Genomic DNA, 288,358 nt, shown 5'->3' with positions numbered 1-288,358 from the left:
GATTTTCTGACATGAGCCACTTGCCCCCATGCATCCCGTGTAAAGACCATCCTCAAATTCACAATGACGAGAGAGCTGGTCCCATTTACACACTCAGCAGTAAGTGGCTCTAAGGCTTGTTTCTCTGGAGTTTGAGGTCACAGGAAACATTCATATTTCCTTGTGGCTTGCAAGTAGCTGCTTTTAGGCTCTAGCTCTGTGGTGACCAGTAACTGCTTAGAACTGAGTCTAAAATGGAAATCTGCTTGATCTGGTGCCCGAGCTCCTACTATCCTTGCTCAATTTGAGTGTTTACTTAGCTGGTATTGGGTAGCCCTTATGAGAGCTCATTGAATCAGAAGTGTAGTTGACAGCACCTTCAAACGAGACCAGAAGTTTCTTCTGATCTGGTTCTTGATCCAAACTTCAGGATAACTTCAGTTCTGATGTTCTGGTATGGTTCTTATTCTCCTGTTCAATTATACTGTGGTTCACAAAGTTTTCCAGGCTGGGGAGTTCATCTAATGAGGAAGAACAAATAATCTGTGAGCAGTGTGTAATAACTTATCTTACATTGGGAGGGTTTCCTGATGAACAGAAACTGCATAATCTGAAGATAAAATAGCATCAGAATCAGCACTGGAGTTTCTGGTGTCAACTTCTAGCCCAGTAGCTACCAAATTGTCATCTAGTACTCCCCTGTGATGTTAAACAATGACCTAGTTTTCAGCAAGCTGCAAATGTTCAAAATAAAAAAAAAAGGTACTACTTTTTCTTCCTAAAAAGGTCAGCACCAAAGCACTGATAGTCCTTGTCTCCCTGCTGGATGAGATGCTTCTCTCCAGTGAGTCTGTTCAGGGGCATTAATGGAGCAGGAGGATGCTCTGTGCTTGTCTCTTGATGGTCACACTGTAGACAAGGAGGAAAACTTCTGCCTGAAGCCATCTCTCACTTGTCAGCACAACTCTGGTATGCATCGAGGGAACAGGGGAAGAGCTGCAGAAGTTCAGGTCAGAGTTTCAGTACTTGAAATAGAGCTATTTAGAAGGCAGAGTGCCTTCCAGTGTTTCCATACTGTAACCTTTGCTTTAAAGATAAACCATACATGCATCTCTATGTAGCTTCTCAGGAGGTATCTAAAATCCCTGGAAACATCAGTGGCTGCTAGGGACAGGGCTTTGCATGTCAGCACATGTTTGGAACCTGCTTCCTCCCCATGTTCACAGTGCCCAAGGGTGCCTTGTACTAGAAACAAACAGGGTATTGCTGGCTGCTGCGTGCAAGACCCAGCTTTTCAAAAGCTGGTAGTAATTCTGGGAGAAGAAGAATCAGATTTTGTTTAGTTTAGGATAGAGTTTGCAGTGCGGGCCCTGGTTGCTGGAGAAGGGACTGAAGATGTCAGTGCTGACCTTGCACGTTATAGCGTGTTTTATTGTTTTTCCATTCTGCCCAACTGTGATGAGTCTGCGTCTTTCTGGAGAGACACTGCAGCTATGCAAGCAAGAAATCTCAGTTCATTGATGTTTAAACAATGGTCTTTCAGTGTGCTTGTGTATTCAAATTTGCATGAGACTTTGAGCAGACAAGTTTTTGTTTTAATCTAGCTAAATGAGTTTTTTAATTGCTGTATCTACCTTTAAATTTCAATACAGATGCAAAGCAATGATTATCAATAGTTTATTATAGATAAACAATATGTGTGCCTGAAGAACAGTAGCAAAATAGCTAAGCAGTATCTGCAGCCATGAAAAATCACCATTTATCACTGTTCTCTGTGAATTTTGAGGATAAACCAGATCTGAACCATCCCCTGAAAACAATAAGACACTAGCACAAAGGCACTCTTTCCCCACTCTGCACTCTTCTTTCCTGGAGAGCATAAAAACCTTTGAGCTGCCTCTCTCTCTCTCAGCTGTCACTGCTGAAGGAGGTGAGCAAGCTGAATGACAATTATTCCCACTATGTAGCTGACTGCTCAAAGCTTCTACACAACAGCTGAGCTCAGCCAGAATCCACACTCTAAATACCGATTACTCATCTCCTGCCCAGAGACAGGTTTCCTTAGAGCCTTATAGCCACCCTGGGAGTTTCCAGCACCTGTGCTCTGCTGCCAGAGGCCAGATGTGTTGGCACAAACACAGGCTGTGCCAGAGCATGAGCCTTCTACCAGTTAGGGGTGTGTGCTCCAAAGACAGCATGGGCCTGAATCAAGAGTACCTATGGCCAATGTGTTGGTGTGCATGGACCTGACAAATGCTTGTAATATTACTGAGACAGGCTATGAGAACTCCAGGTTGGTGTAATTTGCCCTCTTGTGACCTCTAGTCATTGTCCTATCTCATGGTGAATATCTGAGCTCAAAAGCTCTTCATGTCTCTTAAGGCTACTGAAGGCATCTTTTTGTCTTCTATTTAAAATGCTAGTTTTGTAGATCACGTGCATTAACTATTTGATAATGAGAAGGTATTTGCATAGGACATTTATATGGCTAATCCTGCAGCCTCTGTTGGGCTTGGTCTGGGATGACATTGACTGACTGTACTGGGTGGAAGTCTTTTGTGGAAAACAACTTCTGAAATGGTCTGTTGTGATTTCTAAGTTATAAGATGGGCTGTTTGGGTATCTTTTACAAATGCTCCCCCAGTGTCATCTGACTTCACTGTCACTGCCTACAGAATGACAGAGGATCTATGTTTGAAAGGAAACATCTTGCATTTCCAACTTGAATGTGACAAGATCCCCCATGATGACTTTGATGGGATTTTCCTTTCCATCATTTAATATTCCATCAGGAGAGTCCTTCAAACCAATGTTACATTCAGCAGGCATTTTGAGAGAGGCTGGCAATCATGTATTCAGTTAGAATTACTGTATAAAATAAAATTTATCAAGAGTTATTAAATTCTTGGTTGTAAGTCTCCGAACTACTATGATGCAGCCCATGGACAACCTCAGAGAAAGGAGACATCTGGATTTCTTGTGGTTCCATTTGTCATGACCTTGTCTGGGACTTGCAGACCATATATAATACATAATTTGGTCAGCAAAAGTGTACTGACAACCTCTGTGAGGTTCGGCTTGTTCCCCGAGGGTACAGGCAGTGCATGTGGCAGATGTTTCCATGTCTTTCTGCAAGCTTTGCAAATTGCTGTTAAGGGAAAACGCTGCCACTGAACTGCCACCAGAATTTGGCTTGTGGAGCTCACTGGATCTGGCAGGATTTACTCAAGATATCATGGGGTGTGTACTGGGGTGGGGGATGCTTCATTTTCTGCTATCAGGGAATTTGTTTTCAGCTGGGAAAGATTTAGTGATTGTGGTGATTTGCTTGTAGCAGGGAGGGGATGAGCCAGAAGAAATCTACTGTAAAAGGTATTTTTCTTTTGGATGACTGTTGTGTGTTTTAATGCTTTCTCCTATTGGGATGTGTTGGGAATGTCTGGGGTGAGTTCATCGAATAACTCATAAGCTGCATTGCTTCCAGACACTTACAAAGGGCTTATTAGCACAGGAAATGGCCTTTTCACCTGCAGCCTGCTTCCTGTTGATCCCTTGGAGGATGTAAAGGCCCCTTTCTCCCAAATTTCAGCAGGAGTTTATCTGAAGCCAATGTCATCTGCTGAGATTGAGGGGATCTGCCAAGGGTGCGAGGCTGCAGCACGAATGCACTGACTCAGCACAGCCTCTGGGGTCTGGAAGCTGGCTCTGGAGGAATGACAGGTCTCACCCAAGAGATACTGGTGCTGTGGGGCACAGGTGAGGAGCCCCACATTGACCAGCTGCTGGAGGTGGCCTTGGAGCCCAGCTTCTGCTTCTACATTCTCCTCCTTCCCCAGACTGAAAACTTCATCCCTGCTGCTCCCTGGGGTTTCCAGTGATTCAGGCTGTAGAAGGGTTCAGCCCTCTGACTTCAGGGTCTGAACAGCCTCTGCAGATGGTTACAAGGCTTGGAGTAGTGAAACTATGCTATGGAGGTATTCCTCCACCCTTCTCTCTCCAGCAGCTGAGATGACTTTGGCTCACTAGAATTGGTATTTAAAAGACTTTCTGATGTGTGTGGTCCTTGTAAAAATAAATCTCCAAAGGAAACAAATGTTATGTGGTGAAAGTCTGCCAAGTCCCTGTTGCGTATTAGCTCATAGTATTATGTAGGAGAGACTTAACTCTATAGTCTGATATAGGATAATACTTCGATGAACTGTCAGCTCTTGAAGATTCAGGTTTAAAGCCTGTTGCTCTGTAGGGTCAAGACTGAGCCATTGGCTTTATGGGCTTTTGGTTTTAAGTGCCTTGACACATTTGGCAGAGCCCTGAAATAATAATTTGTCATTTCAGAGGGGTTTCGCCTTTGAGTTCACATCAGGCAAAGCTTTGAAAGCAGTGATCAGGGATGATGTTTTCAAAGCAGTCCAGAAGAACAGAGGTTAAAATAAGAAATGTTATTAAACATGTGCATCTAAATAGACTGACTTGAAAATCTTGATCCAAGACTTTCTTCAATAGCAGTGATCACTTGATTTAAATTTTTCCAAAATTTTCATCTGTGGTACTTATCACCTTAACTTACATCCTGATCAGAGAACATGCTGTGCTATCAGATGCTATTTTATATAGAAGTCAGGATGATGTCAATGCCCAGTTGCTTTGCTGTACATAAAGAGTATTTAAGACTACAACTCCTAATGATGCAATAAATTGTTTTTTCTAGTGTATATGAAGCAGTTAGCACAAAGCAGTCACAAAATCCCTTTTACCTGCAGTCTGTCCCTTTCCAAAGTATCACAGTTACTCAGCAATGTCAACAAACACGTCTTTGTACAGATTTAGTTACACAGGCAAAAGTCTAAATGTAAGCTTCCTGGAGGAACGATGATTCACCTGATTTAAAGCAGATAATTTAATCTGAAGAGCTAAATTTACCTTTCCTTTTTAGCTAGATGAAATTATTGATGGGAAGAAGAATTTTCTTTCCAGTTCTCATTCACTCATGCTGCCTAAAATGGTTTAGATTATGGTGTCCCAGGGGGTGAGTATCTTCTGATGTAAATAGGTTTTGACTAGCACTAACTCCTTAAGGCCAGCGAAGAAGCTCTTGTGCCCGAGCAACAGAAATGAAGCCAGGAGCAGGCCCTTGCATTCATCAAGAAAGAGCTGTTTATTTCTATGCAGTTTTGCATAGCCCAGCCAATGTCTGTAGCATGAGGTGATCCTGTTCTCATTTGAAAGAGAAGTAAATATGGTGTGATTCCACTGAGAACATGTGAAATCAGTCTGGCTCCAGGGCTTTTCACCTCTGATGATGCTCTGCCTGCTGAGATCCTTCTTGCCTTGTGGTAGGATTAAAGGAGGACAACTGTACCGAAGGTGACTTGAGGTTTTACCCAAGATGAACATTACTATCATTGACTATAGAAACTTTATTCTTCAGTCAGGAACAAATACCAGGTCTCTTGCTGGAGTAATTCTGCTTTTAAAAGGAAGTGCCCATTCTCCAAAAAGCTTCTGGCAGTGTCCTGAGCAGATATGTCCATATAGACCTGCTTCATCTACTCACCAGCAGGTATGGTCTCAGATGCAGAAAAGTCAAGAGCCATCTGTTGATGCTGTTTGAGACCCTTTGCTGTCCTCAGAACTCTCTGTACAACTCAGACTTGGGAGAAGAATAAGTTCTACAGTTCCACTGGCTGCATGGGTTTAAATCATCCTGCCAGGTTACCCTGGGGTAGTATCCAGATCCTTAGACATCATCCCAAACAGTTTGCCTCTTCTCTGTCGAAGCTCTGTGCACCACTGAAGACTGAATTTGATTCTTTTCTCTATTCTTGCTGTTACTGTACTTAACACGTGCATAATGATCTGTATCTTTTGTGCATTTTTAAAGTATGAATAAATTTATATCTGCAGCAGTATTGTGGTATAGGGAAGAATTGTTAATACTGGACAGATTAAGCACATGGTGATGAATGGCCAGGTATTATGCAATTTGGAATGGGATCTAATGGGAAGGAGAAGGCTTAAAGTCCCCCCTACTTCTTCCATCTACATCCAGAGACCTACTGAAATATGTCCTGGACTGCACAGACCCTGCTCTTCCCTGTGGTCCTCTGAAGTGTTCATTTCTGAGGAAGGAGAGCAGATCTGTGGTCTCCTCTGTAGTGATCCCACCAAGCACATAAGGGAGCAGCCAACAGCTTTAGCAGAGGATGCACGGGAGCCTTTGAATGAGAGGATGGTTTCAGGGAGTGAGAAACTTTTTACAAATGTCACATGTGGAAGTTGCTGGCAAACAAATATGAGCTTTCAGTGTGTTTGTGTCAGTGTTGCCTGGACTATCGTGTACAGGGCAGACAAAGCTGGAATAAATACTAACTTTTTCTGTGTAAATGTGATACTGCTGTGATGTGCCAAAATGACAAAATCTGGTGTTTTCATTCAAAACAGACACAGAGCTGTTAGGAAAGATTTCCTTCTACAGATGGGAAGACCCTCCCACTTCCAAATCCCATGCTTTTCTGAAATAAAGATGGAACCAGCACCAATGGGGTTAGGAGCGGGGTTAGTGGTGCTGCTCTAACTGCAGGATAGAAATCTCCATCCAGAAAGCAGGTGAAAGATTTTGCTGTCAAAGTGGAAGAGCCCGGTACAATTTTGTAACAGCTGAGTCCTCCTGCAATGGACTTGGAAAATAAACTTCTCTTAGTTTGGGATATGAGCCAGGTTGAATCTGTTGGGTTAAGCTTGTGTCGAATGACTCCATCCTGAACCCTTTGGGGATTTGAATGAACTGGGATTCAGAGCTCTGGCTTTGGCTTGTGTCCAGTGTGAATGGAGAAAAATTATTCAGGGGCACCGCATGCAGAACCACCAAGTGAATTCTCTCTGCTTGCCAGTGTAAACCATGGATGCTGTGTAAAACCAGTACAGGAGGACTGTGCCCAGTTCCACTGGTCAACTTTTTTCTTAGTTGCTTTCCTAGCACACAGGAGTCTTGTGCCAGCATTGGAGTACGCTGTAGGATTGTAGCCATGACCTCCCTGTACTGGTAATCCTATAATACTGGTGCATCAGTTTGATTATGCTCTTTTTTTTCTTTTTTTTTCTTTTTTTTTTCCAGTGGGGCCAGGTGCTTTCTTGATGAAGCTAGAGCCAAGGGCAAATTTGCATCCTTCAGAACATCACCCCAAAACTTGCCCCTTTAAACTTTTTGTTTACCCATCTGTTAACATATGCAGAGCTGGAATGAACACGCCCTTTTTTTCCTCAAATACAGAGAATACTAGAAGCAGACGACTGATGATGAGAGTGAAAACCACTGAGGCAAAGTTACCGTGAAGGGATCGAACAAGGCACTAGGACCTAGGAGGCGTCTCATCCACCCTGGCAGGAATTTCTTGCTTGGAGCTCAGACAACAAAGGCAGAGTGAGCCTGGTTTTCTTTCTCTCAGCATCTCCACCCTGCACGCTGAAAACCGGTGAGTAGAGGTTTTTTGAGTGACTTGCATGCAGAAAAGTAACAGATGTCAGATAGAAAGGAGGAATCTTTCTCTTAGTACCTTGCAGCATCTGCAGTTCATTTTAAAATCAAAACCCCCTGCATCCTCGGATTCATTCCCGAAGTTGCTTGGATGTTTCATTGTTCACTGCATGACACCAGACAGAATCTACCCCAACTGGCATCGTGGGGAAAATGTTCCCAACTTGGGGGTTCTGTGCAGATCGCCTGCATTGTCATCTTCTGCTTTATTGCAGACTGGGGACAATGATTTTTCTTGCACAGGTCACGTTGACATTGTAAAATACAGGGAAGGAGCTTAGTTCTGGCAAACGTAAGGGGTGGGGAAGAGATAGCAACAGCTTTTCCTAGATTTATACCTGGCTGCCAAGTGCTGGTGTAAATCCCCTTTCTGCCCTGTGTTAACATGCAAGCGACATACGTGAGTTGCATGTTCCTGGTTGTGCTGCGGGAATGGAAGGGTCTTTCTGTTGCAGGGTTGGGGGTTTCTCCTCCTTTTGTGTTGGGGTTTGGTGCGGGAGGAAGGTTGTTCTTGAGCATAAACTAGAGACCGTGCAGAAATTCCTGGTTGCTGGGTGTCAGCTCAAGTCTCAGCTTTCCTGTGCTTGCGCTGGGAGCCCCCTGCGCTCAGAACAATGAAAGGTGAGGAGCAGGGGCGGCTGTCCCTTGGGCAGGGGCACTTCCAGCAATTAAATCACTTAAGGCTGAAAGGGAGGTGGAAATAACCCCTTTATTTTCTCCTCCTCATTAAATGGGAGCAGAAATGCGATTCAGAGGGGACTCAGGCTGAAAAGAGCTTATCGAAGCCTCATTTCAATGACAGATTTTTCTTTCCAGTCATTTCTTCTTAGAGATGTAGGCTGGTCCTGGGAATTGATTGATGGGCTAGGAGGGGGCTGCGGATAGGGGGAAGGGTGGGCTGGATCTCATTGCTAACCCTTATTGAACAGGCTGTCACAAAGAAACTGCTTATTCCCCTGTGACCATTCTTTCATAAATGCCAGTTTATTCTAATGTTAAACATTCAGATGCTCTGGTTCCTTCCGTGATTCGACAGATTGAAGGGCTGACTTACTGGGATCTCCTTGTTTTCTGTTGCCAAAGGAAACCTCACAGGGCTCAGAGGTTTAATTCATTGCCAACTGGTGTTTGGATGAGTGCTTTGGGGCTGAGCTGTGATTGCCGTGTATCCTTTTGGCCCCAAGTCCCAATTTACTGCACTTTGATAACTCCCAGGTGCAGGAGCAGACAGCTCTCTAGAAACGTGTTCCCTGCCCCTGGTAGTTGGATCCCATTCAAAATGCGAGGACCCCTCCTACCCTCAGTCCCCAGGATCGATACAAATCTGGGTCAGGGGAGGGGGCGCTTCCCAAATACATCTGCCTTGCTCCAGACACAGCTCCTGTATTAGTGTAGTTTTTCTCTCTGGATTGTGGCTCTGCTTGGCTCTAACCTGTCCCTTTGCACCCCTTCTCTCCCCACCTCCTTCCTGCTCAGCTTCAAATCTTTAGGGTTCACCAAACTATGGAACTTGATTTTGGACACTTTGACGAAAGAGACAAGGCGTCCAGAAACATGCGAGGCTCACGTATGAACGGGCTGCCCAGCCCCACTCACAGTGCTCACTGTAGCTTCTACAGAACCAGGACCTTACAGGCACTGAGTAACGAGAAGAAAGCCAAGAAGGTGCGTTTCTATCGCAACGGGGACCGCTACTTCAAGGGGATTGTATATGCCGTGTCCTCTGACCGCTTCCGAAGTTTTGATGCTCTCCTGGCTGACCTGACCCGGTCCCTGTCTGACAACATTAATCTGCCTCAGGGAGTCCGTTACATTTACACCATCGATGGGTCGCGGAAGATTGGGAGCATGGATGAGCTGGAGGAAGGTAATTAGCATCGCTGTCTGGTGCAGTGAGGAGGCGGGGTAGGAAGGGGGCTGCACCACTTGGGTCTGCCGTTAAGGTCACATTTCCTCGGGGCACAGGGATGCTTCTGCCCCTCTGTGCTGAACCTGCCTCCTCACCTTCCCCTCCAGAGAGGTGCTGGAGAGGGTGGCAGTGCAGGGGCTCACAGCCCCCAGTGTCCCCCAGCATGCTTGCTCGGGTGCAGATGTGGAGCCAGAGGGGTGTGTCTTACTCTTGGCTAGACATGGCTGTGACCATCGCTTGAGGGGCTGTCTGAGGGTGTCCCCACATCGGTCCAGGCTGGGGCGGGGGGCCCAGATGGGTGCAGGGGGTGGCTGAGGAGTGATGTGGGTTTCCCACTGGGGTGGATGGGTATGAATGGAAAAGCGAGGAGTGCTGGGGGGATTCATGTAGTGTGTGTGTAATGGGGGTGGGAGGGATTTATGCACTTGGTGTATGGGGGTGTCTTGAGGGGTTCATGCACAATGCAGGTGTATAGGGGTGTGGTCAGGGCTGTGCAGGGATTGAGTGTGTGTGGAGTGTTGGGGGTACACGCAGTGTGTGGATGGTGGATGTGTGGAAGGTGAGGTGTTAGGGGTTTTTACGGTGTTTGGGGAATGTGTGGAGGGGTGTGTTGGGAGTTCACGCAGTGTGTTTAGAGGGGGAAGTTAATGAACAAGGTGTGTGTATGGGGAAGGATGTTTTGGGGGGGTTGCACTTGGTGAAATTTGGGTGTTTATATGTGTGTGTGTGTAGGAAGGTGTAAGGAGGGTTAATTGCAGAGATGTTGGGATTCCTTGAGGGGGTTCATGCACAGGGTTTGTGCTCAGGGAGTGTGTGGAGGTGTTTTGGGCTGTGTGTAAGGGGGAGTGCTGGGGGGGTTCTTGCATAGCGATGTGTGTGGAGGGGGTGTTGGGAGTTGGTGCTGCATCTGAATATGGTTCATGCGGGGTCTGTATGGAAGGGAGATGTACTGAGATGTTCAGATGGGGGGTGTGTGTAAGGGGCTGTATTTGGGGAGTGTTTCTGCAGGGCCTGTGTGCGGTGGGGTGCGTTGCTGTGGCAGGTCTGTGCGGCAGTGTGGGAAGGCATCCCCTGTGTGGCAGGTCTGTGTGCAGGGGATGCTCGGGGCAGGTCTGAGAGTATTCCTGTATCCAGAGAAGATGTCAGTGTGCCTGTTCCTCCGAGTGTCACTTGGACTGTGGGATGAAGGATGAGTCAAAAATCGATCCTTCTGTCCGGAGGGGGTGGCCTGGGGGCAGGCTTGCTCCTGTGGAGCTCAGCTGCCAGCCCTGTCTGTGCCGGGGAGCTCCCTCTGCGGCAGTGGGCTGCCGCCATGGGCGCTGCCTTTCTTGGGGAGTGTCAGGAGGACCCCCAGGATGCAACTGCTACGTGGCCAGTCCTGCCTCCTTGCCCAAGGCATGGCTGTGGGCAAGCTCTGCTGGCAGCGCAGCCTAAGTGGGGTGCACAGAGGACACCCACAGCCACCCCGTTTTCCTCTTCCCTGAGCAATTCAGATACTCCATTCTTTGTTTGGATCTGGTATATCCCTGATACTCTATTGCAAGAGGGGAGTTGTTCTTCTCTGCTCCTTGATGTTTCCTCCAAGCAGGTGACCTGTCTGATTTGGTGACTACAGAAAATCCACAAAGCTTCTGCCTTTAATGAAAGACAATGGATGTGAGTGTGTGAGGCACTGAACTGCAGGGGCAGCCTCAGCAGTGAGTCATTGAGTGACCTTGACTAAAGCATCTCTCCCTAGAATTCCTTATCTGCCAAGTGGGATACTCATTTCCCCAAAATACTTTGTGGGGACAAGCACACAGAATAAATATGGGTTTCCATAGAGGAGTTTTCCTGGGAAGAAATTGCTGCCTTTCAGAGAGGTGATGCAGTCCCAGTGGAGTTATTCTCAGCACAGTTACAGCTGTCAAATGGAGGTGTGGCCTCCCGTAATTTTAGAGATTCTGCCATGTTTCATTCTGATCTCTTAATATGGCCACAGCCTTTCTCTAATAACAGCTCTCAGTCTTGCTTGTCCTCGGTTTTATGTAAATCTTCAGGAATAACTCTACAGTTATTAGAAAATACAGTTCTTTTCCTTTTTGACTCTTTCTGCTTTTTGTCAGTGAAGTTAAGAAGCCTTTAGTTGTTAATCCTGCTTTACACTGGGTTTTGCTGCAGGTAAGAAGATAGCTAGCTCTTGAAAATATTTTTTACTGGTTAAGGTACAGGCAGGAGATGCTGGTATTCAGGTTCTGGCTTTGTTCTGCCAAAATGGTATCTGGAAGCAGCACTGAAGAAGTGGCAGTAGAGCAAAAATAGGATTGTTTGTGTGCTGTGTCCTCAGCAGAGCATCAGCTAGGAAATACGCTCTGAGCAGAGTGAAAACAAAGGAATCCAGTGTTGGAGAATGCGGAAGTAGATCTGCATGTTGTTATTGACAGTTTAATGATAATATTCCCATATTTCTAGGGATGACCTACACATCTGTTGTAGAAAAGCAATCTGGGAAGACATTACTTTTTATTTATAATACCATGGTTGACCAACCTTGTGGTAAACTATGCTATTAGCTTGGGTGTTTGTATAACTGTACAAGGTACCTGCATGGAGAAACAGGACTTCAAAGTGATTGCTCTGTGACATACAAGAACAGTACATACACAGTGTATGTTTGCCACATAAATTAGCTTTCTGATTGGAGACAGAAGGTAACTAAACCAGTTCTAGTTGCTATAATGTGACTAATTTATTACTGTAATTTCCAATAAACAAGTAGAACCTAGGGAAAGAAGCCACCAGAGAGGTTCACCTCAGTAGTTTGAACATCCTTGAGACAGACATTTCAGGTGAGCAAAAACCACTTGGTGTGCTACCAATTAAATGGAACTTGGAAAGAACTCTTTTGGTCTCCAGACCCAGAGTTGGTAGTCTTTTCTTCCCTGGCATTCAGGGAAGATTCTCATAAGGTGCTGGATGAATGTTTTACTTCCCAGTCTGTCCAAGATGGAACAAGCAAAGTCTCTCTTACTCTTTGATTACATCCCCTCCTAGCTGCCAGCTGGGATGTGCCTCTTGGTCCTTTCCTGTGTGCTGAACCTCTAATGCCTCACATTTTGGAAGCCCACCAGGACTCTGTCACATAGGTGACAGCTTTTTGCTGCCTGCTGAGTTCTTCCTCACCTGTCACTAGCTGCTTTTTCCGTACTGTGTCCTGTACCAGAGAGCTGTCTACATCTCCCAATGACTTTCTCTCAAAATCTACCTGTCCAATCATTTTTTCTCCCTCCTTTCACTCATAAGGGCCATCTTCCATCACTGTAGTCATTGTCTTAATCTTGACTTCCTATTTTCGGCATTCAGTTTTAATCTATTTGTAAATAATGCACATGCTGCAATTGATTTGGACTGTATTCCTCCTTAATATATATGTTGGTTTAATGCAGTACAGCATCCTGTTAGTGCGCTGTTAGAGCTGATCCTGACGACAGGTAAATTACTGACAGCATCTCCTACTTGCATATTCTCTTGGCTGAGTCAGGAGTGGATTTTGGGCCCAAGTGCTGCTATCTATCATGACTGTTCTAATCAATAAGTGAATCTTTTGGAAAAGAGCACCACGGGATCTTCATTCTCTTTTCATACTATAGTTGGTTCTAGTGACCAAGGCTTTAGGAAGTCGATATATGAAGCTGCCTTTATACATTATTGGTGAGCCACTGTTGTAACAGTTAATTCCGTGCCTTGTGCTGGGAGAAAACTGGAATATGAAAGGTACTAAAAAAATCACATGGCATCTTTTCCAGCCTTGCTCAAGCTGATAGTAGAGCAGCTGACATCGCCATCCAAGTTTCTACTAAAATGTAGTTGCCTTTGACATCTGGACAGGGTGGCTTGTTCCTTGGTTCATTTTGAGCCTCTATGTTCTTGCAGACCCATTGTGATGAGATAGCAAAGTCTCCCTGCCTCAGCTCTGGTTGCTCTCTTTCTTTGAATGGAGGGCTGGGTAAAGGTGGAAGCTGATGTTGTGCATTGACTTCAGCAGCAAAGATGGCTTAAGAAATGCTATTCTTGGCCACGTGTTCCAAGCTGCAGCTTGCTGGCCTCATTGTCCCACAAATGTGCTTTTTGTGGGACAAAAGAATTTTTTAGTCCACTCCATAATTTTGCTGCTTTCCCTCGTGGCTCCACGAGCAGTTTCTTGACATAATGAAAGGGACAGTGAGGTGCAACTTGGGACAGCACAAGGCAGACTCCTGGCTGCTGAAGCCATTGCAGCTCTGAGTTAACCTCAGTGCTAGTGGAGAATGTGGTTTGTTTCCACTGGAGTGAGGGACTGACACTTCCCCAGAAGCCAAATTCCCAGCTTCTAAAGATTAGACATTTGTCACATTGTATTTAGAGATGCTGACCAAATGGGGCATCCTACTGTGCAAGGTGCTATTTAAATGTGTAAGAAGAGAGAGGGCTTCTGCCCAGGGAGATTATGGTCTGAACATGTCAAGGTGGAAGAAGGTGTTATTGCTGCTGAGGAACCGAGATGCAGAAAAGCAGTCTGACTTGTTTGTCCAAAGTCCATAGATGAGACAAAGATGGAAGCTGGAGCTTTGAGCTTTCTTGTTTAAGTGCTTTTATTCTCTTCCTGAACCTTTTTCAGGCTCTGGTCAGTGGTTTGGAGGTACTTGCATCTTTCAGGTTTTTTATTATAAAGTGGACTTTGGACCTGCTTCTAGTCAGTGGCTGATTTCATGTGAATTAAGCGTCCTTTGCTGTGTATGGTCAAGGTCAGAAATACATGTGGAAATAAACCCATCAAATACAAATATAGCATGGATTAGACATGGTTAGTAAAGGCAGAAATGAAGACATAGATTAAAACTAGAATTTGAGAGACTCAACATTTAGTTGAAGCTTTAGACTTCCTCCCTTCTGAGTTCCTGGTATGCTCAGGCTGTTAGGCAGGGCACAGCCTGTGTTGTGGTCAGAGGGCCCATCTGAGGGTGAATTTATGCCCTTGTGCTGTGATGGGCTACTTGTCTGAAATTTGTTCTTGCCTCAGATTAAACACTAGAAAAAGCTGAACAGGATTTTGTTTTGCTCGGTGGGGTTTCACTGCAAATGTTCTTGGGCTGTGTGAGATATTCCAGAAAGTGTTTCCAAGTTTTTTGTATCCTGTCATACCCTGGGGAATCTTTTCCGGAATCTTTTCCAAAATCTTGTCCAGGAGTGTTTAAAGTAATCATAGGAGGGGCTCCACCCTGGAGCTATACAGAGGCTGGTGTGTGCTGGGACTGAGGGATTTAGGAAGTGTATTGAAATCCCCACCCAATGTCTGTGTGTTCCAGTTTGCCTGGAAAACTGAGAGTCATGTAGTCCAATCCTGAAGTCCTGGTAACCTGTGGCATTGTTTTCTATGGCTCTTGTCCTGACAGCTTGGCTAATTACAGCCTGTATAACAAAACTTATCCTTGTGATTCTGTTTTATTGGCTTGTTCATCCTAGCTGTTACACTAGGACTGGTGTGGTCCCATAAATTATTTATGGGCATCGTGTGGTTTTGAAGGCGATTTCGTAATTGTGCATTTCTTTCACTTCTTCATCAGAACAAGAGGTGCTTCTCTGTCATGGGAGGGCTCCCTGTGGAAAAGCCAAAGGAAGGAAGCTCTTCCAGGGTTCATTTTGCAATGGTGGAGTTGGTCTTGAGGCAGAGGAAGATCCTTTTTAATACACAAAGTAGCAGGAAGTTCATGTATTTGAAACTAAAGGCCTACTTTAACCCCATTGTAATGAACTCTGCAAGGTGTTAAGTCCACTTAATTCCTATGGAAGTCACAGTAAATCCTGTGAACCATGGAAGCTGGGCACAGTAGCACAATCTCAACTTTGCAACAACAGAGCTAACAACCAAACGAATTGACTGCAGCCACAGAGACTGTTTTTGGAATAACTGTTATCAATTTCACTTTCAAAATGGCTTCAATCCAGCTTTCCCGATTTTTTTTCTTGCAAGACTTCTGCAGGCAGTGCATTGTACTTGAAAACTTGCTGGTGCATGCTGAGAAAGGATAACTTTTTCTGAAAGCGCAGCCTGTCATTTTTAGTATTGTCACAAGGAGCTGCTGTAAGAGGGTTGAAGGATTAGCGCTCATCTTGAGCTTAGAGTTTGTCTAAGAAACCTTCCCTAAGGCAAACTTTATCTTTGCTGAGATCATCCCTTCTTTAGGAGCTGAATAATCGCCTTGTGCTTCTATCAAATTGGTAGCACAGTAATGTGTAATGCGCTTGTAGCCAGAGTAATTCAGTGTGATACAAGCCATGGCTTCAGATGGCAAATATGCTGATGGTGACTTAAGGACAAAGGTCTACAGGCAGTCCAGCTATTGCTAAGGGCAGGACAGAAGGAATAAATAAATGCATTGGCTGCTTTGGTGGCACAATAGAAATTGTGACACCTCTGGAGCACACTGGCATGATGACAAGCGTGCATCATCCTGCAGGGCTTTGGCTTTGCAGCGCAGAAAGGGCGTCTTGCACTGACCTGGCACTGCACTAAAACAGTGCTGTCCTTGCCACCACTGTGTGGTGTTCAGCAGCAGATGGGCTCTTGTCAGCATGGTGCTTCTCACTCTTACAAAAGCTTCCCACTCCCAATGCATGAGTGTGTCTCTTTGGGGCTGCCATTTGGGGTTTTGTTTGGAAGTAATGACATGGCTGTTCATCATACCTTTTCATGGCTGATAGTTGGATTTCTGCACGTGTACACAGCTGCACGCTGTCCAAAGGCGTGTTCCTGAAAATATTTGTGCACAGATTTTTATGCTTAGGGCTGGGAAGCAGTATACTTCTTGGAACTGTTTCTTTTGCTTTTGACAAAAATCTCATATCCACTTCCTCCCCTTTCCTTCTGTTATGCTGTGCACGTCTTCTGCAACCATGCTGTGTCCATCAGTTGTGTTTCTTTGACTGGCACAGTTGTACACCTTGGCTTCTCATTATAGGCTTAGCATAGACAGATGTAGCAGAGAAACCAAGAAACCACTCGTCTTTCTATGGTAGCACTATTCCCCATAAGATTTCTCTCTTTTGTGATCTTCTGGCTGCAGTACACATGCTCGAAGCTGGAAAGTTTACAGGTCTTCAGCCCATGCTTGCCCAATCCTGCTACCACCTCATGGTAAGGTTTGGGTAGAACTCAGCTGTGGGAAGTGAAATAGCACCTGTTCCTGGCTGGCAAATGGTAAAAGGGATGTGCCTCACTCAGGAACTTGAATGATAATTTTGCTATTATTTGAAGGCCATAAGCTGAGTTCGGGAAGACATCAGCTGAAGTGATGGTTAAGTTAAAAGCTTCAGGTTACGTCTTTAGGTCAGGGAAGAAGGAAAGAAAAGCTCCTCTTCCCTGGAGCTATACTGCTATAACTGCAGAAAAGATGCTGAGAAGAGCTGCTATTCTGAACTGCTATTCTGCAGTGTGACTCCAAGCAAAGTTCTGTCCGGTTTTAGAATTCAATAAAATATTTGCTAAGGTTTTGGTTAAATGAAACAAAGTGAGAAAGGGCAGATTACATTTTCCATTGTGACTATGAGCATACCGTGAAAGGCCAGTGTATACATATATGCACAACTACCTAATACCACGCTTGTGAAAACAAAGCCTAGGAGAAGAGTATTGCCTTCATGCCACTATTGCCTTCAGCATTGGCTGTTGTAAATACACTAGACAGCTATGGTGGGCAGTGAAGAATTTCAAACGATTCAGCTGGAACTAAGAGCAATAGTAGTCTACCAAACAGACCAGCAATCTCTTCTGCTTACTTTAAAACATGGAACTTATTAATGGAAAATATGCTATACCACCTCACATGTTTATAGAACACAGCACAAATATATACTTTCTTTTATTGTGGCATCTTCTGTCCCAAAGTATTATGTAAACAATGATGGAAGTCAAGCCTTGCAACACTTCAGTGGCAGATACTGCCACTTCTGTTTTTCAGGTAGGGAAGCAGAGGTGCAGGTGATGTCAGGAGTTTCCACAGGGAGGCCTGGGGCAGAGGTGAGAATAGTCTTCAAATCACTTATTCCTAGTATTGCATTTAAACATAGAAACCCCTTTTCTCAAAGGATAGTGCTACGGTTCTGTTGAGCATGCTTACAAAGTCTCTGCCACCCAGGGGTTATCGTAATATTAGAAGAACTTAATTCTGTAAGATCAGCCCAATAAAATACTGAAAGAAACTCCATAAGATCCTACAGGTACCCATGTTATGCCTTCAGTTCCTATTAAAATTTTATCTAATGGTGAGACAAAAGCTTTTTCGTCTAGCAATGACTTTTTTTTCAGTGCATCCTCAAGGGCTCAACAGCCTGAGTCATTTCAGACTAGACAGCTACGTTCCTTTAGGGATACTGTTTTACAGTCTCAATCTAGTAATAACTCTTCTAGCATCCATCAGATTTCAGGTGCAAAAGAAGATCCTACAAATCCTTTAAGGTACTCTTAAAACCTTAGATAGGATCCTGTAAATTACAGACAAAAAACTAAGCTTGGATGGGATAGGGAAGGGCTTTTTTGTGAGTTACTAACTGGACTATGTAACCCTTCTCTACCACGTCTAAATTTGGATTTAATATATTTTTGGTTGGTACCAGCCATATAAAAGCAAGCAGTGGTATTTGGTGTAGTGTTTTATGTCAGCTGCCACTAGGTCTGTCCTCTAATAAACCACTGACACTATAATGAAGTATATTTGTTATGCCTGCTAGACTTATCAAAGCTGCTTTTGGTAGAGACTATTCTGTACCAGATTTTCATTGTTTTTCAGGCACGACACAAAAGGTACTTTGTGGATGAATGTTGATATCCTCTTGGCAGGGGATGACAGCCTGAAGTAGTAGCTAGGTCTGTAAAGACGGAGAGGAAGCTGGCAAATTTACAAAATAATTTAGATGATTAAATTAATTTGGTGTTTAGGAGCTTTTAGACAGCTTAGTTGCATCTTCAAGTACCTAAATATCTTTATAAATCTCAACCTTTTTTAACTCCTGGTTTATGTGACTGAGTGATAGTATGTATTTGCTGATGCAAGCTATGGCTTGCTTTGGGGAAATACTAGTTGTATTTTAAATAAGCATAAATATAAAATTAAAATAAGGCAAAATGTTTTAATAACAAGCTGTTATGGAAGTGCTAATGAAAACCACGATTAATGGGGAAAATGCATAGTGTCTGTTTTTCAGCAGTCTTATGGTAATAACAGTAGAATTAAACTGGTGTTCATTTCTTTCAAAAGGGGAGAGTTATGTCTGCTCATCTGACAACTTCTTCAAGAAGGTGGAATACACCAAGAACGTCAATCCCAACTGGTCTGTTAACGTGAAGACATCTGCCAACCAGAAAGCACCTCAGTCTCTGGCCAGCAGCAACAGTGCCCAGGCAAAGGAGAACAAAGATTTTGTGCGTCCCAAGCTGGTAACAATCATCCGCAGTGGGGTGAAGCCCCGGAAGGCAGTCCGTGTGCTCTTGAACAAGAAGACTGCCCATTCGTTTGAGCAAGTTCTCACTGATATCACCGAAGCTATAAAACTGGAGACGGGAGTGGTGAAAAAGCTGTACACCTTGGATGGGAAACAGGTAGGAGATTTTACAGATGTTAAGTCTTTTTCTTCCTCTTATCTTGAGGCTTTGCTGACTCAATGTTTTTTGAAGCTTAAAATTAACCTGAGATGATCACTGCCATCTGTTCTCTTAGAAGTCAGATTTCTCATGCCAGTGGTTAAGTTACTAAATTTTCACTGATATTAATATCAAGTAAAGAATGTAGCCAACCGTCTGACTGAGACAGATGCTCCGTCCTGCACGCCAGCGTGCGGTGCGTGTCTTCCGGACGAGCTAAATAAATAACATGGGGAGTTCGGCTCACAGCCACCAGTGGATTTGGCTCTGAGGTAATTGCAAGAACTCTTGAGCTTTGGATTCACTAAATGAAAATGTGTTCCTTGACTTTCCTTGCTTGCTAAGATAAAGTAATTGATCCAAGCATGCTCTTCTGTCTGTCTCAGTAATTAGCTGGAAAAGCATGGAACTCTGTTGCATTTTCTTGACTAAATGCATGAAGAGGTATCATGCAGAAAGGGATTTGGGTGAAAAGTATTTAGTGGGTCACCATAATGTACTTCATGTCTACATTTTCCTGGAACTGAAAGAAACATCTGTCTCTTGTTAGCAGCTACACAGCAATAAGCCATTTCGTATTGCTGTATCTATGAAAAACTTGAAAGGAATGTGGAGGATAACTTTGGGGACTGGGAAGAGCTAGATTCTCCAAGGAAAATTCTGAGCTTGATTTAACAGTTCTATGTCTTCTGTAACTGAGGGATGGTCTTATTTTTGTCACTATTTTTCTTACTCCAGATTCTGGAGTGAGGCAGCACAGCTCTTGAGGTGGGGGTTGGATGCTGGCTATTCTAGGGACTGATGCTGTTGCTTTAAATTAACTCTCTTTCCTATCTCTGGAGAAAATTATTCAAATACTGGCTCTTGAAATACCATGCCAACCCAAGGCAATGCGTTCCACTAACATGCAGACTTTATATATGACAATGTTCATCCTTCCAATCCCAAACATAGACTCACAAAGTGTCCTTCACAGTCTGGGTGCAGTGCCTGGGAGGTGAAAGTAGCACGTCGCTCTAACCTGTCTGGTATTCTTGCTTTGTCGTAACCTCTGTATCCTGCACATTAGTTAGTGGCTACTTCTAGCTTCAGATATACAAAAATCTCATCTGCCTGTCAAAGCTTTTCTTTCCACTTGTCTCAACCCAGCACTTTTTCTTCATAAGATGTATAGTTTATATATGAGTGGGTGACTTTCCAGCTAGACTGTCCATAGATATAGTAGCGTGCTGTATATAAGCAGTGACGTACTGGAAACCTTGAAAGTGGCTGGGGGAAGAGGAAGGAGAGAGTCAAATGATCCGTCCTCACCGAGGAAATCGTCCATGGGCACAGGACCATGCGTTTTGAATCACAGCAGCTTTACAAAGGGTTTAATAGATGGATCTGGCCTGAAAGCAGTTGCCTACTCATGCTGACACACAGAGTCCTTTTGCTTTCATAGTTGTGAATGAGGATCTTAATCTGAACCTGTAAAATGCCTCAGTTCTTTGAGAACAGCCAGCGTTTTAGAGGTGAGATGTTGCTTTGGATGGTGTACAGAAATAGGGATGCCCCATGAGCTTCCATCAAACTGTTCCGTTCTCCACTTTTAAGCTAGTTACAGGAGTAAGTGGTGTTTTCCACTCCACCTCTGACTGGAGAGCAAGACCGAATCAGCCCATAAACTGATCTGAGCTTGTGGCCTGGTGACTGCGCCAGCCTGTGAAATTGTGTTAATTCCTAAATTGGGGATTTGGGAAATGCTGCTTGCTCTCAAGTTACAGATTGCCTATAGTGCTGCTGTGGGGTAGATAACAATCTGTTGTTGGAGTGGCTGCCTTGCACCTTGTTTTCCCCCTGTCAGGCTCTGCTCGCTGTCCAGTGACTGGTGTCTTAATTTGGCACTGTTTTGACTGGGGCAACCTGACAACTTCACCATCAGTTTTTGTTGCAGAAATGTGGCTTCAGTAAAGTCTGAGTAAAGATATCATATTTAACTTGTTTTGCTGGCTTTATAATTCACCATTTTATGAAATGTGACATATCATTGTGTGTTAGAGACACCACGGGGACTTTAACTGTATGCAAATGTACAAGCAGTATTGCAGTTATTGAAAAGGGTGAGATCTTGTGATTTGACAACAATGGAATGTTTGATATTTGTTTGCGGCATCAATTACTGTTGAAGCTTCCTGAAGAGCAAACCTGGCTCACCAAGGCTTTGTGTTTATTGGAAGGTTTCCTTCAATGTTTGTTTTTGTAATCTAACTTTATTTGAAATTGTCTACCTCTGTGTGTTCTTAGTGCTGAAGCTAGAGCTAGAAGCATCTGCTGGGGGTGCAGTGTTTGCTGTTAGGGTTTCCATGACATACTGCTCCATAAAATCTGACATATTAGAGGTTTTTGCAGGTCTGATTCTGACATTAGAAAGAGATTTTTGAATGCCTAATTCTGACAAATGGTACTTTATTTTCAGGAGAAAATATTCATGCAAAAACGCAAGCTGCTCAAAGCTGAAATACTGACGAGAGTCCTGACAGTCTGTCTCTTTGAGTGTCATCAGAGGCACATTACTCCCTCTGTTGTGAAATGATAAAACTTACGAAAGGAACGTACAAAGGAAAATCATCCTTCCTCAGTCCGTGAGCTGTAACTTAATGAGGGGAGATGATTATTTTATTTATAGGCATTTCCATGGTGCTCATCAGTAGAGTAATCAAGATGCTTTAGAAGTACAGACAGTAGTGGCAATGATAGAGTGGTGTGTAAATAATTACATTTCTATGCACTGCGGACCTGCTGCATTTGGGGTGAGAAAGCAGTTAATTGAGTGCTGGATAGGTGTGTTTGAATACATGTAATGCTCAAAACAGCAGTGAGATTAGGGTTTTTTAAAGGAAGTTGTTTCTTTTTGTGTCTTAGGTTGTCTGTAGAAATAATGCCCTTTTGAAACTGCTAAATTAGCATCTCATGTTTAAGTAGTTTATTTAACTTGGCCTTGCACATATTTCTAATGCCTTGTGCCTTGTCTGTCTGGACTCAAGCTCCTTCCGTCCTTGGAGCATGTCACCTCTTGATGGACACCCCAGAACTCAAAAGGGGTTTCAAATTGTTAACCAAAAATGAGTCGTGACAAAGAATCACATAGAGATTTAACATTTGACCTTTCATGGCCATATAGGAAACAGTGCAGGTCAAAGAATTCAGTGCATTGAACAAATACTACAGTGGATCAAATCCAGCACTTGGTTTCATGACTACAGCTACTGTTGTGTTGAGATGTGTAATATATATAATTAATATATACATATGCAGGATTGAATTTGGTCTGAACTGTGGATCATGTTGGAAAATAGTTGTTTTGGTAGATTCTTTCTCTTTTTTAAAGTCTTAATTATATCCAGTGTCCCAAATAAGTCTGGATTCCTGGGAGCACTGGCTACTTTATAAACACATGGTGACAGTTTCTGCCTCATGTCATTAACAAACCAAATTAGTAAACAGAATTTGAGACTGCGGATGGCGTTGCATTCAAAGAGTCTAAACTAGATCTTGCCAATGTTGTATAGATTTAATGTCCTGTTTGTGCTTGAGCTTCTTTCTCACCATGGTGGACAGTATCTAGGTGTTTTTCTGGAAAAGAGGAGGCTGTTTCATCACTGACAGCCCAACGCCCATCTTCTGCTTTCTGTACCTTGCTTTGCAAGTGGTGTCTGTCTGCATTCATTCCTGCCTTTAAGAAGTGACCTGTAAAAGCTAATGTCTTCTGTACATACTGAACTTCTCTTTTCCTGTGCTGTCTTGTATTCCAAAGTCTGAGTTTTTCAGCAAGTATATGAAGAGATGATGTAACAAAAATCAGTCACTTTTTTTTTGTGATTGGCTGAGTGGATGATACTCTGGAGTAATCAGAAATTCATCAGGCATGTTCAGTTGTACTTTTGCATTAAGATATTTTCTGTGGTATGGAATTCCTTCTGCGTTTTCTCCAGCTGAGGTATTGCTGTGTCTTAATTACCTAAATACCCTATTCTGTGACCCATCAATTAGCACCACCAAATAAGCAGAATAAGGCACTGTTCAGAGGGGAGAGAGCTTGTATGCTTCAGTTCCACATAGATACAGATATTCTGGTTAACAAGCAGGGAACTGAACGTGGTTTTAGCTGGGATAACATGCAATGGTCTCTTGTGGACTTTGAAATCTTCAAGCACAGGGAGAAGTCACACATGTGCTAGTCATTGACTTTTACCTAGCCCAGACAAAGTGCTTCTGTTCCATCTGAGTGTTGTTAGCTGTCTCATCAGATGAAATTTCGTATTTGTGACCGTGCTCCCAAAAGAATTTCTAGTCTTAATGAAATGGTCCCCTCTAGCAGTCTTTGCTTTGATAAGGATTTCATGTGGCAGGTGATAACTGAAGTTCATCTTTGTTTCCAAAGCTCAAGCAAATGCCTAGAAGGCCAGCCCACCTCTCCTGCCCAGAGAAGAAGTTGCCATTTCATTTTAGATGATTTGCATTGAGGAAGGGCAGCAGCCGCAGAGGGAGAAGCAGGATGACTAAGCTCACAACAGGTTGAAGGTTGGGACTTTGGGATCAAAGCCAACAAAGTAGTTGATAAAGTAGCTCCTAGTACTGCCCTACTAGTCAAAAGCTACCTTAGATGCATCTGTACAAGTTGCACTGGAGAAACCGACCAAACTTTGAAGTTGCTGCACTGATTTTAAGCTGGTATTTGGAAACAAACTAGTAAAAATTTCATTGCTCAAGTGTCAATGCTAGCCAGTGGACCAAACTCTGCCAGGGTAGTGTAGCTCTATCGATTATATTAATGAAAATGTATCAATGTGACATAGAACAAGGTTTGTACCAAAATATACAAATGCCTTCAATGGCTGTAATCTGTGATGCTGAAGCAGGTGAATACCTCCATGATGTACCTACTAACATCTGTACTGCTGAAAGATCAGAGGGAAAATATTCCCTGTGAGCCCTGGAGATAGTTAACTTACACCCTGAGGCATGAGCTTCAAGGTTACAAAGCGAGCAAATTGGTTTGTGTTATTACACATGTCTAGGGGTAGGATGCTGGAAACTCCTTGTCCTTCTGAGACTTCGTAATTGACTGCCCTTTTGGATACTGAAAAACTGCACTGAAGTAACCCCAGAACAAAGCAGTTTCATGCACTCATGCAAAGCTGGGATCTAGCCCCAAAGCAAATGGAAGGGAAGAGCAGGGGATGGGTGCAAGCGTGTTTTGTATCCTGCCTCCTGCAAAACGCTCTGCAGCAGCTAATAGGGGAGAGGCGGGTCCCATCTTCCCTCCCTGCTGCATAAAGCTGTAGCAATAAAACTGCATCTGGTTTGCATCTTTTTCTCAGTGCTTCTTGTTAACTGCTGAGATCTGGCAGGCCTTGCATAAATCTCCCATTTTGATACCAAGAGAACAGGTCAGGATCACAAGCACTAGCAGAGGAACTGTGCAGGCAGGATCTTTGCCCACAGCCACCTCCCCCAACAGATCGCTCAGGTGAGGATGAACCCTCAGCTTCACTCCTTCTCATTGCTTTTGCAAACTACTCTGATGCAAGGTGTTTGCAATGAGATTATTCCTCTCTAGCAACCCTGTGTCATGCAAGGAAGGGTAGTAATAATGTATGGGATGAAGAACTTCTGAACCCAAGCACTTACACTGCCAGACAGTGCAGCCTAGTTTTCTATCTTTAGGGAGCTCTTAGTCTAAGCTGGAAATTCAGCATTGCATGATTCATGCAATGACTAGACACCAACACAGACAAAACCAATTAGTCCTCAGGTATCCCTTAAGGATTTTATCATTCGCTAGAATGAATAAGCCAAGATTCCACGAATGTGTATCTGAGTACTTATGATAAAATATTCAGAAGGCTTTCTGAGATGTTATTCGGAAACCTGATGCTTATTAATTTCTAGTTACTTAGGTCTGTGGGCCACAGAATCTGGGTGAAAATGGGCCTGTCCAGAACACTGTGAATCCGAATTCCTGTACTTAACTAAAGCAGAAGCAGTCTGATCCTCAGCAGATAAAGTCTTCATCAAATCTGTTCTCCTGTGAGCGTTGAGATTGACCTGGTTGCCATGATATTGCCATGAGTGCAGTTTCCCATCAGCTCCCCAAGGCATGTGCGGAGCAAGGGGAGACAGCGAAGAACATCTTGCAAACTTTGGCAGCTGTTTTGCCATTGCTTTGCCTCAGCCCCAGGTCGTGGTGTCGTGCTCCTCCCTGCCATGCATCAGGGCTTTGGCACTGTGTATTCATTGGCATTTTGTTGTCCTGCAAATACTGGGTAAAGCTGTGCTGAATCTATTGTCCTCTTAAGGCTCCAAGCACAGAAGCAGGCTCCAGAGTTGCACTGCTGCTTGCTGAAAATTGTTGATCTTCTAGAACCACCAGCCTTGTTAGTAGACATGTGCTGACCAAGATCCACAGGAGCACCTGCCACTTGTGTCACAGATGGCAGGCTGTCAAAATTATTGAGAGATGCAGTCAGATCTGACCTGGTGACCTAGAAGTATGTGGCCCCTATTACTGAATCCTGGTGCTATTCACACCCCAAAAGAGATGTACGCTAAAAATTCAATCCTCACTAGCATCTTTATTTTGGCAGTTCTTTCTGTCATACAGTGTGACATGTTCCCTTTTCACTCTGAATCCCAGGAGAGAAGAGGATTAGTCACTGTAGTGCCAGAGGGTTTATCTAGGAATAAATGGGCTGAAAATGAGCAAGGGAAATTAGGCTGAATATCAGGAGCTCAGACAGGCCAAGCAAGCCTTGTAGTTTCTTCTGTTGCTAGTTTGTATTGTCACATGAAACTAAGTTTTTGGTTCCTTTTTGGTGCTCAAGTAGAAATGCCACTGGTGTGAATGGGAGTCCCTCCTGCCCTGAGAGGGAGCAGGTTATACTGAATGTATTCTGAGCAAGTGTCTACTGCAATGCGTGGACTCTAGTAAAGCTGTATTTCTTTTGATCATGTACAATAATCAAATACGTTGTAGCTTCCCTGTTTGTGATGGGGAAATGTATTGCTTATTCTGGTGCAGCAGGGTCCTTAGTCTTAGGCTGTGAGAGGCATCACATATAGCATGTTTCTACCTCTTCTTCTTGTCTGCCTGAAATAACTTCTTCCCTTCCCTTCTCAGCTCTTATGGGCCTTTGGTCAAAAGGCTGTTTTCACTCAGTAGCAGGTAAGTTATGACACAGCTCATGCTTGCACCTTTCTTCAGGAATAGCCTGTGCTAGATGTGGGCAAAGGCATACAGCCTAACCATGGAGGCTGGTGAGAAACAGTGTGGTAGAGCTGTCGTCCAGCACAACAGTATTTCCTTCTTTATTGTCCCTGAAACTGCCCATGGAACTGAACCAGTGATTATTCTTTTTTGTATGTAATACGTGCAACTGGATGGAGCTGTAAGTGTTAAGAAAATGAATCCATGTTGCAAAGGGCCCAGACTGAGCGTGAGAGGTTGTCAAAAGCCTCCTCATCTTGTCCTTTGAACATGATGCCAGTGTCAATCAAAGGATTCTGTACGAGACAGTAAGGGAAGGAGTGATAGCTTTGCTCACGTGAAGAGGATAACAGCTTCCACCCACCCTCAGGTCTGCCAGAGATGACAAAAGATACTGGCACAGAAATGTATGTAATAAAAGTATGTCTAAAGGAGTTGAGAAGAAAAAAAGTTGGATCCAATCCATCCAGATTTTCAGAGCTGGCTAAGGTAGGCCTGCATATGTGGGGAAGTGCAAAGAGAAGCCAGGAAAGCTGAGGGCGATTCCAGCTTGTGTTCAGGGCTTCTCAGGCTGCAGCAAATTGATTAGCATGCAGAGCTGGAATTGCAGGCCTGCTCCTGGAGATTTGCTTAGCTCTGAATTCAGCCTGAATGGGGAAAAATAAGCAAGGCTAATAGCCAGAGCATTCACTGCTCCAAGCCATAAGACACACCCTCTCCCCTGTGAACGTGCAGCCAGTCCGTTCTGAATTAACAGCCATAGTTCTAGATTCCTGGTTAACAGCACGCAGGGTGTGTACGAGTATATGCATGTGTATCTGTCTGTATAAGTGTATTTTACTAAGTGTTACAGAACACAACTCTGCAGCTCAACTTGCTGTTTAAGCAATCTAAACTCTCCTTTTCGTTAAAGGATCCCAGGGACTATTGAAAGTGATATCCTCAAGTGGTGTTATTTTCTTTCCTTACTCTAATAAACCAAAGGCATTTTACTGCAGTCTTTAACTGCACTTTGAAAATGTTTGCTTACTTTTAAATTGTTCTTGGAGATAAATGCGAATCTCATTGTCATTAGCAGTTTTTAAATTATCCACAAAATCTAAAATACATAGGAAATTTGTATGTATTGACTCATGATGCTTTTCTCTCATTTTCTATCTTGCAAAATACTTCAGATCAAGGGTTCTTTCAACTAGAGTGGGTGTAAGATAGAGCCTGATTTTTACTAATTCTTTTTTTTTCTTTTTCCCCAAATGGGGGACTTAGTTATGAACAAAATGGACAAAAAACAGACATGAGGAACATCAGATAATATGCACCATTCATTAGAAGGATTTTTCCGGGGGATTTTGCTTCACTCAGAATTGGCGTGAGAGGTCAGTCCTTCAGGTCTGAGCTCTTATCTGGAGGACAATGAACACAACCAGCTTTATTGGCTCCACAGGAATAATTATGCAGCCAGTGAGCCTGCAGGGCAGCAGGGGAGAGCAGGACTCTGGGCTCCTTCCTCATGCTCTCCTGCCCTCACCATCTGCTCTGTGCTGCTTATCTGGTGCTCGGTCCCCTGCGGCTGCTAGGGTCCCCAGCTCTGGTTCTGCTACTGCCTTGTGTAGACATCGCTTCCTGGTTGGGATGGACCAGTTTGAGCCACCACATGAAACACCTAGCCATGCTAACTGTGCTACTGGGAGAACAGCTTATGGCTACAGATGTCTGTCTTTTATTCAGGTTCTCTGAACAGGAGAGAATAATTGGTTCAGGAAAGCATCTTGTGGTACATGCAGGATTCTGGGAAAGAAGCACTGCTTCAGGCTATTGCTGTACCCCTGCGCTCTTGACATAACCTCTTGTGCCCTTTCTCACTCCCTCATGCCCATAACGTTGCTGAAAGAGGAACAGAGAGGCCAGGAATGGTGACTAATGGGTGTACCTGTTTGCCTCTATGTCTGGTGGTGAAAGTACACCAGGAAACTCAGCATCTGTACTATATAAATCACCTGAAATGATAGTTAAAATCATGAAATACATAACATGGCATAACAACGTATGAATAAACATAACTTCTGCAAGAAAACCTTTCACCTTGATGATCTATTAGTGTAGAATAATAGAACAAATAAAATCATGAATAGGGAGAGCCAGTGAACATTTGGACTTCAAGAAGTCAGGAGGAAAGGCTCCTTCAAGAACCTATTAAGGAACCTGAAGTAGTGATGAGAAGGGAAAATATCGCAGATGGGGAAGAGGTTTAGAAGAAGGAACCAGGATAGAAATAACTTTTTATCACAGTAAAATTAAGTATCAAGATACAAGTGGTGTTTACTGTCTTCTTGAGTGATCTGGATGTGATCATTCAGGGTAGGGGTAGCTCATGCAGGTGCTTATAACTCCTTTGGTAATGCAGTATGTTATAACTGGGACTTTGGAGCAACATGAAGCAGGTTACAAATGGTCAGTGTGTGTATACTATGGAGTGTTTAGTGCTAAATCACCCAGGCGTACATGGTTCTCCATGGCTGCTGAGTCTTGGTAGGGTTTTGTGCCTGCAAGTACGAAACTGGGAGTTTGCCTGTGGCTGGGGTATCTCATTGGCACCCAGTGAGTTCACTTCCTTTGGGGGTCCAAGCTGTCTAGGCACGCAGAGATGTTGAGAGAAGCTATAGCTGTAGCTCTACAGGTGGGGAATACCCCAGCTTTCTACAGACAGGTGACACATGTCACCCCACTGCATGGTGGAACATTTGATACGTGTTTGTCAAAACTGTATGGAGCGCAGTTTTGGGCATAAAATACAGTGCTTGTAAAAGTCTTGCTCTTAATGTGTATGTACTTGTCCGTTCTTCAGTCAGGTGTGTTGTATAGCCATTCACTCGGGATTTGTAACTTTGGTCAACCACTTCTTCGATATGTCTAACTTTTGCACTGTCTTTGTATTGACAAAATAGTATCATTGGAGTGGAGAGAAAAATTACACGTCACCCTTTTCCATACCACCTAGTATTTACAAGAGCTTCTGAAGGATTTTAATAATGGAAACAAGCAAAAATGAAGTGCAGCCATTTCAACTTCGTGAAGAATTTTAAACCTAGCAGATAAATTATTTGGGGACAAATGCTGAGAAGCATTTGCAGAGAAGCAGAAATCTGTTTGAAACCTTAAACCTGAGCAGCCTTCCATCATGGAGCTCAGCTCTCCAGAAAGGCAGTAAGAGGACTAAACTTTCTCAAATGTGCATATATCAGGAACTTCATTAACTGCTGACAGGCTGCAGGATTACATGTAAATTAAGTGTATCAAAGAGTCAAGTTAGCCAACAGTAGGAGCTAAGAATATTATTCTTGCTTACTTGAAAGCCCTTCATAGTGGATTAGAAACAAGAACTTACATCTCTTAATCCTGGCTGAAAATTGAGGCATCTTTTTGCTTCTAGTGAATTTTAATACTTTGAGAGTAAATGGTACGGGGATTTCCTTCATTTTAGACAACCCTAGTCGCAGAGGGTTGCAAAATGATATGTACATTTCACAATGAAAATGAAAGCCATAAGGCTGGCTGAATTTTGTATAAAAGCCTCAACAGAGTTGTTGGCAAATGTTATTTTTAGCACTGTAAAGCAATAGAGATCTTTACAATCCTGGCATTTCTTGCAGTTTTAAAATGGAGAACAGCTTTTGAAATGTCTGCTTTTCCTTGAATTTTTGTCCCTGTCATGAGCTTCTTCATAAAGTTTTTGCACTTCTCTTGGCAGCAGGTAGTGATTTTAGTGCCAAACAGTGCAGAACTGCTTCATTTTACACTGTTTCTGCAGAATACTTTTTCTTCCAGAAAATAGATGCTGGAAAAAATGCCATCTGATCCTGACATTCGTTGTTTGGGTTCTTTCCAGTTGCTTGTGTGGAGTGTTCAATACAGGGTAAAATGGACAAAAAACAAGGAAATATAAAGTTGGGCCAAAAGTGAGCACTAATTTACAGATCTCATAATATTTAATACAGGTGAAAACCAACTTGTTTTTTTCCTCTAAGCATAGCTCACCAAAGCCTTCCTTTCTCTCATAAACAGGAGGAGGTAGTAGCAGCAGGAACTCTCTTAGGTCACAGATGAGAGGCAGTGTTTCAGGTGTTCTAGCAGCAAGAGTGGGTCTGGGGGCTCCTGGCATGAATCCTAGATTCAGCTGCAGTGTGTGACCTAGGGTAAGGCAGTTAATTTGGCATTTTCAGACAGGTGTGCCTTGAGACATTTAAACTCGTAGGGAGGCTGAGATGAGTTTGTCAGTTTGTCTTTAATGTTCAAGTTTGAAAAGTTTTCGTGCATCTTTGTCTTAGCTGTTTTTTGGTAAAACAGAAGATGACTCACGTGGCTTATTTGTACCACTGAGAGCTGGGGGATGATATAGGTTGGGGATGATATTGGTCAGGGTTTTTCAACCCTTTTTTTCAAAGGACTGCCTAGATTCTGTAGGAAAAATGTCTATTACCCATTTCTAACGGCTGGCATTGGTATAGCAATCAGTAAAACAGAGAGCACAGTCTGAATGTCCATTTATATTTCCATTTTTTTCCCCTCCCATTTTATTCATTCCCTGCTTGTGTGCATGGGGATATGCCTTTTTGCTTTGCTTTCCTTGCCATATTGTTTCAATTATCAGACAATCTTTCTTCACCTCTGCTTGACTTACGTGTGGGTTTGACTTACAACTGGGACAATATAGTCATTCTGGCAGCTGTGTTGTGGGCCACCTTCTGCTGCTTTTCGGACCACCAGCTAAGATTGATGATGAATAGTCTCAATAGCATCATAACAGACTCAATCCCACTTCTTTTCATTGCATCCAGATACCGTGTACAGGATACCTGGGTTTAGTACTCCAAGGGTATGTCTTCTAAAACAAAATAAGTGTCTGGGTTTTGCCCCGTCAGTGGGTGAGATCCATTGAGGGTGATTTCTTGTATCTGGTGCCATATTTAGGCAGAGACAAAGTGGAGATTGATTCAGTCCCAACCTTCACGTGTGCTTCCTTTCCATAAGTCATGCTTTCACTTCTTTTTTTTGCAGTCTGGCAGCTGCAGGGGCTGGTTGCTTGGTGATGCCTGCAGCAGCACAAAGAGCTCTCAGCTGAGAGGCCAGGTCTGTCAGCCACAAACAGCTGGGATAATTTTATTTGTCTTGCTCTTGTTCCTGTTAATTGTAGGGAGCTAAATCAAAGTCAACATAATAGAAAATGGAGCACCAGCAGATACTATTTATGGCTTCTTTAACATCCACCTTTTTCTCCCCGAGTCAGGAAAGTGATAGGGTGCAGCAGAAGTGGCCTGTTATTTCAGAAAGGCAGGAATAAAATTAAAAGGCGTCATTTCCACTTCTTGTTCAGGCAGGCTCTTACCAGGTCATACATAAAAGCAACATGTGAGACTGGATATTGGATTTGTGAATCATTGTTCCTTAATCCAATGTGTGCCTGCCTGCCTGTTCATTCTTGGTAATAATCATATGCCACGCGGGTCACATCTATGAAATAGCTATTAATGACTTTACCTCAGAAGGATACGCTGCTCCTCAGATTTTGTGCAAGATAAAAACAACTAATAACTTCCAAAGGTGAAAGTGCTGTGATTTAATGATCTGGGCACAGGCCTTGGTTTTATGAATTTCTGGTTTCTCATTTCTGCTCCTGTGTAGGCTGTGTCATCGTAAGTTATTTGGTGCTTCAGCTGATTTCTGCTTAGGGTCGGGCTGGCTGGACCTTGGAATGGCAGGATTTCCCAAGCCAGGGCCAGCATCAGTCACGTGTTAGATCTCAGTGCTACCAAGTGCTCAGCTTGGTGGCTCAGATGCATCAAAGAATTTAAGCATGTGAGTAGCTCCCTGAAAGCTGGCTTGTGTGGAGGTGCTTTGCAGTTTGAGGAGCAGTGTTAAGCACTAACAGAGGAAAGGCAAGGAAACTGGCCATGCCTGAAGCTTATTAATACTCTTATATTCAATAGCGATCAGTGACTATACTCCTAAATTACTGAAGCTGTAAGCTCTGCTTTTGCAGGACTTTTATTCAGGTATAAATCATAATATATCGATTCTAGTCAGTTGTTAATTTTATGCTTTTGGGTAGTTTAATTATGCAAGGTGGTATGCAGTAACCAAATGAGTAAACCCTAACACTGAATATTTACAGTTCACTGATGAAATGCACACTAATGTGGATAAACTGATACATGAATATGCTAAAGGATCTGCTGTTAAACTCGAGACCAGAAAGCCTTACTGGTTTATGCATTTTATTCCCTGATCAAAAGCCCTGAGCTATCAAGAAATAAAACTACCTTTTGAGAGTTTGGGCCACTCTGTTCCTTGGGCTAAAGTCAAGGAAGATTAGGAATGCAAACTGAAGTGGAAACGTGCCTTCTTAACACGGTGCTAAATCTAGCATGTCGAATTGCTGAGGGAGCGGACTAAGGTGCGATCTTCTGATCTGATTGTGAAAATGAGGACTCTGAATTTTAGTGCCTCACGTTCATGAGCTGTAATAGCAGGTGTTGTAGGAGATTTTGGACCTTTTTTTTTATGCCCACATGCCTGCACAGTGCCTTATTGCATGACATAGTTTTCATCCCTGAGCTGGTGCTTCCCAGATATTTTTGTGTGTGTGGTATTTACATAATTTTGATGCCAAATCTAACAGTTCTCATAAATTACTTTTCAATTTACTACTTCAGATGTAAATGTATTGAGACAACAATCAGGGCAATCCTGTAGCTCATGCTTTAGGGTTAGAGTGATCACTGAAGGGATCAAGAAGGAATTGGCCTCTCCAAGCAGCATCATGTAAAAAGATGTAAGTGTATTTGTGATGGAGGATCTTCCCTCTCTTCTGAAACATCAGCTATTAGCCCCTCACAGAGGCTGGGCATCAGTCTGCGTGCACCAACTGGTGAACTGATCCTCTGTGTCAAACCCTTATGTAAATGCAGCAGCCTAATCCCCTTGCCCTAATAGGAATTTCACACCTTAATCCTCACTAGGTTCAGGGGCAAAGACATTCCTACTAGCTGAATGTATCCTATTTTGAGAAAAATCACTGTGTATAAAAATCACTGTATATAAGTTTGTGGTAATAGGGAAACTGTAGTCTCCGATTTGTATGGAAGACTGAGGCATGTCACTAAGAAAAGTGAGGGGATTATGTTCCTAAATTGTCAGTGGATTTTAGAGGATTTGCCACACCAAACGAGACCATTAGCCTACCACATCTTTCATTTTGCCCCTGGCCAGCTCTTTTTGCTTTAGCTGGAAATGCTCCCTGGGTGATACAGTTGAGTGTATAGGAGCAAGAGGAAAAGGATTCCCTCCTGACCCCTGCAGCAATCCAGGTTATGCCTTGCAGCTTGGCACCACTTGTGTGCTGGGCTTCCACGGCTTGAGTTGGAAGAAGCGTCAATCAGTGCGTGTGATGTCATTCTCAATAAACCTGTCACTTACATTACTCTGTAACCTCAAAGAAGTATTAAAAAGGCTGGAGTATAGCACACGAGGGGGACCTGGGCAGTGCCTTGAACTCATCCTTTTCTACATAGGTAAGTATTAATCTCTCAGTCATGGATACTTATTTCTTACCCAGCTGCAGAGCCTCATCCAAAGCTCACTGAAGTCTTCCCTAGGCTTCCACAGGCCAGGACCTCAGTCTGAGGGTCCAATGTATTCAGGGCCTTCCATGACAAAGGGGAAGACCAGCACTGTTCCTGAATTGCCACCTCTGACAAGAAGGATGCCCAAGTGTGTTTCACATCACAGCTGAGAAGTAATTGCACACACAGAGGCTCCTTTTCTCAGACTCAGAAGGACCATGTTCATATCTCTTGCGCTCCTGGTTGTGAAGACAATTGTGGGTGCAAATCCCGCAACTAAATGTGCTGTTATTAAGCATCATTCCCCCAGTCTGTTTGCTAGATGCCTCTTCGTGCATGCACAGGAGGGTGGGTCTTAATCAGCTGCGGATTAACCACTAACACAGAACACAATGTGTGCACAGCTTTACAAGCAACAGTGGGTAGCTGGCCATTTGGAAGAAATCTGTGTACATGTGTCCTGGTATTTCTACTGCCAAAGCTTTTCCAAACCAGCCTTTTGTTTTAGTTTATTTCTCACTGCAGAAGCTTGTTATTCCATGCCCTGCTCTCTTGTTGCAGTTCCAGTCCCTCTTGGCTGCTCTTTGTTTGCCCCGTTGTTACTGGATGCTTCAGTTTGGACTTGCTTCTCACCGGTGCACGAATGAGGCTCTTCAACAGTCAGGCCTTTATATCTATTCTCTGCAGAGTCCATTCTCCTAGTGCCACCCTTTGAGCATTTGCATCCAAAATGCCAGTGTGCTGAGTCAAATCTGCTACTACACAAGGGAGTCTGCACAAACTAAGCCTTGATTTTCTTTATTTTTTCCCCCCAGGCCAGCTGGCTGTGGAAAGTTTCATTCTTTGTAACTCTAAATACTTGCGTTGTTTTTAATCAAATTTGACTGTAGCTCACTTACGTGTTTGTGGCGTTTCCTTAGGAATGATAGCACTGTCCCAGCTAGCTCCTGTGGAGCACGGACTGGAAAATCTGCTTTATGACAAACTATAACTTAAGAGTCAGCAATGTCTGATGTAGCAAGAAATACAGTTTTGGAGGGGAAACTATTACCTAGTTATTTAAATGCTTCTGTCATTTAGAATAAACCCATCTGTTTTAATTAAAAAATTTTTTTACTCATCTCTTGCATGGAGTTAATGACCTACATACATTCGGCCCCACAGAAGGGCTGTCCCTGCATGCAGATGTCCCTGTCCTGGCTGGGTTCAGTTTGTGACATTGAGGAACCCCTGAGAAATTTAGAGGAAGCAGTGGCAATAGTCAAGCCTCGGTGTGGATCCCCTGCAAATGCAGCCTTTTCTGGGTTTTTCTAATGGTTTTGATAATTGCATCTCGCTTTTGCAGCCTGACTAAAGCAATTCTGATATTTCCTGGTTTTGATGCCCCGTGTCAGCATTATCTTGTACTAAAGGTACCTAAGCAGACTGTGTTTATCTCCACGTATCTCTCACCATTTTATATCTTTACCACATATACCTAAGCCAAGAGTTTGAAATAATTTATTATGAAAATTATAAGGAAGTAAAAAGCATTTCATTGCAGTTCAGGCAGAAATGACAAAACCCAGAGGTTTCTTCCAGCCTTGCTGGATTGTGTCTTGAACAGAGCTACAGTTCTTGTGTCCAACCTGCCTCATCAGCCAGCACACGGAAGGAGAGGGAGCGGAGCAATGTTCACACTCTCCCTGCCTTTCCAGCTCTGATTCCCCACTGAGCACTTCACCAATGTTGTTCTGTGTTGCTCTGTGCTGCCTCAGCACTTTCTACTTGTTCTCACATAAAAATAGTGTATCTTGTTGATTGCAGAAAAGTATACGGCTGTTATCTCTTCCCTATGTCATTGTACCAGATTTAAAATGGTATCTGCAAGACAGAGAATATCCTATTGTGCCTGTGAGCTTACGGAGAGACTGAGCTCCGTGACATTCTTCAAACTGAGACCTTGGCCCCAGACTGGGAACATCGCTATTGCTGCAGCTGTAACAGCTACTCTGCTCACGAGGTAGGGTCTTCATTCAGCCACGGGCCAGGCTTTCTTAAACTCATGTAATGAATAGCTGGAGTCTGCTACAGCCAGGCTAAAGCTTCCTGCCTTGCCTGTTAAATGGAAAGTTATACCAGTTGCAAGTGCTGGTTAATCTAAAGCATATTGCAGCTAATGCATGAGTGAACGTGTGTGGGTGCACTAGCACAGATCAGATTGCAGCAGCTGCTCGGTATTGCCTTGCGTCGCTTCTCTTGACAGAAGCGTGGAAAATGAACACAATAAGCATAAAGAGCCCCAGTGTTTTTATAGTTTCCATCAGGCTACGCTGCAGCAGTGAGAGTAAAGGGGGGTGGTGAGCTGGATTCTCAGCATATGCCCATTGGCCTTGCTCTCGGTGTGAAGCAGTTTGAGGCACCGTCCTGTCGGGGGGATCGATAGTGGTGCGTGCGCTGAAGGCAGCTCCCAAGGGTGTTACGCCCGAGGCAGGGGCCGTGCCTCTGCGATCACTGGGGCAGCAGATATTCAAATAGCCACCGCTGCACCATTCTGTGGGATCCAGAGTGCATCTCTTCTTGTGCCTGACAGATGGTGCAGAGGTCTTCAACTTGCCCTCACCATTCTCTCATCTGCTTCAGCTGTCTCCTGACAGTCTAGGGGTGCTGGATTCCCCTGCTTCTTGCACAGCGGTAGTGCTGATGTCAGATCACGTTGGCTCTGACTGGTGTCATTTGGGCAACAGGCCTCAATATTTGAACACCTTCCTGAGAATGCCAGCTATTTCTGTGCTGCTAACAGGGCTAGACTTAATGTGAGACACAGAAGGCTGCATCCTTAGCTACTATCAATTACCAGTTAAGTGGATTTGCAACAACTAGGCATGATACTCTAGGTTTTTATCCTCTTTCCTCCTTTTAGCCAGATGGTTGGGAGGAAGATTCTGAACTCCCAGCAGAGAGCTGTAAAAGAATTACTTGTGGGTAGCACCCATGTAATTCTCTCTGAGCTGGCACAGTGGTAGAGATGCTATTTCTGACAGCACTCAAACATAGTCCCAAAGCACAATGCTTGCAGGTCTTGAACTTGCAGAAATCCATTAACAGGGCTGGCATAGGAGTTGCCTGGCTGTCACATTTTGGGTTGTGTTTGCAAGAAACCTGTTGGAAAAATAGATCCTTCTTGACAATAGAATACCCCCAAAGCAAGATTTTGAGATGCTGTAAATGGGAAGGTCTGAGGTGCTATTTGCAGACTAAAAACTGGTATAAGCCTGGAAAGCTCTATTAAAAACAGTGCAGATTTATTGATTTACACTAGCTGATAACGTGTTCCTAAAGCTGCTTTTAAAAACAGAGTAATGTAGTTCTTATTGCTTGCCCTTGTCCTTCCTAAGAGTGTTACTTCTGTCCCTTGCTTAAGTGCTGACAGTTTAAAAATGTATTTGGAAAGGGCGTTCAGAGGATTTTGAACATGATACTGTTAATAGGAGTGTTGTTCTATCAGTCTCGGCAATTACCCGATTTCCTCTTAGGGCAAATCTGCCATTTTATCCACTTAGGCACCAGATTACCACCTTGTGAAACAATTATTATTATTTTCTCCCTGCCAAATAACACCCAACATCTGAGGCAGCTCCAAGCAGGAGGTTTGGTGTTTGTCCTCTTCAGAGGAAAGGAAAAAAAATATGCAGAAGAAAAATATCTCCTGATTTATCTGACCTGAGCAACTGCATCCTTGTCGCACACTTCCCTCTGCAGAGCCGGAGCTCAGTGCAGCCAGCCAGGCTGGTACTGACCGTTCAGCATCTCTGATATGTAAATCGCACATCCTCCTCCTCCTCCTCAGCCTGCCAGAGCCAGTAGCAATGATGTAACCCAGCTGCCAGCAAATCCTTTGTTTAAGCTATTGCTTCAGCTCCGGGGAAAAGCTGAGCTGGGCTGCGGCACAGGAGCTGCATTTCACGGGAAAGAAAGGAGCTCCAAGAAAACACTCCTCCTGTTCGCCTTAGAAGGGAAATTTTCCTCAGAGGTGCTTTCCTAATTATCTTGTTTTCATTCTGTTTGTGCTGTTTGCATATATTGGAGATGGACTGTTAGCCATCCAAGCTCCTGCTGTTCAAAGCTTTCCCTAGCCCAGGATAAAGCCCCTTTTCCTCTGCTGCATCAGCAGGGGGTAAGAGACGTAGCTTTGAAGAGTCTACTTTGGCTCAGTAATTTACAGAGTGTTTACAGAAATGTAATAAACCGACAGACTGGACCAGTGAGGCAATACCGCAGTGTCCAAATCTCATCAGAGAATCTGGTAAGCAGAACTGGACTTTATCAGTCCAACCATTTGTCTGTTTACACTGCAGAAGATAAAACAGGCTTCTGATTCCAGGTTTCCTCCATTCCTATGGAGGTCATTTACAGACTTTTTCTTTTATTAACTAAGACATCTGCTCCGTGTTGCACTTGGCTTGTTGCTGTGCAGAGGCCATTAGCAAGCACGTGTCATCAGCGTGGTAGCGAGTGACAGGCAAATTGAACCCGATCAGAGGGGGGTGAGGTAGAAATCTATTTAATGTGCTGAAAGGAAAGTAGGAAAATAGTTGACTGAAGAGAATGAGGGTGCTATCTTGAACTTCCAAATGTGAATATGTGTGTACCAAAAGGCTCGGTGTGCTTACCCCAGGGCTAGCTGTCACCTGTAGCATCAAGGGCTGCAAATTGAGGGCTTGGCCCCAATCTGATTATTTGTAAACTTGACACATGTGTAATCTAGCAAGAGATTTAATCCTATTAGCAGAGGTGCTTGTTTATTCCTCAGCTGGCCATCAAGACCCTGATTTTCTGTCTTCCTTTGCAGTCTGTGCTCATTTTGGCAAAGTGGTCTAAGAAGAGCTCTGGTGGTGTGGGTTCCCCAGAGCTACAGCAAATCAGAAGTGAAGTGAAAACAGACCTCTTCTGCCTTGCTATGGTAGTATCACTCTGGAGACAGCCTTGGTTTGCACAGGGCATTGCCAAGATGTTTCACCAGTTCATATTAGCATGATTGACTGATAGGTGATGAACAACAGCTTCCACATGCAGCTATGGAGGGAGACTGGTAAGGAAGGACATATTTTTGCATACTCCAATGGGCAAAGAATTCAGTCTCTCTTATATCAGCACAGGTGCGTGAAAGGGTGCCTGGGTGATATGTTGCTTCCTTCTTGCAAATTTAAATGCTTATGAGAATTCTTGTTTGATAGGTAGCTATTTAGAAACACAGACAGTGGGGGTAAAGGGCTTTAGAAAATTGTCCTAGAAGGCCAAATCCTCAGGTGGTCTAAATCCAGTGTGGCCGTGCATGTGGGCTAAAGTAGAGAAGTTTATCTTACTGTTTTGCACAGGCGGGGCATCAGTAAGGTTCAAAAGTTTGTTTGCTTGGTTATAAGAGGCATCCAGTTTGATTATTATTTCAGCCTTATCAAATAGGTGACCTGCATTTGGTTGCTATAGTTGATCTCAAGTCCGAAGGGACTTGGGTAAAGTACCCTGCACTTGCTCTGCTGGGAGTTTGCTCACTGAGGAGTAAGGAAAGTAAGCAGAGCTTTTTCACTTGGGATCTGTGCTGCTCTAAGAATTATCATAGAATGAATCATAACGAAGATACTTGATCTTGGAAGTTATGAAAAAAATCTGTAGGAGGCAAATATCCAGTGCCTTATTCACCTAGCTTAGTGTATTTGGCCAGATTCTCCTCCCTCTTACTCCAGCATTTATATAAAATTGGTGGACTGAAAAGTAAGCTTAAACAGGATTTGGCCCTTGACCACCTGTAATGTAATTCAGTTATATAAGACAACCAACATTTCCCTCATGGGGAGATGTTATAATAACTCCTCTTGCTTTCTATCCATTTCTTTCTCTCCTAGAATAAGGAAGGATATGGATATTTAAGTATGCAACTTACCAGTGCAGGAGGTTTGGATACATTTTTTTTTTTTTTTTGTTATCTGTCCAGAAGAAAGAAAGGGTATGGAGGGGTTGTAAATGGTATACTAAATTAATGCAAATTAGTCTTGTTTATTTGCCTGATGTAATGGAATAAAAAGAAAGCAGCGGAAAAGGAGCCAAGTCATTTTCTTGAAGTCTGCAGGAGGGAAGTTTAGTGCATCTGGAAGGCAGCAGTGCAGAGAAAGAGTATTTGTAATTGAACTGGCATATGGCAAAAGAAGTGTTATGGCAAATCTGCGTCAAAATAAGGGTGGTGTCAAATTGGGCTCAAATTCAGTAATCACAGGTGCCAAATGGATGGATTTAAGTTCAAAGCTTAGAATTGTTGTGATTATTGTGGTTATTCTGGGTTCCTTTTTCAGATTGTCCCAGCAGGCGTCATAAAAGATTAAACATTTTAATGTAAGGACATTGACAGAGAAAGACAGGCTCTCTGCTGCAGGAATGTAGAGCGGGAAGCTCAGGAAATTTTGATGAAATGGAGAAGTACTTGCGATTCAGTCCAATATAGGACACTGTTAAGTTTTGCAGCCCTCAAGAGCTGGGTGATAATTTGCATGAATGGATTTACACCTTAACAGTGGAGGATTACTTTGGCTAAGCATACCTTTTTGTTTGGGTGAGAAAAAGAGTACCTTCCAAAACAAGCAATTAACCAAGCGTAAGAACACTTTAGGCACCTCATGCTTGGTTAAGTTATTCAAGGGCAAGTGAGACCAAAATCCAGGGAAATCAAGTACATTTGGAGAACAGCATCAAAGAGATCTGGGTGTTGGATGCAGGAGATAATGCTGCATGCTCAGGAAACGTTACCAGTGGAGCTCGGATACATTACAAAAGCAGCATGTGTTATTGTCCTCATTTTACTGGTAGGAAATGCTCACGCTGATCCTCAGAGTGGCCAAGTGCCCTTCCCTTGTTGATCTGTCTTTGCCTTACACCCTCAGTCTGCTTGGCTTGTCGAGGTCACCCAGCAGGTATGACAGCTAAGGGGTGACTTCAGCATTCCCCTTCCCCCTCTCCCCAGCTGAGTGAGCCTTTCCCACAGCTTTCTCACTTCCCCCACTAAGGCAGCCTTGTTCCCCACAGTACTTGGACCGTTTATTTCTATTTTTCCTTGTCAATTAAACTAAATTCCCAACTGCATTGTGCTTAACTGCTATACTCTGTGCGCTCCATACCTGTTCAAAATTGCCCTTCCCAGACAAAGTGTGTAGGCAAACTTCATTCATCAAAGTAAGGACTTTGGGGAGAGCTCAATTAATCTTCACTTATCCCTGGAGAACTCTGCAGTGGAAACGGGTCTGTAGGTGTGAGCAGCTGAAATAACTTGATTTTTTTCACAGCCCCAAAGTGAACAAAGAATTCCTTGTGGGAGAGGCATGCGTGGAGAGTAACACAAGATGAAAGAAGGGGGCAGCAAACAGGCTGGTAACCTAAGGCTTGGGGTCATTACTTGCCCCAAGTGTGGCTAGGTAGGAGAGCCTCTTCCCTGCATCATTGGTCTGTCACAAGGAACATAACAATTTGAGAGAGCAAGAGAAGGGAATTAGCTAAAATGGAGGCTGTAGTGCTATTTCAGCATCCTTTGCAAACATCGAAGCTGACTGTTTATTACAGAAGAGTACTAGAAGATGCTTTTCAAGCTTTTTTACTGATTAGATAAATGGCCTTACCTGGTACTGGGAGCACCTGGATGCACAGGGAATATCCTGACCATCCTGGTCAAGTCTGCAGGCAGCGAGAATGGTTGGATGTCTGCACTCCACCTGCCCCAGGCTGGTACCCACTGAGGCACCGCCTGCTCACCTGCAAGGGCTGGTTAGAGGATACCCCCGCTCAGTGCCTTCGTCCTTGCATTTTCATGGTAGATCTCTGGAACTTTGTTTGTGTCAGTCCTCCTTAGTGCTGTAGAATGTAGCAGTGGATGGTGGGAAACAAGCTGGGTTGTGTTACCATCAGTAAGAGAGGGAAATGCTTTATTTTAGCTAAATTCAGTCAGTTTAGTATCTGTGCTTTGCTGGCCAAAAAGCAAACTGGCTGAAGCCCATCCAGACAAGATGTTGGCCTGTACTAGGGTCATGGAAGGGATCTCGACCGGTTCTCTCTGTGAGCTTGTCACAGCGGGCCAGGCTTTTTCCTTGCTTTGCCCAAGAGGTTCCGTGTCTGTGATATGCAGTCCCAAGGGACTTGTGTGGCCATCTGCTTCTGGTGAACTGGGTCTCAGTACGCTAATCCAGCCCTTTGTAACCTCTGAATTTGGTCTTTGTTGTCTTGTGTTCTGCTTAGGGAACATCAAGAGGGGGAAAAAAAAAGGGCAAGGCCATCGCTTGTTAGGATGAGCGGCAGCCTTTTCCCCCACCTTTTTACGTTTCTTCTTTTTTTTTCTCACCCTGCCCTACATTTGCAGTGCAAATTCGGGGTATTGACTTGGATTTGCAAAACTGCAAATAGTTTGGGGCAGGTGTTCCTAAGAGAGCTCCTTTTACCTCAAGCGCTGAGACACCAGCTAGGACCAGCCAGGTGCCCTGAATACTTCCTAGACCTCATACCTGGGTGATAACTTCACATCGAGGGCCCTCACGTTTGGAAGGTGCCTTCCCCAGTGGCCCAGTCATGCCTGAGTCACTCAACATTGAAGAAATGTCAATAGTGCTGTTCTCTCTCGTGTTTCCTGGGGCATGGTTGGGTGACCACAAAGATGGTAACTTTTCCCCTTACATAGGAACAGATATATTTATGTGTGTACATGTGTGGATTTTTAATTAGTTTGTGTCAATCTGGCCTGAAGTGTGTTGGGAAGAGGATGCATTTTGTACTGCTAAAAATAAATACATATGAAATGTGTATATTAGATTTCTCTTAGGGAAACAGGCTGAAATTCGTATGTTAAATTTGAGTGCAAAAAGATAAATGGAATTTGATTAAAAAAACATAACTCTGCAAGTATTCTGTTTTTAATTATTCTGATAGATTCGTGGAGCTTTTTTCAAATGCTTTAAATCCTAACATGAGTCATTAAAGCCACTAGAGATTTCTGTAGACAGTGAAGCACTTCCTTATAGGAACAGCATAGCAACTTAAATAGCTGCTTTAACCTCTCATGCTTGAAGATCTGATGGTGAAGTCATTTCATCATTTCCTCTGTAATATTGTAAAATATTATATTGTATGTTCATTCAAGATGTGAAATTAATGTGTACGTAAGTGTGTGAACATACATACACATGTAGAGTTCTGCAGACTTGAACTTTTATGTATTTTCAGACAGCTCTTTATAGGATTAGCTTGGACTGTGGAATGAGACAGCTGAATCATCAGGCTATGCTATATATTCTTCTTGCAGAGCTCTCAAAAGCTAGGAGACTTCTTTGGCGGGTCAGATAACATGTTGGGAATAATGTCCTTCACAAATGTTCATGGATTCCATTGCCTAATTTTTCAGAGTACAGTGTACTTCTAGCAATGGCCAACCCATGAGCCAGTCTCCTATGTCAGAAATAGCAGCTCAGAAAAAGGCTGATGTGAGCTTAGGTTTCTATTTTGTGCAAATATGTGTTCTTCTTAATATTTTACCAAATAATAATCTGCATTTCTATAATAAAACTCATTCCAAACAGGAGGATTGTGGGTGAAAGTAAAAGACCTGGTTTATTTGGGTAGAGTGGCCATAGATTTAGTATCTAGAAAAGCTGAACACTGTTAAGTTTGTAGGAATGGCTTGAGTGGAGCAGGGAAGATGTGATATGGAGTCACTCTTGTTATAACGGAGAACACGTGGGCTGAGAAACCCAAGAAGAGAGAACTAAACTGGAAGCAGTACATAGCAAGAATAGGAGTCTGGAAAGATCAGTCCCTCCTAGGGACAGGAGAGAATTGCACAAGTCACAAACATGTGCACAGGGCTATATGCAATCATGGGTTATTAGGCACCATTGCAAAAGCAAAATGCTAGAGGAATTGGTACAAAAAGTGCAATAAAATATGTATTAGCATGATGAAATATGTATTGGAATGAATACTAAGTGGGATAAGCGTGATTCTTAACTGGAATTATGGTGAAGCCCCATTGCACGTTAGCCCAGTGCAGATGTTGGAGAGCTTCCATGCTCTGCCTTATTGCACAAAACACTCCTTCTCTATGTTGAGACTGTGCTTTAAAGGGGAATTTAGCACCCTTTGATTTCCCCTTCAAAAGGAGGGCGGGTGGGGAGCTGTCACGGCCTCCTGGGGAAAGACAAAGTGCTGATGCAGGCCTCAAGCCCCAGGGATGTCCAGCCTGGAAGTGAAGTATGTTGCATGCGTGCACACAGCGATAGCCTTTTCTGTGACAGTCTCTTACAGGAAGAAGGGAGGAGGGATGAAATAATTTCTGTAATTCATTCCCATTCTGACACATTGAGAGAACACTGTAGAAAGAATGCAGCAGACCTCAAAAGGAGACACCCTGGGCCCAGTTCTGCCCGGACTTGTGTCATCCTTAGTTTTACCAAAGGTGTTAGGAGTTGCACAGGGCATAATGGAGACAATAACTTAGGATCCTGCAAGACACTGCAGTTCTGGGAGTGCAATGCAACTCCAGTGCTAAGGTCTCATTACCAACTCTTCAGCGTGATGCCAAGGCTTGCAAAGGTCTCTAGCACAGTGGCCATAGTGATTCAGAGGACACAGCTCTGAATACATCTCCACCAAACAAGATCTCTTTGGGAATGACACTCCAAGGCTCCTGTGGTCATGTTTCTTAGTAGCTGTTGATGGTTTTGGCCATAATCCTATTGTAACTATTACTATTAATCATATTACTATCATATTCCTGCAAGTCATCAGGGAAAGTTTTCTGGACAGATTAATCGCTAATGAATTTGTAATCTGGCTTTGATCACTCATTCCTTTTGAGTGCTGGTAGGTGGAGTTTACATGCCAAGATTTTCTGAATAATGAAGATGTTGCCTCTAAGGATCCTTTGGAATTAATTTTTCAAATTTGGATCTAATATGTAAGCTGGGCTCCCATAGTTGTTTTTCTCCTCATTTAACATCGAGAAGAAGGGACTTCTGTACAGATATGCAGGCCTTCACATGGCTCCTACTGATAAAAAGCAGCATTCTCTCTGCTTTTGGAGAAAGTTGGAGCAGACAGGTAGAAGTACTTGCAATCATGAAGGCAGATGGAGTGTTATCAGAGGAGTCTGAGCAAATGGCTCTTGAAAGTGACTGACAAAGCTTCAACCTCTAATCCTTCCACACTGTGGTTTATAGCACTGAAACCTTTTGCAATGTCAGCAGCATCTGATGTCAAATATCTAGCAAATAATTACGGTCAGCTTTGACACAGCAAAGTATAAATCTCATTTCTGGTGAGGCATAAATGTCAGAATACTCTCTGCACAATAGCCAAAGGCTGTGTAAATTGTAATTAAAAGCATTTAATTTAAGTTAATCTTCATTAGTAACATAATTATGTCCACACACAAATTGCTTCAATGTAATTGTCACAGTTGTAAGTAACTAGTTATATCAACCAGCTTTTCTTCAGGATAAACTGGCTAAGAGATTATCAACTGTTTTAGAGCAAAAGCAGAGGGTGTCTGTTAGTGCATCTGTAACACATGCACATGTGGAATTAGCCTGAACTCGCCGTCATTGTCCCTGCAGGTGCTGCAGAGTGGTACCAGCTCACACATCTCCCATGGCTCGAAATAAGCCGTTGTGCAGAGATGAGAGGATACTGTTGTGGAAGTTCATTAATTAGAATTTGGTTGTAGAGAAGCAGAGCAAATGGTCCTCCCCCCCTAAAAATGGGTCAGACTTGGTTTTCCAAGGGGTGTTTTGGTCTACAATGACACTGGCTTCAGTCTTGGCCCTGTCTTGTGGGCATGAGAGCATATGGGAAAAGTCTGTCTTCCATAAAGTTGTCATTTTCTAATCACATTATTAGTGAAATTCATATATGGACTTTGCTGTCTGGATGCCCACAGGAGAACTGCACGTTGCAGAAGCCTGGAGCTTTATGCTATCAGTAACGTTCCTCAGGTGGAGGCAGGCCAAAGCCTTCCACTGGCCAAGCAGCATCTACCAACAGATTACTGTAATTCCTTCCTTCAGGTCTCTTGATTGCTAAGGGGATTTAGGGCCTGATCCAACACACGTAGAGTCAATGGGGAATTTTCCCACTGAGCTCTGTGTGGTCAGAATCACATCTGCTGTAGAGGAGTGAAGAATGCAATACAGGTTGGATTCTGCTGAGAGCAACCTGACCTGAATCTGAAGAGGTTGAGAGTAGCTACTGCAAGACTTATCTTAGAAAAGGAATGATTTAGTCGTCTTCACTGCCTCAGGAAACAAGGCCATGGATGCAAGTAAGAAATTAAATAGCACTTGGGAGATGAGTAAAAATAGTCTTATAAGTGGACTTGAATGCTTGAAATGGATGTCCTAACAACACAACTTAAAAGTAGAAGGAGCTTTTAACTATTGTCAGTGCTCTTCCCAAATAATCTGCACTGTTACTGCTAATTGGCATAAATCTTGCTCATAATACCCGTAGCAGAGATTTGCACTGAATCCATTGCTAATCCTATAAACTGGTGAGTTTGATAAAGTGGGTTGCTCTGGGCATTGCTAATTTTATTTTCATGCTTCCACTTGCTATCATTCATTAACCCCCAAATGCAAGGTGGTCTGTGTACACACACGAGAGACCAATAGTCATCTTATTAGTGGCTATAACCGTGAGTGGGAAATGACAATAAAATGAATACATATACAATTTAAATAGGATGCCTTTTCTTGTGTGGTGATATGATGCTACCTGGTAAAAAAAAAAGGGCCAGGTTCTCATCAGCACGTGCAAAATTAAATCTAGTACAAGGAATTTCTATCTTGAATGGCATTATTTTTCACACGGCTTACTACTATACCTCAGGCACCACAATTGTAATACTACTGCTCTTTGTATCTCATTGTTTTATTCATTTAAAAGTACAGAAGTCACATAGTTTAAATTTTACATCTAGTAGCCAGAATAACTTAAAAATCCACTTTTTCTTATGAGTCAATGTCTTATTGTGACATAATGCTTAGTTCTATGACCACCTGGTAGTCCTTAAATAATTGTATACTGATACAGTCTCGGTTTTGCTTCCAGTGAAGGAAGTTTGGATGCAAAATAGCATCTCACCAAACTAGTAGTAACCAGAAGAGTTCGGTTTGCGTACAACCACCAGAAAGCTTTGTATTGGAGAGCTGCCCACTGCTCTCCCAGTAACGCGTGGCTCCTGAGCAGCACCGTCCTGCGCTCGGCAAGGGCCCCGTACAAAACACGTTGTGTGTGCCCCAGCAGTGAGTTCCACGGTCAGAACTCAACCAAATAAAACCTGTGACTTAGTGCAGCACACTAGAGGGACAGTGGCTGGATCTACAGAACCAGATCAGACAACTAGGGAAAATGGTCAGCATACTGCTCAGTAAAACTTTTTACATATAAGTCAGCTTGGATAAGAGAATTCAATACTTGCCTCGGTATTACAAAAAAGTGAAAAGCAGTGGCAGAGAAAAATATAGCATTCATTATCTAAGGCTAATTTTCTTCTAGGCAGCCAGAGCTAGTTTTTTCTTTTCTCCAAGAAAGCTGCCTTGGAGCAAAAACAATACAATGGTGTGGATTATGTATTCTCTTGAGGAAAGAAACAAAATATTTAGCCTGGACTGCAAAGGAAAAACAGTGTCAAGTTTTTAAAATTACTTTGGCATGTTTGAGTTCAAGACAGCCCATCAAAAGCAAAATGCTTGTTAAATCATTCTAGTGTGCAAGTATCATAGATTTGACGTTCCAAGAATTGACTGCACCAGCATGCTGATTGTCAGGATATGATTCTTTTTTAATTTTTTTTAAAGGATGTACATGTGTTGCCTTATTTGGTCACAGATGCTTTACTGTCTCTTGGTACAGAGGAAAAAACAAGGGAAAGAAAAAGGGCAGTTGGTTTAGTACAGTGACATTTTAGTGAACTCCAGCACCACATTCCCTATGGAAATACCTATTCTGGACCGAACAGTATTTCTTCAGAGACAGCAATGAAAATATAGCACTGGGCTTGTTACAGTTACTCTCCACTTCAGCATCCCACGCTTCAGAGATGCAGTGTTCCTGGAGTTCTTATTGAACCCAACTGGAATTGCAGACATTCAATGTTTCTTAAAAAAGCTCAGCCCGCACTGTCTGCACTAGATGTTTATTAGAGTGCTGGAGCAAACTGAAAGCATACCACTGCGGGTAGAGAGGTGATCTCCACAGGAGAGGCTGATATTGCTGGATTACCTGTCAAAAATGATCTGAGATGAAAGGGGAAGGGAGCAAAGGGAAGCTATAAAACATTCAAGGGGAAAAAAAATAAAAATATAAAGTTTTAGAAGTTCTGTCAGTATAATCGGAGAGTAAAGTCAGATTGATGCTTTGTATAATTCTTTTGACTTCAGCAGATTCATACCAAGAGGCTTTGTATGTCAACACAGATTTGGCCCTTTTGTTTACATTTCTTTTCATCACTGTCTGTTCAGTCTTTATGCAGCATCCACAGATGAGTTTATGTATGAGCAGCATTTCCCCCATGAACAGACAGCAAGCCTTGCTTCTTTCTTGGCATCCGCAACAAAATTAAAAAAAAATTTAAAAAACCAACACAACAAAACAAAACAAACAAAACAGCTGCATTTTTAAAGTGATATTAAGGTATCAGCTTTGCTGAACCCAATAAAGGGTTATTTATCATCCTTTTGTTTTAACTGCAGTTGCAAAGTTACTGATCTCCATAGTCACAGTGAGGACTCAGAACTGGTGCTTTGACCCAGGGTTGCTGGGTGCATAACTGAGATGAGAACTTGATTCAAAATCTGCAAGGAACAAGAAATCCTTTCTTTTCTGCAGAGGTGAGGATCAGCAGGAAGGGTCGGGGGAGGAAAGGATCTACAATATCTGCCCCTGGAAAGGTGAAGACTACTGCAGGGTGCTGCCTGTGGTTATTGTTGTCTCCCACCAGAGTGCTGTTGAGAACAAATAGCTCAGTCCAGTTCCTGTTGGTGTCAGCAGCAGCAGAGAGAAGCCTTGCACAGGCAGGTGCCAAGGCTCGTGTTCTTCACACCAGCAGAAAGGATCCATTTATCATGGAAATGACATAGTCAACCTAGAAGGGTGAGGGCTGAGGAAGAGATGGAAAGTGAAGGATAGGTGAAGAGCTGATGAGTTCATGCAGCAATGGAGAAAGGAGGAAAAAGTCCAGATATGTTCTTTTTGTGGTTCAAATAAGAAAAGCAGTACTCAATTACCCTGGAGCTGGTGCACAAAGGGAATTAAATGCGTACAACCATCTGCAACTGGCTGATCTGTGAGCTTGTATAGTCACCTCTGCACACACAGAACTGGAACTTGCTATTTCTTAGAGATTGGGAAAGAAACAGATGCAGTTCTGCTTGTAAGGCTCTGGTCTCTGGCTGTCTCCTGTTTCTCTTATCACATATCTCTTGGGGGAATCTCATAGCAATTAGTTTCTAATTGCCTTAGTAGTCTACAACTCATTTTATGAGAAATGCCATCCAAATATAATGGTTCTTGGATGTTTCACAGAAGCAGAAATTAATTGCATCACAATTTCTAAAATTCCTTTCTGTTTCCCCTTCTTCCATTACATAATACTTCAATTTTCAGAAAGAAAGGTATAATATTGAAAAGGGATTTATTTTTTTTATCAGGTGCTCTTCTGCCACTGCTCAATGGCAAAGACTCACCCCGATGTGCTATACATTTATTGCAATGATGTAATTTGAATGATACTCCCAAAATTAGTGTGGACCCTGTAATGCCTCTCCCAGGTGCTATTTAGCTGGGGCAAGAAGGCTTTAACCTTCTGCCTTTCGGAATCCCCTTAGTAAATCAACTGCATCTTGGGATCAGCGCCAAATGAAATTTGCTCGCTACATAGCAGCAAGGAGACGTGACAGGATTATAAAACAGGACTATTTTTCACTGCAGAAATGCTTGAACTCACTCCAGACAATTATGCAGCCTGCCATTTTACACACCATCTATTTCAGTATTCCTGAATTAACATTACTGCATGCTAAGCTAGAACTTGTCACTGGTCCTGTAGACATGGAAGGGATGGGATATATTTCAAATTAAAAAGGAAAAAAAAGAAAAGAAAAAAAAGGCATTTCCATGTGAGAGGCTTTGGGACATGCATTTCAGCAGCCTCGCTGCATGTTCTGTACAAAGTATTTTTATCTCACAGCCTGCTTAACATTGTTAATTTCTACCCTAATATGGTTTAGTTCAGGACATAATGCTGAATTTTCCATTACTCTGTCAGCTGAATTGAAAAGACCTGCTAATTAGAAAAAAATTAATAGCTGTGTTCAAAGATTAACAGAAATTAGGGTGAAAACAAAATTGTTCCGATAGGGAGGGCATATTCATTTGCTGTAAATTCAGGAAATCTCCCAAAACACAAAGAACATGTTCAGAATTATAATTAAGGAAGAAATTTTAACTCCCTGAAAGAACAGCTTGATGGCAATTGTTACTTTCCTTTAGATTTAATGTAGCATCTGTTACAATTTAATTTTTAAAGGACACAATTTTTAATTCCCATTAATCTTCAGAAGTAACAGTGTAATAAAGATCTTCACAAACCTTGAAATTTAACCAGTCAAAATGCCTTTAGGAGCCTTTACAGAATATTTTGGCAATTGCGCAACAGCTTTGATGCTATGAGTGGGGTGAAATCCAAAGCCAGTGTTAATTAGGTACAGAACTGGTTGCATCTTCTCATCTTCAAGAATTAGGCTGACTTGGATCCATAGGCTGCAAATGAAGTTACGCTGTTGGAGGACAGGACGGTTTGTTCATCATCAGGTTTGGAGGAACTAGGAAGGATGACTTGAAGGTTGAATACTTCATACTTGTGTCTTTTTTCCATTGAAGTTGATAGCATGAAATAAAAATGTTGGCTTTTCAACATCTCCTTTGATGAGAAAGTGTTTTGGATTTTGCAGATGTTGAATGAAACAGAGGGGCACCTGTACAAAATATGAGCTCAGTGACACATCCAAAAATGAATTAATAGAAGTAGTATCTTTAGCTATGATAAAAATAGCAGAGATGTTTGAAGGACTGTGTAGTTGGAGACCTGGACCCTGAATAAAACCAGTGCAGGCTGAGATATAAATATGTGAATAAGCTGAATTGACAGGATAGACTTGTCTGGTCAGAAAAGGTTTTTAATTACAACTGAGTTAGATTGCATCTTCCCCAGGAAAAAATGTGATAATACATTTGCCACAATCCTAATTAACATATGCTGTCTACCACAAGCGCCAAGGAAGACAAGGTTATCCATAGTGAAGTGTGTTAGTGTGCTGCTGTGCAGGGGGAGGCACAGCCAGTTCAAAATGTGCTGCCTTCAAAGTCAGTGCTGATGCCTGACTTAAACTGAAGTGTCCTCAAGCTCTCCTGATGCATGAATAATAATGGCAAGTCTGACACTCATTTTTTCCTAGCACTTCTTTTGGAAAGAAGTTACTGAGAGAGGCTGCCTCAGTGAGTCAAACACATCCACTTGTTACATGGAAACCCAATCTGTTCATATTTAACATAATTTCCTTTGTCACTCTGGGTGATTATCGAAGACAGAATTTCCTCTCTTATGTCTCTTTACACCACATCACAAAGAGGCTGTAGAACAAATCCTACTATTTCGTACAACTGTGTGATCCTCTTCATTTTGCCAGAACTTTATTCTGCCCAAAAGGACGGTGCAGGCATGCTGCCCTCTGCTTCCAGGGCTGCGTGCTGGGCAGTAGTTAGGCAGAATGGGTGGGTTGCAAGACAGTGGACTTATCCCTGGAAAATGGAAATGCAGGAATAAGTCAGTTTTGTCCCCCTGTGAGGGTTCATTTTTGGCCACTGCTGTACTGGGCTAAGTCCATAACTGTACCCAGGTGGGTGAAAGTACAAAGGGAGCTCTTTGGTAGCCGGCCAACGTGCTGCCCTTTGAAATGTTTGGGCTGAGAATTAAGTTCTTGATGCATCTGACCATTAAGTAATTAACTGGAGGAAGTGTTTTTACATAATGCTGACTGATAAGAGCAAAGAAGGAGCAGGAACCAGGAACACTTATAAGACATTGAGGAGGGAAAGACTCTCCCAGGGCACCCTTCTAGTGGGTAAGGAAAGCAGAGATGTTGTCTTAGTCTTTTAAGCAGACAACACACACTGCATGTGGGGATGGGAGCAGTTCTCACAGCTACGGTTTTACTTCCTTCCCCAACATCTTCCCCAACTGAAAGCCGGCAGGCAGAGGTGTAGCTGTGGGGACGCTGGTTCTCACCTTCTCATGCACCGGATAGGTGCTGTGTCGTGGAGCACAGAGCCAAGGGCTTCTTGTGGGAAGCAGGGACCAGCTGTGAGACCAAGTCCGGGTGTGGCTATTGGTCTCCTCCAGCCCCTTGGAGCTTTCTTACATGTAGTAAATGCTTGGTGTAGCTTTTCACCCTTCTGGGCTTGTTGGTCAGCTAATGGTAATATTCTTTCTGTGCTCCCTGAAGATGGAGGGTGTTGCTTGACAGCACACTCCAAACCATTTAGTCCTGGTACAGGGTGTTTTGTTTGTTTGTGATTTAACAGGGTGAGGATCTATTTACCAATGCCTCTCCATCGCCGTCAGTACCGTTGTAACAGTTAAAGAAAAACTCACACAAAGCTGAACAAGAGCCTTTTGCTTTTATGAAGGTATGCACAACAGGATCAGCAACATCTATAAGTCTTAGGAGCTTGTTGCTGGAAATCCCATGAACTGGAAATTCCAGCCCATTGGTTCTTCAGCCTGACCTTCACTAGGCTGGTAGGCTCCCTGTACCCCTACTTTCAAGACTCCCGCTTCAAGTAGTGTTGCTTGACCTTGGCCATATAGTCATGTTACTTCCAAAGTCTCTGATGCTCTTTTGTAGTCCAGAACTACTGTTTCCTCTCAAGAGTGATAGGGGGGATGATTAGCACGAATGGTTTGACAGTTCTCTGAATTCTTAAGTGCTACCTGTTTTGGGGCAATTTGTGCTGGAAATCTTTCCTTTCATAGTCTTAGTCTATCACCTAGAATTTCTGGTTTTATGGTTTTCTGACTGGAGAAAGGATAATCTTTTATATATTGGTGTTGATGGCTGTGCTCCTTATGCCCCCAAACTGCACAGCACATTTATTCTCAGCCTAATACCCTCATGAATGCAAGAGCAAGCCTTTCTTCTAGGTAAAAAGAAGCAACAGCCTGAATATCTGTTTCATAGTCCCATCCCTATGTATAGGGAATGGCGATAACAAACTAACCTTTCTTCCAGAGGCTAATTGGATTTCACGCAGTTTGGAAGCACCACTGATTCACCAGATATATTAAATTCATCTTCAACATTCCTACTGGGTAGCTTGGCTATTGACTTTCCTCCCCCTTGCTATTTATTCTATTCTATTTCAAACTTATCCATTTCCAATACTTAAATAAACAGGTACCCTGTGCTGCAGCCCTTCTGAGAACAGCATTTCTTCATGCATGAAGTCTTACAAGCTGCTGTGCACATGCATGCGTGAATATTTCTTATTCCACTTAAATAAGCATCACAAGTGCTTATTATAGAAATAATGCATATTGGTCAGAAGCTGGTGTCCCTGCTCTGGTTTAGTCGCATTAAAACAAAATAGTCCAGGTGGACATAAAGCACTCATAATCAACCTACTGTAGTTATACAGCCTAATTAAGAGGATCTGCATTTTTCATCAATAAAAGGTGTAAAAATTCCCCCGTTATCAAAGAAAACATTTGATCATGGTGACTTGCCTAGAATTTTCTCTTCTGAAGGTGAGAAAGGAAGAAAAAATCTCTATAGAAGAGTGAAATTTGATTGTTTCAAACTATGGAGGCTGAAATATAAGCCATGGCTCTCCATGAATCCAAGAAAAAGCTGAGATCTCTGAATAATGTTTTAAAGAATGGAAATCTCACTGCACGTTTCTATTGTGAGAGATCACATTATGGGCCCTGAAACCTAGATGGTAGAGATGATTTTTCCTACTCTTGATGATGGCTCACTGCAAACATAGTAGTGAGGGGACCGCATGACCATGGTCTTGCCAGGTTTCCATGTGGGTGTCTGGTGGTGTAGGAGAGCAGAGATGGAAGAGCAGAGGATGGAGTCCCCTTCCCTTACTGCTTGGTAGCTCAGAGAAGAGCTCCCCAAAGTGTAATTGCACATACTTCTGTGGCGTGGGCTGGGCACGCAGGAGTGCTCCTGATCCATTTTTGAATGTCAACATCTGTGCTTTTTCTGCTCATCTTTCTATTGCTTATCCATTTTAAGCAGTGTATTTTCATAAAAGAAGGTAGTAATTCTCTTTGCAAATGCAAATGTGGAATCTATTGAGTGGGTGTATGCATACTTTAAAGAAATAATTTAATCCAAATATCTCTTCTTTTTAAATGCAGGAAACCAGAATCTAATAAAATGTAAATCAATTCAGTGTCTGCTTTGGGCTTGCAGTCTTCAGACTGTTAAAAAAAATGTATTAAGTGCTGTGCATTCCAATATCAACATCTTTATTTTCCATCATATCCCCTTAACCACTTAAGTCTTCCGAAATCTTTTTCTTTCTGGACATGTGGTGAAGAGCTTGTCAGAGAAGAGAAAGCAGTTCATTTGAAGTCCACTCTGCATGTTGATTAATTCCCGATATTCACTCTGGTGCATGACCTTGCTGAGTCTTCCTGTGGACAAGTCTGTCTGTGTTTGGTTTCTGTACTGTGCTTTATTGATTGCAAACACCCAGCTGATTAATTGTAAAGCACAGTTGCCTTTGTGATTTAGGACTTTGTCTTCTCAGACCCGAGATAAACATACCACTGCCAATTTGACTTGGGGGACAAGTGTTGGAGTATAAATAAGTCCATCAGATTTCTGGTTTGAGTTAAAACAGAGTTTAAACATTTTTTAGTTACGTTCTCAGCTCAGTTAACTCTCAGTGCCTGGCTAGCTGCTAGTCTGACTTCCTCCGCTCCATCTAGCATCTAGTGCTGAAAGAGAAAGGACATGAGCAGGCATCTAAAATACGTTAATAGTCTTTAGCTAACAGATGGTTGGATGTGTTCAATTTCATAGCATTTATCAAAGCAACTTAGAAAATAAGAGTATGTCTTAATTCAGTTCTGCTCTTGATAGGCTTTATGTGTGTATGGCATGCAAATTGTCTTCTACGGTCTTTTTGGCCTTAAAGGAAGCAGTTTCTTCAGACAATTTTTCCCCTGTTCTGAACTCTGGAAGCCTATGAGCTGAAGAAGTATGATGGTTTAAAGAAAGCAAATGGACATCTCTTTTCTTTGAGCGTAACTGTTAGATCTGTGGAAACTTAGGGAACAGTTTGAAGCTGCCTATGTACTGGTATCGTGTTCTGTTCTGCCATCTAAATTCTTTAAGAGGAGGGATATTACAGAGAGCACAGTTAACAAAGTCATCATGACTAAGGGAGAGAGGAGAAGAGGAAAAAGCCTTGCACTGGCCCTCACTTATCCCAAGACTTGCACAGAGCCAAGCAGTTGGTTAAAGATGACAGTCCCCAAGATGGAAGACGTTCAGCCCCCAGGTCGACCCTGTAGTGGTGTCATTCCAAATCTCCTCTGCCAGACCTCTGCCGGCCATTTAGGCAGAGGTCTTTCCTCATTCCACGATGTAAGGAAGAGATGGAAAGCCTGGAAGCAGGACTCTACATAAATCGTTGTTCTGAATAATCACTAGCTACAGTGCCTGATCATTTATCATTCAGCCTTACCTGGCTCCATCAGCTAAAAAGAGGAATCTCTGATAAAGACATTTCTCAGCAAGGTGAAAAAGACAGCTCAGTTAACCCTCCTGGTGATGTATTCCTCTTCAGAGACGTGCTCTGTCATCTTCTTGGCAAACAGTGATGGCCAACCCAGCCTACTGGAGGCCTCTTGCTCAAGTGGCAGCCACAGGAGCTGCAGAGCTCAATCCAGCAGTGAAAGCAACCGAGATGTGGCTGGAGCCTCTGTTACCACTGTGACGCTTTTCATAGTTGTAGTTGTAGAGAGTGACAGTGAGGGCAACCATTAGCCGTGCAGACACAGGGACACTGGCATTCTGCAGACTATGAAAGGGAACAAAAGGAGCTCCTTAATCGTAACACCCTTTTAAAGCGCAGGAGGTTCTGCACTGGTAGGTGATTCAGGCTAAGGCTTAAGTCTTCAGGCTTTTGATTTCTAATTCTTTTTAATTATTTTATTTATTAATAAATTACAATTTTTAAATACTGCTGCTGCCTCCTGGAGGATGGTAGAAATAGCCAGTTATTCACAGCTGCGCAGGTATATGTCCTGCATACTTACTGCTCCTTTTCCAGGTGAACTCAGAATATCTGCAGCATCACAGATATTTCAGAGAACTGTGATCTCACATCGCGAGAGATGCCTGAGGCAAGCTCCACTTTGTCAAAATCCTGAAAGACGCTTAGTTCTACAGCTCCTGTATTAAAATGAACAAGAAGGCTCAGCATCTCTCAGAAGGCCATATCTTTCCTTTCTGCAATTAAAATTGCTGCAGCAGGCACTAATGGACTGTCACTGCAGAAATCCCCTCTTGGAAATCCTAGCTATGTTGTCCTCTCAGGGAAGGTTTTTCTAATATAAGCAGAGAATTATTTCATTTAATGAGAAAAGAAACCACGCTTAATGAAAACGTAAGGAATTGCAAACAGTAATGAAAACGTAAGGAATTGCAAACAGTTTTGTACTCCCTCAAATCTCTGTGAATCTCTACCAACTTCTATTTCTTACATAATATATATTATAAAGTTTTTTAAAAAATCAAACTTTGACACAAAGAAAAACATTACCGTCAAATCTATAATAATTAGTTTGTAAGAAATAAATCTGTGCCTCATCGACTGGAGTGTGAAGATTTAACTTCCTTCATTGGAATTGCTTAAGCTACAGGAATCAGAGATAAAACATTTCATGCAGTGTGATCTTTCTTAAGTCAATATTGTCTTTGTAATCCTGAATTTCAAATTAAATATTATCCTCCTTTAAACAAAGGCACGCACATGTATCTTGGATATCAATGCTGTTTATCCTGTCTATTGTAATTATATACACAAGTTTAATTTTTGCTATAAATAAAAAAGCTTGTAGACTTAAAAATGTAGAAAGACAAAATCTTACTAATTTGATGTTTTCCAGTGTCATTGCTAAGGGTACATGATAACAGTCACCAAGAAAATCACCATTTTCAGGTACCAGCACAGGTCCTTGCACTATCAGCTACTATCGGGTTTTGTCTTGTGCTTTAATAAATTTATAGCTAAGAGCAAAATGCAGCATTTAAAAACAATGATTTTCAGGTTATCAGCTGGGGTAAATTTTTGTTGATGTGAATGAACTTTCAGGGTTTTCATGGTGTTTCAGACTAGTTATTGGATATAATTTGAATAGTAGATCAGAGTAAGCTAAAGCAGAACAGATACTTTCAAAACAGTCCAGACTGCATGGGGGGGAAATTGTACTTTTTTTTTTTTTTTAAACTGAGAAAACATTGAGAAAAAAGAGAAGAATGGAGATAGGAAAACTTATAAGGTTATCCTGGAGTCACTAAAAACCCCTAAAACAATTAATGCAGGGTAGAGGTTTGGCCTTGCTTGTCAAGAACAACCCTGAAACGTTCCATACTGGCTAATGAGGTCTCGCAGCAGCTATCCCAGCAGAGCAGCCCATGGTCCCGCTCCCCGGCTTGTCCCCTCTTTAGCTTCATGTCCTTCAGGGATGGGCGCATCTAGGGCTTTGTCCTGGCGGTGGTCTTTTTCTGTGCACCACTTAGGCAAGCTGGCTCTGGTGCCGCACGATCTGGCACTTAAGTTGCATGTTTTCACAAAGAAAGTTTACTGCAGCGACTTTATGTAGACAGCAATACATAGGGGGCATGTTTCAGGGACACACAGTAATGATCAAAGGTTTAAGTTTAATAAACAAAAGGTAAATAGAAAATACCACCCACGTAGTGAACATAAGCAACATAGCTCAAACTGCATAATATGTGACACCTGTTATTTTCTGAATTTTGCCATGTTTTGCACTATGTAATGAGAGCGGGGTTGTCTTTTGGCTGTGTTTTCTGCCATGTTGTGGTGAGTTCTTAATAGTGGAAGTTACAATTCCAAGTATCTGTGCTTGACATGGAATCGCGTTTCTATCGTTGCGCATGCTGGTAGTTTTCCATCGCGTTTGGACCCTTGATCTGAAGGCTTTCGTGGTTGCCTGGACTTTCTTTTTGCTTGTGGTAGTTGTGGGGAGTTGCACAAAGTATATACTTCGATTTATGACCTGGAGACAATAAAAGCACCTGTGGGTTCTTTCTGGTTTCATCTAAAAGGCTGGGAAATCTTTGAACGCTTTTGTTGTGATCCAGCTTTGCACTCCGTTTAACTGCACAGTGTTTTCTGTACTGAAGGGTGAGCTAAGCAGCCCAGGAGTCTTCTCCATGGTGTAAGTACAGTACTTAGCATTCAAGTGGGAACTTGGGTATTGAGCCAAACCCAATTATTTGCAAATGAATCAGTGCCACTGTCCTCAGGGGGAGGTCTGTAATAGCAAGTGCTGGTTTGAAATGTGGGAGAGTTCTCTATAGGTAACACGTTAACTATTTGCAATCCAATTTTAGGCAAACAGAAATTGGATTTCACTGAAGTTTGCAAAGAAAATTCTACCTTTGATCAAAGCCGTAGCAGATTTCAGCTTGCTCCATTTTAAAAGTCATGCTGAGGTGAAAAGCAAGCTTTTCACTAATGTTTGGCATCTTAACCAGAGCTGGCACTCTTAGGCAGTGCTTTAATTATACATTGTATTAACCAGTGTGAAATACTGAGCCTTATTAAGATAGCCAAAAGCCTTCTTTATAGTTGATTTATTAGAGCTTGAAATTAACTTTTCACAGTCCAGCTCAAATGGATCAGTAGATATGGAAATTCAGCTGTTTCCCCATGAGTATCTCCAGTGCTCTCTCCAGTCCCTTGCAATGCATCTGCCCTCTGTGAAGACCTCAGTGCCCAGACATGCCAAAACACTGGGCGTCAGCTGTCAGCCTGATACCTCCATTATAAACGTTGGTGCCAATCTTGTGGTTGCTTGGAATGGTCTCCTGAAAAAATGGAACTTTGCAAAAACCATGTTTACCCTGGGCTCACGCAGGTGCTCGGATGTGTGGCTGGTGGGCAGCTCCAGGCTGGCTGATGCTGGAGATGTTCCACTCTGGTGTGTTTGCAGATGAGCATTTTTTCTCTTCTTGACACAGTACTTAGTATATGGCTGGGATGTCAGGAGCGCAGGCTGAAGTTCTAGACAAAGTCAATTGGATAGAGGTACTTTGTTGTCCCTCTAGCCCTTGGAGGCAGACACTGTGCTGAACACTTGCCTCTTCAATAGCTACACAAAGGCTTTGGAGTTGGGCATTCCAACATTTTCTCAGTAGTGTGTTTTTCTCCTCTTCAAAAGAACAGTGTTACTTTCCACTTCATATGAGTTTTCAAAGCATTTTCTGAAGATGGAAGAGCATCATGTTTCTTTGCCTCAGAAGAGCACCTATCACCTTGCCAGGAGCCTGAATAAAAGGCAGTTTTCTACAAGATACCAATGACAAGTCTGTGGTTTATGAATCTCTCCAAAGAGAAACGATGTGCACATTTTCCACTAGTTGTTGCACTGAGATGATTCGGATTAATTTGCAATAGCATGCAAGTACGAAGTGGGTGTCTGTAGCCAAAAGGCCTAGAGAACATTCATTCCACGTACTTGCATGCTCCACAAGAACATTTCCTAACATGACACAAGAAATCTGAGTCCTATTTCAAACAAACCAAAATATAATAACCCAGGAACAATGCCTTCAAGTATATTATATTGCAGAAAAAGAGTAGGAGCCAACCATGAGCATCCATCATACTTCCAGCGGCCTGCCATGCATTTTCAGATTTCCAAACTCTCAGATACCACGCCTCTGATGAAATCAGTGGATCTGGAGCTCCCACATCTTGTGCTTTGCTTCTGATACTGCAAGGCAAGGCACAGGTCTGGAGCTCTAGGTACTGCAAGATATAATTTCCCCCTATTTGTGATGGCAAAAAAGAGAAGTAAGGTATTCAGAGCCATTAGCCAGCGTGATCACATCTTCTGTTTATCTCAAACAGCTTTCTACATCCTGCTTTTGTGGAGTCCCCAGACAGGGGTCTTAGTTTTAGGTGACTGAAAGCTATTGCTTCTCCTTTTCCCACAGAGCTGTGCTAGGGCAGAGCTCCCACGCTCGCGGCTGCCGCACACCTCCCCTGCCCTGGCTTGTGCCTTCCCCACCACTCAGCCTGCTGTGGGATGGGCAGCTCTGCAGTGAGGAATGGTGCTTTGTCATCCCATGCCTGGGTGGCAAAAGCAGGGAGAAGGAGACATAACATCTGGAGTAAATCTGGGGGTTTAAATGATGCTGGGGTGGGAAGGGCATCCAGTGATGCTTCGGGCCTCTCCCTCAATGGTGCAGATAAGCGTTTTGGCTTTAAAACCTATCATCAAGATTGCCTGCTCGGGGAGTCACACATCTGCACCTGTGCTGTGCCCAGCAGCTCATTGCCTTCTTAGTGGTTCTCTGAGTCGTCAGGCTCTGTTGGTACTAAGATGCCCATCAGCATGGGCAGTGGTGTCACAGCCTTGCCTACCCCCCTGGCATGGGGGGCACCCCTACTCCTTGTTTTAGAAGTAGCTCAGGAAGCCTGTGTCATTCATCAGGGTTGACTAATGTATGCTGTCAGCTCCTGAACGGGTTGGAAATGCCATACCTCACAGCCTTTGCAAGGTAGTTGGGATTTTTTTTTCTCTTTTTTTAATTACATTTTTACGCTTGACTTGCTCAGAGAAGTTGTGTGTTGTGCACCAGGCTTACGGCAGGCAGGACCGAATTAGCGTGGGACAGGGGGAACGGCGGAGAGGCATCTCCCTCCTGTTTAAATTAAAACTAAGCCACATCAGAATGTTGCCAATTAAAAATAAAATGAATGACTTTGCTCTCTCCGTAGGTGACCTGTCTCCACGATTTCTTTGGGGATGATGATGTGTTTATCGCCTGTGGTCCAGAAAAATTCCGCTATGCACAGGATGACTTTTCTCTGGATGAAAGCGGTAACATCAAACACACACTGCTCTCCAGTCTGTGGTTTTATTTGATTTCCATTCAGTTGCTTGTATCAGATAATAATGCTGCATGCTTTTGGTCTGTTTTTTAAGACCTAGTACATGGAATTTAACATCCTTTTGTGATACTTGTGCAGTAAGCAGATATTATAATCAGGCAAATACTGACTGAGGTAGCCCAACTCAGAACAGATGGACCCCCACACCATTTGACATTTACTGCAAAATCTGGTAGTGTATGTCCTGTCAATTTTTTTCAGTTGCAGTCAGATAGATACATTTTTCTTGAGAACTAGACAGCAGAAGGACTCTTGTCCTTACATGTGAATATTAAAAAATGGGAGCAAGCACAGTTAAAAGAAAAATCACTCCCTCCACTGCTTTCTTCTGCTGATTCAAAAAGCAGAGCAATAATTCCCTTTTTGGGAGGGGACTGGGACAGCACCATTATTTATCCCTGTTACAACTGCAAGCACAGATCTGTAACAATGTGAGTCTCTATGAACAATTAAGTCATTAAATCTTTGATTTCACAGGATATACAGAGCTTGCTTGTAGGTGTTACCACTTACCCCACCTGGCAACTGTATACACTAACAGCGCAGGCTGTCTGCTGGTGCCAGTGAGTGCAGCAAGAGTAAATTAATGTAACTTTGACCATTTAAACTAGAAGAAAATGTGGTCTCCAAAGCTCTAGGTATCCCGTATAAGGAGTGAGAGCCCCATGCTGTCTGATATGCTACAAACTGGCTCAGCATTGAAGACCAAAGAGGACTTCTGCTGTGTATCAGGAAGTCAAGCAGCCTCTAATCTTCAAACACTGTATTTTTATGACTCGTTTGCAAGCCTGATTTTATTTGATGCTGGTACTTCTGACCTGTGTACTCCAGACGAACCCATTTGATGGTCTTGGGTAATTCAAAGAAAGTTTCCAAGGTTCAGCTCAAACTTTGCAGGCAGAGAATAAAGCCTGTGTGAGGCTGGGGAAGCGATCTGTAACCTGAGCTTCATATTTTTTTTAACACTCGGCAGTTGAGTCAGCTCCACGGGGAGTTCCCCACTGTAAAACAGTTTGGATGCAATCCTAGCAGAACGACTTGATGGGAAGCCCAGCTCTCTGCCTACACTCCTGGTTACTACTGATTTTTCCAGCTTGGTTTTCTCTAACAAAAATAAGCCAAGCCAGCAGCGTTTTCCCATCGTACACCCATCGTCCATCCTTGTCATGAGTCAGATGCTGCAAGGAGAACTGTGAGACCTGAGGTCTTGCAGATGAATGTCACTTATTAAAATCTCCTCTGTCATGGGGTACTTTTTCTTGCCTGTTTGGATGACATGCACTTGGATTGCTGGTTGTTATGTTCGCTCTGGCAGAACATCAGGAAACAAAATGAGAAATAGCATTAGAGAGGATTATGTCATCTTTTTCCTCCTGACTGGCCACCACAGCTTCTGCCCTACAATCCCTGTGGCTGCGCACCTTCCAGATGACGTTGCTCTGTCTCAGTCGTACCCACTGGCTTCAGCATCAGCCCACGGAAATGTCATGCCCCCTGTGAGCTTTAGAGGCCTGTTTACACTGACTTCAGCACAGACACGTTTCTACATTTAGAACCTTGTTTCAAGATGTGCAAATGCTCAGTGATTGCCTTTGGTGCACTGACACTTGGAGAAATTCCTCAGAGTCAGCCTTTCTGTGCTGGGAAATGCAAAGCTGAGTTTCTTTTCAAGGAATTACTGCCCTGGGAAGAAAATAGATTTGAAACCTCTTGGAAAGACGCAACATAAAGTATTTTCACTTTTTAGATTTATTTTTTTAGGGAGTAATTCAGGTGACTAAACACAGGTGTCTGACACCCTTTGAGACCCCCTTGGTTTCTGAGATACCCATGTGATACATGACTGACAGGTATCACACAGGGGCACCAGGCGACCCACTCTGCTCCAGGGAGGCTGTACTCTAGTGTACCTCACGTAGCATTTGGTACCTACGGCTGGGCAAATGAATCGTGCTCTAAGATCAAAATGTTGCACTGTTTTTGTTACACAGCTATATGTAAGAGTCTTGAAAAATATTCCTTCTGCAGTGACTGAAGATTATTTTTCCCCATGTTTTGGCTTGGCTGGTTACACCAGGAGCAGTTATTTTCATACTCTCCCTAGTGGCTGTTTCACAGTGTCTCATCCAACACTATATTCTTTAGTATCGAGGAGGGATAGTCTACCTTCCACACCTTCCCCCCAGTCATTACTGCTCTTCATATATAAAAAACTGGGACTAGATCATTGCTGGAGCCCTACAAGCCTTTCTGTCGCATCAGCTGTGAGAAGTCAAGTACCTTTGAAAAAAAAACACACAACTTTTTCTATACTTGATTTACATTTTCCAAAATCCATTTAGCAGGAGAGAGAATAAACTCTTTGTAGGTTTAATTATCGCCATGCAGTATCCCTGGAGCACAGGGCATCCTCTCTTCCTATTCTTGTACTGCATGACCCAACAGCAAACTCTCTCGCAAACCAGCTGGAAGAAGAAGAGACTGACTCTTGACTGTCTGAGAATGAGGAAAGCCTGGGGAAAAAATTAAGGCAATTACATTTTCATAGGTAAACTGATATATAAATAAATAACACATACATTTAGGTCAGACAACTTGTTTTTGGCTGACCAATTAGTTATTCGCTATGTGCTGGCTGAGTTTATTCCCATTAGGGAATCCAGTCAAGGGAGTCCTCAGTCCAGCCCATGCATGCTGAGCTGAACTTTTCCATAAAAAACTCTCTGTATGTGGAACACCTAATTCACGCCTGTAAAAAAGGCCTGTTTTTGACATCTTGGTGAAGACAATCTGTTGTAGGAGATGAGGTGAGACCAGTTAGCATTTGTCAAAAAGGAAATCCTCTTTTTATTGCCGCCTTCTTAACTGAGTTAATAACTTGAGGGGTGGAAAGTGCTTTTTCTGTTAGCTCTCAATGTAAATAAACCCTGGTTTTGAAGATCTGGCATGCCTGAAATCCTGGGACACACAGAGATTTGTTAGCATTTCAGTTCCCTCCTGCAGGACACTGTAGATCATGTTTACATTTTCCACTCTTCCTGGCCTTTTTATTTTTTAAGAAAACACAGTTGGGGTTCTCATCTGCTCATGTCTTTAAGTACATAAATCTGCTAGACTTGTTTATATAAACCCTTCTGAAAGGGATGAGTGGCCAGAACAAAGGATGTGTTTTGTAAAACCACTTTGTCTTCTTTGCTTTCTGCATCTGAAAAGTTGCAGCTTGTTGAAACCTCAGAAGAGGTTGATTCAGGCTGGGTGAAAGCCTCCTGGGGCAGATTATCCCATCTGCCACTTAGAGACCTTTACGTCATGCCATGAGCTGTTTGCCTGCTTTCTGCACCTGCATAAATTGCACTAATCATTCCTACTACTAGGTCTTCATGGAAGGATTACAGCAAATTAACTAGCATTTTGGCCAGTTAGTGTTCAACATTTTCATTGTGGTCACTAGTTGGTGAGAACCAAGGCAAAGGGAAGGGCAGAAAATCTTTGGTAGGAAACGGGTATGGAGACGGACTCTGCTAGGGAGCCAGCCGGATCTTGACGTACATTATCTCAGCATCTCCTCCAGAGGAGCAAAGCTGTTCCTCTTTTTGCCCTCCCCCTAAAAAGTCTCCTTTCTGCTCTGGAGAAAATGTGGACATATCAGCATTTCCCTTGCCCTTGCATGTTTTATACAGTTCTTTGGAGACAAAGCACGAAGCTGCCCATGGGTGTTTCCATAGGCAGCGAGAGTAGGTAGGGACATAACCACGGTTGCTGTCTGTTTCCTTAGAGTGCCGGGTGATGAAAGGGAGCCCTGCGGCTGCCACAGGCAGCAAGTCATCTCCCACCCCTCAGAAGAGCTCAGCAAAGAGTCCAGCCCCCATGCGCCGCAGCAAGTCTCCAGCCGATTCAGGTAACCATCAAGATGGTGAGTGATTGTTTTCTGGTGTCTGAATACTAACTGTGCTCAAGAGAAAAACACGTTGTTTGTCTTTAGATACACTGACCTTGGGTGTTTGCATGTGAAACGTTGGCATTTTTTAAAAACAAGAAACTGGTGCTAGAGTACAGGAGCACTTAATAAATATTGGAGAGGAATTCTCTGGTCGGTTCAGTGCAGTCGTGGCTTTAGGTCATACCACCCACAGTCTCACAGCCTCCTGCCCTAACAAAATTTAAAAGCAGTTTTCACTTCACAGGCAGGAAATCAAGGCCCACAGTGCTTGCACATGTTCCCTATAGATACAGACTGATTTAGAATAACCCCGTGTGCAATGTAAATGTTAATTATTGTACAGGTCAGAAGTGTGCCCTTCTAATCATTATTTAAAGAAGACCAGTGACCTTGCAAATGGAGAAATGGTGATGGATTTATTGATGTGATACTGAGACAGTCATTCAGTAAGAGAAGAGAAGGGAAATGGGAATCCTGATCTGCTGCAGCAGCTTGCACCATTTGAAATGCCTCCCTCCCTCTTCAGTAGCAACTGGACTGGTGGTGTAGCACACCTGGAGAGCTGCAGAGCCTATAAATTAAAAGCTGGGCCAAATATCACACTTCTGGTAATTGATAGTTTTTGGAGTCATGATGGAGAGGGTGGATCTCTGGGAGTGTCATCTGTCCGCTTGTTTTTTTCCAAAAGAGAACCAGAGATGGCCTTTCACTAAAACGGCCAAATCACCAAATAAGCACGTCAGGGTTTCAGGAGAGCTCCACAGCTAAAATTCAAGTGACCCACAATATTAACACAGGTGATACAAAACAGAAATTGCTTTTCACCTTCATGGTAACACATTGCATATTGCATGTGAACACCACACAACAACTGACCATCAGTAGATACTGGATTACTGGATATAAAATTCACCTGATAGTATTTAGAAAGATTTTCCCCAGGAAGCAGTTAATTTGTTTAGGGTCTCTTGATGTTCTTCAGCTACTTAAAAAGACAATGTGAAATTGGTTGGCAAATGCCAAGACTCTGTGATTTTAAAAAAGTGATTTCCCTGTAAGGTGACTCTGCATTCAGATTCCAGTGTTCGCTGTTCTTAAACTCAGGCTTGCTGTAATCTGAAAAGCTTTTACAATCCCAAATGCATCATAAAGTTGCATAGGTACATTGAAGGCATGATGGAAAATCCATTGTTGATTTAAAAAAACCTAAACAACTCCCATTCAATGATCTGGGAGTCAGCTCGTGCATGAGTTGTGAAACTGCATTTAAACCTTCTCCATAAGCATCAGGTGCTAATTACCATCAGAACTAGACTTCATTGCATGAACATATAGTCTAATGTGAAATGGCAACTATTGAGTTCCTGATTTTAATTGATTGAATGACTCACAGGAACAAAATGGTGAGTCATCTGATGCAGTTTAATGAACACAGTTAGTAGAGCCTTTCAGAAGGAGATTAAAATAACCAGAAATGCTGAACAATAGCCAGCTCCTGGAGTTAAGGCCAGTAATGAAGGACAAATCAGGTTTCTTTAATCCATGTAGACAAGGGTCTTTCATACTTTCCTGTGATTTCAATACAGAAAAAAATGGCAGCCTGTCCTGCTTAATGAGAATAAAAAATGACTGAACTCTCTCAGTGCTGGAAAGGTAATGAAAGACAGTTGGTTTTCTCAGGACAGAGAGAAAAAAAGAATACTACCTTGTGTTCTTGTCCCTTGAACTCATAATAAAGAAAGTGGGTCTACACATTACTTGTGTAAGCGATCAGAGTCAATATTTACATAAACAAGTAACAGGCTTAGCTGGATTCTGAAGTTATCACATGAAAAAGGCAAGGAATGCTGAATGAAGCCTGATTAATAAAAGATGATCTGACCAATTTTTTTTCCAGCATTCTCACCTATTTCATTTGTGAAAGGATTTGAAAGCAGTTTTATTTCAAGTATATTAAATATTTTTGCAATGTGTTTGATCTCCTACCCACTTGTACCTTCTGTCTTTGCTGTCTTTCACTCTGCTGTGGTTGTCATATCAGAACTTGGAGTTTCCTTGATTCTGTGTTATTAGTTTCTGTTCAGTTCTTTTCCATGTAGGTTTCTGTATCATTTTTTTCCACCATGGTCTCTATAAGGCCATTGTGACATATCTGGGCACTGATGTAAATGCAGATTCTGAAGTAAATCTCCATATTGCTTGAGTGAAAGAAGTCTGAACCCTCCTCATTACCAGCACACTGCAGTTACAGAAAAGGATGTTATTTTCTTCCATTTCTCATCCTAATTATTCCCTTTCCCTGTTAAAGCATATGGGAAAATGGTACATTATTTATCAGGAGCAAAAACGAGAATGCAGTGGATTCACATGTGGACAGTGGTTGGCATGCATTGCCCACAGAGGCAGCTGAGGCTTGAAGCAGATTGTGCAGGCACAACTGTGCCTCACTCCTCAGCAAGAGCTTTGATGCTGCCAGCAGATAGTGGACAACAGCAGTAATTTACTGTTACAGCACAGAGAGAACAGAAAAAACTGCTTCAGCAGAGCTTGCTAGTGCTGATTCTGTGGATGTAACCTTGACAGCATGCAAACATTGCATCCGCTTTCTCTACCATTCACTTTAGGAACGCTGATGATCTTTATGTGTCAACATAAATAAACCACTTCTCATTCAAAGGTGTGGAAAAGCTTTGTGCCCGAGCAGCAGCTATCCTCCACACAGGCTGGGGTATTCGGGGACCTGTGTTTTATTCCAGCCTTCGCCACTGACTCACTCCGTGGCTTTGAGTGCATCATTTAAGCTGTTCACGCCTTCTTTCCCAAGGGATCGTCCAAGACAGTGATACCTGATCTGTATACAGAGCTCTGTAATCTGCGCATGGAACCATGCACAGGAAAGAGCTTTGATGCTCTTTATTTGGGGCTTTTTGTGTATTCTGAAAGCATTTGGAGAATAATATTGCTAAAACCAAAGATATTATCTCACAGATTGCCATCCACAAAAGAATCTCCAGCAGCAGAGTGGCTGCAGCACATGCTCCAGACCTTCCAGCAGAGGCAAGCCACACTCTAGCAAGGCCACTATCTACACTCCAGTGGATCAGAGACTGCTCCAGCAACCTGAACACTCTCTAACACATTAAATCCTGCCACAGTAAACTGTCAGGTTATGCAGGTGAATGAATACAGCTGTGTGGCCTGATGCTGTGTTAGCCATCGTCATAGACTGCGCAGATCCCCATCTAAGTTGATTTGTCAGCCTGGAAGCTTTCTATGTAGGGATCTGCCTTCTGTGCCACGTGATCTCCATTCACCTTTGATACCCTTTGCTCCTTCTGGTTTTGGCTATGGATTTAGTGATCTACTTCTCAATGAGAAACATAGATCTAGGTATAACTAGCTTTCTGGGAGAGCCATAGAGAGAGCGTACTGCTGGCTGGCATCTGGTTTCCCCCGATGGCACCCAAAGCTTTGTTCCCGACTGTGGTCTCTGGGGCCACCTCTGAGTCAGAACAACAGCAGAATATAGAAAGAAATATATGTTGCAAGTCTGTAAATCTAGCACTGAAAAGGAGGCAGCTTCTAAGCCATTTAATTGCTCCTATCACCAGCTAGATGTGAACTGTAATGTGTTCTTTGACTGTTCTGTTACAGCAGTCCTGGTAGTGAGCCACCTCAGTAAGTGGTCAGCTCCCATTCCAAAATAACAAGGATTAACATGGAGCAACAAAGAATGCATAAACAAAATCTTTTATTAAAAAATGTCAGGACAAAAGGCCGTGCATAGAAGTGCAACTGCACAGAGAGTGCCAGCTCCCAGCTGCAGCGATTCGAGCTCACTGGCTGAATTGCTACCTTCTGCTGGAGGTAATCTGCCTCCTGCCTAGATGTGTCATGGCCTCACTGTGAAAAGCTCAATTCCCTCTAGGCAGCCAGAGCCCTTCAGCTCCACGGATATTCAAAAAATGAGGTAGCTAATCCACAGAAACATGTTAAACACTGTTTGCTTGGCACGGTACTTTTCTCTCTTTATTTACCATACAGTTATTTAAATGAATGAATGAATGAAAAGGAATGAATGAAGAATGAAGAAGTGTCTTGCTATAAGCAGATGGTAACAGATGACAGTCCTTATATTCCCAAAAGGAATCCTTTCTTCCTTCTCTCATTAACCCCCAACCCATATACACACCTTCTCAGCAATGCCAGTGTATTTCTGGTTTGATCCAGCTATTCCTCCCGACACCCCTGGTCATTCCATCATCGGGCTGTTTTCACTTCTTGGTTCAGTTTGACTGGAAGGCCCTGGCTGCTTTACCAGCAGTTCCCACTGGGCTTCCAATATATCCTTTAGTTTCCCATCTCTTTGGTGCTGGAGCTGGGATGCAGTCTTTCATCTATGTCTTCCACCTAACTCCCCCAAAATGTTGCTTCCAGCAAGGTGGGGTTAGCAAAATACAACAGGATTTTACTTCTCCCTCTACAAGAATGTATCCAGGTGCCTCTCTCTTCTCTGTCTGCCAAACATTAGCTAGTCAGCTGAACTAGTTTCTGATATATCAGGTGTGAATTGAGACTGGAAGGACTGGTGTCTCTATCTGGCCTTAGATGAGCTTGGGTTGTTGTGTTTTACTATGGACTGAAGATGCTAAGAAAGACATAAACAAACTAGAGAAAATCCAGAAGAAATTTCTTAGGGTTCAGAAAAGTTGAAGGAAATGGACTGATTCAACTTAGAAAGAGATCGAGAATGAACAATTTAACACTCTTCAAATGCATCTGAAGTATTAAAAAGAGGATAAGGATCAATTTTCTTGTGTGTTTATCGGGGATAGGATATTGGTTTAATCTTTAATAATGGATATATAGATCAGATATTAGGAAAACTTTTCAATTATAAGCATCTTAATCACTGAAGAAGGTCTCCTAGGGAGCTTGTGAGTCCCTGTCAGACTTGGTGCTTTTAAAAAAATAAGATCTCTATTGGGGATGACCCAAATATATCTGATCCCAATTCAGAGCACAGAATTGGAGTTACAAAGCTTTTATGCTTATTTCTGGCCTCTATTTTTCTTTCTATGAAGTCAGCTTTGCTAAATGACATAGCTTAGAGGAATAAAATCCAGACTAAACTACACCTGCAGTATACCCTCCAAAACCTCTCCTAACATGAGCATAAGGAGATAAATCTCTGTGCTGCTGCTATGGTCCATGAGATTTAAATGGGGTAGAGTCAGCATGAAGTTTGGCAAAATTTCTTTAACAGACCACTCCAATAAGAAGTCAAACCAAACAAAAGACAGAGCTAAATCTCAGGGGAGAAATACAGGGGAGAAAATAATGATGTCATTTGCCATTACTTCTTTGTTATTAAAATATGAATTTATCTTACAGTAACTCACATAACAAGGATTCAGTTGTAGAAATACATGTGCTGTGATAGGAGAATTCATGATTTTTAAAACCAGCATGATCTTAGTCCTTTGCAGTACAGAGCCACAGGTACCTGAGCTGAAATTTGAAAATGTCTTTCCCCAGCTTTGCCTTGATTTGGCTCAGGGAGCCTGTGAACAGGGCTCTGAGGCAGTGCTGCAGGACTTTAATTTCTCAGTCTTCTAATGGAAGGGTTTGGATAGAGGGACAAAAGCATATTCACAAGGCAGCAGCAATTAGCAAAACAGATACAGAACGTCGGTCTGTCCTGACTGCAGATCTGGCTCCCCAGGGTCATTATATATGCATGTGTTAAAAAGGCAGCAGATGTCTTTTGGATTGCACACAAGATAGAGCAGCTTGTTATCTCATTTGCGCTTACTGACGTTCTGCTCGCTGACAATCCACAGTGCGCATCCAGCGGAGAGATCACCCTCCCAAAACGTGATGAGAAAAGAGTGCCAACGCTGCAGAGCTGAGTGCTTGGAAGTTAGGAGGTGCCTTAGTGAAGGATTCCTGTGCAATCTGAATTTTTCTGCTCCTGAATAAACACTACAATGGAGTCTTTATTTTTCCTACAGGCTCCTCTGATCCTAGAGGACAGGATGGCTTGTGCTCGCTAAATGAGCTCACTAAATGAGCACTAAATTTCTACATTTGCTTTATGCTGTCCTTGTTTTGGTTGTTGCCTCTGTTTTCTTGGTGACACTTCAAACCCTGACCTGGAGACAAAACTGTCCACATATTTCATGGTTCTTTCTCCCACTCTTGTGATGTACGAGCATGTGCTCCTCAAACTAGGAACTCATCTGCTGAACCCTGAGAACCCCAATGGAGCAAGGACTATTAACCTTATTTTACAAATTGATAGAAAAAGAGAGATCTCCACACGTTTTGAGCACTCACTGTGATCCTTGGGCCCTGCTTTTTCCAGTTGTTCATTGATAGAAATGTGAGTTAAAAAGATGGACCTCACTAACCTCATTTACAGGTCTTGGTGCTTATCATTGCTGGAAATTCAGATCCAGAGTCCCAGTCATCCAAGAAAACCTGAGCAACTCTCAAGGAACAATTGCATATGAGAAGTTTGACTAAATTATCTGTGGGAGAAGCAGGCAGAGAATTCAGTTTACCTGGACCTCTCATAGCCTTCTCCAACATAACATTATGCTATATTCTCCATCCTCCCTCTCATTTGCTGGATAAGCCTGATTTATCTCCCGACTACAAATTGTCTTGTGCACTGAAGGAGATAAGGATCCTATGAAATGAGGTAGTGCACACATTCATGCAATTAAAGGACGTGTCATATGCACAAAGGGGCCTTAAGGTAAATTGAGGCTGCAAAGGAAGTACAATGACATAAATAAGACATAATACACAAACAACAATCGGGTGGAAAAAACCCAAATGAATTAAAATGAAAGTTGGTTATAAAGAATGGTTTCCCATAGCTGAGCTTATGTGAGATCCTTAGCTACCGTAAGTCACCAGCAGATTTTAGTGGAGCAGTAGCGTTATACATCACCTGGGATCTGCTCTTCGCCTCTTGTTATTTTCTTGCATTCTTGCAAAAGAAATGCATGCAAGTTTGATTGCGAACACTGTTCTTCATTATCAGGCACAAAGAAAATTAAACTGGGCTGCTTAATTGTTGCTCCTGCTGCAGAACTCTTTGTGAGTATTTGTAATGATACACATCCGTCTCATTGGATTTGTGATTTGGATGTCACATCTGTTTTTTCAGTGGTGCTCATAAAATATTAACATCCCTGCTGTAGCACTTAGAAGTCTCATTGTATCAGGGAATTTATGTCCTTCCCTGCAGCAATTACATCTATTCGCTGCACACCGACTGTTAGCTGTTCTTCCAGTCTTCCTGTTTGTGGAAGGGAAATTGGGGTTCTTTGTAGAGCTGTTAGGTGGCATTCTTCATTTTAGGAAGGATTACTTCCTGCCTCAGGATCAGTGACAACTGGAAATAAAGAAAGAAAGAGGCATTTTAGAGATTGGAGATAGATTCTAGCCAATACAGATTATATTAGTACTATTGTACCCCACATTTTCTTTATTAGAAAACCCAAAGTCACTTGGTTAAAAAAAACATAAAAGAAATCCAAGTTATTTTTTGCTGAATTGCCTTCGTTATACGGCATACAGTTAGTGAACTCTACTTTTTTTCCCACCAACTTGAGGGCAGCTGACTTTGTAGAACTGGAGCAAAGTGAAAAGTGGCATGTTGCAGTGCAGGGACCAGTGTGTAACAGTTTCTGGGTTTCCATAACTAGTTTTTCCCTCCCACCAATAAAGAATGATCTGAACGGAACGGGGAGGTGAAGGGTTACTCTGTTCCCCAATTATCTATAAATCATTATTTCCACCACCTTTTAAGAAATATCTATTTCCTCAGTGAGGTGCATTTGTAATGGGAAAAAAGCGATCTGTGATGAATAGCCTCCTCTTCCCAACAGAGCCTTCTGCATAGAACTGACGGATATGGAGACAGAGGGCCCCCATCCCCCTGAATCTGTTGAGTCTGAGCTGCTTGAACGTGCCGGCAGCTCCTCCTTTGTCCTGTGGCTTACAGCACATTTCTTTACACTTGCTTGAATTCACATGTATGACCTCTACATTTGGGCCTGTGATACTACGAACCTTAACTGCCCCCCTCTTTCTCACAAGAAGATAACAGAGAAGAGGAATGAGGCTGTCTTAGGCATTGGAGCAAGAGTTTTGCTGGTTTTGCTCTTAAAAATACAACACTCACACACCTTCTTCTTACTGTATGATACTTTATACACTTCTTGGTTCTCCTCCAGCCACTCAACTGCTTGTTTAATTTTAAATAACTGATTTGCATATTCAGCTATTACAATTGAAAGCATAAGTCCCATATGCTGAAATCATCCATCCTCCTCTGCGCGTGCCCTTACAGTTAGAGTAATGGTATGGAGAGACATTGGGCACTTAGAGAGCAGGACAACAAGCCTGGATCACGACATGCTTGTCTTTGTGTGAAAAATCAACACAATTAAAAATGCTTTCTTTAAAAATGGGTAGGGATTTGTATAGTTATCTGGAGGGCTGGCAACACTATTGCCATTTAAGGAAATGACAATCAAAATATTTGGGGTTTAGTTTTGTGGCTTGTGCTGAATATTTTAACATCTGGAGTAGGTTTTGGAAATGTCACTTTCTGTAGACTTGATTGGGATATGTAGTTTAATGCTCCTAAGGCCTCCAGCTTGCTGCTGCTTGGGTTGCAAAAAGAAAAGGCCAGAAAAGATAATACACTTGGACACAGCCAGCATGAGTTTGAATTTCCTTCCCTCAAGTAATGCTGCTTGTGCGGATGGGGTTATATGTTTACAACCCCTGGTAACAAGAGGGTCTGTATCCCTGGCATTGATACACAACCTGTGAATGACCAAGTTCACTATGTGCAAGTATGTCCTTATGAAATACGTATTGTGACACCTGGCAATTATCAAAGACATTAGCTCACTTCAAAGAACATCAGTGGTAGGAAAAAATTAATTTATCCTTATTCCATTTTGTTTCCCTTCATTTTTCTGCATCATATGTTATTAACTTTGATTCCTTTTTAGTCCAATAAATGCATAATAGCCTGCCCTGACACAGACTGGAGCCCTTCACTTTAACCAGAAGCCAGGTCTGTGAAGGCCTCAACGAACAACCCTTCCAAAAGCCATTTGGTTTAAAATGAATCATATTTTTTTACATGGAGACTAACTATGTTTTCTTCAAAGCAACAGGAGCAAACAAAGCAACCCAAAAGGCCAGATTCTGATCTTTGGAAGAGGATTGTCACTTGATGTGATTCTCCTGTTCCTCCCCGCCATGGACCATGTTCACTTCTCTGGTGCAGGCAGTGGAGGGACAGCAGAGCCAGCTCTGGCCTCTCCCCAGAGAGGTGACCAGGGTCGTGCCACCCTGTGCTTACACCAGGGCTTCAGAAGGGCTCTTTTGGTCATTTATTCCCAGCCACAGCTAACTACATCCAGGGCACTCTAGGCAGCTGTTTGTCTAATTTGTAATGTGTATATTGGTCATGTAACATTTCTTGTGTAGGATCCAGGATATCTGCAGCCTCTGGTTTCCACTCATGCCCTTAAATGTCATGTGGTTTCAATTGTGTTAAACTGTCCAAGAACATAGAAATTGTCTTTCTGTTTTTCTGGTGCTGTGTATCTTGGATCAATTTGGTGAATATTTGTAGTGTAAAATATTGCTTCTTCAATTATTTTGTATTAAACTATTATACAGTCTATTATCCTAAACAGCTGAAAGCCTTAAGTTGGGTGAATAGCCATTCTGTTCGCTTTTTTTTTTTCTCCTGCCTAACATGAATAAACTAAAGCATTTCTGTGTTAAATATTTGGATACCTTCCATCTCCCCAAAGGAGAAAGAAGATCTTCCTCTTGCTTATCTGACTGCTAGCTTCTGTCTTGTTTTCTGGCAGCAAATGGGACCTCAAGCAGTCAGCTGTCTACACCCAAATCAAAGCAGTCCCCGATCTCCACACCTACCAGCCCAGGGAGCCTCCGTAAGCACAAGGTATTACGTTTCTTATACCTTACTACATCTGTTTCTCCCTTAGTCTACTCAGATTTGTACGACATTTAGGTCATGCCCATATTCTCTGGAAGCACAACTCCTTATGTTGAAACAGTGGAGAATTTGGCCCATTACCTAAAAGGGTTGTCACTTCAGGCTCTAGCAAGATGGTGAACAACAAATCATTGGCCTGTTTCTTCCACTGGAGTTATTAATGTGTGCTGGAGATCATCCATCAGAAGAGATAACCCTGAGCTTGTATCACTATTTGAAAAAGTTCACAAGTTATCCATGGATATGATCTTCATATAAATCCTCCTCTCTTGAGAAGCCTTAAGTGTTGGCAAATCTGGTCTGGGAAACAGCAGAAGAAATACAAATGTTACTGAAGCTCTAAGACATCACTTTAATTATGCTTCTCATGGATTTTTTTAAATTATTTAAGGCCATGCTCTGTTTTACAGGAAGTAAGGGATTTTTTACAGCTGGTGTAGCAATTGTGTCCTGGTACAGTGGCTGTGTTTCCTGGTAACAAACAGGGTTTCAAACAGGTAGCACGGCATCCTAGTAGAGATCAGTAAACCTGTGCTGGCTCATAGATAATTCATGTACTGATTTATTTAAAAGGTATAGCAGCAGTCACAGCTTTTTGTGTTCCTGTTATTCAGTGACATTCTGTGCTAAGTCCAGATTGTCATTTCCATGGGCTTCCTCATTTCTGGAATAGCCACAGTGTTGCTTCCAGCAGTCTTTACTTGATACAGAAATTGGAACTTGGACATAAATGTGAGTGTGAGAGGAGGTCACTGGGATTTCTCTTTAGAAATCAGAATGTACCTCTCAGCCCAAGTATGACTTTGAAAGCATTGATTTGAAATTCTGGAAGAGTAATTAAAAAATTCTGATAGTGGTGAGGTTTTGCAGTCAGCCAGCCACATATAATCCACTGCGGTCTAGATTGCACAGGTTGAACTCATCTTGTTTGAGGTTTATGTTTTTTCTCAAAGTGAGGAGTGGTAGCAGCAGCTGGACTACAGTTGTTGTGATGGTGGAACAAAGCACAGAGAAGTCAATGGGAAGAATCCCCCAAAGTCCAATGGGCTTTGGATTACACCTCTAACATGTAAGATTTTGGATCGCAGACCTTTGGACGTGGGGTTGAATGTTACTGAGGGAGCCTGAGGTGGACTTTGGCTTCTCAAAAATCAGGTCTTTAATATATTCCCAACATATGGAGAGGCTGTAGTTACTCAGCTTTATTTGGCTTTAATAAAGGCATAGCTGAATCCAAATGCAATCTATGTTTTCCTCAGGACTTCACTCTGATCTCAGCTGCTCAGTCTAAGTCTGAGGAAACGCACCAATTTTAACAGAATGGGTCCAGATTTATTATTAATTTATAATTGCGAACAGGATCTGGCCCATAGTCTGAATTCAACACTTGCTTGTGTATATTTCAGCAAAAGTAATGCTGTAAACTGCATCCTTTGCTTCAGCCATCAAGGACCTAAAATACTTTCCAAACACTATCTCATTTAGGACCTTGGAGATGAGTATTTGCTTCCTGGTAAAGACAAGTAAAACTCACCTGCTTTAATGTTTTATGTATGTTTTCAGCTGGCTGATGTATGACCTTTCCAGTGAAGCCCCTAGAACATTTGTAATAGATGGTGACTGCTGAGGGCAAAGCCAATCCATCTATGAGCTTCTCCAATGATTTAAGCCAATCAGCAAACACGAATGTAGCATTTTAGGTTGCCAGAATATTCATGCATCATTGTCTTCCTCCCAGAAGCAATTTCCTGCTTATGATGTAATAACTTTTTTTTCCCTAAAGCTGAGATGATAAATGCTTAGGTTGAGTTCACCACAAAGTCATATTTTCCCTCTTCTTATATCAAGATTGTTGTGAATTTCCTTTCTGTGTGTTTGGGCTTTTCTTCATTTTGCTCACAGTTAGGTCCAAGGATAGCTTTAGCCCTTGAGCAGGTTTGTGTACCTAGTTCCATGCAGAACTTTAAGGAAGTGGAATAAGATGGTTACCCCAGAAAGGGACCCTGGAAAAGCTTTACATTCAGCATTTGATCCAAATAGTAAACTTGGGATTATTTTCTTAACCCTTCTAATTGATCAGAAATTACTTAAAATAAAGAATAAATCATGGAACACCTGATTTTCCTAGAGATTTGTCCTAAGGGTAGCTGTCAAATCAAGCTAAGACTCTTTATTGTGGACTTAAGTTCAAAGAGACCTGTTTAAGGAAAGGTCCTGCTCTTTCATACATGTGCTATAATGGACACATTGATCCAGAAGCGATGGAAAAACAGTTCTCAAACTTATCACTGAACAGTCATCTTTCTTCTGGTACCAAGATTCTCTTGCTCCACTGTGCAAGTAACCTGCCTTGATTTTAGCCTTGAACTACCTGGACAACTGGTCAGCCCGTCCAGTAACCAGTACATGAGTCTTCTACCCTGTCCCTACGAACTGCGCAGAACTGGACCATTCGCTGCTTCCTTACACATGACGAAAAGTGGAAACTGATTGTGTGAGTTAACATTTTCTTCTTTCTTCCTACAGGACTTGTATCTGCCTCTGTCTTTGGATGACTCTGATTCCCTTGGAGATTCCATGTAAAGCGACACGCAGCTAAATGTCCATATTGCAAGCTATGTTTAAGATACAGTAGAGTACTGCCAAAATAAGCAGATAGGTGACTGGTGCTTTCAAATCAGACAAAGGACACACAGTTATATGTCATTTTTTTTCTGTGATTTATCCTCCGTGCCACAAATCAACACCTCCCACTCTATGGAGATAGAGGGATACCATTCTTCTAAGTTACAGGGATGCAAAATGGACATTGGGAGCAATTTGGGGCCAATATGCTAATGATCCTGTGCGTTTCCCATTTTCTTCTATTATTTCTTCTGCTGCAACTATGTAATTTTCCCAGCGATAGTAAAGTAGCTTCCCCTGAAAGTGTGCGAATGGATCGCTTGCTGACCAATTTGCGAGCTCAAGTAGAGCAAATGATATTCTCCACCTGCCCAAACTGCCAACGTTTGCCAGCTCACCTGCTCCTCATTTGCAGCCCTGATTTTAGCACCTGCATGCTAACGAGTATTGTTTTTATTGCTGGAGGGCAGGAAGGCAAATGACTTACTAGTTTGATGCTTAATATACCAGCAGAAGCTTGGATGAGATTAGGAATGATTGCATACAACGCTAAGGAAGGTTAGTTCAAATATTGGGATTTTTTTTTTTTTTAATGATTAAGCAAAAAAAAAAAAGTCAGCAGAGTTATCGGGAGGGGGACACCTTTCACATGTGATCCAAACATACTGCTAGCTGGTAACAAATTTTTATACCTACCCTATGGTATCTCTCTATCTCTGTTTGTAACAGTAATGCCTTGTGAACAGCCAACACTGAAAACACTGTGAAGATTTGTTTTCAGGTTTGACACCCTATAGGTCACTTTTTATAGCAAAAAAAATCAATACGCTTTTTATAAAGGAAAACCTTGTATCTGTGTTTTGGGAGTAAGGATTCAAGCTCCTTTTTTTTATAAAAGCTGGTAATTTTCTTTTGTTTAAAAAACACATTCAGAAAAATATACAAAAAAAACCAACCAACAGCTGCAGAACAGTAATAACAACAAGTCAGTTTAGAAATCTTGTCTCACTGCCAAAACAGACACATGTAGGGGAAAAAAAAAAGATCAATTCAAAATATTGAATGTTTTGATAGTTTTTGTAATGTTTAAGACTGCATATTTGGTTTTTTACACTTCAGTATTCCTAACTATGGCCAGATTCTCTACTTATGTAACAAACGGAATTTTGTGGTGTTCAAAAACCCATATTTTAAGAAACTCTTCTATCTGACAAAAACAAACTTACTGTATTTAGAGAAACCTTTTGCTTTTATTAATCAGTAATGACTCCTACAGAATGCAAAGTTCATCTATTCACGCAGGGCTGGTGGTTTTTACTACGCCGAAGCTTTGTCATAGGCTAGCTGGCATTGCCTCCCTTTCTCATGGAATAAGCTTTCGGTGAAGCTGATTATTACAGAACTTTACCTAAATGAAATCCATGCAATCAAATCTTTCTTTGTTGCTCTATTTGCCTTTGTTTCAATGTATACACCTATTCCCTTGCAACCCCTTGTGATTAGAATGAATTATAATGTTGTGATGTTTGATGCTACTTGAATGCTGGGCTGTTCCCAAAGCCACTCCACATTTTGTTTGCTTGCATTGCTGGTATGAAACAATCTGTGCAGGCTGCGTCTTTAGAGGTTCATGTGATGATACATATAACGCAACTTAAAAACCAGATTTATCTGAGAGAGGCCAGGATTGGGAATTATCAAGGGGTCAGAGTTATCATGCACCAAATTTGCACCCAGTAGTCTTAGTGCATGATCATTTACACCCAGAGTTTTGCACACAAAATCATTTGTTCCCACAAATAACTTCATTTAACTGAATAACTCTCTGACTACGTGACTGCTAAATGATCATTTCACTATTGTATATAGAATCCTGGTTTAAGTTCAAAGGCTAAGGGCTCATGTTGAAGGTTTGTGGGGGAACGGATGGTAGTGTGGACAAGGCATAGGTGCAGTAGTGAGGACACCTTCATTCAGCCTTTGGCATTGCTAAATTTAGCGTCTGAATGGGAGCAGGTCTCTTAGTAACCCTGTGCCTCGATCTGTCTGTCCCTACAGGGACAATATTGTTCTACCTCACTGGGGTTGTGAGGCCAAATGCTGGTTAACATTTCTAAAGTGCTTTCAGATCCTCTAACGGAAGGTGATGAAGTATTCTGAGTGCAGATTTGGTTATGGGTGCTAATTTTTGGCTGTTTAATCCTGTGGGTGCTACTGTAGACACTGGTCATGAAGAAATACGGCTTTTTAAGCATAAGGATGTCAAAGGCCATGGTTATGCTAACAATATTATTCATCAGAGCTTTTGTCTTAGTGAAAACTTTAGTGGGACAGATAATTTGACATGCTTTTACCCTCTCCTCTGTTCTGTTGGTGGAAATCTCAGAGTCCCTCCCCAAGTTTCTGCCTTTCCAGGGACCCCGACTAGTAGTCATGACCCTGCCTGTTAGAAATGATGGACTTGGACTCCAGTCAAAGGTGGTGTCACTTCAGTGACATTCCTGTCATAGTCAGGGTTAGCATGTCCTGCCACCTTTCCTCTGAGTCTCTGCTAAACCAAGAGACCAGTCATGAAATCACATCTAGGTTCTCTTGCTATGCAGTATGGGACACCCACCACAGATCCACCAGGAAAACCTAAATTTTTGATATCCATAAGCAGACTGGAACTGCTAGAGCTGATGGTGGTAGCAAAGGAGTCCGAGATGTGCTTTCACCCAGTATCCGTGAGTTTAGTTTGTATAAGATAAAGCAGGATCCCAAGTGGTGAATGAACCTTTGGATGGATGGATGTTGAGGTAGCTGTTGAGAAGTGGTTCCTTTCCTTCCTGCCACAAGTAGTGTTTGGTTATTTGAAGATGCTCTTCCTGGTGGAGCATGCTAAGGAATCCCTGAGGCCTTCTTCTTGAGCTGCACCTAGTGATGCATCTAAAACCTGATCCTGCAAGTGCTCTCTTGGGAGTGGAGTTTTGTTTGCATGAGGATCATCCCGGGGTGGGGCTGAGCCCAACAGTTCCTTCAGGGAATTAGAGGGACCTGGAAAAGGCCTAAAAGAAGAAAAAAAAAAATTGTTTAGTGGGAAAAATAGCCATTCAAACCAGTAGAAGCCACAAAGAAAACAGGGTATGAGGCGAAACTCCCAAGTTTTAAAAAGCAATTTTCTAGGTAGAAATGCCTGGTCAGTAGAAGTCAGTGAGCATTTCAGCTGTAACATATAGTTAAGTCTGTATTAATGCCAATATTGCATGAGTTCTTGTACAGAAATGCATGTGGAATGTTACCTACATTCAAAACTAGTTACCTTTGGTTTTGTAGGATCCCTAACTGAGATTTGAATACAAAGAGAAACAATGCACAGGCGTCGTACCTTAGTCATTTAAATAGAGGGACAGCCCTGATTCAGGAAAGAACTTAAAGACATGCTTAAATTTTTGCACGTGCTTTACTCCTGTTGATTTTTCACGAGGTATAAGCTTGGGTTTGGTCAGAAAGCTTTCCTGCACTGGAATGAATTAGTAATTACTTTCAATCCACTATAATAATTCCAGACCCTATGAGATCCTGGAGCAGATGACAGTAATTCCACTATATACTCCAGAGTTTACCTTTTGTATTTTTTTTCTACTTTTACAAGGACATAACACTCCACAGGATATGAGGATTTGCCATATTAATTCTGCTATAAAACCCTGTCTAATTTCCCTCATGAGGCTGCCTTTAGTGTTTTCAGAGACTAATTGAATCACTAAGACTACATTTTTTAAAACAATACAGTATTTAACAACAAATTGGAGAGACTCTTAAAGTAGTAGAGCTTTGTTTCTTCAAAATCTGCCTTTATTCAGTATCCAGTATATTTTAGCAAATTTACATATACAGTAAAAATACCTGTTTCAGACACACAATCATTAGGAAGGAATTAGAGCAATCCTCCAAGCATAGACTCATGTATTTAGTATTCATTCGTTCCAGGGATGGTCTTGACTGTAGAAGATCAGGGCAATGCAGCAAAATCTTCAGCCTTAGCATTTTTGTCACTTGTAAAGCATTTATAGTCCTGAAGTTTCTGGGTTAAAGCCTCATCCGTTACAAGATTTGGAGCTAGTTCAGTTCCACCAGCTAAACAGCCAACCAAGATTCTACATCTTGAAGTAATTTTGAAAGAGTTTGGTAATGGGATTTTACCTTGGTCCACTCTGCAGTGGGAGATCGAAATAGCTTTTGCCTACCGTTGTCTGTTTCCTATATCTGCGCATTATTTACAATCTTCTCAGGAGCTAGAAACACTAATTGTGTTATTTTCATAGACAAGAAAAATAATTCTGCTTAGAAAACGACTGCCACATCTCTCTTTCGTATTTAGCTAACATGTATGCATGCAAAAAACCACAGAGTCTAGTTGTTATTTCTCATTTGCTAGAACAGTACTTTTGAAGGGAAAAAAGAAAGTTAGGACCCGAAATTGTGGCAAACACCAAAACAATGTTACACCCAGGCATTTTTAATAGGAAATAATGGCATGAAAGCGTTAGTTTCTCCTTATCCATATGGATACTGATGACATTTTCTAGGATGCCTTGAGTTTGCTTTTTCATGCCTTTGAGGTCAGTGCTGGTCGTCTTGCCACTTCGCAGAACACCTTGTGAGGTTGCTCTGTAACGCCGTGCTGAATCCCTACACGGACGCTGTTCCAGTGACAGCCATCCCTGGAAGCTGCATCCTCTCTGCAGGGACACGGTATGGACTTTACAGTAGGAGACTTCTTCACTGCGGCGAGAGCACGAGCGTATTTTGTCATTAACTTCAGTGGTACCCCACATCCATTCAAGGCAATTGGAGAGTTGTCTTTTACTATAGTAGAGGCAGAATTATTTTTAGAGAAAGGAAGAAAAAATAGCCAAGTAAAGTAGTATAAAATTAGTCCAGAAAGTGTCTCCTCAAGCTAAGACAATCCACAACCAGAGAAAAGCTATATAGAGGTGCGTTTACCACACACGAGGTGCTGATCATGACCAGGACAGAACAAAACGGCTTTTTTTTTCTAGTGGTGTTTTAGGCTCAGTTATTTTTCTGTTTGCTGGCAGAAGCAGGCTGGAACAGTATTTGGGACTGGTGAGGTTCTTTGTAGAAACAAGTGGATGGCACAAGATGAAGATCTTTTTCTGTCTATCTAGATAAAGGGTGAGGTCAGTCCATGCAACAGGATTAGTGCTTTACACAAGATACCTAGGAGAGATCCAGCTGAAACACCACCTTGGTGTAATGAGACCAAGAAGGTTAAGACTTTAAGTGCCTTCCAACATGCTGTGGGCTTCAGAAGTGGGGCTATACATGTGCCCAACAAGGCCTAAGTAAAAATGGCCTTGACGAAAAGGGACAAGACGGACTTTGATTCTTGAGATATTTAGCCCATCTCACATTTATTCAACCAGCTCTTGAAAATTACTGTCTCCAGAATCACAGATTTCTTCTGGCTGATGCCTCTGTCCCATCTGTATGAATCTGAGCAGGCCTCTCCATGCCATCTCAGGAAATGTTAAAGCTGAGTCTTGTGTCTCTCAGTGCAGCCACTCCTTACTGATTGTGGAGTGAACTGGGCTGGGTTCTGCTGCACTGGTCATCAATTCTGTCATTCAGTTATGCTTCACCTTCCTTGTTTGCTCCTGGCTTGAGATCTGGTGTCTCTCATTCTGGGTGCCTCCAGGTGAAAGGCTGGGGCCAGCAATGTGTATAGACCCCTTGTTTTGTTTTGCTTTGTTTCCTCTGGACCGGATCTAGTCATTTGATATTTGTCTGAAGGTCTGGAGCCACGCTGACGAAAAAAACATGTTTTAATAGGGAGCGGGGAGATGGGAGATGCTCAGAGATTGTAAGTGAGTGGATGGAAGTGCTTTTTTTCAGCAATGCCATTGCATAGCTACTCTGACAGAATCCCAGTAGCAGGGTAGGGTATGAGTACTACGTCTGCAGGTGAAAATGCAGAGCTTTGGGGTCACAGACCACTATCCATCCCTCAGGACACTGTTTAGAGAAAGTTAAAAACACTGACACCAGTTTTTGGCCAACAGATGAGTTTCTGAGCAAATGAGAATCAAACCTAGTGGATTCAGCAGTGGGATTTCAGAGCCATTGGGATTTCAGAGCTATTGGTCTTTGTCAGTTCTGGACAGATCAGTTCTCCTTGTGCCATGGTGTCCCAATGCATAAAGAGCTGATCACAATACTTGGCTTCATCTGTAAGGTACTTTGAGATAAGCTGATACAAGGAGCTACAGAAGAGCTTGCTCTTAAAATTCGTTCATTACTTAGCAAAGTCTGAAAATCTTATGGAAGCAAACGATGGTCCATTGTTTTGGCAAGTGTTTTCAGAAACTCTCTCAAAACTATGCTGTAAAAATGCTTCATTATTTTACTAATGGTGAAAGGCAGACACATCATTTTTAGTTCCCCCAAAACCCACGGAGGAGCCAGCAACACCACTGAGAGCAAGGCCACATCCACATCCAGCAACCCAATTCTCTCATCCAGAGTTGCCACCTCTGCCCTGAATACAGACCCCTGCTGCCCCTCTTTTTGTTACGTGTACGTGTACGTATTGGGGGCAACTCGTGTTACCATTCAAAATGTGGGCCTTGTACTTGTAAACGATGAATAAGTCTAATGATTTCAGTGGCCTTCTATCAAGAAAACAGTGGGCCTGTTGTTGAAAGCTTTCTTGTTTAGAAAGTGTTCATGGCCAGATGGCTTCATGGGAAAGAGCTGCCTTTCAGTTTCATTGCTTAATGTACTTAGTTGAACGAACCTATTCTGGCTCTTGCTCTATATCTCAGTGAACTGTAACTCGGGACTCTCGAGCCAGTTTAGAGCTTCCCTAGGTCTGACAGTTTATCACTCTAACAACTGAAGAAGGAGGATGCCCAAAGGGAATTAACAAATCTTAGCAGTAATTAGAGTCTGTCAGCTGAAAAAAGAGAGTTGGCATCGTTAGAGAAAGATGCCATGATGGCCAGTGTCAGGGGAAACAAAGAAAAAAAGGTTTGCTTCTAACAGGAATGGTCGGGGGCATTTGTTAGGAGATATTTACTGAGTGATGAAATGGGCTTGAACTTCACAGAAAATCAAATGGAAGGGAGAGCATGAGGCAGAGCACTGGAAACGTCGGTGCCATTAATGTGTGGGAATGATAAAAGACAAAAGCCAAGAAATCCCAGGGACAAACAAAAGGGGAGGCTGAGGCTAGCTGAGGGTCTACAGCTTGGTTCTGGACAGAAAAGCAGCAGGGGTTCCTGGCTGCATGTTGAGAGAGTTATTGCCCCTGCAGGTACCTAAGCCAGGATGCAGGCTATCTGCCGCAGCAGTGTGTGTCCCACTCCCAATAGCAGAAATATGGTCACGCTTGGCCGCAGGCAGGAGAACTTGAAGTTCCTCCCCTGCTCCTGTTTTACTCTCCTGCCAGCATGTGCCATCCCTAGAAGGGGGAAGGGAAGATCCAGCCCTTTGCTGAATGACAGCACCAACCTGTGGTTTGGTTTTATTTTTATTCCTCCCTCTCACATCAGAAATAGAAATTCATCAGCGTGCCCTGGGTTGGAGAAGGACAGGCCGGGCACACTGGGGAATTGCAAGAGATGTGCAAGAGAATAATGAGGGCACCTCTGAACCTCCCATCCCTTCCCATGGAGCTCAGCAAGCTCTGGAAGAAGTAGCAGCCCACTTGCACCAAGGTGAAGAGTCAAGAGGGGCTCCTGGAGGAGGTTACCTCGATTTGCTGTGCAGGCAGAGGGGCCGATGATGATCTTGTCCTAGCCACATACGTGAGAGCCTGCTGCATTCAATAATCGATGGGAAGTCCATGCTGAACAAAGGCATTTGTGTTTAACACCGGTTTTCTCACGTGATCTTTTTTCTAAATTCAGTTGAGTTACAGTGCTTGTGAATTTAATCCTAAAAGGCAAAATAACTGACTTATCTGAACGCATTTTTTTGCTGTTTAGTCTCAGATATTTTTTTTTGCATAAAGATTGCCCCTCTTTGTTTCCGTAGATTCTCAGACGCTCAATATAACACAAGTGAAACCCAATACACCTAATTCTCTGCTGCTTTAAACAGGCAGAAGCTCCTCTGTAATTAAGGGAGCTGAATCAATTTGGTCCAAGGTTGGTCTCCTATTTCAAAAATTGATTGCTGTCAATAATTCTTGTGTGATTGATTACTCAAGTGCAGATTCAGTTTCCTGGGTGACAGCTGCAGAATTTGCAGAGAAAACCTCATTGACCCCAGCCATAAGGTGATCTCTTGTATGAACCTCTAATAGCAAGTTATATATGGGAGATATTTTGTATAGTTTTATTATACTTAATGATAAAGCTGAAATAATTTCCTTGTTGAAGTATCTTAAAACATTTAGAATTGAAAATTAAACAAGGAGCCTTAGCAAATCAGGGTTTCCTCTATATTTTCTCGTTCTAAAGAGTGTTGGCTTGATCTTGTTTTACTCTCACTTCAGTCTACCAATAGACATGCCCTGAGCACAGCAGGTTTATGGAAGTAGAAACAGCATTTCTATTTCTTCCAGTATTTTTCTACTCTAGTCCCAGCTAGTACCAAGCAGAACAGAGATTTATGGTTGGCTTGGTTTTTAGAGAAAAATATTACCCAATGTCTCTGAAGATAAAAAGGCAGGTTCAGTTCATTTTAGGTGACTCATCGAAACTCAAGGCTGCTTTTGATTTTTATCCAAGCTGGTTCTTCCATCTCTATTTGCAAGAGTTATATATAGGAAGTCGAGATTAATGAGTCACATTTGAACGGTGGGGTTGTTGCAGAGCAAAGCGATTCACCTGGCACGTGCAGTCAGCATGAAACACGGTGGTGGCACTTGGTCAGGGTGGACCTGAACCAAACCCCGGTTCTGAACCCCCAAGTTTCTGAGAAACCCATGTGCAGAGTCAAACTTAGGAACTGTCTGTAATGGACCAAATGGACCCCGAGCTGGGGTTTGGGCCCAGTTCTTGAAATGAAGAATTTTACCTTCAGATAATCCCTGTGAAACATTTTGTGGGGTTTTTTTTGTTGTTGTTTGTTTTTTGGGTTTGTGTTTGGGGTTTTTTGTGGTTATTTTTTTTTAAATTCCAGCATGGCTGCTTTTCTCCGTCTGCTTCCAACCATTGCACAGCAGATATGGATGGGTTTTTAATTCACTTCCCTTTGCAGGTGGCAGTTGAAATGTCACGATATTCTGTCTCCCTCTTATGCTGACCACGCAGTCACAGAGGGGTTGCAGAACACACAGCTTTTTTTCCCTTTTTTTCCACCCCCTCTTTACAACAGAAGAGCTTTTTCCAGATTTCGTGTGATGTCTAATGATGCGTCTCCTTAAAAAGAAGAATGTCTAGGGAATTAATTGCACTGTTAATTGGTGTTTATAGATAAGGTGAAGCAGAAGTATTGAATGTAAGAACAAGAAAGCCTGTGAGTTGTAATTACATGCTGAATTCCGACACGTAAAATTGTTGTTAGTTTACTTATTTAAATGATGTGTGAGCCAAGCAGCTTTATCACCGTGGCAGTACTAGTACAGCTGCGATTAGCGATTTAGAAGACACCCAGGGTCTTTTAGGAAGAGGAAACCTGTCTAGCCAAATCTCCTTCTCTTCTCTGGAATGACGACACATTCCCCTCCGTGACACTCTGTATGTTATGACACTGTCTAGTCTAGAAGCACAGGAAAGGAGTACCAGCTTGCTGACGTTGCTGTTACTAGCTTTTGCCTGTTTTCTTACTCACAAGTGTAATCACAAGCTGGGTTAGCAGCTCTCATCGCGTAAGCCTGAGTTCTTCAGGCCACTCTTCTCTGGAGAGCACGAACTGCCTTCGCTCACAGCCCTGCGCTCTGCAGCTCCCTCCGAGCTGCAAACTGCCGAGAAGTTGTGCTGAGGGAGGGAGATCTGCAGCTGAACTGGAACCTGATCATGGATTACTGTCTTAGGTCATTCATTTTGTATGATTTCCTCATTACTAACAAAGCTGCAATATAATATAACTGAGAGGCCACGATGTATTTTCTATTGTCGTTCAGCGGGTGGGGGTTGGAGGGGCAGCCGGGTTTAAAGTTTAGCTGGTATACTTTAAACTCTGTGTACATAACCTCGGAGGACACATGGGTGGTAAGGGTTCAGTGGTTATTTTGTTGTTGGGATGGTAAATTTCAGTTTGTTTTTGTTTAAATAATAAGGTATTTAATTAATGACATTGTACAAAGAGCTATTAATTTAAATGGTGCTTCTGTTCTCCTAAAACAGATCTATGTAACCTTTCTTTTTGGCAAGCCTGCAGCAATGCTAACCATGACTTTTGTACCTTGGGGGAGTGAGTGGAAGGGGAGGGGAAATGCTTTTCTCTTCAGAGAAATAATGTTGCCCATAGTTAACTTTCTGCTTGGATATATACCTTGAATTCCCTTTACGCTGAATTTTTATGTGAAGTTCTCATAAAGGGACAGAACAAGCAGAGGTTATTCCAAAAGATCTCACCTGTATCATCTTGTAATATATTGCAGCTTTATGCCAATGATTCCTTGCTTACCTGTACACAGTCCATGCATGTTTTGAACTAATTTTGCATTCTCCATTTGTGGTGAGTTATTTAGCATTTTAACCACCTTTTGTGCCATTCAACTTGTACAGAAAACATTTTTATTGACGTTTTAAAGGGAGGGGGAAGAAAAGAAAAAAGCCCCTTCTGCTCCCTAGTTGTAGGTAGAACTCAGTTACTTAGCAAACAGATGTAGACGAGTGGTTGTAGTGTTAGAAATGTTAGCTTGCTCGTGAACAAGCTTTTGAGAGTAAATGCATGGTCCTGTACCTCTCTTTTCTTAATTAACTCTTCCTTTCCTCCTGGAAAGAGTCTCTCTCTCTCCCTCTCTCTTACTCTGTCTTTGTCTCTCTCGTGGTTGTAAAGTACAGATTTGGGCATAAATAAAATGATACACAACGAGGTTTGAAAAGCAGTTCTCAACAGGTTCTCTCGGGGAACTTATTTCTCACAGCGCCTTGCCTTGGCACTTTGATTAGACTCTAACTTTCAAGGTAACACAGATGGAGATCAGTCACCTGTTGCCTCAGCTTGGGCTGGGGAACAAGTGAAATCTTTGGAAGTTTGCATCACTGGTAAACGATGAGGTCTTGCTGATCCATTGCAGCTGAGGCACGTGGTGTATTGGCCGTGGCTTCCACACCTGGTTGTTCTACATGGCACTAGTCCCACGGCCCCCGATTTGCGGAGTTTGCACACACTTTTTGATTTTCCTGGATACACAGCGGAAGGGGGTGGGGGATGGTATATAGGAATTATGTTGTTAGGGGTTCTGTAGACAACTCCTTCACCACGCTCCCAAGCTCCGAGTTGAGTATGCAGGGCTTACTGTTTAATAGCTGTGGTTCTGTTGGAGGACAGAAAACAGTCAGTCGTGGAAAAGAGGGGGTCACTCACAAAGATGGATTTTGTTCTTACAAAATGGACTTTAAAAAACCCCACAAAGCCCTGCCACAAAACCACAAAATGTACCTAGATCCACACATCTATCCCCCATACCTCTTCTTCCGTAACAGAATTTCCTTTTGTTAGAAGATTTGACTTTCTAGAAAAAAAATTCCATTTTTGTGAGGTGTTGTGAACTGTTTTTACTACTTGTAATAACCATCCCAGGTCTGAGTATTCTTGTAATGCAATGCCATGCAGCAGAGAACCTGTCCACTTTATAGCTTTGCTCTCAATATTTGTTACTCATTGTTTTCTCATCTAAATGTACATTTGCAAGACGTGTGTAATGTCATTTTCAAAAAATAAAATTTGGTTTCAATATTTAGGCCGATAAACACCTTTCTGATGCTTTTATTTGGCAAGTGTATGTTGACTATGACTTGTGAATTATAGAGGTACTTGTTCATCAGCTTTCCCAAATCAGTCCCACTTGTACAATACAGGAAAAAGACTGGGGAGGAAATCTGATGGCCTTGAATTAATTAAGACCCACATCTGCCTGACTGAAACAGCCCAACCTGTATAAGACCCATCCTTTTGACTAAAGGGATGAGTTCAGTGTGGGTCCCACTGTAGGAGATACGGTGCAGGTAAGGGAAGCTCTTTCCCTATCTGCAGCGCTTCACTCAAAACTGTGGATTCAAAATTGCAAGATCTGGCCCCCATCTGAACTCTGTCTTGGCATCCAGGGCCTGAGCAAGGTCTGTACAGTCTCACATGAGCTTTGGGAAGTTTGGTGAGATCTGAGATACGCTGTGTTTGTTCTGCCTTCCCACACAGGCCTGAAAAAGGTCCAAGTTCTTTCATAGCTACCCTGTCAGAACCACAGTGAAGACAATAACATTCTTCCTTCTAAGCCCTGAAAAACATTAATAAGGCTTAGACCTCCTCATAGTAAAGCCACTTGGCTGTTTGTTTCTGCTTCACATCTGCAGCATTAAAAGTGAGTGTGGGGAGTCAGCTCTGGCCATCCCTGCTGTAGACCAGGCTGCTGTGAAAGAGCTCAGGTTCCTCCCAATGTTTCACGCTCGGATAGAGCCCTTTATGCTTTCTTCCCTGTGGTCACTGCAAGTCAGCCCTCAGGGGCTGTGCTCTTTGCCCTCTAGATCCAGAGGAGATGCTATGCCAACTGGCCAGCAGCATTGGGGCTACCAACCCATCACCCCACTTGGTCAATTACTGGCGCTCACTTGTGATTATCAGGCCATGCTTGCACAGGCCAGGAGCAGCACGTTCAGTACAGGTCTGTGTGCAGTGAAAGACCTCACTAAAAACATTGCAGTTCCCAGAATAAAGCCAGTAGAAGAAAAACACTCTAAGAAAAGCCTTTATCTGAGTGTGCATGAACTGAAACTGAAGCAAATGTGATCAGGAAAGCAGAACAAGTACTTTAGAAAATACTCTGCTTCTGCCTTCATGCACCCCAAGAGCAAACAAAGCACACCGGTGTCTTTTCTAGGGGCTACGTATTAGATGAGGGCAATAAAAAACATAAAAGGCAGTGCTCCTGCCCATGGAGAATGTTCTGAAAATGGCAGATTTAAAACCCTCAACCCGCTGCATGCATCCATCGCAGCTATTCCAGGGCCTCTAGAAGAGCATGAAGAAGAAATGGTGATAGTGTGGCACCAACAACCAGCACTGCAAACCAGTGGAAATGATACTGCTGTCTTAGGATGAATCCCACTGACACGTATGAAATTACTCCAGATTTACAGTCATGTAAATGAGAGCAAAATTAAGTTTCCCAGGTCCAGCCTTCCTGCTACACCAGCCCAAATCTATAGAAAACTGTGTATCAGGTATCCCTGAATATGCTGTTTCATCAGAGCAGCAAAATAGTGTTTGTTTCCCAACATCTAGGTTCAAGTGCATTGGCCCTATGTGGCATCACTTGTTCGGACTGAAATAGATGTTTTGGCCTGGTTGGAAAACCGTTGGCTGGTCTCTTGACCTCCTCGCCATTACTGGATGCTCAGCCATTGCTCGCTGTACAATCTGATTCCCATCAAAGAAAACATGCTTTTTGCTCGTCAGCTGCAAATGATCCAAGTTTTCTGTGGTTGCTGGCTTTGAACTGCAGCCCAAAATGTGGCAGCCAGATCCACATGTAATGGGACATTTACTGGGCTCTGTCAGCTTAGTTCTGTGAAACGCTGAACACGGCTGTAGCATCAACTCTATGGCTCAGAGCTTATGTAGTGATGCTTAATCTTATCCTTTCTGTAAGTAAAACACCTTTAAAAGTGAGCCCTGCAGCAGCACAGCACTAGTTGTAGATAGCACAGCTCCCTTGCAGAGCTGGTTGCTGCAGCACTGCACTGATGTGACCTCGGTGCCTTGGGGACACCGGGTAGGATCACTCTAAGACTGCCGAGGCTCTTGGAAGGGAGCATGAGAGCAGCCAGAAAGATTTTCTTCCCACAAGCAATATGATCTCCTCAGGTTTTCGATTGCTGGTGGAACAGGGGAACTCAATTGCTCTTTTTGGGGACAGGAGGGAGACAAAGATGCCATTCTCTGGCATGGGTGGCCCCAGCCTTGCTGAAAAATAAGGCAGTAAAGCCAGCCCTAAGCTTGTGTTAGCACAGTACAGCAGCCTGACTAATAACCAGAAAAATTCCCACTGAGGATGCATACACAGCTAAACCTGTAATCAGCCTGTAAATTACAATTCTTGCTACACTGCCGAGAAAGGTGACCAGCATCTACAGCAAGATGCAGCAATAAAACTTTGATTTTTAAATTAACCGATTACCAGCCTGGCCTTTGGAGAACAATGCATTTGTGCACCCAGGAAAGAAAACCTTTGGAAGATGCTGTTCTGTCACAAATTGTTCATGCTTTAATTAAGAAGTCCTCATCAGGGAAGAAGATAACTATGAGATACGTGAGGGGAGGAACACACTTGATCTGTAATGAAATCAGCTCTCAAATGAGGTCGCCCACCCACGTACCACTGTGCACACGCAGCAGGAAGACGAGCCAAACGCAGTGAGATGAGACCAAGCTTTTGTAGCTCTGCGAATAAATAGGTTGTCCTTCGGGTGGGGAGGGGAACCGAAAGGGGAGGCAGTGCAACGTGCTGGAGAACTTGAGAGTAAGGGCAAATGTGTCCTCCCGTGCCCTCCTCGCAGCTCCTTTTAAATGACAATTTCCTTATGCCAGTGTCTCGTGACAAAGCACTGCGGGACAGGCTCCCAGGCACACACGGGCAGGTACAGCATCCCCCTCATGGCTCACTCCATTAAAGCAGAAACTGAAACACACCTTTCTGTCCCCTTGACACAGATTTAGATACCAAAAACCAAGCCTGCCCTTAATATCCTTAAATCTTTAAATCTAAATGGCTCAGGATATTCTGCTGCTGGTCAGAAAAGTAGATCAGCTGCGACTTTTAAAAATGTCATGCAATAGCACTAGGAAAAGAGTAATTAGACCAGTAGGCTACAACTCAGGAGAGCTGATTTCAACTCCTGATGTGGCCACAGGTTTCTGTGTGATCTGGGGAGTCACCCCGGGGCCACAGCCAAAACACAGGGCAAATGCCCAAAGTGGGCTTAGATTTTCTCTGGATTTCAGGTGCCAGCAGGAAGGATAACCACTACTCCAGACTCTGTCAAGAGTTTCACACGTGAAATAGCTGCTAAGAGTTACCAGCACCTGAAATCACCAGCACTATCAGTAGCAGAGCTGGGATCTGAAACTGCAAGACAGGCCTTCATTAAATACAAAAAAAATAATTATGTGGTCTAGTGTCCAAGGTAAAACCTCACAGGCTCCAAAGCAGACGTGAACTGCAGCGAGCGTTGCTAGGGCAAGTGTCGGAACTGGGAAAACTGCCGGGCGCTGCCCCAGGCCTTTCGCCACACGCTCAGGCGACATCCCTGCAGCACCCTCATCCCACCGACCATGACTGACAGAGCAAATGCAACCAAATCCCCTTCCAACTCCTCCTAATGCTAAACGAGGCTTTGATTTAAGCCTGTTTCAGAGGGATACCACTCTTATAGGTCTCAGCTGCTCAGATGGAGAACAGAAAACAGTTCAGCCTGAGAGCTTTTCTCATGACCCTGAGACAGGAACAGCTTTATCCAAATTCCACTGAGAAACAAGAGCGCTACAGGCAATGTTTTAAATATTTAATGTTTACACAACACTCAGAATACAAACGGCAATTCAAAGAGAAGGGAACCCCTGTCTTCTGTAAGGTCCTCGGGGAGTTTTCTCTTCGGGTGTTTTTCAGCATGACTGACGTCTGCCCGCACACATGGTAAACGGCAGCACACCATGTTTCCAGCGTGCCTCTACAAACATCCCTCTCGCTCCCTTTCTGCAGGGCCCTCACTGCCAGCATGAGCTCCACACCCCGACAGAGAACATCTGCCACGTCACCTGTGGGGGACAAAACCTGCCTCATCCCTGGAAGCACAGGAAAGCAAAATCACAGAATCACCACAGACTGGTTGGGGTTGGAAGGGACCTCTGGAGATCACCCAGTCCCACCCCCTGCCAAAGCAGGGTCATTCGGAGCACGTTGCACAGGGTCACATCCAGGCAGGGTCTGAGTATCTCCAGAGGAGACGACTCCACACCGTCCCTGGGCAGCCTGTGCCAGGGCTCTGCCACCCTCAAAGAAGTTTTTCCTCAAAAATGACTCGCCCAAGGTCCCAGCCGGCTGTGGCGGAGGACCCTGCCTTCTCCTCCACCCCTGTGCCGTTTTCCCCTCTGAACGCTGCTCTGCGCAGCCTGCTCACACCTTGTGCCCACACCACAGCCTGAGGTGAACTCGAGGCCCACACCGCGGGGGCTCTCCTGGCCCTTCACACGGCAAGCGACCGGCGCTGCCCGCAGCGCCCAGGGGACCAGCACGCAAAGGAGGTGAACCGCCGACAACAGCCACCGCCAGCTCCGCGCCTCCCCCAAGGCCACCCTCTGCTCCCCCGCTGCCAGCACCAAGATGGCGGCGGGCGGTGCCCGGGGCGGGGCGGGGCGGGGCCGCCTCGCTTGGCGCCAGCGGCCGCTCGCGCACCGTTGGGCGAGGCCGCCACCTAGCGGTCGGTTGCGGCGCCGCCCGGCCAAGGGCCTCGGTCCGGGAGCGGCGGGAGGCCGGGCCCGCTCCCGGGGGGACTCGGCCGCCCGCCCCGGGCCGCGCGGCGATTCCCGAGCCCCGGCCGCGGGGCCGCCCGAGGCAGAACGTGGCAGCGGCTGGGGTCGGGCCAAAGGAGCGGCTGCCGAGGGGACTCGCTTCTCTTGCAGGCCCGGTGCTGACGCTGTCGGGCAGCAGGAAGGTGACGAAGCTGCGAGCCGTGTCCTCCATTTCCTCACAGCTGCTGAGGGTTTCCAGGTGAGAAGGTGTGGGCTGCCCTACCCACCCGGCCCCCTCACCTCACCCCTCCATAGGATCACAGAATGGTTTGGGTTGGAAGGGACCTCAAAGATCATCTAGTCCCAACCCCCCTGCCACGGGCAGGGACACCTTCCACCAGACCAGGTTGCGCCAAGCCCCATCCAACCTGGCCTTGAACACTGCCAGGGAGGGGGCAGCCACAGCTTCTCTGGGCAGCCTGGGCCAGGGTCTCACCACCCTCACACGATCCTGCTTCCACTCAGGGTGCTCAGCACATGCCACGTGCCCTCGCCTCCGCGGAGGAGACAGTTCCCACAAGATCTTTCCTGCTCAGGGAGGTGGTGTCGGTGCATGCAATGGGCTGTGGCTCTCTTTAGGGCCTTGCAGCCATGGAGCTCCATCAGTGAGCAGAAAGCTGGGTTTCTCACAGTGCTGAGTAACTGTTTTGTTGCTGAGGCCTGGGGGAGAGCTGGGCACTGAAGGGCTCACAGGCAAGCCAGGTCTGTGTCTGTTCAGGGAGGTCCTGGGGCCATTCCCTCAGGCTGTGTCTGCTCTGGAGCCACGTTGTTCCTCTGCTCCTCTGCAGCCTCCTTTCCCCCATGACCAGCCAGCCTGAAAAATAACTCCAAACACCTGCTTCAAATCTTGCTCCTCCGGGAAACCTGAGAGAGAAATGGCAATGCTGCCTTGGTTTTCCCTACTCCTGGTAAAATTGTTGTCTCTGAGTTGCAGAATTGGGCCTTTTATCTCTCAAGGTTTAGAAATTTTTCTTATGATTGTGGTTAAGGTAGTTGGTGGATAAATCCTGCCCTGTACACTCAGTGGGCAAAGAAGCTTCTCTGACAGCTGTAGCCAGGGGCAAAGCACAGCCCCTTCTGTGCCATCTCTTTTAGGGGTTGTCTTCCTTTTCCTCAGCATTGTGCAGAAGGTTCACTGCCAGTGAACCATCAGTCTGGGACTGATCCCTTCCTCCAATCCCTCCTGTCATTTATACTGTGGAAGAAGGTATGAAGGAACCTATTATCAAAATCCCGAGATGCAAGGGATGAGTGCTCCAGATTCAAAATGCTGTTGTTGAGCAGAATCAGACCTCGGCTGGATCTTCAACTCTCAAGGTTTTTTGTGAATCTTGGTTAGTTTTCAGATTCTGCCTCTTGGGCTCTTCTCTGTACAAAACTGCTTAAATTAGAAAGAGTAGAGTAAACATGTAGGATTTAAGTAGAATCTCTGCTGGAAACCGCCTAATGTTTTATTAACAAATTACTCCATGAAATTAAGTGAATAACAGATGAATGTAGCTCTGGTGGGACACAAGAACCTGACAGTGAAGTGTGTTTGCAAGGTGATGGGCAGGTTGCAGGCTTCTGCAATAAATAGTCATGAGCCGGGCAAAGCCACCCAGACACCTTGCAGTGATAGCTCTTCTGACAGGCATGAGGACAGCTATTGGAGCAAAGCAATCTGGAACTGGACTGAACTGTGAAACCAAAAAGTCCTTTGGCATGAAGAAGACCCTGCTATTGCACCCTTCTTTGTGAAGAGAGTGTTTCCATAAGAGTAGCTCTCCTGGATCAGGGTTGGGTGGGAAGAGAGGAACAGCGCTTGGTTCTAGATAGCAGGATTCTGCAGACACTGAATGAATAAACTGGGGTGGCTTTGGACCATAGCCTGTTCAGATTCTGCTGCTACCACCAGCTTTGGGCATTGTTCAGGCTTGTTACGGTCTCGCTAGTGTTTGCCTTATTCAGACCTCAGAGCTGTGGCAGCCCCAGCAGAGCTGAACCAGGTGCAAACAGGAAATGTGCCACATTTACTGCTTGGGATGAAGGGTCAAGTTGCTCCCAAAGGAACAGCTTCTTGTCTGATCACTGCAGTTCATTTATTCTAGCAGCCACAATTAATGCTGATAGCCACTAGCGTCCTTCTTTGGGACACCTCTTAACCACTTTAATAACGGTTCAGAAGTGCTGCCCATTGCCTTGTTAAGCCCATAGCTGTTCTGTGTATCCTGCTATGAAACCTTCTGCTGACGGCCCCACAGGAAGGCAGAGCCAGAGGACACTGCCTGGCTCAAAGCAGCCCCTTGGAGCCTCTGGCAGCCATCTAATGAACTGCCTGGTTGTAGCACGGAGCTGTGTCCTCTGCAGCTGCGAGTGATCCTGTGTTAGGCACAGCTGGCAAAGCACCGATGAGGCCACAAGCTGCAGCCTGGGCTGTGCTGCCCTGGGCAGGCTGGTGTGCTCCAGGGGGTGAGGAGTGGTTCCTGGGGCCCGGAATTGAGGACTGAGGGGTGTTGGAGGTGCTTGTGGATGCAGGGTTGTGCAGACAGCAAGGTGTCCCCTTGTAGGGGAGGGCATGTATTTATGGAGGTATGAATGGGTTCTGAATGTATAGATTTGTGGGAACCTCTGCCTTGTGAAGGAGCAAGTTCTCTTGTTTCGTTGTGCTGTGATGTGTGTTTACACCAAGGAGCAGCTCCGGGCTCTTGTTTGCCTGCTGAGGGTGCAGGCACAGGTCAGGTTTGGAAAGCAGCAAGCCTAGAGCAGAGGAGAGCATGGTGGGTCACTGCTCTGGGGGAGTTAGGAGGCTGTGCAAGACAGCAACGGGGAAAGCGGGGACACCTGGACACAGTCATTGATGTAAACCAGCCTAGAGGAGTGTGTAGTGCTGGTGCTCAGGACACCTCCAACAGGGAGGCTAAAGGCTGCTGGAACAGGATTTTGTGTACTAGGCTGGAAAGTTAAACTGCCCACAGTGAGTGAGACCCCTTCCCACAGTGAGTGAGACCCCTTCCCAGGCCGCAGCAGCGTATGTGCGCATCTCTCCTGGAACGCTTTGGCGTAGCCCCACCGAATCACAAGCTTTTTCTGCCATGGTTCTACAGGGAGGCCAGAGCTGTCTGATCACCCTGGGTTGCTGTCTGCGTGTCTCATCTTGCTGCCCGTCTAAAGGAATTCCTGTTGCTGACAAGACTTCCAGCAAGAGCTCCTCCTCAGCCCAGACAAATTGCGTACAGCTCTTGGATTACGCCAGCAGATTTAAAACTCATGAAAAAGTTCTCATGGTTTTGTTCCACATTGCATCAAAGGCAGATACTGTGAGCCCACGTCTATATAAGCTGTGAATTCTTATTATCAGCTCGCAAAATGTAGAATTTTGTTGTACCCACATGGCATTTTTCATGTCCTCAGCTGCGCAAATGAATCACAGCGCGCGTGGTATATACAGGCGGACGTCAGCTTTTTATGGTGACTTAAACTCTGGTCTGCTTACTTAATCATGAATTGAAAACACATGGCTTTAGTATGTAGGGCTTTTTTACTCATTAAATGCTAAAACTGTAGTGGCATTTTCCAGGGACTTTCTGTCCAAATTTCAGCATGTCTTCCAAAAAGTGCAGGAATTTATTATTCTACTTAACACTTCATCTTCAGAGTGTTTTCTGGATGTAACTCATCCCCCAAGATCCAAACTCCTTTAGGCAAATAGGAGATTTGCTGAATAGCCAGGTTTGGGAGAAGAAATGGACCTATTTGTAAACTTAGACCAGTTATGCTAAAATAAGGAGGACTAAATGGAGGAAGCAAATTGGGAAGAATATTTAAAACTACTGGTACAAACAAAATTTTGTAATGTATTCTGAAATGGTTCTTGTTCAAAAATTGGACTACATTTACTAAAATATAAGTAAAAGCCACATAATGCTAAAATAAAGGTGCTATAATCATCAAATGAGAAAAATTTCACGTCAAATGAATCCAAATGTTTAGGATTTACCCAAAAATTAAATTCAGATTACAGAGAGAATTTTGTTTCACCAAAACCATTTCTTAATGAGAATCTTTTTTGTCCTACTTTTTATTTTGCCACAGCATAGAGAAATGTATTATTTTCTTAGTTCTAAACTTGGTCATTGCCCCCACAAAGTGATGTATCTTCCTTTACTAGCGCAGGCAGAGGAGCAAGATGAGTGCTTGAGTGAGGACGGGCAGGTTCGTGATGGATCAGAGACCAAGGGAGCTGGTTTGCGGTGGTGCAGAGCCCAGGAGCAGCTCAGCCTCCTTGGGGCTGAGGTTGGGACCTCTGGAGTCTCTTTTGTGGCTCTCCCAGACAGGGTTTCTTCCTCATGCAGGTTGTTTTTCCCTCCACAGGTGAAATGGGAACAGCAAAATGAGGCAGTTCTGGACTGTGAACAGTCAAGCCCGGAGAAAGTACCCGGCAGCGTGCGAGAGCCATCCCTGAGGCTGCTACAGCCTCGCCTCAGTGCTCAGAGCCAAGGGCACAAAGCCACCCGTTGGGTTTTGCTGCATCTCCTGGTCTGCACAGCCCCATCCAGCTGTGAGTGCCACAGATGCCCCATGCGACTCTTCTCCACGGCCTGGGCGGGACACGCCGAGGCAGAGGCATTGACACTGGCTTTGTTCAAGCAAGGAACAGCGCGCAGCCTAATAAGAAATACAACTTTTTTCACGATGCACATGCATCTGCCCTGTTTTCCGTGCAAAAAAAAATGCCTGCAACTCTTGCCAAGCAGCCTCACATCATCTCCTTCTTTAAAAGTTCATTCCCAGTTACAGCTGCGATCACAGCTAACAAACAGTTCACGGGCAGTAAACACGGCTGGGCGTTTGGGGCCAGCTGGGAAGGGCTCCTGGTGTCCCTGCGACTCGTCCCTGGAAGGGTCATCCTGAAACACACCCCCTTGGTGATGTGATCTTGGTACAGCCCCAAGAGTTCCAGGTTAAGAAGCCGAGATCTTCGTTTGCAAGAGTCACTTTGGAGTTTGATGTGCCTCAGAGCAGCGGCAGACCGCAGCCAGGTAAGTGCCAGAGGCAGCCCGTGAGCTCGTACTTACTTGATTTGCACCTTTATCACCAGGGTGAAAACTCTCTCTGCGTGACTAGCAGTGAGCACTTCAGCCAGCGCAGCGAGGAAATGCTGCTGTCTCCTGCAGTAACGCACTTTTCTTTCAGAAAGTCACGTCCCGACTGTTTGCTAACTCTGAGCCAAGCGCTCGCTGTGATTTATTGCAAAAGCGTGACTGGGATGACCAGGCTAACGCTAGTCTTCTCTCCACAGGCATCGTTAACAGTTACACCAACTAAAGTGTGATTTGATCTCAGTGCTCGTATAATGCCATTCTCCAGACTGTCTCTGCTCTTTCAAAATACTGTCAATTCTCTCTGTGGAGTCTTTCATTGTGAAATTCAAGTGGGTATTTTACTTTTTTGTTGTTTTTGTTCTTGTGAAGGAGAGATTTTTATACTGTGTCTAAAAGATAAGTGGATACGTAAAATAATGGAGTGGCTTGATAGGGAGTTACTCGTTAATTTGCAATCATCATCCTTCTTTAAATGAACTTTTATTGAAAGGCAGAAGGGAGAGTTACTGGAATTCTGAAGAAAACTGTTTCTGTGGTTTCAGCACAAAAGCTTGGCTTGAACAAATCAACTGACCTTTCTGTTATCATTTTCTTTAGAGCTTGTTATAGATCTTTTGACTTGGATTAATGTTAATTGTAATAATTGGCATCTACCATACTAAATTACCTTTTTTTTTAAATTCAAAACTGGAATTATACGTCTCTGTAGCTAGCTGCAAATCTGTTTGGTTTTGAGGCTATAGTGGAAGCCACTGAAAGTCAAGTTTTCTGAAGTATGCAGACAGCTGTGCACTTTGGAAAATCCTGTCTGCCTGCATAGCCTTTAAAATGTGTCCCATGGCCACTTTGTGTCTTCACCAAGAAGGGAGACATTATATCAGTTTAGCTAAAGGATGGAGCTCTACTAAGATTGGATCCTGTGCCATACACACAGCACATACACACAGTGCTGCTGTTCGGAAAAGCGTTTTAATCTTGCACGTTAACTGCAGGCAAACGTGCGCGCGTTGGTCTATGGTGCTGGATATTCCTCCTTGTACTGTCACGCCGGCTGCTCCGGGAGTCAGGGACCCGCCGAGTCCGGATGTGCGGAGAGTTTTGAATTTCTGAACGCTGGCTGAGAGCTAGCGAGGGACTTGAGCATCTGCAGCGGGGACAGAGGCAAAGCGCTGGGGCCTTACGGCTAAGATGTAGTCTGAAAAACTGCCTCCTGCTACTGCTTAATGCCTGAACTGTTAATTGCCACATGTGCCTATAGCTCGTGGGCTTCATGTGCCCTTAACTTAGGGCGTGCTCAGTACGACAGAGCTGCTCGGTGCGCTGTGCATTCCCAGCTGTGGCTGCCAAACCAGTCGTCCCTCTGGCTGAGCGTCTCGGTGCAAGAGACCTTCCAGCAATTTGTTTGTTATGTGTGGACAGGACCAAGAGCCACGCAAAACACAGTTGCAAAACCCCCACTTTTCTAGTTTGGTTGAAGGCAGCAGGGCAGCATGTGCTGCTTTTTGACAGGAGAGGAGCCCTGGGTGTTTGTCTCTGCTCACAATGATCTTTAACCATTTTAGCCATGGAGGGTTTCACCCGGAAACCAATCAGTTGGAGGCAAGAGTCTGCTCTGCTGCTGACTCCATTCCTTTTTAAATCTTTGCCCAAGGGGAGAGAGAAAATGGTTAAAAGCTGTTTCACAGGCAACTGCACTAGGATAAACTCACAGAAAAGGCAAGGAGAGAGAGGGAGGAAAGCCAGAGTTTACCCTCTCTGTGTTCTGCCAAGAGTTCAAGTGATTTTGACCATGAAATCAGCATTGTACCGCTGAGTAATCCCATGCACACACGTGTGTTGATTTAGCTCAGTTTTCAAACTGAAAAGATCACACACCCCTGACCATCACCCCTACAAATTTGGCCTCCTCCTGCTCGTGCCAGATGGAGTCCTTCCCCCTTGGGCATAATCACCCGTAAGTGCAGCTCTTCTCAGCTGCTGTTTGCTCCACCTGCCCGGCCCCAGCACCGTCAGTCCATTCCCCCCAGCGCTGGAGCAGCTGTGGTTCTGCTGTGGGGTGGGGGGGCTGCAGCACACAGTCAGCCGGCTCCTCACACCCCAAAGGGCTGCAGAGCGTTGGCAGGGCACGAGTCCCGACCCCAACATTCCCTTCCTGAAGGGTAAGAACGGGCTTGCATTTCACCTCACCAGGAACTGACTAGAAGAGAGATGGGAAAGAGAGCTGTGAAAATCGATGACAGAACTCCTGGCAGAGCTCCTGCTCAGCTCCCGGGCTTGTGGGAACGGCAGGCTGGTCCTGAACCAACACCCACCCTCCTGAGCCCTCTCGCTTGGACACAGGCTGTGCAGTACAAACTGCACTCTGGCTCCCAGCTGAAGTGCTATAGAAAGTCTCTCTGTCCCAGTGAGACCCACAAGAAAAGCCTGGTTAAGCACCATGATGTTGCAGTACAAGTGTTGTGATTAATTTTATTGTAGTAAAGCTTTGGTTTGTAGCCAGGTGATTCTGCCAGTCCTTGATGCCATCCATGAAAGCAAAGAGGCTGCGGCCAGTCCTGTTCCTGGTGTCCAGTTAGTCGTCCCGGCATTTCTCCTCGGAAGTGATAGGATATGGGCAGATATTCTCAAGCAAAAATATGTGAGTTCTCCTCTCTCAATTTTAATGCTAAGTATGGCAAAACTGCACAGCAGAGCAGTGCTGGCACCTTCCTGTTTCTGTGAGAAGACAAGTGCTTGTGTCTCCTTCCCTTAGCCAGTTCTTGGGCTGGGCTAGACAGAGAAACCTTTGTATGCCTATTGAAGTACTGAGTTACAGAGTCCATAACATAGTCAAATTAACCTTATTTTGTTGAAAAATCCAAAACCTGGATGAAAGAAGAGATAATGCTGCACAATCACACTATCCCCAGGGCCCAGAGCATGCAGTAAAATTTGGTATTTCATCCAAGCAGGGAGAGCATTGCCATCAAAACCACTGAGAAGCCCTGGGACCACAGTCATTAATACTGGACCGGGTGCTGTTAAATTATCCTGTGCAGCAAATTTGATCCAAATTGAATATGCTCTTACTAATGCAATTGCATATCCACACAGCAGAGATTTAACACTGACTTTATACTTTCGTATCGGCTTACGCAGAAGAAGAGAGGATAGCTGATCCAGCATAAAGACTCCCAGTGCAGTTTGTGTGCTGAACTGTTTAAAGAACTCGAATGAGTTAATTTCTCCAGTAGCGATGCTCTGTGTTGTGGGCAGCGATGCTTCTGATGCGTCCATAGCGGTGGAACAGCCAAGACCATGAAAGCACAGCCTGTGTGAAGCGGAAGGTTTTCAAGTGCTTTAAATTCCCCCGAACTCTTAATACAAATTTGCAAAGTCACTGCTTTGTAAGGACCTGTGATCCTTCTGCACAGGAAGAGAAGGCAATAACCTTTTCCAGCTGGAGCCCTGGACGTGCCTTTAATTAGTTTTGCAGAAAACCAGCTCAGAGTAATTTAAAGCTTTTGGCTGCAGGGCTGCTTTTTTGGAAGCACTCCCTGATTTGATTGCTTAGAAGCAAGGTATGAGTTTGGAGACAGAGGTGTTTGGGGAAACACCAAGCTATGTTTGCAAACAGTTAAATACTTGAGTCCCTGTTTTGCTGTCGCAGTTCAAACAGTGCCTTTGAGCTCTGGTGATAAGTCAGTATTGAAAGGACAAGAGTTTAGAGCTGGGAGGTTTTTGTGCATTGCCAACGCAGGCGCACAACTGCGGTTACAAAAGAGAAACCCAAGAACTAGGTGTTGGCTGTTGTTGTTGGCCAGGCTACTGTTCGCATGAGACAAAAGCAAGCTTGGTCCCTGCAAATGGATAATCCTCTTAAAGCCGGGATGCTCCCCCAGAGCACGGCATGTGCTGTGGATCCTTTCTGGCATCCCTCTGTGGTTTTCCCAGACCGGGGCTCCTGGACCAGCAGGAATGTGGTCCCGAGGCTGGGGTGTGCCTGAGCTTCAGCAGTTTCATCTCAGGATCCACTTGCTGGAAGAAGCATCTTCGTGTTCAAAGCTGTGTCCAACTGGGGTGTTAAATACTGGCTAGAAATGCACTTTGCCCTTTGAGTCCTGGTGCTGTGCGTGGAAATTCCTTTGAGTCCTGCAACTGGAACAGAGAAGTGGGGTGTGTGATAAAATGTGTGTGTTGCCTCTTCCTTGCAGAGGAGTTTCATCTGGCACCGAGGGTTCGCTGCAGCTGCTCGGCAGCGTTCGCCTTGGGGACTGAAAGTGCAGGGTTTTGTAAAGGCAAACCCAGCTCCGTGCTGTCCTGCGCCCGTCCCGCAGGGGTGGGAGCGGGGGGATGCTTCCGTGTGCAAGCTGGCTCACTGCTCAGGGCTGCAGTTGGCTTCACAGCTGCAATGGCTTCTCTCCCTGACTTTTTACCCTGTGTGTCGCTCAGTTACACAGAGTAACAAAAATGGGCTGAGAAGAGATGACTTCTGTTCAGATTTTGTGTTCTTATTGCATGGATTTAGTGGCAGCGAGGGTGTAATTTTCACTCACGTGCCTTGTCAGTCTTGTTTGTTGTGGATCTTTTATGTAGGAGCTGGGAAGAAAAAGTCTAAGACAAGAAAATGTGACTGTAAAGAAATACTATTGGGTAGTGGAAATAATACTTGAAGCTCATCTTAATGCTCTTGTGAAGAACTGGGTTTGGAGTGAATGTCCCTTTAATTTAAGGCTGTTAATAACGCCAGGAGCTGGTGTTTGCCACTGTGTTCAATGTGATTTAGCCGTACTCTTGCTGGCCCCGACAGAGGGAAGCAGCTCTGAACATTACCGGTAAGTAAAAATGACATGCTGCTGTTGTCAGGCTGAGGGGGGACTCTGCGAGGGGAGCCTGATTGAAAAGGGGACCTGCACCACCTTGTCTTCCCTGTTCTGCTGAAATCCTTTTCCTGATCAAAATAGGAGTCTCACTGGAAAAACAGAGGGTCAGAGAAAGAGTTTAAAGCTCAGTGGTTGAAAGCTGAGAGATGTGGGACGTCCTGTACTCCTGCTGATATCAAGGGGGATTGCCACGGTGCTGCAGAAACCTCAGGGTCAGCTGTGGAGCTGTTGTGCTGCCCAGAGAGGTGAAGTGCTGGGCAGCTCGGCTCCGAGGCTGGAAAAGACAAAAAGCAAAACTGCAATTGTATATGGTCAGGGAAAGAAAGCAAAAACATGAGAATGGCTGACCTGTAGAGCTGTGCGGGGCTCTTTTCCCCCTTCTTCTCTCTTCTGTCCCTCCCCTGGAGTGGTCCCTTTCTCTCCACAGAGTGGTGGAGGATCTCTGAACTGGGGTACGGTATTTTTAGGACCTCGTTACGCCGTGCACAGCTCGCTCGGTATCACATGGCAGCACAGGGAGCCTGGGAGAGAGCGGCTGCCAAGCCGTGCCTGGTGTTTCTCCAGCGCGGCTGTACGCCGAGTGTCGGCCGAAGCAGAGGTCGGTCTGTTGGGTGCAGAGCAGGGGGAGCTGTGCTGCTGCACGCTGTGACCTCGAGAAACAAGGAGGGAGTGTGGTTCTTAGTTTGGGAGCTTCAATGTTCAACTGAGGGTCAAAAACTGGGAGCTGCTTCAAAAATAATCCTTGAAGTGGGAGCTGGCTGCCTGCTGTCTGTCTCAGCCAGGTTAAGCCATGTCCTGCTGGTGGACACCCCAGCAGAGGAGGGGCTTGGCTGTGGTCCTCCATCCTCAGGGCTCAAACCCCATGGCTACTGGGTAGAAACCGCATTTGCATTCTTTACCGTGGGCTTTCCAGCAAGAAAAAGACACTTCGGTTGCGTTTCAAAAGGATGGTTTTGGGTTCCTTCGAAAGTGGGTTCCTACTTGTTCACCAGACGGTGATGGGACTTCAGTTCAGATCCAGAGCTCAGTGTCCCCTGGGCGGATGGAAAGCAGGGAGCAGCCAGGCTGGGCAGCCCTGGGGGCCCAAGTCCCGTCCTAACACGCACTCAGTCATTTGCTGAGGGTGGCACAAGGAGAGGGGCAGGTTAACAGCCTGGCAGGAGAAGCCTCCTCCTTGTAGGGTCCCCCGTGGTGAGCTCTGCCCCGCGGAGCCCAGGGTGAGGCAGGCAGCAGCTTCGTTTCACGTGCGGTGCTTTATGACCACGTCCCTCGCATCGCTGTGGGACTGGCCGTTGTGTAACGGGGTGTTAGTCCTGGACGGACTTACAGTCCAGGCAGGCAGATAGAAGGGGAGAAAGGGTGGGGGAGTGAGGTCATTAAAGACCTGTCTCCATGAATTAGGCAGTGACAGCCTTATCACCCAGGGGCTATTTAAAAACCAAGCATATCTTGCAGCTAGGCTCGGTTTAGAATGTTAGTTAGCTTGTGGGGAATTTCTAATAAGCAAGAATGCCAGTTATCGTGAAATGATTTATATCCCACCCAAATTAGCCAAACTATTTATTTTTTTTTTTGTCCCTGAGCTATCTTTGTATAATTGACAAGTTGTTCTGCACTTGAATTTGAAGAACTGGTTTGTGGGGCAGGGGGGAGCAAGACTATTTGCCTTGTCTTGGGAGGCCATCTGCCAAGTGAGATGCCTTGTGACTTTTTTTTGAGAGAGGGATAATTAACAAGAAAATAACCCTTAAGAAGAAGGAAATTGCTAAAAATGGTGTAGTATCAGTGAGCCATTTTGGTTTTGAACAGTTCATTTAAGTGTAGTTTCGTTTTATCGAAGCTGGGTAACACAGTCACTAAGGGACTCCACGGCCCAGTTCAGGAAGGGGGAACCTTGGCCTGGCTGAAGGCACAGGAGTTTGTCCATTAATTCCAGCAGCAGCAGGATTTGACTCAAAGTCGTTACAATCCTGATGTATGCAAAATTTATTGCTGGATTTTTGCCCTGAGAAAGGATGGAGAATGAGCTGGCATTTGAAGATTTGTCTGGTCAAAATATCAAGAATAAACTGGTTCTTTGTCCTGTTGCTTTGTTGTGTACGATTATGCTGGTAGAAGTCAGGTGGTACTTACACTTATGGGTAGATTACTCTGAGTGTGGTTAGGAGGCTTTGGAATGGGTGCAAGAATGACAACGAGGTAGAAGAGCCCTCCTGAACACTCTCCTCATTCCCATGAATGAAGGCATTAGAGCAGCATTTCTCGTCCTTGAAGGACCATCTAATTTTTTGGGGGATGGGAGGGAGAGGAGTGAGGGGAGGGAGAAAAAGGGTGGGGGTATGGTGTTAAAACCACCCCTAGACTATTTTGGCCACAGTAGCCTTCACTCACAAGAACAAAGACCATGATAAATTTGACGTTTCCAAGTGTTCCTCATTACTCTTTTGTATTTCTCCCGTTGTGCTCACTTGCACGCCTGGAAAGGCCTGTGCCTAGTTTGTTTTTAGTTTTCTGCAAATTTGTGGCATCTCATCCAATTCGTCCTGCAAGTGGCTCAAGAAGCATGAGCTGAGATCACCGCAGCAGGACACAGCAAGTAGGCTGCTAGGACAACGTGATGCCATGCTCCATTGCATGCATGTTGTTTAAATCTTATCTGAAATCCTGCATTTGTCTTTATGGCTGCAGGTAACTCAAGGAAGGGGAGATACATCTCTAACCTGTGGCAGGAGGGAAGAGGAGAAGAATTGATGCGCAGGAGCATTCCCAACAGAGTAAGTTCAGATACTGTCTCCACTCAGCCTCTTGAAATAACACCTTAGAAAGATGGTAGCATCCCTCACGTCCCCCAGACTTCAAACTATCCTGAATGATTTCTGTAGTTGATTCCTGATTTATAGAACGTTCTTAAGCAATTTATTTGAGCTCCGTGGCTGTGACCATAAACTTGCTAGGTTAGATAGTCACGATTCTGGGAACTAAGGCCTGAGAGCGAGTTGTTTGGGATTTTTGTTGTGGTGGTGGTGGTTTTTTTTTTTTTAAATCTCATCAATTATTTGCAAATATTTGCCGCTTCTGGGAATTCAGTTCCCTGAAATCTCACATAAAGTTTAAAGACAGTAATACCAGCCAAAGTATTGTCACCTAAATTAAGATGGAGAACTGTGGAAATCTGTTTTTGGTTTTCTTTAGGCATAAGAGTTGGAGTAGATAATAGAGTGTTAGTGGCCAGAAGAAGAATGTAGGACAGAAAGATGGTCCAGCCCTTCACACATGGTACAGACTGAGAGCCAAGACCCACTTTATTGCTTTTCCAGTCAATTAGACAAAGCAAAATGTTGGGTTTGTGCCTGGTCTGGACTCTCTGATGTCTTTCCTGATAAGAGTTTTGTTCAGCCAAAAATACCATCCTAACATATAAGATCATCTTGTTTTTTATGGTTTTCTAGCCTACTACTTAGCATAATCTAATTTATAAACTGTTTTTTTTTTAGCAGAAATCAGTAATTAATCTTGTTTAGAACAAGCTATATGCTCTGTTGTTAAAGACCAATGAGTGGTATCATTTGTGGACTTTAAAGAGCATTCATAATTTGAACAAGCCAATATTCATCTTATCTAGACAGGAAGATATGTCTTCATCAGTGCAACTCTTCAGAGACCAGAAGTACCACGAGCTGAAAGGGCAATGTATCCAGCAGAGACGGCTCTTCGAAGACCCTGAGTTTCCAGCCTCAGATGAGTCCCTTTTCTATCAGTCAGCGCCGCCAAGGAAAGTTGAATGGAAGCGCCCAAAGGTAATTGATGCTCTCCTTGTGAGGAGGTGCTCTTTGTATTGTTCCACTCCTGCTGTCACAGGAGTTATATGAGTATAATCTCCCTCCCTTTTTCATTCATTCCCTGTCACTGTGTGATTCAGACAGCAGCCCCTCCGTGTCATGCTGCTGTCCGGAATGAAAGTCATGCCTTACTGTAAGAAGACAAAAAGGAAGCATTCTGTGCAGCATAATCACACTTTTTACTGTTGATGGCTCTCTGATAATGAGCAGCAGTGTGAGGTGACACCAGCCACAGTGATGTTTAAATCAGCCCTCTATTTAATTAAGAATACCAGTAATTAATTACGAATACCAGTAATAGATCAGTCAATACAGGAATATATTCTGCGAATAAATTCTTCATTTCCTGGGTCAATCTGTGGATAGGTACCTGTCCAGGTCGCTGTGTTGACAGAAGCATTTCAGCAAGGTGTTGAGATTCTTAACTGAAGTTTCTCTTTAATACCTGTCACTTCTGAGGGCCTGGTGTGTACGCACAGTGATTGCAATATAAAATCTGAGCTTTAGCTATCCAGTCTAGTGCCCCCACAAGTTGTCTTTTTTTTTATTAAAGTTAGCTATAAACCTTGCAAAAACCACTAGAGAAAATTAGATTTTATTAACTGAATAGATAGCATCTTCCTACCTGGAATACTGGAAACAACTCAAATAATAATGCAGGAGTATTGTTCATTATTCTATTTCTCTGCATGTTTTCAGAGTAACTTGTGCCTTATTAAAATGTATGGGGAAAGGAAATCTCACAGTAGCAAGGGGAAGTTTCTCCAGTCTCAGATAGCTGGCTAGTTCATTTTTATGTATAAACAAATGATCTGTAATTTTGCTTGGAGGAAAGAGTAGAAAAGAGAAGAGCCACAGTCTGCCCCACAAGAGGTCTATCTGAGGCAGCAAGCAGCAAGGCACCATTGGTGGAGTGGTCTTGTTACACTAAAAAAATGCTTGGATATTTCTAACTGCCACTAATAGAACTAATTGGGAGGCCTCATTATCAGCACATATACACTTTCTGGTCAAAGCAAATGGATTCATTTCTGTTCCACAAGGAACTAACTTGTGCTTCCAGAATCAGTTGGTTTGCTCTCTACATAGTGCCAAAAATAAGAGGAAATCATGTGTGTTTAGCTGGCTGCCAGGTTACCTTTTGTATTAACTGTACTGGAACCACAAAGCCCAGCTGCATATGGGTCTTCAGAGCTTTGGATGACTTCTGCAATACAAGGCAGGATGCTCACAAGCTACTCCCAGGGAATACTCAACTACACAGATGTGCAGCTGGTGCAGAGGAAAGAAGGTGAGTTCCCAAGAGGTGTCTAAGCAACCCTTTGTTCTGTAGTGAACGTGATACCCTCTTCCTCAGCTGTGTTTCAGAGAGGTTCTGGTGAAATCTTAGCAGCAAGTTTTACCCGGAGGGAATGGAGAGTTTTCCTTTATTGACTGATATCATCTCTGGTCTCTGCATGGCTATGCTGTAGTTACTGTGGGGTTTGCCTTTGACTTCTATAAAACCTCAATTACACACCAGTGATTTCATATTCAGAATGAACAGCTGTTGTCTGTACACAACCAATAATGCTTGTATCTATTTGCCACTTGCACTCGCATCTTAACAGGAAAACAAATGTCATTCGCTTCTAATTGTGGCTAATGTACTACACATTTCAAATCGTTAATATTACTTATATTGGGGGTCTGTTAATTGGTTTGCTCTGAGGTTTTATGCTTCACATATCTTGTATTTATAAAGTAGTTCACAGTCATAAGCAAATAATACAGAAGAACAAAAAATCATTCCCAACTTTGACAATGTGGCTTTCCATCAGAGAGCGTAATCTGTTCTGCTGCTCTGACAAGCGTAATGAAGAGGACAGTGGAAGCCTTTAGCCAGATGCACACTGTGTTTTTACCCTTCAGCGTGATGAATTTGTCCTTTACTTCACCCATGTCCACTTTGGGGATTAGGGTTAATCTTCTGGAAGCATAAACTTGGATGTCTTTTCTTAGAAAACATGATGCCAATGACAATGTGATCTGCTTCATATGCAGCTGATACTGTTCCCTGTCCTCTGTAAGAGGGGATAACAGATGAGGCTGACCAAGGCTGTGCTGTATTTGTCAGGATGGCATTAGACTGTTGTTTTGTTTTGGTTTTTTTTTTATTCTCTTTTTCCTGATCATTTCTCACAGCAGCTTCAATACTGAAATTTTAGTGGGCAGAGCAAGGGTTGCTTTCCTGCGTCTCAATTCAGTTTTCCAAGTAAGACATGAGACTGAAGAACAGGGAGAATGAATTTGGAGAAAAATGTAAGCATTCCAAAGTCTTTGGGTTTATTTTTATTTCTGTAGTGCTTTCCTGTTTATCGGAGTCTTTCATCCCCTCCTAGAAGTGGAAATACCACGCAGCCAGTCACAGCAAGGTCAGGGAAAGCCTGTATGCTTCTTAAGAGATGCGAACCAAGAGCTAGACTCTAGACAAGGATGCCATTTGAGGCCATTCTTTTGTGTGTGTGTTCATTCGAGGTGGTGATCAGTGGTACGAAGTCGAGTTGAAGGCCAGTAGCTAGCATTGTACCGCAGGGGTCAATACTGAGTCCGATCCTGTTCAACATCTTCATTAATGATGTGGATGATGATGTAGGGGCATTGGACTAGATGACCTCCAAAGGTCCCTTTCAACCTCAGTCATTCTGTGATTGTGTGCTATTCTACCCCTGTGCTATTCTTGCTCTCCTTCCTTGCTCCAAGATAGAGCAGGTCTTGGGGCCCATGTGGGGCTACTCCTACAGATTTGTGGAGAATAGCTCGAGTATCCCAGTCTTGCCCTTCTTGGGTGGGAGAGGGAGTTGATGCCTAGGAGGTGGTGGAAGCTGCCTTTGTTCTCATGGTAAGCCTGTAAGAACATCTTGAGGGAAAGGGGCTTGTCTCTGTGCAGCAGAGCAGAGATGAGGCTCTGCTTCCTAATATTTGTTCATGGGTTATCTCCTCTCTGCCATGTGGAATGATATTGTACTCTTACGTTAACTGGCTGAATGCTTAAGTGTCCTTTTGGAGTGATGGGCTTTCCAGAGTGTTTCCTTTTTTGAAGAGGGAAACGGCCTTGCAATGCGAGCATAAGGCAAAGGCCAGAACTGTCATCTACTGAGATAGACTCTGAGCAGGCCACTTGGTCATCTTGCCTACCAACTCGCCCAGAAGCTACAGCCCCCAGTCACCCCAGATATTTGTACAGCATCTTGAATGTGAAGGAACTAAATGAAGTAACTAATACCCTGTCCTCTTGCCATCTATGTAGGCAGTGGGTAGCCTGTCCAGATGCCGGTACTCAGGCACTAGTACAAGCAGCTTTTTGATTTAGAAAGCCTGTGTCGCTGTCTGAGCAGCTGGGGAGTGCTGCCAGCGCACACAGAGCTGTTGCTGATGCCTGTGTCCAAACAAGTACACTTGGGGTCTGTGAATCTAAAGCTTTTCTGAGGAGAGGTGAGACCTGGTATTTTAGTTTCAACTCACAAATATGCTCATGCTTTGTGCAGTTACTCGAAATGGTTGGTGGTGGCTAGACAGAGCAAATGCTTAGGAAGCGTATCTGTATAGTCAAAGACTTTTATTCTGCCCTAATGGAAAAGGGAGTATAAGAGAGAGAGAGAAAAGTGGAGGAGGTGTAAAAGGTTTCTTCCACTTTGTTTTTGTCCTTGAATCTACACCTGCAATGTTAAATGTGTTCTGTTTGCTCATTCCAGTCAGACTCACAGCGATAGGTCATTAACAATCTGACGTTAATTACTTGTTTTGTACTTTTAAAGGCTCTTTGGGAAAGAGAACAAAGACAGGGTAGTGTTACTTCTGTGGCACCCCAGTATTAAGAAGCTGGAGGATACAAAAGGCACTGTGTAATTATGGTGCAGTCTCCCTGGGATGGTGTGACTTTCCAAGGAGAAGTGTTGTCATGGAAAGATCATCCAACAAATAAGAGCGATGTGCCCTGCTTATGTGCAGTGCTGGGTCCTGGTTTCTTGGGGTGCAGTGGGGCACGGTATGCAGTTGGCAGGCTGGGCTAGCGGGTTCTGATTGTACACAGGAGCTTAGGGGTGTGTTTGGGGATAACAATGCTGTATTTCAGTGCTGGGTAGTAAATGAACTCAAAAGGTCTGACCCCACCTGGGATATCTGATAGAGCTGGCTGAAACATGGAATTGGCAAGTTGTAGCACTCTGAAATTTTGTATTTTATGCTAAGCAGGAAAAAGAAAAGCCTGAATGTGCCAGAAGATTTGCCTAAAAATGAGCTTGGACATTATTTTGCTTTGTTTCTATATCACCTTCCTTTGTGACACTTTCCAAACCAGTGATGGATTATGAAAAGTAAAAATAGTATAAAAATGCTAAACTGTTTTTTGCTTCTAGGAAAAAAATTTGGAAATGTTGGACTTGATTTCATAGAAAAAAATCATCTTTGTCAGAGTGACATTTTCTGGCAGATGACACTGGTGTCAGACTGCTGGCTGTGATTTCCCTGGCAGCCTGTGTCTCGCCTCCTGCCCTTCGTGGCCTGCAGTAGCCCCAGGGGAGGGGGAGTCTGTCCTGGCCAGCCCTGTGGTTCCTCAGCCCAAGGCAGTTTATGGACATTTCAGGCAGGACTCACCTTGCCCAAAGGTTAGATGCTTGTAATGGTTGTCTGATGTGGGGCAGTCACCACCAGCTCCCATTACAGGCAGTGGATTGATGCATGTAGGATGTGATTCAACTGACACACCTGAGATGTTGGCTTCAGGCTGAGGTGAGCCATACCCCACAAGTGCCTGGTCTCTGCCGACCAGAAGTTCAGAGCGTGAATTCAGGTGTTGATGCCAACAACATCATGAATCCTTTGCTGGTGTCTCAGGACGCTGGGCTCTGCTAACATCTCAGTTTCTCTGTCCACCTGTAAAATAAGAACAGAGCTGAGCATGACCATTTCGAAGGTGCAGCATCTTCCAGAGCCCTTCAGTGTGCAGGAAGCCTCCTTGCTGTAACTTGTCTTTGAGGCACAGCTTATTCCCTCCTTTGTCCCCAACACCACGCAGGGAGGTGCTCCCACTGCTTCTGTGCTGTTCCAGGCTGCCACTGAGGGAGACTGGGGTCAGCATATCCCCCCCTTCCTATTGCAGCACCTGCCCTTAACCCCCTTGCATCACACGAGAATCAAGGTACGTCCTTCCCTTTTCTGTTTGCTCCACGCCATCGCAGAGGGTCAGTGGGGGAAGTCATGCAGGGGCTCATCAGAGCTGTCCTCACACAGAAGGGCTCAGTCCGTGATCAAGGATTTATAAATGGCTGATTTTGTCACAGCCATTTTCAAGCAGCATTTTTAGAAGCTAACACAGAGCTGAGGGAGTCCCCTTTTTAGAACTAGCCCCCCACCATTTAGATCAAAAGTAATAATGAATGACACAAAACACCTGAAATTTTCTGTGGGGAAAACCTGCTGGTTTGTTAGAAAAAGAGGAAGAAACAATCCCCCTCATTGGCGGACACTTTTGCTGCCCATTGATATTAGTGTCACAGCCCATCCTGCTCTTTCCCTGTGATTTCCCTGGAGTTCCCATCCCTTCTGCCAGGCTGACGTGGGGCTGGGGGCAGCTGTGTACTGCCGGGAGGTAGGAGAAGCCTCTCGCCCCTCTGCTGGCCCTGGGATGTCCTCGCCGCCCATCCTGGTTAGCCCCTCGCTGAGGGCAATCTCTGCCTCTGGGTGGTGGTCCTGGTCAGCATCGGCTTTTAACAGCACGCAGCTCGAGTGAAAATACCCGGGAATGACAATTACTCTGCTGAAAGGATATTTTGTCTGTCTTGTTTTTAACTAAACCTCGGGTTTGTCTCAATTTTTTCACTGAGCACTGACCTTGCAAATAGCATTAAATCCCAAGGACATCTTTGTCAGTGTTAAACAAGTAGCAGGGATCCAACCAGGGCAGGCATCCGTGTGGGGAAAGAGTGGATAAGCTTGCTTCAGAGATAAGCGATGTTCTTCAGTTATTCATAAAGGACAATAAGAGTCTGATCCTACAAAATGAGAGTCTTATCATGTGCTTTCCTGGTTTCCCTGCTTGACCCTCTGTTTTATAAGCCCTGTTTTTGCTTTAGTCTGCATCTTCTGTTTATGAAAGGGCTCTGATTGTCCCCTTATGCTCTGCAAAGACAGAGCTGGTTCATTTTCAGCAAGGCAGCACAGAAGGATGCTGTGTGACAGCACTGCTGAACTGCTTCCCAAGAAGCCCCTCTTGTGTTCCAGGCCACAGGAGGGACTGCCGCTGTGTTTGATTAAATCCCCACTAACTCCCTGGTGCCAAAGGTCAGATATGTGACTGAAGGTGGAGAATTGCATCCTCATGGCCCGCTGCCTGCCCCGTGTTCCTAGAAACACTGCATGCCATGGGCCTGGTTCTCCACAATTCTCACCAATTCTCCAAGGCTTTCAGGGGTGGTTATCACCACACAAGTGAAAAGGATCAAGAAATAGGGCACCGTGGTCTGGAGTGATACAGCGATGGGAACAAACAGAACAAGCGCCTCCCCGGTTCCCAAATTGGGGAGTGTGAGATGAGCAGGTTGGTGACTTATCCGGGGCAGTGTGAGGGACTGAGGTGCCAGAGAACTCAGGAGCTCCAACTTCTGCACCTGTACGTGTTTCTTGAAGGTGGCACCAGCTTTTGTTTGCTTCTAACTGGTGGAAAATGATCAGTTGTCTCAGGAGCTAAAACATCTTTGTATTTGCAAGTGCTGATTTGAACCTTGGGAACCTCCCCGCCTCTGTGCCTGCCTTTCCCTTGGGAGGCAGAGGAGGCTCGGGGCATGCCTGCCTGGGCACTTAGTCTGGGTTAGCTGTACGTATTTTGGATTAATGTTCTTTATTCCATATATGTTCTCAGTGGCAGGATTTGTGGTCACAGTCAGCAGTCCTCCAGAACATTGTCTCCCCGTCCTCATAAATTCTGTGGAATGAGTATCAGGAAAGACTGGGCTGTCAGGTGTCAGCACGCCTGGGTGAAATGCCCCTCAGAGATAATGCATGGCTTCGTCGTTTGATTCCTCTGTCTCTTCTGTAACTGCATGGCTGCAATCTAACCCTGTTTTCCAGTTTGACTGTGAACAAGACCAGAGACATCTGCTTACGTGTGGGACTATGTGTCAGAGCCCAGTACTGCACGCAGGAGAGGTGCTGGAGAGGGAGGTGTCCTGGCACCGCGGCTGGATTCGAGCAGTTGCCTGACAATGCCCTGCAGGAACAGTTTGGGGGCACAGAGTGGAGTGACAGCTCATTGCACCCCGGGATATCTGCCAGGATGGGGCCTGGGGACAGTCCAGAGCTGGAGGAGAGCAGAGGTTAAAGGGGAACACCATAAACTGGCAGAACAAAGCGATGTGGACTCTTAGCAGTACAGTGTGGTTACGTCACTGCCTCCTGTGTGACAAACGGATTTGATTGAAACAGCCCCTGTGAACAGTGACGTTCTCTGGTTTGCCAGATTCCCTCCCGACAGCCCCAGCTCCCTTCTGGGAGCTCCTGATGTAATGATCACTTTTTCAAATCTGAATGTGCCTTTCTTCTCCCTTCAGCCTCTTCTTTCCAGTTAAAAATATGGGGCAACACCAGCGCTTTTGCTTAATCAGAACAGAGGTCCCTCCCTACCCCCCCCCCTCACCCCTCAAGCTTTGCAGGATCTGATTATTCTTCTGTGAAAATATGACCTATTCTGCAAAGGCTGCTGACGCGTGCTGAAGCAGCTGAAGGTTTGGGTTTTGTTTCCCTGTCTATGCCCAGAATTGTCCACGTTTATCTATAGCTGGTGGTTATTGACCCTTGTTGAAGCGCAGATGAACACAAGTTGCAAAGCCCGGTGTGCTGTGACATTTGTGGTTGTACTTGAAGTACTGGCACGTGTCGAATGTGCCTGAATCTGAGAGGTGAGGAAACGTGTTTCAAAGCGTGGTGGTGAGCCTGTGCTGAGCTTGGAGGGAGCTCACGAATCCTTTTATGTGCCTCAAACATGTGGAGGCATTGATGGGAATACAACGGTGGTTTCAGGTTGTAGGTTGTGAGCGCCATGCACCGGTGTCTTGCAGCTTGCTTATGTTTTGTGCTTGTCTGGAACGTGTTTGTAGGGGAGAAGGACTGTGAAAAACTTGGCCTCGCACTAACATGAAATAAATCTTAACCGGCTTCTTTTTCCCTTTGCATCTGTCACACCCTAGATCATAACACCATGGATGTTGTCCTCCACAGACCGACCAAGGGAGTCTAAGGTGCCAACTGTAACCTTCAGTGGGTGACTTTCAGCCATTGCACCCCATTACTGGTGCTCTGTGGGGCTCCTAGGGGAATGCAGGACTTCCCAGATCACACTATTTATCATTTTCATGGGTGCTTTTGTATGCAGTAATTAGCTGTGATTACACAGGAGTGCAGTAGCAGGGTGGCTGTTTGCCATTGTTACAGATAGTTTTACTTGTCATTAAAAGCAGATTTAGCTTGTGATCCTGAGCTCCAGCTTGTTCTCAGCTATGGAGAAGATTAAGTCAGATGTTGCTTTTCTAAACATACATATATAAAGGGAAGGGCTGGAGTGCACCTTAAGTTTTATAGAAGAGCGTAAGCCTTGCAGACTCAAAAGAGGTATAGAAGGTCATAGGCAAGCTAGGCTCTGACCTAAGTTTAAGCCCTTCATCTAAAAGAAACAAGAAAGAAATTAAGAGCTAAATTCTGGGGAGCACTCTGCCCTGGAAGATAATTGAGAGGTTGATGGGAACGTTTCTGTACACATTAATCATGTTTTTTACGTTAAAATTGTGGAGGCGGAGAGAAGCCCATAGTCCTTTACGTATGATGCAATCTTCTGTTAGTATGGAGGGGGTGGGTGAGGGGACAACAACAGGTAGACAGGAAGCCACCAGAAGAAAATTATTTTTACATGATGGTAAATGAACTCTTCTTTCCTCATTAGCTGCGTACACGATGAGCTGTGTACCCCGTAACGTCCCCCAAAGGAAGCCTAGCACTGCTGAAGGCTTTATTTGATAAAGTGTTACAGCATCCGGGGTGCTTGATTATACTGAGCTTGGCTGCAGCCATCTGTCCTTCTCACACAGGTGTCGGTCTGCAGAGGAGAAGTAGCCGCTTGCCAAGGGCCGGCTGCCGTAGCCCCTGCGCTGGGAGTAAGGACGGGCTGCTCCTGGGGAGGAAGGCGTTAAACCCACCCCAGCTGTGGGAGCTCAGACGTTGGCACAGCTCCCACAGATGCAAGTGGCAGCACAAAAGCGGCTCTTCGCACCCGTTGCCCTGGCAACCGCACATTGGAACGGAGGGGATTGGCAGTCGGATCCGCACAAGATGATGCGGGTGCAATTAAGTCGAATTGTCTTCAGGTTGTTAGATTTAATTTCGAGGTAGAGGGGAAGGGGAGGGGTGATGGGTGAACATTAGTGATATTAACAATGAACTGCCACCCGTTTGAGATGCTGGTGTAGGCATGGCTCCATCACGCTGTGTGTTTCTTTAAGGGTAAAATTAGTGCTGGCACTTCTGAACTGTGTTTTTTTTTTGTTGGAGAGACTAAAAAATCTGCCTCAAGAGCTTTATTTGTTTAGTGAGGGTAGATTTAGTGGAGTTAGCAATCTTCTGTGTGTCGGCTATTGCTGTTCTTGCACTCTGGTGATCCACAGAGATTCCAAGGCCCTGTGGAACTGGGCCCCTAGGAGGAGGTGTCCAAAAGTGGAGGGAAAGGTCTTTCAAATCCAGGTCAAAACAAATCTTACCCTTACTGTATGGCTGTAATTCTGGATCAGCTGGATTCAGAATTTGCTTTCTTGTTGTCTTATTTGATGAAATCAGTTGTAATGTTGTAATGTTCGAGGGGGGTGGTTGCCACTTGGTTTTGCGCTGGAGTGCTGAGACAGAGGACATCAACTATGATTTGGTGCATGAGAGGTACATGTGAATACACTGAAATTCAAAACATTATAAAGCACTTAGCAGCACCCTGGCATGTCTTCAGTATATTGAGACTAATGTTTCCTGTGCTTTAAAAGCCCAGCAACACTTAATCAAAGGCAAGAACACTTAACCAATCATTGCTTAAAGTGGTTGGTTGGCTGGGAGACTGAATACATGCCTTGTAATGGTGGTTTCTGTTCTGATATGGAATGAAAAGGGACCTGCTGGAACTTTTCAAGGAAGAAAAAATGTGAGCACGAGCAGACAAGCAACTCTCTCCATTCCACCATAGCCCAGTGCTTTAAAATGTTGCATGGGGTCTTATGGACCAGATCTTCCTTTTGTTACTTCTCATGCTTTTCACCAGCAGATTGAGCATTCATGGGGATTGTCCTGGTGCCCAGAATATTGGTTATAATGAGGTGGGAATATCTGGAATTTATGGCCATGAGTAATGTGGATGACAGAAACCCTACTGCTGGAAATAATAGGAAAAAACCTGCTCTGAATTGTCTCTCTCTTGTTCCCACAACAACAAAGTTTAATCAAATTATGTTAACTAGCTCTAACTTTAAAGATGAGGCTTATGAGGTATTGGGATGAGTTGATGACTTTGAAAAACAGGCTCTCTGAGCGATCAGACACTGGCAGCTTCAAATTTACTGCCATGGTTAGAGAGCATAGAGAAGATTAGTGAGAAATAAACTGATCTTGATATAATTTTATTTTAATATTTAGTGTATTTTCAAAGAAGCTATTTTAATATAATACCTCAAGGCTTGTATAATTATATCGTAGAATAAAATAGACTGTTTCTTGCATGAGTGAATTAAAAAGTGAGTTATTACTTTATAATTCACTTTCCTGTCCTCTTATATTGTCAATGATAACAGTGATAACTACCTAAATACAGTGATAAACCCAAATAACAGTGCTAATAACTTCAATACACGTATTACGTACTGATCTACGGAGATCGAAAAAAGAACCGAAATCCATTGGAACTGGAGTTCTTGTTCTAGCAACCAGGAACGTAAGCTCTCATAACAGAAGAACACTGTCATTATTACTGCTACCCTAATATGATCCTGTAATAATTAAAAAATTAATAATAGTCTTGGCTGTTCCAAGTAACTGGTCTTTTTGGGGAGCAAACGCTTTTTGGAAAAAAAGAGGGAGGGAATGGGATTTTTGGGGGAGGGGTATATTCAGTTGAAGCAATTTAAAAAAAAAAATTTTTTTTTGTATGTTGCAGCTTTCCCTCAAATACACCAACAAAAATGAAATGTTTCTTGTCTTTTTTTCTTGGAGGAAAGGAAATATTTTCCAGCTATGAAGGGACTTCCCCTGATGATCTTCTAAGGTACTTGGAACAGCATGTTCTGATGGTGTCCGGCCAAGTAATTCCCTGAAAACATCGTGGGCTTTGTTTTGTTTCTTTCTTTCTCCCATTATTATTTTCTCCTAAGGTTTTGAGGGTTTTTTTTTATTTTTTCACTGAACATGTTCTGAAAAGACAATGACTTCTCCCTCTGCAAGGCAACACACCCTCATGTGTTCCACCCATCCCTGTCTGCTCTCTACCACTGTTCTGTCTTCCTCCTCGTATGACATTTCTTTGCTGATATGATTTGCAGAGATAAAGGGAGCAAACTGTCCAGGCCAATCACCCAAACTGCTGGTGTTGGTGGTGGTGTTAGCTGGTGATCTAGACATTCTGAAGAGAGTCATGCTGGGCTTTTCCAGCCCTTTTCTTCTAGTCTCTGTGCTTCAGGACCTATTTTTAGGACTCGATCAGCATAATTGCCTTGCACAATAAATAGGTCTGATGTGGTGAGTGTCCAGACCATGCATGTGTGTGTTTCTAGCTCTTCTTATGGTGATTTGCTTTGAGTTTGAGGGAAAGGGGCGCTTCCCTGAGGAGGAAGGATCTAAAGATGAAATGTGTGTCCTCCTTTTCAGGCAGAAGAGTGCTCAGACTGGGTGTTCATGACTTGCATCAAGATGCTGTTGTTTCTGTGTCTGGGATGTGCTGTGTCCTGCTGCCTCAGAAATTGGGCAGATGCAGCTGGTAGCCAAAAAGTGAGTTAAGAGCAGAAGAAAAGACCAGAACGAGTGTGATACCCTTCAGCAGCACCCTGGCAGATGAAGCTACATGCAGCTGTTTCATACAGTCCATTGCTGTTACTTGGCTGAGAAACAGCAAAGGCAGGGTTTTTTTGAGGAGTGTGCTTCTGTGTTTCACAACTGGGAGGAGTTTTTTTTTCCAGCTGACTAGAAAAGGAAGAATTTTTGTTACATTAGCCATGTAAAACATGGTTGACAGCTCACAACATCTGAAAGCAGCCTGGGGAAACAGGGGGACTCCAAAGGAGGCACCGAAGAGCGTACAATTTAGTCTCCTGTGTTTAAGGTTAACATCATTATTCATCTGTTCTTGCTAGCTAATCTCTCACGGACTCAGCTCCTGTAGAGCGAAGGAAAGGGCCTTTATTGCCGGAGTAGAGGAGACAGCTGCCACAAGATACCCCTCCTCAAGCACTCGAGGGCACATTATGGTGATCACAGTAGGAGGGGAGTAGCCTGGATGGGAGACCATCCTGGGTCGAAGTGCGCCGGCTGTGACTGCTGTGCCAGTTCATGTTCGACATGATGCTGATCCTTTCGCAGGGGCTGGGACGTGCTCTGCTGCAAGTCCTGCCTCATCTCCCAGCAGGTGCTCCTGTTATAGTCAGAGGTTTGGGTTGGAAAATGTGTGTGGACTTTGTCTGCAGATTGGGCCTGTTACTATTCTAAAGTAATCTCTGCCACCAAAACATCAAAGTAATAATTAACAGGCTTGTCTCTGGAAGTTTGGTGTGCATTAGACCCTGCAAGAATTCTGTTAACAGCAAATATTTTGTATTTGATTGCACTTTGCTAGAGAATTTTAAAGGTGAAGTAATGTAAACCTCATACACAACTATAAATTCCACCAATATAAACCCCCAGCAACCTGAAATCTTGGTTCACTTGCAATAGCATTTCCACCTGTGACAACACTGACCCAATGTCTAATATAAATACAAAGCCTCTATGAAGGGCCGTGGGTGCCAGAGTCACTGTGCACTAGGAAGTTTTGTGTCTGGTTCCAATGACTGTTAATAACTGCAAGTGCTTCACACTCACAGGTCCCCACCCAGAGCAGGCAGGCATTGATGTACGTACGTGGATGTACGTACATGGACATCCGACAGGGACCTGGGAAGCAGAATGGTGCAGTGGGAAGAAGGATGAAGCAGTGCTTTGGACTTGCATTGTCACGCTCGGGCAAATCTGTGGCATTTTGAAGGCAGACAGAGACCCAGAATCTGTGCTATAAAATTTGAGTGGTGTTAGCTTATAAGGGGGATTTAAACATTTTTTTTCTCATTGAAGTGAGTCAGTATTTGCGTGTGCTAAGAGTAGTGATGGGGAGACAGTAATATTCCAGATGGACAGTGCAGCCATCTGCTTTTCTAGAAGATGGGTCCAATAAGATGGAGAAGTTATTGGACGGAGCAATGATCAGATGCAAAGGGCTGTCGCAGATGTGTTGTTTAGCACTTTCTTTCCCAGTTGTTTTGTTCCTGTAGCGAGGAAGCAAGCAGAGCTGTGTGTGGTGCCCTGAGGACTCCTCTCACATAGCCAAACAAACAAGTAGGGATCTCTTAACTCCCTTAATCCGTTCCGGCAGTTATTGCTGGCAGTGGCCGGGATTCAAGTCTCAAAGGGGTATGTACAGCTGTGTGACCCTTGTCCATGTCCCATTTTCCTAGACCAAAATCTGCAGTTCAAATCAAGGCTGAGGCGTACGGGGGAGTTCAGTGTGCTGTGGCTCAGCCATGCTCTAAACAAGGAGCCCTGAAAACTTTATGGTATTTCATTCAGATGGGCTCCGTTTCTGTGTTTGCGAAGCTTCATCAGAAACAGGGACAGGAACTCTGCTTTGTTCTAGGTTTTTCTGTTCCTCCTCACCCTTCTGCAGGAGACTGGTGACGCCTGACTCTGGCAGCATGCTTAGCCCTGAAGAGATACCTTGATTGTGCTTCTGGGTGTTAAGCAATTTGAAAAATGAAAACATGGGAGAACCTAGTGCTCCAGAACTTGGGAGGGGAGGTCCTCACTTTTTGTGATGGGTGTTTAATTTAAGAAGTGCTGTTGGGGCTGAAACAGATACTGTTTTACTCTCCTACGGACGTTATTTTGGAAAGCATCCTTTTCTAAATAGCGATTTATGAACTTAGTTTAATTCACTCTTGTTCCTATCAGTGAAATTAGGTGGTGCACCTCAATATTAGTAACATGTTTTTTGGAGTGAAACCCTGGCCCCTTTCAAAGCCTTCAGATTTTCACTGTGGTCTGGGTTATCACCTTGCCTTTCCCCCAGTGGGCTGGGTATGGGAGGCATCGTGAAAACATTGTTTGGCATGTTTCCTTCTTGGTTTCTGAATGGAAAAACCATTCCTCACAGAATATTTTGTCCTTAATGTTTTCATCTGGGGAAGCTGTGACATGTTTCTTCTGGAATTGCCAAAACATTCCCAGAATGAAGCTGTTGCTCAGCCTTATTTTATTAATCCCATAATTTTATTTTTATTTTTCCTGGAAAATCTTGTTAAGATGGAGCTTACCCAGAAAAAGAGATGAGCAAGGAACTAAAAAGCCTTCAGCCATCAGCAAATACCCCATGTCTAACCTCTCTGTGACAGTCTGGTGACTGAGTGGACCCTGTATGACATCAGCTTGATGGCTCAATCCTGTTCCTGGTGTCACTTCAGAAAATTCTTTGTTCTTAGTTGTGCCCTTCTGTGTTGGCTGTGTCATGACAGGAAGCAAAAAACACAGTGGCACCTTGCCAGCATCCCTGCCCTCCCTCCTCCAGAAAGCTTGCTGAAGAGCTGGGAGTTCAGTGATGTCCTAATACACAGCTGTGTCCTTCCTCCCCCTTGTCTCGCAGGTACCAGGGCAGCGTGAGCCATGGGTTCCCCTTTTCCATGGCAATATCCTTAGATATATTCACCCGTCAATGAGTGTTGCGTTTATTTCAATATGATGGAGAGGCAGCGGTTTGAAAGTGGCATCTTTCTCAACAGCATTATTCACCCAAGTCTTCCAGGGATATAATTATGAGCAAACATTTGTAAATGACGTGCATGCCAAGCAGACAGCTCTCCAGATGCCGGAATTTTGTTATCTTCTCTCTTGGCAGTTTTTCCAGTTTATATTTCCCTCTTTCAGATTGGATGGAGGCTTTCTTATGCTGTTGTGGTTGTTTCGTCTAAAGAAAAAAAATAGAAAACCACTTCACTGTCTCTTCTAGAGCATAAACAGTACAATTCCTAGGCTCTGAATGTTTCTTTAAAGTTAAAAATGTCATGTTTTATTTAGTTGGTTCAATCGTCATTAGGTGAAAATTGGTTTCTCAGAGAGTCAGCTTCTATTTGTCCTGAGGCAATGTGATGATGGTAAGAATGACATGGTAAAATTTATTTTGAGCCTGCAAAACAAAAAAGCCCGAGGATCACATCCTCAGCTAGTGTAAGTCTTCTTACAGTAATTGTTAGTTCATTGATTTAGTCTTCCTAAAGAATTAAATGTCTGGCTTCTCTGAAGGAAAAATTATAGCCCAAACATGCCAGTTGCAAAGGAAATTAAGGTGCTGTTCTGTCAACACTCTTCCCAAGAGTGGAAAGCATCCACATCCAAAAAAAGCTTTATATGTTAAGAGCTTTATGCTTTTCTCATTTTATTTCTGTATTTAAAAGGGGTTTTGGGATGAGTAAAGTCCTGGAATATGAAGTTTTGTAAGCCATTTTGTCTTAGATTTGCAAAATAATTTGTTTGAATTTCATTTTTTTTCCCTGTGATTTAAATGTTTGTTTCCTTCAAGATTAATTCTATTTTAAAATTAAATAAAGATATCTGTTTTCCTGGGTTTTCCACTAACTTTACTTTGACTAGTAGACCCTGATTGAATAAAATAATTCATGGGATTGATAGTGCGAGGGTGGGGTTAAAAGGTGACTCATGATTTTCTCTTGGAAGTGGTCTGTGTGTTGAGCACTAGCAGAGAGGTTACTGGAGACACAAACTAGCCAGAATGATTTCAGTGTCCCTGATGGTTTACAGTTCCAGCTGGCTGAGACGGTTTTCCTGGTACTTCATTAAGAAATTAAACTGGCAGGAGAGGAGCAGTGCTGGAACTGGAGTGTTCTCCAGAACTTAGAGGCGGAGCACTGTGCTCTAAGACTAGCTGGAATTTGGTGTTTAGTCAAGTTCATGTTTGAGTTATCAGCACCTCTCAGACTTCTCTTCCTGGGAGACAAGCAGACTGTTTCTCACAATAGAAGACCTTGGGAGGTTTCTGTCTTCTCAGATGATGGGAAGCTTAAAGTTCACGTAGCAATTCCTAAACGTCCATAGAGAATCTCCATCTTTAAAGGAAATTTTATGGTGCTTTGAACACATTGTAATAGGAACTGGAGGTCTGGATCCCTTCTGTTTCACCCAGAAGGTAACTTCAAATCCATAACTGCAAATCAAACAGGTTGTGCTTCTGGAAAACCGTTGTGAGGCTGGCCACTGGGAATATTCCTATGGCTGGTAGTAGTCATTGCAAAAGATAAGTGGGAGTTTATTGGGATTGCCAGGATTTCTAAACTGGTAAATCAGGAGGATAATTTCTCAGTGATGGCACTGACTCATCTGTTGGCCATCACTGACCTTTGTTCAATTCCTGCTAAACTGGTGATTTTCTAAATAGTTTTACAGAGCCTGTTTTTTTCTTATGTATGTGTATGATCCTCTTCTTGAAGATAAGGAATCCCATGTGATTCGTAATGAATTATCATCCATTTTGATACGCACCCTCATCTTTGTACTAACTTTATTTGAACTGATGAAGATGTAGGTCTGTTAGCAGTGAATTTTGTGATAAAATTTTTCTGGGTCTTCTGTTTGCTGTATTGGCTTTCTCTGTTTTCTGGCAGTAGAATAACATCTTTGTCTTAGGCTGCCATCAGGCAGATGTAGTGTTAGTGTTTAACAAAGGAATTAATCTGAAATGAAGCAGTGAATTCAAATCAGTATATCTATGTCACACTGGGAAAACCAAAAATAAGCTCGACAAATGCAGTGAAAGTGCTATGTAAAGAAACAGCATGACATAAATAAGAAAAAAAGTTTCTCATTATGTCTTTCCAAGCAAAAGGTCTCTTAAGCATCGATTGCACTTCCAACTAGGATAAAATAATGACCAAGTAATCATTCAGAGTATACCCTGTCAGGCTGACTCCTCCCAAGGAGCCAAAGGCTTTTATCAATGTATCTGTCTGACTGAATCTGCTCTAGTCTTTGTTTTGGGTTGAAACAGAAGAAAATCCTGGATCATGATAGGGAAAACCTTGACAATGGTTGTGAGGTTGGAGTCACTTGCATTTGACATCAAAAGAAAGGAGAGGTACCTCCCAGAGTGAACAAGGCAGGAGGAAAGGCTATCTCCAGCCTTGACGTTAAGTAGCCAAGTAATTTTGGTCACATTTAGGGGATGCTCTGTGATCTGAAGCACAATTACAGTTACATTGTCTTCAAGTCTGCATCTATTTGTTCCCCTCTTCCCTCAGCAACGCTTCACTATTGACCAGCTTTAACCCAGTTTGGTAAATGGGTAGATGTCTTGGTGAAACTGCACATGCCATTGAAACAGGCAGAGTGGGAGCACGATACCCTGGGACAAGGCTTATCCTCTATTAGATATCAGAGTGCCCCCAAGAGAGGGAGATACCAGAGGCCAAGCTTCCTACTGTGAGATATGGAAGTAGTTTTCTTATTGATTCCTTGTGAAACGTGTTGGGTTGATAGCAGAACGGGGGGAAGAAAAGCAAATGTGAGAACATAATGAAAGAGGCAGAACTAGAAAGGAAAGTGCCTGGTTAAAGTGTGAATTAAAGTGAATTCATGGATATAGTGGCAATACTGGCCATGATTTGGCATCATCAGCTGCAGAGATGGCATATTAATCACACAATTATCCTTTAAAAGTTTACCCTTTAGCACCTAATATGGTTCCTTAAATTTCAAAAACTTCCTGAAGTTTTGATGTAATTAGAAAGGGGCTTATCCAAAAATGTTTTCTTCATTTCAGTCCTCTGATAGCAATCTGACCTAGGTAAAATAAGAGCTAACCTACATGGAGGGAAAGGCATGTGCTTGCTTACCTGGCAGGTATGACAACTGTGGCTTTGCTTAAGTATCTTACTCTGGAAATCACTGTTGTGATTCAGTTTCATCACTCAAAACTGAAGAAACTTATCTCACATGCTGATAACTTTATTGCTAAATGAACATCTTCCCAAGATAAGGTTTTACAAGATGTTTTAGAAACAGAAGCTGCTGTTTATTTTCAAGATGTGTTAATAAAGTTCTTTCTGGTAGTTTCTGTGAATTTATGAGCGATGACCCGCTGATTTGGCTGAGTCAGAAAAGTGCTTTAAGTATTCAGAAGTCAAACAAATTCTGCTGTGTCATTTTTGATGCAACATTTTTTGTAGTTCATAATTTGAACTCTGAGCAAGCAGTGAGATTCCTTAAAATGGGAAGGTGGTTGGTTGGTCAGACTGTCAAACAGGCATCACGTATTTTGGGTTCTCGCTCTCCATTGGTCTATTCGTTTTGTTCCTTAGCAACGTTTTCTGTATTACTTCCTTTGGCTGCAGTTGGCAACATTGGTGACCTTTGTGACCACTCTGATGGGTGCTGGTGTTTCTCCTCACTTCATAACGTTAGCTGCCCTGATACTTGCTAGCACCTAGGCAGCACTGGTGCAGTGACACGCCGGTGTCACTCTCCTGGCTGCAGCTCACACCCAGTCTGGGCAATGAATGGAAGGAGTGAGCTATACCAGAAGGCTCAAGGAATAGTCTGATGGGAAGGCTTTTTTTCTGGGGCTTGTAGATGAGTGATCTGATAAAGTTCTGATGGTGTGAAAGCACTATGGTTCTCTGCAAGGTATTGGGCATATCTCTGTGTTGCTAAAAGACAAATACTCTCTGTTTTACATGACCTTAGGCTGATCTTTGCCAGAAAGGATGTCCAGACTAGAATTTAAGAGCCTGATCCATGTCCTGTTGGAACTGAGAGACTCCATTGACTCTGACTTATGTAGGCTCAGAAAAGCTGGGTAGTACAAAATTTCTATTTAAAAAAAATTTCAAAATCCAAAATTTGATATATTTTAAGTCATCTAATAGTTTAAGAAGCTTGTGTCTTATGACCAGGATTTTATATACAAGTTTACAGTTCCTCTTTTTATGTTATGAAGCAAACATCTAGCCCAGAATGGTGTGGCATATATTGCAATTCCAAAAGAGTATCTGGGAGGTTACAATGGCAACTCCGTGCACTGTTATCCCAGGCATTAAATTTTTTTTGCTTTAAGCAAGTAAGTGGGAGAGAACACCTCAAGGTGCTGTCTGAAAAAGATGAGACGACTGGGAAAAGAGGATAAAGGATTTTTATCTTCAAGAAAGTGTCTGAGATAAATGCTACAATTAGTAGATACAGGAATCTAGGCTGAAACCAAACTCTGCTGGAAGAGGGATGGAGAAAGGAGGAACTTGTTGCTAAAGAGGTTTATCGTAGTACAATACAAACAATTGTACAATACTCTTTAGTATTGTAGTTTAGACTTATGCTTTTTAACCTTTAAAGTCTGTGTATTGCCATTGGACAATGAAGAAATATCTCCTTTCAAGTAAAACTAATCACCTCCAGCTTAATCAGCATTTTCACTCCAGACAATGTTTCTTAGATGACCTGACTTTGTTTTTGCCACACAACGCCTGATGTAATGACAGAGGGATCTGGACAGGTTAGATAGATGGGCCGAGACCAACGGCATGAGGTTCAACAAGAACAAGTGCCTGGTCTTACACTTCGGCCACAACAACCCCGTGCAGTGCTACAGGCTGGGGGAAGAGTGGTTAGAAAGCGGCTCGGCAGAAAGAGACCTGGGGGTGCTGATCGACAGCCGGCTAAACATGAGCCAGGAGTGTGCCCAGGTGGCCAAGAAGGCCAATGGCATCCTGGCCTCTATTAGGAATAGTGTAGCCAGCCGGTCTAGGGAAGGGATCATCCCTCTGTACTCGGCACTGGTGAGGCCGCACCTTGAGTACTGTGTCCAGTTCTGGGCCTCGCACTTCAAGCAAGATGTTGAGGTGTTGGAGCGAGTCCAGAGGAGGGCGACCAAGCTGGTGAAGGGTATGGAGGGTCTGACCTCCAAGGAACGGCTGAGGGAGCTGGGGGTGTTTAGCGTGGAGAAGAAGAGGCTCAGAGGTGACCTTAGTGCAGTCTACAACTGCCTAAAGGGAGGTTGTAGCGCAGTGGGAGTCGGCCTCTTCTCCCAGGCAGCTAGTGACAGGACAAGAGGACACAGCCTCAAGCTTCACCAGGGGAGGTTCAGGTTGGACATTAGGAAGCATTTCTTCTCAGCAAGGGGTTATTAGCCATTGGAAGGGGCTGCCCAGGGAGGTGGTGGAGTCCCCATCTCTGGAGGTGTTTAAGAAAAGACTGGACATGGCACTTAGTGCCCTGGTCTAGTTGCCATGGTGGTGTCAGGGCAATGGTTGGACTCAATGATCCCAGAGGTCTCTTCCAACCTGATTGATTCTGGGATTCTGTGACAAGAAAAAAAAAAAGTGTGACTTGGCTGAAATCTGCCTAATACTCTTTTGTAAACAGCATATTCCCTTCCTCATAAAAGGCAGTGATGAAGAATTCTGTCTGCATCAGTTAATAGCCCCTTGAGACACAGCATAAGGTCAGGCTGGACAAGCCTACAAGGTCATGGCCACTCAGACAAAATGATGCTTATTATCAGGCAGAGAAAATAGCTGCCTCCCCAGCCAGAGATGAACAGTCAGGCGTACGGACCTGGAGGTTGTTTATTCCGCACTGGTCCAGTTCGGTTCTTCAGCCTCCTTTTCTTATTGTTTTTATTTCTCATCTTTGGAAACTAGTTCAAGAACTTGATTGAAAAACATGTTTTGAGGATGCAGTAAAAAAACATAGCTGAACGGTGGGTGGCCTTTTAGTCTGATGAACTCTGGGTGGATTTATAGCCCACGTCTGACCTCAGCCGCATTAGTGTCTGCCTGGAAGTGATGTCGGGGAGCCGCTCTACACTGACTGTTTTTGAGCTTGGCCTTGCCTCTGTTACTTGCATTTAATGCAGAGACATGTCCACTGTGTTGGAAGGTTGCTCTTTGCAGAAATAGTTAGGCTGGTTTATACCACCTGTTTCTCAAAAGAACTGTACATTCAGTTTTTCTTGAAAATGCCCTCAACTCCTTCCTTTCCACTGGAGAAAAAAGACCAGTTGGTCTGAGCCCCCTGGACTGCTGGCAGCCCGTTTGGAGCAGTGCTAAGTGCTAAGCAGCACTCCCAAATGAACGGTCAGAGCACACACGGACTGACTGCACAGCTCACGGGCGATGAGTCTGACTTGTCTGGGGCCCTTCCCGTGTGCTGTGTATCCCCTTGCTGTCATACACACTCTAATCTCTAATAATGATTTTGAACTCATTTATGATTGATTTTATTAAATACTAAGGAACAGATTTGTAATGTCCTTCTTCCTGCTGGTGGGCAGCACATCCACCAAAAGCTCTTTTGATGTCTACGCTCACAGTAGTAAGTGTTGAGTATTGTCCAGCCTCAGCTAATATATCTATTATATCTACCCGTTTTTCGTGGAGCATCACCATCTCAAAATCATGGTAAATTCTTGTAAAAGCATTTTACAAGAAAACTTTGGGTTAGTGGCCCAAAAATGGTGTCTTTTCTGATTGAAAACACTTTTTTCAAGAAATCTAAATATATAAATTTTTAGCCAATTAAAACAGTGCTTTGATTAAATTATTCTCCCCAAATTATGTCAAACTTGTAGTAGCTTTGGAATAGCAGAGAATGAAGTTTCATAGAGATTGGAATCACTCATGAGTGAGACATGGAGGAAACAAGATATTCCAGAAAAGGTGGTAATATTAACCAACCAAAAGTGGTCTCTGGCTGTTCAGTGTCTGTATTCACTAAAACAACAATAATCTTCTGGAGATTTTAACTTCAGGTCACCAGTTAATACTTTTTTTAAAATTTCAGATAAATAACCTCTAAAATAGTTATATTCTGGGTTTTAACCTGTGCTACTTTGGATGCATTTCCTATAACTACCTGGGCCTGCTTTTGTGATGTGTATTGCTGGGTTTATTTGATGAGATCCTCACCGAAGACACAAAGGATAACATTTTGTGTAGCAACTCTTTGAAAGGTGTGGGCCCATTCTGAACTATTACCTTGATTTATATGATCAATATAGAGAGAGGCCTCTCTCCAGTGTTATCACACTCTGAGAGAGATGGCAAGGGAATGACTGTACATTGCCCTTTGAAAGAACTTGTGTCCTGGTTACAGGGGAGTTTAGACACCTACCTGAGAGAACATGACTGTTTCCTGAGGTTAATCCAGTCCTAAGAATGTCCTCTCTGATTACTGCTCATGAGGAAAAGCAACACAAATTGTAGTACTCAATTTAGAGAAGGGAATAGGTACTAGGGGAAGAAGGCAGGAGACAAAGGCTGTTGTCTGGTAAGTTCAGTGAGAAAAAAAAATGCTCTCCTCAAACAAGACAGCTTTTCTCTGAAAACAAAGTATTATGAATGTGCTGCAGTTCTGTAGAACATTGATCTAAAGCACCACAAACTGAGATAGTGCAGCAAGAGGTGGTATGATACACTTCTAAGAGGGTCCTGGGGGAACAGAAAGTCCTTCCTCGTAGTCTTGAGTGATTTCTGGGATGAGGTGGCAGAGGACTCTAAGAGCTTCAGTAAACGCTTTTTTGCTGAGGTTCAGGAAAAGGTCAGCCCTACGGCACATCATTTGTGCCCTTTCCAGCAGCTGTCGCATTCTGGATGAGAGCTGCTCTAGTGCTCCAAGGGTCAGGTGAAGTCTAGAGGCAGCCAAGATACACACCATGTTGCCCAACGTTTGGCTTTTTTTTTCTTCCGAAACATTGATTCAGATCCTCCCCAAATACACGTGCCCTGTAGGCAGGGTAAGGCTGAAACCCAGGGCCTCCACTGAGTGTTAGTCACCTCTAACCCCAAACTGGAAGAAAAGAACCCTATAAAACTGTCTGTGATGCCTTTGGTTTTGTAACAGGATTCATTGGAGATGGAGGAGGGGAAGAAGCATTTCTCAATCCCCAAATAACTGAGTCTTCTCTTACACAAGGCTGGAGCAAACTGGCCTACTCTTCCGCTTCCGTATCTACAGTTGGGTTTCTTTTTAAAGCAGTATCAGCCATTATCTTGCTCTCAGGAACCGATGTTGCTGGACAACGAGCATGAAGTTTACAGAGGAATTACACATCCCGAGCTCAGGGTGTACAGATGGAAACCTGAGGGCTACGTCTTTCTTGTGTTGATTTACGTGGCATAACAGCACTGACGATGACAGTCACTTCCTGATCTCAGCACGGGCTGTTTCAGCCAGGGTCATATCTGACCCCGGTTGTCTTTTGATGGAGGTTTCTCTGAGAACTGTCCTCTGAGGGGTTGGAGCTATACCACAGGCCATGATTGTAACTTAAGACTTCTCTTTTTTCACTCCATAGGCAGGGTTTTTTCAGGCATAACAAGGTTGCAAAAGGCTTTTTGCGTGCATTGAAGTATCTAGCACAGCTGGAATCGGTTATTTTTCTTCTTAGGGCTAACTGCAATTGCCTTGGCAAGCAGCCTGATCTGGAGAGGGTTTCTATAAACATGCCAGCACAGCTTGGACTTATTATATAGGATAGACAATCTCTTCTACCTCTTCAGCTACATAACCTCAAAATAAGTGCTGTCTTTGCTACCTTCCTTTAGATGAAGTTGGTTCATAGTTAGCTACAGCCAAAGCTGAATTTTTGCATCCATATTCAGAAAGAATTGCTTTTCCCCTTGCTTCCCTACACTGACCTCACTCTGCAGGAGTTGACTCAGTACAATATGAGGATGAGAGAAGAGAAGAAAATGGAAAGAATTCTTAGTTCTGACATAATTCAAACTGCTTTACAAAATTTAAGGGAGTGGTGTACTGGCCTTAAGTAGATCAGCCTGGTAAAATCAAGGAAAGTGCCTGTCTCCGTAGGTCTTGTGTGCAAGTAAAAGTAGATTATTTTTTATGTTAGGGCTGGGTTCTTTAAAGGGTGCTGTAGAAAGTAAGCTCTAAATGCTACTGAATCCTTTGAAAATCTTAGTTGCAAATATCACTATTGCTTTTTTTCTTCTTCCCTTTCCCTGAATCTCTGTTTTTCTGTCTAAGCCAGCTGACAGACTCTAATCCATTAAAAAATAATCTTTCCCTTTTCTCAGGCATCAGAACTCTCTCATAATGTTTTACAGTGCAGGTTCAGTTAATGTCTGTGAAGACATAGCAAATTAATTAACCCTTTGAATGTCTTTCTCCCTATTCATAACCAATACTGCATATTTTTTAGTTCATGGATACTGGTAACACTTATGCCAAGAGATGCATCTTCAGAGCTAAGGGGAACTTTTTCCTTTAGCTAAATTACGATTTAAAGCAGCCACAGCAACCTGAAGTTAATGTGCGTAGTTAATCAGTTATCTCCTGTACTTTTCTGTGGTGTAAGGAATCATGACAGAGCAACATACACAACATTTCATAGCTCCAGTGAAAAGGGTTTCTGTTGCCTCCCATGGTTCATGTTGTTTTGAAATTTCCTAAGGAAGATATGTTGTAGCAAAGAAAAGTTAAGTTGCCATCTTTCATATTTAGTCCAAACATTTTTGTATCTCAGTGAGACTCCTGACTGCAGTTTATCAGACCTAAGCAGATGATTGTTGGTCTGATCATATAGATTGTATTATAAAAATATATTGTCTCAGATACACTAATATGTACCAGCTTGGTTTCCTTCCAGCATACAATGGGGCAGATCTTGTCACTAAGAGGTGAGCAGTAGAACTGATATAGTTTGACTTTCATAAGAATTTGGCAATATTTGATATGTCTCTCCAAAGTAAGAAAATTTGAATTAATTTGAACTTCTGTAATGGGGATGCATAGCTGATGAAATAAATGACTTGGAGCACTCTTAAGCTGGCGTTGTATTGATGGAGTCCTGCAGAAATCTCCCTTAGCCTGGTACTCTTCAGTATTTTCATTACTACTTGGATGAGGGGCTAGAAAGGCGTGTACAGGAACACTGTAGGACATAGACTGGGATAGAATTGCAAGCCAGTTGACAGGGTTGGGAATTCAAACTTATCTTGATGTCTTGGGAAAACAGTGTGGAATAAACAGGATGGAATTCAGCATCACTTCATCAATGCAACCAAGTTCAGTGCGTTGGTATTGCGTGACTTCATGGCTCAGTTAGGGAGAATGAATGACTAGGCAGCAAGTCCATGGAATAGGATCAGAGGGTGGGTCACAGTCAGAACACAAGGTAAATATGTGAAGTTCAAGTGAAAAAAAAACAGAAAAATGGCACCCCGGCTTCAGCAGGCAAGAGCATCAAGCTCTACTCAGCACTGCTAAAGCCTCGTTTGGAGCATAGTGTTTGGATTTGGGTACCACACTTCACCAGTGATACAAAACATGAAGAACCAGTTATTAAGACTAGAGAAGAGGTTTGTAGGTTATATGAGGGGTTGCTGTAAAGGCAACAGTCAGTTGACTGTTCTCCCCATTCACAGAAGAGTGAGCTTGTAGAGTAGCTCAGAAACGCACTTTGCTGACCAGGGGTGGAAGCATGTGGACTTTCCCTCATGGGCTGTATTAAATGCAGGTTAGAGAAGCTTCATCACAAGTAGGTTAGTGATAGGCAATTTGGACACCAGGCAAGTGTTGGGACTGACTAACCTGTCAAGGTCTCTCCCACTGTTATTTCCTGTGATCCCACGCTGTTTCTCATCTCCAGACTGCTCAGTGTTCTCCCAGTCTGCTCATTAACCAGTTCATTTACTTACTCTGTTACAAAGAGATGAACCAATTAAAATCAGAACAAGGGGTTTGTGAGCCACTTTATTTCTCACAGCATCAGCAGCTGAGTAACACTAAATGTCAGCTATTTCAAGCCTACACAGTGCGCAAGGATAGGAGCTGACACAAATAGACTTCTGTCATGCAAATGAAAGTCTGGTCTGAAAATAAGAGCATCAGGGTTTTCAGCAGAACCATGAGACCCTGTAACCTGTTACCTCACTTCCAGACTCTGTACAGCCTAATTATACTTCTGCAGATGGTGTTTATTTTATCATGCACACACGTAAGGGGAGAACTGGGGAGAGCTCTGCGTCCTGGGTGGTGGAATGCTCCATGTGGGCACAAATAATACAACAACCGCTTTTATTAGCGGTGTTGTATCAGAAATAGTGTGGCTGTTCTACATTAATGATGTATAATAAGACCCAGTAACCTCCTTTAAACTTTTTATTGGAAATGTGAAGATATTTCTCTTTTTTTACAGCACAGATGATGCAGGCTGATCCTGAGAAAAGCGATTAGGGTTAAACCAGTATGTTTGCAAAGGAGGTACTTCAGTGGAACTCAGAACCCAGGTGCTTATGTGCTTAGGTTGCAAGGGAGAGAAGGCATCAGGTCTCCTGAAATGCCCGGGCCACATCTCACATCAATCTCTCTTCCTTCTAATTCCTCTTATGGTAGTTGGCTTGGTCCTCAACTATCCTAAATTATCACTGCTGGGACCATTACTGGAAACTTGATTTTTTTTTTTTTTAATTTTAAATTTTTTTACATGCTTGGGGCAAACAAAAATGCTTAAAGATCCTCACAGGGACTGCAGAATAATATATTTAAATAGCACATTTCTAACTGTGTTGGGGGAATTGTGGCTTAGATGAATAATTCCACCTCAAAAGCATTCCTTAGAATTAGCTATGCTGCATAAGTGGTGACAAGCAAAAAGCCCAGAAGAGGGCAAACAGCTCGCTATAGCTTGCACCTGAGTGTTACTGCGCATCTCATCTGAGCCACACAGCGACAGTCATCAGAGAAGCTGTTAAAATGGCTGTAATGAATGACAAGAGAAACAGAGCTAATGTCGTTTCCTTGTGCTGGTCCTTAGTCTCAGCAGTCCAGGGCTCCCAGGCAGTTTAATAAGAAAGGGTTTATCAAGCAGGATCCTGAAGAATTTAGTGACTCTGGTGGAAACAGGGAGGTGCTGTTTCTGCGTTCCATGTTTGCTTTGGACCCCGGTGGTCAGCACACGCTAATCCCATCCATATGTCTGGCAGCTGACACATGCTGCTCTCTGTTTTTCCTCTGAGGACTGTGTGAGATGCGAGACACACTTCAATTAAAAAATGACAGTTTAATGTGGTTATTTTTAGCAAAGCAAACCAAATAAGAGAAGATATTTGTAATATACGGTAGTGCTTAATTTCTTTCAAAACCAATGAAAGTTTTGGCTTCCTCTAGTGACAGAAAAGTCTGGACAATTTTAACCCTGAAGACTCAATTTATCCCTTGTTTATTGTGCTAACAAAGTAACATTTTGAAAGGAAAAACAAGCTAGAAATTATTACTGCCAGAGATGCATGGAAATGGGATATGACACTTGAGTCTACCCAAGCTGGGTTTGGAATGCGTGCTACCATCGTGCAGTAAAGGTCAAGTAGTCAACTCATTTCAGCCCCTGCAACAGGCAACTGGGTTGATTTACATCAGCTGAAGCGCTCGCCTGACTTTCCTGCTGCCATCCCATATCAGAGCATCCGGGCAGATTGAATGAATCTGTCCATGATGCAGATGAGTATCTTGTACACGGTCAGTTTTCCTCATAGACACTATTTTGTTGTTCAAAATTTTGTTAAGGTCTGTTAATAAGCTTTGAAATTTCTCTAAGTGAAGACACATGTAAGAAATACTGACAGAAGAACAGTGTCATATAATGTCAAGTCATATAATGACTTGTTTCCCAAGAGGCATTTAAAAATTTCTATCAATTGTTATTTAATGAGAAAAGTCTTATGCCAAAAATATCATTTTATTAAAGAAAACACCAGCAGCACCATGAATTTCATCCCGTGAGCTGACTTCAGGCTGCCATCTGCTAAACCAGCCCAGGAGAACAGGCTTTCAGCTCAGCACTGAGCTTTTCTTTGAAAGTAAGTTCAGCTGGCACTGATTTGTCACCATCCCATCAAAGGGAAGACTGAGAGGTTTTGACATACCCGTGGTGTGCAGCCGGGCTTGGATTGCAATCTTGGTATTTTGGGATCATCATCTATAATTATCAAAGGGCAGTAAGAATCCATAAGGAGCACAGCTCCTTATTCTGCTGCTGATAACAGACTGGAAAGACTGCAGTAAATTTGGAGTCTCCTGCCATTTTGAGGTGAGAGGGAGTTATTTAGTCTGCATTCTTAATGCCTGGATATAATATCATTTCCTTCCCACAGTGTTGAAATTTAGGGTTATTCTTATACTGTGAAAGAGCAGAATTTCTCACCACTGTCTGCTCTTCCATCTTCTCTACCAGTCAGGAAAAGCAATGATTCACACGAGAGTGTCATGAGCAATCCCTGAGTTGAAACCAGTAGGTTCCATAACAATTATGGGACAGAAATATTACCCGTTTTCTGAAGTGTTGCTTGGGAGGTTCTCTCTGGGACTGTGAGGCCACATACATACCGGTTCAGGAGAACACCTTCTCAAGGATTTCTTGGTAACAAACACAATACTGCTGCAAAATGTACTCCTGTGGCTTTCCCGTGTTCAGAGATACTTAGAGGTGCTCCTTTTAGTGCCTTGACCTGCAGGCTATCATTGTACCCCTTGGGAAAGACACAGCAAGGGGCAAGCTGGTGAGGAGCAGGGAGGCATCACAGGAAGAGCCAGCTATGCTTTGGTGAGAATCTGCATGTAAATAGAGATGGAGCCAGGAAAGCAATGGGAGAAGAGGAACAAGTGGTTCTAATAAGAGCCAGGTAAATGAGGAAGGTGAGACCCAGAGAATGAGAGGTGTATTTCACAGACGTGCTTTCTCTGCCTCCTTTGGTGCTGGGTGGCAGGAGTCATTGCAGTAAATCATGCTGTTAGTGCAGGAAGGTTTCCAGTATGTCCGCCAAGGGAGTGGCAATGAAGGCAGAGGAGCTTAGAGTTCTGGTGTCAGTAACATAATTTCCTGATGCTTTTCTTGATGGTTTGGTGGTTTTTTTGGTCAAATTCCTTCCCTGTAATTCTTCCTCCTTCTCCTTTCACATACTTTCAGTTCATTAACTGCTCCAATGCCAAACAAGTCTTCCAAAGGTTGAGTTAATTCAAGTCCTCAAAGATCACCTTCAGCTGAAGGCAGAACTAGGAACTCTGGCAAAAAAAAAAAAAAAAATTGGCAAATCCTGGTGTTTAGATAAGGCAACACAATCTATTGTAAGAACTTAAACAGCCCTGTTTACCCTGACTTTCAAATATACTCAGTGCCAGAGGGCTTTTGAACTTCCTGGTACAGAAACTCCACGCTTCAATGGGAATGTGATGCAGAACAAGTGTGGAGAGGAATAGCTGGAAGGATGCTGTGATCATTTCTGGAGTGGAGTCTCCAGTGACCTCTGGTTTGCTTTTTTAGGACCTCTGTGAAGACCCCCACCTGTTTGTGAATGGAATCAGCTCCCACGACTTACACCAAGGCACCCTGGGCAACTGCTGGTTTGTGGCTGCATGCTCCTGCTTGGCTCTGAGGAAGACCCTCTGGCAGCGGGTAAGTGATCAAGGTTCTTGGTGCATGAAATAAAGCTAATAAACCTGGGTTGTTTCCCTGCCTATCAGCCAACGTTTTTCCCTCTAATGTGCCTAAGGACTAATGTGCCTCTGATGAGTGGTGAATTTTGGTGGATTCAAATCTTCCCTTTAGAAGTTCATTTTTCATGTTATGAGAGCTCCCCACTCCCACAGTCCCATTGAGCACCAAAGAAGAGATATGGCAAAGCCAGAGAGTGCAATAGGTTCTCTTTGTTTTTCTCTGCAGATCAATTTGAATTTTGCATTCCTAAAAGATTCTTTGACATGGGACTATATTTGACTTTGTACCAAATTCACCCTCTGTTTTCACTGCTTCATCTATTTAAGGTCAGCTGCTCATGAAGCCGAATACCAGCATGGTGCATGCTCCAGGGCAGTCTGCCCTCTGAATAAATCTTAATGTAGTGTATTATTTGGTGAACTTTCCCTTGCATGGTTTCTCAGGTGATTCCAGACTTTAACGAACAAGAATGGGACCCTAAAAACCCAGAGAAATATGCTGGGATTTTCCGTTTCCGTTTCTGGTGCTTTGGAGAATGGACAGAAGTGGTTGTGGATGATCTGCTGCCAACAATGGACGGGAAGTTGATCTACTGCCATTCCAATGTGAAAAATGAATTCTGGTGTGCGTTATTGGAGAAAGCTTATGCAAAGTATGAGCTAGTTCATTGTCCTTTTACTCCCCAGTGCTGTCCCTTCTATCCATCTGCTTGTTTTCTCTTTCAAGTCTATCATACTTTCCATAGGTTTTAGGTTTGCTGCTAGTAGAGAACCTAAAAAATATTGAAAACTCCTCCTTTAATCTGCATGAATGAGGAGGTGAATCATAAAAGAGTGCAATGCACTCTACTTCAGCAGCCCAAAGCCGTAAGGATCATTACACTCCTTTCCTAGAAACCCAGCAAAGGTTTATCTGGAACCTGTTTTGTTTTGTTTTTTCCTCGGTGAGACACAAGTATATTACCTACATTCAAGCCAAATTAGAGCACTTCTAAGAGCCACTTGGTGACTGAGAATGTTCTGTGTTACCTCCAGGCTGGCTGGATCTTACGAAGCCCTAGATGGAGGCAGCGCTGCAGATGCAATTGTGGATTTCACTGGAGCAGTGGCAGAGTCTGTTGATTTGGTACAGGGCAAATATGGTGAGATTATCTCTGAGCAGATGAAGCTGTTTGAAGACTTGCTGAAAGTGCATAAAAGAGGCGGGTTGATCAGCTGTTCCATTATGGTATGTATAGAGAGCTGGATTTTAAGAGTTAATGTCAATGAAAAAGGTCTGGAAAAAACACCATTACTAGTATAAGTATATTGAGTATGTCCTTCATTTGTATGCTTTGGGAAAGCTCCATATGGAGAAGGCTAGAAAGTTGGCAGTGCTGACAGCCAAGTACAGCTCCGTGAGCCACTAAATACAGTCACAAAACCGCAAAGCTGTTTGTGCTGCCACTTTATTGTGGATCTGAAATGCTGGTCTTTCTAAATGGTCACAGTTGAGTATTGACACGAGGTTAATCCACCTACAATGCCCTAAGTTACAGGGCAGATGGCAGCGTTCAATCACTGTATTTCATAGGGAATTCTGTTTACAGAAAACAGTTCTGCTGGCACTGAGCTGCTGAGACTTCTTGACTTTGGTTGTGATGATGCAGTCGTCTCGTCAGTGTAACACTGGAGCTGAGCTGAGCGGCTGAGCTCACTTGGTTACTCAGGTAGTACTGTTTGTTAATAAGACTCCCCTTTAGAATTAACCAGCAAAACTTGCCTATGATGGCTGATGTGAGGCAGCTAACTCAGGTGCTTACATTAGGAGGCCATGACCCTGAAGCTCCCTTCTACTTCAGACGCGTAGCAGCTCCCAAAGGGTGCTATACACTTCACAAACCACAGGCGGACAAGGGCCTTGCACAGCCCCTTGCCATAGGAGGGAAACCAGGGACAACCAGGCTTAACTCACCTTCTGTCAAAGTCTGCAATGTCGGGCCATGACTGGGTAGCACTGAAATTCTCACCTGGTCTGAAGCTGTTACTGCATGTGGAGGGCCAGTGAACTGCCATGGCGCCTGAATGTTTCCTAAAAGATTGCTTTTAAATTATTTTTGAAGCGCAGTCTGCAGGAAAGGGGTCATTCTCTAGAAGTTGCAGGGTTGGCATCTAGGTGCACTTCAGCATCTTACTGCCATGCCCTCTGCTTCCAGTTTAAGACTTTAGCTAAGGCTAATCTTATGTGGACTTAGTTAAATCACTTAAATACTTTGCTTTAATTTCCCCATCTGTGAAACGAAGATCATATTACTGTAGCACTTAACTATATTTCATACCTGTAGTGTAAGTGCTAAAAGCACGGTAAACTGGTGGACCCCCAAGGGTTGGTTCATTCAGAAATTCTTGCAAGTATCATGGTAGTAGTGGAGTTGTCTAGAATAGGAAGTCAGCCCTGTTTGGAGATGCCTGAGCACATTATTGGTTTAGCTGGCCCTGGCCACACACTGCCCTGCGCCAGTGCCGCAGTACCAAAGATGTGGTACCTTCTGGGAGATGAAATTGAACCTGAGAACTCAGCTGGGCTAGAACAGGAGTCCTGAACTGTCCCTCCCAGCAACATCAGAAACAAATTCTTCTAGGTCTTTGGTGTTTGTTTTACCTTTTCCACAAGGTCTGAATTTTTATTTAGAAAGAATTCCATCTGGTTTGCTCAGACCAGGCTGACAGACCAGACTTCCTGGTGTGAATTGTTGTAAACATTGTTTCTGGGATGATAGGTTGCTCCCAAATCAGGCAGTTCAGTTTCTTAACGTGGATCTGGTGAGGAGACAGGCTAAGTACAGGGAGTTGTATTTTTAGAAGTCATTAATTAGACAGTTGTAATGCTTTCACTTCTTCCTGGCATTATATTTCTGCCTGTCAAATTAAACACAGGAGCTTCTAAACATTGATTACACAGAGGTTATTCCTATTAATTTGGCTTGACTCGTCTGCATTTATCACTTTTTATAGATGTATTATACACACAATGAAGCTTGCTAGGTATAGAACATTTAATACTCAAGTGGCTTCATTGCTAACTTACAAACATGTAATCATTTTCCTTGGATTACAGAACAGCCTTGAGCTTCACCATTTAGAAATGTGAGCAGACAGTAGATGTTTAAATATCTCATTTAAATAAATAAATAAATGTCTTCACAATGAGGTGGGAAGGGCAGCCCAGCAGTAAGAAAACCCCGGGGGATAATAAAGGCAGCAGGAGAGGTTACAGACTCCCATGCTGTCAAGGACTCTTGTTTGCTTCTTCTTGTGAAAAATGCAAGTGAAAATGTTACACCGGAGAAAGCCCAAACCCACTGGAAACGTCAGCCAGTCTTGGTGTAACACGAGATGATTCTTTAGGAGCTGTTGTTGGTGAAAGGCAAAGAGGTCTTGGTGAGAGTCTCACAATTGCCAGACCATCTGTTAGTTCCAATTTGATATAAATTTCTCTTTTCCTTTTGTGTGTTGGGTTTTTTTTTTCTGATTTCTTATCTTTGGGGACTGAACACTGTTGTATCAGTGCAACACCTGCTGTAGGAGAAGGACCCTGTCTGTTTAGACCAGAGAAATTTTGAAATGGGTAAAAATATCTGAGAAAGTACTATGTGCATTTCACAACTCTGCTCAGTCCATCTCAAGGCTTGCTTGATCATTGAGCTCTTAATTAGGTTATTACAAGTTTACATGCAGGGACCTGCACTAGGTCAAATCCTCCTTCCTTGCCATCCAAGGCGGTGAGTGTCTTAAGGCCCAAAGGATTATAGCCCAATATAGGTGAGAAGAGACTCTGGATGTGGCTCAGTGCAAAGATGCCCATGCTGGCTCTGGCGAGGGTGTGATAAATCCAGAGGCACGACCATTTGGATTGTTTCTGGCTCAGAAGAAGAGTTATAGCACTGGCACAGCTTTACTTTTTCTGCTGCCCTGCCTGGTATGTGTGGCTCAGAAGCAGCATTGCACTGGCTTTGTAAAGGGCCAGTCATTCAAAGCAGCTCCAGCATCTGTTTCTAGATGTACTTAGGAGATTTTGATCTGGATGCATTAAATGAAATTGTGGTCTTCTTCAGAACTTGAAAATTTTCATGTGTTCTTAGATTGGCATCTGATCAGGCCTAGGTCATCCAGCAGGACAGTTTACTGTCTGATCACTGCTGGAAACTAGACTTCTTATTTGAAGTCTATGAGGAGCAAACCCAGTTCCTAGGAAAGCCTGCAGATCTGCCAGTTGCCATGTGAGAGAGGCCTGCCAGGTCATGAGTGAGGTACAGGACAGGTTTGACAAATGGCTAGGAAGTTTTCTTTCCTGTGCCCTCTTTTTTCACCCACTGCCAGTAGTTCTTCCTGGGTATCAAATTTACCCCAACACAGAAACCGGCATTGGACTCACCGGTTGAGGACACCACCAGACAGTGCTATGTCTGAGCACAGTCATCAGGATCCAGAAGAGCCATTTTGTAAAGATGTCAAGATTTTGGAAGGGCTGATAAATGTTGTCCATCAGCCCAGTCTTTAACTCTCTGAGGCCAGGAGGAGACAGAATGGCTGTAGCAGGCAGTATTCTCCTATGCTCTGGGCTTGTCTGCTAGGACTTGTCTGGCACTATCATGCAGAAGACCAGACTGGTGAGCCATGAGTTTTGAGCCCCAGTGCTGTTGTTTTCTTCCATAGTCAAATCACTTGGGAAGTGAATGTATAGCCCTGTGAAAGAGAATAAGCCTTCCCTGTCCTGCCCCTTGAACGCGTGGCTGTCAGGTGCCCTCAATGACGTGAGTTCTGTTTTTTTATTGTCTTTCCTGGTGCTAAAGGCTTCCTCTGGCGGTGCCAATGATGTGGAGACAGAGACGGGTCTTGTCATCGGTCATGCCTACTCAGTGACTGCAATTCGGAAGCTGCGCCTTGGAGAAAGGCTCATATTCTCTTTTAAGGCAGAAAAGCTGTTCATGATCAGGCTGAGGAATCCCTGGGGAAAAAGAGAGTGGAACGGCGCCTGGAGTGACAAGTAAGTGCTTCAAATCCAGTGTCAAAGGAATGAAACTGTGATTAGGGCCACTGGATGTTAGATGAATGGTTTAAACGCTGTGAGACACAACATCAGTCTGCAATACTCAGTGATGGCTGAACTGTTGTGCCATCTCTTCCCAAGTATAGCATTCCCTGAGCTAATTAACATATCCTGGAGGAGCCAGGAGGTTAGGGCTTCCTGGACCTTAGTTTACTGTATACATCATTGTTCTGGCACACTGGAGCATGAGTAGAAAAATAGCCTACGATGAAGGTGATGAGTCAAGAACATGAGGTTTGTTCCCAGCTTCACCACCGAGTTTGTCTGTGTCTCAGTTTCTCATCTGTAATTGCTAGCTGCTGGGGATGGTATAAGTCTTTTATTCTTAGATAATTTCAGTGACTGGTGAAAAATGCTGTAAAATTGCTACATTTGTGATTTCTTGAATTAATGAATTTTAATGTGGGCCATGAGCTTAGCAGGCACTCCTACAGAAACAGAAACGATTGCTGGAGGGGATGTGTTCCATCACTGGCAAATTACACATGAAAAACCATGATGTTACAGTTGAACACTGTGCTTACCGGCCACTGTTAGCATTTAATAATGCAATGTTCTTAACAACAGCATATTACGTTCTTATCTTTCATACTTTAGCTAGCAAAAGTCTATTACTTCCAAAGAGTACTTTTGGAAAGGGAGTGAGGAATTGTGGCTCTGTTTGTCTAATGTAACACATTAGGGAAGGGGCTCATGCTGTCTTCTATCTTGTTGTCTGATTTAAGCATCAGGCTGTAGTGTTACTCTGGAAACCGGACACTAGGCTTGCACTGCAACAGTTTCTTCTCAAAGGCTCTCTAGGGAAATCTCAGACCTCAGGCCTGTTTTATTTAAGGAGATGGAAAGATGAAGAGAATACTATGGTCTAAGTGAAGTGTTCAGTGAGCTCCTGAGGAGGAAAACCAAGTTTCTTTTGAGGGGCCTTTAGGGATTGGACTCAATCTCATATGACCTTCCAAACCAGCTGTTTAAGTGTCCTAAGGGAGGGTGTGACAAAGGAAACCTAAGGTTCTGCTCTAGTTGTGCCAATTTCCCATTCGTCTCTTTCTTTTTTAGTAGCTTTCAAATCAATTGATGTTTTAAAACTCCTCCTGTAAGCCCCACACTTTCTTCCTGAATATCATCTGTCCTTTCAGTACTCCGATGCTACCTTTATAACAAGGGACCATGAGAGAATTTTACTTGCAATTTTTTTTTTCCAAGTGAGAGCATTTAATTTAAGTTCTTAATCATCTTTGCTGTTCTTTTTTTCCTTTTTTTTTTTTCCCCTTTAGTTCTGAGGAGTGGAAGAAAGTCAGCAGTTCAGAATGTAAGAGCTTGGGCCTCACTCTTGAGAATGATGGAGAGTTCTGGTGAGTAGGAGTTGTGAAGGGTTTGGAGATACTGTCTACACTGAGTAATTGTCATTAATTCTGCCATTTAACAGCTTTGAAAACAACTTCCCCAAATGGATAAGATTATTCAGTCCTGGCACAAGGTCTATTTCATTTAAACTGTCAAGGGATGACATAGAAGAACAGAAAAAAACCTAGTAGAACAAAATTAGTAGCTCTTAGTAAGTATAAGTTTCAAACACCCTCAAAATCTATTATCTATATTTAGGATATTCACTCAGAATCCAAGACAACACATGTGCTGGTTTATATGACAGAATGCCAAATATTGAACACACTGTCAGTCCTGTTTACTGACTACTGTGCCTATCTGTGGGATTTCTAGGTCAACCACGGCTGAAGTATCTGTAAATACAATTGCAGCCAATGAATTTTGATATTTGCCAGTGTTTTCCAGCATGGGCACAAGAAGCGTTCATTCTCTACAGAATCTCTAGAACTCTAATGATTTTGACTCTGCTTAAAGCTTAGATGCACTGAGGCAGTCCAGCAACTTCCTCAGCAGATCATCAATATTGCATCAAGTGTGCTGGCAGGGCTCAGTACGAAAAGCCTTCTGTTTGCTTGGCTTTGGCAGGACTGGCATCTGGAAGCCAGCTGCAGAGTTTGATTCTGGGCCATTAATAAGCCAGAACACGACGGTAGTTCAGAGATACCAAGCTCTTGGAGGAGGTGAACATTTTTTAACTGCTGTGCAACCCAGTCTGTCACTTTAGCAGGCACAGGTTATAGCATTGAGATGGTGCTAAATAAAAGCCATGTCCAGAGTACAGAGGTTTGAGTCATGCTCAGAGACAGATATAACAATAACGACCAAAATAATGAGGAGTGGATAGTGCTTTGGCTGCAGGCAATCTCTTTTGCCTCTGCAAAATATATGTTATCAAATCCAGCCTGGCAGATACAACCCATCCTTTAGGCTCAGGTGCTGCAACTGAACAAATCCAGAGCTGGCCAAACACACTGAGGTGATATTTCTCTAAATTAGGTTCTAGGATAGTGTGATTGTGGCTTCACAAGTGTTTCCACACAGAGATTTCCAGTGAATCAGTTTGTCCTCTGGACAGCTGAGCAATGCCTCCTCTTAAATTACTGGAAGATTTCATGTGTTATTTTGGCTCTTTGTGTGAGTATCACTGTTTATTTTTAAATAAACCATAACTTTCCTGGTGTCCATTGGAACAGGATGACATTTGAGGACTGGTGTAAGAATTTCACTGATGTGGACATCTGCCGGATTGTGAATACCTCCTACTTCAGTATCCACAAGACCTGGGAGAAGAAAATGATGCACGGGGCTTGGACAAAGAATTCAGAGCCCCTGCTAAATCGCTCTGGTGGATGCTTTGATAACAAAGACACCTTCCTTCAGAATCCCCAGGTGGGAATCTCTGTATTTTGTGAGGTATTGAAGTGTACCCACTTTAGCTAGGGCTTCTGAAGTATCGACCCTGCTTAGGAGTTGGCAGTGACTACTTGACAGAAATCTCATTGCCAGTCTCTGTCCTCTGGGAGTAGGCTGGTTCACTGCATGTTTCAGTGATTTATGTGAAATCTCTTAGAAGAGCTTAGCTGTTTCTTTAGGACTGATCATGTTTGGGGCTGATGAGTCAGAAACACCAGGATTAGTGAAGTCCTGCCTGGACTTCTTCCCGTTTCCCAGTTGTAAAAAGGCAGCAAGTCTGATCTTCTACTGACAGAACTCCATTCACTTAACACCCTGAAGCAGCCTGAGGGTTTGGTCCCCTGTTAGTCTCCCTTTGCATTAAGCTAAGATTCCGAAAGTATCTAGTCTCTTCCCCAAGCTCACCCTCTCCTCAGCATTACAGAATTTTCCTCATCTCATCCTACCTGGTAGCTTTCAAGCTCTTCAGGGTATCTGTTCCTCCATTCCCACTCCATTTCTCCCCTTCCTGCCCTTCTCAGCGTTGTACGTTTTCATCCCAGCGTGTGCAAATTCAGGTGTAAAACTGCCATTACTGTCCATGAGATCTGGGCACCTACTGCTTTGGTTATTACTTTGGAAATGGACCTTTCTGTTCTTTTGTAATTCACCACACACTTTAGATTAATTAAAGATGTCCTCATGTCTGCTTCTCTGCACTTCTACGGGAGGTTTCTGCCCACACCCCTCCATTTTCATAGCAGGATACTGCAGAAGTGCAGCCTTTGCTGTTCAGCCCAGGAGTGAATCTCAAACTCCCAGCTCATTCTGTCGTACAGGTGTAGATGGAGAAGCAGTTCTTCACGGCTCTGTGTTGTGTCAGTGCCCCGTTGCCAGAGGGTGATTTTATTCAGATATTACCCTGTACAATTCTGGACGTATTCCAAGTGCTTGTCTGGGTCTCATTTGTAAGGGTTTAGCTGCCACAGAGAACAAAATATACACGTTACGGTTGAGTGCAATGCCTGATGCAATGGAAGTTCTTTTTATTCCAGTTTTATCTCTAGGCTAGTTGATTAAAAGGCTCTTAATAGCAGTGCTGGAACACATTTATGTTAGCTTAGGGCAATTATAAATTACTGTGGCACATACTACCATAGTCCAAGATAATCTCTGTCTGTTCTCCCTGAGTGAAATGCCTGACACTGAGGCCTCCTGTTAAGTTTATGTGTACAGCGAGGGATTGTGACCCTTCTAGTCCCTTTAAAATAAGGGAATTTAAGCCCAGTATAAGTGTATTCCTACAGCCACCTGCTGATTTCCAGATTGTTACCCATTAGGACGGCTGAAATCTCACCAGATCAAAGATTGTCATGGTTGCATACATCTCATCAGACCGAGAGAGCTCTCTTGCACTCTCACAGTTCTCCTTCCCCACCTCCACTTGCCCTGGAACACTCCAGGCTATCTGACAAGGTAACACGGCATGTGGTTCAACAGGGACAAGAATTAACGTGTGCCTTACTAGGTGTTGCTGTATATTTATATCTCACTTTTTAGATTTTCTCTGCAGAGGCTCTTTACAAGCCCTAGGACTCTCCTCGGGATCCTGTGCTTTCTCTGCCACAATGTTGACATAGCACACAAATAAGAGTAGCGAGAAGCATTGGATTTGTCCCAAAAACCAGCCTGCCCAGAATAGCAAGCAGTAGTTCTGTAGGAGGCCAATCTGGACTGTAAATACCGTGAACAACTAATGAAGCCCAGAGGCTTGGGAAGGTATTGATTTTCTTTCCAATACTGCTGCGCTTCAGCCAGCTCTGCTAGAGGTTGGTGTTTCCTCCACGTGGGTGTGACACTGCCCGAGACAGTGAGGGTCAGGGATGAGAAATGGGATGGTGCCTTATTCTGCAGAGCTCCAACTACAGAGGGATGTGAAGTCATTACAGGGGGTGCTCCACAACAGCAACCAAGGCAATCTCCATCTACCTCTGAGCAAAGCTCAGTGAGGATCTGCTTTTTAGCAGCTCTTGGAGGAGCAGGGATGGGGGAACTAAACCACTGATGATATTCTTCTCCATGCTGTCAGAGAATTTGAGCTTAAATCAGAACGTGTGGTGCACACTACTGCACTGCTGCAGTTTTATGCTTTTATTTGTTTGCTTCACATTTAAAGATCTTTGAGGATGGAAGAATACAGCATCTGTCTAAACTTGGTGTAAATAGTGTCCTCTTCCCCTCCGCTGGTTCTGGCAACTCAGATATGCCCTCTGTATGCACGAGTCTCTAATAGTGAACAAATAGTCTCTAATAGTGAACAAATTTGAGTGTTTTATTCTTTTTCATATAAAGAAATGCCTATTTGACCCTTTTTGTCTACTGAAAGGGTACATACTTACTCGTGAAGTGGTCTGGTAGTGATACTTAATAATGTAAGCAATTCGAGTGATTTATTGAGATGGGAACTGCTGCCTAAACTTGAAATAATTTCCTTTGATTGGTCTTAAACCCAAGTTGATTCAAGTTTACTTTAAACACTTTGGATAAAAGATTTGCATGTTAAAGATGCAGGAGTCCTTCTTAGCCCTTTTTATTGGGTATTCCTCAGACTTTCTGGAAAACTGCGAAAGTCCAAAATTAGCATTCCTGTCATTCTTATATTAAATAGAAATTGTAGGTGCGGAACAAAGTTGTGGGTCTTGGGTTAAAAAGAATAAGATTTGGAAGATTCCTTCATTTGCAGGTTCTATATAAAGATGTTTGAAATTTGCAGGCCCTGTTTAGATATTCAAGTTAAAAGAAGAATCAAAAATTATCAAAGACCCCATCTGGAGTCTGTTGGTTTATTTTTTTTATCTCATTCCTGATTTATATATATCTAATAAAACTTAATCTTTTGTCTTTTGCTTTCAGAGGGCGTGTTCTCTTCTGCTGCCTCAACAGTTACCTTGTAATACTGTCTCACACTGTCCTTTATATGAATTACCTGTTTCAGTGTCTCTGATACTTTTGGTTTAAACATCCTTATTATTAGCATTAATTTTCATCTGCAAATTGCTGGCAATGTCTGTTAAATGGAGAACTCTCCTCCCAACCCCAAATGTATTTCCATTTGCCTCCTTCGTATGCACATATTGGCGATGGCATTTATCCAAAGGCATTTCTAACAGCTTACCCTCTTCTCTCTTGTACTAGTACGTCTTTGATGTTAAGAAGACTGAGGACAAAGTGTTGGTCTCCTTACAACAGGAGGATCGCCGAAAATACAAGAAAGAAGGGAAAGGGGACAGCATCCCAATTGGCTTTGAAATACTCAAGGTAGGCAGCCATCTGCACTCCCGGTTCAGAGTTTGTTCAGCAGTCCTGCTTCATCCTGGCCATGGGATCTTTGGCAGATAGAGCCATGATCACCACGGTGGGGTCTGGCTCTCCTCTCAACATGAGCTTTGCACGTGTCCTGCACTCAGTCACCAGAGCTGACATTAGACAGACTCGTTCAACTAAATTGAATTTAGCTCAATTCAAACTCCATTTGAACTAAAGGAACATAAGTCATTTTTTCCCTATTGCAAATGAATTTTAAGTGCTTTTCCTACCCTGAGCTTTGAAAAGAAAGACAAAAAAAAAATAACACTTGAAACATGAGGGTTTTTTTTGCTCCTTCTCACTGAGGCTCCTGCCTTCTTTTCATCAGCAAATACAGCCAAGGGAATGAGTTTGAAAAGTCTGCACTTTATCTTTTTGCCACTTAGAAAAAAGAGTCAAGAGTGTTTTCAAAAGCTGCAGTAGTGAGTAGGAAATGAGCTTATGTGAAAAGGAACCAAAGGGATCCCAAAGAGTAATTTAATTGCACTCCCAGGGCAAATTGAGTAAAATGAAAACACACAAACTGAAAGAAGGAAGAAAGCAAAAGAAACAGCTATGCATCTTTTTTTTTCACTGAGGATCAGGATTATCTTATCATCTGTTGCTGTAGCTAGTAGGACTACACTGAGTCCTTACTACACTGAGTCCTTAGCCCTACCTTGAAAAATACCTAGTTTTTAACGGTCAGTTGGAGCTGCTGACATCTGCATCACACCTATGCGTTTGACAATTTTCTGCCCATGAAAGGCTGTGTGACATGCAGGGAAAATCCTGCCTGTGAGCTCTGATATCCCTCCTTGCATTACCCCTATACTGCTCTGTGGCTCTAGGTGGAGGATAACAGAAGCTATCGACTACATAAGCTCACTGTGCAGGAGAGAGTGGCCACATCTCTGTACATCAACACACGCACTGTGTTCTTGAGGAGGATCCTGAAGCAAGGCCGCTACGTCCTTATCCCAACTACGTATCATCCTGGTATCACTACAAAGTTTATCCTGAGGCTCTTCACAGATGTGCCATCAAAACTCAGGTAGGTTGCACTCGCAGCTATGTCAGATCTTCCCTCGCCCACATTGGCTGCACCTCCTTGGAAATGCTTGCCTGCTTGCCCTAAAATATCCCTGACTCACTAGCTGATATCGCTCCAGAACTAGGCCCTTGAGATGGTCAGGGTCACCTCCAAGGATCTCCAGACAGCTCATTGGGATTTGTGCATGGTCAGGACATTTCTACTTAGGAACTTAGCGGACAATTCAGTTTGTGTCTTTTGACCTTCTAGTTTGGCTTTTGTAGCTGCCTCCAGTTCTAGGTCAGAACACTGAGCACTGGTGCTTGCAGTTACAGTCGATACTGTTTATTTCTTTGACCATCTCCTTTGAAACCAGTGCTTGTCTGAGAGGGCAAAATTAGCGTTTTGTGAAATCAGGCCCACTGATTTTTTTTTCTTGCTTTGATACTGTTTTCCATGATTTAAAGTTTTTTTTCCCCACCACTTTTGCTGCCGTGCGAAAGATGACACAAATTTGGTTTACTTTGCTTTGCTCAGTTTTTATTTCTTAGGTCTGTCATTTCTGTACCACAAACTTCCAAAACAGTAGATGAGGAAAGGGTACAAATCTCATGTTCTGAAAATGCCAAATTTCCACAACCATTAATTGTTTGCTTGACATTCGTTGCTTCAATTGCTTTTCCCATGATTTTTCAGGGAGCTGAAGGCAGATAAGCCTAAAATGACATGTTGGAATCTTCTTTGTGGCTATCCACGCAGAGTCACCCAAATCAAAATTCACTCTGCAGAGGGCTTACAGAAGCAAGACAGATCAGGCGGTAAGTGTAAAGCAAGCATGGAAGAGTGGAAGGGGCTTCTTCAGTCCTCGAAAGATGATCTGAGTTGATACATAAGCAGTCAGAAATTATCCAAACAAACTGAAGATTTATGGGATTTTTTTCAGCACATTGTAAAATCTGCTCAAAAGGAGAGATCAGATGAATAAGATGATGCAAACCAGCAAGAGTTATGTGTCATCTATGCTGGTCCAGATGGGCAATAGAAGCCAGACCCTCCTGAGAAGCTTTTTATGGTGATTAGTAAGAAATTCACCTTTAAATATGTGTTTTCTAAATGGAAAATATCCAGGGAGACAGCTGAATTGCAGAGACTCATGTAGTGTAATACACTTACCTCAGCAATGTCATTCACAGCCTTCAGAGCACTTTGTTATTCATTACCACAAGTTTAATAGCACTTCAGGGAGGAAATTATGGTTTCAAACAACCATTTTCAGCTGGGTAAACTAGGACAGGGAGAGGTCAAATGACTTTTACAGGACTGTGTATCTACATGTCAAAGGAAGTGTCCTGAAGGACACTAAAATGTCTTTCTAGCACCTGATGTTGACAGTTAATTAGGAGACTTGTCCAGTTGTCATTTGCTTCCTCATTTTCTACTCCTACTCTCCCTCTGTCGGCCTTCGTTTTCCATGACCAGTGCGACAGAAAAAGGTAGACACATCCAGCACTGAGTGGTTGGTAGGGAGAAAGCGAAGGAGTAAAGATACTACGGTGAAATTGGAGCAGGAAACTAAAGAGGTTCCCGAAACATCTGCTGTGTTTGCTCTGGATAACTCTCCCCCTCTCTTCAGCTCCAGGTGTGGAGCTCAGTTGCATTAACTTCTTGTGTTAGGGAAGGCGTTAGCCTTAGACCTGTAGTACAGTTCATCTTCAGTCTCACAAAGCAGCTGTAAAATTCTCCCACCAGCTGGCTACGATCTTATTCCAGTCCCCTTGTCATAGTTATCCCTGGTACCCACTGAGGGGTGACTGCATGTACTTTTCACTGGGGAAGCCGCTTTCTGTGAAGTCTGGTTGTCTGTTCAGGGGACAGGCTGTTGGAGGGAAGAGATACAGAAAATTGATTTAGTTCATTTTTCTTGGTACTTTTCTTGAAAAACAGGAGCCACAAACACCTCAGCCAAACAAGCGGCGTGGCTCCACATTCCCAGCAAGGCAGGACGGATGGGTGAGACTGAAGGGGCTCTGTGTGACAAGAGCAGCAGAGCAGTGCATTGAACAGAGGCAGTATGTTCTGCTCCTTGCCCTGTGAAGGACATTTTCATTTTTAAGGGTGTTTTTTTTGCTTTTAAAATTCCTTAAACGTTTTTCTCTAACATTCCCCGCAGTAAAGCAATAAAAGCCAATTCTCCACCCTTAGCATTTCACAATCCTTAGCTCAATTACAGTCTTGACAAGATCATTAAAAACAATTGCCTGCAGCTGCCAAAGACCAGGCTTGAGCTCGGAGAGCGTTGTGGGATTTGGTGCAGTGACACAGACCCTCAGGAATCTACAGATAGGACGTACAACCAGTGTGTAATAAATTCTGACTACAGCACAGCCCAAATACCTTTAGGACCCAGTACTACCACACAGGGTCACACTGAGTTGAAGCATTGTCTTCCACTTTGATTTCAGCATCCTGTGCTGGGCTGATGATTCGTAACCTGTTGTGGGAAGAACTGTCTATAGGAAACGGACTCACAGATTTTCTGTTTAAACCTAAGCAAAACTTCTGCTTGATTATTTTATCTGCTGAAAAAATGCAGAATTGGGTCAAATGATACTATTTGTGAGTTAGTATTGAATTCATCAAGTGACTGAAAAAAAACCCCAGTCTATTATTATAAGTTTTTTTTCTGAAGTGTTTCCATTTCCCTGTGTGAAACAACGTGCCATTTTTAAATTCATCAAAAACGTAAGGAGATTTGAACAGAAAACCTAAATGAACCTTATTGTTTGACTTTGAATAAAACTTCACCAAAAAAGTTAAAATATTTTCCTTTTGTATCAACATAAAGCTTTCAGTAAAAGCCTTTGTCTCTTTTCAGCCTGTAGTTCCAAATCTCATCCATTCAGGGGGCACTGAAGGAGAGCTGAGCTCCTTCACTTCAGTAGCTTCCCCATTATCTTGAATTCTGCTGTGACATCCCTGTTTGAATCTTTATTAGCCTTTTTTTTCTTATGAGTATCTCTGACTCACAGAGTACATTCAGATTGTCTTGCAGAATGCCATCTCTTACAGTAGCTTCAGACAAATGAAGTAAGGAGAGCGTGTAAATAAAAAAAAACAAACCATGAAGCCAAATCTGCACTGCTGACATTTGTGCTACACAATAAAATCAAGCTGTGCAATGACAGGGATAACGCCCCTAACTGGCACCTTGCTGGAAATTTGGCAAAAGTCCCAATTGATACTAAAGTCTATTTTTGGTAACATAAAAAGCTGTGTATGGTACATGTTTCTCACATTTGGGGTGTTTTTTTGGTAGATTAAAAGAGTGGATATAGAAATTCCTTGAAGCACACTGGCTGGATTGTAAATTTACACTAGAAAGTAATGTGTCCAGGGACGTTAAATATCCCATATTCTAGGATTGCTTCCTAATACTGCCCCAAAAGAATGCAACTCCTTGTCATCTCTCATCTCCTCTCTGGCTTCTCTGGATCCACCTCTGGACCCTCTCCCATGCAGACAAGCATTTGAAAAAGATCAGCTTTCTCAGAAGTGAGTTTAGACCCCAAAGTCACTTGGGCAGTTACCCAAATACCAGCCTTACCTGCTGCTCCTGCAGCATTTCCTGATGTGAACTAGATTTAAAAGCCAACAGCAGCCTCCTGTCTAATCAATACTGTGAGATGAGGGAAGAGGCCACACAGCAATTGCCATTGGGAGTGACATGCAGAGGTTTCCTTTCAGGTTAGGCACAGGCAATATGTTTATTCAGATAGAAAATAGGTAGATTACGTGGTTGTGTTTGCCTGCTGCTCAGAGGACCTCACACAAAGGTTACTCATTTTCTGGTGCAAAGGTTGTTGGCAACTTGTTTCTGTGTGAGCTGCTGTGTCTGAGAAGCCCCACTGCATTTCACAAGGGTTCCCTGACTTCTCCTTTGCCTTCTGGTCTGCAGCATCTGAGCTCTCAAGCTGCTACTTTTCTTATGCTCAGTCTCTGTCATGTCAGCTGTATTTCTCTGTGTCCAGCCACCTGCCTGGTTTGTCACTATCATCCCTTAGCACAGGGAGAAGATAAAACTTGTTGAGAAAGGAGGAGGTTATGATTCATTCAGAAGCTTCTGAGAGCTGAGACAGGTCATTACATCTCTGTGACAACCTGTCCTGAAAACATCAGAATGTCTCTATACTCTGACACTGGGGTATGCAGCTGTGGAAATTAAGAGCAGCCTGAACAGAGATACCTTTTTTTGATAGAACTAGGATAGAGGGATTTTAGACTTGAATGCACTGTTCTTCACATAAGCCCATCACTGTCATCTGAGAGTTGTGCTTAGCACAAATTTCTGAGCAGCTACTTAAACAAAACTGGAAGAGAATGAAGACTGCATAGCAAGTGCACAGCCAGCCTGATTCACAAACTGGTTGTCATCAGAACCCGCTCCCTGCCAGAGGAAGGCTGTTTAATCTCTATTTTAAATGTTTATTGGAAAGCTCCTCCTTGCTGCTGTCTTTGATCCATTGTCCTGTCTGGAAAAAATAATGGATGGTTTGCCGTTGTCAAGAACAGTGGATGAATCTAGCTGCCCAGACTCACTTCTGAATGCATACAGGCAGCTTCTCTTGGAAGTACCTCTCTCGGAGTTAGCTTGGTCTGAAGTTGATCCAGCTATCTGTGAGCCAAGCACAGTGGCAGGTTTGCAAGAAGATGAGGAAGCACTGTGTGCTTGGAGATTCTGTGGCTCTTGTTCCCAAGGCTGTTTTAAAAATTGCTCTCACTACTGTCTGTCACACTCTTTTCCCAAGAGCTTACTGGGCACAGATTTCTTTAAGCCTTAGAAATGTCATTGCTGTTCAAGTGTCATTACTGTTCAAGTGTTTCTGGCTTTTACAGATTTCAGCTTTTTCCTTTTCTCTGTTCTTTCGTACAACTTCCCAATGCAACAGCATGGCCATAGGGCTGAGGTGAAACAGCTGTTTATGCACAGTGTTCAAGGCATAGCTTGAGTCATCTGTGTGCCTGAGAACTGAACCCCGTCCTCCTGCCACTGCCAGAGCAGTTGCCAGTGGAGCAGCTCCAGTTGTTTTCATTCCCAGCTCATGGTGGATACTAGGACGTTGCTTTTCCACATTAGTAGCCCTTTCTGCATTGTCTTTGTACCGTAAATAAACCAGGCCCAGAGCTGCAAAGCCCTGGGCCAACTGCAGCTGAGAATGTCCTTGTCTCATCCCACATGTGCAGCTCTCCCAGTTCTCTCTTTTGTTCTGGAATTGGAGCCAGTCCTCCTAATATAACTGACCATTCAGCCATGCCACCACGAGGTCGTGCTGTGCAGGTACCTTTCATTTTCCTCTTCTACCTCCCTCTTTTTTTTTCTAGCTCTTTCTGAGAATTTGAATCTCTTTCTTTCAAAGTTAGCTTTCCTTTTCCTTGCACTTAGCAAGTCCCTTCATAAACAGCTCCCTCATCCAGCCTGTTACCTCTTTAAGCTCTGTGTCCTTTCCCCACCCCTTCTTATGCCCTTTATCTCTTAATTACTGTTAATGATCAGACATTGCTTTGCTCTTTGCCAGTGGCCAAAGTACTTGACACTATTTCATTCAAGACCCCACTTTACTCAGATCTCTTTGCAAAGGGGGGAGCTTTTCCATCACTGATGACACAGCGTGGTGCCACCCCACCCCCAGAGCTAAATCCAGGCATCCACTGACACAGAAAGTAATTGCCTATCAGAAAAGCCAATACTTTGCTACCTGCTGTAGAAAGTGTGAGACGTCGTCAGGGTAACAGGCCTATCGCCCTGTCTGGGCAGGTGTAATCATAGAAAAATCTGTTTCTTTCCCGTAAGGGAAAGTCGTTCCTTCTGGTTTGGGTGTAGCTGTTGTTAGGTGGTCTGTTTGTGCGAGTTGGAGGTATCCATTCCTGCAAACCAGTGATGTGTTTGAGGAAAATCATCCTGGGTATGAATTGTTAAAAAATAAAAGCTGCCTTAAAATTATGCTGCCTTATGGTGTCATTCCAGTGGTGGCATTTTCAAGTAGATGGTGGCGAGATGTGTATAAGAAATGATCAAGAGTCTGACTTACACTTATACACATTCAGTGGGTTTATTTAAAATCCATATCTAAAAAGTAGCAAGGTGTGAAAAAACAGACATGCTGTCATTAACAATAGGAATGGACAGAAATAGTTGTGTTGAAATACAAGAAAATGGTAGTGCCTGTGTTTAATTAAACGTTAATTAGAAAGTGGGATGTTCCATTCTATTTGAGGATAAAGACAGGTGTTACCAAATCAGTTCTTGCTCCCCATTGGAATGGAAAGAAAATATCAACACTTATAACAGAAATGTTCAGTGTAAAAACAAGAAAGCTTTTCTAGAATGTTGAATAATCTCAGTGGGTTACGTATGATTTAAGTGTAATTTAAAACATTAACTAGGACCTATAATAGATACAAACACATTGTGATAACATAAACTTTAATATTACATCAATCCAAATGATAGAACCGAAGAAATTGTCTCAAGTTCATGGGAATTAAAGGAGAAACTGGGGAGGATTTGCTTTGACAGTTTCCCACAGAAAACTGTTGAAACCAGTGCATTCCTACAAAATGTTTTTGCATTTTGACAATATTTTTCTTTCTGGAAGAGAAACTGCTTCTTGAAAACTACCTCCTACCACTAACACTCATATCAGAATACAGCAGACAGCACTTTCAAGCCAGGCAGTCTAAGGTGGGCACTGAGTTGTGCATTCAGTGATCTAAGAGCAGTTCTGTCCAGTTCCTGTCCTTGCCCTCCACAGGAACTGTGGATGATGAACAGTTTTTACCTTCCCTTTTGGTCCAGGCGCCCAGAACTACCTACCAGATTGCATACACACATTTTGGCTCTCACATCTAAAGCAGTGTCGGGAGCTCGGAGCTTCACTCTGGCGACTTTATTGTTAGATGCACAGCAAGGGAATGTGGAAAGATCCCAGTCCCAGTCTAGGAGCTGAGCTGGTTTCAAAGCAAACGGTGCTTGGTTTCCAGCTCTGAGCATCCAGGTGTTACAAGAACGAGGTGATGGGCAGTTAGCAGTGGACGTGAGGAGCTCTGGTGCCCTGTTCCTGTGCTCAGTAGCAGTGGTGCTGCCAGGCACAGGAGGGGATCCCTTCTGCTGGGTTTCTGGGCAGGTCTCAGCTGCCATTCTGTGTCCTAAGAGCTGTGCTGCTGATTGTTTTAGGAGCAGATCCCTATGTGCTTATCAAGTGTGAGAACCAAAACGTGTGCTCCTCTGTGCAACATGACACGACCAGCGCCGTCTTCGACACACAAGTGATTTTCTACAGAAAGAACATCGACAGTCCTATCATTGTCCAGGTGAGATATGCCACGCAGGGTGGGCTCTAAAGGCAGGCTGGGGAGCACAACAGCATCAGTGGGCTTGACATGTGCCAACTCTTCCTTCATATGACTGATGATACCCAGGCTAGAAGTGTGAGAACTCCTGTTACCCTTACTGGGTTATGCCTGGAGCTACTCAGCTGCTCTACTGACTCTCTAGACGAGGTCTCTTCCATAAAACAGCAACTGATGACACTTAGGGATCAGAAGGCATATTTCATTCCAAGGCTTTGAAGGAATTTACAGAATGACCTGACAAAACAGAGACAAAGAAAAGTGTTGTCCAGAGTCAGTATTTGAAATAAAACCAAAGCTAAGGCTACTATTAAGAAGTTTTTTGACCTTGAATTCTAGTCCTGTGGGAAGTAGATCACACTGTTTACCTCAGCACTGGCTGGAGAAACAGAGCTTGGTATTTAGATGAGGCAGTCCAGGAAAACTTTGGGAGAGTGGAATGGCATTTCAGTTTGATACACACAGTTTAGTGTTAGACAAATACTAAGGACTATGACTTCTTCATCAGTGTAGGGAGATCTTACAATGAATCTGTGAATCAATTCACTGTGGCACATAAGTGCCAGGAACTGAAATAGTTTTATAGCACTGTGTTGCAAGAAGAGATAAATTTCTGACTTTTCACTGCCTAATGCAGTACTGGTGCACAGTGCTCCTGTGCCATAGTGCTCCTCTGAGCTAATAGGTATAGTCTACAAATATCATAAATAGAAGGAGGATGATATCCCCCAAACCACAGACTGTAGTTATGGATTAGAGGGAACTGATACAATAGCTGATGGAACATGGTCTGTTCTTGGCAGGTGCAGGATTGCCTAATCCATAGTAAAGGTTTGATGTATACATGGGACCTCACCCCATCTCTACAGCACGCAGCTCAAACACTTTGACTTTTCCAGGACAACTGAAAGTTAGATACTAATGAACTTCACAGACCAAACAAGACTGGCATGTGAGACTGGCAGCAAACCCCACTATTAACACCATTTGAGTTGCTGCTTGCTATAGACCCAACGCCATCCTGAGTAGTGACAAAGGACATGTCCAAGGACTGCAAAACCTCTGCCGTCCCTTGCTCGAGCAGTGTGGACTTGGCTCTGACACAGTCAGAGGAAAAGCACTGAAGCTGCTGCAGAGGTGAGCACAAGCAGGCAGAGTGGCACGGACAGGCTGATTGCATGTAGGTTTTTACTGCTGATGAGCTCAAACAGGTAATTTTTATTCCTGTCCTAGGCAGGCTGTGACCTAGAAAGCAAAAAGCTGCATTTAGCTCCTTATTTGCATAGTGTATGTAAATGAGCATGCAAATCCAGAATCTCCCACATGCTCTCTAGACAATTACCTAAATTTAGATGTATGCCCCCTCCTCACTGCTTTTTCAAGGGGTTAATGGGGGTGACCCTCCTCCAGCACAGCCCTTTCAGGTGGAGTGTGAGAGCAGCACTGCTTCAGCTGGGTTTGTTTCTGTTCCCTTCTCTTTAGGTCTGGAACAGCAACATCTTGTGTGACCAGTTCCTCGGACAGGCGGTGCTGGCAGCTTCACCCAGTGACCCCAGAGAACAGCAGACTCTGCAGCTCCGAGGGAGAGGCAGCCGAGAAGCGGCCGAGGTGCCAGGTCACATCACCGTCAAGGTTTTTTCCAGCGATGACCTCGCGGAGCTATGAATACCAAAGCGCCGCAGAGCCAGACAGAGCTGTCACCTCGCAGCGGGGGGGGCTTGTCTGTGCTTTCTGTGTGAATGACTCGGGAGCAAAGGTTGCACATCATCATAATCGCTTTAAAAAGAAAAAGCCCTCTAACTCTCCACATTATCATGGAGAGAGAGGCATTTAAAGAGGGAAAAATACATACTTAATACATATATATGTTCATGATACAGCAAATGCAGTAGAAGAGGGGCCAAACTAAACGTTAGCAGATAAGCTCATTGAGATGTGACCGTTTTCCCCAGCAGCATCTTTCAGGAGCTGTCGGCACATAATCTGGAAGCACACATGACTGTTCTCACAGGTCCCCAGCACATCATCATCTGTTCTCAGCAGTGGGACTGGACGCAGGCAGGAATGGCTGCATCTCCACGGTCACATACCAGCAGGCTGGTGGGGTGGCAAGCACAAGGTGGATTTGCATGGCTCAGTCCTTGTTCACTGCCAGGCTGTATTTGGGAGGGGGATTTTTTTTTAAGCTTTGATTGGAATTTTTTTCCCCACATAAGTCTCTCAAATTCTTGATGAACTTCATTCTTATTGCTACAGATCAGATGTTTCTGTTCCTTGGTGAAAATGTCATTACTCAAGGAGTTCAGTCATAGGTCATAGCCTTAAGACCAGGCATGCCAAGGCAATGTTAAAACAGAAGGGCAGGTCTTGCAGTGCCTATATTTGAACACCACAGCACATAAGAGTATTGCGCACATAAAGGCTTTGAGATTGACTTTCTTATTCTTCTATTCTCCACCTCAAACTGATGACTCACATGTTGATATCTCTGGCCAGGAGAAGGGCACCTCACAATTCAGCTGTGGCTTTGCTCAGAGGACAAATTCAGTAATGGGAGCCTTCTTGCTAAGGAGGCTTTGTTTAATGCACATGATGCTAAAAATGGAATAACACTCCCTTTGGTTCATTAGATGTGATGGGTAGCACCAGACTGAAGAAGGACAAAATTAGCTCATGACAAGGATGGGTTTGTAAAACAAAGGTGCTGTGCCCTGGCAGGCATTAGATTTCACTCTCAAAATTTTACATCAGTTTATTGCTGACAGAGCTGACATCTTTGGTGAAGTTTAACTTGGGTGTAAGGGAGGACAGGTATCGTTTCACATTTCCTTCAAAGCAGGGTTCAGGTACAAACTTTCTTTTTAACTTTCACATTACCTTCTTTTTTCATTTTAACTTTTAAACCTGGCGCCAGGGTTTCCTCATAGCAGGAAATGGATTTTACATGGTTGCAAATTTGGTCTTGAAAGCAAAGCTAAAGGATGACTGTTCTGCCTTTTGTACAGCCAGGAAATCTGGATTTCTGTGTACCTCGTAACCACTTCAGCCATTTTGTGCAATTTTTGTAATTTATAAAATGGTCCTCAGTAGAGTTTAAGGTGTTCACAAAAGGTTTTGAAGTCTCAGGGCTCCATTTTCCTTGCTCTGACAAGCTGGAGATGGAATGTAAGGCTATGAGTGATATTATACCGCCATAGTTGCATGTACCGAGTACCTAAATCCAGCTTCTTTTTAAATAGCTTGGGCTCAAGCCATGTTGCACGCAGAGCATCTGTCAGGTGTGAACTACGTGCAGCTGACAGCCTCACAGGCACGTGTAATTCCTCTCTGTGTACAGCCTGACAAGGAGGGAAGGCAGGGTGGAGTGGGTGATTTTTATACTTGATGGTGGTTTTTTTGATACTTCTGTCATCTCAAGACATTCCCACGGTTTGTCCCTGTGGCATGGGGACAGGGGGCCCTTGAACACCAGTTCTGGCCAGGCTGGAAGTGGAGCACTGCTGCTCTCTCAGCGTGGCCCTGAGGGTATCGCAGCCCAGTGCTGGTAGCTGTGGGAGGCCCAGGCATGCTGCGCCCTCTGCATTTATTAATTTGTGGAAGTAGTTGGAGCAGGCAGGATGTGCCCATCAGCAGGAGCTGATCCAGCCTGGGAACACGACTGGCTGTGCTCATTTACAGAGGCTTCTGGCTTCTCCCCTCACCCAGGCTCGTGGGAGACGGGAGCAATCCCGGGTGAAGCCAAGGCAAGAGCACGTTGAAAGGGGCTTGCACTGCTGCCTGCTCCCTGCCAGAGAGCCCAGGCCGGGCAGGGGACGGGGCCCACTGCTCTGCAGGCTCTTTCTCCTCGTACAGCTTGCCTGGGCTGAGGGCAAAGCCAGCTCCGTGGTGTTTTGGCTTCCATGGGAGGTAAATACGGTGTGTTTGAAATAAGAGGATTGCCTTTTCACACAGACACAGGAATTTAAGATCAAATGTTGCCAGAGCTGGGCAGCATTTTTTTAACAATTAATGATAACTTGTGAGAAAACGAAGGGGGTTGTGTGGGGGACTGCATTTATACGTGCTTTTGGGCTGCGTTCAGCAGGGAGATTTGGCCCCCAAAAGTTAAAACAGAGGGAAGTAATTGGAAATTTTTCATTTCAACCTTTATTTACTTTTCAATATGAAGTGACCTAAATAAAAGGTTAACAGAAAACATAAACGTGTTCAGTAATGTCTGAAGTGAAACAACTGGCCCCCGCCGCGGGGCCGTGGGGCTCGGGGGGCACGGGGCCGCCGTGAGCGCCCGGCGCCGCTGGGGGGCGCCCGAGCGCCGCTGCCTCGCAGGAGGGAGGCGGCCGCCATTTTGCCGCGGGGGGCGGCCGTGAGGGGCGGGAGCGGGCGGTGCGGGTGCAGCGGCGCTCGGGGGAGAGCGGTGCCCTGTCTGTGGGGGTGGGACACTCTTCTGTGTTCCCCCCCATGTGTTCTGTGTATATAAAACACACACAGATCTGACTGACAACCCCTGTGGCATGCCTACACATATAAATACATATATAGCATAGCTATATATGGTATGATAGTGTTATATTTCTAGAAGGGTCTATGCGTATATAAAAAAACCACCATACAATAGGCAGTATATAATGTAGATGGCTAGAGAGAGGGAACATTATTTAAGGGAGGGAGAGAGAGAGAGAGTGTGTGTGTGTAAATGCACATAAACAGGTCTCTATGCATTCTATGAGACACAGAACCATAGAACACCAGGTGGGAAGTGACCTGGTTTTGTGGGGATAAAGTTACAGAATCCCTTTTCTGTTCCATGTTGTTTCAGTTTGTGGCCAGCCGTGGCATGGTGATCAAGGCCATTAGCAGTGAAAGCCAGGGCAGCTGCCCCCGGCTGGCCCACAGGTGTGTTCTATAGCATTAACGTCATGGTCACTATAAATGGGAAAGCTTGGGGATGGGGGGGGCTCTTTGCTCTGCTCTGCTCTCCCTCTTTCTCCTCCTCCTCAATGATTACTATCCATGGAGTGATTTGCTACCATTCTATAGGCTAAGTATAGCTTTGTGTCTTTTGTATTAGTACTGATACTGGGTTTCTTAGTAAATCTGTTTATATTTCAATCCACAAGTCTCCTTCCTTTTCCCAATTCCCTTTCTCGGTCAGGAAGGGGACAGTGGGTGATTGATAGAACAACTGGTTTAGCCCTGGGTGCGGGCTAAATGGAGACAGGATAGAACCTCAAGGACCATCCAGTCCAACCTTTCTTGGCAAAAGCATGGGCTAGACAAGATGGCCCAGCACCCCGTGCAGCCGAATCTTAAATGTGTCCAACACTGGGGACTCCACCACTTCCCTGGGGAGATGGTGCCAATGGCTGATTGTTCTCATTGGAAAAAAACCTTCCCTTTTGTGTCCAGTCGGAATCTCCCCAGGAGTAACTTGTACCTATGTTTATATGTATGGCTAGAGAGAATTACATGAAGGGCTGTGTGCACACCTGCACACAGAGAGAGAGATATATATATATATATCATATCATTTATAGAAGATACCATACGTTATACTATACACTATATAATACATGTAGTGTGTAACATTTCTAGAAGGGCCTCTGTGTATATATAGAAATATATACTATATAATATATAGATGGCTAAGAAGGGAGCGTTATATAAGGGGCTCTGGCACACACACATAAAATACATAAACAATGTAATCATAGAAGATACAGAGCTATATATCTCCCCCCCCCGGGAGAGAGAGAGTGTGTATTAAGTAGCTGTATGTGTCTCTGTCTTTAGTGGGGTGTGTACTCATACACATACTATAATGTCTATGGCTAGTGAGAGATACGGGGTTCCATGGTTACAGTGGGTCTCTCTCTCTCTCTCTCTCTCTCTCATGCACATCCCCCCCCCCGCAATATAATATGTACACACACACACATATATAGATAGAGCTCTTTCTGTAACTGTAGAACACACTCACTCTGGCTCCCTGCTTGTGTTAGGAGTGTGTGTGCTCATGCCTGTGTGCTTGCATACTTTCCCTGTCCCCCTCTCTTGACAGCTATATACAGTATAGAGTACATGTATGTCTATAGCACTATAACACACTTGCTATCTATAAATATAGTAATGATATAGTATGAATATTTTATACATTTGCATACACTCGTCCGTATAACACTCCCTTGCTCTCTTTAGCAGTCGCTATATATTGTATACATATTTTATAACTGTATTTATAGATATATATATGTGTAATATGTAGTGTGTTATGTAGTTATATAAAAGTGCCTCTATGTGTATATACACATACATATAATACATCATAAAAAATGCATGTTGATGGAGAGGGAATTATATAGTTATATAAAGGTCTCTGTGTGTATATATATATATAGACATTCTATATATAAAAAATATACTATATACACACACAGAGAGCACGTAACTATATAACACAGTCTATATACTATATTGTATATTTTATTAATACATAGGTAGGGTATCCATATAATAGCATATATATATTAATATATATTATTATACTATATATTAATTATATTAATAGCTCTATGTATATGTATAGCTATACATGTACATGTATATTTCTATATGTGTATATAAATACATAGCGTGTGTTATATAGTTTTAAGGGTCTCACTGCATTTGTGAGTATACATATAAAAATGTGTATATAAAGAGATCTCATATATGTGTGTGTGTGTGTGTCTATAAAATTATGTATCTATACCATACTGTATCTAGAGTGCGAGACTTGTTCAGTTATGTAATGGTCTCACTCTGTGTATATCGTAGATAGATGTATAGGGCTACAGTGAGTTATATAGGCACATAAGGTGCTCACGCTCTCTGTAAATGCATAGACATATATTTTTTATATATATACACAAACACACACACATATATATATAAAATATATATATATAGTATATGTAAAGGGCTAGTGTGTTAGTTACGCAAGAGTCTCTCTGTGAGACCCTTTTATAACCATATAACATGCTTTCTCTCACCATCTACTTTTATTAGTAGTGTAGCAGTATTAGATCTATTTTATGCACATGCACAATATTGGTACCAGGACATAATTACATCACTCTCTTGCCATTTATAGTAAATGAATGGATTTTTTAATAGATAGGTGTAGGTGTGTATACATATTTTTTATGCAGTTATAAAAGACATCGTATACTCTAGTATATATACTTGTTATTTGTTTTGCTCTCTGTGTACATATACAGACATATAGTATAGAGAGGTACTGTTATGTAGTTAGATGAGGGTCTCGTGTGTGTGTGTGAATGTACACACGTATTTAAAAACACAGCTGAGCGGGGAGCACAGCAACAGGGCGAGCTGGGGCTGGGCTGGAGGAAGTGTTTGAGGAGGGCTGAGAGGTTGGGCAGCCTCAGCAGAGCTCACGGATGGCGGTAATGAGTAGCTGGACTCACACCAGGACCTGAACCATGTGTGAAGTGGCGTGGAGGCCAGGCTGAGGTACAATGGAGTGGGGTGTCATACGGTCACTTGCAGAGGGGGCTGGAGCCCCCTCTTACCCACCTTCCCTCACTGTTAGCACATATGAGTAAAACCCTCAGAGACGGAGCGTCTACTAGATGAGACCACGGCTACACCAACAGCACAGCAGGTACCAGTGGACTCAGTACATCAGTCCAGGTTGCCTCCACACCTCCACCTCCAGCATCACTTGACCTTTGAGCAGGTGGCCAGGTAATTTTTTCACAGCTTTGTGTGAGCAGCAGTACAGCAGCTGAAGTGACTCATGTTTAGTCAGCAGTTTTAACGCTTTCTGGGCAGGAACTGTGGCCATCACCATCTGTGTCACTCCCCATACTCAGCAGGAGGGCGTGTTGGTTCCTGGAACAATCCCAGCGCTCCAGATTTGTGCAAACTGGGGAGCAGCAGGCAGGTGCTCTGTCTGCTTCTGCGGACACAAGATACAAGTTCCTCCACTAGCACAGGCTAAAGACAGGGCTGTGGCAGTGACGTCCTGTTTCAGGACATCACGCAGGACAAACCTACAAGCACACACAGCCATACAGACGATGTCTTTCTGACTCTGCAGGGAATCAAGGCTGGTGTATCTTCAGCCAGCCCCGACACCACCTTGGCAAACAGCCCCAGCAAATCCTACAGGAGGAAAAGCTGCAGTCACACAAGCCCTTGGTATTTATAACTTTTATTTGCAATACTTTAGGTCCAAGTTTCAAACTGCAATATTTTTACACTCAAGACACAGTCATGCACAATCCATAGTTCAATTTTCTATTGCTTCAACCACAATTTAAAATAACTTAATATTGGAAACAAAACCCAAAATCTTAAAAAAAAGGATGCTGAGGTCAGTAAGATGGATCCATGCCATCAGCACATTTACAAAGTAAATAACTTAGTTCTCTTTTTAAAAAGATCAGTTACCTCTTAATCCAAAGTTACAGAAGAGTTTTCACTACACATTTGTTTTTTGTGTTTATCTTTTATATTTTTATTTTTTCTGTTTTTTTCTTTTCTTTTTTTCTTTTTCTTTTTTTAAACAGATAACATGTCCTAAAAAAGGAATGTACAGCAAAATGAGATACATTTCTGATAATGAAAACGTAGGCTCCTCCTCTGTTTACTTTTGTCTGGATACCCTGGGAAAAAAAAAAATCTAGCAGACACCAGTGTAGGTGTAAACTGGTTGCTTCGGACTAAACTGGAGTTTAGCATTGGTTACATCCTGATCCAGTCAAGAGTTGCAGAATTCTTTGCGGATCTTCCCAGAACGTACGTCTGCACGCACAGCACCTGCAGTGCGGCCGCAGCACCAGGGCACCAGAATAACTCCCAGCGTGGCCACTGAACTGGGCTCTGCCCAAGAAGGAGGTGTTCTCCTCGCTGGGGGCTACGGTGTGTGCAGTCCTTTGCTACTAGCTCCCATCGAGGGCAGCTCCCTGTCCACGTGCTCACCTGCTAAGGCAGACACCAGCAGGTTGTGAGCGCCGCACCTGAAGAGCGAGAGGCTTTTTTCCCCGTTGCTGTGCTACAGACGGATTTAGCAGCATTGCTTAACACCAATAGAAAGAATGTGACAAAAAGCAATTGCCTTTGTGCGCCTTAGGCTCAAAGGTCAAAAATCTCAGCAGACGTGGACGTGAGAGACTTGCACGCGTTGTGTTTGCCATGTTGACCCACTTCTGAGCTGGAGAGCTTTGCATGATGGAGAACAAGACCAGCGGGCAGCTCCCTTCCACCCACTCAGCCGAGGGACACCTCCAGCCCCCGGTACCCAGGGCATTATCAGCACCTGCTCATTAAGCAACCAGTTCTGCTGTCATTGAAGGCAACAACCAAATTCTTACTGACTTCAGGGGGAGTAGCAGCAGTGCCTGGATCTGATCCCCATGTCTATGGCTGGGCTGGACAAACGAGACACACAACACGCAGCAGCAAAAGGACCTGACTTTAAAACCAATCTGCCACAATTCCCTCATGTTTGCAATAGTGTCACACCATCCTGAGGCATCTTAGAGCCCTCAACCAAGCACGGACTTCAAGTGACAGGCCCTGGGCTCTGGGAGGTTATGCACAAAATGGAGGCGATGACTCCCTCTCCAGATCAAGCTCACAGATTCAAAAGGCTGCTGTAAACACGCAGGTCAAAGGGCAGAGAAAGGAGGATCTCAAGGACTTTCTCTGAGCCAGTTACACAGTCTTGGTTAGCAGCCATGGAGCACAGAAGAACAGAGGGCACAGAAAGAGGGACAAAATCGGTCAAGCATAGAGACTGGAAAGAGCAAGACCTGTGAGAGGGAACACGCTGCTTATGTCTCTTTAGGAAAACTTCTCTGTTCAAGGCCCTGGAAGGAGTGAAGGGCAGAGAGGAGGTGACACACAAACACTACTCATGTTCTCAGTTCATACACTGCCTCCCTTGGTGTTACAGAAGAAATCTGATTAACTGTATTCTGGGTAGCCTCGTTTAGCGTTAGCAGCTCAGCACTAGCAGCTGAAGTAATTGAAGCCTTAGGCTGCAAGAGCTGACCGAGAGTGAGCTTTTTGAACAATTTTCCATATTATCAGCTTTAACTAACGATATTGCCCCCGGTTTCCTCAGTCCAGGTCAGATTCCAGCAGAAGGCAAGTGCTTGCTTGGGCGAGCAGCAAGACCAAAGTTTGCAGGCTCATACCACGTGGCAGTCCAAAGGGCACCCATGAAGAGCATGTCAGCACCCCTCCTTCTCTTTCCTATAATAACCAATCGCTCTTTTGAGATGGCTTTTGCCACCAAAGGTGCACAGGACCATTGGTAGGCTCAGGCCGGCGATGGTTTATATTCATGATGCACGCCTAGGATTACAGCGATCGGCTCTAAACCATGTCCAAGAGAGGAGGTATAAGCAAGATTCTGCAAGCTTCAGCCAGAAAAAGCCATTACCCTGTCAGCTCAAGGACAGACACAAGCAGAGAGAAGTTTTAAAGATCCCTGAATTGCAAATCACACTCGAAGAAACCTTGGATAGTTTCTGTTGAAACACAGATGATGTCCTTTGCCTGCTTCCTGAAAACTGGGGGCTAAAATTAAAGTCATTTACCTGGTCAGGGGAGAGGGGGAAAGAAAAAAAAAAGTTGAACGCATTTATGGGCCTTCATCAGCTTGCCCCATCACCCATCATTAAGTTGCTGCACGTCTGCACATGAATGAACACCAGCCCACCGGGAAGGTGTGTGGGCCATGAACTTGATACCGTTCAGCGAGGCGAAGCTGGCACTGGTGTGCGTGCCCTGGATGTCAGGCCATGACTGGCCCCTGTCTTTACCGGTAGGGGCTACAGAGCTCTCTGGCTCTTTGCTCACTGGATTTGCTCACGACTGGACTAAGCGATACCTGTATTTACATGCTCAGTGTGAGGAATATTCCGTAGCCACACCGATGACTACATACTGGGAATAACTAACTGCCACACTGACAACAGGGTATGGTGACATTTCCTACAACTAAAGGACAGGAGACTTCCCTTCTCGTGGTGACTGGAATGTGCTTCATTTTCGGTGGCAGGAGACTGACCGACAGACCTGCCGAGGTGCAGCTACTGGCCTCAAAGAAACACAGCACAAACAGCTAAAAAAAAACAACTTGAGTCCATTTGTGTGGAGTGTGAATTGGGCAATCAGTAGCCAAAGACGCAGAATAAACACACACGTACTTACAAAAGCGCTGGACGCAAGAAGTGAGGATGGAACCGGCCCCAGTTCGTGATCAAACCCTGAGAGCACTGTAAGAGCCACCCCCCGGGCAGGCTCCAGGAGTGCAGGCAGGAGCTGGACGGAATTGTACAGCAGTATCGTTATTTTTTTCCTTTTTTTTAAACTTTTTTCTTAAAATAAATAAACTTTTCTGTGCTTCTCAAACTTCCCTGACTTTACTGCTGTCATACTTCTGCCCCAAAACACATTAAAACCACAGCGAGCTATAGGGTCATTTTCACTCATCTTTGCTGCAGGGATGGCAATCATGGTCAAGCTCCGGAGAGAGTTTTTTTACCGTTTAACGAATTTAAAAATTAAGACAATCAATCAATCTTTTAAAGCCTTGGATTGAAAGTGTTTGAAACCTATTTACTGATGCATTTCGCAACAGAGACAGCCTATTTCTAATACTTCCAAAAAATATATATATATAACTAATTGCTTAATCTGAGGATAGCAGTCAGAAACCAGAGATGGTTCCAGAGATTTTATAGTATTTGTCTCTCTCTTTTCTGCAAGGTCAACGCTACTGTCAGTCCTAACCAACGATGTGAGCCTGTAAGTAATGTCCAAGACTTGCTTCTCTCGGGTTTGCTAACGCGAAGGAAAATAAATATAATATTTAATAAAATAAAAAGTAAGGCCTCTTATTACAGCAGTTGTCTTTCAAAAGCCAGTGCCAACAATATTCTGTATGCTGGGGCATACAGATCAAAAAAAAAGGGAAATAATGATGCTACCACTTGATTTTCCTACTTTTCGTATGTGTTATCTTCCGGGAAGTTGTGGTGGTGTTATTTTTAAAGTAGAGCTGCTGGAATACTTATAGGTAAAGAAAAATAAATAGGAAAAAAAACCCCAATGAAATAACATAGTCTGTCAACGTAAGTATTTATATCGTATGTCCAGCAAACGTGCCCTAAAAATGTGCTTTCCTTTTATAGGACGGCTGGCTGTTCCTTTGTGGGTAGGAAAAAATAAAAGCTGTACTGGAAACAGAAACTGTCACTTGTTTTTCACTTCTTACATGGAACACAAACATCTTCCGTTCAGATGAATGCTTTACAGATTGAGGGCAGCCCATCTTGAGCCCCAATTACTCCCTTTCTCAAGAAAGTCTCTCCCCCAGATAGACAGCTTGAGCTGACAGAGGAAAATGGGACCTTGCAAAAGAAACAATCTTTTGAATAGAATAGAATTGGTTTGGTTGGAAGAGACCTTTAAGATCAAGTCCAGCCTCAAACCTAACAATGCGAAGTCCACCACTAACCCATGTCCCTCAGCACCACATCTATACGTCTTAAATCCCTCCACGGATGGTGACTCCACCACTGCTCTGGGCAGCCTGTTCCAGTGCTTGACAACCCTTTTGGTGAAGAAATTTTTCCTGATCTCCAACCTAAACCTCCCCTGGTGCAACTTGAGGCCTTCTCCTCTCGTCCTGTCACTTGAAGCATCCTTCATTCCTACTGGCAACACACGAAGACGGTTAGTACCTTAAAGGCTGCTTAGCCCTTCTGTGCAGGACCAGGCCTAAACATGAAGATCTACAGCAGAAAGCTGGTTTATGCCTCTTTTTTTTTTTTTTTTTTTCCTCTTCCTCTCTGGGTGGATGTTGCTTCAGTTTCTGTTTTGAAGATCTTTGATTAGTTGTACTACTAAAATACAGCAACAAATACTCCATGCAAACGCTTTTTCTGAGTGAAGCCACATTGCGTCTTTCTTTCAGAAATGAATAAATAAAACACAAGTTGTGTACGTAAACTACTCTGCTCCCTTACAAGTCAGCTGACTAGTCAAGCACAATCCTCAGTCGCATCCAGGATTCCCTCTCTCCCAGCAACTCAGAGCTGCCTCCAGCAGCGCCTGCTGTACACAGGACAGCACAAAGCAGGCTGGCTCTGAAGATTTCTGCAATCCACTCTGCATTTCACACGTTTGCTCTCGCTCGGTGCAGAACTCCAGGTTTTAATGCAGTCTGCTGCGCTGGCTGATGCAGATCTGAACCACACAAGTCACCACTCACTCATGTCGGCCTCAGTTTCCACAGCAGAACCCGTGTGCCTACAGGACACCCACCTGCACACGAGCCTGCGGAGCAGCCCGGCTCCCTCGGCCGAGAGCGGCGCAGGCGCTGCTGACCTTTCCCAGGAGCTACAAGCCAACCAGGAGAGGAGGCATCCCCAGAAGTGACACCACCGCTCAGCTCTGTCTTGCCCTTCCCTACTGCTGCCCAGACTCAAGCTGGCTAATCCCACCGGTCTGGGCCCGCTCTCACCTCCCATCTCTCTCACAGCTTTGCACCAGACGAGCCCTTTCTGAGCACACCGACTGATCCTTCGGCTTTTTCATTTCAGTAAGACTCTCATCCAGGCAAACAGATTACAAGTAGTTATACAAATCAAATTGTCAGGAACCAGAACACTATATATTCACAGTTGAAAGCCTGTATCTCAACAGGAGGTTTTGTCTGCCCCACTCTTGATTCGTTTTTGGTTGGAAATGCAATTTCACTTTCTTCCTTATCTAGAAGTACTGTGACTGGGCAAATACCAGCGAGTGGGCTGTATTCAGAAAGCAGTGCAGTCTGGAGTTTATGAATGATGGAGACCCTTCTCCAATTCCAAACCATACCAAAAAAAAAAAAACCATAAAAGGGACTTCCCGTCTTTAAGAAACAACTGACAATTCAAAAGTGAATGTACAGCTTATTCACAGGGTGAGAAGGAAGGGAATCTTCCCACTGAATTTGCTTTACCTTGGAAATGGCTGAGGCAGCAAAGCATTTTCGGTCATTACCTCTCTGTCTTAAGCCCTGTTTCATCTTAAAAATAAATTAAGGAGCCAGAAAGCAGGAAGAAGACAAACGATAATTTTTTACTCCTTGAGGGACTGGGTTGTTCTCCCTCCTACCACCATGACTGTGACCGTTGGTTTGTTCATCCATCCGTCTGTCCGGCAGCACAAGAGTTGAGGTTTTATAGAGTTTTTGTTCTCAGTCCTGCTCTGAGCTGGCACGGGAGAAAGCCGGCCTGAAGCGCTAGCGGCTGCTGTTCTTAATCGCTTCCTTTGCTGCAATGATCAGAGGAGTCAGGCTGGAGAGAGGCTTGGCTAATTTTAAAAATGGATGCTGCCCAAAGGAAAAGAGAGAAATGAACCATTACTTTCCAAACTCAGGTACTCACAGGCTCAAGCATATCCTCTGGTTACCACGAATACGCAGAAATAGGACTGAGGGGACTATCTGCACCTGCGTCTTCACATCCAGTACCCTGCTATCACAGGCAAACATGGCCCATAATCCTATTAATCCATTTATCAAGGTGTCCTCAGCTTGCTGGGATTTTTGCCCTGCCAGCGCTCTGGGAATGCTGCTTGCTGTCCCAGGGCCTTGTTGCTTTCAGGAAACTCAAAATACTTATTTACGTTCCTGTTTAAAGACATGGGCTATTTCAGTTGTCAAAAAAAGATAAGGGGCATAAGCTGTTCCTCAGGGAACTCCAGTACCTCTAGGAAATGTTTATCCCAGTAGTATTTAGGCCCATGTGTTGTCCTGAAGGCCGCTGAGGAACAGGTTTTCAGCACCAAGACAAGAGCAGGGAGACAAGTGACAGAGCGCTGATGGACTCAGCTGTGGGTTGCAGCAAGAGCGGCATCTACCATCCCATCCCCTGCCCCTCCTGCGCTGGCTGCCGCCTTCTCAGCAGGGACAGCTAAGTGGCACGTGCTGCAACTCCCTACCTGCCACAAAGCCTGGCAGTAAACCTGTAGCAGTTCTCAGCTACTTGACTGTGCCAGGCAGCAAATGGAGCTGTGACAAGTCCCACTCAGCTGTCCCTGTTTTGGTGGCAGAAATCTCTAGTAGTGGGGCTCAGTGGCAGAAATCTCTAAGAGTAGGGCAGGATGGACAAGCTGGGGCCCCCCTGACGCTCACAGTGAGCACCCCACAGCCCCTTCCTTCCCACGGCCAAATCCCTGACCGCTTGGCTGTGACTGATTTCATCGGGTTCCTCCCTGGTCATCTCTCTGTACAGGGTCGTCACCAACACCATTTCAGGCCACCACACCTGGTATCATTCCACTTCAGTTATTTTGCCACTATATAAAACTGAATATACTACCAAAATACAGAACAGGGCCACGAAGATGATCAGAGGGCTGGAGCACCTCTCCTATGGGGAAAGACTGAGAGAGTCAGGGTTGTTCAGCCTGGAGAAGAGAAGGCTCCAGGGAGACCTTATAGCTGCCTTCCAGTACTTAAAGGGGGCTGATAAGAAAGATGGGGACAGACTTTTTAGCAGGGCCTGTTGCGATAGGACAAGGGGTAATGGTTTTAAACTAAACGAGGGTGGATTTAGACTAGATTTCAGGAAGAAATTTTTTACAATGAGAGTGGTGAAATACTGGCACAGGTTGCCCAGAGAGCTGGTAGATGCCCCATCCCTGGAAACATTCCAGGTCAGGTTGGATGGGGCTCTGAGCAACCTGATCTAGTTGAAGATGTTCCTGCTCGCTGCAGGGGGGTTGGACTGGATGACCTTTAAAGGTCCCTTCCAACCCAAACCGTTCTATGATTCTACTTATCATTAATTTGAAAAGCACCAAGACTGAAGACTAATATGAGGGGGTTTGTCTGATGCCTTCGAGTTCAGCTGACGAGAAAACCGTTACGTAGTACAGCCCTTTCCCTTGCAGCCGCTTCGCGCTTTACCTGCAGAAGCTCCTTGGCAGACCCTCGCCTGTCCACGTCCATCTCCAGGCAGCAGTTCAGAAAGTCGCGAAACACAGCAGACAGTCGCTCGGGGTTCTGCAGCTCCGGTGTCCCGTTCGTAGCTATCAGATACAGCGCCTAGAGGAGAAGGAAACACGAGACTCCACCTGTTTCTTTCACGGCCCTCAGGGCCCATATAGACCCCAGTTTTTAAGGTCCAGTCTCCAGTGGCAGTTTCTTCCCTGGCAGAGGGTTAGAGATCATTTTTCTATACCAACAACAAAAAACCCCTGATGCAGCCACAGCTATTCCAACATCAAGATGATCTTGCCTTGACAGCCGATTTCATTGGCTGACCTAGTTGGTATGAACTACATCAGCAAAAGCACATTTTGCTTCTCTAAGTATTGACACTAGCTTTACAGCCTATTTTAAAGAGTGTATTTGGTCCATCTATATTATTTCAAAGGAATATTACATAAAATGCATCTCTGCAGTGCTCACTGGTCCCTAAAGTACAGCTTCCATAAAATAAAGGTAGTCAATTTTTTTACTCTGTTCTTGCCAAAAATGGCAACTGGATGAAAAAAAGTAAATCCATGAGCTTATTCCTTGGATAAAGAAACAGAAACATTTGGAACCTCATTTTCAACACAGACACCTGAGTTGCATGCACAAATATATTATGAAGAAAACTGGGCAGACAGGAGCCACCTGCAACTATGTCTTTCAGCAGTCTCCAAATTCCAGATCAGCTTCACTTATGTGGTAAAGAAAACTTTAACAGTTTAATCAGAAAAATGAGTAATTCCATCCCTATGGTAACCCTGTGCTAATTTTGATACTCAATACATTAACGATGTCCCCATCCCAGAAATTGCCAGGGAAGAAATGGGAGGTTTTGGCAGTTGGGTTATGGAAAGCTCAGGCCTGGTGACATGGAGAAAGTGGCTTGGACTATGAAAGAAATATGTTCACTAAGTATTTCAGCAAAAATGGACAAGAAGCAGAATAGACTATGTTGCCTTTAAACTATAATCTTCATGTTTCGGGGCAAGCTTCCCAGTGAGAAGAACTGGGGGGTAGTTCATCTTTCAAAAATACTTTTAGAAAAGGGTTTTTTTGTGTTTTTTTTTTCTTTTTTTTTTTAAGAGAAGATAACATGAAATCTATTATACTTGTTTTATGTTTTTGGGGTCATCTTCACAGACAGAAGAGCTGGAACAACTTAAAACCCAAAGCAAAGTGTTACCTGAGAATTGGGAGTATTTGTCTGTGTTAAGGGTTGAGTCCTCTGTGAATTCCCTTCCATGATGTGTATAAACATCCAGCTGCTCATCCCAATGCACGTTCTGTGCACACAGGCCTAGCCAAACACTTGAAAATTCCAGCCTTCCTCCTCCTCAACAGCATCTAGCCTAAGCTAAGCTTAAGTTTCTCAAGCAGAGCCAAGGACGCTCACTTCCATAGAGCAGACAGTGTTCATGCAGCTTATCAAGTCTTCCTGATATTCCTCAGGCCAAGGAATTATAATTTTGCAAAACACACGGTGAGCATTATCCAATGTGGTTCACTTGTAACCAATGTCTGACACGCTGAGAAGCTAGAGAGATGATTTTGCTTTTGCAAGATGTCATTTCGAAACATAAGACAAACATTTTGAACTATTCAGACTTAAGCTTGCAGAATATGTCTGAAATATACAGGAATAACAACAGAAATAGGCCTAGGAGTCTGCCATAAAAATGTCTGCCATGATAATAACAGCTCTGTGCTACTGGCATTTAAACAGACCGTGACCAAATTGACTTTATTATTATCCTCTTAAATACAGAGGAAAATTTCCAAGCCTAAAAAGGCAAATTAACTATCCTAGAGTAAAAACAATAAAAGTAAGTTTCTTTACTTATCCCACAACATCAATGTCACATAATCAGTCTTGTCCTGTCCATGTGCAGCTGACCTCAGCCACCGAGCTGGAGTGTCTGTCCTCGCCATGTTTAAATGGTGCTACCCGAGGGATGTTACTTCTGCAGTAAAGGAATACAGCACCCATGTCAACCTTGGAGATTTTATTCCAGCTACATTCACCTGACTGTGAAACATGAGTGCCAGGACAAATGGAGCTCTTATAGTTGCTCACTTCTTCACAGAACATGAATCATGAGGAAGAGTCATCTTTAGCTACATACTTCACCTTTTAAATATTTCTACGACAACAGAAAAAGGTCTCTGGGAAGCTGAAGTACCTTCTTATCATGTATCTCTTGGTTTCCTATGATACAGCTGGCAAAGAAAAGTACAGTACAAAGGAAATGAGTGTTTGCAGTAGCTGCAAAGGGGCAATAAGCTCATTAATTTGTTTAACATACCAAGAAACAAGAAAGGACTCTGCATACAATTATAGCTGCAGCCTGTGAAAACGATACCCTGCAGTTATCCAGGCCACCCAGATACACGACAGAACAATATACAGATGATTTAGAAGCCTGAAACTGTAGAAGATCCACAGCATTCGGAAAATATGCTACAGTTTTGAGGAAAATTGATGCGCTGTGGTTAATAAATTAAAAAGCAAACAGAAATGCTTAGGGTTTGTTTGGTTTGGGTTTTTAAAATTGAAACTGGGGAGGTCCAACTTGCATTTCAAAGGATGTTTATCACACCAGTGTTTGTCCCTCAGGCCCTAGGCATATGCCTGCTGGAAGGAAATCACAGTCAGAGAACACAAATACCATCACAGAAATATCCAGGACACTCCTGGCTGGAAAAGGGTTCATTCCTGTGAGTTCTGCATAGGCTGGAAAGAACCTGAGCAACATGGGATGCGTTTGCTCTACACGTGGAAAACAACAAATGCATCTACATTAAGACTGCTGTTAACTCTACGATTAAGGATCCTTTAATGCCCTTATAATTTATTTATGTACTTAAAACAGTGTCAGTAACTGAAGCTCCTGCGTGCCTTCCGTTATTAAAACAATCATTCATAAAAATGAAAGAGCATCCTTTTGTTTCCAGGCTTTGCAAAATTCCCTGAATGTGGTCTAAATGTGACTATTAAACCAACAACCACTGCGTGCCATCAGCTAAAAAACTTCACTGTAAACACAGGTCTTGCTCATAAGCTCTCCTGTTTGGATGCAGCTGACACCTCTCACTGACGTCTCTGATTCCACATACAACAGCAGATGGATCCTGTCCCTGTTGGGGCTGATTTACCTTAATAAAGGTAAATGCTGGTAACTGGGGAACTTCAGGCTGTCCATCACAAGCTGTTCACTGCTCCCAGCTCAGGGGCAACCACCTCTGCAAAGGAGTCCAGGAATGGCTAATACAGATGGTGCCAACTTCAGATGCCTGATTTTAATCTACTGCAATTTTACTCAGACACCTGAAGATGCCTTGAAGCTCCAAGTGTTCAAGCTGATCTTAACTCCAGCAGGAGATGAGGCATGTTTGGAGAAAAAAAGCATCTCAAATAATCTGGGTAAGAGCAGGAATAGGTGAATATGAACTTGGTCAGAGATAAGAAATCCAGTGATCTTTCTAACAAGTTGACCTGAGGCTTCTCAAGGAGCCCTAATCACCATCTGAGGTTAAGGAAGCAGGGAATTTTCAGCATCCAGACCAGTAATGCTAATTCTCTTCATCTGTTTTTGATGCCCTATACAAGGCAAACGCATTTTTTGCAAGAGTCTTCCATGGACGCAAGTGGAATATGGGGTCCACTCTTTGCAGGAAACTGAAGCAAAACTGGTGATGTGCAAAAGTCTCTGCTGGTCAAACTGGGCTGCAGTGAGACAGGCCTACTGCCACCCTGCCAGCTAGGGTGCCCTCTGCTTATTCAGCACCAGCCTGAATCCAAACCTGTTTGTTCCTTATCCCCCCTCACGAGGTGGCACAGCGCACACCGCTCCACACGCGTGCCCTGGAACCAAAAACCCCAGGGCACCTACCAAACCAGAAGAAGGCTGCCAAGAAAAGTCAGGAACTTTTTTTTTCAAAATGAGAAGACTGAAATTTGTATAGTTGTTGTATTCCTTTCTTAAGCAGCATGGCTGGGGGTATTTCCTGACCATTCTGTTGTTTCTTCTTCCAGTTTGCAGTGCACAGGCTGGGTGCCGTGGGCCAGAGAGCACACAGCCCTACTGCTGTGAGGAAAGCTACAGGTCCTGCTCTATTTTAATTCTAGCCTTAACAAAAATTATGTATGTATACACAGAGGTCAAAAATAAATTCCTCATAAATTCCTGCATCCTATCAGGATTAACTGTGCAGCATTTACCTTTGTTGCAGCTATCAGTCCTGAGGTTTTATCTTGGTATACATTCCTCCACTATCACATGCTCATTTGGTATAAGAACTGGCCATTTCATTTTAAGGAATTAGGATAAAACTGAAAACTTCAAAACATTAAAAATGCACTAAGTTTACTACAAGTATCTGTGCTAAAACATACTTTTAGAAATGTATTTGGTAATAAATAATTATGGCATTACTATAACCAGTGACACTCCCTGAAAGGCTCAGGTAAGCCATCGGCACTGCTCTGGGTTTGAGAAGACTTCTCTGCCTGCAGACACAGCTGAAATGCATCTCATAAGAATTCCCCAACTGGAGAAACCTGCTGCCGAAAAATTCTTGTCATTCAGAGATACAGCTCAAAGAGGGTTCAAAACCCACATGAGAAATTTCAAGCATCGCTGAAGGCAAAAATGGCACATTCTGAACTGGCTACATGTCACTTCTCTTCTGAGGTTCTCCCACTGAGGTAACCAAATCTACAGTATATGCTGATATGCACCAGTGACATTTTTATAAGTGGGTCTTGGTGGACCTAGTTCAAGCTGATATGACTGGGATTTTGTCTCATGGGAGAGAAAACATGGGACAGATTAGAAAGACAGTGGTATCTGATTTTATTTGCACCTTACCCTGAGAGGATTTTCATTAAGGTAAGGAGGTTCTCCTTCCACCATTTCTATTGCCATGATCCCTAGTGACCAGATGTCCACTTTGGGGCCGTATGCTTTTCTTGTCACCACTTCTGGTGCCATCCAGTAAGGAGTCCCGACCATTGTGCTCCGTTTACTCTGCTCAGGGGTGATCTGAGCACAGAAGCCAAAATCAGCTGAGGAGAAAACCAAGTATTGTTAAAGCCAGCTTGAGTTATGAAACCAAGAAGAAGAAGAAATCCCCACTATATGCCTGAGCATGTGTTGTTGAATCTATCTGGAAAAGTGGCCACGCTCTGTTTACTCAGTGCTGTAGTCAAAGAAATATTGAACTGGCCACTTAAAAAAACCCTCGAGTTTCATGCAGTGGGTTTTAAAATCCACTTGAAGCTGAGCTGTATATCCCTCCGGAAGGGACATACACAAACCAAAGCCACCCTTTACACCTTTTTCCTTTCTATACCTCTCTGCACATTGGAACTGTGCTCTTAGCTTGCAGCAGTGGTCAGTGCACTACCACAGGCATCACTTTTGGGTTACTGGCAGTCAGTCAAAAGCAGCCCCACACCACATCCTGAGAACACTGCACCTGACCAGGAATACCTACTCAATTTGACAGAGCCGTCCATTCCGAGAAGAATATTGTCGCTTTTGATGTCTCTGTGAATCACTTGGTTTGAATGAAGGAAATCCAGTGCTTGCAGGCACTGATAGATAAAAAAGAAACATGAGGGTAAAAATTAATGACCTGATTTCACCACACAAGAAAGGAAGTGGCTCTAAAAGATTTAATTTCTAGATGAATTGTGAGTAATGGCAGAATATTGTGCTGTCAAGAGGAATAGCTTGCTGCTTCAACACTACTACAGTAATAACTTTCTAAATGAAGGCATATTAGTTTTTGAAAGAGAAATGTCCATTTGTTACAGACTGTCCCCTGAAAGCACAGCCAGAATGACTGCTGCTGCAACGAATGTGCTGGCTCCATCCATATGACAAACTATTGTTTGCCAAAACAGAAGTGGTCCCTTCCTTTGGTACGAAGCGGATCACTTCTGGGAGGGAGGCTGCGTGACAAACATTTTATTGTTAGGCTCTACAGCAGATTTGGAAATAGCACGTTAGTCATTTGTCAGAAGCAAACACCGTTTGGGTGGAATGCTATCCTTCTAAGCTGAGGACTGTGATAAATGAGTCTCTTTTTCTTTGCTGTTATTTTAAAATTCTGCCACCAGCATGTTTGCTTTTACAGGCGAGGAATGCAGTACAGACGTGCTCCAGGCAAACGTGTAAAGAGGCAAAGTTGAGAACAGTAAAACTGAAAAAAAAAGAGGTAGTACAGTAACAGTATATGAGTATAATAACAGAGTATATAAGTGCAGTGATACTGGCAGGCAGTTCACTGAAGGTGCTCTTTCTTCTCCATATTATAAAAGCAACACAGAAACAAAGCTCTGAACATGAAATCATTCACGTTCTTACCACCCGTTTAGAAGTACCATCCCGTCCAAGTAATGGGAAGCACATGTGGGATCCCTTACCTCCCTACAGACAGCTGCTATCTGTCCTTCATCCATACATGTCTCTGTAACAACATCGGTTAAAGAGCCGCCAGCCAAGTACTCCATAACCACCCAGAGTTCATCACCGACTAGGTAGCTGAAAGAAGAAAACAATGGCATTGAGATGACTGTGCATAGCTAAATTCCCTTATCAAAAAGACTACAGTTGATTTTTGTTTCCAGGTCATTTTTAAATAAAGACAGAAAAAAATGCATAGATATTCCTTCTAGGCTATACAGTACTTACAGGCTGTGCAGTCTGAATGAGAAAGGCACATAACTGAAAAATTAGATACCTTAGATGGCAAGCAAGTAAAAAATGCAGTTTAGTAAGGGCAAAGATAAATCTTGAACCAGGACATACCACATCATCTGGTTCATCATCATAACACATAAATTCCATGATTAACTCCAGGAACGAGGCAACACAACTTTCATAGTTGTGCATGGTAGGAGGGTGTGTACCACTGGGGACAGAAATTGGTCAACAGTTTGGAAAACCTTACACAAAATACATTCAGGAGCAGGGAAAACAATTTAATAACTGTCAAATTACGTGTTTCTGGAAACAAGAACCTAGTCTTCCCGGCATCCACAGCAACGGAAAATAGTGGGAACAGCCCAAGGGAAATAATTTCTGTGATGATTTATCAGCACTTATCATAAGACACAGAAAATATGATCAACTTAGAAAAAAAACCCACCCAACAACAAAAGCAGCATGGAGGTAGTGAACTTACAGGCTGTTGTTTTAGTTAGATATGGCTGATTCAGGTTTTTGAAAACAGTCTTCAAACTATATAAGTCAGAAAAGATGAGCAGACAAAATGCAGTCTCCTCCCATAAATTGTATATGAGTAGATAAATAATAGAGAGGTCGATTTTATGCCAGTGACCAAAGATTTTTTTTTTTAATCTTTGGCTTGCAGTATGTAAATGAACAGAATAATAATATAATATATTATACCAGAAGTTCTTACCTGTCTAAATAGTTAACAATATTGGGGTTCTTATTTTCCCTCATGACCAGGATTTCATTAATAATTAGTTCCTTTTTGGGCTGTTGTTGGAGATTCATTTGTTTTATGGCCACCTAAAATGACATCAAAACCCATTAACTTGAGTAGTCTGTTGCACGAGATCAGCATGAACGTGGAGTGAGTAGCAGAGCTGTGCCAAACTGTCTTGTTATTAGACATAAGAGCTCTGTAACTTACATTACAACGCCCTATTTCTCTGCTAGCTTCGGTGCTAGTTACGGGACACGTGGCCATATACATTTTGCCTTGTAAAATCTGTAAAAATGGTCTTTAAAACTATCAACCACAAATCTCTAACAACACTCTCTGGACCTACATTCTTTTCAAATGGCCATAGTTTATCACCACTATTATTATTCATGCACGTTTCGCGAGCAGGAAATGATTTTGTTACTGTGAAAATCTATTTAAAAAGCTGGTAATACTTTAGCAAGTATATTATTTTTGATCATTATTTCAGCAACTGCTGTTATTCTTGACTTGACTGCATAACTGAAAGAAAACACGTATGTACATTACGTATAAAATGCCATACTAAAAAGATCATTAAGGTTATACAAAAAAATACAATCCAAAAGAAAATCCACTTTCTAACTTCTTGATTTTTGATTTTGCAACTCTAAATAACATTCTTCAGCACAGTTTAGGTTTGCAATTATTTTCTGGGTTTAAAAAAAAAATCCATTCTATGGTATTTTATGGATACACCCAGGGTTATAAGCAGGGCTTAGGGCTTTTAGATCCCTTGTAGATCTCTAAGAGCAGTTATAAAGTGCAGCACTGCAGGTGGATGAGAAAGTACCAGTAAGATTGAGATGTATTTGCTGACAGCCAGAAATAATAAATCGGAAACCTTAAGCTGTAGCCCCAAAGAGCAAAGAGATTCTCTAAGACAACATCTTGTCTGTTTATTACTAATATGATCCTTTTGCTCTGAACCACTGCAGCCATCCTGGCTCCTCTGCCCAGGTCCATCTTCCCCCAGGCAGCTACGGTGTCCCCGCTACTTAAAGTCTACCTCTTGTTCCCTCCGTATGCAACGTGGCCATGAAAGAGACCACCCTTCACTCTCATTCCTGCTTTTCTAGCCAGATTTTCAGGCAGGGTTCGTATATATTCAAAAACTCTGGCTTGGAAAAGGAAATGAACGTTAAGATGCCCTTTTACATCAGGCACTACAGGGACTGTCAGATTTAACACTGCTTTCCCGCAAGATTTGTTTCTCACCCCCCCGGCCCCCACTTGCTGTGACCAGTTCACGGGCTGCAATGGGCTGTCACTGACACCAGACCTAAACACGACTGTACTGTGTAGGAGAGATCTTTACTCTTGATATACATCATCTTATTTGTTGGTGTGTGTGTCAACCAGCTTCAGTATGACTAAAACACAAAACTGCATCCTAAACGTGATCTCTCCTTAATTAGGTCTTGCATTATACTTTGAAGATGAAACACATGATGGCAAAAAATGCTAAATAGTGTTACTGTCTGAACCTGAGAGTAAGATGAATTGGGACTGAATGGCAGCAGCCTCCATCAGCTAGTTGATGCATTAATGTATTTAGTAATTAAGACAGAGCTAGTGTGTCCTTCTCTGAAAGACACCACTTCCCTCCTTGTGTTCTTTCTGTTAATAAGGACAAAGTCTGTTTGAAGTTAAGCGACCTAATGAAGCTCTTTATTCCTCACAGCAACAGGAGAATCCGTGACCACCCCAAGGTTTTTCCCAAGGCCTCTCACTATGACAGATCTTTAGATTTTACAGTCTGTATTGCTAACTGATCTACGGCCAGCTCCACAGGCAGAGTTTATGCTGTAAGTGTTCAGAGTTAAATTGTGTATATAGACCAACATTCTCTGTAACAGTGCAACTTCACACACACTGGGGAACAGAGATGTAACAATTTCTAAACCAATATATTTACACTGGCAATAAAAATTATGTAGTTTTTATCAAGCCCAAAAGCTTGCTGGGATTTCTTTACAGGTTTCTCTCCGTTAAAATACCCATTCAGGGATGATGTAACACGGTACCAGGCTGGGACCAACACTACTGTGGAGAGCACCGACCAGTTCTGAAGACAGGGTAAGTAACAAAATAATTCTCTTACAATTGGCTTTAAAAGCTCTGGGTGAAGCTTCAGCCCAAGCACAGGGAGCACCAAGGCTCTTACTGAGCCCAGGGGAGCAGGACTCATGTCCTGCATGACCTGCCCCCAGGAATTCGCAGGCACCTTTTCAGGCATTACTCAACACCTCAGTGTAATGGCTGCTGGCAAGTGGATGGCCACAGTAAGTGCTCAGTTACTGAGGCACAGACCCACATTGCCCTCAAAGAGCTTCCACTGAAAAGCTGAAGACAGCAGAAGATGTATTTTGGAGGCTGCCACTAGTCTGTGCTTCAGAGGAATGGCCTTTGCAGTAAAGATCTACTGGCGACCCGAAAGCCCCATCCACAGTTCACATCAGAGGGGAAAGCACTGAACACCTGGGGCTGCTGACACTCACCTCTTGCCCTGTGGCGATGTCGATTGCTGTATAAACGGTTCCTGACGCCCTAGAAACGAAACAGCAGCACAGAAATGAGAAGTGGTTTAAGTCCCTACAAGTGAAAGCAAGCCCAGAAAGGAGAACTCTGCTGCCTGTAGGGTTTATAAAACACCTTTGGTCATCCACCCCTTCAACCAGCACCGCACAGCACAGCAGCCCACCAGCCCTCTGCCATGCAGGGTATCCAAGATAAAACTTAGGTCCAACATGAAGAAAAAGGGCTGGTGCAAATCTCAGATGTACACACTAAATTATTTTAGTTCAAAACTTAAGGGGAGGTGTCTACAAAAACTGGAAAATAATATATTTAATTCTTTTTCCATTTTCTCTAGTTTTGCTTTGTTGTTGTGTTTTGTTTTGTTTTGTTTTTTTTTCTTTTTGTGTGTGTGTGTGTTTTTTTGCCAAGGAATGTAACATACAGTCTAGTTGTGCCTTCTCAGACCTCTTATTTGGATCTATCATCTGCAAAATTCAGGCAACACCACTCAGTCATTCTGAGAACCCTAAATACATGTGACAGCCATCTGAAGGAAGGATCTAGACACGGCTTTCTCCAGCATGCACAGAAACTGTTCTCCAGCTGTCCTGCTGGTCACAGCTAGAGCAGGTTAAGGCTTATATTGTTTCACACACAAATGGAGAATGACTCAAAACAGAGGATCCTTCTTTGTGTGTCAAGAGCCGTCAGCAGCTGCTTCTGTTAGGTGCCCCAGACCTGTGAAGGACTCTTCACAGTGTCTGTGTTTTGCTTCTGTGGCAGAGGTAGGTTGTGTTGTAGAGCCACCAGAAGGAAATGTGCTGTGAAATGGCTGCTCACCTGCAGACTAGATGGTGTGGGGTTTTGTTTGCCATCTGCCTCTCGTTAAAAGAGGTTCTTCCCCTGTAGTGATGTGAAGGGATGGAAAGGCCACCATCAGAGGAAAAGCCTTCGGGTTTAACAGGAACTGCAGGCTTGTAAACCCTCATGGGGCTTCCTTCTGAGCTGAAGCACACGTTTACACTGCCATCATTTCAGAAGCCCACGTCTGCATGGGCAGTGAGGCAAGGGAGAGCCAGGGCGGGGATTCTGAGAAGCGGGAACACGCAGCCTGCACGTGTCCACGGACTGAAAATGCCCACATCAGTTTGCTCATTTTCACATGATCCCCAGCTTGTTTACCTGCAGGCTGAAATATTTCTGAAGCATTTTAACTCAACAGGCACCAGAGACTGTATGTCTGTGTCGAGAACAACATTCTCATTGGGCACGCTATGTATTCTTTTAATACAAATGCAAATGCATTTTCCTATGACTAATTGTCGAGATTAATCCAATTTGTTTTCATAAAAAGCCAACACGATTTATTCAGACTTGCTAACAATGTGCTGCACCTCCTGAGTAAAGTCCTGTCAGGGTTTATTTAAAAACAGCTATTTAAATTAAGGATGCTTTTGATATGCTCCAGGCCATCTGTGAGGAGTTTAGATAAAGGTGAGTAATTTAACTAAAGCTGTGAATTAACTGCAAGGGCTCTGCGATTCTGCGTTACAAACTTTTACTTCTAAGCAACTATAATTTCTGATCTGTATCTAACTTTTAAATGCTTCTGTAATATCTTGGTTTTAATGCAGCTAGGCAAGTACCAGGGCCCACAATTAGATCTGTGTCACTGTGATGCAGTGCAGTACAACTTAAAAAACCAACCTGAACCCAGGCTGCTCACATGGTTCCATACTAATTTATCTTTCTAGCAAGAGCTAACGCTGCTTGAGCAAACACAGCCTCTTTATCGAGCACTAGTTAACTAAGTTTCCTCTGCTGTCAGCAGCATTTTCAGTCCTCAGCTGGAGACAGATGACAAACCAGAGACTCAGTGCTGGAGCTGACCTGTTCAGCACAGGCCTGCTGACCACCCTTCACTGCAAAGCGGCTGTAAAACCATCACACAGTTTATTAACTTACCAGCTGTACGAAGCCATGAAGTGCTACGTGCCAGTCAAGTTGCTTTTCCTTATGTAAGAAGTTGCTCTCTACCTGCAGTTCTCTGAGCAGCCACGTCTCTTGCTGCCTTGCAGTGCTCTCATTAGCAGCTACTACAGAACTACTCACTTCCAATGCTACTAGTGCCTTTGGCATAACTGTGCCCAACTCACTGCAGAGGTGGGCAGCTCAGGAACTGGCACCTGCATCAACCGAGCACATCAGCACCATCCGAGGCACTGCATCTCAGCCCAGCCCTGCTGCAGACAGACGCGCTAACCCCAGCCATGCAGCAGTCTGGTTCCTCCTGATCATCCTGTACAATTACCTTTGTGATGATTTTTTTCTTTAGGACCTTTCCCCATCACTGTAAACGGACCTGCGGCATTACACTCGTGAGCTGGTTACAGCAGCACACTCACTCCTCTGTAAGAAGGGCATGCAATCTCTAGGCTGTACTAAAAGCTGGAGGAAAACAATTTAGATACCCTTTTAGGCCAGATACTAGCCACTTGTATTTCCACCAGCTGTTGAGGCACCTTTGTACAAGCTGACTCCTAGGTCTGTCAAAATAAAAGGTTGTGAGAGCGATGGTCATAGTCTCACGGTGACAGCAATGATGTGCTTCACACACGTTTACTCGGACTCTCACTTCTTCTGTTGACACTTCTCTTCTGAGAGACTGGCACAGCTGTAAGTGTCCAGTGACATTTTACAAATGACAATAAGAACCAAAGCTTCGGGTGGAAAGCAAGCTGGAATCTGAGAAAGGGTTTTTATACAATTAATGGAGCAGAAACACCTTCCCACAAGCGCCCTACCAAACAAGATGTATCTGCGATAAAGCCTGCCAGAGAAAGCGAATGAGCGTGCCTGGCTTTCTGCAGTATGTATCAGTCCTAGGTCAGCAACATGCTGAGTTCAAACCTCACAAACAGCTAAGGCAGAAAAATATCTCCCCATGTCAGTAAACAGCTTCTGTCATACACTGACAGCAGCGAGATGCTGGTGTTACACAAAGGGCATTAGCCCTCCTGGAATTACAACACAGCCAAGGGAACTGACCGAGCAAGGACTCTGCCCATATTTAAAACGCAAGTCAGAGACCTCATTTTGCTGTAATTTCTTTTGTTCTTGCCTCCTCACATAGGAAATATTTAAAATCAATCCTATTTACAGTAAGCAAAGTCGGGTTTCAAAGAGAATAGCTTGGTTGATTATTTTCATCTGCAGGATCCATGAGTGGTCTGCCATCAGGCAGATGATGCATTTTCTCATCAAGTACTTTGTGCATTGACACTGTGTTTATTACTGAATTTTTGTTTTTTACTACCTCTGCTAGAAAAGAGAGCTTATTATTTAATCTCTGGTCTCAGTTTCTAAACTATGTGGTTATAATCCTGATCACTGAATATTTTTTTAAGCAAAATATTTGAAAGAAATGTTACTGAGAACTGTCATTTATCTGACAGCAACTATCAGGTGGTAAGTTGCTCTTTTAGGCAATAGTTTTTTCCTCCTTTCTTTAGCATGCCCATATTATTTTGAAACATACAAAAATGATTTCTCCTAAGAAAGTAAGCAAACAGGTGCCACACACTTGAGGGACAGTAGATCTTCTACATCCTGCTCCTTGCTACAGACAAGACATTGCCAGCATCAAGTTGTCTTTGATGATGCCTTCTGATCACAGTTATAAATTCTGATCAGTACTGAGAGACAGGAAACTCTAAACCCAGAGGCTTGAACATGTCTGGAGCTTGCCCAGCTTCATGCTTGATATTACACCAGCAAAATACCTGGCCCATGTTTTTGTGTAAGTAACTGTGACTGGACTTACCCTTGGCCAATTTTTTCAAATCGAGTGTATTTCTTCTTAGGATCTCCCACGCTCACAATGCTCCCTGAAAGAAACAAAATTAAAGATGCTCATTTAGAAATGGAGATGCCACCTTTCAGCAGATCAGACATGCAGCCCCACCATCTGGGGCTGTGAGCTGTTTGCAGTCCGTTGGGTAAAAACAACAATACAGGCAGCTCCGTAGCACAGATGGCCTCCATGAAGACTGGTTTTCTATGGTCCTTTGGAAAGTTACCTTGACAGGAAACTAAAAACATGGAGACACGTTCACAGGAGACAGATATCGGAAAAGAACAAGTACCGATGCAAGTGTTTGTTGTTGTCCTGGTTTGGCCTAAACCAGGCCGATTTTCCTTTCAGTGATTTTTACTTTCAGCTAAGTCTCCTCTAAATAACTGCACTTTCTGAAACTAACTGCATGTTTTTGCAGACAGTGTCTGCTTCCAGGACTGATAACGCTCGAAGTTTGTAGTTATCGCTGAGGCACCGGTAGGGATGTTGTGCAGTAAGGCTCTTGCTGTACTTTTTTCTTAGAGAAACCAAGGTCACCGCTGAATTCCTCACTGCTTACAAGTGAAAAGCCGAAGGGGGGTCGCAGCTGCAGCGGGGAGCAGACAGGGCAGGTGACCCAAAATTGACCAACGAGGGTATTCCATCCCATACACGTCATTCTCGGTATAAAGCGGGGGGATCACGAGGGTCTCGCTGCTCTTGCTCGCTCTTGCTTTTTTCTGCTATGGCCGGTGTCCAAGGAGGACTCCGACTGTTTTCCTGCTGCCCCCGATCCTGATCTGTGCATCCCTGAATCCAGCTCTCGACCGTCGCTAGGCCCAGCCTGGGCCTTCCCGGAGCCTGCCCTGCAGTGCCGGTGGTGACGTTGCCGACATCGGGGGAGCTCGATCTTGGTTTTGTATATATATTTGTATATATTTGATTATTCCAATATTATTATTATACTCTTTTTCATTATTATAGGTTTATTAAAACTGTTTTAACTTTCCAACCCGTAAGTCTCTCTCCCTTTTCCCTTTCCCTTTCCCTTCGGGTGGGGGGGGGAGGGTTAACAGAGAGCGTCTGCTGCAGGTTTAATCGCCAGCCCAGCTTTAAACCGTGACAGATTTTATTGGCGCCCAACGTGGGGCTCGAGAGAAGCTCCAACAGGTTGCTCTGATAAGTCGAATCCCAGCTCCGGCGGGAGGAGACCTGGAGAGCTCAGCTGAGAGAGTATCAGATTTCTTCCTTTGAGATTTACGAGGGGTTGGAAATTAAAACAGATAGGGAAGATGCTGATGTCATTTTTGAGTACTGTGTTATCTCGTCTTTTTATAGAGTTTCTTTCACAGTTGAGTATTGCAATGATGCCTTACCTGCCGTGGGCACTGTGTTATTGTTTGCTTCTTATGAATGTTTATATGCGGTTTAGCAGTGGGCGCTGGTCGAAATGTATTGTTTTGGTATGGGGTTTGATACTGATTTATGCTGTGATAAACTGGGCAGTTACTATTCCGATCTCTTATCTCTATAACACAATGATGGGCAGTTTTAATCGCGAATCAGTAGCAGCGACTTCATCTGCACGCTCCAGGCGTCCTTTAGCTGATTCTGTTAATGATTACACTTCCAGTTTTACTGCAGGAAATAGTACCTTCTCCTTTTCTGCCAAGCTGATTCCTCTAGATTTTGTGAAATTCGGATGGTGCTGTCTAGGTGGCATGTTTTTATTTTCGGTTGTCCTGAATGTGTTTCTGATGTGGGATAAGATTAAGTATCGGTGCAGGGACAGGTGTAGGTGTTATGCAGCCACCTCAGATCCTACAGCGTGTGCTGCCGCTACAGCTCGCACCGCAGCTGCTACACCCCCCAAGATGGCCACTGCACCTACTCAGACTCTAACGAGTCTCAGCACTCCCACAACAGCCACTGCATCTACTCAGACCCCAGCATCTAACGAATCTGTACCAATTGCTCCTGTAACCAGGAAGAAATACCAAAAGAAATCAGCTCGTGAAGAGGAGGATGATGACTCAGAGCCTTCTAAGGCAGAGCCATCACATGACCCAGGTGAGGGCCCTTCTCAGGCAGAGTCAGGGCCCGACACAGATGGGGGTTCCCTTGATCGTCATTTTAAAGCAGACCCATCACAGAAGAAAGGTCGTTCTAAAGCAGAACTATCACAGGAGGAGGACTCGGATGTAGAGATAACCTACCACTCCTTATCCCTGAAGGACCTGAGAAATATAAGGAAAGATTTCAGCCGTTATGATGGTGAGCCAATTATTACCTGGCTGCTCCGATGCTGGGATAATGGGGCAGATAGCATGCAATTAGACGGTAGAGAAGCCAGACAGTTGGGATCCCTGTCCAGAGATGGTGGTATTGATAAGGCGCTTGCAAGAAAGTCAAACACTATCAGTCTCTGGAGGCGACTCTTGTCAGCTGTAAAGAGCAGGTATCCCTATAAAGACGATGTTATGAGCCACCTAAGCAAATGGACCACTATAGAAAAAGGTATTAACTACCTTAGACAACTAGCTGTGCAAGAGATCATTTATAGACACCCACGGGACATTGTAGATCCTGTAGATCCTGATGAAGTGGAATGCAACCGATCCATGTTCCGGAAGGTTGTGAAGAATGCTCCACCGACATATACCCATACATTGTCAATATTAGTCTGGGGAGAAAATGCTATGGCACGACCTAGTGTGGATGAAATGGCTAACTGTATGCGACAGTATGAAGATAGTATTTCTTCCCCACTGCAGGCCCGTGTCTCGGCTGTGGAAAAACTGACAAAGGAAAACAAGGACTCATTTAAACAACTGTCAGACAAACTGTCCAGGATCGAGAATAAACTTGACTCTCTACCTACACAGGCACGCGTTGCAGCTGTTAAGAGAAAACGCCCTCCTACAGGACCAGCTCAAAGGAAACGGAACACATCACGAGGTATCCTGTGGTTTGCCCTGCGTGGTTATGGGGAGGACATGAGCAGATGGCATAGACAACCTACCAGTACCCTACAGGCACGAGTATGTGAGTTGCAAGCTAAAAGAAATACCAGAGAGAATTTTTCTAGGAGGATGGCTGCTCCAGTTACCAGTGAGCAGGACCCCAGTCAGGGTAGATGGGCCTCAAATTCCTTTTTCCAAAGTGTGAATAGGAGAAATGAAGGTCCAGTCCCTGTGAGCAGCACAAATCCATTTCTTGATTAGGGGGGCCCTGCCTCCAGCCAGGTGGAGGAAAGGGACAACAGAGTTTATTGGACTGTGTGGATTCGATGGCCTGGCACATCAAAACCACAAAGGTATCGAGCCTTGGTAGACACTGGTGCACAGTGCACCCTAATGCCATCGGATCATAAAGGGGCAGAACCTATCAGTATTTCAGGAGTAACAGGAGGATCTCAAGTGTTATCTGTATTGGAGGCCGAAGTGAGCCTAACTAAAAATGAATGGAAAAAGCACCCCATTGTGACTGGCCCAGATGCTCCATGCATCCTTGGCATAGACTACCTCAAGAGAGGGTATTTTAAGGACCCAAAAGGGTATAGATGGGCCTTTGGTGTAGCAGCTGTAGAGACTGAGGACATTAAACAGCTGTCTACCTTGCCTGGCCTCTCAGAGGATCCTTCTGTTGTGGGGTTGCTGAAGGTCGAAGAACAACAGGTGCCAATTGCTACTACCACGGTGCACCGACGACAATATCGCACCAATCGAGACTCCCTGATCCCCATTCATAAACTGATTAGACAATTAGAAAATCAAGGAGTGATTAGTAAGACTCGCTCACCCTTTAATAGTCCTATATGGCCAGTGCGAAAGTCTGATGGAGAATGGAGATTAACTGTGGACTATCGTGGCCTAAATGAAGTTACGCCACCGCTGAGTGCTGCTGTGCCAGACATGCTAGAACTTCAGTACGAACTGGAGTCAAAGGCAGCCAAGTGGTATGCCACCATAGACATTGCTAATGCATTTTTCTCTATTCCTTTGGCACCAAAGTGCAGGCCACAGTTTGCTTTTACCTGGAGAGGTATCCAGTATACCTGGAATCGACTGCCCCAGGGGTGGAAACACAGTCCTACTATTTGCCATGGACTGATCCAGACTGCACTAGAAAAGGGTGGAGCTCCAGAACATTTGCAATACATTGATGACATCATTGTGTGGGGTGATACAGCAGCAGAAGTTTTTGACAAAGGGGAGAAAATAATCCAAATTCTTCTGCAAGCTGGTTTTGCCATAAAAAGAGGTAAGGTCAAGGGACCTGCCCGGGAGATCCAGTTTTTAGGGATTAAATGGCACGATGGGCGTCGCCAGATCCCGATAGAGGTGATCAACAAAATAACAGCTATGTCCCCACCAACTAACAAAAAGGAAACACAAGCCTTCTTAGGCGTTGTGGGTTTCTGGAGAATGCATATTCCAGATTACAGCCAGATTGTACGCCCTCTTTATCAAGTGACCAGAAAGAAGAATGATTTTCAGTGGGGCCCTGAACAACGACAGGCTTTTGAACAGATTAAACAAGAGATTGTGCATGCAGTAGCCCTTGGACCAGTCTGTACGGGACAAGATGTTAAAAATGTGCTCTACACCTCAGCTGGGGACAATGGTCCTACCTGGAGCCTCTGGCAGAAAGTACCAGGGGAGACTCGAGGTCGACCCCTAGGATTTTGGAGTCGAGGATACAAGGGTTCCGAGGCCAATTACACCCCAACTGAAAAAGAGATACTGGCAGCATATGAAGGAGTTAGAGCTGCTTCAGAGGTAATTGGTACTGAGGCACAGCTTCTCCTGGCACCTCGATTACCAGTACTAGGCTGGATGTTCAAGGGTAAGGTTCCCACTACCCATCATGCAACTGATGCTACATGGAGTAAATGGATTGCATTAATTACACAGAGGGCTCGAATAGGAAACCCTAATCGCCCAGGAATCTTAGAAGTGATCATGGACTGGCCAGAAGGCAAAGACTTTGGAATGCCACCAGAAAAGGAGGTGACACGTGCTGAAGAAGCCCCACCATATAATGAACTACCAGAGGATGAGAAGCAGTATGCCCTGTTCACCGATGGATCCTGCCGTCTTGTAGGAAAGCATCGGAAGTGGAAAGCTGCTGTATGGAGTCCTATACGACGAGTCACAGAAGCCACAGAAGGACAAGGTGAATCGAGTCAATTTGCAGAGGTAAAAGCCATCCAGCTGGCTCTAGACATTGCTGAGCGAGAAAAGTGGCCAAGGCTGTATCTTTATACTGACTCATGGATGGTAGCAAATGCCTTGTGGGGGTGGTTAAAGCAGTGGAAGCGAAGCAACTGGCAGCGTAAAGGTAAACCTATTTGGGCTGCTGAACTGTGGCAAGATATTGCTACTCGGCTAGAGAAACTAGTCGTGAAGGTACGTCATGTAGATGCTCACGTACCTAAAAGTCGGGCCACTGAGGAACATCGAAACAACCAACAAGCAGATCAGGCTGCTAAAGTGTTCCAAATAGATTTGGACTGGGAACATAAAGGTGAACTATTTTTAGCTCGGTGGGCTCATGACACTTCAGGTCATCAAGGAAGAGATGCAACATACAGATGGGCTCGTGACCGAGGGGTGGACTTAACTATGGACTCTATTGCACAGGTTATCCATGATTGTGAAACATGCGCCGCAATTAAGCAAGCCAAACGGTTAAAACCTTTGTGGTATGGGGGGCGGTGGTTGAAATATAAATATGGGGAGGCCTGGCAAATTGACTATATCACACTCCCTCAAACCCACCAGGGTAAACGTTATGTGCTTACCATGGTGGAGGCGACCACCGGATGGCTGGAAACATACTCTGTGCCCCATGCCACTGCCCGGAACACTATTCTGGGCCTTGAAAAGCAAATCTTGTGGCGACACGGCACGCCAGAGAGAATTGAGTCGGACAATGGGACTCATTTCAAAAACAGTCTCATAGATAACTGGGCCAAAGAGCATGGCATCGAATGGGTATATCATATCCCCTATCATGCACCAGCATCTGGGAAAATTGAACGGTGTAATGGGCTGTTAAAAACTACCCTAAAAGCAATGGGGGGTGGAACCTTTAAAAACTGGGATAAGCATTTGGCACAAGCTACCTGGCTAGTTAACACCAGAGGATCCATCAACCGAGCTGGCCCTGCTCAGTCAGATCTTTTACATACAGTAGAAGGGGATAAAGTCCCTGTGGTGCATGAAAGGAATCTGTTGGGAAAAACTGTCTGGGTTCTTCCTGCTACGGGCAAAGGTAAACCCATTCATGGGATTGCTTTTGCTCAAGGACCTGGATGTACTTGGTGGGTGATGCTGCAGGATGGTGGAGTCCGATGTGTCCCTGAAGGTGATCTGATCTTGGGTGAGAATACTTAATTCTGAACTGCATGATGTTAATTGCTGCATAATACTAACAGTGTTCATAAGTGTCTTTCAGGTTGAAGCAGTGGTGATGGGAATAGAGCTAGCTGCAAGTGGTGTCCAGTAACCTCCTCGAGACTGACATCTTTAACCTGCAACCCGTGGGCATGAACCGTGACAAAACTCATACCATGTCTCCTGCCCTGAGAGACTCCTAGCCAGATGGAAACCCACAATCCTGAACTAAATGAACTTGATGAACTTTTTTTTTTTCTGTATAGAGATGAATCATAAACTAATGTTATCTGTATATATTTTAAAATGAAAAGTTAGTGGTGATCTGAGTATGACGTGAATGGTATGGAATAAGGGGTGGAATGTCCTGGTTTGGCCTAAACCAGGCCGATTTTCCTTTCAGTGATTTTTACTTTCAGCTAAGTCTCCTCTAAATAACTGCACTTTCTGAAACTAACTGCATGTTTTTGCAGACAGTGTCTGCTTCCAGGACTGATAACGCTCGAAGTTTGTAGTTATCGCTGAGGCACCGGTAGGGATGTTGTGCAGTAAGGCTCTTGCTGTACTTTTTTCTTAGAGAAACCAAGGTCACCGCTGAATTCCTCACTGCTTACAAGTGAAAAGCCGAAGGGGGGTCGCAGCTGCAGCGGGGAGCAGACAGGGCAGGTGACCCAAAATTGACCAACGAGGGTATTCCATCCCATACACGTCATTCTCGGTATAAAGCGGGGGGATCACGAGGGTCTCGCTGCTCTTGCTCGCTCTTGCTTTTTTCTGCTATGGCCGGTGTCCAAGGAGGACTCCGACTGTTTTCCTGCTGCCCCCGATCCTGATCTGTGCATCCCTGAATCCAGCTCTCGACCGTCGCTAGGCCCAGCCTGGGCCTTCCCGGAGCCTGCCCTGCAGTGCCGGTGGTGACGTTGCCGACATCGGGGGAGCTCGATCTTGGTTTTGTATATATATTTGTATATATTTGATTATTCCAATATTATTATTATACTCTTTTTCATTATTATAGGTTTATTAAAACTGTTTTAACTTTCCAACCCGTAAGTCTCTCTCCCTTTTCCCTTTCCCTTTCCCTTCGGGTGGGGGGGGGAGGGTTAACAGAGAGCGTCTGCTGCAGGTTTAATCGCCAGCCCAGCTTTAAACCGTGACAGTTGTCTATAAACATTAATGAGAGCTGGAACAACAGAGCCTTTATTTTCTTAGGAATAAATACTCTGTGTGATTCAGCAAAAGGTTTAATACTTCCGAAGATTAAATGCTCCTTGGGTTCTGGAATCAATTTTTATGAACAGGTGCCATTTTCAGAACAGGATGAATATTGCAAAGTGTTTCCAGGAGGGGATCTTCTCAACCTTTCAGCAGTTTGCCAGAAGAATGCCTTTATGTTCTTAAAGAACAGCATCTCATGTTATAATCAATAATTATGGGGCTTTAAGAGCTATGACCCTCATCATTTATTACCAGGCTAAGTTCTCAAGACCTTGCTTGTGCCATTTTAAGAACGACACTGCTTGTCTTCAGCCTGACTGGGATCAGTAACCAGCATTTGACTCGCACTCTCATCAAGGCACACGTGCTGACCTGCACCAGCGAGCACAGCCGTGGTGGCTAACAAGAACAGCAATATTCCTCAGTGTTACAGAGTGCTGCACAAACGAGATGCTGATCGTTTCACGAGCGCAGGTGATGCGACGCAGGAGCCGGTCGGGCTGCTGCCGCCTCCCGGCAGCTCCGCGCTGCAGCAGCGGGGAGGCAGAGCCCGTCCGGCACAGGGCGTGCGACACGCCGGGTCCGTCAGCCCCTGTGCAGCTCATGTGCCACTGGAAGCTAGAATTAAAGCATGCACTGCTTTAATTTTGATTTATTGCAGTCTTAACGGGAAGGAAAGAAAGCAGTAGTTAGGATGTTGTGTTTGTGCCTAATGAAACAGCCACAATCTGATAAAACTCAAACAAATCTGAAGGAATAAGTAAAAAACCAACATTGTTTCTTCTCGTCTGGTAGTTTCCTAGATAAAATACAAACAATGAAGCCTAAGGTGACGGCCCAATGCAAATGACTTCTAAAGATTTAACGTGGAATGCAAATCACTGAAATACTTTAAGAAGATCGGTTCAGGAGGGAAGACTTCTCACGTTTTGCAGCAGATTTTGTTTGACTGATCTGACAATATGCCTGTATCACAAATAACAAACACATACCTATTTGTTCACCTGTGCATCCAAAACACTCACTGTAAGTAGTAACAAACACCTCCCTCCCCTGTCAAGGCCATTCCTCTGGAGCAAAGGGCTCCAGCACCCACATGGGTATCTGATGGGATGCCTCGCCAGGAATGCTGCCTGCCAGCACGGCAAGAAGACGGGGCACCAACACCAGCTGGTGCACTCCTTGCTAAAACAATTTCGCTGGCCTTGGCGAGATCGCTAATGGGAGCTGCAGGAGAAGAGGCTTCCTTTGCCCCGCGGTGCTCACTCCCCTCACCGGTACTCCCGGCACACCAGCCAGTGCCCGCTGCTGACGGCTGCCTGAGGATGCTCAAGCAGCCTGAAGTGCTCCTGCCCTGCTGTGCCAGCCTGCAAGAGGCAGCGTAACTGGATGGTCTGGGGTTCCAGCCGAGGACGTAACGCTTTCAGGACCTGGTTAGCTGCTTGTAGTTTCATCTCACTGAAATGTGTAACGTAAGACAAAGCTTTCATTCTGCTTCTCTACAGCAGGTCTCCACTACAAAATAACTCCTCAGTCAAGAAGAATATGACCAGAGGACGCTGGGAAGAAGGGGTGTGAGATGAGAAAGCACACCCTCCTGTTCACGCTGCTGAGCTTAGCCACCCCCAGAGGGGTATCCCCACGAGACTCCGCAGTACTAAACCAAACACCGCTGTAACCCTGTGCTGGGCTGGACACCAGGAAAATCACCGTGCTGTCAGTGTCTGGCTAGGTGCTGTTTTCAGCTAGTTAATGAACTGCATATCTATCAGAACAGATATCAGAAGTTCATGGAAGTTCATGTTAGAAAAGCGTAAAGAAAAAGACTGAAGAACAAATATTTTGAAAAATAATTCTCCAATTTTGCCACTGATTTTGCAGTACATGTTTCTGGAGTTTTTCCTCAAAACTTGAGTAGCTGCTTTCACAGGTTAATTGTTTGTGGCTGGTCTCCTGTGCGTAAGCCAATGAACATCAAATATGACAGCACTAAAATCAACAACCTGACTGGTACGTGGCTCCAGTTCAGAGAATCACTCCCTGCTCTGGACAAGAGAAACATATCAGCTATTTTGATGTCTTTAAGCACTTCCCTTTATCAAGTCCTAAATTAAGTAGTTAAGAAAGCAGAATTGGGCCACTTGTTTTATAATTACAGTGGAACATATTCATGATTTCATTACAGACAGAATTTTGTTTGATCTTATCTCAATATTACAGGCTTTACTCCCTAATAAAACTTGTAATGAAAGCAGCTCTAAAAGAAACCAAGTTATTTCAAGCAGAAAAGAATTATGAAAGCAATTTAAGATAGAAGAGGGCAGGGGACATCTTCCTAAAAGTAGCATAAAATCAGTCGTGGGGGAAGTAGGCAAGGTGGAGAAGTCATATGAGTTAAAAGGAAACAGAAAAAACCAACCACCACACGTGCTTAAATAGAATTAGCCCAGGACTATAACAAGAAAGCATCACTCCCGTTTTCAGATAGCTTCATGAAAGCACAAAGAGATTTTCATTGTCCACATCACAGTTTGCCCAAGGCAGACCTTCAGACCTTGCTCACTTGGTATCCAATTCTTAAGAAAGAAAAAGCATGAAAGCATGTAACATTTCAGAGATATAACCCACAATAACTCAAGGGCTCAGCCCTAATCCGGCATACACAGAAGCTTGAATAAACGATACGCATACTTACGCTCACGTATGCGGGGTACCTGCAGGTCTCGTGGTGGAAGCCTGCCTCAAATGTTTAGCCTCAGCTGAAGGAGCTACAATTCCTCCCTGTATAAGCTGACATACCTGCAGGTAACTATCTGCTCTGGAATGTATTTCATTGTGCCCTCAGCTAAAGCTATTGAACTTATCCCTTGGGTACTCCTAGTAGCACTGAGATTCAGTTCTTTATAGTCCTGTCAACCTCCTAAGGGTGCAGAAAACTCTACACAAGCAGCTGAAATCTCACAGCTAAGGAAGGCTTCAGCCTCTGCAGTCACACCAGGCATCAGTGGCAGGGCAGGTATGACAAGAAGGTTGCTATGGCACAAGAACGAGCAGTGACAACCACTGGGAAGAAGCCACAGCCAGACTGCACCCCTTTACAAGCAGTTGCCCCCATTAAAGACAGAATGTTATCGGCTTTGAGATCAAACACAAGGAGGTGTAGATCAATCCACTTTTTGTCCTAACAGTTAATGGTAGACACAGAGTAAACTGGGCTGTGTTATGAATCCAACAATTTATTATCTGAGAACACTGCTCCGGCAGCTCTTACGTGCAAGAAGCAGATTAGATTGGTTGTACTGCAGAATCACAAAGGGCTTGATGTGTTTTCCTGTAGTATGATCTACACAGGGGTTTGGGGCCAAAGGTTAGGATTCTAGTAGTATTAGCTGGCTGGGAATTAGCTATGACAAAGTGCCACGTATCTGAGGAGTATACAGTCCTGATAAATGCTTGCAGTGCAGTTTGACCTGATCATGCCACAGAGATGTGTCTTTTTGATACATCTTTATAAGCATAAAGCTAAGAAATAAAATAAGGATTGTTATTAAAGTTTTTTTTTTCCCTTTTAGGGCACACTGAAAACACCTCTTCCTCTCTATCCATGGTGTCAACTGATGTTCCTTCAAAGGAGTTCTCTCTGACAAAAATGTAGAATTCTTATAAAAATGAACTCTGATATATTAGTAGAAGTAGTAGCAGTAACAACAGTCATAAAAACGACACCATAGAATATACGGGGCAGGAGAGCTCCTTGAGGCTGAAGGAATCAGCTTAGTGCTGTAATTGTCTACTGGTAAAATAAACAAACAAACAACAAAAAAACAACAGATTTCTGCAAAGTATTGTGGCTTGGATGGCTGGTGGGAATTCAGGAGTCTGAAGAGAATTCAGGAACCCAAATATCCTGTTCAATTTGCCCATTAGCACACAGGAGTTCACTAGGTCATTCACGAGGTCACAGCCTTCTGCTCAACCAGAAACAACCTCTGCTTTTGCCTTTAGCGTAGAAGGAAGCTCAGGCAAACCCAACGCAGTCACAGCTGCCCTCAGAGGCAGAAGAAATACCCAGAGTGCGCTCTCGCTTCCCCTCAGCACAATAACAGTTTGTGCAGGGAGTCGTAAATGACTCTGTGACACTAAACTGAGGGTGAACGTTTGGTACATACATCCCCGAGACCTGCACACAGTACACTGCTTTATCGGACAAGGAATACAGGATACGTACTCAGTTTCTCTAGGATCTCCTCATCTGTCATCTTGGATTTTTTCCGCTGCCGGTCTGTGTTTCTGTACAAAGTGTTTGTGTTTGAGTTTTCAGGTTGGGGAGTGGTGGCTTCTTTAGCTGGTGCTGGTGCAGCGGCAGGTTCAATTACAGAGCGTGTGTAGATCTGTGACAAGAAATTATTGTGTGTCAGGAAGGTGGCTTGCACAGATGCCCCTGAGATCATATTTCAAATGCAAACCCCTAGGAAGGTGCTGTCTGCCACATCCAAGGCACTTAAAATGTTTGGTTTTGCTGTCCGCTTCTCAAACTGAATGGGCAAAAATGAAAGGCTTGCTTTACACAAGTTCACGGCCAGTTTCATTTTCAATTTTCATTGATTTTCTGAAAGATGACTGAAACAACGGTTTTACTGTGTTGCAAGGATACAGAAATAGATCTGTCCAGGGCCCCAGAGCTTTGTTCCTTGATGCTCGTGTGTTTTCATGGGTTTTCATGGGTAACAAAACGACTCTAGTTGGTACATGAGTGTCTGAATAGAAGCAGGGAACGTTTCCCTTTTCTGATCATAACTGTTCAACTGACTTATCAGTATTTCAAGCTTTAGGGAGAGGCCATTAGGAACTGTGCTGCAGTCATTCAGAGACCCACCTTCTCCTCACAATGCACAGCTGCCTAGGAATCTTCTCACGAAATACCAGTCACAGACAAGTTAAGGGTGTAGCCCAAGCTGTTCACTTAGCTACTGATATAGTCTGTGGAGAGGGACAGGTACCTCCACGGGACAGTTTCTCCTATGTATCCTGCAAGGGTGTGAACTGCGTCTGATGACTGCTCTCTACTGATGACAGAGAGCCTACACAGATACTTTGGACAAAGTTGCTCACTTTTACAGCAGTAGCATTAAAAGACACGATGCTACCTCTTATCTGCTACTAAGATAAATTCACGGACCCTATCAGAATCACAGGAACCTCATGACTAAATGTGAAATTCCAAAAGAGATTTTCCTGGTGTCAGTGGCTGGGGTGAAGCACTGTGTCATGGTAGGACTCCAGCCCTCAGAGTCATCATCCACAAACAGCAAGTGCTGTCTGATCAGAAACACGCAGCTCTGAATTACACCAAATACAGTGCCAACCAAAGCTGGGACTTACCGATTTTGTATGTTCAGGCCGTGGTGCGATAACAGGTGGAGGTTCGTTGTCATCTTCCTCTTCTTCATCATCTTCATCCTCTTCTTCAGAAACAGAGGGAGCTAGCGGGGGTTCTGATGCTGTTTTTGTGCTCTGTGGACAGACAGTAGCACGAGTGACAGTCACCATTTTGGCACTTGGGAGGTTTGATAATTACACACAACTTTAGTCTGCTTAGACATCAGAAACCATTCTAGACGTTCCCACAGTCCTACAGGCCTCAGTGCTAAAGTTACTCACGGCACAATGCAATTTAAAGGTTACAAATTACTGTGCTGTTTTGTTAATTCATCTTGGTGTTTCATTTTTGCTAAAAACAACTAAATCATTCCCATGCTTAGGCAAAGTCTAAGTCTACATTTCACAAAATGTAATGCTTGAATATATTATTAGAAATCACACCTAATTGCTGGTTAATTGCTTTGGCATTGTGTCTACAGAAATGGTAACAGTTAATTAAGCTAACAGGTGTCTACTGGCTAGGTTAATTAGCACACTTCAAAATGCAAAGCCTCCTTCATCTTCTTGCTGGGAATTTGGTTTTGGAGAGAAAGGCTATTTGTTTCTTTCTTATTTTACCCATGGGGTAATCATATCGCCTCTTTCCACAGTGCTGAACTGCCCTGTTTAGTAGCTCCTTTTTCAGCACCATCCTCCTCTTTACCTAACTGTAAGTTAACACAGGGAGAATAAAAGCCACTGCCAGGGCGTGTATTTGGACCTTCAGGCAGACTCCGAATATGGGACAGGCAAGGGAAGTCTGGCTGACCAGTGGTCTACATGCAAACTGAAGCCTACAGTGCAGATATTTGAAGTTGGATGAGTTGAAACCCCCTCACCAGTCCCAGCTGCTACTCGGAGGCAGGGGGTTACATCACGTTGTCACAAATTTGCTGGTGAAACAACAAACTGAAAAGGTGCCTTGTGAAGTGTTTACCAACTGCTTTAAAGCTGGCTACAACAGGCCACTTGGAGAACTGAAGCAAATCAAAGGCACTATTATAAATATTCACATCTCCTTTGCATTATCTTTAAAATGGCACCAATTTGATCCAGTATAAATACCAGTCAAGGACGGCCTGCAGGAAACTGGGAGGCCTAATCTTCACGCCTGTGTTTTACTGACTAGATGACAGTATCGCTGCCTTGAGTCACCTGTACTTGAACACACGGTCATATAGATACACATACAGAGTGTTGTATCTTCTGTGAGACTCAGTTCCATCACCCAGCTTCTGAAGGTAAATGGTGAGACACACTACTAATCTGGCCAAAGCAGGGAGTGATATGTCAGATGTTCTCAACACCAGCTTAAGGGCCAACTCTGCCAAGCGAGGGGTGCCCTAAAGGCAAGGTGAATGTTACTTTGTCATACATCAGACCAGTGTATAGCTTTCTGTGCATCATTACCACTTTGCTCGCACAGGGATAGAAGATGCTTAAGAGCAAAATAAAGAAGGGAATAATCACATTTCTGTTATGTCAAATTCCTGTAACTATTTTTTTCCGCTGGGCCCCACGCTTGGTCTGACAGCACTAAATTGTGCAGCTAGAACATACACAATGTCATATTATTTAATGCCAGACTCCCATTAAGGAGTGAAATGAAATTAAAGTGATTCCAATGACTGCTCAATCCTGTCAGAGAGTTGTTTTCCCTGTACTATGCATTCCACCAGCATCCTCTGAGTCTGTGACTTTTGAAAGCTGACATCTTGATGTCTCACCACTGCCTGTGTCTGCTAGAACAAAACACCACAGCATCTCCCAGTGTGTCCACACCCACTGGAAAAGCTATTGGGAAGGCTTACTGTGCTCTGGTGAACCCCAAACTTCCTTTTAAAAGGATGTTTTATTAAAGATAACGAAAGTGGCAGCCATTGAAAATCTGAAGTGTGAATATTCAAAGATGATTTTCATTGCATTATACACACTCTCTGATGTGTAATCACAAACCTAAAATTAAGTTGCTTAAAACTTGAAAATAAAGGCCAACTCCCCATTCAGTCATTTGCTATTTAATGCACTAACATTAACACTAATAAATCTGGTCAATATTAATGTGGATGTCATGACTACATCTCTGGGATTGCTATGGCAATCCAGTATTAATTAGAGTGGATGATTATTTAAAACTTGCTTTCAATGTTTCCAGTGAGTTACATATCAATTATAACCTTATTTATATTCAGCTACATATCCAGCTGTACTAAGGATAAATCATAAAATTTAATAGAAATGGATTCTAAGTTGTTAAAACGAAATTAAAATGGGCTAATTAGACAGTACTGCATATTGTTGCGGATTATATATTCCGCCAATACAGCAAGCAATCTTCTGTCTGCAAAACCAGACTTTCATCTGTTTAAAAGTTCTTAAACAGAAAATTAGAAAACAGCCAGTGATCCCTTTTCTGCTGCTGCAAAGACACTAAAATGTACTTTCTTTCAGCCTGCGAGGCTGGCACTCTATCACAAAAGGCAAAGCTCACATCTTGCTCCACAACTCTTAAACACTCTGAAATTAAAAGGTTACGTTCACACTCACCGAAGGATGGGCTTCTATGTAGCCGTGGGCGCTTTTATCTGCAATGTGCAAGGGAAAATTAACCAGGTGCTGTTATAGAACTGTCTGTTGTGGGGAATCCCACAGAACAAGTAAATCCAAACAGATAGCATTTTTCTTTCACAACATTCCTCCAGCAGCAAGTTATTTTACATAGCAAGCAAGATAACAGGGCAGTATACTAGGTTATTCTTCTTCTACAGTTTCTTGTGTCTATTTTTTTTCCTTGTTTTGCCAGTAAATAAAATAAATAGAAACTTGGTCAAGAAACTGCAAATTGTTCTTTAACAGTCAATGCTTCTGTTGTGCCCAAGAGCTAAAGCAGCTTTTTTTTCTTTTCTTTTTTTTTCTTTTTAAAATAAATTGCATGCATTGATTGTCTTTAGCTTGCTGAAAACGTTTCCCCATAAAAGCTTCCCCAAAATCCCCCCTTAGCCGTGGCTGTTCTATTCTGCCATAGCACAGTAACAGCTCCTGAGTTCAGTTGCTATTTTAACAAACATTAAGTGTCAAGTTAGAGAGTAACATCTTTTAATTATGGCATTTAGAAAAAAAAAGATGCTTTCCCTGAAAAAAAGAGAAATGTTAGTAAATTCTGGAGATAACTGCACAGTTTTTAGAAAGACTTCTGAGCAGCTCTCCCAGTCTGTGTTTTGGAAGTTGTATTGGTTGAACCAGCAAATTGAGGAAATTACAGACTCCACTGCCACAGACTATGGTGTGCAGGGAACTGAACCACTGCAGGTTAAATTACAAATGCTGCCCACACCCTGTTGGATAGGGACACCCCCTTATTAGCTGAAGCTGTTGACATGAGCTTTACTAAACTAATGGTATCTTAATGGCATTTTGGTTTAAAAATCAACTCGGATATTAAGGAATAGCAAAAGAATCAACACAAAGGCCAGATACGCCGCACCTAGTAAAAACCTCTGCTCACTTGCTAGATGTGTCACCAGCCAGTTTGTCTAGCAAAAAAAAAAAGAATGGGCCAAAGAAAAAAAAAATGCAAACTGCAGCACAGACTTGCTCTCTCATTTCTGCAACGCTACACTACAATTTTGCAGACTGTACTCAACCAAGGGAAAAAATTACACCCCCATCACATTTGCAGGCTTTTGGATGGTAATGCCTAAATCATGAGGATCTTCCTGGAATGAGCACGCTACGGAGATCACTCTGGACACCGACGCCTTCCTTCTCATCCTCTGTGGCAACATTCCTTTTCCACCACAGTAGCAGCCGTTTTAGGTTTGTTTGTGAATTTATGCATAGCAACCTAATCTCCTCTACAGCTAACGCAAAAAAATCCTTGAAAATTCTCCTCTATCAGAAAGCATCGCAGAAAATCCTCACGGTCTCTAACCTATCGCTCAAAGGATCCAAGAGTAACTCATAAAATGCATGAAAAAAGTATACCCCAGACCTTAATCTGAACGCTGTGAAGGAGCAAGGATGCGAAGAAACAAAAGTAAACATGACCTTTGGCCACTAATGCTTCTGACTAAAAACGGTAATGATTGTTCCATCTAGTATCTTACTTAGGTCTAAAAACAAACGACAAAGAAAGGTCACAGCTTCAATGACATTTAGGGGACAAAAGAAGAAATACAATTAATTTGAGGAGTATTCCACAAAGTGGAATTTTTTAATGTTGCTTCTTGACCACTTGAATGCTGAACGTCGGTCTGACTCATTTTGGGGCCTGGCACTCCCTTTTTCGCAGTGAGATGTCGACTTACCTCCTGACGTAAAGCTCATGTATTTCTGGTTGTTAACTGTTTCTTTGGAATCATAAAATTTGAGAACATCTAGAACAGCTTGTGGGTTCTTCTTCTGCTCCAGTTTCGTTATGTTGGAGGTCTGTAGTAGCCTGGCCCACTGCTCTGGAATGCCCTGTAGATGTCAAGTGGAAAGAATGCAGATTTAGAATATTTTAACAGCCGCAGCCTCACAGATCTTTACCAAGATCCCATGCTACCTGTAAGATTACTTTAAGAAATTTCGATTGACACCTTACAATTAAAATTAGTAGCTTATACATTAGATGCAACCATTCTCTTCTCTATGAAAATACAGAGCTAAAACCAGGATCCAACTTCAAAAAGAAAAGAAAGTTATGACTGTGATAGGAAAAAAAGTGCATGAAACTCATCTTTAAATCAACTCTGCTCTTCCATGGAATAATGATTTAAGGCTTAGCTTGTTTTCCTGGTGATTCAGTGCAGACATAACAAGACTATTCTATAGTTGTGGACAACACGGTGTATTTTAGGAGCTTTACACTGGATTTTTAATGCTTAATAATGCAAAGACATTTTGCTGAAGTGATCACTGCTGTCTGATTAAAAGGTAAACCCCACCCTGATACAATTCATTTTCAGCATACCAGGGGACACTGTGGGGTTAGGAATGTGCACTCAAATTCTCAAAATCATAACGCTGAGTTGTACCCCTGCTGCTAACGATGTCTCTTTTTCGAGCTCCTGTAGCTCCATAGGTTCTTTACTGTAAATATACAGAAACCAGGGACTCAGAAAACAGGCTGAGAGTGCCAAAGCCTTGCATGAATTCTCAGGCATCTTATGAGCGAGGGTGGCATTTGAAAATTGATCCAATCGCTGAAAGCCGCAGCTCTGCGTTGAAATTATATTGACGAAAAATTGCTTTAAATATCCAGTATAATTTCCTAAATTTGAAAGCCTGTAATTTTCCCCATTTACTACACAGCCAACATCTGCCAGTGAACTGTAGGGCTTACTGAATGAAACGCTACACCTGAAGTACATTTACACTTAGCCTTGGTGCCACCCCAGTCTAGGTAAACACTTTAATATAGCTTCTTCCTAAGAATTTCTCCACAAAACAATGTGTGACATGGGCCTCCAAAGTTTAGGATTAATGAAAAAAAAGTGGGATAAGCCAAGCAACAAATCTACTGCACACACATCAACCTGCTGCTGCAGTGCTATGACATCTCAAAGAAGCATTGGGATGCAAGAGTCTTTTGGGCCTGTGACGCACCTCTGGGAGCTTCCCTGTGCACATCTGTGAGCCATAGAGATCTGGCTGTAATGGACGTAAATAAAGAAAGAAAAGAAAGTTAAAACAGAATGTGGGACAACTTAGAAGGTGGTAGGAGGAAACCAACGGGCCAAAATGGGGAAGTGCCATCTAAAATGGGAGTTACGAGGTAGATACCAAATAGATTAGGTGGTGGACAGGCTACAGGAAGGCAGGCTTAGTAAAACAGAAGAATCACAACTGTTCCAAAGTTTGGAAGCATCATTCCCCCTCCTCTCTTTTTTTAAACCAGTTTTTCTTTCCCTCATAAAAATACACTACTGAGGATTAATGGTAACTGGAAAAATTACCTGTGATTTCTTTTTTTAGTTAAAAAAATAAAAATAATAGAGAAAGATCTGGGCTTTCGCTGTTTGTCCAGTTTTGAAAGCCAGGTTAGCTTTTTTTGAATGGCTCTACACAAGTTTTTTCCAATGGTTCTCCAGCCCCAAGATCACAACTGGCCAGTGCACTAGTCAACAAAGTGCAGTGGAGAAAACAGCTCATCAAACTCAGATTCCACACTGGGAGGTTGTGTATTGTCATAAAGCAAATAATCTAAGCGTGTCAGACTGAAAATCAGGACAATTCTAAAGAAATGCTTGATTAGATTAATAATGTGCAACTTCTTTGGATCTATAGCCACAACTTTCTCCCACTTGCTAATGTCATAATCTTGAAACTTTAAAAGTTTGGTGGGTGACCACATTTTATTCTAGATTGGGGATCAGGAAACTGTTTCAAAAACGCATGCCTTACAAAATGCACTCCCCAAGCCCTGCAAACCACACTTCTACCTCCATTCAGAAAATGCAACTGTTTCTTCAAAATAAATCAACATAAAGCTCTAGCAGCATGCTCCCGCCCAACAGTTTCCAACCAATTTTATTTTGAGCTTCAAAAGCCCTACTTTTTAGCAAACAGGTTGCTCCAAGCACAGTGAAATGGAGATACAACATACGTTCATGAGCAACAACACAGCTTGGTGCTCAAGCCTGAAAGCCAAAACTCAGGAGCCCATGCAAGTGTGATTTGAGATGCAGCTAACAGCAATCAGGTAACGCAGCTAGGAGGTGACTGTTAGGTGTCTGAAAATGGCCCAATGCATCGCACATAACCCATAGAGCAGACACTACCGGCATGATAACGGTAATAATTCAGAACAAAAAAAAAACATATATTTGCACATTTAATGGACATTCCCATGGCACTTCCAAACTTTTGAAAGAGACAGGCAGTGTGATCACTAGACAGTGGGAATATTTTTACATGATATGGCTAGTGGCAGTCCCTTCTGCAGGACATGCTTGCCACATGACTACCCAGCTGATACACGGGTCGCATCCAGGGTGGGACAAATCAAACATGCCTAATGTAACGCGTAACGTAACGCTTGCATCTGGGGTCAGTTGGGAGCTGATAGCTAGTTCTTAATGGTGCAAAAATCCCCCTGCTTTGCCTGACAGTTTATTCCACTAAGGACGGCAGCGTTACGTCCCGTGCTGCCAAGCTGCATGGGGGCAGTCACCTGTCCCTTTGGTTTGTTTTGAAGTGGTTAGAGCCTTCTCAAACTGCAGCGCTGCACTTCCACGCCTCAGGAACAAGTGTCATTGGAGAAATACTGTGTAATTGTAAAACAGCAGCTATTTAATGCCCGCTGTTTTGAAAGTGAAACAGATATTAAAAAGAAATTGTGCTACAGCAATGAAGCTGGACATATTTAGCCATGTACAATTGCTTTGTTCTATAAAAGGCCATGACCTGATGCTAGAGACTGATACATTGGATGATAACAACAACATTCAAACTGATCCAAACTGTGATCTCTGAAGTACTGATGGAGGATGCTCATGCTTATAACTGAAGTGTGTTAACCTCAGCATCCCTCCTTTTCGTCCCAGCTGGCAGGGATGTGAAACTAACTGGGATCCTCACCACCAGTCAGTCTACGAGAGAACATGACTGTGACCCATCGCATTTGCACCGAGCCAGAAGGAAAAAGTCTGAAGCAGAGGGTAGAAATAAAGGCAGAGGGCTGAAAGGAAGAACAAATACAGAATAAGTACAGCTAAACATTCAGTGGGGAGAGCAGCGAAACGAGGAAGGAAGGAGAGAAAGAAAAGACCGAAAGGAAGAAGGGATGCAAACACAAAAGGGAGAAAACAAAAGCAGAATGTAACAGAATATATAATATGATACCAAGATAAAGAGAATGGCACTGAAGAATAACCTGAATAATAAAGTGGCTACAGGGAGAGACAGAAAGGGAAAAAAGAGGAAAACCAGAATAGATAGCAGGGAAAACACAATCTTAAAAGCTTTATGCTAAGTTTCTGATCAAAAATGACCACATCTGGGCTTTTAAAATGAGCACTTAATCAAGCCCTAGGGTTTGGCACAGAATAAATCTTGACGTAAGATTTTGTAAGTGACATCTATTTTAAAAAGGCTAATTAACTAGTCCACGTATTTTAAATGTAGCTGTATTTCCTAATTACTAAGGATAATTCAATTTCACTACTCCTTTGAAGACATACTGTCATTAAATGTGTCTTTTTTTCTTCTGTTGTTGTTGTTATTACTATTGCTACTGTAGCACACAGAAAGTTCCCAGCTTTCTGAAATGCTTTTGAGAAACAAAAGTACCAATCAAAGTAAAAAATTATGAAGAAATCACAATTAGGGCTCAAATTCTGAAAATTAACCATCCTTTGTCCAGGCAAATGATTTGTCCCATCCTGTTTGGTGTATGCAGCCATCAGCACTAGCACGCTTTACAATTTGACGCACGGTGGTAACAGTCTGACCACTTAGCTCACAGGGTACTACTGATGGTACGGAGAGTTGCTGATGTTTCCTCTCACTTCCACAGCTCAACCAAATGTAAGCTTACTGCCGTCTTAGCTTTAAGGGTTAATGGTTTCAGCACCTCGCTAGTAGTCTGAGAGAAAATGCTTTGAAGCCCCCTGCACACTTCAAGGAGCTTCTATCAGACTCATTTGTCCCAACACTTCATACACTTCATCGTGATGTAAGCAGAAGCAGCTGACTGCTATTTTATTAATACATAAAGGCTAGAAACGTGTCTGATCACCTAGTCTATGGACATATTTTGAAGGATATTAAATTAAAATGAATGGACTTCCACAATGCTGCTGCTTTCTGGTCATCTCCAACGGCTGTCTGCAGAGCAGCTGGACTTTGCACTTCGGGGCTGACTGTCTACAGCAAGACATACACTATGCACATGTGTGTGGTTTTTTTATGTTTTTCCAAAGACACTGAATAACCAACCCCTGTAGAAGCTTGTGGGACTGATAAAAGCACACACCTACGTTCTTCCCTGTTTTCATTTTCCAGACACTCTGCTGACAACCCTTGGAGAAAAAAAAAGCAGCCTGAATCAGAAGTAAAACACTCCAAATCCTAAGCCCAACAAATAAAAGTCTCTTTCTTCACAGCCTGGCTGCTGTCATCTGACGTTTCTGGCAACAGGAGGTTATTTTACCATCAAGAAACTAGAAGTTCTGGTAAGCACGCAATACAGCAGTTACTTACTGTGAATTCTCCAGTGACGGCATCAAATCCCACATGAATGGTATGTTCAAAGTCTGAAGGAAGAGAGATCTCAGGACGTTCTTTCTCTTTCTTCTTGTTGGCTAGAGGCAAAACGTTAACACGCACTTATTTTCTGCACAGCTTTTCATTCAGAAATTCTCACAATCAGGTGTGCTCAAAATAGTATTTTAAAAGTGGAAAACAAATCAATTAATGTCCATCTTACTTGGCAAACAGACCCAAGCTAATACACCACCAGCCTAACTGTCATCCCCTGTTTGGGAAGGTCTAGAAGGTGTCATCTCATTTTGGTTTTCTTCTCATCAGTGTCACAGCTGCCAAAGCAAGCTGTTCATGAAGAAACCTTCTTAAGCTATCTCTAACCAGTATGATTTCTGTTATCAGTTCTTTTTTTCCATCAAGTTTTTCTATCTAGCAACTAACTCCTGTTTGACTTTGCTCTGTGGGTTCCTGCAGAAGTAAAGCACCCAGGACACGCACATGCATGCCTGTTTGCATGTGTGTCTTTTCTCCAACATGCTTTGAACCTGTTTGTCAAACTCAGCCAAATCAGAGAGGAGAGGTTTTGTAAGATAACCAGGTTCCTACAAGTTCTGTGAAGACAGGCAGCTCAGGAGAAGACAAAGATCCTATTCCTGCCTCGTCTCTGAGCAGAAGGCTGAAGCAGCAGCTCTGTGTTAGAAACCACAGAATCTGCACAGCAACAAGATCCCATAAATGCCACTGGAAAGCTTCATTTGAGCTCTCAATTAACTAAGACATATAACCATAAACCCCAGGCTTTATTAGTCTCCAGGAATTCCTTGTTTTTAAATCACTCCACCAGTATTCACAGTGTGGAGCACCTTATTGAAGGAGACAGACTTGGCAGTCAGTCAATCTGCATATGTTCTCATCTCCCTCCTATTTCAACACCTTTCGAAAGTAACATCCCTTGTGGTCATCAATCTCCTGTGCTTTTTACTATTGACAAATCTCACTTCAGACCAGTTTTATTGACCCTGATAAAGAATGAGTGGAATAAAGGCTGAGAGAAGCTGCCTTCACTCTGATGCATCAAGAATCCATGCTTAACAGAGATTTCTCTGAAAAATGGTAACAATAATGCCAGTTCTGGACGGCTCCCAAACACCCAGATAAACATAGCATGAACTCATGCTCAAACATCAATCCTGCTGGCAAGCACCTGAAATATTTGGCTTCCCTGGAGAACCAGCGTGCTCCAAGACTAACTACCACGTGGTTGAATAATACAGTACAGAGCTATCTGCAGGACCTTCTCTAGTGCCAGTGATAGATCTGTACCAGCCAAGAGGGGAACTGCCGTTCTACCAAATACATTTGTTATTGCAGTGGAAAAATTACATGCTAGTGATTGGAACAGAACAAATATTGCAGTGCTCACTTGTCGTATCCAGGAGTTATTAACACAAACACAGAAATGAGACAAACATAAAGCACTCATGTAGAAAATAGTCCCATTGTCCCACTCTGCACCCCAGGACCCCACCTCTCCTCTGCTGCCCTTCTTACCAGTTTAATGAGGGTCTGGTTTACATATCCTCACCATGGCCCTGGGCAGGCTTGCTCTATAGATCTGGTGTGACATGACTCCACACTAACAGTTGTGAGAAACCCAGAGATACACAAGAGGTTTATACCGTGCCTATCACAATGGGACTACTATATCAGGATCTGTAAGGGCCAGTGTATCACTATTTATTAATGATAACATGAAAATGAATACACATGTCATAGCTGCACATCAGCAGGAGAGAAAGGAGCAGTTGTTCAGGTCCTGTCTTTGCCTTCCATATTCCCCCAGTGCAGTGCCAGTGACAGCCATGCTATGCAGATCGAAAACAGCTGGATGAAGGGAATTTCATGGGTGTCTTATTTCAAAAGCAAGTGTCCCCTTCTACCAGCATCAACCAGGACAGAGCTTTGTGAAATATATTTTCTGGCACATCAGCCTTCCAACATAAAGCACTACTATGCTCATGGACTTTTAATTAACATTTTCCTTCGGTGTTTTAGTGTTATGTTTGCCAGCCTCATAAGTTTACCAAGGGCTCTCATCCAAAGGCTGAACTCACTGTGTATCAGCACCCTCCCAGCCTGGGTCTGTCTTTGCTCACAGACAGTAGCTCCACGAGGCCTCTCTCTCCATATCTTTCTTGTTCTACCTTACCACCTTCCTCTCAGAAGGAAGAAGATGCTCTGCTCTTCATAATTACAGTCTAGAGTATTTTGGATGTTTCTAATCCTTTCTCTGCACTGTTGCATTTATCCTCATTAAATAATTAACTGTCACCTTTTGTCTGTACTGCACACCCCTACACAATGTTAATTGGTGAATTATTTTCATTTAGCATTCCGTGAAGATGGCAGCAATATATCGAATACAAACGCAAAGGCTTTTCCCCTTCTTTTATCTCTAAGATGATGTTGTTTAACTTTCAGGATAGATGTTGCCAGTTACAAGATGTCATCTCCGTTCAGCATATATAACTTTCTACTGTAGATAACAAAACTGGCTTCTCCTACCTCATCATTTGCAAGCAAATGCAGTGAAAATTAGATTTAAAGGATCATCAAATTCAGTTCAAAGCCACAGTCAAAGCTAGAAGCGAAATAAGGCATTACAGAAAACGTTCCATCAAAAGCAGCACTTGTCCGTTCCTGCCGGGGGACAAGCGTTCCAGCTCATTCCCCAAGATCTGGCTCATCTGCTTCATGGACCTCTGCTGACCAGACTGTGGATGTAACACCTATGGTCCAAATGCTGATAAAACTATAAATTAAATACAGAATTAAACATCTCATTGCAACACCCTCACCCCTTCCCAGACTAAAAAATTTGACACTTCTGTCTGTGCCGTGCAACTCAAATCACTTCTATTTCACATAAGCTGGCAAAATGATACGAAAAGGCACAACTTCTTTGAAGCAATGACTCACTGGATTCAAGGGTTTTATACTGGACATTCCTATTTGATTTTCTTATAAATGCCCCTCACAATACACTCCTGCTGCCCAGCAGTTAGCCATGAGGGCCACCCACACCACCTCAGCAGCTATCACAGATCAGAAGAGAACAATGAAAGTGTTCGTCTTCCACAGTCTGCATCACCATCATCCCGATTATTCTGTTAAAAGAGTAGTTGTTTGGGAGAAAAATGTGACTCAGCTAAGTGGCAGCTTCTCTCCAGAGAGGGAGGAAGGGTTTGCCCTCACGCTTACACTCTCCTGTTTGCCTCCTCTTCGTCTCATCCTATTCTTTCCTCCATCTCCTCTCCCTCCACTGTCACTCACCCTCTCCTCCCATCCTCCTTCCTGCTCTGCTCCTCCTGTCCTACCCCAGCAGACCTGTCCTTTTCTTTCTCCTCCGTTAATCTTAACCCCGCTGGGTTTTTCCCCGTCCCTCTTTTCTTGTTTTTCTGTACAGGAGGCAACCAGATGACTCAAGGTCAGACTCTGCTCCCATCTGCAGTTAAGTCCAATGCAGCTTCGATGGAAGTGAGGTCATTCACCCAGTAATCTTAACATGGATGCACCTCTTCAGCTGAAAGGGGCATCTGAGCTGTGGTGGGCCTGTGTGCTGGTTTTGGTAGAGTTAATTTTCTTCTCAGTAGCTGGTGTGGGGCTGTGTTTTGGATTTGTGCTGGAAACAGTGTTGATAACACAGGGATGGTTTAGTTATTTCTGAGCAGCGCTTACGCAGAGTCAAGGGCTTTTCTGCTCCTCTCACCACCCCACCAGTGAGCAGGCTGGGGGTGCATGAGAAGTCAGGAGGGGACATGGCTGGCACAGCTGACCCAAGGGATATCCCCATGCCATATGACATCATCTCAGCCTATGAAGCTGGGGGGAGAAGGAGGAAGGGGGGTATGTTTAGAGTGATGGTGTTTGTCTTCCCAAGTCACCGCTACGCGTGACAGAGCCCTGCTTTCCTGGGGATGGCTGAACACTTGCCTGCCCATGGGAAGCACTGAATGAATTCCTTGTTTTGCTTTGCTTGTGTGCGTGGCTTTTGCTTTACCTATTAAACAGTCTTTATCTCAACTCATGAGTTTTCTCACTTTTGTTCTTCCGATTCTCTCCCCCGTCCCACCAGGAGTGTGAGTGAGTGGTTGTGTGGGGCTGAGCTGCCAGCTGGGGTTAAACCACAACAGCCTGCTCCCCTCTCATTTCTCTAGGTCGAATGCTCTGCAGTGCCGTCATGGAGCCACCAGTTCACACACAATATTAATTTATTTCATAGCACAGCAATTACAGGTGGTTTAATGAAAGAAGAACAAGGCTGTATCAAACAATTGGAAGAACGCAAATCATTTCTTTCTGCTCTTGCTTTTCCTGAAGTAACAGCACTCTGCTGAAAGGAAACACTGATGCTATGAACTCCACCGTGGCTCCCATCACCATCACTACCTCCAAGGAAAGCAGACCAATTTCACAGCTTCAGCATGGGCTATGGGGGAATGGGTTCAGCTCCTTGTTCCACACAGATTGCCCAGGTGACACTGGAAACGTATTTCAGTATGTCTGCCTTGGCCTCCTGCCCCCAGGAAATGGGGTAGCTCACCCCAGAGACAGGGGCGAGAGGAGCTATACCAAGGAACATGAGGAGATCAGGTGCTATGGGAAGGAGCAGGACACGAGTGCCTAAGTGGCTTGTTTCAACTGTAGAAGTACAGAGGGGCCCCACAGAGTCACCAGCGACTTGCCAAAACAAGGTTTTAAACCAGAAGTGCTCAAACACTAACTGAAAACCCTACATGCCAACAGAGGAGTGTCTGTGAAGGACTCCTGGTCCCTGACCACAGCAGTCCCGGCACACACCATTGCCTTGGAGAGAACGCACCGTAGCGTATCCATCCTCGCATCCCTCCCGTCTGGTGAGCAAATGAAAGACAACAAAGTTCCTGCAGGTACAGGCAGAAACACTGCCATGGTGTGTTCTTCACGTTCTGTTTACTAGAACCAGTGGTGGACTATTAATATAAATTTGCGATGCTGCAAAGCACTGTACTGGATGAGAACAGCCGTATTAATCACCTTCTGTTTTATAAGCAGGACTCTCAAAAACGTGTCACTGAGTCTGTGAAGCACGCACAGGCCAGCTGATACCCCGATCCACAAGCCAACCCTAAGACGAAACCACCTCAAGGGGCTTGGCCAGCCAAGCTAAACTTCCTCCGTTTACTATTTTACCCAACAAAATTAAGCTATAAATCTTAGCTTACTTTCCCTCACAGTCACATTTAAAATCATGACACTTGTACGTTTCCTACGACTGCTCTGACGGGTAGTTAATTACATCTATTTTTAATGTCACTGATCATTTCCAGGAGGGGCTGTTTCTGGATCTCCCCGTTTCTGCAGGCATTTCACACAGCAACTCCGGCTTAAGAAACGTTCCCTCGGAGAGGAATAATACTACCGTGCTGGCAGTCAGGGGAAGAAGTGACCCAAGTCCTTCCAGGAATTAAACAAGCCGGGAGAGATTTTAATTTTGGCCTTTAGAAAGAATGAATTGAAAAATTAATGTTGTTCCAGAAGGGGACATTTTGGGAAGCACTCTGCAGAGTGAACCGGCCAGGTCTGCCTGAGGAACGGGCCCATCCAGTCACAACCTTCATGCGAGGAGCCACCAGGCCTGCCCCTGACTGAGGGGAGGAACGGGGCTGAAATTGTGCCTCCTACGGCCTGTGAGGAGTTTTGAGTGCCAGACTACCTCCAACTGCTCCACATGACCTGTGGAAGGGACTCGTGAACAGGGCAGCCGAGCAGCACGGGTGAGCTGGAGCTCCGAGGGAACGACCGCAGCTCCATATTTCTGAGCTCTCCTTGGAGGACCAGCGATGCCCATTGAAGGTGGAATCCCTCCTGAAATCCAGCTGGATTTTGTGCTGCTGATCACAACCCTTTGAGCCCCGCATTTCAGCCAGTTTTCAGTCCACCTCACTGCCCACTTATCTGGACTGTACTTCATCAGTCTGTCTGTGAGGATGCTATGGGAGGCTGTGCTGAACACCTTACTCAAGTAGAAATAACACCCACTGCTCTCCCTTCTCCACCAAGCCTGTCAGCTCACAGTAGAAGGCTGTCAGTATGGTTCAGCATGAATTCCCCTTCGTAAATCCGTGCTGACTATTCCCAATCACATTCTTATCCTTTATTTGCGTGGAAATGGTTTCCAGAAGCATTTGCTCCACCAGCTTCCCAGGGACCAAGGCGAGGCTGACTGGCCTGTAGTGACCCAGATCCTCCTTCTTAAAGGCAGGAGTGACATTTGCTTTTTTGCAGTCACCAGGAACATCCCCCAGTCACCATAACCTTTCAAAGACAATCAGGAGTGGCCTTGCAGTGACACCAGCCAGCTCCCTCAGCACTTGTGGGTGCAGCCCATCAGTTCCCATGGCATTACAAAAAAGATCCCTTCCCTTAATTCTGTAATTACACTAACTCAAACCACCTTTCTGCAAATGCATTTGGAAGAATGCAACTGAAACGCTGTTTCCTGCATATTTAAAAGACTCTCTTGCTGTAACAACACCGAGCAGGTTTTAAACCAAGCCATTCTGCGTCCAAGCAACGAGCAAGAAGAGCCTTGCTCCTGTTCCTGGAATGTAAATGCATTAAAAAAAAAAACACAACAGAAGTGTCATGCATCTTGCCTTCTCACTTCTGCAAATGTATTTTCAGACATATACAACCTCACCTCTGTTTTTACTGCAAATGCAAAGCATAAATCGAAAGGAAAGGATTCCCCAGCTTAACTATAAAGTTATTTTTAAAGGCAAGTCGCACAACGTGTGCACGTTTTACGGGCTTTTCAAAGACAAGACAGTAACTGACTGAATACCTCCTCCTCTTTGGAAACATGTTACTAGAGTAATTGGAACAGAAGGCTTTGGAAGGACTGTACCATGTTCTGCAACTGAACCAGAAAGAAAACAGTGGCAGAAAGTAAACACGGCAACCAACAACCAAGAGAGAGCAAACAGAGATGTCGCCACCCATTCGCACTGCTGATACTTTACTTTTATCCCCTCCTCCCGGGAAGATGGAGCGAAGCCTGGCTTTCTTGTTCTTCTCCTCAGGGGCCATGGGGAGCGGTTTCGAACTGTGGTTTAGCGCTGAAGAGTCGCGATTGTTGCTGTTCATTCTCAACGGTGGGGCTGGAGGTTTCTCTTCAATATCCAGACTATCGGACATCTTCAGCAGCCCTCACAGCCTCCTGCAAAAGCAGAACAGAAAGCATGTCTGTCAAGTACGGATGCCAAGGCTGGTGTCCTGGGGAGGAAAGATGGCAAGAAAAGCCTTCTGGTGGAACACGGAAGCCTATTAGAAGTTTGCTCTGAATAAGGTTACTGCTGGTTGCTATAAATAAATGCAGTGGCCAATTCCTAAAAAATCACTGTATTACCATTACAATAAAGCTTTTTAAATCCCTGTTAAAGGATTTTTAAATTTTTATTTACAACTTTTTTTCCTGTAGTTGTTTACAATCCAAATCGTCCCCTAAAACCAGACTTCCAAAGTAAAATTTAAATGATTTACTGAAAACTATCTGGTATCGTAGTGAACCATTTTTATGATTAGAAACAAGGTGCATGTTGGGGGGATATGGATTGCAAGCATTAAGATCTCTATTCCCTCCCTGCTCTGTGCTTGGAGGAGGTTTAGTTCTAAGAATGTGGGGCTTCAAAAGGAATGATCTTCCCAAAGGAAATTAATTCAGAATTAACAATCAAAAACTTTCTTGCACATAAAAATGAGCAATACATCTGCTTTAAAATCAATCAAAACCTAAGCAGGAAAATGACCATATGCTGAACACAATTCACGTCTTCCTCTTTCTGTCCTGCTACCACACAGGTCTGTTACCACAGGGTTGTTTGTGGCACAGCTTTGAACAACAGCACCATCAAGTCCCAAGTACGGTACATCAGCAAGGGGCGGACACGCACAGTCTTTTGTTGACCACTAAGAACATGGGTACTGATCTAAGAAAAAAAATACCCAGAAATTGTTACAAAACTTTCATAAGTTGGGAAAACACAAGGCAGGTAGGACTTCCCAAATTCCTAATCCTTCTGTATCTTAAATATTAAAATTCGAGTCTGGATTAAGCAGCTGGTTTCACAAACAAGCAATGCTTGATGAAATGAACTGTTTTAAGACCTGAAAATAGAGTATGATTTCAGACAGATCAGATGTGATGTGGGCTCTACTGCGTATTTTTAAAGGTTACAGTTCTTCAGGCACCTTGCCTTCCAACCCCTCTAAAATCAGTGGGGCTCCTTTTATGGAAGGCACGTGCAGGCCACTGTGCATGTGTTACGGATCTCTCCTCGTGCCGATTCACAGATAGCACAAGTTATTGCAGTCATCAGCTACTCTTTTAAATTTAAAATGAAGGCAACTATGTTTTTTCAGCTGTGGAAGTCGTAGTTTTTTTTCAGAAGTATCAGCCAAGCGTGGTGACTGTCACTTACACAAAGAGGTCCTGGAACTCAGCTGGTAACAGCACTGCTGCTCTCACTTTGGTCAGGTGAAGCTGCCACAGTGGAGGGGCTTGGGGTTGTTTGGTTAGGGTTTTTTTTTTTTAAGAGCCAAGGTTAACCTTTTCAATAATTGCATTTATTTTGATATAGCTGGAATTTTGCCAGGATTTCCAGCTGATATATTAATAGGGGGTGATCAAATCCACATTGCCTTCACTGATAATACCTTTCACATAAAAACTAAATGACCAACTGAAACATTTAGAGATGTTCACTCTAGGGTGTTTTTCATGACAGGCATTTCAGCCTTTGTTACCATTTTCAAATTACCACACACAAAACGATCACTTCTTTTTTTATTACTTATGTTTTTAATTTCACCTAAATGAGATCCCAAAATGCCAGATCTGAGATTCAAAGCATCTGCCCAGTGACACGAACAGTAAATGAAATATACCATCACATCTCTGGTTTGCACTGGCCCCTGGGTCCACAAAGTGGGGTTCTGAACATCTGGATCCCCAAGGGATCCCAGGGTCCCATCCTGGGGTCACACAGCTGACAGCCCTAGCTGGTCCCAGCCCCCTCCCTGGTGCACACAGCATGACGTGGGGATCCTGGAGATCTTGATTCATGAAGATGCACTTAAAGACGTTACTGACCCCAGCTGCTCACCTCCATCAGGGGAGCAGTTTGTATGAGCACCCTTCCCAGCCGACTTCATCAACTGGTTTGTGTCAAATTAGTGATCTGAGCTATTCTGGCATATTTTGCCTGCAGCAAATTAGGGAGAGCTCAAACAATCACTCTGCTGGTAGATCAATATGGTGTTCACCAGCCAAAGAGGATGTCTACTTGTAGGCTCAAGCCCTGTGTGAACTGCTAGACCTTCCCTACACCCCGGAGTGGCTCACCTCCACCTGTACACTGCACACGTAATACTCAACCACAGGCAGCCACCAACCAGGTGTTGCTCCCTAGAGCTTTGCCTTCAGGCCTAGAAGCATAGAAAAGATCACACTCTCTTAATGATGTCATGTATTGGAGGCAGCTGTCAGACAGAAAGATGTTGGTGTCATCTGGAACACGCCGCCTGGGAAAGCACAGCAGTGACCCTCCACAGAAAAGTGCCGTCCCTGGCACAGGCTGTCCGGGCAGAGAGCTACTGGGAGACCTGCTCTGGCGATGGAGGAACTCGGCCCACCCTCCTAGGGAAGCACATCTGTAATATCCCCAAGGAACAGCTGTAATTGTGCCCAGGCTAGGGCTTGTGCTGATCTAACTTTCAAGCACAGACTAGCCTATTTACCTAGAGAACTAAATGCTTTTGTAGATTTAGGTCAAACAGTCAACCTTACTAATCTTGGTGATTTCCATCCCGAAATGCAGGAGGTTTTCCAGTGATGGGGTGGAGGGGTGTGTGTGTAGCAACAGTGATGAAAACTACTATAAGGTGACAGGGAGAACTAGATGTGTATCTTGACATGGCTCCCTGTCCCTCCAGCAGTTCTCACAGACTAGGAACTTAGGGCAACAGAGGCTTTTAATTTCTCTTTAACCCACCTACGAATACTTTCCCAGTGCCAAAGACAGCCTTTGTTCCCCGAGCTCACCGGCGTGAGGCTGGCCACAGAAGCACCGAGGCACTTTTTCAGCTTGTTATCAAAAGCAAGACGGTTATTCTGCGAAGTCCATCATAGGGCACAAAGTTTCAGCTGTCCCTGAGAATGGGACAACTGTATCTGTCACTGCATCTATTTGTAAACAATGCCAGTGTGCTGAAAGAGGTCCTCCCATGGGATTTCATTCCACAAAGAATACTATTAACGGTTTCTGGCCCAATTTGCCTATGACGTAATTATTTCCAAGATTTTGAAAGGAACACTATATTTTGTTCAGAGCTGTTTCAGGCTCAGTTTCAAGAACTGTACAAAGCTCTTTTATGTACTTCTAAACCAGGGAAAAAAAAAAAAAAAAGAGGGGGGAAGATAGCATAAAAGGTTTAACAGTTGCTACTAACTTTCTGAAGTTGGTCTACATGAAAACTAAAGCAAACCACAAGGCAATACACACCAAGAGACCCGAAATTCATGGGTTTCCTCATCAGAGCCCATCTGCTCTTCCATTCATTCTAATTTTGAGAATTTCCATGCTAAGTTTCTACACAGTACTTCAAGAAACACATAATGCAGTGAAGACCTTCTCCCATAGAAGCTATTGAAAGCAAACCCCTCAACAAGACAAAAAACCCCTCCAATTCCCACCTGTATCAGAACTGCAAATTCCAGGAGAACAATGCTGAAGTAACATACTCCATGCCCAAAGGATCGCAAAATCCACAGGACTGACTGAAGGGTAGGGAGCAGTTCCAGGGTCTCTGAGCTAACACTCCACAGCCCCGCAAGCTCAGGGAGACAGCATGGCACTGGTTTATGCTCCTGTCAAATCACAACTACCTTCTGCCAGAGAAAATTCCTTCTGATGCCCATTGGCTTTAAGAAAGCATTTAAAGAAACAGACTGTTGTACCAAAACACACAAGTGTATTCGAGCGCATTAGCTGGGGCTTCACAGCCAAGTGGCAAACGCTGAAATTAAACTCCCAGCCAGGTCAGTTGCTTCTACACAACTATTACAGGATTATAGAAGACGATTCAACCTCCCTTCCCTCCCCCCCAACCTCTTCCAATCACCAGTTTCGTTCAGCATAAAGACAAACACTGACTTTAAATATATGGCATTCAGCTCCTCCATGACTCAGTTCCCCCTTTGCAAAAGCCTAGCTTACAATATTTTTGCACCTAGTTCTTGCCAAGCTAGGGAGAGGAGAGGAATGAAGATATTTGAAGCACCCAAATGTCTTCAAAACAACACACACACAAAAAAATGGTTCAATTCAGTTCAAGTTCAGAGCAGAATCTCATGCTGGTCCTTGATCCCAGTAAGCTCTTCACCCCTGTGTACCTGGGCAATAGTGTCTGTAGATAGATCCGGAACAGCTTGCTTAGGTTAGTCACGTTATTTCAAAGTCTGCAGCATTCAGACATGACTGCTTCCAATTAAAACTCACAAAGAGTATCCTGTTTGCGGGGACACTGGTGTTCATTTTCGAAGCCCCAGAGATACTATTGCAGCTTGGATGCAGCAAAACTGTTCCTAAGATCCCTCCACTGAAAGGAGCAGTGCCAATTTTCAGGCAGTAGCTTTGCAAACGTAACATGAAGATGCAACGCTCGCTCTTTGTTTATAAATACACTTCCTGCAAAAAGATATTTTATTACTTAGTTATATGGGCCAAATTCTGCTCCCAGTGATACTCATCCACTTCCCAGAAATCAATGGTGATGTAACTGAGAAGGATTCTCTCTAGATACTGAGACACTCTGTTCATTAAGTACTATCTGAAGATACTTCTATAGTACTTCCCAGCCCAGCTGCAGAACTGTAGCTGCTCTTCTACAGCTGCATGTTTACTTGCATTTTTCTTAAAGTTCATTTGAAAGAGCAGCCAGTTGCTTGTGCAGAATGGATGCAGTCATGGCTTCACTACTTACGTGAAAGATGTTTACTGTCTTCTCTGCAAAACTTGGTTAAGTTAAAACACAAGTGACGCCTTTTTGATAAAAAAAGGGCCATATTCAGCATCAGCTAAAGCAGAGACAACTCTGCCTGGTCACTCAGGGTCCATAACGCCCCCAGGGCAGTCTGTGCGCAGCTGCTTGCACCCTGTAAGCAGCTTATGATTTCCTTCAATATATTCATTTATTCAGAAGTTACCCTCTGAAACTTGCTACAAGTAACTTCTGGCCTCTGAACTGGCTGTTCATAAGCAGCTCCCTGGGAGGGGGATATTTTGAATTCAGGTTGTATCCAAGCAAAACTATCCAGGTCACAAGGACTTGCGACTGTTTCCTGAGATGGGATAAACAAACTTCTGTCAGTCACTAAGTGACTTACTAATATTGGTTTAAAATTCACTCCTGACAGTGCACTTGCAGCAGTAGTGTCAAAAAATGAACACAGAAGGGATGTGAATGCAGTTTCCATGAATTTAATGGTTTTGAATAAATATTTCTTCAAATTTATTATGTCCTTTGTCTGGACCTCGAGAGCCACCCAGCTAAATTGCTTAGAGCTGGGAATGGACTGAAGCAGCGGAGCTTGTCACAACTAAGGAAAGTAACCTGCAAACATTTTTTTTTTCCCCTTGCTTAATTTACACTTGACAGCATTTTCCAGTAAACGGCCTTCAAGGATCTCTCCTCTTCAAACGCTTCATCTACCCATCTCACTACACTTCTTTCCACAACTCTTTCCCTGCAAACTGCCCGCGCGACCACAGGCAGCGCTTCACGAAATGCATCTGACTTCCATCTCACAACACCCTCCAGCCCACCCGCTTTAAGCGCCTCTTCCCACACGCTGGGCACCCGCTCCTGCTCCGCAGACGCCCAGTACCCCGTGCCCTCTCCCACCACAACAGCCTCGCGGCTCCTCACGTAGGTTCGCTCTTCCAAGTGGCAACAAGTATTGGGACTGGTCCAGGTTTTAACAGAGCACCTCTCACTTTCCCTCTCTGTGCCACGCCGCGGCTCTTCAGGCTGTGGTCCCAAAAAGCAAAACATGGGATTATTTTTGCATCACTAAAGCCAGCGATGTTTAACCTTAGGTGTATTTTTAAGCACTGCTTAAGCACAGCCCTTAATGGATGAGATAACACGCACAAGGACCTTGAGGCTTCAAGAAAAACTGGCGAGAGCGAGAGTCCCTCTCCCCCCGTCGGGCCAGGGCTGAGCCCTACAGCACACCCCTAGCCCAACCTATTTTCTTTGTGGGTGTTTTTTCCTCACATCAAAACAAAAGCAATCGGTTCCAACTGCGCTCATGCCGGGATCCTGGCCGCTCGCTAAACCGCTTGAGCTTTGGGATGGTGACATGACCTGGGAGGGAAGGAGTGTGTGTACAGAGGGTGTGGGGCAGCGAAACCTTGTCCAGGCATTCACTAATTAAACCTCCTAACTGCACAGCAACGAAAGGAGACATATTCCTATGGGTTACATCAAGTGAGCACCTCGCAGCACCACAGCAGCAGCAGATGGCCTGTGCAAAGCGGCTGCAAAACCACCTCACGCACACGGTCCCGTAACAGGAACAAGCAAACGAAGTATGTAAAGGCGGAGTTTGGGTCCTAAGTGCACGCTCAAAGCCTGGCTGCCAGGAAAGCCCCGGTGGTAACCCTATGCCAGGCAGCCTCTCCGTCATTACTTCAAAAACACTGATGGTATATGGATTTTATATCATTATGAAACACACTTTCAGGTAACTATTTTTGACAGGAAAAGTGACTTAACCTCATATGGCATGGACACATCATACCCTGCCGATGCAGAAAAGCTCGGTGGGTCACTAGCACACTTCTGCCACCCAGAGAGAGCAAGTGAAGAGCTTCCACCCTCCTGGCTGCCTTGGGAAGAGCCACCAGCACCTCCACCTGCTCGCACCCCGTCCCAGACAGCTACATGGGTATTTTTGTCATGGTTTTTTTTCGAATCATGGTTTGAAACAAAAAGGTTGTGCTCTAAGCCATTGAATCTGGAGACGTGCTTAGACTGCCAGAGCAATGGAAACTCCAGAAGGAGCTAAAAGAGGAAAAAGGGAAGGACACCAAAATGAGGTGGAAGCCCCCAGAATTATCTCCATGGAGCCACAACCTTTTTTTTTTTTTCTCCTTTTTTTTTTTTTTCCTCTTTTAATGTAATGGGAAACACTTCTCTGGGATTGACAAAAAATAATGAAAAAGTACCTAGAAAAGGCTTTCATATGCAAGAGGAAAACCCAAAACTCTTACCACTCCCTCTTGCTTTTTATTTACACAGCTGAAGGGCCCCACACAGCAGAAAAGGATGTCTCAGAATCTACTGTGCCTATCAAATATCCCACATGCCACAGTATTGCACCACTTGCCCTTGTCTACACATGAAAGCATGTGTGAAATGAAGTATGGATTTAAACCATCTTAGACTGAAATAATTCTCCACATGGTTTTTATTATTCCTAGTTCAGAGCTTAAGCCTTAAATTCACTTCTGTTCTCTGTGAGGAGTCACATGTAAACCAAGAAAAGCTACTTATTGGAGACACCAACATTGCAAATGCAGCAATAAAAATTTCATTACCTTGATTTGGATTAAAATAGCCAAGACAAATTGAGTTCTAATTTGAGTTAGCAACTTGAAGTCAATCCTGATGCAGTGTCCAAGATCAGGTGTGAGAAGCCAGCCCCTCCTGCAACCTACATATGGAGAGACAGCTACAAGCAATCTACTTGCTGTGAGTTAATGAGTCTTTTGAGTGTGGCAACAAAGCCTGCCCATGCCCCTTCCTTCTTGCATCCTGAAAGTGACTTAAATGCTTTCTAACTGACAATTAAAATGGACCAGGCACTGACTCTGTAACCCACGTTGCTGGATTTTTTGTAGGTTCAAGCTGAACACTTGTCATCTCACTTAGCTGGCCAGTCAACCCGAGCACAGAGTAAAAGGATCTGTGCTCTTCAGACGTCATCTTTTTCTGGTACCAAAGAGTATTCATGCTGGAAGCCTTATAGCAGTGTCTCTGCCGCGACTTAACCAAAGGACTGTGATTTCGTCAGTTCAGCTGGAGCAAGGCAAGGCCCCAAAGCAATGCAGAGAACCCAAACCTGGGCTTGCTCCTCACAGCAACAGTTAAGAGTGCAACAGCACCTGGACACCTGAAATATTAAACTGACAGGGTTCGAATAATGCCCATATTTATATGGTGGGGAGCACACTATCGTTGCCTTCAAAGACCACAACTGTTGCAACTCAGCACAAGAATTTCACCCCTTCTCTCTTCTCGGGTGATACGTGTTACCGGTGAATCTACACTGGCCTGGTAAGGCACCACGCTATCGCACATGCTTCACCTGTACCTGAGAAATACCCCAGGAAAAATCCTGCTGTGGTATTCCATCAATGCAAACGTCACTCACTTTACACATCACACGTGTCCCTTTCTGCAGAAAGGGATACAAAGCTCCCTTACACCAACAAATCTGGAACCACGCAAGGGCGATGGCATCGCTTCATGCTGGCAGGATGCTTCTGTCAACACAGCTTCAGGACATGCAGGTTGAACTGCCAGTTCTTCCACTGGCCTTGGACAGCCTGGGAGTCTCTTTACCATGTTCTCCTACCTTTTATCCTCTCTTCTCGTGCCTCTGTAGTGCACGTGCATTTGGGTGCAGGGTTTGTCTTCAACTTACATGGATGGCACCACGCCGTGGTCTGTGTCTGCACTCTCAGCAGAGCAACACACATCACCCACCAACCCAACTGTTTGCACCATCTTAAAACAGAGTTGGAGCATCCCAAGGCAGAGACCCGAGGTCTGTTTCACAGAGCCTGCTCTTTTGCAGCAGAGGAAAGGCAGACAGCCTGCAAACCACCCGCACAGGAGCTTGGATCTGGCCACTCTCAAGCAGAGTTTTGATCCCCAGCTACACCCAGGCTAAAAACCAGCAACCTGGGCAGAGCATTCACCAGTCACAGGGTTTGGCAGATGTAAGCTTGCTCTCATCACTGTTCTCACTCTTACCACGTAAACAATATCAAAGGAAGCCTCTTCTTGCTTTGACTTCCATAATAAAAATTCTATATATAAAAAAGTCCTTGAGTTCATTTTTTTGGGGCACCCTAAACTCCTACTGAACTCCAGCTGGTGCATTAAGACTGCTTGTAACAAACCACTTGGCATCTTGCCTATTATGTTTTTCATTTTGTTTACATAAAAAAAAAAGAATCAAACAGGTTTTGGAAGAAGAAAGAGAGGGGGAAAAAAAGAAAAAAGGAGCAGTTTCCCTGCTCCTCATATTCTCTGCAGGTGTTGGTGCTTTCCCTGCTCTTGCACAGTTTATTCTCTGCTGGACATACTCACAGAAGATGTGCCGTGATAAACACGAAGAGGAAGCAGCAATACAATGCCAGTAATTGAAAATTAAAGACAGTTGCCATTTTCTAGCACCTTCCAGTCACCTTTTAGCTCATTTTGCCTTTGCAACCCTTAGTCTGCGAGCTGAGAAACTTGCTGTAGTAAACACCACTAAATCCCTGTGACAGAGGAGAAGGATGAATCTGACATTTAGAAGACTTAACTCAAGGCCACCCCAGGACTGCCAGGCAGGGCTGGGAGGTGGACCCCACTCCAGGAAGGAAAAATAAAGAACAGGGAGTCCTCTGGATGCCTCCAGCTCTGCTACTGGGGCTGAAGACAAAGACCTCTAATAAGGAGAGCATGGGACAGATTTCAGGCCTCCAAATGCCACAAGCAAGACAGACCAACACCACATGAGAAGATTTGCTGTACTGATCTTCCCAAGACATTATGGTATGGTTGGAAGGACACAGCTCCTGCCTCCAGGTAAGGAAAGGGCGAAGCCCAGGCTGCCACATGCCTTTCAGTGGCGAGGTGGATGCGTTCCAGATTCTGCATCACCTCTTCAGGGCACTAGGGCAGGAAGGCATTCATATCCCCATTTACTTCCTCAGGGACAACGTTTTGCCTTTTATTCTTTGCCAGGGCTTTTATTTACAGCTGACTAGCTTCATATATCTAATATTCACCTGCTACGTTAGTGATCTTATCGTGCGTAATGGCGTATCTACCTTGGGGGTATTATGGATCTGGAGCAGTCAGAGCAGTTGCTGCGTGCACTTATTTCCAGTTGCCAGCTAGACCCGGGCTTCAGAGCAGCAGGATGGGAAGACCAGGAGAGGAAACGTACAAATGCTGTTCTTGAATAGGTCAGGGGAGAAATGACACCTATGTGCAGAAAGCAAAACAAGATCCACACACTAAACCTGTTGTTTTCTCAGCTACCACAATGGTCTGGTATTTTTAAACTGCTAAAACAGGGATTCGGCATTTAACGCCTCATTGCTCCAAAAAATAAAGATAATCTGCTCCAGAGTAGTGCTCTACTACTCCTTCTTGCCTGACTCCACATTACAAGAGGAAAACTGTTCTTCACCCTCTTACCACCTAAATGAAAAAATGAAGGGGTTCAGGGAACTACTCACAATTCCTCTGCAGTTGTCCACAGCCTCCTGCACAGAGTCTGCAACCACCATGGCCAAGCACACTGGGCCCAGTGCAGGACGAAACAACCGCCCCAAAAGGTGGTGGCATCCAGGAGTGAGGACATCCCAGCCTCAGTCACCGTAAGGGAGAGTGCTTGAGCCAGCAGGGACCGTTCCAGTTCTGGAAATGGCACGGTGTCCATGCTATGAATCCTAGTTAGACCAGCTGGTAGGTATCTCACACTTCTGGGTTTCATTCTTGTTTCCTGCAAATTTTCAGTAGGACACAACACTTAGCTTCTCTGTACAACCACAGATGCCTTGCCTGAAGAACCTGGGAGCACATTAGCAAGTCACTGATGCAGGACACAAATCTTTTGATATAAGCAGACAAGAGCCAAGCCACGTCTGTTCCCAACACACCAGGGTACCCCCATCTCTGAAGGTCTCTGTCCAGAATGCACGGAGCTGTTTGCACTTGCTTCTTTAAAAGGGAAGCACCTCCATTGCTCAGGAGCTGTTTCTAAAGTAGTCTGAAGTCCTAATGCAAATCCCTACAAAAGTACAAACTCCCAGAGCAGCAGCTGACACTAATGCAATTTTGTATTGGGTCAAAGAAAGTACCAAAAATACGGAACCATCAAAAAGCACAAAACAAGTAAACAAACAAAAAAAGCAAGGGAAGAAGAAAGAGGACAACAACAGGACCCAAAATAGATTCCTTGTGCCAGGCACACATCAGATTTACAGCATAAAAGCTTTGCAAATAAACTTGTTCTTAAAACAGCTCAACATTTACCCTGCTGCTGGCTGAAGCCTACTACTGTTTGACACCCCCTACTTTCTATTTACAACAACTTCAGGCCTTAAAAGAAAACTGAAGTATATTAATTGAGTATTTTGAGGCTCAAAATGACAGCTGCATTGTTACATATTCTGTAAGAAGCAAAGCACGCTCAGAACTGGGGAGGACAACAGAGAAGCAGTATGCAAGGACAGAAGAACGTCCAAGAAAGTCTTGGACATTTTCTCATTGCCCACCTCAAACGGGCACCTGGCTACAAGACGCCCATGTCCACAGTGAGCAACGTAGGCACATTCCTTCCCAGGCCCCATCCCTGGAGGAACAGTGGAAGCTACAGGCAGATGGTGGGATACAAGGGAGCTGGCAGCACACCACCAGCCTCCAGGCTCACAGTACCCCCAGCCCTGCCTCGGCGCAAACCAGTGCCTGGAGCTTCAGAAGGTAAAAACCTGTCTTCACCAGGGAACAGGAGCAGGGCTCTGCCCGTTCTTTTGTTTCCTCTCAGGACACACTGAGAGGCCGAGTCATGTGCTGAGGGTACAGGCATGGGACACCTGCCAGAGACTTCACAGATTACCTCAGATAAGTCACTCACTGTCTTTGTGTGTCTGTTCTTGCTCCATGAGGAACTCAGCTCTCTCCCTTGCTGTTAATGTAGATGGGAGGTTGCTTCTATTTCGCCAGATCTATCAGACTTTAAAGAACCTAATAAAGAGCCAGTTTAGTTTCAGAAACCTGACAGCAATCATGTTGTTAGCTAACACACAGTCCATGCAATACAGCATCAACAACCTGGATAGCAAGTGAAGAAGAGGAAGAGGCCCACAAAATACCTGCTAGGAACTGAAAACCCAGGGAGTACTGGGCGGGTATCAAACCTCTAGAAATGCTGCACTGCTAAGAAAAAAAAGTCAACAGAAGCAAGAACAGAGCCTGCACACTGATCTGTCCTTGAGGAGGAACAGACAAGAAAAATGGAGATGAAATTGTTTTACTAAGTGGCAGAAAATTTGGAGAGAAATGAGCTAGACACTGTTGCCAGGGTGTCTAAAAAAAAAAAACCAAACTAGAACAGCTGATATATTGTCTGATCTCAGGCAAAACGAACCTGTCTAAGGGCACTATTGTTCAGACAAAATCACGAAGCAGAGAAAAGAATAAATGCTTTGGTTACAGAGCTGTGCGTCACCGTGTCTGTGTGTAACTCTAGAGATACTAGAGGTCCCCTGGTGAAACAGGTAACAGCCGGAGACACGCACCGTTGCAAGGGAGCCGCCGAGGCTCCCCATCTAGCTCTGGAGAAATGCCTCCCAACAGCCCGGACATCTGAACTATCCGGCGAGAGTGGGTGAGAGTGACAGACCCAAAGAGAGAGGTCATTTGCACTGAGCAAGAATGCGGTCAAAGGAACCCAGGAAGCAGAGAGACAGACTGCCTGGAAAGACAGGCTTTGTGGTTAAGAGCACAGTACAGAAAGATATTCAAAAAGAAAAATGGTCAGCGCAGTGCAACGAGGTAAACACACACAGGCAACAGAATACCTTTACGATGCAGTTTCTCCAGAAAGGAAATAACAAGAGTGAATGCAGTGACTGACGATGCTCCTGTGAAAAGAAGGATCTCTGCAGTTCAACCTCAGCAGACGAACAGACTCAATAGTCAGGCTCTGCAAAAGAAGCTGCCAGCCATTCTACAGCTATGTGTGCTGCTGTGCCATTAAATCAAAGACCAATTTGATTCCAGCTGGACTGTAGAGCCAGCTGCAACAGTAAGAGGCAATCTTAGACTGGAGAAATGCCACCAAACACTGAAAACGTAGAATAAAAAAAAAATGTTCTGAGGTCAGTGGGCAAATACAAGCTGTTGATAAAAAAAACCCTCACAAAACCAGAGGCATTATCACTTTAGCTTGACAGAAGCTGACAGACAGAACCATTCACCGCTTGGCAGCAGGGCCATGCAAACATGAAAGGATAAACATATTTGATAAAGAAATACTATCATTTTTGTAGTAACTTATGTCCCTAGAAGGCCTTAGAAGACAAGAGGCTTTGATTAAAAAACTAGAACAGAAAAGAAAAAGACCACAGAACACACTAAACCAATTAAAAGCCACACTAACAGGTCACAAAGACTAACCATGATCTAAGAATCATCACTGAGTGAGCCTGTCCCAGTGAGGTTAATTCCTGTCCCTGCATTTACCCCTGGGGCCTTTAAAGAAATTCTTGGAGCAAAAGATGCACTGAGCACCTTGCAGTGTACTGAGCTGGAGAAGCTCTGCAGACTCTGCACCACCGCTCTGAAGTCCGGGAACAGCTGGGGCCATCAGCACACACTGCAGTGACAGGGACCAAGAACCTCCATCCTAGGGCTCAAGGGTCCTCACCAGCAGAGGGTGGGGTCAAGGTCATCTCAGGGAGCGTGGCCAGAGGATGGGTCCCACCCCAGCTGGAAGGGCTGCTCATCACCCTGCTGTCTCCAGTGAGCAGGGCAAGGCTGGAGGCAGTCACGGCCAGGAGCTGGGAACACAGGTAGTACAGCCCCAGCTGCCTGCTACTGAGCTGGAGACCTAGATCTAGCCTTAGCTCTTGAGCCTCTCTGAGAAGCTGGTATACGAGAAGTTGCTCTGCTACTAGCATGATGGTGTCAGCTCCTCCCTAACGTACAGCCTTAGGCAGACGCCTGCTTTTACCTGCCCAGTCCTGAAGTGCCAAAGTCCTACACAGCAGCTCAGAGCAACACCAAGATGCATCAGAAGCAAACCTAAGAACAAGCGAGTATGGAAAGCCAGCGGCCCATCCCATTTACCAGCTGATGCTTAACAGGTCACAAAGTACATTTGCTCCGAGAGAAAAGGAGACACCAGCTACGCTCCCTGGAATGTGACATTTCCATCCACACCTTACTAGACACCAGCACTGTCTGGGTCACAAGCCAGGAGAAAGGATCACAAAAACAACCCCGTGGTGTACATCCAAGAGATAATTGCCCATGTTCTTCAGGGAGCATCAGCATACGGCACTTCCCGGTTGGTCACTAGTGGCAGCAAACACACACAGAAAGGGAAATTTTACAAAATGCAATGTGCATGTCTCAGTGGAAGACGAAACAGCAGATTAACACACCGAATCATTACCTAACTCTAATGGGAGACTCCATGTGATTTCAGAGTGCTGCAGACAGCAATGCAATACTGGCTCCTTGATGGGCCAGATCACAAGAAAAAAAATACCACCTTCTCTTTGCAGGACTACGTGTCATGATACACCAGCCAGCAATGTCCTCAGAACTTCTGTTGATAACATGCACCATTGCCAGCCATTCTCATTAGAGTGCCACAGCCCTGGGTGAAACAAGTTACAGCAACAAAAATACCTGCTTACGCCCCAATCTTTGCTAGCACTGCTTGGCAGCTCAGAGATCTGCCCCACCAGTGAGACACACAGACCTGGGCTAGGAGAAAGCTACAGTGGAAAACTAGCCAAAGATCTACTAGTGTCAGTGTTCAGGTTTTTTTCCCTCCTTGTGGTAAATTCCAGAAGGAAACCTAAGAGCAGCCCCTACGAAAAGGCAGTGACCACCCATCCTGTTTGTTCAGTGCCTACACCTGAGCAAAATCATCCTCCCACTTTTAAGACGAAGGTTCTTTAGCAAAATGAATCATTTCTTGCAGCTCAAACAGCTCTTGTTTGCCATCAGAAACAAAATAAAACAATAAAACCTTCGTGTACCAGAGAAGAGAAAATATTTACCTCGCATTAAGCAAACTTTTCCCACGGTGCAGGCACAACTGTAAACAGGAAGAAATGTTAAGAAGAAAAGAGATGGTAGAAGCTGTTTGCAACTACACACCTCAAAGCCAGAAGGGATACGAAACTGGATCTCCTCTCTTCAGGAGTAAAGAAAATTGTCACAAAGAACCACAAATTATTTATTAAAGAGAGCATGATACCACGGGGAAACAAAACAAAACCTAAAATAATCTAGATGCAGATATTTCTACCAAGAGAAACCAGATAACAATACAGGGAAGACAGCTCTTTCCTCTATTATCTTTAATTCAATTCTGCTTATCAGCATCATCATTACAGCTAAAAGTGCAAAGACTTTTAACACATTTAGAGTCTTATTCACCTCCCACTGAAGTCACCGAAGAGACTCCAGTAATGCTGTATCAGGTTGCCGTGGGCCCTGTCAATCTGAGGAGCTAAACGCTCCTTTAACAACTAAATGAATGCCGCTTCCTTGCCTTTGTGGGCAGGACGCCCCTTCTCCGACTCAGACACACTTGGCCCAGTCCTGCCAAGGACTAAGTTCCCTCTGCTCCCGCTGAAGTCAAGGGCATCTCGAAGGCTGAGCACGCCGCAGACCAGGCTGCCTGCCACGCTGGGGCCCAACGCCAAGGCGCCAGCTAGGAAAAGCACAAACCCTGGGAAGAAAGAAAGTGTGAAGGCAAAGCCTGTGGCCCAGAACGGGCAGCCCTGACCCATTCTCTGTGCGTGCCAGGCACATGGAAGTCCTGCTGTACCCGTGGGCACGCGTCTCCACTGCACCCTGGGACCTGCGAGTCGAATCTGGGCCGACGCAGAATGGTGTGTGCGCTTGAATGAGCCTCCACTGGAAAATGTGGGCCATCACATCATGGTTTATTACTATTTCATTATCTTCAGATTCAATTCAGCCTGCAACAGCTCCTAAATAAAGGCAACACTTCACAGATCTTGTTCCTGTATTACTTTCTGTGTTTTAAAATATTTTTCTTCCATTATCTAGAAAATATTTATACAGAATGATAACGTTTTGTGCATCTGAAGAATCATTTATCTCAGGTTTACAAAGCCAGCTACAATTAATATAGGTAAATTTCAGTAACACCCTAACTCTGATAATCTCAAAGCACTTCTGGAGTGACCAGTGAATTCTTATTAGACAAATCACACGCTTGTCTGCAGAGCCAGGGCCAGAATCCTGGGCTTTCCACTGCCAAAAGTCGCAGCCTTTCAGCCTAAATGAGAAAAAGCAACGAAGCCAGACGCTGCAGAGCATACATCACACAGCCTGTGCCAGACAAAGCTCACCCTCAGCATCCGAGGTGGAACAGAGCTCACCTGAGCCAGCCAGAACACAGGCACCAGTCTGCAAAGAGCTTACAAATTAGGAAATCAATGCACTGAGACTAAATTACCTCTCCAAATTGCCTTAATAAAGCTATGGATGTAAAAATGAGACAAATTAACAAACATGCCACCACCTGTCCCTGATACGCACCCCAAGAGCCCAAACTCCTCCCCTTGCTGTCTAGCATTCACCACTACCAGCTGTGAGCTCTCCAGCCAAGAAATACAACCAGAGGTCCTAGGTTCTGCCCCCTGTACACACAGCACCTAATATATCAAACCTATATTCTGAATTAAATTGTACAAAGCACCTCCTGTACTCCAGAATAGCAATCAGTGCCAGTTGGAGACAACGACAGCAAACCCATCTTTTGCCCTCGTGTACTGGTGCGCTTGTCAGCTACCCACCATCCAGACCAGTCCACTCCAGACAAAGGTCTATGGAAAGTCAGCTTTACCATCCCTCTACCCCTGAGCCATCAGGTGGTTTGCAGCACTAAGTCTGACCTGCCACACAGTTGTCTCATCCTTGTAAAGGTGCATACCCTCTGCTATGGTTACCTTGACATTCTGACATTCAAACACTTGCCTACAGCTGTAGGGGCAGGCGTACCTGGTCACATCCCTTACTGAATACTCTTCAGCTAGATGCACTGACCACATCCCCTCTGCATGTTTGCAGCCTGTGATCCCCCTCAGCTACATCACTCAGTGGCTGATTCCTTTCAAAAGATTGATTCATTCTGCTATTGACATCCCTGTAATTTCTGCTGTTCTCAAGGGGAGCTAAGGTCTTTTAAAAATACAGCCTTCAATATCCCATCAAATCCAAAAACCAGAAGGGCTTTTCCCATCCCGCCTCCCTGCGCAGGAGGAGGTGCCAGGAATCTGATGTTCTCTCCTGCTCTGTAACTGACTTATCCCAGGGACTCTGGCCAACTGCATAATTACAACGTGCCTCAATTCCCTCATCTCAGTGGCTACAACTATGCTGTAACAAATCCCTGGTCAGCTGGGACTGATCCTGTACTTCGGATCCTGCCTCCCTGCAGGCACATGCCATACTCCTGGGAGAGCCAAGGTCTCAGACCGGAGCTGGTCATGAATTTTTCAGCAAGTTGCATGTCAGCGGCTTGAAAGAGAATCTTTTCATGGGAATATTCCACCGTTCTAGAAGGCTTCATCAGAAGGACGTGTCTCTGAATGAAACAGAAAGGGAACAGCATTTTTGTTCCCTTAGAGAGCAGCTGGAGCAAGTGCAGACTCAGGGCTGTTAACAGGAGTGGGAAACCCAGGCTCAACGCAGGCACCAGCCTGGCAGGTGTCCTGGCAGGGGATCCAGACTCCCCAGGAACACTGTTTCCACTCCATTGTGAAAACTTCTTAACAGCATTTCTTCCACTCCCACTCTTTTCTGAAAAGCTTTAAAAGGTCCTAGTGCCAGGGAGATGTAGAAGTCAAAACCGTTTCCTACCTGGCCCTACGTCAGGGAAAGAGCTCAGGTCCCACTTACCTGTAAGGGGTGCTGTGTACACAGTGACCTGCGTATCATGAGCTGAGCTCTCAAGAGTCCAAGGATGTTAGAAACTCCACGCAACCTCCTTCCAACCAAGAACCAGCCTGCTGGCCACCTCCAAGGGATTCTGTGCAGATTATTAATTAAGTTAATGGCTGGAGAGTGCTTGGAAAAGGTAGAAGGTGAGGTACTGCTGTCACTTCCCATTATTATCGTGGCTCTCTGACACACACGCCAGAGGCAACCTGGATCTGTCCTTCCTACGAGTCTGTGATGCTGGACTCAACACCAATCAGTTCTTCCAAGTACAGCATGTGAGTTATAACACAGGAGTGACGACCTTGGCCCAGAACCTTTTAAGAGAGCTCTGGAGATGGAGGGCACAGGGCCCCTCGCTCTTAAGGTGCAAATGTAGCCGTGTGACATCGCTCTGCCCCATGTGACTGTTTGAAGAAGCCCTTCTGCCAAAGCTACTGTCCACCCAGAGAAGCTGGCAGAAGGAAAGATGTGTCTGTACCAAAGCACTTGTACGTAGCAGCTGCCGACTTAGCCCAAAGTGCCACTGAAGGGATCTGGGCTGGCTTTCCAGCTCCACAGTGACAAAGGCCAGGGCACATGTTCTTGCAGCTTGGCTCTAAGAATGGTAACACCCACCAGAGGAGCACCAGGACATGGATCTACTGGAACTCATCAGCCTTCCCTTCGGCTTCTTCACCCAAACTGACAACACTGGCCAGACTCTGCTTAGAAAATGATTTATCACAATCTAAACTTTAATGCCAACATATTTAAAGCGGGCCTAACTCTTTCGGCAGCCAGCATTACTGAATTTGACAACCCAACTGCACAGAATGGATCAAAGCAAAGGCTGGAATTCACACAAGCACATTTACACTGGGTGTCCACACCACTCAAAGCAGGTGATTTATAACCATATCAGCTAAGCCATCACCACGTTTCTGACAAGCCTGAACTTCCTCCTCCCAGACTGACAGGACGGATTACCTTCATTTCTCTGTAAGTCAAAAGACCAAAGAAACATCTAACTCTGCAGCCAAAGCTGTGCTTGCAGCTCTTAAAGATGCACCCAAGTTCATTTTTCCAGTGGGCACATCAGCCCCCTCCCAGCAGCAAGTGCCTCGGTGAGCAGCTGGCCCACGCTGACTTCCATGGAGAAGCCAGAGGGGAGATGCACTCTCCTCTAGCTGCAGGGTCACCTTATGCCCTGGAGGAGAACCCTGCAGTTGTTCTGGTGCCCCAGGAATTACACACCTCCACTCTGTACCTATCCTCTGTAAAAAATCTGCTTTGATAACTTGCTGGCAATAGCTGCCAAAAATCCAATTTACGTGCATATGAGCGCTGCACACATCAGAAATTACTGTTGATCATCGAGCTCTCTCACTAATCTCCTTTTCACCAAACTCTGTGGATACAGGGTAACGTGGTATTAAAAAGACTTGGCTAGATTATCAGTGCAGGCAGCGTGCAACACCTCCATTTCTAGGTGTGCAATCGCCTGCAATTTCAGATAATGCACCTTCCCCAAGGCTTTGGGAAAATATGCATTTGTGTTGCAGAACATCAAGAGACAGAGAGGCAATAAATTCTCCTCTCCATCCTTCCTTCCAAGAGATAAACGACTTGGCAAGCTGAGTGATAAAGAACCTATATAATTATATGTCATTAAGCTGCAACTAATACTGGTAGAGAATGGATAAGGGCCTGTTGATTCGAAATGCTATCAAAAAAATCTAAGATGTGGCATTAAGGCACGCATTGAAAATAGAATACATTTCGTGCTTCTCCTAGAAATATTTAACTCTATTTCAAGCCATCACCTATTGTTGTTTTATTTGGCATGAGTACTTTTCACCATAAAGAACTCTTTCTTCCCTCAAGGGTTTTAGCAACAGGAGACAACAAACAGCATCTACCAATGAAAGACAGAGCCTCCATGTTCTCTTTGGCAAAACAAAGCTCATCTCAACCTTCATTCAGAAAGAAATGCCAGCCTGATCAGAAAACACTACCAGACCTCACTGCACAGCTCGTCTGCTCCTCATGCAAGGCCTCCACCTGAATCCGTACCACTCCTGCAGTTACTCCCTGGACTTCCTTGAAACAAAATTCCTGTGCTGAATATCTTATACATAAATTTTTTGCCAACCATGATCAAAACTTCATTCGCTTTCAAAGAATATGATGGGATTCAGTAACGCAGCAGAGAAATTACTGCCTGTTCCAGGTGCACACAGAAGGCAGCACTCAGCTCCCATGAGAATCCAGCTCCAATTGCATGTGTCTCACCACCCACGTGGAGAGCAGGAGTTACTTACACTTATTGAGCACATATTCCTGCACTTTCCCTTCAGGGCCTGGCCAAAGTTAACATCTTCAATATCAAGAACTCACCTAGATGACTGAGATGGCTACTGGTGCTTCTACAGCCCGTTCAGGTCCTGGCCTCTCCCCAGAGATCACTACAGTGGGGGTTAAACAGTGGTTCTGGTATTTGCAATGGAAAAATTGGGAGCTGCGAAGGATCTGGGACTGCATTCCTTTAAGTCTGAAACAGGATTCGTATCAGATAATGCAAATCTCTGATGACTTGTGAGCTGAAGAGGGAAGTTTCTCTGTCCCTTTGCCTAGTTCCACTGATTTCTATGACAGAGACATTTGAGGAAGAAAAGCATGAACCCACTTCTAACCTAATGTTTTTTCTGATCCCACACAACATTTACACATGGTCAGTATGTGACCAGTCACCAAGGCAGATTCTGTGTTGGTATTCTGGGCTTGTACCATTCCCAGCTCAGCAAAGTTTCCCAACAGTTGAAAGCTCGGGCCTTTATCAGAAGGTGAGTGTCCAGTGTTACTGACAGAACTCAGTCATGATTATCCAGGTAGATCATTATATTCTTTTAGCAATTATCATCAGCACTAATATAACTTCGGCTGCTGTGAACTCTAAGAGTGCCTTGATATGATTCGCACTCAGGGGCATTATATCATAAAAGTGCAACATATGATCCCTGACAAGCTGATACTGCAGACCATGTAATCGGAGATGAATCACTTCCTCAGTCTTTGCAGAAGGTTGGTTTGCCCTCAAAGAAACAAGTTTCCATTCTTGTGAAGGCCACCTGGACAGCAGAACCATGCATTCTTTTCCCCATGTATAAGGAAGCACCCCCAGGGTAGAAGCCCTTCTCTGAGTGACCGGCCTACGCCTGCAGCCATCTGCAAAATGCCTGTCCCAAGAACTTTGAGAAAGGAAATCTTGTGAGAGGGAAAGGACTTTGAAAGGGAGCTATAGAAAGGATGAATGTGTGCTGGAAAGCAGCAGAAATCCTGAGACCATGTTCCTATTTCAAATGCTATTTAGGTGTCACATCAAGATGAGAAGTGATGCAGTTATTCAACACAGCTATTTTATAAACCTCAATTCTGTAAATTAAATGAAAACTTGAGGTCAGACCACATAACTGGAGGCAGGATTTGGCCAAAGACCATTATGTTTCATAAGGACTGGCCTTCGGGATAGCAGGTGTGTCATGAAACCCCTAGTGAGATAGTTAATGCAGACTAAGAAGGGTCATACTGACAGATTATTTTTTGATGAAAGTAATCTCGCCACTGAGCTCTGACACAGGTTTGAAAATCCATTCAGATGCCAGAAGCTCGACTGCAAAAGAATTCAAGATGTGGCAAAACACACATCCTCTCTATCTACGACTTAGCTGGGATGCTGCTTGGAGTTCGTTTGTCTTCCCCTGTTCTCTCAAGTCTAACCTCTTTGTATTTCCAGGAATTAAAGCTAAGGGGCAGAGCGATAATATTTTTCCAACATCACAGGAAAAAATACAGGAAAATTGGCTTCCCCCAAACTATCAGGCCAGAGTTGCAATTGCATTTTCACTTGTTTCACTAGACCCATAAAACACCACTCGTGCTGAACGGGTGCAGAGGAAGACGTCAAGTTTCAAGTATTGCCCAAATTGAACAAGAGCATCATTTGTTGGTAACTACTTCACAGATAAACGGATTGAAATGGGTAAGTTCCTTGGGTTGAGGGATATCAGCCTTCTGGAATGACAATGGCATGAGCCCAATGCGATAATAATTCAGGCTCTACCTTCAGAGTGTGAGGCACGGACATTAATCCAGAAATGCAGCTCCACAGGCTGTGGGATCCTGGGTACCAGAAATTCTGCTCAGTGCAGAGTCTCAGGCAAAGCACAGGGAAGGGAGAGCCCAGAGGGACAGTCTCTAAGATGTGGTTCCAGCATCCACAGCTGGCCTAAATTTTACGCCATGCCAGGAAGCAGCTCCTTTCTCACAGATGGCTGCTGTTAGCGAGCGCTGACACCCACCATGGAGCAAGTGGGCATGCAATATTAATAGCATCAATGAGAAAATTATGAGCCCACATCAAAGCACTGAAAGTTGTTTTTATGACATTTGGCTTTAAAACTAAGTGCAAAGGGAAAGGTATTACACTCAGCTAAGCATGTTTAGAGAACTTTCTTTCTAAGATGTGATTCTGCAGTTTTCAAACACACACACACATATGCAGAACGACCCCTGAAGGACAGGGAAAAGCTGCTGTCAGCTATAACTCAGCAAATCACAAGTTACACAAAGAAATAAAAATCAGTGCTGCTCTGAAATTTAGCCTGGCAGGAAAGTCAAAGCTATCATAACTAATGGTTGGGAAGTTCTGCTGTGACCCTGTTTTTCCTACAACACAGTCATCCCCTTGGAATCTGGGTCCAAAGATTCTGCTGGAATTAAACAGAAGCAAACCAATAATGCAAATGAAGTACTACAAACTCGTTTGCTAGAATTTTTCTAGTAACAGGCAATGATAAAAGAGCATAATGAATTAATCTAATTTTGAAATCTCCCCTCCTCCATTAAAAAGACTCTGACATTGGACCAAACTACATAGAGCCTATTCTCATCAACAGAGGCAGCACAGCTGAAACATGGATGAAGATGGTGTCAACAGTGCAGTCTCTATGAGAAGACTCTTGGATTTGGGGATATAATAAACTAGGGACAAGTACAAAGCATAGAAATATTATCATGAGGATACAGCGGCTGTTACTGGTGTCCCTGCTCAGCCACGGCTAAGGCTCCACAGACGGGCACAGCCCAATCTGAGCTCCTCTGCTTGCACTCCAAGCGACTTGATGCACGTGTCTGTTTTGATAGCTGTAAAGGCATGTGAGCGCAGAACTGTACCCATGCCAGCGTGCACTGCAAGGTGTCCATCATAGTCCTGTCCTGCTGACAGCTACGGGAGTCTATCGCTTCCAGCTTGGAGGACGCGTGCTCTACCACTGCAATGCTCTGAACAGCTAAAGTATGGCATGACAGTAACAGTGAAGTCTTCATGTGACTCTAGATGCGTTTCTTTGATAGCTCTGCCACTTTAACATCCACCCACAGTGAGGGCCTGACATCTTTTTAAGTAGTTTGTTCAGACACTACAACCTCATGACTCAACTTAGTTATTTGTCTTGATCTGCAACAGACCTCGGAGCTGCACAGTAAAATACGATGGGTTATTTCCTCTTGGAGTAGGTGAAAGATGGAACCAACCACCAATACATCTGCTCTACCTTCTCTGCTCAGTTAACTGGTTTCATTCTGAATGAACCCTGCGGATCTTCTACTTATTATTTGGGCAAAACAGACAGGATCAAAGCCAATCCTGTCCTACGCATGTGCAGCCTCCCTGACTTCACTGGCGCTCAGGCCAGACAGTTTGAAATTACATCACTGGCATCTTGATGCAGCTTAGATGGCATCACCTCGGGTTACATAGGAACACAGGGCTGGGAGAGACCCGCCAGGTCACCAAGTACAGTCCCTGCTGCCCAGGCAACCACGTCACCTAATCCCTTTATAAATGAATCAAAAATAGTTATGAACTTCATCAGGCACACCCCAGGCTGGCCATGAATGATATATTGTGGTGTAAGCTGACTCGGGAAGAAGTACACAGACACATCCAAGACAAATTAGAAACTGCAATAAGCAGGAAGGCAACTTAGTGTAATGGCCAGGCAATGGGACAGGCAGCGAGATGGCTGGGTCCTGCTGCCGGCTCCCACGCTGACCCATTCCACCCACAGCGGCATTGCTCCATCCCTCAGGTTCTCTGGGCTGAGACCAAGATAATGACGTTCTCCTTCCTTTGTAGACTGCTTTTAGCTGTACAGACAAGAAGAGTGATACAAGAACTAACTATTTTTATCCACTCAATCTCCCCAGCAGGTTTTAAAAACTAATTTTAAAGCCCTTCTTTGCAATTCATTCTGTGGATAATTTGCTACCTGTATCTTCGTAAAGTTTAACCTGTCAGAGCCTGGCAAAGATGTAATTTCATCCCCAGGCTGTTCTGACTTGAGACTCTGGAGCTTCTCTTTGTGGATTAAGTATCAAAGCAATGGCTTTGTGAGACAACAGCCCTTTGCATCGCACAACCCATGCATTATTCTCTCTAAACATAGTTTAACAGGCCAGCATCAAAACTTTTGCTCTCCCCTCATTTCTCATCCCCCCGTGCACACTTTAAGAAAGAAAAAACGCAGATAAGAGCAGTAGACAGAGACACAGACAGAGAGGATGGCTTATCCCACAGGCAGAGGATTACTGCATCATGATGAAATGACCTTGCTCAGAAAAGAAAAAGGTTACTTACGTGACAGCGTAAGTTGTAGAAAATACCAGATCCTTTCCAGTACAGGGTAAAACAATGTCCATTTAAAGTTATGCTGAAGAAAACATAAAACACTTGTCCAGTGAACTGGAGAGAGAAAGAGCAAACTTCAGCCCAACTGCCCTGGATATAATCTCTCTCCAGATACGCAAAACACGTTGAACCAAACAAGCAGGAGTGTTGTTCAGCTCAGTGCACATGGAAAGGAGACGCCATTCTGCTTCCTATCCGTTTGCATCTTCAAACACCCAAGAGTCCCCTCTGCCCCTACAAAGGAGCAGGGCAAAAATAGCCACTGGTGTGTTCCATTTCAGGTGCAAAACGCTATGGAGCCAACCATTTTATTTGCCCCCTGTGAAGTCTTTATGTTTGTACTTCCTTTGAACGTTTTCTTCCCCCACAGAACAACTGGAGGGAGGAAGGCTGCATGCTGCCTGCATATGAAGCAATCCCGTGAAAGAGTAACTCGAGGCCAGGCTTGTTTTCTCTGGTGAGGCAGCATTTAGGGAAGCCTTGGCCATGACTAAAACTCCAAGGCTGAGTTAATCACATTTATGACTACAGGTTCCTCAAAGGGACTTGTTTCTAATGAATTTTCAAATGTTATTAAAATAATAGGTATGGTATTTACCATTTAGAACACTGTAAAAGAACACTGATGTTACCGCCCCAGTACAGCACGCTTATTTCACTGCTCGACATTCATCCCTCACCCCTGTTATTCTGCTAAAGTAAAGCCTATGTTATTAAAGCCAATATTTGCCAACAGATACTACAGTTGTGAAAGTAAGATAGTCCTTCCATGTAAAACTAGGCTTCCAACAGGAAATAAAAGGTATTTGGCAAGTCTTAGCCTGCCAAGGGCAACTGCTACATGTCCTGTTTCCAGGACAAGAAAGCCCTCCAGTTACTCCAGATACTTTCAGTGGTGAATGCTGAGCTTGTCTGGTAAGTTTTCTGAGCTCAGTGGAAAGCCTACAGCAGACACAGAAAGCTCTGAGTCTGAATTGGCACCAGATGCTTTAGAAAACAAGTGAATTTAATTTTATTACAGGAATAAGAGAAGGCCAAAATGCTTTATTTGTCAGTACAGGAACAGTCACTCATCTAAGAGCTGAAGTTGTTATAAAATGAGACTCTTCCAAGGCAACCCTGCGCTGAGCAACACTGCCACGCGCCAGCTTACAGAGGCCTCTACGCTCGCATGCGACAAGAAATGTATTTTCTGTAGCAGCTGAACAGCAACGACAGCCTTCACAATAGAGTATGGAATATAATTTGCAGCAACTTCCAACCTCTCAAGAAGCAGCCTACAGTATCTCCCTACTAGCTCAGAGACCCCATACAAAGGCCAGCTCAACATCATGTATCTACTGCAGTGTTTCTTCTCAATTAACCAAGAAAAAGCGTGTTAGCCATCCATCAAAACTGCATTGCAGCTAGAGCTGCCAATGACTTATGGCGAAAAGGGAGGCTGATTCACTTGACGGTATGTGGGCCTTGGCTGGAGGTCTCCCAAAACACTACAAGAAAAGAAGAAAACCTCAGTGAACCTCCCCCTCATTCCCACTCCTTCCTCCCCCCCAAATCACAGTCAAGAGGCCCGTGCTTGCAAAAACAACATTTCCTGGAGGATTCTTTCTCCAAATCACACCTTTTCTAAATTCAGACAAAACACACAGCGACTCAAAATACGGTTGCATATGACATACACGCATACTAGGACACCCCTCCCAAACATGTACAAGTGAAATGCAATGCAAAGTGTCTAAAAAGCCTTTAAATCCCCAGTCTCCAGAGAGTCCCCACATCTCCCATTATAAATCCCGCCGCGTTACGTGGCTGCCTGTGCAATGGCTACCTCACAACACCTGGCTGGGCAACCAGCCTGCAACGGTGGCCGAGCAGGGGGTGGGGGTGCCTTGTCTTTTTGCTCAAAACCATCACAAACCAGAACATTTCTGCTATGCACAAGCACATCCTGAATCCAGATCCTTTCACAAGGCTCCTTGTATCGATGCGTTCAACACCTGATACGTCACAAGCAGGAATTCTTCATCCAACGTGTCCCTCCTTGAGAGTCTATGTTTTGATACACTGCTGGGGCTCTTCTCTCCCTAGCACTGCTGGATGGAAGCGCCACAGGTCTCCTTTGAAAAAGGAACACATGAAGTAATGTTCCACCACAAATTGTCCTCATTAGTCACCATGGACCCAAATTCTCTCGCTTAGGCACCTACTGGCCCAGGTTTGCAAGGTCCCTGGCCACACCAACACCACTGCTCCCCACAGCGAGTTCAAGACACAAAAATTCAATCATGTTTGCTTCTAACTCGTATGTTCCATTGCTCTGCCAGCACCCTACTGATGACCTTGGACATTTGACTTCATCCTTGTGTTTCCAGTGTGTCTGACACAAGTCAACCCGGCACCCAGCCCCCCGGAGCAGTCAGCCCCTGCCCTAACACATCGCTGCTTTTTCTTCAGGCCTGACTTTTAGCCATTTATTGTAAACCTTTAAAACAGTTTTCACAGAAAATATGCTTGGAGATCCTCAGAGTGCAGAAAAAAAAACCCTGAAGCATGCACCTACTGCTCACTGCCTTCTGGCACCAATGTTCAAAATTCAAGTGAGCACACGGGGAGGGAGCCTGGGCCAGCCTGAGCCGCCCTTTGAGAGGCAAGGGGGACCGGCGGTCACACGTGGCCATGGATCACAAGGTAGTGTCTCACTAACGCTGCAGGACAGGCCAGTGCAAAGCATCTTTTACCTAATGACCCCACCGACAAGAGCCATCAGTCTAATGCAAACTTATGCTTTAGAGGCTGTTTGGAATACAAAGGAGCACAATTTTTACCTCTCTTTGCCCAAAAGTAAGTCCTACTGGGGGTTAACTTTGGGATTATGTTTACCAGACTTCTTCTTGGAGTACATACACAGCTTTAACTCCTAATGTATAATTTCTGTTCTGGTATGCAAGCAATTATACTCAGGATAACCACTCCAATAGAGGTATTCCTCCAACAGAGAATCACACATGTTCAGCTGTACCCATGAGGCCAAGCTCTGCCATTCTGCTGGGATCAGCAATGCAAACACAATGAAATACAGCTCAAAAAAAAAATACTCAAGAATCAGGTAACTGACCTCTTGCATCATCTGTGGAAACTTCATCCACATGCTGCTGCTCACTAAGTAAAAGGAGAGAGATCTTACCACACCAAGGACTTAGAACTGGAAAACTACCTCATGCCCTGAGTGTCCAGAGTGCTCTACAGACCAGAGGAGAAGACAGGGCATGCCCTGAAGAACATGCTGCTCAAAAGCTCTCACTGTCTTCATTAGGGATCGTGGCTGTAGGAAGTGCCCCCTAATTAGATGCTTTGGAGACATTTTACTTCAGAAACACACAAGGGTACCAGGAGTCTCAGTGTTTCAATACCACTGTAGCTTTCAAAAGAAGGGTCCAGGACACAGTCTCTGTAAGTGAACTGTCAATATACTGCAGAAACGAATAAGGCCCCACTCTCAGCTTGTTCCTTCTGAAATGCTTAATATTATTCATTAATGCCACTAGAGAGGAGGACTCTGCATTCCCCTAGTGCAAGAAGAAGTGGAGAGAGAACAACAGCATGGAGAGAAGGTGTGGTGCAGGATGTGGGGCAGAGATGAAAGAAGACAACTGTCCCCACAGATTGCCACTCTAGATACTTCCAAATATTACCCCACCTCCTTCTGGTCCATGCATCCTATGAAGCGCAAGGTGCCTCCTCAAAAGGAAACAAAACAGGGAGCAAATTCTGGCTGCTTTAGTCTTTTTTCTTGCTAGAAATCTCACCTCTTCCCAACTTGAGCTCCCAGAGCCTCGGGAATGAAGAGAGTCATAGCACAGCACAGCTAACAGAGACCATATCTGTAGGAAATAAATAACCAGGATGCCAGCCTGAGCTGGCTAAGCTCACTAAAAAGATCAAACGAGGATGTAAGCAGCTCTTTTCTGGAGCAGGCAGGCATCATTTCAGTTGTTGAAATATTCATGCCCCAATAAGAGCTGTGGTATCAATGTCTGTTCCTGATACAAACAAACCTGAGCTCAAAGCATGACAATCTGTGTTGTGCAGAGTGGAATCACAATTAAGGGCATTTTCCAAGCCTCCATTTCTGCATGCACATATTTGACAGCTATTCTAGTGACACTTCAAGAGCATCCCAAACACAAGTCCACAACCTTCTGTCTGTGAGGCCAGGAGACACTAAAACCAGTTTTAGCAAATACCCAGGATTTTAATTGTGTGACCTCCATTCTTCCCCCTCAGGTTTGCCACGCACCAGCAGCCCCGTGTTTCATCTGGGGAGTGGCTGGGTGCACCTGATAAATATGAGCTGGCATCTGGGCACTGCAGGTTGAACGAAAATTCTCTGCAGGGAAGCGCATGGAAAATTTCTGATCTGGAGGATTTTCTCCTTCACAATAGGGAATAGAGAAGGAGGAGACAGAAAATGGAAAACATTAGGCCTCTCACTCCCCTTGAGAGAGACACAGAAGTACTTTCCAGTGCCCTTCCCAAATAAAGCAAACAGCAATTTATTCACGCCAGCAAAGGGACAGGGACTGGGGGGCCACACAGCTGCTGCCCCTCCTGCAGCACTGTCTGGAGAAACGAGCACGCTCAGGTGACACGACAAGAAGAGGTTTTGGTACTCCTCTAGTCACATTGCAGCCAGCTGTGCATACACCCTGCACAGCAATGGTGAGCCTGCTCAGGTGCCAGAGCATTTTCAACACTTGAGGATTAGAAAGAAAATGAGAATGGTCCGGCTCTGGAGTCTGTGTTGTACTGCAACGTTGAAACAGCAGTCTGTTTCAGGCTCATAAGGGATCTCAGGCTGGACAAAAATGGCACTGCAGCACATGGTCTGGTGGGAAAGCCAAGCACACACGTGTGCAGCAAGCTGGATCAAAGCACAGCTAGCACTGATACAGGTGCAAGGTATCGCTTTCAGAAGTCAAGGGGTCACATCAGAGTCTTTGTTTCCATTTCTCTGAGAAAGCACACTTTTGCCCTTAGGATTATGAAGAAACATGTAAAACTTTCCCAAAGATTCCTTGAACACGTATTTTTGGATCCAAATTGCCTTAATTTGCTTCCGATGGCAATAAAAAAGTACACATGACCAGAGCAGACAGAGTAAAGGAGATGTATCTAACCTTAACTCCGCCATGTCCCATCTTTGCAAGCCTTATCCAGTGCTGTATTGGAGTGTCCTGCACTGTACGACACAGAGAGCCCCAAACCCAGCTTTGTCACATGGAAGCAGTGCAAACTACTCACAGTGTGTAACTGACAGCGAAGACTCCAGGGCAGAGAAGCGCTTTGCTTTGGAGCAGCCAAGAGTCAGTTGCATCTGTCAATACGCTGCTAGATCAGCAACTGACAATAACAAATAATGTTGGGAAATGAGCCCATTGAACATATAGCAACACTGTTTTACCCTTGAATATTTAATGCACACAGTCATGATGATAAGTCATTAGAGCAAGACAAACCAACAGATAACATCTGCTCATGCTAAGCAACATTCATGGCAGAACTTTCTCAGCTGAGCAGGACATACCCCTGTTGTAAGAGGGACATGATTTCTAAGTCTGCCTCTAGAAGGGAAGATATGAGACTGGACGTCGAAGTACCCACAGGTGCGCTTAGTCCAGTGCTCCGAGAGACAGACTTGCAGGTAGGGCTGGTGGCATATGCTGACAAGAAGATCCTCCCAACCCAGGAGCCAGAAGACCTGGAGCACTGGCAGGCCCACCGATCCCTCGCCCAGGGCTTCCTGGGGTCCAGAGCTCCAGTAGCTGCGGACACAAGACCGCATCAACAAGAGCATAGGCTTCTTGGAGGATGACAGTCAGTGGGACTGACTGGGTGGATGCCATGCTGCTTGCCCAGAGCAAGGGGTACCCACCTGCCTTGTCCCACACTGCTTGGCTGAGGAGGCGAGGGCTACCTCGCAGCCCAATCTCCAGTCTCAGGAAACCCAGCAGGCCGATGCATAAACAGGGCACTGCCAGAGCTAAGTGGCACCTGTTCAATTAAACATGCAAAATGAAAAGTCCCTTTGCTATCCCCATCAGAGCACATCCTACATTTGCTGTCAGCTGCACACAAGCCACAGCTGCTGACGTTCACCTGGAAAAGATCTCCAAAACTCAAAGCACTGAGACAAGCCACTAGCAAACCACAGACACTTTTGTCATAATTTTCCATTATAGAATCACTGCGAGGAGCAGGAGCCACACCAGCAACAGCAGGTCCGAGACAAGACATTCTCATCAGCACCTCCACCTGTGCTGACCCAGGCCCAACGAGACCTACCAATTACCACTCAGCCTAATGCCACTCTTCAAGTGTCAGGCAAATCAAAGTAAATACAGGAGAAACAGAAGATACATAAGCTTAACTATTTATGTCTGAAAGGTAAAAAGCAAAATAAAGCTGCAGGGGGAACATGGAAGCTAAGCACAAAATAGTCTTGGCAAGTAGAAAGGTTTATTTCTGCAGGTGAAAGTTAATTCATGTTTCTCTCTCCCCTTCCTGTTGCTGCCCTCCCCACCCACTCACTCTGTTCCCCCTGCCCATTAAGTTCCTGGGAGAAAAGCTTCAAGCGCCTTTTGCGGGAGCTACGGCAGGTAATGAAAGAGGAAGATCACAGTGGGGTCCCGCCTGCCCACTGCGTAGCACAGCAAGGAACAGAAATGAGTACTCAAACCAGCGAGGCACAAACTGACAGCAGTGTTAATGTCCCAAAGTCACAGCAAGTCCAACCAGAGCAGAAGCGGAAGCCAAATCTGGCAACATCACCCCTGTGACCAGTTCTGCGCATCCATGGTTAAGCTAAGGAGGAGTTGAAGGCAGATCTGAAAGACCTCCTGGGTTTGATCCCAGAACACTGGCAGCTCCACAGACACTTGGATCCACAGTCATAATCAAAGTATTAAAAGAGGAGAAAGCTTCTAGGCAGAGGGAACAGGAACTGAAATGGGACTGTCACCAGAAACCAGCTCCCTTCTGGGAGCAAATGCTGCCAGGCCAGGAGCTGGCTAACACAGGAGCAGGGTTTATCATTGTAAACAACATGTTGCAGAGCTGAACCTGTCTCACCTATCCCTGTAACCATATGCACAAACTTGCGAAGAAATATGGGCGGTGGAAGAAGATGACTTCTTGTGCCAAGTTTTGTTTTTCCAAACCTTGTGAGCTGGCTCAGGACACACAGGATAATTTGGACTCCAGCTTCCACACACTTCTGAATACTGAGTTTTGGTCAGATCCTTACAGAGAAATTGCCCAGTGAATGGTCTACTTGGAGAGGTAAGGTTCTCTTCCCTGTAGTCAACAGCAAAACACTCACCAACTTCTGCAAGACCACCCTACACGGTTTCTTTGGGCTTGTTAGTTTAGAGGGCACAAAGCCCCCGTCAGACATGCCCTACAAGAAGCCGGCATGCTCACGCTAAAGCCCTGAGGTGAACGAGGCTTGGGCACAGGGCCTGTGACAACCAACGCAGCTCACCCTGGGTATCGCCTCCTGCAGCACTGCTGCCACAGCTGCCTCCCGAACTGTTGCTGCTGCAAGCGGTGGCCTATGAGGCTGGAAACTTAATCCTGTAACAGGAGCTCAGGGCTCGCAGGAGCTACTGAGACTTACTTTTAGTTATCCAGAGTCACTCAGTGAAGAAATGCCACCCATGCAGGTCTCGGTTCAGAGCACAAACTCCTCTGCAGCCCAGAGGCAGCTGCCTGCAGCCCCCCACCCATGAAGCCAGCCACCCCCCAAACCCAGCCCCCTGCACCGTGCCTGCCACCAGCTCCTCTGCCCAGTCCCACACTCAGGGAAGGCAGCTCCAACCAATGCAGCCGCCAGCATCGCTGTCCCTCGCCAGCCCCGTGCTCACTGCAGAAAACCCAGGCTCAGGGCAATCCTTTCCCTCCATGCACACAACCTGTCACGGCAGCCTTCACTCCCTGGCCTTGAACAACCCACCAGCCCATGTCTCAGTCCTAAAACAAATTATCTCCAATTCCTGATTAGTTTTCTCTTTACACCATTGGGTAACCTGTGACTGAACACCTCTCCTGGAAACATGAGGCTCCTCTGCAGCCCCGTGCCCCACTTGCATGAGAGATGGGGCAAAGGTGCTTGAAAATCCCTGGTGCCACTTCTGCGGGGATGGCCTGCTCCCCGCCAGCAGGCCCCCCAACACCTCCTGCCCAGGGGACACCGCGGTCCCCTCCGGCACACACTCCTGCACAGGGGACATCGCGGTCCCCTCCGGCACGCCCTCCTGCTGCTCCTGTTGCAGCCACCCTGGACGGGGCTACTTTCTCACCCCCCTTCTCCTGCTGTGCTCTCCCTCCTGCCCTTCACCCAGGGCCCTCGGCACAGCGGCCTCCTCCTGCCCCCTCGGAGCTGTGCCCGGGCCCCCTCCTCCCCGCCTGACAGCCATGGAGAAGGTGGATTCACACAAGAGGAGGAGCCAGGAGAGAAGATCTCATCTCACCATCCTCTCCGGCCGCAGCATTTCCTTCCCTCTCCCCCTCAGGCAGGCAGGTACCAGCCTGGCTGCGGCTCTGCAGCCTCCCCCGGCCCTCCCTACAGCCCATCATCCTCCTCCTCCTCACTCCGGGGTGATTCGTGTCAGCCCAGAAGTCGCTCAGCAAAGCCCGCTCTGATCTCCGGCCTCCCGGTTCCCTCTGCTGAACATCATCGCCGGCTGTGCCCAGAAGGACAACAAAAAGCGGCCTGCCCTCTCCCACAATCCTCGCCCGGCGTCGAACTGGGGCAGGTGCGGCATCAGGGAGACGAGGGGCACGAAGCCTTTAGGGGCTTTAGGGCCAAGCTCTCCACACAAACAACCAGGTTGTTCCCTCCTAACACACGTTGTGCCCACCCCAGCAAATGGAGACACACGGGGAGAGACAAAAATCCAACCCCACGACATCCTTTGGGGTTGCAAGCCCAGAAATAGCCCTGCTCTTTCCAGCTCAGGCCCACAATCTCTTTCAGATGTTGCTCACTTGCAAGCCACGGCTTTTCCTGCCTGAATTCCCTCAACCTTCTTGATTAAATACATCACTGTATTTGAAACAAGGTTGATTTCTGGTGAAAACTGGATCTGAAAACCATCTGAATGACCGAAAAGGGGGCACCAGGGCTGAGCGCATCCCCCACGGGAGGAGGGAAGCCCGGAGCACCTCCTCGGCTGGCTGGTGCACAAGCCTGGGACAAAGGGACAGCCCAGCACAGGGACCAGCTCCACCGTGCCACCAGGCACCACCGTGCCTGTGCCGGGGAGAGACCACCCGTCCCCCAGCCGATTTCAGGAAGAACTCAGCAGGCGTTTCTAAAGGGGTCAATCGGATGCGTGGTGCCAATGAAGAATATTTTTTAAAAAAAAAAAGCAGAGTTATTTATAGCCCAGAATTTCTCGCTGCTCTGCAGCAGCACAGCCCAGCAGACCGCATTGTTGGAAGATGGGGAACACACACACCACCCCCGCCACGACAGCCCTCACGGCCGGCGCGGGCGCTGACACAAGCCGGGACCCGGCAGCGGCTTCGCGGCTGCGGCCCCGCCGGGAGCCCCCTCCCGCAGGACACCGCGCTCCACCTGCCCACGGCGCGGAGGCTGCCCGGCAACACAGGTGTCACCGACGGGAGAGGAACCCCACAGACACAGACAACCCCGGTGCCGGGGCAGCCCGGCCCTCCCCGCGGCCGCAGACCCCGCGCGGCACCCCCGGCCCGGCGGAGCGCCCCCCCTCACCGCGGCGCCGGGAGGAGCCGGGGGCGCCGCACGCACGGCCACGGGCACCGCACCCCGCAGGCCGCTCCCGCCCGCCCTGAGGGCCCGCGCGGCGGCCGGCGTTACCTGGAGCTCCCGCTGTCATGGTGCTCCGCCGTCGGCCGCCGCCGCCGCCGCCGCGGGCCCCCCCCCGCCCCGGGCGCAGCCCATCTGCCGCGCGCCCGGCCCCCCGCGCCGCCGCCGCGCGCCAATCGCCGCGCGCGCCGCCGGGACGCGCCGCCGCGCCCCGAGCCCCGTGTCGTCACCCGCCGCCCGCCGCGCCCATTGGTTGCGGCTGACGGCGACCCCCCCCGCGCCCTCGGCGTGCGGGGCGGGCGGGCGCGCGGGGGCAAATCTTGTGTTTCAAGGCAGCTGCGTGGGGAAGGCGCGGCGCGGGGGGGTCCCCTCCCGTGCACACACACACCCCGCCCGGGTCCCCTTACGGCGTGGCTCGGCCGCGGCAGAGGTGTGGGAGGCGGGGACCAGCACCCGGCTGGTACCGAAAGGTGTCCCGAAAGGCATCGTAACGCTTCTCGGTCCTCGCCCGCAGGGAACAGGAAATGCACCGTGAAATTTCGGGTTCCCCCGGACGACGTGTGCCGTGTCACGGCCTGTGGGCTTCTCCCGTCAGCGCCCGAACGTGGGAGAGACCCACAAGGCGCAAGGCTTGAGCAACCGGCTCCGGCCGCTCCTGCGACAAAGACGGCACTTCCCTGCAAAGCTCCCCAAAAGCACCAGAAGAAAATTCCCCTTCTCCACAGTGTGCGTTTGCCCCTTCTCCTTCCCTCATTTCAAATCACGCGTCCCCGGGCAGAGCGTGGTCCTGCTCCTGCTCCTCCCGAACTCGCGAGTTCAACCCCTCCATGAAAGGCCTGAAAAGTAGAAACAGACTCTGTTTTGATGAGGATGACCTCACATTTACAATATTTCCAGAAAAAAAAAAAAAAATCCACAAGCAAATACGGCCACTGTGAGATCCTCCCCAGCAGAGCCCCCGCGGGCACCGCGGCAGTGCTGGGGCTGGTAGCACCTTGATCCGAGCTCGCCCCTCGCCTGGGCCGTGCCCGGTCCCGGGGCTGGCAGCTGCCCTCCTGCCTGTGCACCACCCGCTATGGAAAGGGCCATGCTGGTACATCCCAAGATGGGCACATCTTGGACCTTTTTTTCATCAAGCACAAGGTAGTGTTTAATAATGCATTATGCAGCAGCCACAGGCAAGAAATGAAGACCTTCTGCCAGCTGCTATTGCCGAAGGTAAGGCAGGTCACATGGAATCACCCAAGAGGAGATAACAACCCCTCCCAGCCCCGCCACACGGCGTGTGATCTTCTCTGTCCACGCATGGTCACGCTGTCGCCTTACAGCTCGTTCAAAGGACAGGTTCTCCAGAAGCAAAAGCAACACTGAGTCACTCAGTCAACACCGACGCGACAAGCAGCCCCCACTGAATCACTGCTGTCCCTTCCTGCTGTACGCTGAGGTCTCACCAAGGTTTTTTTTCCCCAGTATGAGTCAAATCTATCACTTAGCTGGCTGGCTCTGCAGTGATCACAGTCAAGCCGTGGAGCAAGCTGTCAGTGCTGTTTCCAGCCCCGTAGAGAAATAACCCTGTGGAGAGATGACTCTTGGGATCCTCTAAGGTCAGCAGTGACCCTGCAAGGCCGCTGTCCCTCGACAGTGCAAGAAGAGGCGCCTTCCGCTTTCTGCTGCAAGCAGCATCCACCCCAGTGACGGCACGGTGTGCATCCATGGGGGCTTGGGACAAGCAGACAGGGTAACCCCTGCAGAGGACACACCCTCTCCTGTTGAGCTAAGACAGGGGAGTTTGCAGAGGGCTTAGGCTCTGGCCCAGCGTTTCCCCCTTCAAAGTCTGTGCAAAGACTTAGGGGAATGTCCCCGGACTGCAGTGATGAAGGGAACACGGCTGAAGAAGCTGTCAGGGGTCCCCGCAGGGCGGAAGGGCCATACCCTGCAAACCGCACTGGCTGCTGCCAACTGCTGTGTAAAAACAGCCCACGGAGTTGGAAAGGGCTGAGCAGGTGGTGGACAAGCAGTACCCAGCCACCTCCAGAGTAAAAATTATTACTGATTGCTTCAGACACAGACCGGTAGGTGATCTACCAGCCCCACACCCCAGCACACCCCACGCAGCGTGAGGCGTGTGTCCCGCTCACAGGCTGCCGACGGAGGGAGGCAACTCAAGGCAAAGCTGCAGACAGAGCACCAAGTCACGCAATTACAGATGTTAGGACTGAATCTGTGGGTGAATCACTTTCATTCATTTTAAAAAGTCCCAACTAAAACATAGTTTTAGCATAAGCTATCAGCAAAACTATTCTTATAAGCACTGTAGGAAAACTGCAGGCTCCCTGAGACACCAAGCCTGGTGCCCTGGCTTCTGCCTGACTTTGCCGAAGGCTGGGCGAGAGCAGATGAAGGAAGAGCTCCAGCTTCCCTTCCCCTGTGAAAGAGAGAAACTTGACTCCGTGACTGTGCAGTGAAAAAGCAAGAGCAGATCCCTTACTCTCAGCCTGGTCCAAAGTTACGAGTCTCTTTGGAGCCAAGGAAACCTTGCAAATGTTGACTGTGCACGGTGGAGCTTTTCCTGAAAATCACAGAGGGTTTTTAAAAATCTGGGCCTTTGGGGTTGGCCTTTAGAGACCACAAAGCCCTTGAACCTGTGCTATTTCAGCCTCCCTGGGCTCTCCAGCTACCTTTAAGCTGCTGGATGGAAGCCGACTGTCCCACGCCTGATAGGATGCTGATGCCCCATGCCTGTCCCATGCCTTCCTGGGAAAGGAGACAGACAGAGGAAGCAAAAGCAAAGGCCAGAAAGGGGAAATTGCCCAAACCGCCAAGCTTTCTTGCCCCTCACCCCAGCCGTACGTGAGGCTGACCCCGTCAGAGCTGGCGGGTTCCTCCTCACCCTGTGAGCAGCCGGGTGTGCCAACAACAGGCACGCTGCTAGGAGAGGGAAAAAGCATGGCCAGGGCATGCACACAGCTCCAGGACGCAGGGCTCGGCAGTGCAAGCTGGACTCTCTCCACGGGTCCAACAGCTGGGATGGGCTGGGCTGGACCAGACCTGCAGTCCTGCTGAGCCTGATCCAGCCCAGATGTGGACAGGGTGCCGGCTGTGTCCCCACAGGGCATGGGAAAGCAGGCTGGTCCCTGCTAGGTGCCAGTCCTGTGTGACTGTCACATGGGTGTCACAGCTAGGGGGAAATGCTTTGAGACCAGGTCCTCAACCCTGTTTTTTCAGGAGGCAGCTAGGTCTCCGAGCAAGGGTTTCATCCTGCAAAAGTAACCTCAGAGGCTGCCCTAATGTGAGCCTCAATGCCCAATGCTTTAGGAGTCTGAGAAGCAGGAGGAGGAACCTGGCTGGACCAGGTCCATCGCCAGCCGCGACAGCTCCTTTCTTGTGTGCCAAAAAAGGCAGGACTGGCTGTAGCAGGACCTACCGTGCTGGAGTGTCTCTGTGCTGGGCTGTGCAGAAGCTCCCCAGCCCATCCGTGGGTCAAACCCTGGCCAAGAGCAGCCCAGGGACAACTCCTCCCTGATGATGTAGCCCCATGGAAATACAGCACCAGGCAGCCAACGCAGCAAAGCAAGAGAAAGAGAAAGAAATATTAGCTCTGAGCAACAAACCACCTTCTCGTAGCCTTTGTTCCCCTGAAAGATGCCCGAGGGCTGCGGAAGTCAAAAGCCATCCATGTAACCTCACCTTTTAGATCTCATCAGATAAACCCTCCCAAACCAACTGCAGTGCTGCGGACTCTACCAGCACCCTTCCCTGTGGAAGCGGCGTGTGCAAGGCTAAACATCTCTGTAAAAGAGACCAAGCATCAGCGTTTTCAGAAACCAAATGTACACTTAGCTGGGATGGCCAGGAAGTTAAAAAAAGAAAAGTCTCTCTTGAGTAAAAAGAGGAATCCCTTCAAAGAGCTGCTTGATCCTGCTTTCACAGGGAACGTGCTCAAGCAGGGCAGGAACTCAGAACAGCTCTGCAGCCGCACCTCTGCAGGACGCCCCGGCCAGTACTTTGTAGGATGTAACCTTAATGGGGTACGTGGGTCCAGGGGTGCCTCAGATATACCCTAGTGAAGGCACAAGGCCACTGAACAAGCCCTGCTCTGCTTCAGCAGGGCAGGAAGGTGGACACGTTCTCCATTTATCACACCTTGCTGGCAAACACAACACAACCCGGGCAATACAGCGTGACTGGGAGTGGGTGTCAGGGGGTTTTCGTGGGAAGGGGGAGTCAGGATCCCATTGATCTCCCATACTTAGTGGTAGCTGCCAGAGAGCTTGTCCTGCAGATAAAATTAACTCTGACAACTAACTCCCATCCCCATTAAGAAAACCCCAACAAGCAGCAACCTATTCTGGCTCCTAACAGCTGTGGGTATTACACTACCCTGCAGCTTTCTGCCTGTGCCACCCTGCCGAGGCACAAGCACTTGGCCACCATGGCTCTCTCTCCTGACCAAGGCTGCACAACGCGGGGGGCTCGGGGGGCCGCTCCGCCAGCCCTGCCGAGCTCTGGAGGGGTGTGGAGCAGGACTGCAGCCGGACCGGCTTCGCTGCACCAGGGGCTGATGTGGGGAGCGCCGGGGAGGAAGGGACACGGAGGGACGCTGAAAGCTAACAATTAAATTTTGGGGGCTGCTTGGCCCATGATGTCATGGTTTCCCAGCACCCCAGCAATTGGCTGCAGGTGAGCATCTGCTGGGAGCTGGGGCTGGTTATTTGCCTGAGGTTCAGACCTTTCCCAGCGGCTCTGAATCAGGCTGGTTGTCGTGACAACCTGGATAGTGGCAGCTCCTGATAACCATGTAATGAGGTTGTCACAAAAAGGAGCCCCTCCATCAGAGAGGTTTCAGGATCATTAATGTTTCCGAGGGAGCGTGAGAGCAGAAGAGGTAAGGGGACCATCTGGCGATGCTGGAGCACGTCAACAGCCTCCCTTGGAAAGGAGCTTCCTTAGACAGGAACCACCTACCGACACGTAGCGATGGGAACAGGCAGGCTGCCTGCCAGCAGTGAGGGGGTCCCACAGCGCAGCTGTGGGATCGGGCATGTGCCGAGATCCAGGCAAAGACGGAGCAAGGAGGACACCCAAGTGCTGCTTGGGAACGACTCAAGTCCCTGAGCGGTGAAGGTGCCTGGGGCTCACTTGGGCACAGGGCAGTGACACAGCTTGGGACAAGTGACATGGTGAGGCTGGCACACAGGGGCCTTCCCACCATGCCACCAGCTTCACATGCCACCCCTTAGAGGGTCAGTCATTGAACCTTAGTTTACCCCACGTTCAGGTAACTTCTGTGAACGTTTAGGACACCTTCCCACGGCCATGCCACGGGGCTCTGGGAAGTACATGTACTGCAAGCCCCGCACAGGGCAGGGCAGGGACCGGCAGCAAACGCAGCTCATTCAAAGAGGATTCATGCATGACGCTGCTGTCCTGAGGATCCTCTCAGCTCAGGTGCAAGAATGACAAGGCAGGACAGAGATGTCCCCTTGTCATTACTGGAGATTGAGCCTGGGGGATCACGCAAGGCACCAGAGTGTCTTCCCTTGGCATCTACACATGCACTGTCTTCTCACCCCAGGAAATTTTTTGTCCCTCACCTTGTCTTTGCGAAACACAGGTTTCAACCTGTTCTCAACAAACGCACAAGGTATCTACCACTGGCTGCAGTAACAGTGGATTGGGGTGCTGCAGTTGGAAACCCTCATGGATGGTGGTAACACCACAGCTCGGAGAAGCTCAGTTGCCAAACCACTAATCCCCAAGACCAGGTCCCTGGAGAAGAATGCCCACATTCACGTTAAGGAACACACTTTTGAAAAAAAACTTTCCTGCAAAATGATGAAGTTTGAATCTTTCCTAAGATAGAAATTACCTCCACAGACAACTCTTTATGAATCTTACAGCAATAATTGACAGAATGCTTCTTTTATGTCATCTTCACCTGTTTTAAAAATACCTACTGTAAATACTTAAGGCAGTATAAGACTTTATTAATAAAGTCTTCATATTAAAAGCAGCTGTACTTTTAGTTTGTATTTTTACCTCAAATCATAATTTTCCTACTGAAAATTAATGCTTCAACTGTAGATTTAACTGAGATATAATAAGAATATTAACATATGCCAATTAAATACCAATCAACTACTAAAGACTGCATTTAATAGACACATTTCTTAATATACCACTGCTACACCTCATTAAAATGTTGTTGAATCTTCACAACTGTTGTAAACAATCAAGTGGGATATAATCCACCTCCAGGAACTAATATAACTGAATGTAGTGCTCTCCTACTGTGGGGACGTGTGTCATATAAAATCCAAAGCTAAGACAGAGATATAATTGATTACGTACAACAGACATACTCTCAGGTTAGTATTAGTCACCAGGTTCACAAATCCTGCCTCTCTCAGAAAGGAACAAAGGGACGGGAATGTCTGCACGGAGACCCTCATCCGGGAATGGCATTTTGCAAGAGGGAAACAATACGAGCCAACAGTGCTTAAACCTGTGCTCCGAAATACCACCCAAGCTGTAATTAGTGATTCTCCCCCACGAGAGGCCGTACAGCCCCGCAGCGTCGCTGCTCCGTTTTGGCAGAGGGGAAACTGAGGCAAAGAGCTGCCACGGCAGCTCAGGGCTGGGCAGCAGCTCCGAGGCAGCCATGCGCTAACCTCCTAGTGCCATTGCCTCCCACGGATCCCCAGTGTCACTCCCAGGCCCTTTTTTTTTTGGTAAACTGCAATTTAAATCACCTTCCAACAGGAGCAGCAGGACTAACAGCTTAAACGTATCGAGCCCTACCTTAACACAGCTTGTAAACAGAGCACACCACAGCGTCCTGCAGAAAGGAACAGGATTCAGAATTTTTCAGGAGACCTCTGTGAAGTCCAGTCCTGTCTGGTTTGCACTCAAACATCTCCCATCCTCCTTCATAGGGAACATCACATTTGACTGGACGCAAGCAAAGACGACCCACCTGCTTGCTGGATTTTATCTGCTAAAGACGCTGAATTCGATCCGCTCTCAGGCCTGAGAAAACCAAGTTTCACCGTACCTACCTAAACAGCACAGAGCAGTTTCCAGTCCTTCCTGGTGTCAGAGGACAAGACTCTGAGCCGCAGCGTGTTACCCCAGACCCAGGGGAGTGTGGCCAAGCTGCTGTGGCCCAGCACAAACACCAGATTTACCGATACGTGACCATGCACAACCCCCTGCGCGACCACATCTCAGCAGAGGTGAGAGATTACTTCTCATTTAGGAACAGATATATGTAACTATGCTGCCGTATGCTTTAAGGGCAAAATCTGACAGTAAAACCACCACAGCAAGATGGGCAAATGCAGCAGATTTATCTTCTCCTTGAAAAACGGTTGTCATTCAACATTGATCCTTCATCAGAACAGCCACACATCACTGTGCCTCAGTTTTCAACCTGTACAATGTCTAGAGCTGGATGAGACATATAAAAACTGTTCTCCAAGCTGTTTATCTTTGGTTTAATCTGCAAAGCATTTGCCAACATACTGGATTTTTACACAAGTCTTTCTCCATTTTGTTCCCCAGCTGCTTGTGAACAAGAATGATACCGATTCTTGTGCCTGCTGGGAGACATCAGTGAAGAAGAGGCTCAAGAGGCGAAACGTCACCATTACACAGGCGACGTTCAGGCTTAGCCACACCGTGGCACTGTCTGGATATGGGGTTTTAATTTACATTCACCTCACCGTAATCATTAAGACTAATTACTGCAGCACTGAGTAAGTGTGAAGCAGCCCTGCCTGTTCACCTGAGCTCAGCCCTGTGCTGAGAACACACGTGTCAGCAGGGAGACCTGCTGAGCTCCTGCCCCAATGTATGCATTTGAAAGGGGTAAACCATTGGTGGTACCTGACTTTGGGTTTTTAGAGATGCCGAAAAAGGAGGCCAGTATAGAATCTGTGACTGCAGTTAGAAAAAGCACGATAGAGCACATGTGTCTTGGCTTAGAGAATACCCTTCCCAAGCTTACCGGGGTTGTGACCTGGAAAGTTAAAATGCAAGAAACTCTCTGGCTGTGACCAGGCAAAGTGTTTGATATTGGGTTAAAGAATCAATGGCTCTTGGCTATAGCAGACAGGCATCAACTGCGCTAGCTAAAGTGCCCCTCTTTTCTTTAGCGTGCCTGACACCGGCTACAGCAGCAGGACCGAGACTGCCTTTGTGATACAGATAATTTGCAACAGCAGAATAAAAAGATTCCTCTGAAACCCGATTTAGCGAGACACTTCAAACAAGATTTCAGGAACTTGCTCCAGAGGAAGGACTTTTACCTTTGCAAGACTGATCACATCACAACAGTAAATGGAGAACGTGCCAGAAACAAACTTACAGGTACCAAGAGGAGCTACTAGAGCCTACAACACAACCTTGCCTCCAACACATCCTCAGTGCAGTTACTTCTTTAGAGGAGATTACCTCCTTCTCCTTCTCCTCATCACTGTCCATGAACCTTTCCAGCACCTTGCTTCGCGTTCTCCCCTGTAACTCTGCACACACTTGTAGCTCACTATACATCAGGACACAGCCAGTAAAATGTGAGAGCCTATAGATTTGTTCATGCCAAGCAGTATTTCACAACTGTTTGTCCACAAACTCTTGGTTTCGTTTAGCCACAAAGAGAACTCCATAAGAAACAGTGAAGGCTAGTCGCCCAGCTAAGCATGTGAGCATAAAGGTGGTTCCATAGATTTATCTTTCATGTCACTGAGAAAGTTGAGGTCTGTTTTGACATAGCATAGACAGGACCAAGCATTGGTTTGAAGACAGAAGGCCACAATCCCAGAAAAAAATGTCTTTATCATAAGTTCAGAGCCCAGAAGGCAGTGGAGCATGAGTTTTCTGGCAAAATATTTTTTTTTCTTCTACAAATTATGCTTTTCAATGTACAAAACAACGTAGGTTTGACAAGTCTTATCTGAACAGTGGAAGAGTTTTGAACCCCAAGATTAAGGAAAGATATGTTTATGAGACCCTGAACCCAAGACAGTCCATAGAGAGAGGGTGAGACCTGTCTTAGATGTGGAGACCTTTTCATATCACCATCAGTGACCAGCTTCTTTAAAAAATTCATGAAAGCATCAATTTTAGCATGCACCCACAGGATGGAAGAAGGCTTAATTCATGGCAAATTTAGGAAAGTTTTGTTCTCTGTCCAGTTCAGACCAAAACCAAATGTAAAAAGAAGAAATATTTCAAGAATCGTGAGCATGACCTTCTGACCAGTTTCAGTGAAGTGCATAAAGCACGACACTGCAGAAAGCACTACGTGTCGGCCCTCATCTCTGGCTGGGAATGTCGGGTGTTCAGAGAATACAGTCAGGCTTATTAATCTGGTGCTTAAAGATGTCACTAATCAAGGACTGGGATCAGGAAGAAATCCCCAGCTGACATTAAAATGTTAAATGCAATGGACTGAATCCAATTATTATTTTTATTGGAATTGCTAATGTACAGGATGGGGCTGGAGGGTCTGATTTCCAGGACAAACACGTGACACCAGTGCCACTGGAGACAGGGACTGATTGAAGCTTTCGACCTGTTCTGCACCACTGCTGTGCCAGGTCAGTCTCCCCTTCCACCCCAGGCCTGCGACACTCGGGCAGTCAAGAAGGTCCCATGGGGTGAGAGAATCCCTGTCACAGCAAGGGTGTCTTGGTGCTCTCATGCATCACAAAGGCTACAAACCTGCATGGTTGCCCAACTATTCCACTAACCCCCATCTTCTGTGAGATATTTCCTTCTTTTGGTACCCATGAAATCCGAAGCTCAGGGATTTATGGTCCCTGATAAACCTAGCATATAAACAGAGAAACTGTTTCTTTCCGTGAGTGACTGAATTTCTCCCTGTGAAGAGATCTCCCAGGAGGCCTTCACCTCTTCAGGTTGCATATGTGCAACCTGTAGCCAATGTACCAAGACAACCTTCCTTGTCACCTAACTGCCTTTGAAGTTAGCTGATAAGTTTCCCTGTCAGTCTGAGCTGCTTCAATGCAAGGATATGTCATAAACCTTCCTCCCAAAAAATCCCTCACTGCATGAGAGGAAAATGACTGGGGTGTGTTGACAGCCTTCAACTATCTGAAATCACTTTGTGAAGTGTTACAGGGACCCACCCCAGCCAAGAACAATCATCCTTAAAATAGAAATTAAAATTAAATACCTTTACTTCATTCTTTCATGAAAGAAAAAGCAACGCGTTTCATCGGAGCACCCACTCCACCTCTGTGTCACTCTGACACCCTCACTGACAATCATGCTTAGCTCCTGCCAGTGCCCCACGGAGCCCACCAGGACGGGGTCACCACATCTCCCTGCTCTTGGTACCTGGTAAGCAGATAGTGGCTCCATACAAACGATCTTTACAACGCAAGGTACCATCCTGTACTGAGGGCACTGGCAGAGAGGAACAGAGCCAGGGGCCAGCACTGGAGTCGGTGGCATCCTGCCTGCTCTCCTGACGCCATGTATCCGCACTGGACTCCAGCCAGCAGGATGCAGCCAAATGGACTAGGTGATTCCATGACATTACTCCAGTTCACACCAGTGTACATAAGACTGGGCCCCTACCCTCACTTTTCCCGTGCTACCAGCGTTGCTTTACTGTGCGACTGCCCATCTGAACGCCAATCCAGCCTGCCTCCGGCTTACTGCAGGACCCAGACTCTTACGCTTCAGTGCATCCTTGCAGTCGAAACAAGACGTTTGTTCATATATATTTTTAATCTTGTTGCTACCCTGGCTTCTTCTCGTCAGCAGTGTTGCACAGCCGTTGGTTCCACACCAGGGAAATAGGCCAATTATCTTGCACAGCCCAAGGGAGAGCTGCTGCTTAGGGAGGCAATGGGTGCTTGTCCCGGCAGCAGTAACTGCTGTCCCATGGCAAGGGGAGGAAACCCCAGAAGTTCACAAAGTCTCAGCAAAGCAGGGGAGGAGATGCCAGATAAGTTCCTCATCATCAGAGGAAGAGAAGCACCATAATTCCAGCAAGTGCTATGTCTTTGTTGCATCTCAGAGGGCTGCGCACAGCCCTGCAGACGGCAGGTAAGGAGCCATTTCTGGAGACAGCAGCTCCTTGGGGCAGAGCTCGGGGACTGATGAGGGGCTGGGCAGCTCCAGGGCACACTGACTCTTTACAGGACGATGTGACACATGGCCACAGACTCAAAGCTGGCGAGTAGAGATCTATGTTGCCAAGCAGGACAGGCGCACCCATCACCAACGTTTCATCTCCCATTAACTTGGACTGAAGGTCCCAAGGGACCACCTTAGCCAAGCCCAGTCACCCTAACCACACTGTCTCCTTGGAGCTCACACCTGCACATCAAGCCCCAGTCAAGGCCATTGGCAGACAGCCTCATCCCGCTCTCCCTATGCACAGGGCAGATGCATCAAGCCTGGGCTGCAGTATGCAACACAGAAGAAGGTAAGTAAGACACAGGCAATATGGCTTTCAACTAAGCCAAAAGCTCTCTGTTCACTTCCCCACACAGACATCACCAGAGAGACCTGGTCCCTGCTCCTTAAAGCTTGTTATCACACAAGACATGGGCTCTACCTCCCATAAGAGATCTGATCTGTCAGTTCAGGCTGAGGCACACAGAGCCCAGCTCCTCTTCCTCACAAGGAGTTAAGTCATTGTACAGTCTTAGCTACACTTACCAGTGTATGCAGTGAGGGAAGAGAGAGGGGAGAGGAGACTGACTTGCCCTTTCAAGGTGCAGTCCCTTCACCCCCTGCCTCCCCCAAGCCCTGCACCAGCAAAATGGATTTTCACACTTAATCCCGCACGCAGCCCTTGTGCCATCCCGCTTGATTTTACGTGGCAGCCACGCTCCTTTCGAAACGGTGCATGGTCCAGAACAGATCGACTGCGCAGCAAGGTGAATTGCAGCTGTGAAGAAAATGTCTGGACAATTGCTACGGCAAAAGGGACTTGCATTGCTTCATGCTGCTGCTGACAGCTATCTCCTGGTTGCACAATGGATCCCTTATCACCTTCTCTCACCAGAGCTGGGCAGGAGGAGCTTTGCAGCCCTTGCTTTTGCCTCACTAATCATTGCTGGGCTGACAAGTCCCATGGACCAGGAACAGACTGCTCTTCTGGCTCAGAAACAGAGCCCATACCTTGCCTTCACTCTGACTGCTGAAAATGTGCCCTCAGATGGCCTGTGATGCCATTTTTGTCTTCTAGTGGAAGTTGAATGTCACTGCTTTCCCCATCAGGAATAAATGCTGGCAGACTAAAGCCCCAGTTCTGGCCACTCATTGCACCAGACAGCAGCTGAACAGGTCTGTCCTAGGAGAGGGGCACTGGGCAGGCAGGACTGGAAGCCGAACTCCTCTCAGTCCCAGGGCGGGCAGTGCCAGGGCCTGCCAGAGCCCCCTGAGCTGGAGCTGGCACAGACAGGCAGCCGTGCACACCCCAGCTCATGTCTCCTGCCACTGCCACCCTCAGCACTCCTTGGAGAGGTGGAAAGTCATGTTGCCAACACTGGTCGCCTTGCAAGGAGACTAAGAAACTGTGTTTCGTTTGCACCCAAGTGATCTGCTCAGGATCAGCTGGATGGATTCAGGAGACAGGAGGAGAAAGGTCTTATCTGCTTCTTGTTTAGTGGTTTAGTGTCAGAAAGCATTGGGACTGAAAGCATCTCCAGCTTCACGGCCTTTGAGCTCTTTTGGTTCTGGTTCAAAAAGGCAAACCCCAAACCAAAAGAGCTCACATATAACATAGGAATTTTCCTCCCTCTATTGTCTCAAAAAATATGAAACCAGATCCTGCCTCAGGGGGGCTGCAGCCCTGCAGGAGGCACAGTGCAAGGTGACACCTGCATCTGCCCTGTCCCCTGCTGTACCTCCTTTAGGGGTGCTGGCCCCCAAGCAGTGGCCAATCCGTAGTAACTCCACTCCATGAACTACCCAAACTTCATGTAAATAAGACAAAGAGAAAGAGAAACAGATCAATCTTAGCCTACAGAAGGGAAATGAAGAGGCACAGCCAGCCCCATATACATGTTAGCATCGCAGAATAACCCACTGTACTTTGGACTCCACTTCCTATACTAACTGCTCCACTTTGTAATCTTCCATGCAAAAATAATTATGACCCTGCAGTAAACTGTCTGTCCAGAATCGCCACCACTAAACTGGCAGGCCAGTGTCACTACACCTCCCTCCTGTGTCCTCGTACCAACAAGGCCTGGAAAGGTGAGCTGCTCTGAATGGAAACAGGGTGGTGGGGGAACCACAGGATGGCCATCAAATCCAGGGCCATCATCAGCAATTGCTCCTCCCCACCTCCTGGGCTCACCAACCAGAAGGCTACCAGCTTACTGCAGCACTGGCCCCCTGCCTTGGAGCCCTGTCTGTGAATTCAGCGTGTGAATGCTGCACTGTTTTGCACTTTTTGCTACACGTGCCCAAAAGAAGTGACTGTGGCCCTGCAAAACCCCGAGACAACGTTGTGTATTCATGAGTGCCACCTACGGGCACCTTCTCCCTTAATTAACTTTTACAAAGCCACTTCGTGGGGTGTGGAGCTCTCCAGACCCAGAGCACACAGGTACCACGGGCTCCTGTCCCCTCCCTAGCAGGGGAAAAAGTCTGTGCCTTCTCCAATATCCCAAACTCTCTGTTCTCATCAGCTGCAGGAAATAAATCAGGTGGATTCATTCTATAATCTGCTACAAGGATTGTTTAAGTAAAATGAACGTGTTTTCCTGGTAGGGAAAGGATAACAGGTAAGGAAACACTTGAGATCTCAAGAGATTCTTTGTGATGCTTCTGCTAACTGGATAAGAAGACATCAATGCAAAAAAAATATCCATCCAACATACACATGTACTGGCTTCTTCCTCAGAAGACTGTCTGGCCCCCTGGAACCTCAGTTTCTAAAGATTGCAGCTGCAAAGAAAACCTCAAGACTTGGATGCCCAGGTATCTTGCAGAGCGTGCTGAGAGCCAGGAAGAATGGCTCTACCATGAGTGGTCTCATCCCTAATCTCCACACTTGCAGTGACAGCCACTGGGGACAAACATGGGTAATTTATCCTGTTTTCCTGGGAGAGAGAAGCAAGGGGATCCCAAACCTGCACCCTTTGCACAAAGGAATATTTCATTAAAGGGGCCCAAGTCAAAAGCATTCACAGGACACCATTGCTTATTTTGCTCCCCCAAGATGTCACAGAGACTTAGCAGAGCCCCTGTGCCATATGAGCTCTGCCCGCTGAAGGAGAGCCATGCAGCACCTACCCTCATCAGGGCAATAATTACACTCATGGGAGCTTTATGAAAAAAGCCTGGCAAAATTAGAGAAGCTGGCAACAGTGGGAACGTGCCAATCTAACTGACAAGTAATACGAAGGGTTCTGAGAGATGAAGAGCAAAGGACTGGAGTACAGAGGATGCAACACATCCAAAAGTGCAACAAAATCACACTCGGATAAAGTCTCCTTGACACAGCTCTGGAAAGAGCAGAGCCACTTCATCTCTGAGCCACACAGGCTTAGGATTTGTGTTCTCCTTCCATGGCTGTCCTTGACATGGAGCCAAACTCATCCTTTTACGTTTGCAATTAATGCCCTGTAGGCAAGCTCTTCTGATTGCCTCATACAGACTTACACATTAGCCTTCCGTGAGATCACAGCACCCAGTGTCCCTCTCCCTTCCCTTTCCTTCTGTCCTCTCCCTGTTCGGTCTCCCCTTGCTCTGTGCTTTTTCACCATCACACAGGAAACAATCTTATAATTGGAGCCAGAAACAGACAGTCATCCTGCAAAGAGCCACCTCAAAGCAGGAGGCTTAGATCCTAAACTTCCCCAGGAAGGCATCTGAGTTATGCACACTCCTGATGATAAAAGTGATTAACCATCATTACCAGGCTGTTCTAGTGTCAGTTCTGGTGCTCACTCTAAAAAGGACAATGTCTGATGGCACAGAGTTTAGCAAAAGAGATAAAAAGTCAGAATTTAAAGTCCAGATAATCCATCTTGCAGAGAGCACTGAAATGAGCTCAGTGCCTGTAATTTAGTAATGAGAAGGTTAAGATGCATCTCAATCGCAGTCTGTATGTACCTGTGCAGTGAAAAATCCTGAGATTAGTGGGTGCTTGGGTCTTTTTTAATTTTAAACAAAAGCATAGTGAGAAGGACAACAAAGACTGGAGGCTGGAAATAAGTAAGGGGAGCATTTTTAGACCAAAGCAATGCACCACTGAAATCATTTACTAAGCGAAGCAGTAGATTTTCTCTGACTTGCAGTTTCTGCATCCTCACTGGATGTCTGTCCAAATGACATGCTCTACCCTAAGCAGAAGTTCCTGAGCTTGAAGTAGAAACCTTTGGATAGAAGTTTGTAATCCTGTTTGCACGGGAGGTCAGACTAGCTGGTTAGAACTGCCCCATCCTCTTGTGAACAGGGCCATGATGGGAGAGCTGGAGTCTGAGAACTGGCAGCCAAAGAACAGGAGGACACAGCAGTAATAGTTTCCCATTACCTGGGATCACAGTACTGTGAAGTCAGTACTTTAGGCGGTAGAATACTAATGTCGCCCACCCAGGGTTCCTCCAGCAGTAATGAAAATTAAGGAGATGTGTAGTACGACTCATATAGACTGTATGTAGTAAACAAATAATGAAAATAAACCATTGAAATATGCAGTTTGGGAACTCCTGTACCATATGTGTTATTATTTATTAATTGTATTCCCATAGCAATATTCTTCTGCAGCACCCTGTAGCCTAAAGCCCCTTGCTTTCTAAGTGTTAATTAGGGCTCACAGTAAATGCTCAGAAGCGAATTAAGTGTGTTTGTCTTTCTCCTATGTTTGGAAAGCCCTACAGGCAAAACCTAAAGGGACTTGCACGAGGTCATAAGTGAATCAAGAGCACTGCCAGAAACAGAGCTCAAAACTCCTGGCTTCCAGGTTCCTCCCACAGAGAGAGAAAGGTTGGTAACAAATCCCCAAAGGAGGAGGAATGAGCAAGACAATCAGTGTGCGGTCTGGCTGTGTTCACAGGTGAATTAGACTGTGGACTAATCAAAATACAGCCTTTGCATCTTGCCTTTCTTCCTTGATGACGTGGGCAATAGGTATAGGCTGCCCATAAGTTTAAACTGTAAGCTGGGAGATAGCTTCTAACCTTGGAGAGAGCGGAACAGCCCTACGATGGGGCGAGAAACCTGGTGATTTCAATATGGCACCTCGTACGCTCATGGAAAGCATCACTGGATAGAACGGCCTGCAACAGCAGAGGGAGAGAAATGAAGACACAAAAGGCTCCTCCCAGTGCTCCCTCCCACAGCAAACCTAGTTTTAGAAGCACCGAACACTTGCCATTTCAAATGAAGTTCCCAGGTGTTTGGCACCTCTAGAAAGCAGCTCCTTCACCTCAGCAGTTATAATGGACACACAAGTCCAATAGACTTTTAATGGCTGGAGTTAAAGTCTACTTCTGCTGAAATCTGCAAAAACAAGTGGCAATCACACACCTCTGCGTCACAGTGAAGCTGGGGAAATGAGGGCGTTACTTGTGTGACGGTATCTCTCCTCCCTTTTGGCCAGGGACACGGTAGGAATGGAAGGGAAACAACTTACAACAGGCCACGAAAATGAAACATTAACGAAAGATTTGACCTCCACACATGAAACCTACCAACTGGGAAAACTCTACCACAATAAAAGAGCATTTTTGTCTAAAGATTGTTTGTAAAAGGCAATGGTCTGGTCAGGGAAAAAGCTGAGTTTAACCAGCTCTGGGGAAAGGAGGTTTCCAGTTACCAAGGGAAGAGTGCAGCCCCGGTTCTTACTGAACCCTGCAGTTCACAAGAGGATGAATCGTTACAAAATGAAATACCAAAGTCTCCCACTACAGAATCAGTTCATGAGTGAGCGGAGGTGAAATGCTAAAACCATACAAGCTAGCGTGCACAGAAGGAGTGAGCCACAGAGCCAGAGCGGTCACGAGGTGCCCAAGGCAGCTTCACACAGGCTGCACGTCCAAAGATAACTCCCTGCCAAGACAGACACCCTCCGGACACAGACGATGCTGAAAAGCGTAAGTGTTTGGCAGATGAAAAGGGAAAAAATATCTGTAAACTCTGAAGGTAAAAGACATCACTCTCGCCCTTAATAACTCACAGATATATTTTTCCCTATCTCACTTGCCAAACATTTCAAACCAGCTTTGCATTTCCTACTAAACCATGATGCCCACATGTGGAAACTCAAGTGAGCAGTGGCCCATGAGACAGTATAGTGCTTTGAAAATGAAGTTTCCAAAAGCATTTGAGATAATGGAAGAGAAAAGGAGGGATTAGAAGCAGCAATGAATGAACACAGAGAGACAGGATTTCTCTGTACATCAGAGCTCTGAGCTTCAAAATGACGTGGAAAGCCCAGCTTTCCTGGTTTGAACAGGAAATAGCCCAGGAGATAGACTGAAGACTCTGAGGCAATTCATTTTGCAGCCTGACAATGCAGTCTACAGCCAGAGCATCACATTGCAGTCATGCTGCCCCGTACTCAGCATGAAACAGGATCAAAGAGCAAGAGGGAACGGATCCAGCGAGGCACGGTGCGAATCTGCAGCTGCACTGTTCTCTATTTCTCGCAGCTCACCTAGCTGAAAGCAAGGAGTCTGTTCAAGCTGTGACTGCCTGCACCTACACAGAGAAGGAACTGATAATGCCACGTAGCCCCTTTCCCCTGCATGATGGACGGCTCTACACACATTTGCTTAGAGCCCCTCTCACATCCAGTGGGCAAGCAGCACTGCTGGTTTAGTCCAGCACAGGAGCATCAAATGAGCCATAGCTCCAGAAAGGTCTGGTTGCAAACAAAAGCCAGGGAAGCTCATGTCTTCATGAACTTCTATCAGCTTCCAGTCTCTTTTCTCTTCTTTTTGCTGTCACCTATCACTAAAATTAAATAATATTTGGTCTTGTCACTACGTTAACCAAGAGACACTGCAGACTGAGAAAGCCAAACTCAGTCTAACCTGCTGCATACTCGCTCCTGGTATGCTTGATTGGGAAAGCACAGCCCAAGATGGACAGAACAGGGGACTCGTCCCTTGGAAATGTAAGTGCCTGATGCCTACCCAAATCATAAAAGAAACATCGCAAAGAGGTTAGAGAGACAGAAGACTTGTAACTGGGATGATACTATACAGGCATATCAGTAACTGATGTTAAACAGTGCGGAAAAACCTGATTCACAGCCCCGCAAAGGATCTGGGACTGAGAACATCAGCAGCACAATGTAATGCCCAGCCTCCACACACTGTCTTTACAACAGGCAGTCAATATCCCTCCAGAGCTGCCTGATTGTGTTTCATATCTGTATTATCTTCCATGCTTATTTTGGTCCTCATCTCAAAAAGGTGCTGATCATCTCTTCTTCCCAAACGTCATCTCCCCAGTTCCGCACAGCCATGAGCTGCTCATGTATTTCCATGCCTTGAGAAGGTAGGATAAGGATGCTCCAAAACCCAAAGAAAAATAAAACAGTGCTGGATGCTCCTCAGGTCATCCAAAACACAGGGTAGCCCTGTAGCACGGACGCAGCGCTTTCTGCTACTGTGCCAGCATTTTAGGAGGATTCCTGGTTTTCTTCTCTCTTCCTGATGTTTCCCTACAAACCAGGCTCCCTCCCCACCTGATCCTCCCGTGATAAAAGTCTCGTTGCAGCTGCAGGGAAAGGCAAGCCATTTTGCTTGCGTGGCTGCCTCTGCATTTCAAGCTTATTTGTATGAGACACTGCCACCCAGCACAAAATACCAAAATGCGAGACCTGCACAAAGTGAAGCAGGAAAACCGTTTGTGTCTCCTCTTGGAAAAGGTTAATGGTACGGATCCTTTGCAAATGTTTACTATGAAGCACTTCCTAAGCCTCTGAGCTATAGAATTTGTACATAAAAGGAGGTTCGCCCTCTTCCCCCAGTCCCATAATCCTATTTGCTTCAGATTAACACGAGTGACCTCTGCTTCACTTGAGCTTCATTCATCGCCCACGGAGCAGGGCCTGGTTTTCCTGAATTGTTTCCCTGCCATCATGAAATGCTGTTCAGCTGCACTGGAGGGGACAAGGCTGCAGATGCAGGCGTTAGCTTTCTGTTACATTAACTGTTCCACACCCAGACAAAATTCCTATTTAAACCTTACTCAGATGAGGAGGGTTGCAGAAAACCACGACATAAGTACAAGATACTTGGACTTAACACACCAGAACACTAGGCCCAAACATGTGATAAAGAAAACGGGGTGAACAACATCCCGGTAATCATATGTGATCATACATGTCAGGGGACAAAACAGCCCTGCCATGAAGCACCTCATCTCAGCTCCTCCTGCAGCTCCTTCCCTCTCTGTCCTCAGCTGTGTCACTCATCCAACATGCCCCACAGTTGCTGTCTTAAGAGTGCATCAGAGGATCTGGGATGGATGCTCTTTGAAAATCCATTTGATGGATGCTTAATTTAAATTGACATATGAAGTGTCACCTCCAAATGAAGCCAGGCTGAAGAAAACCCTTCAGGACCTTTCTGTCTCTTCTCTCTCTCTTTCCCCCCCTCTCACTTTGCTTTAAAATAGGGCTTACATGTCACTCACCTCTCTGGCCATCAACAGGAAACAACTCAACAACTCCTACCTGCGAGGTGTCTTCAGCTGCAGACTGTAAGGGCAGGGAGGATATGCCCTCATTTCCCCAGTCCTCCAAGAATAACAGCCCAGACTGAAGTCCCTTCGCAAGTCAGAACTCCTGTGTCAGACACAAACCCAAATTATCCTGGCACATAAACACAGATCTGTGCTGAAAGAATGGCCATTGGGCATTTAACAGACGAGCATTAAATCTGTCTCGCTCCTTTGCTCTCCAGGCAGGCTGCAAGACTGACTGAACCCTTTTACTTGGGAAAACAAATATTAGGCCCAATCTTCAGCTGGCAGAAAGCCACGCAGTGCCATCAATTTCTCTGTTACCCTGACTGAAATTTTGACCTACGGTTTCCAGCTGCACCATAGCTCTTACTTGCTACCTGCACGTCCCATACCTTCAGATGGCACAGGAACTCCACTTGCTATTTTTTGCAGACCAGGGACAGATTTTCCCAGACCTCACTTTTATTTTTTTTACACCTTGCAATTTGGTTCGGGTTTTCCTGCCAGCTGATACCCCTGCCAGGCTTGCCCTTCTGCCTCCCCACCCTGTTCTGTCTCACGCACGCAGGCTGTGCTGAACAGTTGTAAGTAAAAAGCCAGATGCTTTCTGGAAGGGCCACAGCAGCACAGCACAAAGCCCCCGCGGCATTAGGCTCACCGTGGCCACCCTGTGCAGCACCCAGGCTGCCTGGCAAACCCTGCTCCGATATGGACTAGATTGCACCAGGTCTGGGAGCTTTTGCTGTGATTTGCAAATAATCAGACAGTTCAGACACAACCCATAAATACTGTATTTAAATGTTCCGCTTATTACTGCAAAACAGCATCCTGCCTAAAGAAGCAGAGCCCTAAATTTAAAGTAGAGCAGAGAAGTATAAAGGACTGGTGGCAATAACTGTCCCACCCTCACGGAGCAAGGGAAGCAGATTATTTAAATACCTTCAGCACCAGGACTGTCCCAACAAATATTCCACCCTTCAGCTCTCCAAAGAATTACATCCCATTCCTTACTCTGCAAGGACAATAATTTGCTTTTGCATTCAGTGAAGGGCGGTTAGGTTTTTGGTTTAAAAAACAAAAACCTGTATTTACTGAAAATCACATGTGACTCTTGTGATGAGCAAAGCCATTTTAACCAGCCCAGAACCTGGAGGAACCAGCCAGAACACAGAGGGTGTTGTGTGGGTCCCTCTTCAACACACACATACTGAACTCCAAAAAAGCCAGAGACTGACAAAGGCTGGTAGGATAACCAGAGTAAGGGAGATTCCTCTATGGGAGACCAGAGTAGCCGGCTTTTTTTAGCTTAACCAAACAGAGACAGAGAGGGGTCATCACTGCAACCAGAAATAACTGAAAGGGAAACACCAAGGAAGAAAAATAGCTCATCAAGATCAGCGACTAGAAATAAACAAAGAATAAAAAGGCCTTAAGTAAATTTGGACTGGAAATTATAATGTTTCTATTACCCAAAGGATGAGGCAGAAGCTACTTTTCAACAGAAATAATGGGGGAAAGAAACCAGTAACCATCCTTGGGAGTTTATAGAGTAGACTCTGGGACATGGTACCTGCAGTCAGAGGGGCTGAATCAGGCACCCTCAAGCCTCCTCGCTACACTGGGTGCTCAGCTCAAACTCAAAGAAGGAAAAAAAATTAAAATAGAGGAAAATGTCAACATTCACCACTGCTGTCAAAAATGTCTCATTAAAACTAGGCCACGAATGCAGCGAGCTCTGCAAGGAGCAGCGCCCAGAGGAGAAAAACGGCATCTCGGTGAATTCAGGCTCCCTGATCATTTGTGCCTCTCCATCACAAACACAGACACTGGCCCCACGCTTGCTCTCCAGGATGAATTGCCAGTTGGGATTTTTCTGTAGCACGTCTACAGTGAGGCACCAGGAAACTCTGTAAAAGCTATTGGAATAACTCTACCCAAAGGCACTCTCTTGCAGTGAAATAAACCATTAAGAGGAAAAGTGGTCAAGTTTTTTCTGGGCTCCTATTAGTCTATAACTAGAATCTGCAGGAATCAGAAAGGAAGAGAAATGTTTCCATCTCTAGTTAGAGCTTTTCAAAGGAATTGTGCTCAGTTTTTTCCCCAACAAACATCCTCCATCAACATTTGTAATTTGTGGCCCAAGAGACACGGAATGCAGAAAGTAGACAAACACATAGAAGCAAGCAGAGCGTCCACCTCTTAAAATCTTTTTTAACGTTTTACAACATACAGTGCAGAGAAAGAAAGAAGAAAATTCAGTTGGCCTGAAATAGGTAAACTATTTTTAGGGGTTTAATTTCTAAGCTGAGAGAGTTCTAGCACAGTATTTTTTTTTTAAAGGACACAATACCCTCAATCACTCAATACCTTGACTAAGGATTCAGTGTTCCAGGTTTGACATGGAAGGATTATATGCTGGATTATACGATGCTTTATGCAGACGTTCTCATTAAGGAAACGGTGATCTCTCTGCCTGTAGATCCATTCTCCTCTGAAAGCCTGGCACTGACACTGAATTACTATTTATCGTGAGCAAAACACTAGTAAGCTCGTTCTTGTCTCCTTGCATGCACGGAGCTTGCGATGATATCTTTAACTTGCCCCATGAGGTAAAAATATAAAAGGAAAATGAAAGGAGAGAGGGAAATCAAGAAAATGGGTAAAAAATACGTGGGGAGGAACACAGCAGAAAGAAACACAGTGCAGGAAACAAATACCTCCTTCCTGTACACCTCCACTGCCACCGTCTCCAAACTGTATCCATGTCTTTCTTTAATATAACCTTCCTATTTTGCAAACACTTCAAAAATAAATAGAAACCTTTCTGTCAAATAGACAGTGACACCCCGACGTGCCTCAGGCACTTTCGTAAAGCTCTACCAGATCCTCCATTCTGCTCTGTCTTTGCTAGATATGTTAACAAGTGACCAAGGTTTATTGTGCTACAGTTACATTTTACAGTCATACATAGTGCTCTTCTCAACAGCATTCTCCCTCTTAAATTCCCAAGAGTAGGGAAGCACAGCCCGTGGGGTTTAAGGATGTTCTGTATTTTGAATTTTGAGGCCATCATCATTGCTAGATTAAAACTGCGCTGCCTGAGTCTATCTACAAAAACAGAGTTATCAGCCCTCCACAGGCTTGCAGAAGGTCAGGGCAGCCAGGCAGGGAAACCTAAAATTCAAGAAAGACTGTCTGTGTATTAGGTCTTAATTTAGAAGTGGCTTGGGTATTTCAGCACTTACTCAAGGTTAGGCATGCGAGTCCTCTCACTGAAGTCACGGGAGCTATTTGTGGGCTCAGAAGTTAGACACGCATTAAGCACCCTCCTGACTTGTGACTTCAGATCATAATGTCTGGGAAGCAGAGTCTGTTGCTCAATACTGCCTTGTCCAGCCCTTTACATGGTGACCCTCTCTGCTCTGGCATCTAGGAGCCACTGTATAATAATTATTTAATTTAAATCACATCAATTGAGATCAGATGCCTTAAGTTTGGTTTTTTCAGGAAAAAACAGAAAGCATCCATAGACATACATTGCCTCTTCCAATGTCTGCAAACATTTTGCTACTGATTTCATGAAAACCAGGATTTCATCACAGCATTTAATGCTCTGAGTGTCACTAAGTAAAAGTGGGACTGTCTCAGATTTCCCTACAGTTATTAAAGAGGAGTTATCAGTTCTAAAGGCAAAAGCAGAACTGTAAACAGAGCTACTTGCAGTGATGATGATAATTGGAGGGAAAAAAGGAGAATTAATATTTCTCTGCAGCACTGGATGTTCCTAGCAAATGCTAGAAATGACAACAGTGTTCAGTGACAGATACAGCTTATTGTTCACAGAGGCTTTCTCATAATTGCAGGTTTTTTACGTCTTTAGCCTTTATTTTACAAGATCTCTGCTCTGGCCCCTTGCAATCTGGAAGCTGAACAGCCAGCCACAGTGCAGCAGAGAGTTTGAGACACTAACCCTGAGACCTGGGAGAGCTCCTCGCTGTCTGCCGAAACCTGCTGCGTCAGAGACCCCAGCGAACCCTTCTCCATCACAGGGCAACTCTGCCTGGCTGGTGGGCGAGCAAGTACCACGTCCGAGGAACGGGCTAATGTTTAGCGATCCTTTTTTCACAAACACTCCTGCTGAGGGGAATGATAAGTTCATTTGTATTCACGTACACGGAGTGGTTTGTATAGCTGCCCCTACTGCGGTATATCACATGCGCAGGATCAGACCCCAGGCAGGGGAGAAAGTGGATCGTTAGGTCACAGAAATTCAGTCAACCTGTCCAGATATGAGTCTCAGGAGAACATTCAATTTAGACAGTTTCCTCAACCCCCCTGAAGCTCTGTTTCTGATCGATTAATCTAGACATACAGAAATGGTAACAACTTGATAGATCTCAATATGCAGGAGGTCATTTTTAAAGCATCATTATGTGCATTAGAAAGTTTTAACACTCATGACACCGTAATTACAATCAAGCATCATCTGGCATTACGTAGCTTTGGGAAGAGTGTAGTGGGAGGTAGTTTGGTTTAATTCCTAATCTAAGCAAAATTCTGTTTCGTTCCAGCAGCCAAAGCCATCTTCCATTTTAAAAGCACAACAATGCATACCTGCAATTATGAATTAAGTTACTCCATTTAAAAGCAACTGCTACATACAAGAAACTCCTGCACCTTGGATGTCCTTGTGGAAGAACATGAATGACACATCTCTAACACAGAACTTGCCAGTTCTGGCTCTTTACAGCCCAGCATGATGTAAAATAAAAAATGACAGAGGTGGAAAGCTCACAGCTTTGCAGGGCAAAGGCAGAGCGGTATTTCATACCTCACAAAACTTACTCTGTAGAGCACAGAGTTAAGAGTAAATTTTTGGGGTGGGGTTAGGGGAGGATGCTTAAACCTCTTCACAGTTGCCTGGTTCAGTTACAAAGTTATTACCTCACTGTGAGAATTACAACGCGAAATACCAAGTCTTGAATAATTCAGGAAGTCAGACAGAAGGACAGCAGCAATGCCTTCTCGCTTTAAATTCTGTCTCCCTCTTCCCCGTACTGATCTCCTGTGACTCCACTAAACATAAAGCAGCAGGCAATGAAAGAACCAGCTGCACAAAGCCCCGCTCCCTCCCTTCTCCCCCGCGTGCCCATCAGGAATGACCCTCCGCATCCATCCTGCTCTTCTTTCTGCTGAATGAGGAAGGGAAAGCAAAGATTATTGATCTGATCTCCCAATTCAAAAGTGCAGAGCATCCCCTGGCTCCAAGAGAGGAAATCCCTGTTAAGGTTGCGTTAGCAGTGTCCTCTATCTGGCAATACTTCGTAGAGCTGAGAAAACTTTCAAGGTGCCCATTATCACAGCTATGGGGTGAAATCAGAAAGTCTGACTGGGCTTTATAAATCCCAGCTTAACACATGTGCACCACGATTTATGAACGTGGCACATTAATGGCTGGGCTCAGCATCACTAAATCAGTCCCTCCTGCTGCAAGTATGAAGTAGAGATGGATAAATCAGGGCATTTCGTTTAGGGTGATTTACATCGCAGATAAATCAACAGAATGATTTGTTAACACATTGCAGGATCTTCTAATCTCTTTCTGGTTTTCCATCAATCAAAACTTTTTGAAATTACATCACTAAATCCCAGACTAGAGGAGCAAGGCCGTAACTCAAGTCTCGGGGGCTAAACCGAACACGCTTATGGTGCAGAGTGATGGTTTGGTTGGGCTGGGCTAGGTGACGAGGCAGCTGGATTCAGTTCCCTGCTCTGGGATTCCTTACACAATTTGGAGGCCAGACTTTGCACGGGATCCACTCTCCTGTCTTGTTCTACAATTCCTCAGTCCCATGCTCCCATGCAGGAAAGTGAAACCAGAGCATGTCTCCCTGAGGGTTGGATCATGAGGAAAAACACCTTCAGAAGAGCATAGGGTGTTAAACACTAAGGCAGCTACACTGCAGGGCAGTAAGGGATCCTGGCCACACCAGAGAGCCATGAGAAGAAGCTGAAGTCTCCCTCAAGGTGACAGAGCAACCACTTATACATCATAGGGACAGATGTAAGACAGGGTGACCTAGAAGAGCATAGATGCGGGAGCAGTTCTATGAGGAACTCCAGCTGGGTTGTGCAAAGATCATGAGTGTAATTTTCACAATGAGGAAGATAATTTGCAGCAAAACCGACTGCCTGCCCCCAGGACACACAGTTCTCTAAAAGACTGCTGTAACCATCCTGCTTGATCACCTTCATAGCACCAGCCAGAGAAACAACCCAGAAGAGATGGTAGGAGAAGGGGGCTGGAAGGAATGTCCTATGAGGAGCGGCTAAGGACGCTGGGTTTGGAGAAAAGGAGGCTGAGGGGCAACCTCATTGCTCTCTACAGCTTCCTGAGGAGGGGAAATGGAGAGGGAGGTGCTGACCTCTTCTCCCTGGTATCCAGTGATAGGACACGTGGGAATGGTTCAAAGCTGCACCAGAGGAGGTTTAGACTGGACATTAGAAAGCATTTCTTTACCAAGAGGGTGGTCAACCACTGGAACAGGCTTCCTAGAGAGGTGGTCAATGCCCCAGGCCTGTCAGTGTTTAAGAGGCATTTGGACAATTCCCTTAATACCATGCTTTAACTTTTGGTCAGTCCTGAAGCGGTCAGGCAGTTGGACTAGATGATTGTTGTAGGTCCCTTCCAACTGAAATATTCTATTCTATTCTATTCTATTCTATTCTATTCTATTCTATTCTATTCTATTCTATTCTATTCCATTCCATTCCATTCCATTCCATTCCATTCCATTCCATTCCAAGAGCTGCTAGTAAGGGAATCAAAACACCATTCAGCCTTTGATGTATTGGTACAATTTTGGAGGACTGCGTGGCAGAGGGGCTGCACAGAGCCAGCACACAGGTACACACCATATCTACTTCTCCAACATCTTTATTGGACCATTTTGATGGCTCCAGAATGGGGCCCTCAAGGGCAAGGAGGCCCCAAGGACAACTTTCCTCCTGCATCTCAGGATGGATGACTTCTGGTCCTGGCTCCACCCTGGTCTGTCTGCTCCCTGTGTTGTTATCAGTGCCTGTTTCCTCAGCTGTGAAGGGGAAATTAGGAAGGTGGTCTCATTTATAATGCACTTTGAGATGTGCTGATGACACGTGCTCTAGAGGAGTGATTTGTTCTTCAAGCATGACTTCTGATCTCAGCAGTTTCTCAGTCTTTCAGCATATCCAGATAGCTTAAGACTCAGAACTAAAGCACTTACGCTGTGTCTCTGCATTACATCTCACAGACTTTATAAATTCTCTACTTCCCCCCCCAGAAACCAACAAGTTCAGTTTCTTGTGCAAAGCTGATCACTCCTCCATCACAAAAGCATTCCAAGTTAGTCAGAACACAAAATACAAGAGTCAGGTGTGCCTCTCTAGGTTTCCACCTACAAAAAAAAATCCTTTCTCAACAGTTAGGCCTTGGTGGCTACTGCTTTTCACATGAAAAACTATTGTCCTGTTTGACTAACCTTCTGCTTCAGCTTTCATGCTGTAGTGTGGCGCCGAGGAAGCAACACTAGAGCGATCTGCAGTTCAGCAGACAACAAGTTGATTAGCGTTGTACATGAATTGCTGTCCGACCTTTGCATCTGTTTAATTCAGCAGCAACGCTCATTTGAATTGATCTAACGGAGCTACTTTCTGAACTGCTGTTACACTGATGCAAACAGTTCTTATATAATTCCTCTACACAGCAACACATCCAGTGCTATTCAGGGAGCCATCCACAAAGTCCTGTCCATACTGGATGGACAAGCAGCACCAGAAAATTAGGACCGACTCTAAAAGGCATTTGGTTGGGGTGTTTTTCCCTGCACCTTAAGCACACACGGGAGAGGTTTGTGCTAGCAGGAGATGTCAGAGGGAACCGCTCCAGAGAGGGGAAGCCCCGGCCACCACGGAACAGGCACCACCCAGCAACAACGGGGCTCTCCCAGGGCTGGATGAAGCTGCACCCCACAAGCCAAGCGGGATGTTTCCCTCCATGCCAGATAAACCACCAGGCAGTGACGAGGGGACAACCACCCCCTTTGCTGCCCTCACAAAAGCACCCCCGTTCCCGTCCTCACCCTGCCCAGAGTGAGAGAGGAATAGAACTTCCACTCAACAGTGCTCTGGCTGTTGTACATATATATAAACACACACACAAACCCACACATTTATATATACATATATAAAGAGCTCAGGACACGAGGCCAAGTGCTTTCTTTAGTCTGAGACTTTCCAAGCCCAGAGTATCTGGTTGTTCCTTCCCTCGCTGGTCCAGCTGTGCCAGCACAGAAAACATCATCCTGATACGACCGTGCTTTGAACAGCACAGAACATTTGGATGAGGTGTCTGTGTGCACTAAAAGCACAAAGTTTGGCTAGAATCACTTTCTCCCCCCCAGGAAGAGCGAGAGGGCAGGGTGTGCTGGTGTTGCCCCAATGGTCCAGGTCCACACCTAATGTTATCTTTAATTTATCCTACAGGTATATCCAAGCAAAAGAAATCAAAGAACCTTACTCCCAAAGCCTCAGCCTCTGTAGTCTGGAACAATTCCCTTCAAGCCCATAATTATTTTAACAATTTGGCAAGCTAGCTGGATTTTGCCACTTTCGGAGTGACTTCACGGTCCAGAGATGCTTGCTGAGGGCAAAGCACAACTAGAGTGCCATTTTAAATATTAGTTGACTAGATAACTTGTGCTTTTAAGCATACTGCGTGATTACCAGCACATAAAACACCATAACGCTTCTGAGCTCGGGTAAGACCCATGCCTTGCACGAGCTGTAAGCCCAGCCCCAGTGCGCTTTGGCTTCTGGATACAGGGCATATTCAAAGCCTTACCAAGTGCAAGCACAAAGTTATACCACCTTATATGTGTAGTCTCTCCCACAATGGTGACTTGAGACCTACCCTTCAAATATTTACACACACACTTCACACCCCAGACTAGACACTGCTGAAGCAGAGCTGTGGGTATGCATAATACACCTTTTTTTTTCCCTATGATATTGTTATGAAGTAGGAGGTGAGATTATTCACATATCAGGTCTTCCGTCTCCAGGGAACTGTCTGTGGCTTCTATATTTATACGTTCAGGGTTGTCACAGAAAATACTGCAAGAGATTTTGATCTTGAAAACTGATGCAAGTTAAAAAAAATCTGTGGCATTTCCACCTCATCCCCAAAGCTGGGGGAAACAGAGGCTCTCAGATTTTTGCTCTCCTCTTCCTTAAAACAAAAAGACAGAGTAAAGCAGCAGGAGGCCATCACACAAATGGCAATCATAAAATTGATCAGGCTATTAAACAACTGTCATCAAGAAGCAGAAAATAGATTAATGAGCATTCATTATTGACTGGTCAAGTAGCCTGGCAACAGCTCTCTTCAAACGCTGACAACAGCAGGACTCTCTAATCGTTTCCAAGCAGGACAGGACCTTTCTTGTGCCACTGGTCAGCACAGCTCTGGGATTTTGCTCTTCACCACGTGGGGAAGATAAAACAGGACTTAGATACAATACTGGCTGCTGTCTAAGCACAAATATTCCAAAGTTTGAATTCCCTATCATGTAAGCACCAAGAAAAATGTGCAAATCTAGATAAAGAGAAGCACAATTAAATATTTTCAACAGCTTATCACGGGTTGCTGTTTTAGAGAAGGCTGCCTCTTACCAAATGAAAACACTAATAGTATAGTTTTGAAGGTGAGCAATGAGGAAGTGGTGAGAAAAGGAAAGGGTTCGCATGGTAGACATCATGGTCCCTGCTACGTCAGTGCCACTCCATGGCCAGCAGAACTGTTCGAGTTGGATCAACCTTATTCCAAAGAGAGGGGCTGCAGGCTGGGCAGACTCTGAGAACATTCCTGCTCTCCAGTGCACTGCCCAGGTCCGTTGTATTAGTCTGGGCACTGAACTACTCTAAATTTACATATAGCTCAGCGTATGTAGCGTATATACAGATTATCTTTTTTGTATCTGGCCAGTTCGGATAGGATGCACACACATTTAGGGTCACCAGCCCACATGCTCGTGCCTGTTCAAAACAGCCTGGCTCCAGGGACCTTCCAGGCACAGAGCAGATAATATTTATTTTATCAGGTTTCTGAAGAAAGTTCAAGAACATTTTACAAAGGGCAATGAAATGGGTGGAAAGCACCTTATGTCAGCCGTTGGCTCAAGACACACGGACTTGATTGTTTAAATGCTGCCAAGATTGGGATTGTGTTGTTGTTGTGCGGCAGACAAACTGCAGCCTTGTATAAAACAGGTATTGGTGGTTGTGTTAAAAAGAATATTCTACATCAAGGAATCAAAAGTGGGTGGCTTCTTGGTTTGCTTGAGGGCCTGCTTCAATCAGGTAAAAATAAACAAAGACAGGGATGAAGGCCAAAGACACAGTAGGGAAGTTCCATCTCAGGAAACCTCTGTACTACGTAACCACGCCTCACATCTACTCACTGTCCCACAAGGTACGTAGCACAACCCACATACATTCACCTCCCACACATGGCTGAGGGACTCAAAATCACCGTTGCCTGGTGCAGTGCAGAATGAGCCCTGCGGTGCCCAAAGGGGCCCAGTGACAAAGAACCAGAGCGGTCACTCACTCCTCTGAGTATAGCAATGCTGCGGGCTCACCTGACTCCACCACGTCTGTTATGTGTGTTCAACTCCTTAGGTACAAACCAGGGCAAAAAGAGGGTGAAAGGGCTGGTACAGTCTTATGCAAGACTCTCTGTCCTCTCCCCAGTGCTGCGGACTCTCTCTTGAAGGAACTGAAACACACAGCAGAAGCAGCTGGCACTAAAATTTATAAAAACCCTGCCATATGCTTTGCCTTCTGCATGGGGACCCACCTCTTCTCCTCTACCCCACGTTTCCTTGTTGCATGATCCAGCAAGACCTATGAGGGATAACAGCACCAGTGGTGCATGTTCCACACCGTGAGAAGTTCCCTCTGCCTCCATTTCTCAGGTCACTTTTGCAGCAGTGAGAAGCCCCATGAGCTGTCCTCCAGCTCCAATTGCCAAACGATTATAAAGGGATGTAGAGTACTTAGGCCCATTTATACCATTTAAAAATCTACCCAATGGCTCACATTCACTCAGTAATTTTACAGAGGTGATATGAAATATGGGTCGATATTTAATGCTTCTTAATATTAAAAGATTGATTGTAGCAGGGGGAAATTAATAGTGTGGAACATGCAAGTGTGATCCAACAGAAGTGCCTATTCCAAAAGAGCTGAGATGCTGCTGCACAGGAAGAACCAGCATTTATCTGTGTGTCCTTAATAATTGAAGAGTTCGCTGCCTTTGTTAGCCAAGTCTAAAATAAACATCATCATCAGTACTGCAGGGGGGCCTGAAAGACCCATCTTCCAGGCCAGGACCCCAGAGGACCAAGTGAGCCCAAGCAGCCTTCCCCAATGAGCTGGTAAACAAAATATAGAGCATGAAGTAACATGTGGGTACAGCTAAGGATACATAAGGAAAAAAGAGGAGGATTTAGGTCAGACATGGGAATAGTGCTGTCCACTGTCAAAAGAAGATGAAGAATGATCTTTAATAAACGCTTCTGTGGAAGACGGAGTTTTGAGGGAGGATAAGAAGGAAGAAAACAAAGTTTTACGAGGGATCTTGGAGGAACAACCTTCCCATATGAGAGTCAAAGTCCAACGGTCAGTGGTCAAAGACCCCGCAACAGGCTAAAGAGCCTTTCTGGTTAGTTTAGTGGGAGCGAAGTGGCTCCTCACTCCCTCCTGGCTGCCACTGACTTCCAGAGGGCTGAGCCAGCGCCTGGTGTTGGGCACGTCGGCTGGGCGCAGCTTCAGGAGAGTGTGCAGGTAGGAACCAGGGAAAGGAAGACGAGCAGTTTGTGTCTGACAGGAGGGAGAAGGTGAAAGGCATTGGAGAGATCTTCAGAGAGGAGGAAATGCAGCCATCAGTCTGGAGGGGTGACCTTTGCAGTACCAAGACAAGTGAGGTACAATGAGATTTGACAACTTTCATTGCTCTCCGAGAAGGATGATGCAGGGAGCTGAGTCAGAAGATAGAGAGGACCTGGATGGAAGAACTTTATTTGTACTAGGCTTTAAAAAAACCCCAAGCAAAACCAGCAGCAGCCTCTCCATATGCTCTGGATGAACTTGACAAAAACATCGAACTAAAAAAGTCTGAAGATAACCCAAGCACAGATCACAAAAAATGTCTGAAGATAACCCAAGCACAGATCACAATTTAGTCTAAGCCAGTATCAATTATTCAGGTAACTCCACAGCTCTATATTCACTGAGACAAAACACCATTATTAGCAAAGAAAATTAAAGCTATTTGCTCTGAGGTCAGTGAGATCAGAACCTGTGAAGAAATTGAGTTCTGCTACCTCATTTTAATACCATATATTTTCCGAAACGAATAAATCATCATGCCACAAACCACTGGGTGTTGCAATAGGGGCAAACGCCCTCTCTACCGCCCTTTCACCAGTTCAGTCCTCCCCCTCCACATCTTCCTTATCAGCAGCACCTTTTTTCTAAACTGAGGGAAAGCAGAGGTAAAAATACCACTACCAAAAAGAAAAAACCAAGATAATCCCAACTCTTGCAATTGTTTGCACTGCTAGTGCCCCCCGACAACCTGTCACAATGAATCACTCCCCAAAGGGAAGCTGTTCTGGCATGCCGATGGGTCACAGTGTTGTGAAGTCCTGTTTGGGACCAATGTGGAAATAACATTTCACCAAATATCCAAAAAATGTCCCATGATAGCCTTTAGCCCAAATTCTCAGTTGAGGTCTCAATGGCCTTCACACACCCCAGAACCTCTTTCCCTCGCACCACCCTTCTGCTTCTGCCTTCAGATTTCCACACAGAAGAAATTAATAAACTCACTCCCCACGGGCCATTTTATTTATTAATGGGCAAAACTCTCTCAGTTCCTTCACTGCTTTTCCCACAGCTACTAGACAATGTTCAGATGCCCTTCTGCTTGTGTTATCCATGTACAGCTAAATTTCATTTAATTCAATTATGAGTGAAGGCCACGGGAAGCCAATATGACAACTCCACCAGATAATCTTCCACTTATCCACCACGATTTCACCCATAAGGTCCTTTTCTCATTTTACTTCAAGATTCCTGACTGCCTCACAGTCTGATTTGCTTATTTTAAGACAAAAGCAGTAATTCAGCATAGAGATAAACGAAGTTTTGTGATACCATATTTCTTAAATAGTCAAACATTTGCTTTTTATACTGTTACATTAGAAAAAGTAAATGGTTAATTTTCAGCACTCAGAGGGACATTAGTCTTGCTCAGTGCTTCTACCAGAGAGATGCATGCAAAAAAAAATCACTGTGCATTGCACAAAATATAAATAACTAACATAAAATAAAGCTATATAATTATATGGCGTTTTAATGGCATTTTATAATTATATTGTATTTTAATGCGATTTGGACAATTAACTCTCTTCAGCTCTTTGCAAATTTCTGCCTTAGGCAACAACCTTGTGCCAATGTCCACCCCAAACCACTGTGTAAAACAGACTCCAGGGTGACTTATGTCTCTGCTGAAATAGTCACCTCCATAATGAAAAACAGCCGCTGCTGACCCATTACAGTGGCTACAACACAAAGCAGGAGTGCTCTGCTCAGCCATAAGCCAAAGGGATTTCAAGACGTAATGCCGAGAGCCTGGGACAAGTAGCCCCAGGCCATCCATCGTCTTCTGCTCCACAGTCCAGCAAGGCTGACTGAGAGGGAAGAGCATCATTTCATCAGTCACTAATGTCATGTCTTAAATCAATATGGAGGGGGATGTTGCCTTGGGAATCTCCCCGCTGAATACTAGCCTGTGCCAACCTGTTTCTCTTTTAAGAGCTGGCAAGGCAGGACAAGTTCACAGACAAACTTCTGGGTCAGGAAATCTAAATTCTCCCAGGGAACTACATTTCTAAATAAAACCCATCTTTACAGTGCAGCACTATTTATAAGGGCTGCAAGTTTATGCTGCTCACTCCCTATTTAGTTTATTCATTATCTCACTCTTGACTTCTTGCTGTCTGCACATCCATTGTCACCTCTCATTTAGGAGTGAGTCACTCTTAAAAGGATTTATTCAGCTGTGAACAGCCAAGCTAAGTACTGTGCATGGCATAGCCAGGGAAAGAGAAACTCTAGAGACGTCTGGATACATCTATTTAGATAATCTCCACTGCAGACAGAGCAAGTAGGCAGACCAAATAACCCACCTTGAGTCTTTGGGAATTTTACTCCCAGAATTTAGGGTTAAATTATTGTTGCTGTCATGTAGACTTTAGATTGGGTAAAGATGCAGGAGCCTTCTCCTCCACTCCATCACTGCCCATCACGCCCCTCCAAAGCAGCAGCTATTTATCTCCCTTCCTCCTAAGCACAAGAAGCAAAATAGAACATTTTACCATCTGTCCAGCAGCAGTGTCCAAGAGTAGAAATTTGACCCACTACCCTATTCTTCTACATGCCATAAAAAAACCTTTCCTGAGGAGCTCACCATGTTTTGCCCCTTGTTGGAGCTGTTGGGGCTCGTTCCTAGTTGGGCAGGGGTGTCTTCTAGTGGGACTCGTCTGAAAACATGGCTCTGTTAGATCTCACCTCCTCAGTTTATGGCTGGGTAGGTGGCTCACAGGTCTGCAGGTGAACCGGGTGGGTGGCTCACAGGTCCACCCAGGAAGCTGCTTATGGCACAGGAGGTCAGGAGAAGCGAGCAGCTGCTACTGGGGCTTGAGGGAAGAGCGCGCTGTGCAACCCTTACATCTGTGGGAAATGACAAGCCAGCCCATCAGAGCTCGGGATGCTCTCTCCCATCAGCACTGTGCTTACTCACTTGGGAAAGGGAAAGTAAGCCCTAGATTAAATGAGAAGCTACTTTAAGGTTTAAGAGCGTGGCTGAGGATCACAGAGGTGTCCAAAACGCTGTGCTAGCAAAATGCATCCAGCTTCCTCTTCAAATGAGTCTAATAAACTGGGAAAACCCTGTCAGGCTGAATACACTGTAAGCTAGCGAAGCACGCATTTAGTCCCCGACACGGCTGACTTCCAAGGCGCAGTCACACGCAGCACAACCAGAGAGGATGACAAGTTACCACACCACCTTACCTCTCTGTGGCATAAGAAATGCCCTTGCTTTGTCTGCTCCTGCTTTTTGGGTTTTGTTCAGAAGGACAAAATAACGCCACCTCTATCTCCCCGCACCCTGTGCCTGCATGGGCTGGCCACACACCCAGGTCAGCCATGCAGCAATGGAACAGCTTTCTGCAGCCACATCCACCACAGGGTCAGATTGCCCTGGGACTGTCCTGCCGGTTCCTGGGACTGAAAAATCCCCTCTGCCTTTCGAATTCCAATCTGCAAAACAAAGCCATCCCACAAAAACCACAACCAAAGAGAGAGAAAGGATGGGAAAGAGCAAAGATTCACCCTGTTCTTCTACCCTTCTTACCAGAAAAGGACAAAAGTCAGAACTGGTTTTGATCAAGGCCCTGTTGTAGCTGAAAGCGATACTTTGGAGGGATGGAAAAGGCAGGCAGATAAATGGTTCTAATTTTGGCATATCCTGCTTACAAACGCACCACATAGTAAATCACCCCAAAGCAAAGCAGCCGCCAGCAGAACTGGTATCACGAGAGAAGGCTGAATCCAGGCCCTGGTTTTGGTATCTACACCAGAACAGATGTCCACACCAGTACAGTCGCTTCAGCGGGGCTGATGGTTCTTTCACCTTCCCCTTGCTTATGTTCCCTGGCAAATTATATTCCTAGCCAAAAAAAACCAGACAAATGAAAAAATAGTTTGCTGAAACCAGATTGTAAGAGTATCAGAGAGTAAGTGTTGCATTATGAGCAAGACGAGCATTTCCCTGCAGAAATAATTCCAGAAGCAATTTTCATCCAATTAACGAAGTGAAACAAACTGTTGCTAGGCCTAAGGAATTTGCTTAGCCAATCTATTTGGACGTTGCTTCCGCAGCTTTCATTACAAGAAGGAGCTGGCAACATGAGTTCTGTTTCCTGAGATCGGTAGGATCAAACAAGCAACAGTCTCTCGTGGATCAAAACTGCACATGATGGCAACCGCTACCATCCAAATTACACAGCAGCAAAACAACTGGACAGATACAGTCAAGCAGATCATGAAACTAAACCTGCTTCAAAACAAAAAAAAAGGGTTTTGTTGGATGCAACACAGTTCAGATTTCAAATCCTTAAGGGTTTGTCACAACGTATAGCTCCACCACATTTCCAAAACAAAATAAAACTAAGGAAAGTCACTCTTCCTACAGAAACAGGAAAAACAAACCAACCATGAGAATGGAGAACTCATTTCTTAAATAAGAGTTCCTTAAGAGTTGCTCAGCTTGCTCGCTTGTTCCAGTCACAGCTTAGCATGTGTCAGGCAAATCTCGTGGGTAAGAGATGGGACAGAGCCTAGATCAACCTATTTCTTCTTCTCTCTATTTAGGGTAAATGTACTTTTCACAACATAAGTGTACTAAACAGAAAAATACTGGGGAGGGAGCTCAACAGGGAGCCCCCATTCCTGCTAGTGCTTTTCCTGCTGTTATTTCTAAAGGCCTAGGAGAGTCTCAGAAGAGATGATAAATCTCTTCTCGGTATTATAAGGAAATCCTTAACAGTCTGGGGTGTAGATCATATCATGAAATAACTTTAAGACCTTGTAGGAGGAGTGCTTTCAGACTCCAAATGGTGGTTGTCTCATCACAGCATTAAGAAACAAAAAATCATTTGCACTGATCTTTCGCGAAGTTGAACATTTAGACCGTCTCTTTGGTACCAAACAATCCAGTTACATCTCGAACCCTTCCCACATCTCATAGAATCACAGAATCACAGAAAGGTTTGGGTTGGAAGGGACCTCAAAGATCATCTCGTTCCAACCCACCTGCCATGGGCAGGGACACCTTCCACCAGACCAGGTTGCTCCAAGCCCCATCCAACCTGGCCTTGAACC

The 288,358-nt window shown here is 44.6% G+C and overlaps 3 protein-coding genes across 5 annotated transcripts; 2 read left to right on the top strand and 1 right to left on the bottom strand.

The window, feature by feature from the left end:
* The first annotated feature begins 9,013 nt into the window (after positions 1-9,013).
* Positions 9,014-77,828, top strand: DCX (doublecortin). Of its 2 annotated transcripts, none has more exons than XM_068409205.1 (6): positions 9,014-9,380; positions 18,695-19,035; positions 61,066-61,168; positions 65,015-65,137; positions 75,097-75,191; positions 77,772-77,828. In XM_068409205.1, exons 1-6 carry the CDS (start codon positions 9,017-9,019, stop codon positions 77,826-77,828), a joined length of 1,083 nt encoding a protein of 360 aa, XP_068265306.1. In that variant the 5' UTR covers positions 9,014-9,016. The 2 variants fall into 2 exon arrangements, with proteins under 2 accessions (XP_068265306.1, XP_068265305.1); XM_068409204.1 differs by having other exon boundaries at positions 9,017-9,380; positions 65,015-65,152.
* Positions 77,829-99,510: 21,682 nt separating this feature from the next.
* CAPN6 (calpain 6) lies at positions 99,511-161,968 on the top strand. Its single transcript, XM_068408718.1, has 14 exons — positions 99,511-99,580; positions 107,194-107,279; positions 108,128-108,302; positions 137,977-138,108; positions 138,594-138,802; positions 139,185-139,377; positions 142,982-143,175; positions 144,513-144,590; positions 145,818-146,013; positions 149,212-149,334; positions 150,213-150,415; positions 151,091-151,212; positions 157,626-157,762; positions 159,284-161,968. The coding sequence occupies exons 3-14, from the start codon at positions 108,138-108,140 to the stop codon at positions 159,464-159,466; spliced, it is 1,935 nt and encodes a 644-aa protein (XP_068264819.1). The 5' UTR covers positions 99,511-99,580; positions 107,194-107,279; positions 108,128-108,137; the 3' UTR covers positions 159,467-161,968.
* A 9,956-nt stretch (positions 161,969-171,924) lies between these two features.
* On the bottom strand, positions 171,925-251,753 carry PAK3 (p21 (RAC1) activated kinase 3). Of its 2 annotated transcripts, XM_068408442.1 has the most exons (16): positions 251,663-251,753; positions 216,995-217,191; positions 209,928-210,028; positions 206,331-206,375; positions 205,049-205,202; positions 203,289-203,326; positions 200,703-200,834; positions 199,549-199,711; positions 187,690-187,753; positions 183,848-183,896; positions 181,278-181,390; positions 180,277-180,394; positions 179,343-179,442; positions 178,715-178,911; positions 173,778-173,915; positions 171,925-172,196 (listed from the first exon to the last, which is right to left on the bottom strand). In XM_068408442.1, the coding sequence occupies exons 2-16, from the start codon at positions 217,167-217,169 to the stop codon at positions 172,107-172,109; spliced, it is 1,677 nt and encodes a 558-aa protein (XP_068264543.1). In that variant the 5' UTR covers positions 217,170-217,191; positions 251,663-251,753; the 3' UTR covers positions 171,925-172,106. The 2 variants fall into 2 exon arrangements, with proteins under 2 accessions (XP_068264543.1, XP_068264542.1); XM_068408441.1 differs by lacking the exon at positions 206,331-206,375.
* Between the last annotated feature and the right edge of the window lie 36,605 nt (positions 251,754-288,358).

This window comes from Nyctibius grandis, chromosome 10, assembly GCF_013368605.1.
Source record: "Nyctibius grandis isolate bNycGra1 chromosome 10, bNycGra1.pri, whole genome shotgun sequence".
NCBI lineage: Eukaryota > Metazoa > Chordata > Aves > Nyctibiiformes > Nyctibiidae > Nyctibius > Nyctibius grandis.
The sequence above is the reverse complement of the archived record's forward strand: the minus strand, read 5'-3'. Positions and strand labels throughout refer to the sequence as shown.

Excerpts from the sequence above, each read along its gene's own strand:
- DCX (XM_068409204.1), top strand. The coding sequence starts at position 9,017 with ATGGAACTTGATTTTGGACACTTTGACGAAAGAGACAAGGCGTCCAGA. Across the intron at positions 19,036-61,065 it reads ACACCTTGGATGGGAAACAG|GTGACCTGTCTCCACGATTT; the intron begins GTAGGAGATTTT and ends CTCTCTCCGTAG. Across the intron at positions 65,153-75,096 it reads TTCAGGTAACCATCAAGATG|CAAATGGGACCTCAAGCAGT; the intron begins GTGAGTGATTGT and ends GTTTTCTGGCAG.
- CAPN6 (XM_068408718.1), top strand. The coding sequence starts at position 108,138 with ATGTCTTCATCAGTGCAACTCTTCAGAGACCAGAAGTACCACGAGCTG. Across the intron at positions 146,014-149,211 it reads CCTTCCTTCAGAATCCCCAG|TACGTCTTTGATGTTAAGAA; the intron begins GTGGGAATCTCT and ends CTCTTGTACTAG. Across the intron at positions 151,213-157,625 it reads GAAGCAAGACAGATCAGGCG|GAGCAGATCCCTATGTGCTT; the intron begins GTAAGTGTAAAG and ends TGATTGTTTTAG.
- PAK3 (XM_068408442.1), bottom strand. The coding sequence starts at position 217,169 with ATGTCCGATAGTCTGGATATTGAAGAGAAACCTCCAGCCCCACCGTTG. Across the intron at positions 199,712-200,702 it reads GGCCTGAACATACAAAATCG|ATCTACACACGCTCTGTAAT; the intron begins GTAAGTCCCAGC and ends TTCTTGTCACAG. Across the intron at positions 179,443-180,276 it reads TAGCAGCTGTCTGTAGGGAG|TGCCTGCAAGCACTGGATTT; the intron begins GTAAGGGATCCC and ends TTTATCTATCAG.